The sequence below is a fragment of the Ochotona curzoniae genome, unplaced genomic scaffold (assembly GCF_017591425.1).
Source record: "Ochotona curzoniae isolate NIBS_2020 unplaced genomic scaffold, NIBS_Ocur_1.0 scaffold_4701, whole genome shotgun sequence".
Taxonomy (NCBI): Eukaryota; Metazoa; Chordata; class Mammalia; order Lagomorpha; family Ochotonidae; genus Ochotona; species Ochotona curzoniae.
The window spans coordinates 6,232,265-6,517,406 of record NW_024467122.1 but is presented as its reverse complement, the minus strand read 5'-3'; the positions used below and the strand labels follow the sequence as shown (position 1 = coordinate 6,517,406).

Below are 285,142 nucleotides of genomic sequence, written 5' to 3'. Positions count from 1 at the left end.
ATGGGAAGTGATTCTTACCACATGGACAGTGCCTGGCTCAGACCTTCTGCACAGATTCTGGCTCTGTGAAAACTCACTCTTCAGCTACTGAACAATTCATCACACAGAATAATTCTTTAACATGATTTGCACACTTGAAGAAGATTTCTTAAAATGAAAAGTAAAGAAACAGAGGGAGCATGAGAGACAAGTAGAGACCTACACTGTCTCTTTTCTATCTTAGGGAATCTGTGCGAGCTGAAACTGGAAGCGTCATTCCAGGCCTCCTGGGCAGGCGGGCGGCAGGGCTGGACACTGTCACCACTGCCTCCCAGCATGTGCTTTTGCAGTACTCACAGGAGAAACAAGAAAACAAATGCAGGCATGTGGGAGACGGGTGTCCCAACTGATGCCTTCACACTGTCCCCGATGCCTTCCCCAACAGGAAACAAGACGATGCCAGAATGTAACCAAAGGGGCCCTGTTCAATACTAGGCAGATACAAAACAATATAAAAGTTGGCTTTAGGGTTATTCTTTATTTTACAGAGTATCTAATGACCTATTATTATATCAACATCCAATAACTTATTTTTAGTCTTTCAGTGGAAAGCTATGTAAATTCAATACAAAGAAATTTTCGGTGCTTGCATTTTTCTAAATATTTCTGTTCATTTTATTATTATTGCTGAAAATGATTTAGTCACATAGAGAAGAGAATTACGGTCTCACATTCCTCTATTTGATTAAATTCAATAGTAATATTCATGAAGAATATATTAATGTGCTACATATGTTCCTAAATACATTTCTAAATATATTGGATGTAGATTGACTTTATAATAAGTCATATTTTTGAGGAACATTCAGATTTATTTAAAATACTTAAGAAGAAATGCAAGGTTTTGTTAAATTGCTATGTCTGAATTGTTTGGCGACTTAACCATCCCATGAGTTGCTATCATCCCTGTGAGGTGGGCAGCTCTGTCTCTATGGCAACAGAGGGATGCAGGATCAGGGTCATTTGTTCTTGGTGGGAAGCCAGTTAAGAGGGGCCACAACCTCAGCCAGGGCTTCCTGTCCCTCTCAGCCGTGGTTCAGCCGTGTTCTCACACACATCCACTCCCACTGAAGTTGTCCATAAAATGCCCCCACCTCCTCAACAACTTTGCCAGAAATGTTGTGTCCGTGAAAGATGAGTGGCCAAACGTGCCCACCATCCTGAGAGCTGAACTCAGACATTGCTGGTCAGCAGGAAGTGGAGCTCCCAAGGTGCAACGCCTACGTCATACTTCTAGAGTGGCTCTGGGGCCCCTCACCCTGGCCAGGTCCTCAGCCACGCTAAGCTCATTGCTAACTCACGGCCTTTGCACCCACTGCCCTTCAGATCTTGAAACGGCCCATCCTCCAGGAGTGCCATGTCAGAGCTGGGCCACGCATCATCAAACAATTGCTAACCAGGGCCCAGCCTTACCCGCTGCCCTGCTTATGCATCATTTCTGCTCACCTATCATCCATCCACATTTCCCCTCTAAATTTCTAGATCAGATCTGCAGAGACCACTCTCACAGGGGCGTGAAGGTTGCAAGACTCAAGATAGTGTCACCTGCATCACCCCTCATGCTATAAACCGCCTTGTCCCCGGGGGAGGCTGTGAAGAAATGGCTCCTGGGCCCGGTGCGGTGGCGCAAGTGGTTAAGTCCTCGCCTTGCACGCCCAGGATCCCATATGGGCGCCGGTTCTAATCCCGGCAGCCCCGCTTCCCTTCCAGCTCCCTGCCTGTGGCCCTGGAAAACAGTGGAGGACGGCCCAAAGCTTTGGGACCCTGCACCCGCGTGGGAGACCCGGAAGAGGCTCCTGGCTTCGGATCGGCATAGCATTGGCCGTTGCGCTCACTTGGGGAGTGAATCATCAGACGGAAGATCTTCCTCTCTGTCTCTCCTCTCTGTATATCCGCCTTTTCAATGAAAAAATAATAAAAATAAATCTTTAAAAAAAAAAAAAAAGAAATGGCTCCTGAGCATGGCTGTCTGAAAGTGACCATCCTCACAGACCCCATCGGAACCGCAACATGCTCCAGAGGCCACCATAACCTTACACAAAATGTCCTGCCCCAAGGACGTCTGCCCAGCAATTGTTTGTTCAACCTCATATGAGCGTCATCCTGGTTATTACTCACTGTGGCTGGAGAGCGTCGTTACACAGCCTCTGATGTAATCCTCCCACTTTTGCTTTTAAAAGTCTGCCCTAGCTTCACCCTCTTTGAAGATACTCATAGTTCATGGATTCCCAGGTACTGCGCTGATGCTTCTAAGTTCTCTTTAAGATTTGATGGAAATAACCATCCTACCTAAGTTTTAAACATTTTGAAAGAGAAATTTGTTTATTTGAGGGGGAGAGAGAGATTGAGAGAGCGAGAGAGTGCATGCATCAGCTGATTCACTCCCCAAATATGAAAGTCACAAGACTGAATTCAATCCAGATCTCCCCGGGGGCATAGCAGGAATCCACCTGCTTGTACCACCGCTTGCCGCCTCTGGCATCAGAACCCTAAGTGAGCCCTGAGCCCAGGCACTCCACCGTGTCAGCAAGCACCCTAAGCCTATGCAGCCCCCTTGCTTAGCACATTCCCTAGCACAAGCCTCCAGCTTGAGGCTGCCAACAGTTGCCTCTCCCCAGCACTCAGGATCCCTGGCTAAGCTTCCTCTCTGCTGTGGTTCCTCAGAGCACTGCTCAGGGACATAGGCCCCGTTTCGGAGGTGGGCGCTTGGAGACTGCGAGTCGGATTGCAGCACCTGCCCCCGCCTTCCTGCAGAGCCAAAGGGAATGTCTGCAGAGCCAAAGGGAATGTCTGCAGAGCCGGCTCTGAAGGGCTCCAAGTTCACGGAGAAAGCCAGCCCTGTTCCACCAGTGCAGCTCCTCCCCTCCCAAATCATTAGCAAAGATGGACAATGTAGTATGTATTTTAAAAAAAGAAAAGGAAAAGCATGCCCCGTAAGTGGTGATGCAGAACAATTATCTCAGCATGCCCTCAGTCAGCACAGCCATCTTCTGCAAAGTAATTTGTGTCATGGATACACGTTTGTTTGGTTTTTGTTTTTTTTTATAAACAGATGTAATCTTCCACAGTCCACCTGGGGAACTGGCCAGGGCACATCTCCTGCTCCTTTGGCATTAGATCCCAGCTAGATGTCATGACCCTTTGGTCTCCGCCGAAGCCCAGTCATTTGGGGGTGTCCCTTCCATCTGAAGACCCTCAGTCCTTCAGCCAGGTTTCCCCACCTGCCAGGTGGACCTGCTCTGCCCTTCCCAAGCATCGTGCCTGCTTCAGGAGTTTCTCTTCCTAGAGGAAGTTGCTGGTGGAATTAGCTGCTGTGTAGGGGAAGTGGGGAGGGAGGATTCGGGTTGCTCCTGTTCTCTGGTGAGGGTTGCTTCTCAAAATCACTGTTCTGGTTATCACAGCCACGCAGATCAGCCTTGGGCTTTCGGCCAGGCAGTGGAGTCCTGACTCCTCAGGAACTGGACCTGTCATCCTCCTTCCCCACTTTTGATGACTTCAGTAGCCAGGATCGGAGTGTGCTTCTAAGGTTAGCACGCACCCCCGTTAGCGCCCGGCTGCCCGTCCTCAGCCCGGGCTGCCTGTCCTCAGCCCGGGCTGCCTGATTCGGCCTCCAATACATCTCTATGGACCATGTTTCCAGGCTCCTCAGTCCCCAAAGCCTGAGGGCAGCCAGCACACTTGCCTCCCCCAATCCCGGCCATTCCAGGCGTTCCCGGGAGCCCTGGCCGCAACTTCCTCCAAACAAAAGGCTCCGTTTTGTGGGGGGCTGACTGAGGCCCGCCCTGTAGTCCCAGCAAACTCCTTGGGAAGGACTGGGTGGCTGGCTCCTGAGCCTCGCTGGAACGCAGCTGGACACTTCACGCCCGGGCACCCCTCTACTTGTAAAGCCACGCCCACGTCCGCAGACTCCAGCGCGCTGTAGCGTCTCCGGGATGCTCCCAGCCCAGAGCAACCCGGGCCGGTTCCGAAGTGATGTTGTCTGCGCAGGCATTTCCGCAGGTCCTGTCCTTGACTCAACACGAACGCCCTTGAAGAGCAGACATGGGGTCGGTGGCAGCCCCATCTCCACGCTCTGCCACAGCGAGCTCTGCTTAGAAGCCTTACGGTAAAGGCTCCGCCCTGCACTCTGCGGGCCACGTGGGCGGGACGCCCCCTCCCCATCCCCTGGGAGACGGCACCCACCCAGGTCCTGACCCCAAAGCGGCACGGAACCTGCATCCCCGTTCATGCCAACATTCCAGGGCACCCCCGCGGCCGACCGGCGTGGGCGGCGTAGGGAGCCGGACTGCCAGCCCTGGTTGGCTGGTTTGTCCCGCCAGCGACCTCAGGGATGCCCGATGTTTCGCTGCCCCCTCCGCGCGCAGAAGGACTGGAGATGCACTGGGACTTGAAAGAGGTGCTGTGTTTGCTCAAGCTGCAAACCAGCTCCACGCCAGTGCCACCTGTCCGTGTGAGTGGCCAGGGTCGGCCCCCCAGCAAGGCAAGAAAGTGAAATCCATGGGGCTTGCAAACTCCCCAGGACACACCCACATTCTCAGTAGGGCTGGGTGGGGTCCAGTCACCAAAGCTCGACCGTTGGCACTCAGGTGGCTAGAGTCTGACCAGGCCCAAACTCAGGTGCCGGGTGAGAAGGAAAGCTCTGCACCTGGGTCGGGGGGGCGGTGTGGAAGGTCCCCCCACCCAGCAGAGCAGGTGCAGCTCCCGCCCTAGCTCCGCGCCTGCGCACTCTTCGCACCTGCTTTCTAGCCTGTGCAATGCGATCCGATCTGAATCCACTTTGCTGCGTTGCTGTGAGAACTACGAAAAAACCCAGAATTCAGCCTGTGTGTGGAGTGACCACTCTGATTAAGGGAACAAGGTAGGACTCCTGCGTTCTAATCCAAACGCCTTCTCCTTCCCTCCCCCACCCTCCCCCACCCCATCCGCAGCCCTAATGGGCAGGGACTGTTTCTTGAAAAACATACCAGCCATGGCACTGGCTCCTCCAGGGTTTTTCCTAAGCAGCGTACAGGTGAAGCGTGGGGATTCTCTGACTATTCTGGCTGTTGGGACCTCAGGGGCGGCAACAGTCACAGTCCCCCGCCACCCCACAAGCCTGGAGGAAGATGGCACTTCTAGATGCACACCTGCTTCTCTGCTGGCTCTCAGGTGCCAGGGGAGACGCTGGGTTACTTGCTACAACTGATCCCCAGGCAAACTCTCCAAGAACTCAACAAGTGATGTAACTTTAGTCTGGAATTTAGGATTCCCAGCTTTGGGCCCAGCACAGTAGCCTAGTAGCTAAAGTCCTCGTCTTGAATGCACTGGCATTCCAAGTGGGCGCCACAGGTTCATATCCCGGCAGTTCCACTTCCCATATAGCTCCCTGCTTGTGGCCTGGGAAAGCTGTTGAGGATAGCCTAAGGACCCGGCACCCACGTGGCAGACTCAGAGGAGGTTCCTGGCTCCTGACTTTGGAACTGCCCTGTTCCAGCGGCCACTTGGGGAGTGAACCAGCAGACGGAAGATCTTCCTCTCTGTCTCTGCTTCTCTCTGTAAATACGACTTTCCAATAAAACTAAACCTTTAAAAAAAAAAAGACTCCCAGCTTTGAGCTCCCTTGACTACTTCCCCCATAGGGCTGCTGGTCACACCATTCAGCTTCTATCTTCAAGACCTCAGAGAGAGAGAGAGAGAGAGAGAGATAGAGAGAGAGAGAGAGAGAGAGAGAGAACCCAGCACCAGGACCCAGGTGAATCCATTGGAGAACACGGAGCCCCACATGATACACAGCACGTGTAATAAGATGCGAAATTGCTAATAGCCTCCCTGGGGCTCAGCTCCCTGCTGCCAAGCCTTCCCCTGCATCATCAAGAGTTCAGTCTCACAGTTAAGGCTCACGTGGGCAGCACTCACTCAGGTTCTTGACTTGGATACTCAAGCTCCCAAAGAAGAAAAGCTCCTACCTCCATGGTCTCGCAGCCAACCAGTATCCACAGATGCTCCCAGCAAGATCATCCCTGCGGCTGCACCTGCCGTGATGTATCTTCCTATCTTCATTTCCAATCAGCAGTCATCCCGTCATTTTCAGTTTGTTAACAGAGCAGTCACTATTTCTTGATAATTTCTTCCTGGGTCATTCATTTTTTAACATGTCTAGGGCAGGTGTTGGGCACAGTATTAAAGATGCCATTTGGGTCATAGCCTCCCGTGACTGTGTACTCCGTGAGGCAGGGAATGACGGCTCAGTGCGTGGGTTCCTGCCACCATAAGGGCAAAGCTCCTGGCTTCATCTGGTCCAGACTCGACTGTTACGCACATTTGAGGAATGAACGAGCAGGTGGAACATCCCTCTTGCTTTCTCTATCTCTGCCTTTCAAATACAAGTGCATAAGTTCATCAGCATCTTTAAAACCCAACTTCATGAGGTACTTGGACAGAAAGATTTTGGTCTTTCCCACGAGCTTGGCTCGTGTTTCTTGAAATCACAAGTAATGCTATTTTTCATCGCTTTAATAATACAATTTGAAATTCAGAGAGATAGAGAAAAGATCCTATGGCCATTTGATTCACTCTCTGAATGACTGTGATAGGTGGGGGACTAGGCCAGTCTGAAGCCAGCCAGGAGCGTGCACCTCAATCCTGGTCTCCCAGCTGAGCACTCAGGGCCTGTAGGCCATCACTGCTGTGTCCCAGGTGTGCAGGAGGAGGCAGCAATCAGAGGCAGAGTAGGACCCAAACCCAGAAGCTTCCATACGGGATGTGGGCAGGTGTCTGCCCCGGAAATGAAGATCGGCTGGCTTCTTGGCCATCATGGACATCTGTGTCCAGACTCAGTGCTACAGATGCGGCGGGAGAGGCAGAGCTGATGTACAAATGGAGTCATCGCCGCCGTGCCTTTTTCGCAGCTTCAGTGTGATGGCTCCTCTTAGGTTAACACTCAGGAGTGAGGGTATTTTCTTATCCAGCAGACACACCATGGCCCTTGTGCCACCTCCATAGCTATGCTGGGCACCCAGGTGGAAGCAAGGGGCAGTCCTTTCCCGGTGATGTGGATTCTACCCTGAATGGGGTAGGGTGAAAAGCAGTGCCAGGGGCTGGGAAATAGAAGGAGACACTTGTGACTCGATGTCAGGACGTCAGCAAGGCCTTCCAGGACAGCTGAGTGTCCAAGGACACAGGCAGTCAGAGGAGGAAGAAGAGCAAGTCGACCCATTACACGGCCTTTCTGCAGGGTCACACCTTGTTGGCCTCTTCCTAGCTGCGACCCAACACAGCAGTGGCTGAGCCAAGTGAGGAGCTTGTCTTCCAGTGCCCAAGAGTCAGCTTCCTTTCCTCTGGCACATCTCCTGGTCGAGGGTGGTTGCAGGAGCTCCAGCCATGGCAACTTCATCCCAGACAGCACTAAGGAGGAAGGACAGCTTTTGCCTTTTCTTTAGGATTTATTTATTTTACTTAAAAGTCAGAATTACAGAGAAAGAGAGGGGGAGGGACAGAGATCCTCCACTTTTCCAGGGCTTACTCTCCAAATGGCTGCTATGGCTAGAGCTGGCCCAGTCTGAAAGTGGGAGTCAAGAGTTTCTTCACGGTCTCCCACGTAAGCACAGAGATCCCCAAGGCCTTCGGCTGTCCTCTGCTGCTTTCCCAGGCCATAAGCAGGGAGCTAGATTGGAAGTGGAGCAGCCAGGACTTGAACTGGCACCCATATAGATGGAGGATTAATGTGCTACACCATTGCACCAGCCTCAGGCCTTTAACTTTTAAGGAGAACCTCTGATAGACCATTGTTTTCTCATGGACTCAAATTAATTACACTGTTCCACGCGGTCGCAAGGATATCTTGCCGAATAATGACTTTCACTGCAGTGTCCTTGTTTTTTTTTTTTTTTTAAGATTTATTCATTTTTTAATTGCAAAGTCAGATATACAGAGAGGAGGAGTGACAAAGATGATTCTGTCTGATGATTGATTCCTCAAGTGGCTGCAACAGCTGGAGCTGAGCTGATCTGAAGCCAGGAACCAGGAGCTTCTTCTGGGTCTCCCAAATGGGTGTGGGGTCCCAGGGCTTTGGGTTGTCTTCAATTGCTTTCCCAGGCCACAAGCAGGGAGCTAGATGGGATGCAGAGCTGCTGGGATTAGAACCAGCACCCATATGGGATCCCGGCGCATGTAAGACAAGGACTTTAACCACTAGGCTACCACGCCAGGTCATCATTGCAGTGCCCTTTGTGCCAGTAGAAGTCCCTGCTGGGGCTTCCCAGGAGTCCCCACCCAGTGTCTCTCCCTGTGGAGGCGACCATGGGTTGGGAAATGCTGTGTCAGTGAAGGAGGGAAGGAAAGCGTATCTTCTTTCATCAGACACAAGGAAGTAGGTCAATTTGGCATGAGGTTTGGTTTGCCAAGTGATAAGGCTGGGGAAATAAACATGCCAGGTCAGGAGGGAGCTTGCAAACTGTGCTTTCTGAGAAAGAAACTGGGGTCCCATCTCCACCTCCCCGCCCACACCCACGCTCATGGGGTCCCATCTCCACCTCCCCGCCCACACCCATGCTCATGGGGTCCCATCTCCACATCCCCGCCCACACTCATGGGGAGCAGTGGAAGAGTTTTCCATCATGGAAGTTGAAAGGAAATCTGTTGGGAGGTGAGTGCCTTTCCGTAGCAGCTAAGCCCGAAGTAGGCAGAGACATCAAGGATGGGGAGCAGAGAGAGCAGATGCAAGAGATAGAGAGTGGCAGAACTGGTCAGGTGCAGGCAGAGGCAGAGCAGACACGCAGCGTCAGGCAGTGTGACACCGTGCGTCAGGTGGCAGGGATCCTGAAGAAGCCGGGCAGTGCATGGTGCAGTCCACAACACAGATGATCCTGATCCATTTCCTGGCGACTCCCTGCATGCCACAGGCGAGCCAGCCAGGGCTAGCAGCGCTGGTGGTGTGCAACCACTGCCTTCGTCCAGCTTGGGAGACATCTGCTGTCTGAGAGCCCTCTGGGGGCCCTTCCTGAATGAGTCCCTGTAGCGCCTTCTGCCACAAGATCCTGGCTCTCCTCCTGCCAGGTCCACATTAGAAAGTTTGAACTCATGGAAAGAGTGACAGCAGGTGGATTCTCTAGTAGGGAAAGAGGAGGGGCCACGGGCCGCAGGAAGGGACACAGGAGTCCACGGGGGAGCTGCGCTTTTCCAGGCTACACCTCTGTCCTGTGACCCCTGGAGAGTCGGCTCCCTCCCTGAGTGAGCCCCTGTTTAAAGGTTGGGTCAGGCAAGTCCCCAGCATGTGCAGGCAGAGAAGGGAAGGGAGCTCTGGGGCATGCGTGGTTGCAGGAGCTAGACTGATGGGTATTTTTGTGGACCTTTCATTGCATACAGACAGCCGACTACACCCAGTTCAGATCTGACCTTCATCCCCAGGACACCAGGCAGCTCATGGTGGCCTGAAGCCGCACTCTCCAGTGCAGTGCGGCTCTGGGGCTCCTGCCCTGCTTTTCCCATAGACAGCGTCGTTTAGCACTGGGACGCTAGCCCCATCCCCACTCCGGATTGCTGCTTGACATTGTTTATTACACACAGAAAAGTTTCTCTGGGACCCAAGTCAGCCACATCTACCTTGAATTAATGCCAATATTTCTTTTCCTTTTTTTAAAAAAAGAACTATTGTTATATATATTTTAAAAAGAGATACATTTACTTATTTCAAAGTTTGATACACACACACACACAGCACTTCTACCGGCTGGTTCACGCTCCAGATGGCCAGGATGGTCAGGCTGGGTCAGGCTGATGTCTGTGGCCGGGAGCATTTTCCAGGTCTCCCACATGGGTACAGGCTCGCAAGCAGCTGGGTTGTCCTCCCTGCCTCCCAGGCACATTAAAAAGACACCTCCCTGGGACTGGGGCAGCCAGGGCTCTAACTGGCACCAATATGGGATGCCTGCGTTCCTGGAGGTGGCTTCACTGCTACAGCACAACATTAATTAGTTCTAAAACCACCAAAGTTAAAACCAGAGACTTCAGTTTTAGAAATAAGAACAATGTAGCCGCTTCCCCCTCTGTCCTCTGGATGGTCTCGGGGCATCAAGGGTTCAAGTGGCTTTGGGGCGAATTACTCCGGTTTGAACACATTGCCATTCCTCCACAAATTAACCTTCTCCAGTCTTTCTCTCATTTGCACAGATAGAAAAGATAATATTAAGCAAAACAGAAGCCAAAAGCTTTGAAAACCACACTAGCAAACAGTCCTCAGGTTCAGTGTCCCCTCTAGCAGGCAACGCTTGGTGTGGCAGCTTATAGAAACCCGCGCACAGCATCTCTGGAGCGAAGGCCGTGGCACTCCACAGGACCCCTTCTCCCACACACATCCACAGAGCACCTGCTACTGCGTGAGGCCTCGTGCAAGTGCTCCCAGGGCACAGCAGAGAGGACACAGCCCCAGGACAAGAGGCAGACCAGGAACAAGACTGCTTCAAAGCAGACCCAGAAGAATAAAAGACAAGGTGTGGTAAGCAACCTGGGGAGAGCCAGCAAGGTGGCCTTTGGAGGAGATGCAATTGAGGCTGAACCCCAAATGACAAGAGGAGCGCAGCTGAGAGGATCTCAAGGAGACAGATAGCATGGTGTCTATGAAGTCAGTGGTCAGCAGAACAGTGTCCTGGAGGGAGACCAGTATGCAGGCAGCAGGCATGGGGAGATCCTGGGAAGACCCCCGGGGAGCCCTCAGCAAGCCAGGGAGTCTGTGAAGGCTCACCAGAGGGACATGGGCGAGAAGCGTGGTACACCTGACTCTGCTGGCTGTGCAGAAAAGGCCAAGTCAGGCCAAACCAAGAGGCAGGAGCTCGGGGTGGGCCTCTGTTATGTAGTAGAGGTGAGGGCTGCTTGTTGCGGGAACCCATGGAATTCAAAGACAGGACTGGGAGTGGAAATGCATTTTGGAGCTGGAGCCCTGAGATGCCATGTGGGCTATATGAGGGAGGGAATCAAATATGGCACCAAAGCGTTTGCTTGGATGACTGAGTGGGGCGGGCGGGGGGAGGGTAGAGGGACACGTGGATGGCCAGGGAACAATGTGGAGAAGAGCTGTGTTCTGAATGTGTGATGTGTGTGCCATCCATCCATCGGTGCAGTCATCCATGTCTCCTAAGTGTACTGAATAGCAGTTTGTCTCTGACAACAGGTGCATGCGTTGGGATCAGAAAAACAAACAGGCCAGTGTCCTGCTTTTGAGGCAGCCCCAAGGCAGTGGAGGAGGTAGACACACAGGCTAAGGGCTTGGAGTGGGGGTGACCAGCGACATCATGGAGGTATGTTGGAGTAAAGTTGGAAGTAAAGAAAGTTCACTTTTGTACCTGTCTGTGGCATTTAGGCTTTTTTAAACAATGAAAATACTAAAGGTGGGAAGGTAGGGTAGGGCCATGCCAGCACTGAGAATGTGTAGGATTCTGGGGCATGTTCCCACTGGTCACTGGCCACCACTGGCCACCACTGCCCAAGGCCACTGTGCCATAGCCCCAGAGCCTATCTGGACAGCACTTTTGGAAAGTTTGTTCAAGAACCTTACACTAATCTTTGTGGTCCTCTCCAAGGTCCAGAGAGAGAGGGCATGGAATTGTTTTATCATTTTCCATAGAGGAACATTCTCTGCTGTCATGGTCCCAGGGATTGCAGTGGAGATCCCAGGAATGATTTAGGAATAGGAAACCTAGATACTGCATGATCTGGGGTAACCAGAGAGCACAGAGCACCCGTGCTGCGCAGTCATTGAGAGGAAAAGCCAACTGACATGTACATTTTTGTTTGTCTCACTGCCTGTCTTGGCGTCCCAAGTGCCTTACAACTTAAACATGTGTCAAATAGATTGCTACTGCAAGTGCCAACCCCTTCAATTACTGTCGCCTGTCAGGAGGAGCATTGCCTTCCAGAATTTAAGAAAAATTCTGGGGTACAGCTTGAGCTCTGAAGAACACAAAAGACTCAGCGATTGATTGGTGATGTCTGCCATGGGCAAGGAGCAGGTCCCAGTGGTATGCCTGGCATGCAGTCCTCATCCCACCTTTGGTTTTGCCCTGCAAGGAACGGAGTAATTCAGATCCTCACAGCTGCAGCTCGTTCTTCCCACTGCACTCGCAGCACTTGGTAAGTCTTGCTTCGAGAACCACACTTGCCACAGCCTGCCCCTGGCCTTGTAGGTTGCTACTCCGGAGAGCAGGGGACAGGCCACGTTCCTGTTCTTAACGCGACTGCCCTCCAGTCTCAGAGATGCCCATGGAATTGAACTGCATGGAACAGGTCGGGGGAGGAGGAAGAGTAAGAAGCAGTTGTTTCCCTTGTGCTCTTGGTTATGCACTTTGTGTGCTGCTGGGACGATTCACCACAAACTTCAGGACTTTGTTTGAAGGCTGTTGCACTCCTCCTGCCTCCTGCCGATGCAGCTGCACCACCTCCCCTGCAGAGCCCCTTCTGACCCCAGCGGGCTGTCCTCCCCCTCTTCCCCTTGAAGGACCCTTGTGCTGACCTTGAGCCCCCTCCTGGGGTCATCACTGGATTGCCCCCGTGTCTCTAGGTTGGCTGCCTGGCAGCCCTTACTCCTGCTACAGCCTTCCTTTCCTTTCGCCAGCTACCATGGCTCCCCAGGGTAGGAATTTCCAGGGAGCAGCAGTTCTGCCTGCCAAATCTCCCAGTAAGGGCACAGACAACCTGGAGCCCCAGCCAGCAGAGCTGGTGGGCAAGTCAGCTACCATTCAGTCCAGGTGCCTGTTGTCTCCCAGGCATCAGGGAGGTTCCAGGGAATCCAGGGGCTTGGTGAGGAGCCATGACCTGCCTGCCTATTGTGGGGGCATCAGGATGGTGCAGGCCAACCTGCATAGTCCCTGTGAGGTACCTGTCCACTTGGTGGCTAATCCAGCAGGAAACAATCAGCTTCCTAGGGGTCCTGTAATAAGCCTTTTATCCTCCCACCCCAAAATACAGTCCCCTCTGCTTGGGGATCTCCAGGAAAATCTAAGCTGGAGTGTGTCACCCAGGGACCCTTCCCTCCAGGCACACACATCCTTGGAGCTGTCAGCAGCAAAGAGTTACAAAAGGGCTGCTTCCTTGCTTGGAAGTGGGGTGGGAGTGCAGGACATAGAGAAGGGCCTAAATCTTCAGAACTCAGAAATGTCCCAGCCTCGCCTAGGGCTCCTCTCAGCTTCAGCAAGGACTGGCTTAGGCCCTGCCTGGGGCACTGGTCCCCAGAGAGACACACTAAGCCCCAGACCTGTTGGCTAAATGGCCGGGCCACCGGCTGGGTCCTCTGCCGGTCCCAGGAGCTGGCACGGATGCAGCCTGGAGGAAGAAGAGGCCTGTTCAGACCAGAGCGCCCAGAAGGATTTATGGAGCGCCGGCTGCTGAAATAGAGCCGTCTTTCAGGCGAGGCTGGCGACCTTGGGGAATGAGGCTGTTCGGTAAGGTCCTGGGTACAGACGCTGGTCAGGAAAGGCCTTCCTAGAATGTGCTGTTTTCCGTTTGCTTTGTCAGGAGGACAGCCTGCTGGGCTTTTTTTTTTTTTTTTCTTTGGAAAGTGGGGATGAAAGGATGTGAATTTAATGCTTGTGCGAGGCAGGCAGGAGGCCGAGACACTAGGGCCTCTCACCTAACCACAGGGGGCCAGGCGGCCCTGGCGCTGTGGTCTGCGGCGGCGCCCATGGCAGACAGGCCCTGTCCAGCCAGTGGGAGAGACTTCTGGGTTTTCCCTCCTGTCCATGCGAGGACACTTTTCCTCTTCTGTCAGGATTCATGGGAATGTCGCTAACACTCTTTACCTTGGCAGTGAAGGCTCAGACAGGCACAGTAGCCACATGAGCTGCAGGAATCTGTCCCAGCTCTGCAAGGAATTCTGGTTAGGTTTCTGCACTGAGCGTTTCCACACACATGGTGGACAGCCTCACTAACAGTCTCCCTAATCAGTTCCTCAAATTGGGAACCCCAAGTATCGTGGCCACGTCAGGGGCTTGGCTGAATACCTGGCCATCTGTGTGGTCCTGCTGCTATAGGGCCGTGGAGCAGACCACCCATTTCCCTCCCAAACGGTCTGTACTGACTGATCCAGAGCAGACAGGGTCACTGGCCAAGCTTAGACACATGACCCAGGCTCGGCCAACTCTAGGTATACTTGTGGATACAGTGATTGGTCCAGGATGAGCATGTGACTTGGGCTAGGACAAAGGGGGACTGGATACACAATTCATTTGAAGAGAGATATGTTTCCTGCCAAAGCTGTTAGGTAGGGTGGTCTTAATGGGGAGGTTTAGTTATAGCAGTGGAAAATGCAGCCATATGGGCCCCGCCGCGTGGTCTAGCGGCTCAAGTCCTCACCTTGAACGTGCCAGGATCCCATATGGGCGCCAGTTCTAATCCCAGCAGCTCCACTTCCCATCCAGCTCCCTGCTTGTGGCCTGGGAAAGCAGTCGAGGACGGCCCAAAGCTTTGGGACCCCACACCCGTGTGGGATACCTGGAAGAAGTTCCTGGCTCCTGGCTTTGGATCAGCATAGCATTGGCCATTGTGCTCACTTGGGGAGTGAGTCATCGGAGTGAGTCTCTGTCTCTCCTCCTCTCTGTATATCTATCTGACTTTCCAATAAATAAATAAATCTTTTTTTTTTTGAAAGGCAGATATACAGAGAGGAGAGACAGAGAGGAAGATCTTCCGTCCAATGATTCACTCCCCAAGTGAGCGCAACGGCTGATGCTATGCCGGTCCGAAGCCAGGAGCCTCTTCCGGGTCTCCCACGCGGGTGCAGGGTCCCAAAGCCCAACTGCTTTCCTGGGCCACAGGCAGGGAGCTGGATGGGAAGCGGGGCTGCCGGGATTAGAACCAGTGCCCATATGGGAACCCCGGGTGTGCAAGGCGAGGACTTAACCACTGCGCCACCGCGCCAGGCCCAATAAATAAATCTTAAAAAAAAAAAATGCAGCCATAGCATGGGGGTATGCAGAGGAAACCCATGGGACCAAGCTGAGCTTGGGGTCCCACCTGAGTTTCAACGGGGTGAGCTAAGAGAGCCCATTTCCATGTTCAGACTGATTTGAACTGAGTTTCTGTTACCTACATCCCACACAGTCCTGACACATTGGCAAAGAGCTATCTTTTTTTTTTTGCATCAAGGACATGTTGCGTCTCCACACGCACACTGGGGAATACTGTTTCCTGGTTTCTCTCCTTCACTCATGACTGCTCAGTCCGCCTCTGCTCTGTGCGTTTCTGCGTCATCTGTACACCCTGGCCTGCACTAGGAGAGCATACCCTCTTTTGACAAATGGGACTGCCTGTTCTTGTCATTGCTTCACTGGCAGGGTCCTGCCCCAGCTATATGGGATCAGCAGATGCAGCTATTGTGGGAGGATGTGTCAAGCATTTAGAGCTCAAATGCTCCCTGGGTGCAAAAGAAGAGTAGTTAGTCCCTAGGAGGCAGCATGGCATGGCATTATAGGGCATGGTCCCCAGAGCTAGAGCTAGGACTTACCAGCTGTGTAAAATTGGACTACTCACTTGAGCTTCCTGGGTCTCAACAACCTTCAGGTTAAGTGGGGCTGAGTGTAAGCACTGACCCGCACAGCTGGGCTGAGTGTCCATGGGGGAGTCCCTGATGTGGGAATGGTCAAATCTGAGGCTCACACATCTTTCATGGAGTCTGCAATCAACCCCTTCCAGCCAGCCTAACTCCCAGTGGAGGTCCCTGAATGTCTCCAAGCCCAGCTGTTAGAAGGTGATGACAATGCCTTCTATAAAGGACTGGGTGAGGATGGAGGAGATATATGGGTACTTCCAAATGTTCATGGAAATGGGGTCTAAAAGACAGGTTTATGTTGGTGCAAAAAGTTTTGAGATTCATGCATTCAATGGGTCTTCAAAACATTATGGAAAACATGTTGTTAAAAAAAAAAAAAACCTGTGCATGGAGCTCGAACTTTCTGGCACCAAAATAATGGCACCTGCCATTTTCCCACAGACTTTTGAAAATACTCGGATCATGCCTGTGATCTGCTGGTACATAGGAAATAATACACATTTGCTCCCAAAGTGGTGCTCCAAGCAGCCCCTTCCCAACAGGTTGATGTTGACCCACCGCAGCAGAGTTTGCAAACAGCAAGACTTCCTCAAGTGGGAGGTGTGGCCAGAGGCACTGAGCCTGAGCTGGGGCATCAGTACTTCTGCTTCTGGCACATTCCTCAACCATTACATTAGCATAGGCACACACATGCGCGTGTGCACACCCACACACACTCACACACAGGAAGAAAGAGGGAGAGAGAGAGGAGAAGAGAGAGATGGGGACACCTAGTGCCCAAGTCCTAAGTCCTCTGTCTCTTCATGGACTAGAGGCAATTACTGGGGCGACTGGCTCCAGTATTTTCTAGTTGCTAATTACTATTTTCATTCAAATAGGAGATCCCTTTGCCCTCCCCAGCAGTTTTCTCCTTGTCCATTCCACAGGGCACTCTGCCATCTGTTTTGCCAGGTCAGAAAATGCCTACTCCTTGGAATTTTATGTTTTTGTTTTGTTGTGTTTGTTTTTCAAAGGCATCTGCTTTAAATGGTTCAATTATTTTATCCTGTAGACATTAACCAATGCAATTGAATGTACCTGATTTAAAGGGCTTCTGCTTTGACCTTTAACCAGCTATAGTTCTGATCCTGTACTTACTGGATGATTAACACATCACGTTAAGATGACATGACATGAGATATTCATCGGCATTGCCCAGTACAGTCTCTTAGAGAAATGCTGATGCCTTGGAAACAAAAGGTTGTTAAAATTTAATTTTTGAAAGAGAAGACCAGTTAGGCTGCTCAATGATTTTAACAAAAAAAAAATAATAAATCCAGGCAAGACATACCTGTGAAGCATTTTTACTTAGCAATGGACTGGGAAGTTTACTGGGGAGGGTGGGAACTCAGCATTAAACCTGGGGGGTGGGGAGAGAATGCGGAGAATGCGGCATTCTGCTCCCAAGACCCTGCGGCACACCAGTGCCCTTGGCAGCGCTGTCCTCCAACCCAGGCCGACCTGGAAGTGAATAAAGTTCCGTTGATTTGCCTCTTCATTCCAAAGCAAGAGGGGCTGCTCGGCACCCAGGCCAATGAGCTGTGGGGTAACCACAGTCCAGCAGTCACCTCAGAAACGAAACACCAACCCAGCTCCTTGCCAGAATATTTCGCCGAGGGACTGGCAGTCACCTCTCCCCAAGAACTGTGTGCTGCATTTTAGTATTTCCTGGTGCTTGGGTCCTTGAGTATCCAGTTTCCCATTGGATCCTCTCTGGGTTCATCCCTTCAGTCTGCTGAGGAGGAAGGATGTGATAGCATATGCAGTCCCTGTTTGAGTTTGTTTTGAACTAAACTAAGCTATTTGAGAGGCAGGGAGCTCTTATTGGCTGCTTCATTGCCCAAATGCACACAGGGCCGGGACTGGGCCAGGCTCAGGTCAGAAGTTAAGACCTCAATCCAGACTCCCATGGCAGTGGCAGGGACCCAAGGACTTTAGCCCTCTCCTGCTGTTTTCCAAGGTGCATGTGAGCGGAAAGCTGAAATTGAGAGCTAGAGCTGTGATTCAAATCCAGCCACTGCAACCTTGCCTGCAGGTATCCCCAACCAGGGTCTTAACAGGTTAGGATAAGCTCTCACTAATAATGCAGAACTCGAAACCAGAGAGAATTTGGCACAAGTCATGGCTTGTGACATATCAAAGTACTTGGGTTCAGTCCCCACTCTGTTTCTAAGCCAACTTGCTGCTGATGTACACCCTGCGGGGACAGCAGATAACAGCCTAGCACTGGGCTTCCTGCATGGAGTACTTGAATCAAGATCCAGGTTCCTGGCTTTAGCCTATGCCACCAGAGCTGTTGGGCATTTGAGTGAACCAGCCAATGAAAGCCATCTCCTGCTTTTCCTCCCTAATCCCTTCCTCCTGCTTCTTCATCTCTCCTTCCCCCCTCCCACCTCCTCTATCACTCTCCACCTTTCAAACAAATGTTTAAGATATGAAAAAGAAAAAGGAAGAAAGAAAGACCAGAGTGTAAATCCTACAAGAAGCAGGTTCTGAAGCCCAGGAAGTGTCTGACAGCAGCTGACCGGCCGCACGTTGAGCGAGCTTACTGTCACTGACTCGCTGGGCTTCAGCTGAACCCTGCTGAGGGTTCCTTGCGAAGATTCAACGCAACCATCCAGATGAGGCTCCCAGCACGGAGGTCGGTCCACAGCACCTGTTGCAAGTGGTACCTGTGGGCCTTTCCTCCCCCTGGAGCACATTCCAAGGCCGCTCTGTGAATTCCTGAAACCATGGCTCACACATAACCCTACATATCGTTTCTCTAGACACTCAGGCACAAATGGAATAACCTCTCAGTGTTGGCTAAGCACTCACCTCCCTAAGCACTGCAGCTTGAGGTAGGAAACAAAACTAACGTGGATCTCTTTCCATTCTTCCCAGTTTCACCAGTGGGAGAGCCATTCTTACCAGAGATCTTTGACATCCTCGGCATACGGTTTTGCTTTCTTCCCTTATTAAGCTCAGAACTTTCAAGTTTCTCTGTGGAACGGCCAGCATCACTACTCCAGTGCTTGAGGCCATTGTTGAGTGGGTAACTGCAATGCATAATGCATGCACTTTGGTCCTGCTACAACCAATCTGATGGTGGAGAAGCCTCTGTGGCTCACAGGTTGGTGGCACTTACAGCTTGGACACACCAGGCAACATGACAACTCATGTCCTGGGCAGGACGAAAGGGAACAGCATGAGATTTCATCGTGATCACCACTTAAAACTCATGAATGGCCTGTTTCTGGAAGTTTACACTTGCTGTCTTTGAACCGCACCTGACCTTGAGTAACTGGGACCTTGGAAGGTGAAACTGCAGGGGCTGGAGAAGACTACTGCACCTATGTTAGCTACCACTTTGTGAATTTTTGTCACTGTTGTTGAAATAAATATGTAAACTTGAAGGCTTTGGATGTCTAATTTGAATCACAGAAGTCAGACAGTGACTAGCTTCTTGCATAATATTGCAAACAAACCTTAGGCATGGTCTTCCTGGAGGTGGGGACAGTGGTTGGGACACACACACAGTAATGGAGCAGCTGGGTTTCATCCCCACCGCATTCCTAAATCTGGGTTCCTGCTGAAGCACATCCTGAGAGGCAGCAGCAAGTGGTGACCAAGTCAGCGGGTGGCTGCCACCCACGCAGGAGACCTGGGTGGAGTTCTGAGCTCCTACTCTCAGCCCTGGCTGAGCCTTGGCTAGCGTAGGCATTTGAGGAAGAGTGAATTCACAATGAAAAAGTCACTATCTCTATCAATCTATATCTCTTTGCCTCTCAAATAAAAGTACTAAATGAAAAAAGGTAACAGTAATTTTGCTTAATCAGTGGAAATTTTATCTCTGATTCAAGTTAAGGAATCCATATCTCATGAAAAAGAAACTTGCATGAGTCACTAACACCCTGCACCAACTTTCGGAGACGTTGCTGCTCATCGGGTTCCCACTACAGGTGGGCGGGCATTGGTGGGCATGGGCAGGCTTGGCTTCCCCAGCCCCTCAGCAATAAACAAGCCATGTCACTTCAAGGAGCAGATTCAAGCTCCCCAAGCCCAGACAACTTTAACCGTCATTTAAAACTTGGACTTATGTTCAGGAAGCTTAAGGTAGGCGACCAGAAGTCAGGGTTGGGCTAGAATAGCCCCAGGTTATGTCCATTGTCCTGGCAGCCTGTCCTTCTCAGTGGGTGTCCTGACTTTCCCATATTTGATGAAGTATGATTGGCTATCCACTACATTCAAATACACGAAGATGGGCTTGGTGGAATTCCACTTGATATTTTCAATTCTTCCCAGCACGCTACATCCATGCACAGCAAATGGAGTGCTCACATTAACTTCATGTGAAAACTGAACTATGAATGATGCTCTTCCCCTTTCCCCAACACTTTCCAGACTCAATGTAACGCATACCTTCCTTCGGGAGAGGCATGCTGGGGAGGGGGTTGGCTTCCAGAGCAGTGTGCTCACATACTAACATCTGGGGACAACTGGCACCTGGCAGTCTCCAGTAGCCTGAGCTGGCAGCCGCAGGACTTTGCAAACAGTCAAGGGATGCTCAGTTTATGTAAATGACATCAGATGCTTCAAGCAAATCAGCCAGCTGTGATAATCATGAAACACTTTGATCCAGTTCATGGAACCACAGCCAAAGCTTTGTAAGTTCGCTCTGTCCATACTGCAGCACCTATCCTGTATGGATAACGTTGTAAATCCAAGTAAGAAGTTCAACACTGAGGATACAATTTCTTTGTTACCGTGATAACAGAAGCACAAATTTTGCTGGAGCTCAGCATGGCCCTTAAAATGTTATTTCTAAATTAGGAGCATTTTGGGGCAGAAATGTATTTGTAATTGGTTGTGGTGCACAGGTAATTTATAATTGCCTCTAAATAAGCTGAAACATTTTATCCTTAAAATTAATACAGTGGTTATTTGCCTTTCTACCTACCTATTAGTAATTAAACTGCAGAGTTTTTGCAACTGAGACGACTTTGAGTGCAAAACCTACTGCAGCGTGGCAATCTGTGCTGCGCCTCTTTTTCTCATGAGTAAGATTCTAGACATGCAGAGCCTTTAAAGAAACATTTTATAAATCAACCACAAATTCTTCAGTGGAATTAGAAAATGAGTCATCTAAATGTTGGTTATATTTCAGTTACATTTTGTTCCAAACAAATGCTTCAAATAAATCAGTTGGAAATAGTCAATCAAATATCCAAGAAATGGGAACAACTTCTTAAAAAAATCAACTTTTGAAACTTTTCAGTGAATTGCAGTCATGGAAACAAGTTTGAGGCAGGAAGACATTACTTTTGATTTTCCCCACAGCAGTGAGAGGCACAAATACCGCATTATACCCACCAGAGTGGCTGGCTCTAATAACGATCGATCTAACGGAAACTAACACGCTGGTGAGGCTGCGAAGAGACTGGAATCTTCGACCTCGCTGGTGGGGACAGCAAATGATGCTACCCCCATGGAAAGCCAATCAGCTGTTCCTAAAACAATTAGACATAGGCAGGCGTTCCAGGTATAAGAGGAGTTGTCTCCCAAAGCTCAAGCCTCTGTTTAAACTCTGACAACTTAACATTTGGTGGTTGAAAGACCAAGACTTACTTAATTTAACAATGGCATCTAACAGGTGGGCCAGATGGGTAGCCTTCCAAGCCTAGGTTGCCTCTCTCTGCCTCTTGGCCATGGGACTGTGCTTCTGCACCCACCACAACCAACGTCTATTAAACACTGAACCATAGGTTTGCTCCATCCTGTCTGCTCCAACCACAATCGGAAGTAAACCTTTCCCAAGGGAGCTTCTCACATTGATTTTCGCTAAAACAGCAAAAAGTAGACCAATACAGTAAATATTCCAAAGCGCTGAAAACGAGTTTCTGGGGCTTCTAGAGGGTTGTTCACCACAGCCCTGCTCCAGGTGTGCGCCACCCAAGAGTCACCTATCACTGGGACCAGGGCTTGTAAGTGCCTAGGAAGAATAGCACTAGACCATATAAAGGAATGAAGTACTACGCTAGGTCCTAAGTGTTGGTGCCCTGCTGGGACATGGATGAAGTTTGAAGACAGGTTAAGTTCAAAACCATAAACATAGGCCCCATGCCTCATGGTTCTATTTAAATAAACAATCCAGAACCGATAGCTCCTTAGAGACGGGAAGCTGCTGAGTGATGACCTGGGGATAGTGTGTTCACGGTTTCCCTTTGCCACAGTGACAGGCTTTCGACTAGAGAGAGTTTGTGAGAAGGTAAGTGCCACTCTGCTGCACACTGTACGCAGTGAGTCTTATTTCAGTAAATTATTTTTAAAGGAGAACATACTGAACTAAATGGCAACAAGAGTTAACTTGGCAATTCTGCAGTGACGCTTTGGGGTAGCCTGCCTTAGACCAGCAATTCAAGGGCTCCGACTTCTTCCTAGATGTGCCATATGATTAGTCACCGGTGTGTAATTTAGAATACCTAAAGTTTTGCAGCATTTGAATTTGGCGAAGCGTGAAGAAGAATCATCGATGTAGATCATTTATTCAATGAATTCTATCTCGTACAAATGTTTGTTGAACAAGGATTTTTGGGGGAATGAATGTAGATTGAGGATACTTGTGAAAATGGTTTGATGAAGATATTTACACATTTCAAATACTGAGGGAAAAAAGTCTATTTCATGTAACAGAATTTTCTCTGAGATTACCAGGTACTTGCAACACTTATAGAGAAAATGTTTCATTGTTAAAAGTGTTGTGGTCTATAGAGAAAGCTTAATTAAAGGTTCCAGTTTAAAATTCATGATCTATATAATACATATACCAAAATGTATCACTGAGGGTGACAACATCCAGTTTTGTGAAAAAAAAAAAAAGTATGCTTTTGGAACAAGTAAGACTAAGAAGTGAAAAGTAGGGACCAGTAAGGCAGTGGATGGGAACAGGTGCTCTTTCTGCTGCTCAGATGAATAACACAAGTTTTTTGTGGAGACAAGTTGAATAAAAGTTATGAAAAGCTGGGCTGGTCTTAATTTATGTCGCACTTGCAACACAGTTCAAGTCTCGGCTAGTCCATTTCCAATCACATTTGTGCTAATGCACTTAGGAAGGTAACAGAGGATGGTCCAGGTGCTTCAGTCTCTTTTGGGAGAGAAGTTAGCGTTCCTGGCCCCTGGCTTTGGACTGGTCCCCAGACCTAGCTGTTGCAGCCATTTTGGAATTGTACCAAAAGATGAAAGATACTTTATTTCTTTTTCTTCATGTCTCCCTCTCTGTAATTCTGCCTTTAAAAATAAACTTTAAAATCAAGTTGCACTGAATGGAAACACATCAAGCAAGCTAAAATTCAGAGTTCAGCATATTTTTTAAAATCATCAGTCATCAATGAATTTTACCAAATACCAAGTGGTGACCCTCAAGCTGGATGTGTAAAGGTGTGGATCCGTGAGTGGACTCTGGCTCCCTCTTATGAGGTGCACTTCCAAGGTGATGAATTGTTGATGAGAATAACTCCTTCAGATGGATTGCAGCTAGCGAATGCCTGAGGGGTGACAGAGTTACCGTCGGTCTGCATCCCTTTTGCATGAAATAATGATCCAAGCTGTGAATTAGTGAGCACTAAATCTGCCACGAGGTCTGCTGAAGGGGCTCTTCTGAAGACAGCTGACGCGGTGCCTGACCTCACTGAGGACTTTTCGTGTGCAGAGAGAGGAACCAGTCCTACTGGATCTCAAAGGGCTGCAAGGGTAAGTAAGGAAGGCCACACCTCTCCAGCATTCTCGCCCTGACTCTGAGCCTGACTCTGCCCCAGCTTCCTGCTGCTGTGTGCCCTGGGAGACAGCTGGTGCCAGCTCAAGTGTTTGGGTCCCTGTCTGCCACCTCAGAGAACCAGGCGAAGTTACCGGTGCTACAATAAAGGAGGAATCATCTTTCTGTCGTCTAGAAAATGCCTTGCAATATTGTTACCACAAGAAAATATCAAAGAGTATGTGGTCAAGAGATGTGATGGATGTATGAAAAGAAGTTTAGTAGGGCCATCGCAATCACTCAACTGCAAAATCCTCCACATCCAAGGGCCGGCATCCCACATGGACGGTGGTTCACATCCTGGTTGTTTTACTTTCCACCGAGCCCCTTGCTTCTGGCCTGGGAAAGCAGCTCTGGATGGCCAAAATCTCAAGACCCTGAACCTGCATGGAAGACCCAGAGGAAGCTCCTAGCTCCTAGCTTCCACTCAGCTCATCTCTGGTCATTGTGGCCATTTGAGTAACAAACTAGCAGACGGAAGCTCTTTCTGTCTCTATTATCTCTGTAAATCTGCCTTTCCAAAGAGAATAAACACATACTTTAAAAGAGAAGTTAATTGGTAAAAATGTTATGAGTTTCCTGGGGAGGAGAGATTTTAAGTTGCATCATTTACAGCTTTGTGAATTCTATAATTTTTCACCGTTTTCTCATTCCAAATAACCCTTACTCAAGCCTAACTTGATATTTGAGATTCTCTCCTTCAAAAGAGACCTCTCCTTACGCAACTTGAGTCAGTGTTCGATCTGGAGCCCTTAGGGGTGGCGATTGGCTGCCTTGCAGCAAGCACCTGCTGCTCTGGCTGGCCTGCCGGCTCCCACGCAGCTTGTGGCTGCAGATTCGTTGCGGTGAGGGCGTGATTGACATTGTCCTCCCTTTGCACCTGAGGTTCCGTGGTGCTTTCTGGTATTGTCACCAATGACTTTTCTGTGGCTTGGCACAGGGCCTGGGGTATATTGCTCAGTCTGAATATGAGTGAGCGAATGTGCAAACACACACCTCAGGTCTGTTACAGGGCCTGAGGCTCCCTCAGCTTGATTTTCCAAGGCCAATCTGAATGGATGGGAGTGTATCACCCTGATGTCTTTTCTGGTAATTGCTCTGTTTCTATGCAGATATTTTTCAAAAGATAGATTGCCACAGGCCCTTATTTCTTATCTGTGAAGTGTTCCACTATTGGAAATGTATCGTACTTTATTGCTGAGAACACCGAGTTTGGGGGTCTTCTCAGTAGCATTGTGTTTTCTCTCTGGTTTACTAAGAGTTGAATGCTTCCATAACATTTGCTGTCCATGTCCCCAAAACACCACCTCTCCTGTGAAAACTAGGTTGGTGGAAGGAGGCACTTGCATGGAAGCCAAGGAGCTCACAGGGGATGTGTCAGGAGCGTGTCCCCCGTGGGTGCCTAGCTGGCAGTGAGATCAGCCACTCAAACAAAAAGAGCAACTTCCTAGGTATTAAAGTACCCTAAAAGCTCTCTTTTTTAAAGTATTAGAATTGTGTATTTGTCTAAGGTTGGATGACACAAGACCAAAGCATTAGCTCTCCTTTCTTCTTTCCATTCGTTTAAAAGAATGCAATGTTGAGTTCAGAGTAGCTTCAGCTAAGGAAGGTGGTCACTGTGCAGGGGACTTGACTGTGGTGGACACATATCACGGTAGAAAAGACAAATATGACTCCCTGGGCAGGTGGTCAAGCCATGATTTTGAGCAAGTAAATTCATAATGGAGGTTGGCTGTGAGGGAGATGACAGCCTCTGCTTCGCTATGACGTCATTGGGGCTTCTCACCTTGTCCATGTGCTTGCCGTAGGTCCAACTCAGTTCCCTTAAAGAGTTGTGTTACTCGCAGCAGCTCTTTTTTGTTTTTCTTGCTCTGGTTTATTCTGTTTGCACATGGCAGAATACAGGGCAGTGGCGTACTACCCTCAATGTCATAGACCTGAACAGGAGGCCTCGGAAGCTTGGCAAATGGCCTGGCCATGGATGTGCTGAAGGTTTGCACCTGTTGGGGGAGCCCGGACACTGTGGCGGGGGGTGAGGGGGCACCATTTCTCGTGGGTAAGCTGTAGGACAAAACCTGGAAACTATAGTTTTTTATATATATTTATATACTAATATAACAATGTAGTGAAATCATCTTTTTATTGAAATGGAATATTTTCTTCTCTAGAACCCAGCTTTTGAAAATCTAAAATTGAAAATTCTTTGGGAAGAATTTTTCCAGAAACAGTAATCTTCTTAATTTGTGAGTTCCACTTGTTTTCTTCAGAATGCTACGTGAGAGAGGTTTGGCTTCCTTTGGACCAGCCCAGCTCCTGCTTCTTCCTAATGTACATCTAGGAAGGCAGCAGACACGAGCCCAGTGCTTGGGTCCGCCATCTTGTGAGCTAGATTACACATCTGTTTTCTCAATATAAGTGTAATCGCTGGTTGCAAATACTAACGGCAGAGCAGCAGCTTGTCTTCTCCCTGTGTGAACAATGGTACGGGTACCACGTGTGCATGCCTGGGGGAAAGCAAGCAGGAAGGGATTTTTAAACATGACAGTAAAAACAAACACAATGACGTGAATTTGACCAAAGAAAATGCTGTCCAGTTCTGAGTGGGTTCAGTCATCATCCCCATAGAAACCCTTCCCCTCCCCCAAATTGGGGTCATACCGAGGGTTCCATGTCACTTGGTGAAAACACAAATATTCACCATGATGGCATCTGCAACTGAAACAACACACATGGAGGCAAAACTGGTGGCTCTTCCCATTTGCCAGTGATCTCCGGTGTGGCCCAGGCAGACTTCTTGAGGAGATCCAGAACGCAGGAAGTGTGATGTCGGAGTTGGGATCGGTCCGCTCTCCGCAAACATTGCTGCATGAATCCATCTGTCTTCTCTCCGATGGGCTCGTCCCAGGGCTGGCCCCGCGCGACTGGCAGCTTGCTTCTGTCATGCAGCATTCACAGCACTCAGCAGATTTCAGACGTGTTGTTCAAGCGTCCTCACTGGGAGCCCTTGTGACAATGCCTTGAAATGCAACCATTCATTGTCTGGTGACACTAGCATACAATGCTGAACCTCTCGTTTCTGTGCAAAGTCAAGATGGGATTTCTCAAACAAAAGACAGTTGGGTTTTAATAGTTTTGCTAGGGGCGGGCCGTTTGGTCGTAGGACCTGGAGTCTGTCCTCAGCTCGACTCTTCATCAGAGCTCTCTGCTCCCACACTGCCAGAGCAGCAATGGCTCTGACATCAGTCCCTACCGCCCACAAAAGGGACCCAGATGGCGCTCTTTGCTTCCCACTGTGCTTTCAGCCCCATGCCCAGCCCTGGCTGTTGAGTCAGTGGATGGTAACTCTGTTACTCTTTCTCATCTGACCCTCTGCCTCCCGAAGGAATAGTTACAACAGCACTGTGGATAAATTGTTGACAGTTGTGCTACTTCCTGCAGTTTAAACCTGAGCTGTTCTCACCAATCTTTGATTGTATCACTAAAGTAACAATACACTCAAAGAAAAAAGGCCCCATTACTTCAACTTTCCCATCAGATTATTGTGGGTTAGGACTTTTAAAATACACACCAAAACCTATCATTATACTACTTCTCTGGCAACGCGGGTATCAGCTCTTTCTGTGGACCAGGGAAAAGTTTATTTTTGTGTGAAATTTTTACAAGTGATGGTTTTCTAGAACAACAGAGTAAATGAGTGGAGGATGAATTGACAATGTCACGCTGTACAAACACCTCACTTGCTTTTTGATTAAAACATGTACGGGGTGCAGAGGACCATTTTGCAGTAGCTGTCAGTCAGACCATTTTGCAGCTGACGTCATCATCATCATCCCCCAGAATCCCCACAAGGGCAGGTCTGAGGAGAGAGCTTAGAGAGGTGTGTCTCACCTCTCAGACAGACCAGTTCTGAGGAGCCACAAGCCTCGCAAGGTGCAGCCCTGAAATGCCACCATACAGCTTTTAAGTTTGTTTTTGTTTTTGTTGTTGTTGTTGTTTTTAACCTTCCATCTGCTGGCATGCTTTCCAAAGACCTGCAAGAGCCAGGATGGAGCCTGGCTGAAGCCAGGAACCTGGACCTCCATATTGGCTTCCCATGTGGGCCGGGAGGACCCGTGAATCTGAGTCATCATCAGTTTCCTTCCTGGGTGTGCACCAGCGGGAAGCTGGAATCAAAGGCAGAGCCAAGGGCCCGGCAAAGCAGCCCAGTGACCAAAGTCCTCGCCCTGCAAGCGCCAGGATCACATATGGGAGTCAGCTCTAATCCCAAGGATGGCCCAAAGCCTTGGTACTCCGCATCCACCTGGAAAACCTGGAAGAGGCTCTGGCCTCCTGGCTTCGGATCAGCTCAATTCTGGCTGTTGCAGCCACTTGGGGAGGGAGTCAGCAGACAGAAGATCTTCCTCTCTGTCTCTCCTCCTCTCTGAATATCTGACTTTCCAACTAAAAAAAGAAAAAAAGAAGAGCCAAGACTTGAATCTGCCATCTGATACGGATGCAGCCACGTGAATGTGGTCTTTTGAAACATTTATTTTTGTAAAATATATTTATTTCTTGTAAAATATATTTATTTTAAATAAATTATTTATAAATCATTGAATTTTAAATTGTAAGTAAATTATTTATAAATACTTATTTATCTTGTGAATTGGAAAAGTCAGTTTACAGAGAGAAGAGACAGACAGAAAGATCTTCTATCTGCTGGTTCACTCCCCAAATAGCCACAATGGCCAGAGCTGAGTTTATCTGAAGCCAGGAGCCAGGAGCTTCTTCAGGGGTTCCCATGCGGGTGCAGGGTCCCGAGGCTTCAGGCTGTCCTCTACTGCCTTCACAGGCCACAAACAGGAAAGTAGATGGGAAGCAGGGCCACCGGGACTAGAATCGGTGCTCATATAAGGTCCCAGTGAGGACTTTAGCCGCTAGGCCAGAGTCTGCTCTTAAAGGAGAGGAGGGCCTGTCCTTCCCTGCATATGCTACCCTGGAGCCGGCGGTGTCCAGCACTTCCTCCAGGGCGGCATCAGAGTCCTGGATTATAAAATGGGCAGACGTCAGCAGCACCCCACTGCCAAGGTCAGGGAGAGCACCATTTACATCAGGAGGCCTGAAGCACTTGGTGTCACACGCAAGGCGTTAAATACTTAATCCACTTTCCAATCACAAAGAGGCCTTAGCATTGATAAAGTGTCGCTTTTTAAAAACTTACATTGTTGAAATAGCAACCAGAACTAACTCTTTGTGGTGACTTAACTAGTGGCTTCAAACGCAGATGAAGGTGTACGCATTTCCCAGAGGAAATGTTCACTGGGCAGCTGAAGTGCTATTATTTCTATTCTGCTGCTGCAAGAGAGGCAGGTGGGAAAGAAGGAGAAAGTAGGCGCAAGGATGCTGCACTATGCCCCACCCTGGCACAACTAGGCTTGGGGGACACTCCCCCCAGCCCGCCTGCCTTCCCTGCCACTCTCCTGGAGCAGAACAGCCCTCCTCCCGTCCCCCCGCCACCCACCAGCCTGGTCACCAAGCCCACACTTGGCTGTCCCCTCCTGATATGCTGCAGGAGATGTAGGCTCCTTCTGGATCTTCTAACCCTGTGTTGACTCCCCACAGCGTGGCAGGGAGGAAGCCACGTGGAAAACGCAAGTGGAGCCCACAGCCCCAGCCGGGCAGCTGGCCAGGGCGCCACTGTCAGAGGAGCATGACCGTGAGTGTCAGTAAGGAGTCTGCCTTGCTTTGGGCTCTGTCTCGGCAGCCTGGGTCCAGAGCTCTGCAGATTAACTAAACCAGCGGCATCTTTTCCCAGCACAATCGACAACACTAATAAAAATAGATAATGTATTTTTAAAACGTACAGCAGATTGTCATGGCAATAAATAATTGTATCATGTTGCTGTCATAGCAACGGAGTCTGTGTAACACAGACAAATCAAGGCTGTATGGAATTTTTCTAAATTTAGGTAAAAAGAGTCGATGATCCTTGGAAGGTGCATTTATAGAAATCCTTAACATAATTGGAGGATGTGTCTTGGTCATTTAAAAAAATGCATTGTTTATGGTTGTATTTCTCCACTCTCTTCAGGTTACAAACCTCAAGTTCCCCTTCTGTCCATTGTATATGTATAGGGTGCAGGGATGCATAGCTAACACTAATATATATTCTTGAGAACCTTCGTGAAGAGTGGAAAACGAGCAAGCTTGCTGCCTTTTGCTTTTTCATCCTTCCAACTCTATCTTCTCCGACAGAGCTTTCCAAGCACTGATGGTAACTCCAGTGCCCTCCCCAGGTGCTAATGACACCACGTCAGTGGGAGACTGAGTTGCCTTGCCAAGCCATGCCGTCCCACATCAAGAGCCAGCTCCCTTATTATTTCCTTCAATTTTCCAAACGACATTTATTTCGGCACTATTACGGCACGATGTGCATTGCCACAGGCCGTCAAAGCCACTGAGTGTTCCCTCCTAACAAGGTAAACCTCCCTGTCCTGGTTGGTACTAGATGCTTCTGAAATGACAAGTAAGTGACTTTGCCCAAACAGGAGAGTCTGATGTCTTCACACGTCTGTAATTATCATGCCATTTACAGCGATCACCAAAATAATTATGTGGAAAAAAACCCCCTGCAATTTGCACATGACAAAACAAGACCTCTGTGACTTGATTTTTTTTTTTCCCTTTTTCATTTGGCTTTAATGGAATGAAAGTGTCTCTTTTTTCTTCAGTAAAGATTTGTCCTGTGTAAGTCCCACAAGGGGCTGTCGTAACACAGAAACACAGCTTGCATTCGAGTGCGGTCACCTACACCGTGTGCATTTGCTGTGGCAAGAGGCCACTCATGTCACACTTAACACTGTATTTAGGCATTGCTTTTTCAAAAAGTAGCTTATTAAAAAATTAAATAATTAGACAAGACACTTTGTGCAAAGTACCTGATGTGTTTTAAGTCCAGGAGAAAATTAAATACTCCACTTTGGTGGGAAGGTGAAGCAATGAGATCCTTACCTATCTTCTGCAATAAGGAAAAAATCTTCTAGAAGCATCGGAAGTGATGTGTGCTTAAGTCATTGCTTCTTCTCTGGATCCCTTTATCCTTTTCATGGCTTGTTTTTTGCAGATACACTTTATTAACAGGTGACCCAAAGTGTATAAAGAGGGCAGACACCCTGGGCATGGTCACAGGCTTTGCTCCCTGACACCCCGGGATAGGGGCTTTATAGAAGAGGAGACCCTCCATGCCACCTCAGTGTTTTCTGCTCTGTCCCCCACACCTGGAGGCCCCTGCAGGGATCAGAGAGATGGGGATTTGCTCGAACCCAGGGAAGTGCTTGATCTGGGTGGACCAAGTATGAGGCCCCCCTCATCCCAGGAAGGAGGTGCTGACCCATCCCTGTCTGCGCTGGGAGCTGGCCCTGACCCCAGCTCTGGGCGAGCCCTCTAGGGTTCTTCAGAGGACATTCCAGAGGGCCTGGGAGCAACTGCTTTGCTTCTTCTCTGGGATTTTCTTAGGTTTATTTCCTGTGATTTTTCTCCTGCAAGGACCTAAAGTACCACCCAACATGAGAACAACTTTTTCACTTTTTCCAGTGGCTGCATTTGTGCTGTTGCTGAGTCTGCCTCATTCAGCAGCCTCATGTTTGGGGCAGGGAGTTTGAGTTCACCCTGTTAAAGAAGGAAGGAAAAGCAATGAAAGCTCCATGCTAACGGAGGGGACTAAGGAGTGTATTCAGTTCCCTTCTCGTGTGTTGTCTGGCTCCCACTAAGATCTAAACTGAAAGAGGATCTCCCTGCCCTCACCTGTGGCCATTTCGGTCTCCCCTTCACAGCCTCAGTTTGAAAATAGAGTCATCACAGCAGCCCGAGGTCATGGGTCTGTGACTCCTGCAGCATTGGGACCTTGTGCACATTGGGCTCCATTACCTATGCCAAGAGCAAAAGGTGGCCAAGACAAAGTCATCCTACCTATTACCTCAATGACTATTGTTTCACATTGTTAACACCATCATGGCCTTGCTGGACACTTTGACATTTCCAAACCAGCTAGTTTCTCCCAACACTGCAGCTTTACTTATTTCACACGGGAGAAGACTGGCTCACCCCACGTTCCATTCCCCAGAAACGATTCTTATGCCACATTTCCCTTAGAAATCCCGAAACCGCTGAGATTGACACCGACTCACAAGTGCCTCGTGATTGTTGCTCGCATGTGGGAGAGGTGGCAGCAAATCCATCTTAATGATGTTTTGCTTAGACTAACATAAAAAATCACTGTGTTCTCTGAGCATTTGCCAGCTGGGAAATGGAGAGTGCTTTGAGATGGGGGAAGCTGCCTTGAAATCCAAACTTGGCCACATTGAAAAGCACACAAAGAGGGGAAAAACTTCATAGCCTGCGACCCACACACGGAAAGTGCAGCAAGAGCTGATTTCTGTCACATAATGAGCTGCTGCAAATCGACAGCAGCAACTCTCAAGCCCAACTGACAAAATGGCCAATATTTATGTCGTTAATATTTTCTAGCAATAGGAAAAGAAATATTTCTGGTCGAAAATATAGAAATATTTGCTCAAACATTGCACTTTTCGTTTAACCCCATGCCAAGGAAATTCAATGTAAATGAAATTGGGTGAAACACTTTTGAAACAGGAAAGCCACTTATTTCATCTAGTGCTTCCTGTTGCCAGAGTCAGCCTGCTAATATTTGTTGGTATGCATGAAGAGCCATCACAATGTCCTGCAATTCCACAGTCATAAGGTAATAATTATCTGTAGCAGAATCTAAGACGACAGGGGCGATAGTAAAGGGACCGTGTGGGACTGCAGACAAATAGCCCTGCCAAAATAGACACTGGAAAAGGAATACAAAACTGCATGTTCCCTATGGCTGTCAAGGATGCTACGCACGGGGAGCAGCCGTGAAGAACAACACCTGGGAACAGGCTTGTGACGACTTCTTTCTCTTCTCTCTCTCTCGTCTTCCCTTCTTCCTTCCTTCCTTTCTCTCTCTTCTTTCCAAATCCTGGTGGCTGGGTTTTTCACTGTGATCTTCACATCTTTTTGTTTCTATCCATTTTCTCTTCTCTGTGCTTTCATGGGAGCAGTATAGCAAGGGACTCCCCACCCACCCTACACCACCCCAGGGCCTAAAAAGTTGGGTCTGTACTCCTCCTAGGAGGCAGGAGAGGAGAGGTGTGTCTCCCCCTGGGGTTTGGAAGGGCCCCCTGAAGCAGGAGGGACTTGCCAAGGTCTTGCATGACTGCAGATCCTTGACTCAATTTCCATATAAGGACTTTGCTGGAGGATGAGTCTGACAAGGATTTGCTTGTACAGAAATTTTCTATCTTGTAAAATGACACTGAAATGTGCCCAGGGCCACTGGCCTGCTTGGTTGAGTTTAGTTCTTAGTTGTAGATGAGCTGCTAAGCTGTTTCTCCTAAAAAAACAAAAAACACAAACCCAACTTGTCTCTCTTGCCATTGGCCCAGAGAAGGCCTATCTGACATCAGACATCGCAGGGATCTGGGGCCACAGTCACTGGCCCTGGACTGGGATCAGCACAGCCTGTCCCCGCCTTCTGCTTCCTGCGTCTGCATCCCACAGTGGGAACACTTTGATGTTTCATCTTGAAGTTCATTCGAAGGTAAGTAAGTACAGACAGTAAAACAAACCGACAAACAAAAAGGATTTTGTTATAAGCACACAACATGGGTGGAGTGGTGGTGTGGCAAGCCAGTCCTTAACCTGCACCATCAGCATCCCATATGGGTACCGGCTGGAGTCCCAGAAGCTCTCCACTTCCCATCCAGCTCCCTGCTAATGGCCTGAGGAATCAATAGGGGACGGCCCACAGCCTTGGCACCCTGCACCTGTGTGGGAGGCCTGGAAGAATCTCCTGGCTCTTGGCTTCAGATCGCCTCAGCTTTAGCCGTTGTGGCCATTTAGAGAGTGAACCAGCAGGTAAAAGAGCTCTCTCCATCTCTCTCTAACTCTGACTTTCAAGTACAAATAAATACCTCTTTTAAGGCAAGAATAGAACATATACATTTTTTCAAAGATACCAACAGTCTAAACGAATGTAAAATGAGAAAATTGGAATGTTCTGCCCAATCCTGGTCCCAGAAGGAACATAGTGCTGAGATTACCTTTCCATATTTGTGACTTTTTTTTTTTTCTGAAAAAGACATGGAAACATTTGTTTTTTAACATCGCCTAATGTAGTCCTGAAAATGTAAACCTTTTTCAGTTTGTGCCTTGTGAAAGCAGCCAGTGACACCCACGCTGGCACAATTGCTCACAGCCCCACCCAGGTGAGGCCGATTGAAGTTCAGGTGCACTTGCCAGAAATAGAAGACTTCCGTTCTATGCGGCAGATGAACTGAAATGTTACTCATAGATTAAGAAATTACCCATGAATCCAAATATTTAATCAAGCTCTGCTCTGAAGGCTCTAAACTGCTGAGCCTCGCACATTTGGATGCAAACACAAAATTCAGACACGGGGAGAAGGGGGGGGCGCGGTTGGAGGGAGCTGAATGGGGAGTCTGCCTTCTGCCTGGTTTGTGCCTCTCGGTTGCCCGTCCAGCATGGCGGGCGTCTCACCGCTGCCCCTCTACCCACGGCAGGAAGCCCTAGTGCGCCTCCCTGGAGGAGAGACACAGCCGGGAAAATCCAAACTCCGCGCACTGCGCCAACTTCCTGCTCCGGGGAGGAGAAGGGCATCCCTTGCTAGGAACAATGCCCAAGGTGAATTCCCGGGGAGCCTCTGGTGGAGGAGAGGAAGGCAGCTGGGGTGCTTATCCTGTGTCACATTTTCAAGATTGAAGTCAAGTTTGAGACTTTAAAGAATGGCTTAGAAAACCCATCGTATAAGCATAATAAGGAAAACTACCAGAGGGTCACATAAATATTAGTATATAAAAATGGCCTGAATTTAGGAGTCTGAATATTTCTGCGAACAATAGAAGAGGATTTTAAATCAGAATTACTTGCTATTTCCTTGGGTTTCTTTGACATTTAGTACTTCCTGTCAAAGAATATGTTTGCAATTTGCCAAAAATGGATGACTGTTATTACAAATTAATGAGGTGGGGTTATATTATTTAGATGACTATAGTTGCTTTAAGATTATATTTAATGAAAAGAGAGTATATTATCCCTGTTAAGGTTAGAAATTATCTAATAGTACACTTCCATCTGCAAGTAAGTTGAAACAGTCTGTAACATTCAAGGAGGATGTGTTTGATTTCTTTAAAAGGCTACACTCTTTCAGGGCTTCTGTAACATAACAATGAAAAATGTTGTTGGAAGGCTGGCTGGACCTCCACACACAAGATAAGTAAACCATGGGGTTGGAATAGCCTCTTCACTGACAACAAATAGACGTCCCTAATCAAGAATCAGTGTATAACATAAGATGATACAAGAAACACTTGCTCAGCACAGTTGTGTGAATACTACAGAATTCTCACCTGGCCAAAGACGAGCTCTTTTTCATGTCATGTTCCTTGACTTGATCTAGAAAAATTCCCTTGAAACCATGAAATCTGAGACGATAACACACACACATACACACCCCACCACACCACCTTAAAACACCACATACCTTAAAAACAAAATTCTTATTTTAATTCAACTTTTAATATTTTATGTAAGGGGAATTTCAAGAAGGTATTTGATTCTTAAGATTCAAAATATTTCACCCTTAAATTTGCAGCATTTTAAGAAACAGATTCAGGGCTCAGTGTGGCAGCCTAACGGATAAAGTCCTCGCCTTGCACACACCAGGATCCCATATGAGCATCGTTTCTAATCCTGGCAGCTCCGCTTTCCATCCAGCTCCCTGCCTGTGGCCCGGGAAAGCAGTCAAGGACGGTCCAAAGCCTTGGGACCCTGCACCTGCGTGGGAGACCTGGAAGAGGCTCCGGGCTCCTGGCTTCAGATTAGCTCAACTCCGGCCATTGTGGCCCCATGAATAAATCAACAGGCAGAAGATCTGCCTCTGTCTCTCCTCCTTTCTGTATATCTGAATTTCCAATAAAAATAAATAAATCCTTTTTAAAAAAAGAAACAGTTTAAACAAATTGTTGGGGTAGATGTGGTAGCACTGTGTGTTAAGCTACCGCTCACAGTACCAGGATCCAATACCAGTGTGCCAACTTAAATCCTGGCTCTTCTACTTCCTGTTGTGCCTTTTGCTAATATACCCGGCAACACATGATGACCCAAGGTCTTGGGCACAGCCACCTGTGTGGGAGACCAGGATGCAGTTCTTAGCTCCTGGATTTGGCCTTGCCCATTCGCACCTGTTGTGGCCATTTGAGAAGTGAACCAGTATATAGAAGATTTCTCGCTCTCTCTCTTTTCCTCTCTAGTGCAAAAACAAACAAACAAACAAAACCGCATGCGTAGCTTTTTTATAATGTGTATTGACCACAGACTTTTTAAAGAAGGCTTGTGGGCACCTATGTTACCCTTTGTGCACCAAGATAGACTTGTCTTTCAACTTCATTCTCAATTAACTTTTTGAAGTACCCTCACATTCTGTATGGTTGCTTCTAGAACATTCTTGAAGTGATAGAATTATAGAAATAGAGAGTTGATCAGTGCTCATCAGAAGTTAAGGGGGAAGGGGTGGGGATCCCAGGAATGAGTGTTATCACAGAGGGCTCCTTACAACTCTCTGTCTGGACCAAGTTCATGGATAAGGAAACTGATGCGTGTGACCAAACTGCTCAAAATTAAGCCCATGTGCACCCAAGTAAAACTGGAAACAGAAGCAAAACACCAGGGTCGTGCCAGGGTCGATATCCCGGTTGTGATGTCATGCTGGAACCCTGCAAGATGACATCACTGCAGGGAGCTGATGACGTCTTACAGCCGGATACGGACTTCAGTTATTTCGAAGAACAGAAGTTCAGTTTTTCACAAAGCTCCACTGTTGTCACACTGTAACCCCCCAGCCTCCAACCTGGATTAAAAAGAACACAGCGCCTCTCAGAATGAGGCCGTGAGGCCTGTCAGCTGGACTCGCCCCACCTGCCCCGATGCTCCCCCGGGCCCTGAGAGCTGAAGAAGTCTTTCCCCATTGGAGTGATACACATCACCAGACCCCAGACCCGCAAAGCCCCCTGTGCTCCAGTGTGTAGGGTCTTCCTGCGGCTCAGGCTCCCAGCAGATGTTCAGAGCATACCTTGGGTTCTCAAGGATAAAGTCCTGGTGTCATTATCACATGTAAAAATACCAAACCAAAGGCATCTCCTCACTGGCCTTTTCCTCTCTGCCCAGCAGGTGCTGCTGTGTTTGGATAGGACGGGAAGGATCGTCTGCCCTTACAAGCATGCATCCTCCCACTTGGAGACGGTGTGCCTGCAGGAAGCTCACCTTCCACCAGCCTATGTGATGCACAAAAGCGCTCGGGCCTCCGCTTCCACTCTGAGCAGCCACTCCTCTTTCTCTTAAGCCCCGCAACATCTCCAGGACACGTGTCTGGAGGAGTTCTGAGCTGTTCCCCATTGCAAAGGCCTCAGTGTCTCTCCCCTACACTTAGCAACAGTGGTTCTGGAGACAAATGGCTCTCATGGCTTCTAAAGTCGGATACAGTGGCTGCTAACGCACATGGAGTTGTTCTCATTCATCTCTCTCTGAGCTGGAGCCTGTTTGACTCCTGACCCCCGTCCCCGTCTCTATGTGATGGCTCCCACATGTCCTTTCCTGCTTTCTCCTGTTTTAGCCTCTGAGGGCACGGGTGCGTGCCTGTGTCTTTTCCTATTCCTGTATATGTAGAACAATGAACACACACAACTGGTGTCTCCCCAGGGAGGATGCCACCTCCTCTGATTGGTCACGGAAGAAGCCTAGGGATCAAGTTTGCCTTTTTGCCATGACAAGCTATGGAGGAGTGGCCAAGATCCCATGGCTGAGTTGACACCAGAAATATGAACACCTTTTCTGTTTGTCTATTTGGAGAAGACCCCCAGTGTCACTTGATGGGGGTACTTGATAGAAAGTCTCCCCAAAAGCCGGGGGCGGCTTGGGACCTTCAGGCAATGATAACCCCTTGCCCTTTGTGGGACACATTATGTAAAAGAAGTGTGATGCTCTCTTCCCTGGCTTCTCCACCATGATAGTTCTTGAAATATTAAAAATAAACAAAACATTAAAAACTTTCTTGGTGGTGGGGATGCCTCTGTTCTACACTGTAGCAGGTGCTTGGGTTGCCCTGCTGCAGAGGAGGTGGGGAGACAACATCCCACTTCAGTCTCCAGCAAGCCCAGAAGAGCCACTTCCCTCCTGCCTGCCTCAGTTTCCCCTTTCAGAAAACAAGGAAATGGAAGCACGTGGTTTCTGAGGCAACTGGCACAGCTGCTGCTCTGCTGTTCCAGGAACTCATCTGAAGAGCCAGGTTCCTGGGAAGCACACTGCCATCTTCAAACAGTCAGCAAATGTGTGTCCTGTAAACGCCTGCGATGAGACTGAGTCGCAAAGTCTCCTCCCATCTGAAGATTTATATCACAGGACAGACAGTTCCACATCGGCATGAGGAGAGAAACCCCACCCAGCCTGGAAGTCAACCAATGAAGACATCCCTTACAATATCTGTCCTCGATCAAATGACCTCCTCGGCATTAGGAGTAACACCTAATATGTTACTAATATGTTACTGCCATGAACACCCAAACACGCAAGCCAGACAAGAACCAGACTGGCCACCGTGTACAAATACGAACTGAAAAACAAATGCTGTGAAGGTTAGCCAGCCTGAGAGGAGAAAAAAATCACCTTCCCCAACATTCTGGAACTGCTTTGGTAAATCACTACCTTTCCCAACTCATGCTGGGGCCATCCCATGGTCCAAAAGTCACATGATTGCCACTATGGCTTAGCTCCTCACTTTTGGCTCATATTTAACTTAAATTTCCAGCTTTGAGCTCCAAGGAACTTGGTCCTCCTCTATGTGCTATCAAATTTGGTTCCTGTTTTAGGTGGATTCGTTTTAAAAGAGGAGTCCCCAACCAATAGCCAGACAACAAATGCGAGACCACACAACCTGTCGAAGAAGATGAGAGTGCCACTTGCAATCAGTGGCCAGGGCACGCCAAGAGCTGAGCGCGCGATCCCCCAGCAGCCAGACATGCAGAGGGGGCAGGGGACAGCAGGCCCGTGAGAGGAGATCTGCAGGGACTTGTCACCAGCCTGCAGCCCTGTTTGAATAGCGGTGGGCAGCGTTTGCTCAAGGCTTATCAGGCATCGCAGTTCACAGCACTCTCTCTGAGGCCCTCGCAGCAAGCAATCTTCGGAGATAACCACCAGGACTCCAACAGCACCATCTGAGAAACCAGTACAAACCTTCCCTCCCGCTGGTGGGGAGGTGAAGGAAGATACAAACCCAGGCGGGTGGTCGGTCTGCAGAGCGCAAGCACGCTCACACAGACCAACGGATCCCACACTTCCCGGAGCATAAAGGAGGCCCCCGGGTGTCTCCCGGCAGCCAGGAGGGGGCACTGTCTCCTTCTTGCCCTTGTCTGATGCTCAGGCACACGTCAATCTCTCATCAGAGGCGCACTGCCAAGACTGGATCCTGCAGTCTCACTAAACCCCCCATAGCAGCTATTGCTCCAGGGGCCACGCTTGGGGGTCTCCACAGAAGGATTTTCCCCTAAAGATCTGAACCCCAGACCCACCCCATCACTACAAGTTTTCTGTAGAACACCCACTCTCAGCCAATTCTCCATAAGCACCTGGCCTCCCTTGCTTCATGGAGTGGAGAAAGAAAGAAAAACTTCATCTCTCATGGCCTTGGCCCTGGTCAGGGTCAGCTTGCTACAGGAGAGGCAAAGCCCCCAGGACACCTTTGTGTTCCTTCCTCACGCGGCCCTGGGCTTTACCACCAGCCCAAGGAACTGGGCCCGGGTTGGAGAAGTGCACTCTTTCCAGTGGCCCAGGCCAGGGGTCACCTTGGCTTCTTCCGGTTCATCTGGGTCAGTTCCATGAGGAGTTGATGTGCCCCAAACTGCTGCATGGAAAGAACCAGAAACCTATGGGGGGCGGAGTAGGAAGCTCTGCCTCCAGCCGCACCCCCCAGTCCCAACTCCTGCTGCACACACTGTTATTAAATATCCAGGAGTGTTTAACAGGAACTCAATACATTGTGTACAGAGAGATGCAGTCACTACCAGATGGACCCAGAATCCAAATGATACAAAAAAGACCAAAAAAAAAAAAAAGGCACTCGTCAGACACACAGAGCAAGCCCACCTGTCCCTAAATTCTACAAGGCAAGGCTGGGCAGGCTGGAGTCACGGGGTGGCAGCACGCTGGTAGTCACAAGGCTGCCTGTGTCTGGGCATCACTTGAGACTGGACGTGCAGAGCGCTGTGTGTCAGATGCTGGGGAACTCGGAGCATCTGCCTTCTGCTGCTTCCACAGCGACATGCACATATGCTGCCCATGTCTGCATGTGTATTTAAAGGTACTGGAGATAATACAATGTTTCCTTTTGTGATTTTCTGTGTATCCGAAGTCCGATTGCACAGTTTCAGCATCTTTTTTTGGTTCTGACTTGCTGAGAGCAAGCATTAAATCTCTTACCCCGGGACAAGAATGCAGCACACACTACTGCTGCTTTGAAAACTTCTTCAGTTCTTACAAATGTCCAGCCACAGGAGGAAAGAAATCTCTCTGCAGAGGTTTCACTGGGAAGGGTTCATTTGGCTGTTTTCCTGATTCGGAGTGTGAGTGAGGAGGGCCCTGATGCCACGGCTGCAGGAAAGCCAGCAGCACCGTGCACCTGGGTGCCTCTGCCACCCAGTCGGCCATGTGCCCATGTTGTCTGCCTTGCCAGCCCCGACTCCACACATTGTAGAAGATACCAGCCAGCTGCAACAGCACCTTGCTTTAAGGAAGGACGCCTTGGCCACTCTTGGTTTGGTCAGTGTCACTCTGTTAAGAACAGGATATCAAGAACAGAGAAGTGCCCTCTCTGGGAGTCCAGAGCCCGACCCCACCATTCACCAGGCTTTTTGTGTTGACATGCAGTCTCCACTGTGAGGCACATTTACAGGTGCAGGGCCCGACGCAGTGGCCTAGCGGCTAAAGTCCTCACCTTGAACACGCCAGGATCCCATATGGGCACCGGTTTTAATCCTGGCAGCCCTGCTTCCCATCCAGCTCCATCCAGCCATTGTTTATCTTTATTTGAAAAGCAGTCGAGGATGGCTCAAAGCATTGGGACTCTGCACCCACATGGGAAACCCAGAAGAGCTCCTGGCTCCTGGCTTCAGATCGACGCAGCACTGGCCATGGTGGTCACTTGCAGAGTGAATCATCAAAGGGAAGATATTTCTCTGTCTCTCTTCCTCTATTTATATCTGACTTTGCAATAAAAATACATAAATATTTAAAAAAAAATTCACAGGTGCGCCTTGAGCGGAGCCCTCTTACTCAACTCCTAGCAATTTTACAAGCAGAGAGAAAAACAAGACATGCATCGACTTTGCTTGTGTCTAGCTACGTGATTGCTGGCACTTCCTTGGGATTATGCCACCACGAAAGCCATTCATTGCCAGGTGAAGAACCTCAACCTTGCATCACCAAAACCCACAAGGCACAATAATACATCTCTTTGTGTTTCTTAATCTTATTTATGGGAGCGATTCTCACGTCTGCTAGTTCATTCCCTGAAGGTCTGCCACGGCCAGGGTTGAACCAGGCTAAGTTAAGAAGCCCACTGAGGTCTCCCATCAGATGGCAGACTGGAACACTTGAGTTGTCACTGTTACCTCCCAGTGTGCACATTAGTAGGAAGCTCAGGTCAGAAATGGAGCCAGACCTCAATTCTGGCCCATCTGTATGCCATATGCATATCCCAACCAGTGCTCTAAGCTCTAGGCCAAACACTCTCCTCTTTTCTTGATAAGGTAGCTTGCCTCAGGTATTTTGCTATAGTTACAAAAAAAAAAGTTGACTTAAAACAGCATCACAAACAGAGCCAGGGTCCTCTGGACCCTGTAGTAGTCCTATAAAAGCCAAATATACATTTAAAAACAAAATGTTAGCATCTTCCATCCGCTGCTACAGCCAACATTTTCAAGAAGACACTTTGCTCCAAGAACATTCTCCTGGTTATTTTAAGACATTTCTTTTCAAAAAGTGCTTACATATTAGTACTAGCCAGTTTTTCATCACGGAGACCAGCTGCTTCTGAAGGAAGGAAGCACATGTTGGCGTCCATCTGTAATCACATGGGTCCATTATTGTGGAGTCAGGAAAGACTGGGAGATGCAACGGCTGAGAAACAATCGCACTGTGAACCAAGCAACAGGCAGACTGGCTGGGCCCAAGTCCGCCTGTTACATCAATTCTCTTAGGAGTGCCCCTGCCCAAGGCTGCCCCCTGGAACCTGAGGTCTGCCCACCAGACCCATCTCCAATACTGTGACTAACATCAGCTTAGGACTTGGGAATTTATCCACCTACATGAGTTTGGGGGCATGCCCTCCCAACCTATAGCAATGCCTGGCTTGTGGAAGACATCAACATAACGTGATTTTTTGTAATTGGAATGGGCATTGCATAGAGTTTGTCAGCAATATTGGCACAGAAATGAACATAAACATCCAAACTTTTAGCAGAGAACAAATAGAATATGCCCGATGAAAAGCTATAAAAATATACAACACACAGTTCCATAAAGCAACCATTTCTTAGGCAGTTTTTCTTTTAAACTCTATCAAACATTGACTTTAAGAGAAAGCATCCATCCACCTTTCTTAGGCCTGATTGCACAATTTTTCATTGGAGGAAAAATGGAATCGAATGACATATTTATTCTGGTGGCATAACAATGTGAAATTCACACATAATTTTTTTTAATGTAAAGGCTTAGCATTTATTTGAAACTCAGAGAGCGAAGGACACACACACACACACACACACACACACACACACACAGAGGGAAAATGAGAGAGATTGGTTAACTTCACAGATGGCCGAAATGGCCAGGCCGAACACAGAAACCAGGCGCTTCTTACGGATGTCCCATGGGGGTGACAGAGGCACTAACGCTTGGGTCATCTGCTGTTGCTTCCACAAGTGGAGCAGCTGGGACACTAACTGGTGCCTGTATGGGGTGCCAGACAGCAGAGCACCTGGCAGCTTTGCCCCCACACTACAACACCAGCCCCCATACATGATTTTTTAATGTTTGTTTATTTTTATCTGAAAAAAAAAAAAGCGAGCAACAGAGAGAAAGAGAGACAGAAGAAAAAGCAGAGAGAGCAAGTACTCCTGCAATGTCCTGAACAGCAGGGCTCGGGCAGACCAAAGCAAGGGGCCTAGCGCTCCATGCAGAATCACCCTCCCCCCGTGGGTGACAGGGATCCAAGTACTTGTGCTGCCACTTGCTGCCACCCAGGCAGCAGCATGCAGCTGGCCGTGGAGGTGGTACTCAATCCCAGGCATTCCAGTGTGGGACGGGGGAGTCACAGGCCGTGGCTGCACCACTGTACCGCAGTGCCTTCCCCTGGTGTCTCCATTGCACACTTTCACGAACTTCCTAAGATCCCTCAGATGCAGGGATTTCAAACTACTTTGTATCGCTTTACACTTACTTTGAAATCCCATGTTCTGTGAACTTTGAAAGTTCCAAGATATAACTGGTTTCTTTCCCAGCACACGGGGCCTGAGGAATGGATCTATTGTGCTCACTCCTGAACGCCAGCTAGCTCCCAGCACAGCCTGTGGCACCCCAGTAAAACTCTCCAAGTATCTGTCGGACATACTTATTCATGCATGACTGCTAGTAAAGCTCATCTATGCATTTAAAGTGGGGCGGGGGGCAGGAAGGAAGCTTACTGCTCTCACATGAGTTTACTTAGTTCTACTCTGGGAAAGCCTTACCTGCAGTGCCTGGTACTGAGGGTTTACCACACCCCACGGGGCAGCTCTTTGAACACTGATGACACCTGTTCAGGAATATAGCCTTTTGAGCACCATAACTCTGACCATCTCACAGATGTGGAAAGCAAGGTGAAAGTGTCGTACATAGACACAGCCAGAGGCAGAGCCAGGATTCAGAGCCAGGCTGTGTGGCTCCAAGCTTCAGGCCCAACAGCCTCAGATGTGATGGGTTCTGGGTGATAAGGATGAGCTCTCTCCAAATCACATGCTTTGAATTTGCAACTCCAAGCCATCAGCCTTCAGAATCAGGACTTGCTGGATTCAAATTTGAGCTCTGAATGAATGACTTTGGGCCAACCCCTTAACCTACTTGAAGACTGAGAAACACCTGTTTCCCAACAAGGAGGCATGTAAATGCTCCAGCCACGCAGGTGCACAGGGAGTGGATCCCCATGGCTGGAAGGAAGAGCACCAATCGCACTTGTGGGGGTGTGGCCCTTCCATCCTCCCACCTTTTCCTCCTGTTCCCCTCTACAAAGGTGACATGGGGGAGGCATGTGCGTGTCTCTGAACCACAAGGCACATAAAGGCCAGCACCTTCAGTAATAACAGGAAGCAGAGCCATGAGCACAGGATGGATGGAGGGCCTGCACAAGTGCCACCAACAAGGACGCGACAGCACCCAGACTGGCAAATATTTTGTACTTAAAGACTGGAGTTCCACAAAGCCAACTGTCCCTGTTTGTAACTGAACCGCGACAGCCCCCATGTGGGGCAGACAAGCCATGTTCTCCCTGCTTAGGATGTGTGTCGGAGGTGAACCGAGAACCACGCAGTGAGCACACATTGCTTTAGAATCAGCATCTCCCGAACCCCTGGGCATGCACTAAGTGGGTAACTTAAAAACTGCAATAGAGTTTACTTTCCAGTAGATCAGGTTCCTTAGCGAGTCCTTGAAGACCCACGGAACTCAGCATGCTGACACATGTGCAGGAGCGAGCAGAAGCCTCCTATTAAAACACAAATGAAAAACAATATGGTCCAGGGAGGAAGAAGCAGGCTCTCCCGGGCTCCCCTGCCAGGAGGGCTCGAGCCTCTCCAGGGCTCCCGCCTGCCTTCTGCTACCCAGCGCTACTCTCCTTTTCTCTCCTGATTTCCACCGACAGCCTGAAATCCTGCGATTTTGAAACGACCACACTGGGTCTCGGGAACGGTGGAGTGTATTTTTGATTTCTGCTCAAATACGAAGATACTTCCTTGAAAGTGATCCTAACAGAAATGTGGCCATGTTTTGAAGACAGGACATAGTTAAGGAAATAGCTAAGGAATACCTCAACCAAAAGCTCAGCATACAAGTGAGCCTGTTGACACACATTTTTGTTTCTTTTCAAAAACTGGGCCCTTCAGGACGTTTAATAAAACACTAAAAGCGAAAGATATCTTTTGGACATATTGAGGGAGCCATGCAGAAGTTCTGAATTGTTTCTGTTTCCCCCTTAAAATACCTCATTATTGGGCCCAGCAGGGTGGCCTAGTGGCTAAAGTCCTCGCCTTCCATGTACCAGGATCCCACGTGGGTACCGGTTAGTGTCCTAGCTGCCCCACTTTCTGACCAGCTCCCTGCTTGTAGTCTGGGGGAACAGTCGAGGATGGCCCAATGCCTTGGGATCCTGCACCTAGTGGGAGACCTGGAAGAAACTCCTGGCTCCTGGCTTCGGATCAGCTCGGCTCCAGCCATTGCAGCCACTTGGGGTGGGGTGAGACAGCAAATGGAGGATCTTCCTCTCTGTCTCTTCTCCTCTCTGTATTTCTGAATTTCCAATAAAAATAAATAAATCTTTAACAAAAATACCTTATTATTGATAAAAGGAAAGGACAACTACAAATGGGGAAGGAGGGAGGTTCATATATCTTAAGTTTGACAGGACACTAGCTAGTACACATAACGACTTCTCACAACTCAACAACAAAAGGACAAACAACCCATCTGGAAAATGGGCACAGGATTGGGGCAGAAATTTCTCCAAAGAAGATTCATGGTGACCAAAAAGTACACCAAAGAGCTCTACGCCATTAGCTACCCGGGAAATGCAACCCCAAACCCCAAAGAAGAGGTGCTGCTCGGGCGCTCCGGGAGATCAGAGACAAGCAGCAAGGGCGCAGAACAGTCAGGCCCAGTTTAGCCGACAGTGGCAAAGGCCGTCAAAATGCTAAATGTTACCTAGTGACCTAGCCGGGATGCCAAGAGACGGACTCTGCATTAGGAGCCAGTACAGCATTGTTTGCAGCAAACCATGGAAACCATGCAAGCTTCTGCGGATTTTTGAGTCAATTAAGTGGGAGAACATCCTATTTCCACACAGTGGAGTGTTACTCAGCCATGAAAAGGAATCTTACGTAGAACATGGGTGAACCTTGAAAACGCTATGCTTGGTGGAAAAAAAAAAAAGTCGCAAGTAAAAGGGCTCGTGTCAAACCATTCCACCCACAGGATGTGTAGAAGAGGCAGTGTGTAAATGCAGAAAGCCAGCGAGGGCCCTGTTAAGGCTGTGGGCTGGGGAGTCCAGAGCTGGGATCTCTGCTCCGAGTGCCGAGAACGTACCCAGAGTAGCTCGTGGTGCAAACACATCCCGCTCGTCAGCGCGCCCAGGCCATGGACTTGTCCACTTCAAGCAGATGATGTTATGCTGGGTGCATCATGTGTCACTGAATATATTAAAACATAAACTTGGTGCCTTGCTGACACTTTCGTAACTCTGTGCTAAAACACTTCCTGTTCATCACATACCTTAATATACATGTTAGACTATTTCTATCCCTAATGGCAGAAAAAGTGCAGGTTTTGACATCAGATTTGAAGCAAATGATGATGGTTGAGAGGTAAACTTCACTTCTCTCAGTGCAAATAGTGGGAACTGTTATCACACAAAGAAGAAAACTCATTTATCTGGGACAGAAAGGATCTACTTTTCAAAGTCATTGCCATTAAAAAACGCCAAACGCATTACAAATATACATTAGTTGTTTTGAGAAATAGAAATATAACAAAGCTTTCAATCAAACATGGCTTAACAATGACTTTTCTTTCTTACCCAGCAGCTATGTTGTCTTAAAGGAGGGCTTCCCTGTGCTATCCAGGGTTTTGTATACAGGTGGTGCTTCGTTGGTGTGTATTCAGAGGGTCTACACAAGGTAGGCACTGTGTGCCACACAGGTTAGTGGCCCTACTGGCTGCACTGTTCCCACAGGAGGAGCCAAGGAAACCCTATGATTCTGACACACTGTCTCAACGCAGTAAGAGAGGCCCCATACAGTCATGAACTCTGCATGGGGCAGCTGGATGTGCAAAGACACGGGCCAGTGCATCCCAGGGACACAGCCGAGGATGTCGGTTCACAGGAGGTAGAGAGACCAGCCGACATGCTGAGCAATCTACCACAGTGCTGCCTGGTTTGCTGTGGGGGAGTTTGGGTTCCATACGGAACTGTGGGAGGGAGGAGAGGCTGCAGGGGTTGAAGGCAGAAATGAGGGGCGTGTGGAAGGGAAATCTTTCTGGGAAAGAGGTCTAGACCACCTGAGGCTAAGGTGGAACTTCTTTAGGGAATTTACCAACCCCGTTGTCCATGACATGGCATGGGCAGCCCTGCTGGAAAGAGGGGAGGAAGGGGACCGAGCATGCCTGGGTGAGTCGCTCCTCCCAAGGACGCGACAACCTTGGCAGCTGCTCCCACGGGCGGCTCTTCTGCACACATGTGGGCATAGAATGGTGCACATTACTGACCTTGGCATGGTCTGCAACCCTTTGTTAACAGGATCAGGTCTGAAGTGCGACCCCACACCTGCTATTGTCCTGTCACATTGAAACCTAACAGCACGCGCTCTTGCTGTTGTTGTATGACTTTACAACGTACAAATCAATTGCTTCATCACTGTCCAAAGCAGAAACTTAAAAACACTCCTGGCTTTGGAGCTGGGGAAGGACTTGGGAACACAGACAGGCTCATAAACACGAAATCAATTTTCTGTCTTGACCTTTATGACACTTCAAACTTTCCCTGTTGGAGCAAGCAGGAGAAGCAGCAAGTGCTTCCTGCCCACAGACAGGATCTGACAGAGTGGGAACCGGGAAGGTCTCAGCTTGGACACAGTTGCACCCAGTGATGCCACTTGACTCTAATGGTGATTCTTTGTCCCTGAATGCCAGATAGACGAGGAAGAATATAACACATAAATGCACCATTGGTCATTGCACTATAAGCAAGGACCAGTTGCCATTACAAGGAAAATTGTCCACAGTCATATCAACACAATGTGCATGCTCCCTGCCCAGCATGGGGGCCAGTTTATGAAATTGGCACAAATTCTCTCCAGCCTCTCCCTCCCTCTTCCCCGCTGTCCAGCCTGCTCATGGCTGTGGGCTTCCCCTGCCTCTTTCAGAGTTGGGATCAAACCGGGTGGACATAAGCCAGGCACCCATCTCTCCAAGTACTCACTGCAAAGGACACACAAGATGGACAAAGAGGGCAACCTGCAGGTCGAGAACGCAGCTTCAACGTCATGTACACATCCTGCCACCTCTCTCCATGAGCTGAAGAGAAATTTCTATTCTGTGTGCGACATCCAAAACCTTGTTCTGAAACAGTTCTACTGGTCTCAGTGTCATTGTATGCAGCTGGACAGATTGGCCCCTTCGGGGAGTCCTAGGGTCTGTGAGTTCCATGTTCCTTCAGCACCCTTACTTGAGGCTTTGCCAAGGACAGGAAAAGGGTGGATCTTCTACTGGTTTCCTTCCCTCCAATGTCCAGCTGAATGCTGGCATGGACCGGGGAAGGCATGATTTGGATATGGCACACAGCAGGTGCCCACCTCATCTTGTCTCAGGACGACTAAACACAGAGAATACCAGGTTCATTCTGTCGGGACCAGAAATGGGCTAGGAAGGATTGCTAGAGCATCAGGATTTGAAACAAGAAATAGAGGCTTGGACTCGCCCCGGGCGCTGCTGTGGGAAGTTCCCAGATGCCAGAACCAGCCCCAGGGTCCAGTGCGCTGCGTGCCGTGCCGGGGCAGCCCACCACCTGCAATGTGTGCCTGGCTAAAGCACTCTTTTCTATTCCAGGTCCATTTCCCCTTGCCTTAATCCTTTTGTTTCCTCCTACTCTTAAGAAAGTTCCTTGGGCAGGTTCTGTTCCTGCTCTTCTGCAGGAAGGCAAGGAGGTGTCTCGGACTGCACAAGGGAGGGACAGCTCGGTGTTCCTCGTAGGGGAAGGGCAATGGACCACGGGGCACAAAGCAGGGCTGCTTTCCATCCCGCATCCTAGCACCTTCTCCTCTGGAAGACACTCCAGGGGAGCCCACCAGACAGTGGAAGCAGGCAGCACCCTCCCCAGTGTTTTCCAGTGTGGCTTCCAAGGGGTCGGGGCTCCGAGGAGCAGGGCAGGCATGTAGTCTTGGTTCGAGGACTTCAGGCACACAGGCAGCCCCAGAATCGTGCATACAAGCAGATGGCTGAGCAGGATTCCCTCGTCCCTGCCAACATGGAGTCCTAGTCTCTAGCACCACGGAGCATAAAGGAGTCTTTGCTGATGAGATTCAGTTAGCGATCCTGAGCTGGGACTTAGCCCTGGCTTACATGCGTTGATTCCAAACACAGTGCCAAGCTGCCTTGTAAGTGGCAGGTTGCAGAACAGACATGGATAGGAGTGGGGCAGGGAAGTCGTGGAAGCAGCCTCAAGCTGAGGCATGCCGGCGACCAACAGGTGCACCGGAAACAGCGGCAGGTTCTCCCCTAAGCACCTGTGGAGGGAGAGCAGCCCCATGGACAACTTGAACTTCACGCAGCCTCCCAGTTTCAGATGCTTGGTCTTCAGATCTGTGAGAGAACAAACCCGGGTTGTTTTGAAGCCACCAGACTGGGGGTAAGTCACTGCAGGTGCCAGGGAAACTACACCGAATATGCTAAAGACGGAGTAAGAACTCCCTGTGCTGTATGCCCACTGAGTGTTTGTGGAATCAGAGCAAGGTGGTAACGATTCCTCAGGAGGAAGGTAATAATTCGTGGTGCTTCCCAAACTCCTTTGAAAGCATCTTTTTTCAACAATTGTTTTGGGTACCAGGGTGGTTTACTTTGGGAAACACTGATTTCTTTTGTTATTGTTGTTGTTGCCAGGTCTCTGGAGAGGTGTGGAGTGGGTTGCTGAGATACTGTCACCTACAGTCATGTCTCCCCAGCCAAGTGTTCAGGTCCCTGATGCCCGGCCAAAGCACCTTGCTGCAGCTCACTTCCGGCGGGGGGGGCGGGGGATGGAAACCGCTCGTGGCTGTTACATTCAGATTGTGAAGAAAGACATTTAGGAGACTGAATAGCTCTGATCACCCATTTGTATTAATGAAAATGTGCTGCTTTGAAATGTTTTTAATGCTACACAAGTGCTATTTATAGCTTCTCCATTTAAAAGGAGAGGCCGTCGGGAATGACACGCATGCCCAGCTTTGCAGTAACAACACTGGTTACTGCAGTGATGCAAATAGTAACGCTGGCAATATTTAGCAGTGCAGCCAGCTTCCCGCGCTCCGCACATGCTAGCGTGGTGTTTTATGTGTCAACTGAAAATTATCAATTACAGTTCTCCTGCAGGGGACAATTTGCATAAAGCGACTGGTGGTGTAAGAATAAAAGACGCCCTTACTCTCCCTGTCCTCCCCAGCGGGCTTATTTCAGTCTTTTAAAAAGAGAGATGCCTCTAGATAGTGCTCGGATTCAAAGACATCGAGGCTCCGGTGGAGACAACTCCTGCACAGCACACCGTGACACACAGCAGATCCCGCTGAGCCCTGTGCGCGTGGTATTTTGAATTTACATGCAAGATGCACCCTGGGGAAGAGGTTGAGAAACGCAGGGACCAAGTGGTAAAAGTCTAGATAAAAGGTGGTGGCCATGTCGTAACTATTTCTTTTTTCTTATTTGACCAATGAATCAGTGAAGAAATTAAGGGAAAAAAAATTTTTTTAAGAAATGAAAATAAAAACAAAAATATCAAAACACATAGGATGTAGCAAAAATAGTATTGAAAAGGCTATCGATCTTATAATTTGCATGAAGGTTGCCTTATGTCAGAGAGAACAACGCTGTTTGTCCTTTTGGGATTGACTTATTTCACTGAGCATAATGGTCTCTAGTTGGGACCATTTGGTTGCAGTCATTTCTAACCTCTATGTATGAAAGATTCTTTTTAAAATTTGGATCTGCGCTTGTCCCAGCTTCCTCTTCCCCATCACCCCAAAAGCAGAGATGACGTCCTGACAAGCTGAGAAGTTCTGGAAGAGAAGGAATGACACACCCAAATGGCAAGACGTGGCCGAGCAGCGGAATTGTCTCTAAGTGACTAGCAATGAATCAAACATCAGACTCCAGGAATCAGAGGATGCCAAGAGAAGAGGGGTTATAACTCTGAGATCAAAGGAGTCTAAGAATGAATCGAGTTCTCGAACAGGACTGCCTTTCCAGGAGTCAAAACCATGCAGATGTGTTTTGTCTTCTAGGACAGACGTGAACAGTTTGTGTTTTTCCCGGGTTCTTTCAGTAAAGCCTGGTCCCTGGGGAGCCACATTTCAGATCAGACAACAGAGTGAGGGGCTTGAGAAGTTGAGTCCCCTCTGCTACCATCTTCCAGAAAACAATGCAAGGGTCCAAAGCCCAGAGACTCTTAGCGGACACGATCAAGCTTGGGAGAAAGGGAAAAGAAACAAGAATAAAGACTTGCCAAGTCCAGGAAGCGAGGTGGAGCCCAAGCCCACGGTCCAGCGACCAGTCACCAGGTTCACATCCCATCTGGAATACCTGGCTTCAATCCCTAGCTCCTGCAGCTGCTTGGGGATGCAAACCCGGGAGGCAACAAATGACCCAAACAGGTGGGATCCTGGCATTCTCACGGGATTCGCGGATCAAACTCTCAGCCCTGTCGGGACCCTGCCCAGCTCCAGCCATGGTAGAGATTTGGAGAGTGAACTAGCACTGCCTCTACATCTGTGTGTGTGTGTGTGTGTGTGTGTGTGTTAAATAAAGTGAAGCATTCCAGTGCATCCCATCGGCAGCAGGGAACCCGGGGACCCTCCCTCTGACACAAGAGGAGTAGGACAGCACAGTCACAGAGTCTGGCCTTTTTTAAGACAAAATATAGGGGTTGCTTTAAATAGATCGATTTAGAACAGCTGAAAGGCATTGCACAAATACAAGACTCCAGAATATTAACTCACTAAAATAAAGGATGACATGGAAAATCAAGTTCATGATAAAGACTGAGCCTTTCATAAAAACCATGCCAGAAAACTAAACTAAACTAAAACAAAACAAAACAGAAAACCAGAGGAATAAGGATTTCAAATTTACAAACCTGACGATGTCTGCGAGCAGCGATTAGGGCCCCAGAATACAATTTAAGCCAAAAGCAAACCGAATTTCCAGAACTGATTAAAGAGCTTAGACTGATGACTGAGACAGGTCGGTGACTCTGACACTTGATTTCAGAAACATTTAAAATATTCCTCATCTCACTCCAAAAAAGAAGCTCAGCTGTGTGGGGCAGTTACATAAGAGGCAGGCTATAAATAAAGAATTAGATCAATCGATATATAAATAAATGAGTCCTGGGAAAACGGCGCTTGCGTGGGAGGATGCCTGGTGACACCCCCAGCACCTCTCTGAAACGGAGAAGACACTGCAGTAGGATGGAGTGAACTTACACATTCTAGGCTCCATGTTCTCCCCAGCCCCAGCCCCACCGAGGCAGGCAGGCAGGCAGAGCCGAGCTGTCTCCGTGCTGAGCACGGGATGCAGCCATGTCTGGTCAGTGCCAAGGGCAGAATGCACACACACCTGGCTGCACCCATGTTTATCTACCCGGTCCTGGTCTTAATTAAAATATAATAACAACAAAATGGCTACTCCTCTGTTTTGATAACCACGTGTTTTCCACCGGGTTGAGACTGGATGTGGCCATGGAGCTCAGAACATTCCTAGAGGCACTGGGAAACTCTGTGGTTTTCCTAAAAGGAAACTCCAAAGGCGGGTTGAGAGCAGGAGACCCTGCAGGCACTCCTTGCCCGTGCCCTTCACCTCTAGCTACACTGCCCTAGTTACGGCAATGAACAGTCAGAGCCAGCAGCGGAAGTGTGTCAAGATTCATTCCAAAACGATTCATCTCACAGGCACGAGCCCCAAGAAACAGAACAGGGGGCGCAGGGACGAGGAAGCGGGCAGATATAAAGTGAGCACATGAAATTCTAAACGTCAACTTTTCTCAACAGTTATTACGACAGATTTATAAAAATACCAATATTTGTTTTGTACCTCTTTTCAGAATTAAGTAAATGGTGACTGTTTTCCAAAGAACCACACAACAGCAACAATAACAGAAATTATACAAAAAAAAAGAGTAATGAAAATATAAATTAAAAATGGGCATGATGGTTTAAAGAGTAATGAATGCCCACGGATGAAATTTCTCTTTTTAGAAAACAGTCAGAGGGTGGGCATTTATTCTAGCGGGTAAGACACTGACTTTCCACGTTGGAGTAACTGATTCGTGCTCAGACGAGGGTCCTGCCAACAGCTTCCCGGTACGCAGAGTCCAGAGAGCAGTCAGGGACGGCTCAAGTGGCTGCCCACCGGGACCTGGATTGATTACATTCTTGGCTCCCAGCTCTGACCCTGCCCAACCCCGCCATTTGGAATTCTTCTCTCCTCCCCTCTCTCTCTGGATCTCCAACAGAGAGAGAGAGGGAGAGAGAGAGAAAGAGAGAGAGCTTGATTCAGGAGAAAAAAACATCCAAGAACAACTGACATACAAGATAAAGGAGATGTACAAACAGTAACATGATTGGTTGAGTAAGAAAATGTCCATCTAATACATCGCTCCGTCAAAGCAGAGCACAAAGTGAAAAGACCTGAGCAATAAAAGTGAGCTTGTGATGAGACAATAAAAGGCAAAAGAATCAGTGAAAACAAATGAAATGTGTATAAAACATCTGAGATGAAAACAAAGTACACAAAAGAAACAGAATTGCAAGATGAAAATGAGAGAAAAAGAAGGAGCAGAAATTCTTATCCCACCCTAAAAATTGGAAGGATGAAATGGGAAAAAGAAATAAGAATGTATAAAACCAGGACCACAATTTGAAAGAGAAAAGAACGATTTTATGGTGAGAGTCTAAAATACAAAAATATGAAAAAAATTAATAGAAAAAATGTTTACTAAAATTACTACTAATAATACACACAGCATATCCTCCCTACAGAAATGTTACATTTTATTCTTTAAAAAAAAAAAAACAAATACAAGAAGATACCTGTGAAACAAAGACTCTAACTACCAACTGGTCAAAAAATCTAAAATATAATAATTTTTAAATATAGGTAAAAACAATTTTCTTTTTTAGGTCATTGAATTTGGAGAGGATAGATTTAGAGAAAATATATTACTGTAAATGCTTTTAATCAGTAAGACAACCAAGAGTTTTAGAAACTAGAAATATGTTTGTTAATAGAAATTCAAGCAAAATCCACAAGAAAGAAGCCCAGCTGCCAACAAATAGATTTTGTGAACTTTTCACAAAAGAAAGCTTGGTTGGAATGTTGCTCAGACGGGGACTTGCTATGCTGGGGGAAAAACACTGAATTTACTAGTTCATTTCATTTCTTGTTTTTTTTAATCTTTTGTTTGTTTGTTTGTTGCCTCCTACCCCAAACATTTCATGAGAAAAAAAAATCTTGTTGAACAGTATATATTTTTACAAAAATCAGTGAAGGAGACTAAACATGTCTTGGGGATTATTCTGCCATTTACAAAGGAAATGCATGTGAATGTTCAAGGAGACCACATGGTCTGCTAAGGCTGCAGTCAGGGACTGAGGGTGTGGACGGGGCACAGTGCAGAAAGACACGGAGAAGGCTGGGCAAGCACCTGCTTTTTTTGCCATCACTCCATGTCTGCAAAGGTTTTTTAATGTTCTTGGAAAAACTCATTCACATTTAAAGCATTTTGTTAAGTTCTATATTTTAAATTTTATTCTATCTGGAAAAAAAAGGTTAATGCTCTAAAAACTCGAGCACTACAAAAGAAATTTCTGTGGGCAAAGCTTTTATATAAGTGAGAAGATCTGGAAATAGAACAGGAGCCTATTTTTAAAGAAGTGTCTGTCATAAATAGGTAAGCCTTTTCATGTAATATGTTCAGTTTAATAAAAACATAATTATGAATAAACTATGCTGTTTAAACTCATCAATAAAATGTATATAAACTTCTATTAAATACCAAAGTATTTAATAGTATTCAATGCTCTTTCCTTTTAAAATTTTTAGCAAGTTTTTAGCAAAACATTGTTGAACAGGATGAAACATGCCAATCTGTAACAAACTTTTGAAACATCGCATTTAACAGCAAGCAAAGCACAAGGAATATTTTTGTTAAAGGTATGTGAGCTCAGCATTGGAGATGCTTGTTGTCCTAGCAACGCTTCAGACATGCCCTGGACTCTAGAACCAGGAAAAGGACATGGAAGAAGGGGAGATTTTCAAATGAAAATCTTAGAAATGTAAAAACCTCAGGAAAGTATCCAGGTCAAGGCAAGCGGATGAGACTCTGCAGCATTGCTAATAAAAATCAGCAGGGGGCTGGTTAACTGATGTGGGGCAATCCCACCCACCAAACTGGCAGAAGATATGCAATAATCAAGAACTTCTCTAAGTCAAAATGTGCAAACAAAACTAGAAAATTGTGAACTTTCAAAGGGCAGGAAAAGCAACATGAACAAGGACACCACAAAGGGTGAGCGACGGTAAAAAAGATTTTTTTGAGAAAAAGCTAGTTTTCACACAAATTTACTTTGGCTAATTTACTTGCAATTAAACTTATAACAATATTTACCAACAAACCTGACGAAACTGTTACAAAGTTACATATGAAAAAATAACTAGTAATGGCAAATGCAGCTTTTAAAGATTTTTCCTCATATGAAATATCAAATCAATATCCAACACAACACCTGCTTTGGGAAAGTTTTTAGACGACGTTGGAGAATGTCAATAAGAGAACTGAAGTCATTGTGATCTTGGTTTAAATACAGAAAAAAGAAATGTAAGCACACCGGATAATACAGAATAGGCTATTCTAAATAAGACGTTGGTAAACAATGAATGTTAAAAAATAAAAGGAAATGAGAAATTGCTAATCATGTAATGAGTGCTCTGAGAATGTTTAGAAACTCGAATGAGGTAAAAATAACCAGACCGAGAGCTCACATTCATTACAGCAGTAAATCATGAGTGGATGAGGTGGTGGACTAATAATACTAATGGGAAAATTAGAATAAATGGAAAACTGTATGAACATGATTTTGATTATTCAAACAACAAAGTACACTGATGAAATTAGATTTCAAAAAAAAAAAAAAACCATAAGAAAATGAAATGTTGAAATAAGTGAGAGCCAAGTGTTGCTGTCTAAAACTAACTGGAGGATTTACACAAATTTATTAACGTAGAATGAAATGCAAGCACTCAACGAATAAAGGTTATAAATGCAAAGGGAGGATAGAAACAAAATAGAAAACCAACAGGAGGTCAACGGTGAACCAATCATCACTGCTGAAAGTTAAAGATGGCATCAAGGTGTTGGCCATGTCATACTCACTAAAGAAAGTTTTCAGTGGCAAAATGCACTCACTGCTAGCCAGGCTCTGCCGAGTCCCTGTGTGCTTGATAACAACAAAATAGGTTCACTTCTTCTAGAAAGAAAGCTGACAATGTACAGCGAAAGGCTAGGTATTTCATTCAGAAAAATGTGAGAGAATTCATTGCAGTGAAGTCAAGTTTTTAAAATTACAAAGCTACTTAAATGGCATTGGTGAATATTTCAAACACTGGAACAACTTAATTGCATAGATGAAATTGCAACGGTTAAGATCAGCTGTCATCATGGTTAGTCCACAGCATAACAAGTATTCCTCCGCACTGTAGGGTTTTATTTGATAAAAGAATTATTCTATTAAGGGAAATTTGAAAGCTACTCCTTTCCAAGAACATCAGCAACAAAAACACTTAAGAGCAGAAAAAGCAAGGCATACAACTGGGAGGACATGCATAGACCTAGGAAAATGACAGATGTAAACATCTACTGGCACATAGATGAAACCACAAAAAGCTGAGAGTAACAGAAATAACCGGATAAGTTCATCAAAGATGAACATTGTTTTAACATTGATTTATTAATACATCAGTTTAAAATCTTAGGTTCAAGAACAGAAATGGAATAACTCCAGCTAGTAAAGGAATCGTGCATTTTTTTAAATTTGCATTTTTCAAATATGCCTTAGCAAGCACAGCTTCTGCAACAAGAAGCCATTCACCCCAGTTCGGGTGGAGCAATGAGGGCAAGGAGGTAAAAGAAAATTATTTCAGGTCTGGGCTCTTTACCCCCTGTCTCATTAATTCTCTGCCAGTGTTCCAAAAGGAAGTGTAGGCTGTTCAAGTAACTTGGAACCAAACCTCTCGACTTCTTGGTATTTGTAGGGTGCCAGGGTCTCTACTCCGGTTTCTGGAATTGATCAACACATTAAGTAGAAACCTTCATGATACTAGTTCAAAAAGCAAAAACAAATAAACACTTCTCCATCAAAAATAGCACCAATCCCCTTAGCGTTGGATGTCAAGCACGTACATGGGTTTGTGTGTAAGGCTGTGTGTGTTCCATGGCAGGTTGGCCCTGGCTTCCTCAGCCAGAAGTGTTTTCAAGGACAAGGACTGCGAGTGTTTCCTCTCTCATCCAATGTTGCTGTTGGGTAAAACCACTGTGGGTGCAAATAACACTCCCTCGCTGCCACCCAGACCTAGCACAAAACCTTAGGGAAACTAGGAGACACTGAATCAACCACAGTGATGGGTTAGACAGCAAGTGAATGTAAATGGAATGTATGCATGTTTTGAAGAGATGTGTACTAAACCATTTGCCATTAAAACATCCTTTGCATCATTTATTTTCTGGTGCATTCATACTTTCCCCACCTACAGTAGCTACAACATAAACACCCACACTTCTGCATTTTAAGCCCTTCCTTTTCTTGCACTCTTTGCAGGAAGATCATCAGAATGTCGATTCTTTAGGAACCGGGTCTTAACTTCATGGTTTCATAGGACGTGTGCACATCAGACAAGTCTTAAGTCCGGCAGGATGGCTCTGTTTCTGGAAGAGCAGCGGGGGCTGTCCTGGAACCCCCCTCTGGCAAGGGGTCAGGGATCTCTTGTGTGAGCTCTTGGTTTAGTTTAGTTTTCTTGAGAAAATGGGAAATGACATGACAGGACCTGCACTCTGAGTTTTGCATATGAATTCACATGGCTTTTTGTTTTATTGCAACTAGACAACATAGGTAAATTTGCAGGTCTATGTAAGACTCAGGTTATGTCTTTGTGATACCAGAAGACAATATTTCCTATGTTTTAAAATCTGAACACTATTTAAGAACTGAGGATTGAACACTGACACAGAATTGGGACCATGCTCTAGGCAGTGGGGTTACCTGCTCATTCCAGCAAGCATCTCTCGGCTCCCCCAAGCCTGACCCCCTCCAAGGCCCAGCACTGTGTCCCACTGCCTCCCAGCTTGCTTCAAACCTTGCCTTGGGTTGGCTCCCACAGCGCCACGATCATTAGCCAGCTACCTTGGAAGGCACTCACCTAGCTTGCTTATTTGTGGGTTGAATTAGCACCGTCCTTTTTCTTTTCAGTTTTTAACTGATACATGAATATTACACTTGTGTATGGGAGACCATGTGGTGTTTCACACACGCATGCATCGTTCCATGATCAGATCAGAGAAACATGTATCAACCTCTTCATGTACTTTCCCTTTCTTTGTGGTAAAATCATCCCACTTCTTTTCTTCAAGTTTTTTTTTTAATTCACTTTATTTTATCTTTGATACAGGTGCACAGCATGTATAGTGCATGACCATTAGCTATGGTCACTCCTGTGAGCTGCAGCACCCTGGGCTCTGCCACTTTGATTCATGGCCAAGACCATGCTACCTCTGATGCACAGAGCTCATCAGAGGGGCGTTGTGGCCAACAGGTGGGTTCATACTTGAAGAAGCAGGAAAAGTATTTCATGGCAAAGAAAGAGAGTGGCAAGAGCAGGGACAGAGAGACAGGCAGGCACCGTGCTTGGGGTGACTAGTAGGGGAGGGGCTGGGTGGCGAGGAGAATCCTGTGGGCATCTGTGTCCAGATGACAGTGTCAGGGAATGGCTGTAAGTTTAGGGTGACCGTTGCTGCCAGCAACTGTTGGTAGGCTCACAGAGGAGACTGGACCCTGTCTGTACACATACGGGGAGCAAAGCAACGCCGGCGTTAGAAGAGGCTGCCTGGGATGAATCTGCACATGTCGGCAGGGAGACTTCACAACGCTGGTGGTGGAAGACGGAGTCAGAAGACAAGCTTCTCATTAGGCTCTTGAAATTGTATATGTGAAATGCATGCAGTTTATTCCTGTTTTATAAGTTAAAAATTTTTAAGAAAAATAAATCAGTAATACATAGTGTAATTTTAGAAAGTTATTTTAGTGCAAGAAATTCTTGAACCCCACGCATACTTTTAACAAAATATGCACCTTCAGTGAATTCTTTCACGAACCTTTCTCTGCATGAGTTTGAAATGTTTGGTACTGAAAGACGCAAGACGCTTCCATTTTAACTCTACGAGGTCCTGCGTGGCTGTGACCAGAGAGAGAATGCACAGCACATTTATCACATGTCACCAACACGTGGTGCCCTGGCAGATGGCTTTAATTATGTTTTGCTTTATAAGGTCTTCCTAGCTTCCTTTAATGAGAAAGAAATCTCTTTTAACATTTTTTACTGTTGTAAAACCTATATCACATAAATGTGTCCATCTTAACTCTGACAGTTGGGTGGCATCAGTTGCATTTCCAGTGTTGTATGACTCTCCTTACTATGTATCTGCAAACATCTTCGTCTTTTCCAAACAGACACCCTGTGTCCATTAATTCTGTTTCCCTCTGCCCCAGCTGCTGCTGATTTCCAAGCTATTTTCTGTCTAGCTTTGCTTATTCAAGATATTTGTATACATGCAGTATTATACTTTTCCTTTTGTGTCTGGCTCATTTTAACTTAGTTTTCTTTTTTTAAAAATTTTTTTTGGTTCATCTACATTGGAGTAAAAGGTTTCTTTCTTTTCTAGGTAAGTATAGTATTCAGCTGTATGAGTTTGGCTATTTTTGATTGTCCAGCTGTCAGGGCACCCTGGTGTTGTTACCACCTCTAGGCTGGGGTGATTAGCTGCCAGTGGACACTGCTGTGTGGGACTCCTTCTGAGTCCCCCTTTCAATTCTCTTGGGTGCACATGGAGGCATGCAGTTGCTAGGTCTTAAAATAATGCAATCAGTCACTTTTTAAGGGAGCTAATATTTTTTTAAAATTGGAGTTAATGCAAGCTTTACATTCCAATACTAATCAGTGTCAAGAATGTCATAGAGAAGGCAGCAGCGTGATGTCAGTATCTATTGATCATAAAACTGAATGTTTCAAAATGTTCTATTTTATCCATGCCCACAACAGCTAAAATCCTAGCCCAAATTTTAGAAAATGTGAATATAAATGTGATTTATCCAAATATCTGTAAGAGCTTTCTATCTGCCAAGCATTTGGGGCTAGAAGCTAAAAGAAACTTTGTGATCAGTAACTTCTTTTTGGAATATTTTGAGTTGCAAAATCACCCTGAGGAAAGCACATCATTGACTTTATTGTAAATAAAGTTCTGTTGCCAAAACTTAGATCTTTCCCTCACATTTCCACACACTAGATTTTCAGTTCCAATCAAACTTCAAGTATTTTCATTTAGGAAACTTCTTTTTTTTTTTAAAAATCAGAAAATCACTTTAAAATTTGAGCCTGGAATTCAGTACTGTTTAAAGAAAAACTTCTTAGGTAACTTGTCAGAGGAGCATAAGCGCTTGCTTACAACGAGTATGTTAAAAATTAGAATCATGGAATTTAATAAACTGCATTGTTTTCTCTTAGGCTTAAGATATCTACAAAGGATTCAATTCAAATGCGATGTTTAAACTTCCAATTTTTTTCCCCACAAGAATCTTTCTTATTAATCTGGCACAAGAAGTAAAATTGGACCAAAAATTGTTAGGATTTAGGAAATCTATTATGATCTGCTTTAAAAACTCCTGCCTCCGCAGAGAAAGGTCTATTTAATGACTGGAACAAGAAGAGGAAAACAAAAGTCCTTATAAACAGCTGACTTTCAGTGTGGCCACCTCCCATGCATATAATCTAAGAACCACAGGTACCAAGGACATCCTCCCGAACAGAGCAGCCCAGTGTGCTTTGTCACGGGGCAGACATTTCCCTCCCCCCCCCCGCCATGGGTGCATACGGAGAGAACACAGAAATAAAAATTCAAGAGGCACAAGATAAATACCAAGAAGATATTTAAAATTCTTACAAACCAATTAAAAAAAGAAAAATAATTTGGCTTAAAAATAGACAAAGAGTTGTATTGGCACTACCCAGAGGAGGAAGCTGAAATGGACACTGACCATATAAAAATATGCTCGCTCCTTTAGTAGCCGGAGGAAATGCTAATTAAAACAACAACAAAAAAGTATTTTATATTCATGAGATTGTCCAAATATAGAGGGTTGAACACATCAGCAGGTGAGCAGTGCAACTCTCTCCTGGCTGGTGAAAGCACTTTGAAGAACAATCTTGAACATGCTAGAATGGTTGTAGATACACATACTTCTTTTGGAACCTAGCAATTCCACTGCTTAGCACAACCTGGAGAGAGACTGCTCCAGGCATTCCTTCACAAATGGGCAAATACATCTGGGGCACACTACTCAGAGACTGTAGCACTCTGCCAGACAGGCAGTAACAAAAACTAAACTAAATCATGAGATGCTACAGTGTCTGGATTGCTCCCTGAGTCTGTACCATCCATGATAAAACCAAGACCCCTTCCTTTGCAACTACACAGGCAGCTGTCCTCAGCAGAGAGCATTTCCCCAGGACGCCGCCTTCACCGTGCAGTCTTCTCAGAGGACGGGGCACCTCTACACTCTTAACTTTCTTCATCTTCTTTCCCAGCATCTCCAGATAGTTATTTCAACTGTTTAAAACAGCAACATGTTGAGAAAATTAATTGTAAGCCAATATGACTTCATGTTCTAACGTCCTTCTCCTATGTAACCAATGATATGTTAGGTCATTTGTAGAAAAAAAGTCACCCAAATTGTGGCAAGGATATGCAGATCAGGGCTACTAGTTATTAAGAAGAGCTAGGTGGGAGGACCCTAAGTGCCTCTCCCTTGGAAAAGGGAAAGCAGCATGTTTTGCAACCATCTCTTGGGCTATGACGTAACCATTGACACAAATAAATCAGATGCACAAACAGAAAGGTACTTCAAGAAGTTAATGGGGGAAACGGAATTTTTTTTTAAAAGTTCATTTAGATGCAAATAAAACCCCCCTGAAATTCATGCATAATTTTTCCAGTTATACATTTTCCTCGACCTTTTGTGAAAACCCCCTCACAGACATGACTTTCAACTTTTTTTGCACCAAAACACACATCTTTTAATTCCATTAGCCATGAACTTCTTGGAATACACTCTTACCAATGACAATAGATCTTGCAAACAATATTAAATATCAACAAACAAAGCACTGGGTAGATAAGATTAAAAACTGTGTGAAGGGATTCTTAAGGACTATATGTAGTAAAAACACAATATAGATAAGAAAGTTGCACACCAAGTAACAATGGCAGCTTTCTCTAAAGTGGCCAAGAAGAGAAAAACTTTAGGAAAATAACTTAGTTTTTCTTGGTAAGTTTTTTCTTTTAAATGAGACCTAAAATAAAACAAGAAAAAAAATTATCATTCATTAAATCTGGCTTATGGGTAACGCAACTCTTTAATGCCTTTCTCCCTGCTTTTCTGCACTAAAATTTTTTTGTCCCAATTTTAAAAGGCGTGTGTGGGGGGTGGGCTGGCCGGTTGGGCAGACGCTTACTGAATGTAGCCTGTGCCCACACTCCCAGCTAGCGCTGGCGGCAGAACCACTCTGCCCCTGCCGCCCACTCTGACCACCAGTGGGCTGGAGAGGAGGCAAACGGCCGTCTGCTGCCCCCTGGAGAGCCAGCCTGCCCACTGCTGGCAGAGCCTGGGGACTGAGGCGGGAGTGAGCTGTGTTCACAAGGAAGTCTTCTTGAGGTGTGACATTTTGGGGGGCACTTTTCATTCCTGTCCAAGTGAAAATGCAAGAAAATGAGACAAAGAAATCCGATGCCGTCACAAATGGCACAGGAAGTTCTGCCTCCACTGATTAGAAACAGCAGTATGATCGCAAAGGTGCTGAATTCTTCCATGGAGGAGAAGCTGCTGTCACTCTGCTTCGTGGATTCGTTTTGTAGATAATATATGTCTGCTTCTTCTTCTTCTTCTTCTTTTTTTTAAATTACCGTGTCTCTAGTTAAGGTGGACATTTTATCACTGTAACATTTTGTGTTGCTGGCTTTGGGGAGGCCTCACTCCCTACACTCCCGTGCCCCACTTGAGAACAGGGCCATGGCACTGTGCCTTCTTCTGTAGTGTAAGAAGAGGAGGAAGTGGTACTCACAGCCAGGCTCATTTTCTTCCTCGACCAGAATCAATCTATGTAAGCCATATCTGTCATAAGAAGACACTCATTACACACGCCCCGTATCCCATCAGTCATGTGAAATTTCTATGTTCTCCTAGTAATAATTAGTTTTTATAAGTTTGAAAATAATAACTATAATCTGCTGAAAGTCTATGCATCAGGAATCCTCTGTATTTCTTTCAATTTTCTGAAGACGCAGAAGTCATGAACTTGAGGTTCAAAGAATCAACAGAGAGGTCTAGGTGTCCCCTCATCCCTAGAAAGTGTTTGCAGGATGGTATGCACAAATAGAAGCAGCTGTTTCCCAGAAGAGGACCTGAAGGCTTTATTGAATCTCTCACACCTGTAGCACTCTGTGTCCGTGTCCCACTGGAAGGAGCTAGCAGCACCTGGTGGGAGCTGCTCCCTGACGAGCAGATGAATGAGTTGGCATTGTGAGGGTGGTCTTGCAACAGGGTAAGGCGTTGCAATGCTCAAGGGAACCCACGTGTGCTCATCTGATCCACCCCAGTCCCCAGTGCTGCTCCAGCCCATCATTCCAGGTGAGGGTACGGACTGTTAAGAAGACTTTGTGACCAACGACTCCACCAGTTCCCGAATTTTAGCTGCAGTTGGTAATTCTCCTTGCAGCTCGCATTCACTGAAGTGTTCTGCAGTTGTAAAGGTTTGTCCTGGATGCCACACAGTGCCTCTCTGTAGCAGCTGAGCTGATGGATAAAGAGTGGCTCTGATTTTCCTTCCTGAAAACCACCTAGTGAAGCCTTCTCTTCCCCTTCTGTCAAACACATCGTGTGTGTGTAATGGTGAGGGTGAGGATCCCCTTTGGAGCTCATGCTTGCTGGGCTGCAGGTTGGGGATGCTCTAGTTTCTGCCAGCAGTGCCCAGGCCTCCTGACTGCCCTCTCGTGGCAGGCAACGTCTTCACCACAAAGGAGGGGCCCCCTGCCCACCTCCCCTTGGTCCCGTTTCCCTGTGGTGGTCCTGAGCGCGTCAGCAATTCCTGCTGATCTGCTGGTCCCAGGGACCTGCTGACCGCCACACCCGCTTTCTCTCCTTGTCAGCTGGCACAGTCACTTTGCACCCGGGCAGGGGGCTTTTGGTTCTGAAATGAGAGCCAGGGTATGCTCTGCTTAAGGGGAATCCTGCATATCCTAGTGAAAGTGAGGGCGCTCTGCCATCCTTGGCCCCCCGGCCCTACTATCAGCTTCACTGCCACCCCTGCCACCCCACACGGTCTCCTTGGAGGCACCTTGTGACGGGCACTGGCTTTCCGAGCTGTGTGAAGTGTAGGTGCTCCTCCAGTCACAGTGTGGTCATAGGCTGAAATCGCTGTATACTGAAGGGACTCCAACCTACACTCACTACATTCAACACAGAGCATGGTGGCTAATCCAGCTCTCTCAATGTGCACAGAACACTTGCCTTTGCCCCCAGTTGGACAACATGATTGAATACAAAGCCTATTTTAATGAGGTGCTGAGCAGCTTATGCAATTTATTGAATACCAGGAGCCAACCAGCAACATGTCTCATGTGTCAAGGCATTCTAAGTTGGGGACTGTCTGGAATAAAATCATTATTTCCAAATGAACAATGGAGCCCAGAGCCAATCTACAAGACAGCTTGAAGCAAGTAGAACTGGCGGGCGTGAGGGCGACAGGTCCTGCCTTTAGCTGCTTCACAACTCCTGACTGTGCTCTTCACGTGGGGGGGCGTTCTCTGGCACTCCCAGTCCCGGGGACACTGCTGAGCACTGATGACGGGAAGAGACACACTTGGATCCCAGACAGGAAAATCCAAGGTTGGGGTCCCTGATCCGTGCAGGAATTTGTGGCAAGGTGGCTGGGTAGCTGAGAATGGCAAGGAAGGCTAGGAGATGCAAGCTCTGAAAACAGGAACCAGGCAAGGCCAAGTGCACAGGCTGGAGTTTGCACACAGGGTAAGCCCAGTGCACTCGCCAACAGCTCATACAGCCCTCACAGCCAGCCATGCCGTTCTCGGGCAGGGCTGTCAGGCTCCAGTCCTAAGGGAGGCGGACAGTGTCCTTGCTGTCCTCTGAGACAGGAGGGTGGCCGTATCTCTCCCAGCTCAATCCATCCTCTCCAGATGGGCGCTGGAGTGGGGTGCTTGTGAAAAAGCAGCTCTCTAGGTTGTGTTCCCCGGAAGTCAATCAGACACAAAAATTCTGCCAGGCAGTCTGCAAAGTTCCATCTGACAAGCACCTCAGTCGACTGACGTCGGGTACAGGAAATGCACTGAGAGCAATGGGTCTGCATGGAATACTGTGGCTGACAGTTCCCAGAGGAGAGAAGGTGCTCTCCCTCCTGTCAGTGCTACTGGCAGCCAGGGAGCCAGGAGCCACACCTCCTGGCTCTAAGCAGGTGCGTCATTCACTCTTCACAGCTGTCTTTCTTTGTGCCTGCTTCTGACACCTCAGTTTCCCAGAGTCCCACATGTATTTATTTATTTCAAAGAATGTCAAAGAGGGAGGAACAGAGAGAGAGAAAAATCTTCCATCCACTGGTTCACTCCACCCAGATGACAACGGCGAGGTCTGGACCAGTCCAAGCAAAGCCAGGAGCCCAGAACTCCGTCCTGCTCTGCTGAGTGGGTGGAGGGACCTGAGTACGGGGGTCATTGTCTTCTGCCTTCCCAACTGTACTCTCAAGGAGCTGGACCAGAAGCAAAGCAGTCAGGATGCAAACTAGCACTCCCAGATGGGATGCTGGTATTGAAGTTGGTAGCTTAAGCTGCACCCAACACTGGCTGCCACAGATTTATTTAAATCACCTTCATTAACAATAGAACTTAGATTTACTTTCAAAGAAAAATGCACCTCATTATTATTGCTGTAAATAGAAAACCTTCGCCACTTGCTACCTGTTGTCAGTGGGTGCCAACAGTGAGAGTGAATTGGCTGCTGCCAGTCACAGCACCTGGGTCCACATCTGGAAGGCGGAGCCTTGGCCATTCTGAAAACAGCAGGGCTGCAGCAACACTGACTTGTTCACTCCTCCAACAAACTAATGAAAGTGCTGCCCACGCAGAATATGCTCCACCTGTGGCCCAGGTGGAGCTCCGGGCGGGGCTTGCCCTGTAATAGGAATGTTTTCCTGGGCTTTGCACCCAAGTCCTGGAGAGGTTCATTATTGACAAACAGTTAATAATTGCTCCTTGACACTCATGCTTTTAATCTGGCTTGTCTCCTTAGCTTTCCCCTCCCCAGCTCTCCTTCTCTCCAACTCCTCACCAAGGACGCCCCAGTACGCCCAAGTACTCATCATCCCTTGTTATAGTCAGGCCCCGCTCACCTGTCTCCGCTGGAAGGGCACCAGACCAGCACGTGCTGGTCCCCTGGGGAGGTGCGTGCTGTGAAGGGACCACAACAGGAAAAGTGCTCTCCCCCTCTGTGTCTGCTCTGTAAGTAGGCTGGCCCTGAGGTCTAGACATCGTAAGAAGTTGGAGCATTGGAGCTAGGATCCTGGCACAGTGGATAAAGCTATAACCTGTGGCATATATCTCATATGGCCACCAGTTCGAGTTCTGGCTACTCCACTTCCAGTCCAGCTCCCTGCTAATGGCCTGGAAAAGCAGTGGAGGATGGCCTAAATCCTTGGTCTCCTGCACCCACGTGGGAGACTCAGAAGCAGCTTTTGCTCCTGGCTTCAGATTGGCTCAGCTGTGGCTGTTGCGACCATTTGGGGAGTGAACCAGCGGATAGAAAATTCTCTTTCTCTGACTCTCCACCCAATCCTCCGTCACTTGGTATCAAATAGATAGACAAACCTTTTAAAAAAAAAAGTCAACGTATTTCCCTGAATCCTGTATGTTTCCTTTCTAAAAAAAAAAGTTACAGCAGAAATTGAACACTGAACACTGTGTGATTGGAACAGGAACAAAGAGGCGAGAGACCTGAGAGCTTGGAGGTTTTCAGCAGCACTCATGTTCAGTGTAACAGAGGGGTTCAGGTATGTGTGAACACACCTGTTGGCACAGAGAGAGCCTTGAAGCAATGGTACCCCAGTAGCCACAAGCACTTCTAGGAACCAATTCTGGCTCCCCAAGCACATTCTCCAGTAGAGATCCAGGGCCCCTAGGAGAGTTGGTGGATTCTAGACTGGGGCAGGAAATAAATAAATGTGATGATCCTGGAGAACCCTGAGGTGTTGGAGCGTAAAAAGTGGTCATGGGTCTAGTGTGGTGTGGCAAGTTAAGGCGCTGCTTGACATTGGCACCCTACACTGGAGTGCTGGTTTGAGTTCCAGGAGGCTCCACTTCCCATCCAGCTTTCTGCCCTTGCGCCTGGCAAGGAGGTGGAAGGTGGCCCAAGTGCTGGAGTCCCAGATGGAATTTCTGGTTTCCTGGCCATCACATGCCTGTGATGAGAATGGTCCTGTGAGTGCTCTTCCTTCCAAAACACAATGTGCCATGCTCACCATCACAACAATTCCAGCTGAGGGGCATGCTACAACATGCCTAACCAGTATACCTCAAAACTGCCAAAGCAAGGAAGGCGTAAGAAACTGCCACAGGCAAGAAAAATCCAAGGATAAAGGACCACAGGCATGAGGTAGGACCCTACAACAGAAAAAGGGACAGGAAGGAAGATCTGAATAATGTGGAAATCTCGTTTATAGTAGTTATAGGCCAATTCTGGCATATTACTTGTGATTCCTGCCCCAGAGCTATGTAAGATGTTAACGACGGTAATCCTGTAAATCCAAAACCACTCTAAAATGAAAATTGTTTAAAATAAAAGGGACAAAAGAGAAAATGACAAAACAGTTCAGGAACACAGGAAATATTTCGATAGACACATACGTATCTCTCCTAGCCAGGTTTAACATATTTTTTGCCCCGTGTATGTTACAGCTTTATGGTTTCTGAAACACTTGTTTGCTGATGGGCTGTTTTACAAGGCAGAGAGTCTGATCTACTGATGAAGAAGAGAAGAGAGGGAAATACTTTTTATCTTCCGATTTCATCCCCAAATGTCTACCATAGTGGGGCTGACCTAGGCTAAGCTAGAAGTCTGGAAATCAACCAGGGCCAGCCCTGTCGGCGGAGGGGCGCTGGTCCTGGAGTCCACGCTGCCTCCCAGGGCGCAGGTGAACAAGAAGCTGGGAGTGGAAGTGGAGCCAAGACTGGAACCCAGGCACTCCCACCGGGAACTGACATCTCTCAAACAGCAAGAGGAAACTGATACAGCTGCTCCTCTACTATATTTTTCTTTCTAAGATTTTATTTATTTTTATTGGAAAGGCATTTTCACACAATATTGGCTGTTAAATCTATGTTGACTCATTAAGATCTAATTCATTTATTGTAACTTCTGTGTAGTATTCTACTAGTATTCAAATGGGGAATAAATTGTTTACTTTTTTTAACAATCGAAAATAGTGTGTAAAATGACTTTTTTTAAGATTTGTTTTTATTGGAAAGGCAGATTTACAGAGAGAAGGAGAGACAGAGAGAAAGATCTTCCATCCACTGGTTCTTTCCCCTAGTGGCTGCAATGGCTGGAGCTGAGCTGATCTAAAGCCAGGAACCAGGAGCGTCTTCCTAGTCTCCACACAGGGTGCAGGTCCCAAGGGTTTGGGCCACTCTGTACTGCTCTCCCAGGTCCCAAGCAGGAAGCTGGATTGGAAGTAGAGCAGCTGGACACAAACCAGTACTCATATGGAATCCCGGTTGATGCAAGGCAAGGATTTAGTCACTAGGCCATTGTGGTCCTGAAGTGACATTCCTCTATGTGTCTTCTGGTTGTACAGGAACTTTTAGGGCGCCTTCTTTGTGAATGGAATCTCTGGGTTGTGGTGTAGATACACCCATCACCTAATGATTAGTTCCAAGTTGTTCTCCAGTTCAGTGTGCGCTTGTATTCTCCCAGCAGCAGTGAACAAGAATTCAATGCTTGCTGTTCTTCCCCATAAACATCGGTACTGTCCAATTCTTAACTTTGCCAAGCAGGTAGCTGATAAGGTTTTTACTCTTATCAGATGTTCTGACTCCTTCAGTGACTGTTTTTCATTTTTATAGCCATGGCTATTTTGGTACTATGTTGCTTGTAATTTTCTTATTGAAAGCATATTTAATTTCTCATAAAGGCAACCCCAAGCCCTCATGTTGCTTCACCTGGCGTTGTTCTGCAGCAGGTCCACACAATCTTGCAAGAAACAATTGCACATCTCTCCAGAAGTTTGTCTTCAGTGGCCTCCCGCTGGCCATGGTAGGGATATCTACCTAAACCAAATCTGCAAACACTGTACACTGTGTGAGCGCCTTAGCAGCTTCATTGTCACAATATGGGAAGCATGTCCTGGGCCTTGTGACTTGGCTCATCAGTCTGGGGGAACTGTGACTTGAGCCTGTTTCAGGAGCTAACTCTTCAGGGCTGCTAAAATATCCACTCCAGCATCCTATGGAGCCAACACACCTTCAGCTTACAAGTTGATCATTATTTGTGTAAAACAAAGCCAGCCTTCTTCCGCATAGAGGCAGAAACCAACTATCCAGAGATTCTAGGCTGGAAGGGGCCTCTGTTGCTGCTTTGTTATCTTCTAGGGCACTGCTGCGTTTAGGCTATTTCCCAGGTTCATGTGGGTTGCATCTTCACTGGGCTTCGAGATAAAGCAGGGTGCCAAGCAGAGACTGCAAGATCGTATTATTTGAAGAACAAGGCTTTCAAGGAACTGAAATCCATTTCCCTTCCTGTTGCTCTAACTCCGCGTGTGGCAGTCACTTGGATCAGCTTTTTAGGTATCAAAAGCCCAAAGTCATAAAACTTCATGTCAGTATGTATTAATATCCTCACAGATATGGGGACTGGTCCTTCCCCAGTATTCCCTCTGTCTACCTTCTCAGCTGACCAGTGGTCCCTCAAGGACCATTGTGAACTGCTTGCCTGGGTGGACGTGGTCCCCCCATTGCACAGCAACTGGTACCTGCATCAGTCCAAGATCTCACGCATCGCTCTGCATGAGACCAGAGTTTGCTGTTACTAAGGAGCTTGACACATCAGCATTGTAAAACCAAAACAACCCCAAATTTACTCAACAAATGTAGACATGTACCCTACCTAAAAGGACTCTATTTGAACTTCATATCCTGAGGAACATACTTTGCAGGAACCTCCGAATGCCCAATGACGGGATTCCTTTTGGGTTCCCTCCAGCCTCTTGCCTCACTTCAGTGATGTTTATGTTTAATCTTCCCTTATCCATATTCGCAGAAGGTATGTAAAAGTTCAGAATGGCTGAAAAATGTTTTTTGCTATGAGCAACCCAAAGGTGTGAAAAATGGACATCTCAAAACAAATTAGCAATTATGCCCTAAGTCTGACTGGTGTCGCCTGTGCATGGGCACAGAGAGCCGTCAAGGGAGAGACAATGAAGTCACAGTGTTCCAGGGCAGAAAGCTGGAGTCCAATGCAACCATTCCACGGAGAAGCAACCAGCACAAAGTCCAGCAGCTTTGCCTAACCGGGTGGAGCTCCTACTGGCATGCTACTGATAAAGCGCTTCATGGCCGGTGGCGTTAATTTGAGGCAACAGGGATTTTGCTTTAGCCCCACTTTTCAAGTACATCCCTGGCGCATTTCAACAATGAAGGAGCATTTTTTGTTCTGCCTGCCAGACAGGGATTCTTATTATTGATAAGTTTGAAAGTTAATTACACGGAGGAGTGCAGGTGGCACTCACATCGCAGAGGCTCACCATCTCAAGTGACAAGTGGCAATGCGGAAGCTGTTTGCAGCACCCCTGGCCACGCTCACCACACGCTCACCTGCAGATGTGGGACAGGCTGGTGTCAGCCCGTCGCGAGCGCTGTGCTTAGGACGCCGGGGCAGCTGCAGAGGCGTGCTGCATCTGTGCAGGTCCCCAGGGCACCTGGCACGTCGGGCCCAGGCATGGGCTTTCAAGGAATGACTCTGCCTGATGATTCACTGTACATGGAGCTAGAGGAGTCACAGGAAGAACCTCCACAATGCTTGTAAAGCAATGAAGGGGCGTGTAGCATGTACGCTTTGAGAACCGATTTTCTGTGCACAGCGACATGGACAATCATCTCCACTCATCCTGCCTGTGGTTTTGTGGGGACTGGAACCAACAACAGCAGGACACAGACTGTCCTCTGTCCCCCGTTGCTTGCAGTGACCCCTTGGTACCCTCCAAGCCAAAGCCACTCGTGGAGGACCTTAGGCAGTGCACCTGCAGAGCCAGCTGTGGATGCAGACGTTGGGTCTCACTCCTCTGCTAAAACAGGAAGGACCGTGTGAACCCTGTTTTCAGTACAGCTGCAAAACTCTGGAATTACATCATACACACTTTACCATTTTAACCTCAGACAGAATCACACAGAACGAAGCACACCCATCTTTACTTTGATGTGCTTTGATAAATGCATCGGCGAGCACAGCCATGCCCTAATCAAGCTATAGGACATCGCCCTTGTCCTACAAAGTTCTCTGTGCCTCTTTCTCGTCATCCGAGGCCACGCCCTCTCTCCTCCGCCCACGTCGCTGGTGTCTCTCTCACGGTCAGTTTGGCGGGTTCTGGAACATCTGAAAGGCCTCAAGCCTGAGCTCCTTCTGTCCCGCCTTGGGGCTGTGTGATCTTCAGGTCCACTCCTGCGTCTGCTTCTCTCTGTGGCTGTCAGCACCGCCTTGTGTGGCTACATGACGATTTGTTTTGATGTGCACCTGAGTCATTTCCAGGTTTTTGTGATTATGAATAAAGTGGCCATAAATATTCCTGCACAGATATTTTGGGATATTTTCATTTCTTTTGAGCTGGGGGAACAGAAGTGCTGGCTAAGTCGAGTATACCTTTAACCCCATGGAAATTGCCAGCTTACATAGTGCACTCCCAATTAATGAGTCTGATAACCGATCGGGTGAATCCTTTTAAATGGTTGCATCAAGAGCTGTTTTCGTCTGAGATTTCATTGATATTTGTGTATTCAGTCTTCCAAATGTCCCCTCGAGCACAAACCTTCATCTGCTGCATTGCTTTAGTGGCCCTTTAATGCTTCCCCAATTGTTTGCACAAACAGCTGAGAATCGGAACGATTCATACTGGAAAACTGGAGTGGCCCCTTCCGTGTTTTTCTATATTTTACTCCTGAACTTTTGAAACACACAGACATATATGTCACATGGGTATTGGTTAAGAGCAAAATTATAAAACGGAAACTTATAAATCCACCACTCCCTCCAAGAAGGAATACCTCTCCGAGAACAGTTCATGGGCTTCTGGCTTCCCTTCGCTGCTCTGAGTCACTGAACATCCTTCACGAGTCCTCTTGCTCACTCGAAAGCAAAGCACAAACACTTTTACATGTATCTCACTCCTTTAAATTTTTTTTGTTGCCCTTGTTAACTTTGCTTGCCGTTAAGAGCTTTTATCAAAATGGTGTCCCGCTGTGCACGGTTTTTCAGAACTTGCACATCTTCAGCACCATTATTCCCGAGATGCACCTGCAAGGGATGTGACTGTCATGGATGGCTCCTGCAGCACAGTGCATGGTGTGGCTCTTTGTCAGCGGATACTGCTGCTGTTTTTCTGTCTTCACTTGCCAGCCATCACATTTTGAGGGAAATCTGGTATTCTAGGCTGAATAGATGGTGATAAAAGTTATCAAGAACACAGTATTTTTGAAAAAAGGAAAACAAGCCACTGTCTTGTGTTTCACACGAAGGCGAGTCGGTGACACTGCAGGAAAGCAGTGCTGGGGACAGCAGGCGTGCCTGCAGCGTGAGGACCCAGTCAGTGCTGGCCGCAGGACTTCTCTCGCAAAGCTGGCAAGAGCAGCCTGTGGAACATCCTCATCAGGCCCCCCAGCCCACCTCCTTCACTGAGGGGCTCCACCCAGACCCGGGCGCCCTGCAGGCTTGCCTTCTCAATACTCAGGTGCACTGTAAGAAACATCTGATTGCACTGAGACAACCTCACCGATCTCATAAACACTCCCCCGAGCCACAGACATTCAAACTTTTTTTTTTCAAAATAGAGAGTTATTTGTTAAAGAAAAAGATGTACAATTCCCCTACAAGCAATTATGGTCTGAGGGAACAACTGAATAGGCAGTTCTAATTCATACTAAAACATCTCACCTAAAGTTCAGAGACGTTACATTAACACAGCCCTTTGTACGTATCAGCTCTAAATTGCCTTAATTTTAAGTATGCTAACCCATCTAAATATTGTACTGATACTCCAACTCCAGAGTGGAACACCAACCCCAGGCGAATCTCTCCGAAGACTCAATGAGCTTAACAGCAGTAGACTGAATTTTAACCATTCACGTGCAGGAATGTAAGATTCGAATCTCTTTCTTTGTGAATGTTCAGGAACAGCCAACTGTAAGAACCAGGCTGCATTTCCGCTAAGCAATCTAGTCTGGACAACTCTTTCAAGTAAAAAGGCTTTATTTTCCTTTGCGGCAGTTAACTCACCGAGTGGAGCTAAACATTTCCAAGGCGGAAAAAACGAGCTAGGAGCTGAAGCAAACACAAGGAAAAAAAATTGGGGGATTGGAGGTCGAGGAAGGGGGCCGCAAACTTCTCTTCCACATAGCTTCTGTTCTGTTAGGCTCTGGTTTTAAAATTTTGCTGCTGAGAGGGGCGCTGCCTTCCACCTGTGTCTCCGCAGTGTCTCTGGCTGCTCCAGGGGCAAACGCATGGCTCGCTCTGCCTCTCTGCAACCCTCAGGGCCCCGGCCTCCGCAGCCAGCCACGGGGGCAGAGGGACCGGCCAGACCCCGGCACCTCCCCGCCCCCCAGCGCCAGGGCCCCTCCACGTCCTTGCAGCGTGCATCCCGGGTCGAGTTTTGCTTTGGGGACACCTCTCCTCCGCCACATTCCGGAAGGCCACCGGGGAGCCCCGGGCTGCTGCAGGTTCCCAGTCACTTCCGTGGCAAGCGGGAGCCTGGTCGCCAAGCCTGGGGGCTCCCCGAGGCAGGTGCGGGTGCGTTTCCGCAGTGGCCAATGGGTCCAGAGAGCGTGCATGCGGCAGGAGCTGGGATCAGGAGGCGCACCCACGTGCAGCCGCGGGGGCCCCCCACCCCCGGCGTCCCCACTCCGGACCCCTCGGACACGCCCCCCACTCAGGGTCCCGCAGCCCCGCGCCGTGCACGCGCCGCAGCCGCTCCCCGCAGCCGCCCAGATGGTGGGGCCCCAGGAGCGCGAGACCTGGGGCTCGGGTGGTGTGTGTGTGTGTGTGTGTGCGGGGGTACGCCCTGGGTTTCCCAAGGGACTGGGAGCGACCCCGAGCGGCCGCTGCCCGGCCGGGGGCCCCCGCATTTCCTCCCCCGAAGGGAGGGCGGCCAACGCGGGCTGACCGTGCCCGGAGCCCGCCGCGCCCTCTGGCGGCTGCGCGGAGACGCGCCCTGGCCAAGCGGGGCCGCCTGTCTGGGCACCCCCTTTCCGGGGCTTCGGGGGGCCCGCGCCCCGTGCCCTGCGCACCGGGCTGAGCCTCGCGGGTCGCGCCGCGGAACTCGGGGCTGCCGGGGCGACGCCACAGGCGTGCGTGTGGCAAGCGCCGGGGGTCGGAGCCCCGTGGGACCCCTGGCTCCCCGCTGGACACCCCCCCCGTCCCCGTGGCGTCCGGATCCCCTCGGCACGCTGCGAAAAACTGCCGCGTGCACGCACTTATTTTGCAACAGCTGCAACACACAATGCAGCTTTGCCAGGAGCAGGCAGAGGCGCTCTCCAGCCCCGCGGGCCCCGCGCTCCCCCGCCCGCCGCGCGTCTCCCCCGCCCGGGCCCTCCGGGTCTCTCCGCGGGTCCCCAGAGGCAGGGAGCAGTGGGGGCGCGTCGCGTTTTGCGGGGAGCCCTGCGGGAGGGAGGCGCGTGCGGGGCAGCCGGCGCAGTGCGGGCGGGGGCGGGCCGCGCCGCCGGCTCCGCTCCGCACGTCCCGCCGATCCCGGGCTCCGGCTCTTGGCGCGCGCCGGCTGGGCCGGGCCCTGGGCGCGCCGGCTGCGGCGCTGGCCGCTCGGGGCTGCGCGCGGGCACGTGTGCGCGGCCCCGGCGCGCGCGAGCCCCCAGTGTGTGGCGGCGGCGCGGCGCGGCGCGGTTCTTGTTTACCAGCGTGAACTCCGCTGAGCAGAAAAAAAAAAAAAAAAGAGGGAGGGGGAAGCCCGAGGAGGAGGAGGAGGAGGAGGAGAGGAGAGGAGAAGGAGGGAGCGCAGCCGGCGAACTCGACAGAGGCGGGCGAGCGACGCGGACGTCGCCAGCAGCCTCCCCCGAGCGCCCGCGGCCGGCGCTCGCAGCCCCTCGGCCGGCTCCCCGGACCCCGGCCCTCACGCCCCTCGCGCGCGCGCGGGCCAAGCCCAGGGGCGCCGCGGCCTTGACCTTCAGCGCGCCGGAGCCCCCCGCGCGCTCGGCCGGCGGCGGCCGGGGGCTGCGCGGTGCGGAGCGCGGTGCGGCCGGCCCGCCGCTTTGTGTACGTCCTGGATCCGGGCAGCGGCTCGCGGCGGCGGCTGCGCTGAGGGCGGCGGCGAGCGCAGCCCGAGCGGGAGGACGCCGAGGAGGAGGGGAGCTGCTCATTCATTCCGGCTCCGCATCCGCGCCCCTCGCCGGCCTCGCCCGCCGCCGGGACCGGGGAGCGAGCCGGGCAGCGCGGCGCGCCCCGCCGCCGCCGAGCCGCCTCCCCTCCGCCCGGGCTCGGCTGGGTTTGCTCCTCGGCCGGACGCACCCGGGCTTCGCCCCTCCGGCCGTGCCGCGTCCCTCCCCCCGCCCCCCAGCACACACTCACACACACGCGCGCACACACGCACACACCTCTTGCCTCTCCAGCTTTGAAAATGGAGGCCGACGCCGCCGACAGCCAGCCCCAGCGCGCCTCGGGTTCCCGACTCCGCCGAGCCTCGGGCTGCGGGAGCCGGCTCTGAGGGCTCGCCCGCCCCGTCCGCGCCTTCGCCCCGGCTTGTGCAAGGGGCGCGAAGACTGAGTTTGAGACTTTTTTTCTCCCGCCTCCTTTCGTTTCCTCCCCCCCCCGCTCGTTTTTTTTTTCTCTTTCTGTTTTATTCCCCCCCCCCCATTTTTTTCTTTTTTTGAGAAAGGGGAATATTTCAAGTTAGAGGAATGAAGGCTGGCTTCGGAGGAGGGTCTTGGACCTCGCTCTGGGGGCTCCTGCTTGTCGCCGTCGCACTCCTGCTCTGGCCGACGAGTGGAGAAAGTGAGTATGCGCCCGCGGCCACCGCGGGAACTTTTCTCAGGGCCCGCGCCCTGTTTGCGACACCCGGGTGGTCGCAGCGTCGGGCCCCCCGGGCTCGGACCCGCGGGGTGGGCCGCGGAGGGCGCCGCCAAGGCCACCGCGGCCCTGCCGCTTTCGTTGGGAGCCCGCGGGGTGCATCCGAGAGCCCCGTCCGGCGGCCGGGTGGGCGGCAGGGGCCCCGCCAGGCGCCGAGACTCGGTGGAGAAGTTGGGGGTCCCCGCGGCCGCCCTCTCCTCGCCCCACGCGGGACGCCGACTCCTGCGCGCGCCGACGACGGGGACCGCACCGAGGGCGCCCCGCGCCAGGAGCTGGACGCCCGCCACCCAGGGGTGCGAGTTTGCCCTCGAGCGTGTTTTGTCTCACTCCGAGGCCCCGCAGCCGCAGGCCACTTTTACAAACGTCTTGGCGCAGCCGCCCGTCGCCCGGTGGTCTTTTGCCCCTCGGGCGCTTTGGGCTTCTGGCCCCCTGTTAGGTCCCCCGGGTCTAGGAGGTGTGTGAGCGCTCCCCGCAACGCCCCGGGGCTGGTACGAAGTCGAGGGGCCTCGGTCAGCCGCGATCTTCGGGGAGCGCGCGTGGAGTGTTCCCCCCCACCACCAGTTCACTGAGTTCGGCACCATGTCCAGGTTCTGCCTAACCCGCTGACGCCTCCGCTGCCCTGTGGGGCTGGGGGCAGGCGGGCTGGCAGCGCCCGAGGGTGCGGGAGCGCGGGTGTGTGGTCGGAGCCGAGGTGCGTTAGCCTCTCGCTACACACACACACGCACACACGTGCTCCCGCGGCCCGCGCGGATCCCCGGCCCCGCTGCGCTCGGCTCGAAGCGCGCCGAGGGTTACTGAGCGCGCGGGATCTGGGGCGGCGGCGGGCGTTTGCGTGCGAGTGCGAAGCCCTGGCCTGCCTTCGGTGGCGGCCAGGGTTGCGTGGCACCGTTTCTCCCGCTCCGCACTTCCTTGTGCATAGTCAGTGGTGTCGCCCGCACGCGCGCCCCGTCTCTTCGCCTTCGGTTCGCTTTTGTTTTGGAGGCGTCGCGGAGGGCAGCGAGGAGCGGGGCTGAGGGGAGCTAGCGCACCCGCGGCGTGCGGGCGCGGGGAGGGAAGATCCCGGGTGGATCCTGGGCACGTTCGAGCTGGGAGGGTGGCCGGAGCACGATTCAAAGTTAAAATGCAGCCGCAGAATCGGGACTGCGAACGCCGAGGGCGTGTTGGTGAGTAATGTTTGCCGAGGGCATGCATGCAGGTGGTGCCTATTAACTGAAAAATCACGACGGAGTCAGAGGCAGCGTGGGCGGGGGGGGGTGCTGTGTGGCCACGTCACCAAGGCCTAGCAGAGGCAGTTTCCACCACCAGCCCCCTCCATCGTGCCTTGCACTCCCCTCCCCCACTTTTTTTTCTTTGCAAGCCTCTGTCCCAGCCATCTCCTGAGCGCTGAGCCCGGGTTGGAGTGGCGGGCAGTTCTTGATGGAATGCGCGTGTTGGCTGCGTGCGAAGGCGCAGCTGGGGCTGGGCCGCGCGCGGCACTCCACTCTCCTGTTCTTTGTTTTTCCAACTTTGAGCGCGCGCGCGGGGTCGAAGGGACGGACGCATTTCTGTTCGCTCCCTCTCCCCTCCAGGCGCCGAGGTTGTGTTTTTGGGGCCGGGGTTTGCAGTTTTAGCGGATCCGTTGCAATGTGGCACCAGGTGGTTTTTCTTTGGTGCTCTTCCTGAGTCGTAGTTGTGCCGTTGAGAAACAGCGGCCATGGCCTTGCTTCTCCGCGTCGGCGGGCTTGGCGCAGAGCACGTCGTGGCCAGGAGGCTCGCCCTTGAAAGCGCCAAGAGTGTTCTCAACAGGGTGTGTTGATTAAGATTTGCAATCCTGGCACAGACCCTGTCCGCCCCCCAGGTCTCCCTAAAACGGCGAGTGCCTTAGGGCCCCAAGATGGCCGCAAGGCACCCAAAGACCTCTAAGGTTGGCTGAAGTCCCGCGTGTTGCCTGCCCCACCCTCATCTTGGGCCGTTAGGAGGACTAAATGAAAAATGGATTCCGCTTTCCATCTGAAAGGCGCCAGACTCCCCCAGAAGTCGTCTGGCCAGGCCCTGGCGGTGTGAAGGCCCCTCAAGGCTGTTGTCCAGCGCAGTGGAGGGTTGGCTCTGCGGTTCCGCCACCGCCCTGGTTGGGCTTTTAGCGTTTTCTTCTCCGAGTCTGCAGGCCACGGGGACAGAGTCTAGTCTTAGAACATTTATAGGGTTCTTTTTTTGGGGGGGGGGTGGAGAAGTACATGAAGTTTGTAAATTAGGAGCTTTATCTGAGTGTCCTGGTAACTGGCTTTTTAAACCACCAGCCTTACCCGTACTTTGGCCACGTCCTTGGAAGGAGCCAGCTGTTTTTGTGCCTTAGGCGTAGTAGTGTGCCATTGTCAGACAAGGCTAGCCTCTGACCAGTCAGGGATTTCTTAACAGAAGGAGAACCCAGAAGTTTAAAAAGAACCTCAGCAGCCAAGTGCCTCCCGACTGTGGAGGCGTGCTTGTAGCAGGCAAAGGGTGTTTTGTGGTTGGGCTTTGAAGCCTGATTTGTCTAAAGGAATTAGAGAAGTCCCACTGCCAGGAAGAGCGTTAACTTTGAGTAGATTAACTTAAAAACAAATTAAGAGGCAAAAAACAAAACAAACAAGTAAACAAAAGAAACTCAGTCAGGAAGATGGCGCTTGTGTGAGATGTCCAGATCAAGGCCAAAGAGAAATTGGACGAGTGGCTGCCAGGACGTGGGGGAGCACGGTCCGTGGAGTGGCCGCTGATGGGGCCTCGGCTGCTTTTTGGGGTAGTGGTTACACAATTCTGAGTATACCAAAAACCGCTTGTACACTGTAAATCAGAGATCTTTGTGGTATTTTTAAGATCTCTCAGCATATCTACCTTTAAAAACAAAAAAATGTTAAGGTTGAAAAGAATGCCTTCTGGAAGACCTAGGCATGAGGTTAAATTTTTTCAGGAAGCCTGGCCCTACATGTCGGTGCCTTCTCTTGCCATGTGGGAGCATTCAGGGTGGGATTCAGAGTGGTGACTGAACGTGACAGCAGCCGGGCTCCTGTGCCGTGGCAGAGCCGAGGCGCAGGCCTCCGCAGCTCCAGTTGAGGCCGTGTCCCGGGTCAACAAGCACGTGGCGGACAAAGCCGGAGTTGTGGACTGGTGGACTGCTCCAGGAGCTTGTGGAGGCAAGAGGTGAAAAGCTGAGTGTGCGAGGCTGCGTTTTCCATCTCACTACGTCTGTTTTCTTTCCAGCAAAGAAGTAATGTGCCTGTTTAACAGAAATTTCCACCCTCTTCTGATAGGTCCTGTTAACCGCAAGTGAGGGCCAACTGTTCATTTTTATACAGTTTTTTTCCCTTGTTGCCGATTTTATTTCTTCCATAGCTCCGGCAGGACACCAAGGTTGTAAGAAGCACGTGGTGGCTTCTGTTTCAGAGAATCACAATTTCTTACAGAAGATTCAAAAATGTTGCAAGCATTTTGGTTGTTGCTCCGTCTCCTGGACCCAGTTTTACCTCAGCCTTTCAATAGGAAAAGGCCCGGCAGATAATTACTCTTTCTGCTTCTCTGGGGTCTTTGTCTAAGGCCTAGTTTACTAATAAAAATGTTTCCGGCCCTTGCTATTGTTGCCGATCAGGCCAGTAATGAGAATCAACTGTATCATTTTCACTTGTTGCCTCTGCCTGTTGCCAAGGGGAGCCCTCCAGGGAAGCTGGTTTCCTTTTTAATCTGGTTTCGTTTGTTTTGTAAGAAGCACCAGCTCTTGCTGGGCACCTACTGTATGGAAAGCGAGCCTTGTGCCGGCAGTGTGGGATGCAGGAGGCCCGTGCATGTAGTATATGCTGCTGCGTCCATCTGCGTGCCACGTTCCCGTCACCAGCACTTGGAAGTCCCTGGAGAGCCACTCCTGAGGGCTTGAGCGCGGTAGTAAGCCCTGTGCCCGCTTTCCCTTGTACTGGGGAGTCTTGGTGGTCATGACCCCCAGGAACATTGGGCCCCACTGACCATGGGCACTGCTGCTTGATCAGACCCGTGTGCCAGTGGTGATGATATAGTTTCTTTTCACCAAAACCTCAGGTGTAGCAGGTATGTGCCATGGCACCTTTGAGTTGGAGCAAGGATGGGATCAGTTTCAGGATGTTTTTTTGGATTCGCGCTGCTGGATCAACCTTCTGGAAACGTGGGGAGCATAGTTACAGTTTCAGGGCTTTCTGTCCTTTAAAAACAAGTTGCTTGTTGTTAAAAGTCGGAGGGGAAAGAAGGAGATTGGAGATTGCCTGTTAAAGCTGAAAATGTTTTCTGAGGTGAACAAGGCATGTCTCTGCATTGTGGTTTTTTTCCCCCTTCCATTTGATTTCAAAACTCATTTAAAAATCAACCCTGGTTCATAGAAGAGGTATTTGTGCCTGCAGGCCAGCTTGCTTGGGACTGCCTTTCTTAGCCAACTTATGACAGGTGCTGTCTGAGTCCAAGAGATGAGCTCTTCTCCATTGTGCTAAATATATAATACAGCACGCAGGCTGGGGACCAGTTTCTGGCACTGTCGGAGGTGTTCTGAAAGCGAATTCTGCACGCTTGAAAGACACCAAGGTACATCATAAACTTTCAGCTGCCTTGAAAAATGATTTGGGTGCCCTCTACCCACCCAGCGTTTTAGCAGAAGAAAGGTGCCCAGTCTGTGCGTAAGCACGTGCGTGCTTTGGCCCCACTGAGGAGGGGACCAGGGTTCCGGTGTCTGTAGACATTGAGGCCAGCCTGTCTGAGAAGCAGAATGGGCTCCCAGTGTTTGGAAAAAGTTTAACTTCGAAATCTGGACATGCACCCCCGCCCTGAAGGATTTATTCTGAGCTCAGGAATGTGAGATGGCGGGCAGACAAGGGTCTTGAACTACGTGGCAGGTCCGTCCCTCCAGGAGGGAGGCGCAGGCCTCGAGGACCGTGTTTGCGTCTGGTGTTAAACTGCCTTGCTTTAATTTGACGCAGAACATCAATTCTGTCTTTGATTTGGAGATTCTGAATTTTTAAGAATGGAAACTGTTTCCTGTTTTCTAGTGATCAATTTCGCCCATGTTTTAAAGTCCCAGATCTCATTTTTGAAGATCTCCATCCTTTCCTCGCCTCCAACTTACGCCAGATTGGTGGCGTTTTATTGATTAATTTAAAAGAAATGGTTCGTGTTTGTTTATTTAAACTAGAAAGGTTAGTTCTATAGGTTTAAAAATTCCTACGGGTAATAAAGCCTTATCATGTACTTTTAAAGGTATGAATCAAGTTCTAGAAGTTACTGTTATTGTCTTAAAGACCTGAAGACGCACTTAGTTAACGTAGCTTCAAGTTTTTATTCTTTGCGCTGCCCTGGACTGTGGGAAATTGCCCTGCCGACTTTACTGCAGGAGGCGACCCTGATTTCTCTGCTTGAGGGACCCCTCCCCCAGCCGCCTGTGTGTGATTCGGCTCAGAGGAGCCGAGAAGAGGAAGGGGGTTTAGGGGCTGCCGTTCCCTTGGTTCCTGGTGGGCTCGTCTTTAGCGGCATGTCTGTGGAGCCCAAGTACTGGCCCGCCTGTGGCGGCCGAGGGCCTGGGAGCCCGCGTGGTGTCCTGGGGAGGAGGACAGGCAGGCCTGGGGCAGGATGGAGACCTGTGCTGTAGGTGGTGCTTGCCGGCCAGCACGCACGGGCTGGTCTTTTTTATTTCAGAGACTCTAGAAAGTAGTATGTGCTTAGTCCAGAAAGTTCTTGGCAACAAGAGAAGGGTTGAAATGTTACTTTTTGTCTCACCCTTACACTCTGCGCTCCTTCAATGCGCAGATTTCTATTTTAGTAAGTTAGATAGGAAGAATGTGAGTGGATCTCCACCTGCCCTTCCAGCCGTCCACATTTTGGTTTTGTGGAATCCATCTTGAAGCTGCTTTGCAACGTGGCACTAGCTTTTTTTTTTTTTTTTTTTTAATATGGCTTCGGAGTTACCGATCTCAAATGCTTGCTGTTTTTTAAAATTACCATTGACGGGGAGAATAAATGCACTTCGACAATCCTAAGGAATGAAAACTAAATACATTTTTCTAAAATGTTTTGAATGCTTATTTTTCAGCTTTGTTTCATAAAGTATGTCAGTGATTCGTTGCTATAAAATTGATTATTTGGGGGCTATAATTGACCCGTTTGGGTCTGGTGGGTTTTGATTAAAAGGAGCAAAATACTGGAGGAGATGCGTTTGTCACTTGTTTCCAGATCTGAGGTTATTTTTTCCTGGGAAAAATAGGAAGCTTGGAGAGAACATTCCAGGTGTCACAGCTGTTGTGTGAGCTTGCAGTTTCCCGAGTCCTCTGGCTAAGCTCGTGGATCCTAACAGGGCTGTGAGTGCTAAGCAGGTTTGATCAAGCTTTGGTACCGTTTCCTCAGCTGAGTTCCCCCGGAGAAGACACAGCTCACAGGTTACAGACTTGAGAGAAAGCAGGGAGACCCGTGAACTCACAGCCACACGGAGAACACACCCCAGGGGCAGATCTGGTGTCGCTCTCCCATGGTTCTCACGTCTGAGCTCCCTGGCCGATGAGGTCACAGCCTCAGTTGGCTCAGCGCATGCTAATCTCAGGAAGAACTCGAGTTCAAATAAAAGTGACCTTTCTTGGTCGGGTGGGATAGTGGGCAGTTTTCTTTGTAACGTGTACCTGAGCTTTGCCCATCAGAGGCTGGAGTTCAGGTCTGCAGCCTGTCCTTCTCTAGGGTAATTGAGTGACTCCCTTTGACCGCATTGAGTCACTTGGAATGGTTCCGTGGGGCCCATGCTTTGGGCTCCACCCTGGTCCAGTCCAGACCTGCATCGGTCTCAGAGGACTTGCCTGGTTGCCCCTGAACTGGCTGACTCCCGTCCTATCCACATCACTTAATGCACTTGATGCCCCAGGTTCTCACGATGCGCTCTTTGCCACGTTGTGGTTCAAGAATCAAGTCCCCAGGCTCCCGTGCTGGACTGTGCTAGCTCCGGGGGCCCCGGGGTTGGTTTGCAGGGCGCCCCAGCTGCTGTGCTGTTGCTGGAAATTTCCTTCCCCTCAGCTGCCCGCCCACCCTCAGCTTCGCCATTCTCGCCTGGCTCTGCTTGCCTCTTACCTACCAGTTAGCCAGTCGGCTCTTTGTCCTCAACAGATTAATTCACTTTTTAATTTTTTTTTTTGAGTCCCAACAGAAATGAAGAGTATTAAGAAGATAACCGTGGAAGAAGTGTCTGCTTTTGTCACACTGAAAGCTTTTTCTGATACATTTAGAAAACTGAAGTCAGAGAAGTGGAGGGGGTGGTGATGTTTTGAATTTTTACTTATTTATTTGGAAGGATAGGGGACACACCGCAAAGAGATCTTCCAACCACAGACTGACTTCTCAGATGCCTGGAACAGCTAGGGCTGGGTGCAAGCTAGGAGCCAGGTCTGGGGTGCCCCTGTCGGGCAGGGACCCAGGCACACACCTGTTGCCTCCCAGGGTGTGTATTAACAGGCAGCTGGCACAGTGAGTGCAGCTGGGATTTGGACTCCTGGTAGGATGCAGGCGTGGCTTAATGCCTGATGCACACCTGTCCTTGACAGGTGATGTTAAACTGTACTTAAATGCAGTTTTCACGGAGTTGGGGCGAGAAGGGAGCTGTCCAGGGCTGCCAGTTCCTTTCCCGGATGCTTCCCTTCCCCGATGCCTTCCCACGTCTGTGGCGCGGCTCTTGAATTCCTAACTAGGGCTCCTGCGCCTCTGGGGCACGCTCTGTGACCGCCCTGACTTCGCTGCTTCCCCTGAGTTCTGAATCCCCCACTGTTTGTATTAATGGTTAATAGTGGAGGGTGTGGGGGGGAGTGTTGGGAGGCTGTGGCCATTTTATAGGTGTCACGGTGGCTGCTTTGAGTCACAGCTTCTTAGGGGCTGGCATGTATATCCTTGCTGTGCCCTGGTTTCCCCAACCTTGAAATGTTTTTTCCAGAATTCACTTCACTTGTGTGTCCGTAAACTCTCCAGGGCGCAGCACACAGCAGGCCCCCCAATGCTGCCTGCTTCTGCTTAGGGGGAGGGCACCTCGAACAGACATGTTTCTTTGGATGGTCCCAGAAATACACAGGGTACCCCTGGTGTGTTTGACCTATGCAAGTCACTTGGTGTGATACAGAGAGCCTGGCACGTGCCCCATTCAGCTAAGGTGCTTGGCACGATGGAGTGGCACTTATTTACAGTCAGCAGTGGGCAGCACGGTCAGCTCCTACGTCTGTCTGTCGTATTTTCTCCCTTAATCCTTCCATTCCTCAGTTTCTGCTACAATTGGACATCGCCCACCCGGCCTGCATGTATCCGCCCTCTAGCGGCGGCAAAGGAAATGCAGCCTTTTTGGAGATGGAGTTAGCCTAGCCCTGTGGATCTGATGGCAGACCCCCTAACCGCGCCCCCCCACACACACCGCCAGTCCCTTGCTCCCATGGATTGTGCCTTCTGGCTGGGATCCTGGGGACGGATGTCCGTGCACACGCTGCAGGTTCCCATAGAAGTCGGTGGGCTGTGGCTTGGCCTTGAAATTGCTGTCGTGGGGGAAGAGAGACGTCTCGCCCCCATGTGTCCTTTGGGGTGTGGGGGTAGCGCTGTGAGATAGCATTGAAAGACTTTTCTCAGATTGTTCTTTCGCAGTTAGGGGTTTAAGAAAGATACCAATTTCATTTTGCAAAAATCCAGCAAGGTTTACTCTGCACGGATCTGCTTAAATGTGCAGTAGGAACACTTTGCCATCCCATTCAACCCTGCGGGCTAGTTCATGTGGTGCAGGCCCTCGCCAGCCAGACACTGACGGAGGGCAACCCAGACTCGCCTTCCTGGGCTGTGTTTTGTCACATGGTTTTCAGCGTTTGTTTTTTGGTTGCCCTTCACGTATGTAGGTGATTAGTTTCGTGTCAGACGGTTTCGATCCATCTTGCTGTGTCTGCTGGGCACGTGAGGTGTCTGGCTGTCACAGGTGGATCTCAGCCACCTTCCTCTGCGGCCGTACACCCTCCTGGCTTGTGGTGTGGTAGACAGGGCTTCCTGTGACTGTGTCCAAGTCCCGTCACCCTCCCTGGTGGTCCAGACCCTGCATGCAGGGTGGGGACCGGTCCATGGTCCTCCAGTCTGGGCAGCTCTTGGCTGCTTTTCCTCTCTGTGGGTGGGGAGAGAAGTGGTGCCTTCATCAGCCCCAAAATGGGAGGCTTCTTGAAGGCCCCCCCCCCCGAGGTTCACTTTGAACCCCTCCTTGTATATACTGAAGACTTGTCGTCCTTGTGGCTCTGTCGGCCCAAGCATCTTATCACACACACCGGTGACTGCCTTGTGAGACTTGGAAGTCCTGGGATGAGCTTTGAAATCACCGTGTAGCTGGGCTTTCGGCACAGTGAGGCAGATCAGACATGCAGACTCCTGGGGAGGGGTGCTGGGTCTAGCTCTGTGCCAGGGTCACCCCGTTCGTGGATGGGGACTTCTTGCTTGTGTCACCCATAAGATTGGAAGAGCAGCAGCCTGGGCTGGGCCAGCCTGAAGCCTGCAGCTTCTTCCAGGAGCCCAAACACTTGTGCCATCTCACTGCCTTTCCCAGATCATATATATAGCAGGGAGCTGGGTTGGAAGCGGGGCATCTGGAACATAATCTGGTGCCCGTATGTGATGCTGGCATTGTAGGGGCCAGCTTTAGGTGCACCGGCCCCAGAGGTGGAGTTTTTAGAAAGGCTTGGTTGGCGATAAGCAGAAGCATGGCACAGAAGTTTGTTCTATCTCTTGGTGAGGTAAACAAATTCCTGCCTTGACTCCTGGCAGGTGCATGAGATCTTAGGGGTGTCTTCTTACTGAAGTCTCCCACCTTCCTTGGTGACTGTTGTTGGGGTGTGGGTCTTATGGGAAGTCCCCAGAGTAGCCTACCTCTGCCAGAAGCAAGCTCACTTGTGTAGGATGATGTGAAGAGGATGCCTGAAGTTGATTAACACCCAAGCAATTACTGTTAAAGGCCTGAGACTCCTAAGGAGCCAGGGTGAGGGGAGGCGGTGTTGCTTGCAGAAAATGTAAACATAATCATTTGAACCTGGTATGTTAATTTCAAGTGTGGCTTGTAAAACAGAGCTTGTAAAATCGGCCAGTGAGTGTTGAGCTGGGGGGACATGACCTGGCCTGGGTGAGCCTGTGCCGACTGGCCTGCCCCACTACTGCAGCTCTTTCTTTGCAGCTGGCTCCTCTCCGCTCGCCCGCCCTCAGGTGCAGGTGGGTGTGTTGCAAAGGAAGCAGCGGTCTGTGCAGTTGCTTCCTGTAATTCGGGATAGTCCCGGGCGAGCACAGGCGTATTGTAGCTGGGATGCCCCGTAGATTGAGCATAGAGGAGCGGTGCCCAGCTCTGCTGCTGGGCCCGTGGTGGCTCTGCCCGAGGCTCCCGCCCTGTGCTGTAGCCCTGCCCTGTGTCCAGCCGTTTTGGGAACTACACTGCAGGTGGGAAATGGAAGTCAGAGTCTCCTGTCACCTTTCTGGTGCCCTCCCTGTGCCTAGAGAGACGTGTCTGTCGCTGGTACGTGCAGCCGGGGAGAGTGAGTGAGAGTGCTTGGGAGGGTCCTGAGCCCCGTTGCGAGGTCAAGACTTGAGGGCCTCTTTGCTCCTAGAGGGCATGTGAGAAAAAAAAATGCGGAGGGATCTTCTTGCAATCAAGCAGCTTGTTGGGAACTCAGATGTGGTTTGAGTATTCCCCGGCCTAGAAGCTGAAATCCCAGATGCCCCAGAATCGAAAGCCCACAGAGCACTGCACGTCGGCTCTGGACGTCATAGGATTTGATGTTTAGGGGATGAGGGATGCTCAGTTAGGTCTGGGCATGTGCGCGGGCCTGAGACCCTCCTGGGCAGAAGTGTTCTGGGGAAGGGCTGGGTGTATGCAGGCAGTGTATGGCTAGTGTTAAGTGATGGGGTGTGCTGAGGGTGTGGATGACATAGTGGGGTGCCCTGGCTGCTGAAAAGCTGAAGAAGCTGTGGAGGGGGTGTCTGATCTCCGAGCCCCAGGGACAGTGCCCCAGAGCTCAGAGGGACAGTGCGCCTGTGGAGAAGAGGGTGGGCGTCCCTGGAGAGCTTCCTGGAAGAGGGTGGGTGTTAGGGAAGCTGCTCCGGCCCCGGTGGGGTCAGGGTCAGACACTCCCCCAGTGAGGATGAGGCTGCAGAGGCATGCAGCATCTTCGTGAGGAGAACAGGCAAGTAGGACCTCATCCATTGGACACGTTGGGCTGGTGTTTTGGCAGAGGGGTGTGCTGGTGAGGCTGAACCCCTCTTCCCTTGTGTGTTACTGGGTAGCCATGGGAGCCGTGAGGAAGATGGAGAGGGGGCAGGTTCTGGCTGGGCCTGGGGAGGGTACCTGAGATTGGGAAACCTGAGGAGCAAAGCGCCCTGCAGAGAGGCAGCCGAGAACTGGACTACAGGGGCAGCGTGGGCTCCTGGGAAGGCCCAGGACCCAGGGCTGGACATGTCAGAGCCATGCTCCCGCGACTTCCACATGTGTCCTTGTCCTCTTCAAGATGGCGCCTCCCTGGAGGGTTTCCACTGTCACCTTAGGAAAGTGTCCAGGGGTGAGCTGACCCTTGCTTCCTTCAGGGCTGGTCCTGGGCACCCTGGGTGCCATGGCTGGGAAGGGAGACAGCTCAGCCTCCTGGCAGAGCTGGCTGACCTGGCACGGGGGTTTGCAGCCCTCACCATGCACGTGCAGAGGAATGGTTTGTTTGGAAGGTGAAGCCAGCTTTGTGTCCAGGTCTGGGCCTTGCTACTGGTGCTTTTGAACTTGCCCTGATTTATGTTTTTAAATGGCCTGGGAGCATCTTCTCTCGTGGGGAGAAAGCCGGGGCGGAGCCTGAGCCTGCAGGTCCATGCTGCTAGCTTGCCGCTGCCTGTTCTGCTGTCACAACTGCTTGTTTTTTTATTCGACAAACAGCATTAAAAGCATGGCAGTGCAGGAGGGCTCTGTGGGAGGCTGTGGCCTTGGGTCGGCAGGCCCTCTGCGGGGTGGGGGGCGGGGATCATGAATTTGGAATTTGAAGTTGATCTCGGTGTGGCACGCTGGAGGGTGGGCTGCTGCCTTCTCAGAGCTGACGATTTCATCCTGATCCCTTCTGGAGATTAGAATTGGGGCCCTGGGGGACGGGCACGTAGTGTGGTGGTTTGGGGCCCCACTGGGGACGCCTGTGTCTGGGTTTTAAGTACCAGCTCTGCTTCCAACTCGACTTCCTCTGCTGCTGCACACTCTGGGCTCAGTTAGGTGGGCCGCTGCTCCCCACACGAGATGGGGTTGAGTTCCAGGAACTAGGCTCCAGCCTGGCCCATTCGTGGTGAGAGTGAAGCAGCAGAGGGATGGATCTGTCTGTCTCTCCTTCTGCCATCTTGCTTCTGTGTTGCTGTGTGTTGTGTATTGGAACAAATACAAATCTTTTATCGAAACAGTAGTGCTCATGGGGCTGGTGCAGCGGTGCCTGTGATGAGCACGTGCACTGTGAACACAGTTTGAGTCCAGCTCCCTGCTGGCTGGTCACACCTGGCAGAGCAGCAGAAGGTGGTCAGGGTGCAGGACCTGCAGTAATACTTGCCTGGATCTGGAGAGCCTTGCTCCTGACAGCGTGGAGGAGGGGCCCTCTTGCCTTCCATGTTGCCCAAGCTCTCTGCCCCCCAGCACCAGGGCTCACACTGCGTCCTGCTTGGGCATCTTGCTGGATGGACTTGGATGATCTTACCTGGGGAGCATCAGCCATGGCAGTGCCTGCAGGGAAATGTCCCTTTGAGCCTGGACTGGCATTCGGTTTAACCGTTCACAGTCAGGATACTGATGACTTTGCATGAGAGGGAGTTTAGCAGGGGAGTTACTTCTTTGGGTCTAGCACGTGCTCCCTGGGAGAGAAGCCAGCATCAGTGGTCCGGGTGAGTGCAGGGCAGGCTTCCTGCGGATACCTCTTCACCAAGGATGTGTGGGAACTGGAATCCTCGTGCATGCCTGGCGAAGCCACACATGGTCCCAGCATGGTGGGAGAGTGTGTGGCCTTTCTTCAAAACTGTAGAGTTGCCATAGGACTCATGTCTGTCCCATCTCTGGGTATGTTCCCCAGGAGTGTAAAAGTGGGAGCTTATGCTCCCACAGATGCACCCGTGTTTGTGGTAACAAATGAAGGCTTGTGGTGGTGGCTGAAAGCGGGAAGAACCGCTGGGCTGTCTTTTCCGTGGACGGGTCAGCACAACGTTGTAACCTCTTATGGTAGAAGAATCACACGGCTCTGAGAAGGATCTGAGCCTGTCTGCAAGCTCCTGTGAAGCTGGAACTTGAAGAGGGCACCCTCAGCCTAGTCCAGCTCGTCAGGGGCACATGAAGTAGCTGGATTAGTGCAGACAGAAGGTAGGACTAGGGGTTGCTCAGAAGGAGGAGTGGGACTTTATTGGGAGGGGTCCAGGGTTCCAGTTTGGGAGGAAGGAGCTACTCTGGGAGTGGCTGGTGCCCATGGTTGCCTGGCCGTGAGAGTCTGGTTATTGCCAGAGGTGTACACGTGAAATGATGAGTGTGTTAAGCTTTATGTTGTCCTATCACAGTTTTCAGAAATCTCCTGTTTTGAGTGGCTTGTGTGCTAACTGGGACAGTGGGGTGACAAGTTCAAGAGAACCAGTGGCTGCCTATGGTGGCCACCACGAGGGGTGGGTGCCTCCTGGGGTGGCCCAGGTGCCATGGGTCAGAGCAGGGAAAGTCTGAGGTCCCAGGAGGCCTCTGGAAACGCGGGTGGGAGTGTGTTCCCTGAGGAGAGGCAGGGTTTAGGGAAGGCTCTCCTCCCCATGAGAGCCAGTCAGGAGTCAAACTCTGAGGCCATCGCAGGCACAAATGAAATTTATTGCTAATCAGCCATGTGATGTGTAATTGCCTTTTCATTTTCTCATTTTTCCAGCAGAGAGACTTGTTCAGATGTTGGGTTCCCTGGCTGATGGTACTAGAAGCTCTTCTTTTGTCTTGACAGCTCCATTTTTGTTGTTGCCCACGGGCTCCTCTGTCATGCAGGTGTGTGACCTCTGCAGGCGAGGAGCTGGGTGTGAGAGATGGAGCAAGGAGCCAGGCTTCACCTTAGAGATGAGGGGCTGAGGCTGCAAGGTGCACATGGTCTGGGGTCCTGGGCTGTCAACAGGTCAGAAGCCACGGCTGCCTCTGCCTGAGCAGCAGGCATTCTCGGGTCAGCTTGGGGTTTGCACAGTGGGCACTTCCCATCTAACCTAGTACCAGGGCTCCAGCTGGACCTGGAAGGCCCTGAGCCCATTGGCCGTTAGCACTGCTAACTCCCATCCACCCGGGAGGAAGCTGGCTGGTGGGAGCTTGTCCCCATGTGCACGTTGGTCTGGTGTCTTCCCTGTGCCACAGAAGCAGACTTGAGCGAGCATGCTCGTGTCTCCTGGCTTTGCTGTGACCACGTGTGCTGCTCGCTTTGCCTGCTAATCAGGTAGGAGGTGCTGCCATGTGATGGAAGGAGGCATGCCTCTTGTCTGCTCAGTGATGCACTCTTCCCGGGCCAGCTCGGCTACCCTGACGAATGACCACAGATGGGTTGTGTGTGTCCAGAAGTCAGTGTGCACTTCTCAGGGTCCTAGAGACTGGAAGCCAAGGTCAGGGGCAAACAGCTGGGTTTCTGGTGTTTGCGTGCTTGGCTTGTGGGGGGATGCATGTCCTCTGGCTGCATCTGCTTGTAGCAGAGCAACCCAGGATTCCAGTCTCTACCTGTGCATGCTGTTTTCCTAGCAGGAGCTCTGCCTGATGCTGTGTAAGTCCCCTCAGGCCCCCAAGATCACAGTGGGAGGTTGTAGCTTCACCACCCACATCCTGGAAGGACAAGGTGATGGTTCTGTTGCTGTGTTAAGTTCTTGGCTCGGTCTTTAGTGCTGGTTCTATGTTCATTTTTAAAACTCAAGTGAGGAGGCGGTATTGTGGCATACCAAATAAAGCTGCTACCCTGTAATGCCAGCATCACACGTGGGTGCTGGTTCAAAGCCTGTTCTGGCTTCTCCACTTGCCGTCCAGTGGCCTGTTAACACACCTGCAAGGCAGAGAAAGATGGTGCAGGTGATGGGCCCCTGCCACGTATGTGGGAGACCTGGGTGAAGCTCCTGGCTTCAGCATGGCTTAGTCCTGGCTATTGTGGCCATCTGGGGACTAAGCCAGTGGATGAAAGACACCTCCCCGCCTTCCCTCACCTTTATCTCTGTAGCTGACATTTAAGTAAATAGACCTTAAAAATTTTAAGTGAAATCCAATACTTGAAAGTGTGGTGTCGATCCTCCAGTTCTGCAGACCCTGTTTCCACAGTCAGCCGACTGTGGATAGAAAATATCTGGTAAGAGAGTTAAACTTGAACAGAGACTGACTGTTCTTTCTTGTTGTTCCCTGATTGGTGCAGTCTAGCAGCAATTGATGCAGCGTTTGATTGGCAGGGCTCAGGTACAGGGGAACATTCACAGGTGCTGTGCCCATGGCATCTTGATATGTTATGGCGGGTCCTGGGACCAGAGGCTGACAAAAAACCTGCAGGTATTGTACCTCCACCTTCTGTACCAGGTGCTAGAGAGGTAGAGTTCATCTTTATTTTGAAGATTGATTGATTTGTTTATAAAACTGTACAGAGAGGGTTATCTTCCATCGTTGGTTCACTCTCTTTATGGTCACAGTGGCTGGCATGGCGCCAGGCCCAAACCAGGAACTAGGAGCTTCATCCAGGGCTCCCATGTGGGTGGCAAGTACCCAAGCACTTGGGCCGTCCTTCATTGCTTTTCCCAGGCCACTTCCCAGGGAGCTGGATTGGAGGTGGAGCAGCCGGGGTGTGAACCAGCACGCACAGGGCTACCAGCCGCACAGCAGGTAGCTTGCCCCGCTGCGGTGCAGTGCCGGCCCCAAGGAGTTTGCCTTTGGCGTGCTCTGTCGTCTTTCTGAAGGCAGTGTCAGAGGTGCTTGGTTCCAGGGGAGTTTCACGTGACTCCCCCAGTTTAAGACACATTCATTACTGATTTCATTTTCTGCAGGAGCTACCAGGAGACAGCTTAGAGGAGGTATCAGTGTTCCTTCCCACCTCGCAGTGCCCACCCTGCACAGAGGCTGTGGGTCCTGTGAAAGTGCTCACTGTGTCCACTGTGAAGCCATGTTCGCTGGCCCTGGTGGACGGTGCCCAACATGTCCATGCATCGGAGCCGCACATGGATTCACGTCAAGTATCCAGCTTCTGTGCGTCTGGAAGGCAGGCCACTCGCCTCGGCTCTGCCAGAGTCTGTCTGGTAAACTTGGCCCAGCCTCCTGGACGGATGGGAAGGAAGGGGCTGTGGCTCACAGCCCTCAGCCCCTGCTTCTCCCCGCATACCCAGGGGACCGCTAATTGTTTGTAAGCATTAACTGTTTACTAGTCATCCTTGCTATTTTCAGTCTGACCCTGCTATGATGTTGTTTTGTTTCTGTTCACAGCTGAGCTTTAAGCTGGGTAGAGTTTCATGGTGAGTCACTCCCATGACGGTAAAATCAGCATCGATCCAGCGTTCCAGTTAATCCTGCATGCAGTTGGGAGAGGGATGACGCCGCTCATTAAGGTGTCCCAACTAGTGCACCTGCTTGACTCCTTGTCCGCTGTGTGTGTTTCTGGGCCTCCCACTGCCTTAAGCCACAGGAGGCTTTCTCTTCAGGTCCCTCTGTATCACCCTGTCTGTTCCCTGTTGGAATTTCCTGTGATATGCATGCAGTTATTGTGGGGAATTGCCGATCCCTTTGGCACTCTGAGCAGATTCCCAGTATTGCAGGGATTCAGGATCAGGGAGGGGAGGATGCTGGCTGCTCTGAATTCTTCCCCAGGGCTGGGTAGGGAGAGAGAAGGGAAGGGTGAGATCTCCTGTGTGATGGGGGACAGGAGGCTGATGTGTCCTTGTTCCCCTCGGCAGCCGTGCTGGGTGGGCGTGGAAACTGTCGTCCAGGGCTGTGCAGCCAACTCAGTGTCCTCGTGTCACACCCTGGCCTCGGACGTTGGCCACCCGACAAAGAAGCCACACAGGGCTTGGCTGGCTGTTTAGGCTCCGGGCAGGTGCCAGCCCTGCCCAGGGTGCTGAGGAGAACGTGGGCAGAGAATGCCTGTTAGAGCAGTAGTGTGTGTGGTGAGGAGTAGCATGGTGAGGGTGTGTGTGGGATGGGGATGCGGTCGGTGGGTTTAGTGTTGCTTTTACCACAAAACGTGGCAGGCAAAGGGATGTGACCAGAGGGCCCGTGAGGTGCGGGGCTGGATGCAGGCAGTTGAGCTTTGCAGCTTGGGAGGGAGAGAGTAAGGAGAGTGGATGTTTGGGGACCTGTGGTGAGGAAGCAGGGTGTAAAACGCAGCCCTAACCAGGGTGCACAGTGCTGCTGGGTGGCGCTTTCTCAGCAATCAGGAGGAAACAGAAGAGATCCTTACTCCAGAGGGGTCCTAGAGGCCTCTTGGGTGCCGTGAAGGAATTTTCTGGGCTTGGGGGCAGGACCTTAGAATGTGGAATGGGGCTCAGGGCAAGGTGCAAGGCTGTTAGGCTGTTGTAGGTAGCAGTGGGAAGTGAGGCTGCAGGCAAATGGGGAATGGTTTTGGTGGCCCCCAAAGCCAGGATTAAGGTTTCATTGAGAACTGGTTCTTACTTTTTTGCTCACTGAGAACTCCCTGGAGGTGACCGGCCCTTGAAGCCTTCCTCCTCTCCCTCTGACATGCCTTTTGTCAGAGGGGGGAGAGAGGGCTGTGTTCCTGGGGGGGGCGCAGCCAGGACTGTCTTCTTGGCTGTCTAGCCCTGGTGGTGTCCCCCGAGGTCTCTGGAAGAGAACGTTGGCATCTGAGCTGCTGTCGCTTTGTGAAAGACGCATGGTGAGGGTGCCCTGCTTGCCCTTGGCTCCTTGGGCCTGCTGGGTTTCTTGTGCTGATGGATCACCTGCATTTGGTTAGAGCGCCTTCTGAGGCCGCGAAGTGTTCCTGCAGAGCTGTGCACCCACCTTTTCGTTTTCCTGGACTTGGCGAAGATCCATCCATCTAGAGGAGGAAGACAGCTGCTGCCTTCATCTTAAGAGATGAAGATGAAGGAGGAAAGGCGGTTCCCAGAGATGAAGTGTTTGGGCTGTCTGGAGATGAGCGAGGAGGCTGAGGCCTGGGCTGGGTTGGCGTCTGCAGTCCCTGAGCTCACAGCCAACTCCAGCATCCCACACAAGTCCCCCACTCCTAAAGAGCAAACTTCTGAGCTTAGTTCTGTGTTGAGGTGGGGTGGGGACAGGAGCCACTGGCTGGCGGCTTCCTTCCCGCCCCTTCACACTTAAGTCTGGGCTCTTTTAAAATTCAGAAACTACTGCAAAATGCCCAAGATTTTTGAAATTCCTGGCCTTGAAGCCTTGCCTACAGAAAGGAGCCAGGATCTGCAGGCTGCTCTTTCCAGGATCTGCCATTTTCCACTTCCTGACGCGTAGCTTCCTGGATCTGTCTCCCTTTCTTCCTCCCTCTCTTTCTCTTCCACTCCTCTTTCAAAGCAACCATTGAAAGAAAAAAAGCAAATCGCAGAATCCCCATTCCAGAAGTTCTACTTCCTGTTGTTGTACAATTGAGCTCTGGAGCAAATAGCTGTGCAAGTTGAGGCTGTTGTCGGGACGCTTTCAAAAGAGTGTTGGAGATCTTTGTGTGTGGACCGGCTGTGTGAAGGCGATAAGTCTAAAGGGCTTCAGGTTCATCAGCAAGCAAAGTGTGGAGACTCAGCTTCCCGAGGTGTGTGTGAGGCTTCCTCCTAATGTCCTATGTTTATTTTTCAAAGATGCATTCGGGCACAGCTTGCATTTTGTGATGAGAAAAAATTGGGAGTATCAACGATTCCTGTGAAAAGACAGAGGCCAAGCAATTGGGAAAATGATGGCTGACTGTCTCTCTCAACTAGCTTTATTAAATAAAGTGTTGGTCAGCAGAAGTACCCCAAGTCTCAAATGCATTCATGCTATACATTTTTTCTCTCCTGTTTGGAAATCTTGGTCTCATTTTTGAGAAAAGTCATAGCATTTTGAAATGCAAAAGCTCTCTTTCAGCTTGAAGGACTGTTCCTGGAAGCCAGCATCATTTCATCTGGGACACAGGGTGCCCTTTTGCCTGTGTGTGTGTTTTCCCTCCATATACAGGTGTCTGAAGAGTTGAAGCTGTTAAAGCACAATGTCTGCTGGCACTTGATCAGGGCCTTCCTAGGAGAACCCAGACACTTTTGGTCAGATCCTCATGTGGCCTGAGAGCTCTCCTTTGGGTACACTGGGGACATGGACCTGCTTTGTCTCTGGAAGTTAGGGCAGGGTCCTCGGGTGCAGAAGTGGGGTTACGCTGCATGCTTGGTGTGGGCACCAGCGTGCCTCTCATCCTTCAGTTATAGATGGGGTACATTTGCCCACCTCTCTTGGTGGCTGAAGAGCAAGTAGGAGATGACCTACCTTCCTTCCTTCGTTTTGCTGTTCCTCAGCTGCCCTGTTAGTGGGAGAATGACTGGGTTGCTGTGTGTTTTCTAGGGGGAGGGCATTTTCTTGATAATAACAATCAGCTGCTGCTCAGATCCCTGGTGGTGGCTTTTCAGTTGAGTGTTTTGTTTGTTTTTTAAGTAGACCTTTGGAGGTTCCAGGGTTGTTTGTGAATGAGGCTGGGGACCCCCCAACATACCCCACCCCAGCTCCCCCATGCTGGGCACAGATCTTTCTCACTCCTGCCAATGGCCTGGAGCTCTTGGGAGCTGGGCGATGTGAGTGTGACTGGGGACTGCAGCTGGCCTGTAGGTGACCATTGGTTCTGGGAAGTGGTTGATGTATACTTGTTGAAGGCTAGAGTTCTTTTCTCTCTGGAAACCTGCCAAGCTTCATTTTTTTTTTTTTTGTCCTCATTTCAACGTTCCATTGTGGTTGCAAATGCTCTGATAAATATTTGAAAATCACGTGTGGCCCGTCTTGAAGGCTTAAGTCACATTTGATGGGTAGGGACCTTGGTGGTGGTCCTGTATGGAAGCCTTATGTTCACACAAGGGCAGTAGCCGCAGCTGCTTGGTGGAGTGGCTTTTAGGTAGACTGTATAGTGAACTTACTGTCATCAGTTGCAGAAAGGGCAGCTTGGATTGCTGTCTCCAAAGGCCGACCCCAGTGGTCAGGGGGCTTTAGTTCAAAACTCTACAGGGAGAAACGAAATGTCCCAGAAGAGCAAGGACCCTGCTCGCTGACAGGCCACGGAGTGCAACACTGGCGAGGTTCTGAGAGTTCTTGGGTCACCGTCAAGGTTGTGACCGACAGCAGCATCTCCTGTAGGAGCCTTTGCCTCTTGCTAGGCGGCCTCGGGTTTGTGGGCACGATGGCTTTCGTCACGTAGCGGCCCTGTGCCCTGGGATGCTACCATGAGGGCATATTCTGACCTGTTTGAAGATGTCCTGTGCAGCTTTGATGAACAGTAGACCTTTAATTAAGGATAAACTTACCTGCTACCTGATGGTTAAATTACTGTGTTTTTGTTGCTTTGTTCAAGTGATTATTAGGGGCCAATTAGAAAATATAGGAAAAAAGGAAAAGAAAAATTACGTCCAACCTAGAGGCAGCCATTGTTAATATTCTGTTCTGTTCTCCTGAGTTCTTTCACCCCTCAACTTAATGTTTCTGTTTTTAAATAAAGTTAGTAAAATGCTATATCTGTCGTATAGTTCACTACCTTATTTTCCCGTTTTGCATGGTATTGCGGCTTCTATTACATCGTATTTTTCATCTGGAGTGCCGTTTTTATGGAGTTATTGTTCCAAGGCTGCTAAGCTTTAAACGTTGAAAAGTCCTTTCCATTAAGAATAATGCACTGGAATTATTATACTGTCATCAGTGTGCTACTTGAGTTAATTCTTTGGGTTAGCTCTCTGGCAGAAGGCTCGGGCCGTGAAGACCTCCATGCTGTGGTTCCAGGTTGCCAGAATTGTTTAGCATCTCTGCAGAGCCAGTCTCAGCAGTGGTGAGTAAGTGGAGCCTTGCAGTGTTAGCATTTCAAAGCTTGCATCCAGCCAGTGGCATTTCCTTTTAAAGTTACTGATGGGATCTTCCTGCCTCCTCTTCCCCCTTTTTCCTCTTTAGCCTGAGTTGTGGCTGCACACTTGGGGGCTGCAGACATGTCACCTGCTTTGCTGTTGACGTTGGAAAGCATTTCTGTGTGTGTGCTTGCGTGTTTTAAGCTTGTTGAACTTTTTCATACAGAGCGGTAGATTCTTCATTATGATCCTTCATTCTTTTGCTTAGGAAATGTATACTTACGTAGGTTCAGATCATTGAGATAATCTCTAGCATATTGACTTCTAGTTTGTTGGCTTTTTCTCCCGCACTTTTCAAGAGTTCCACAACCTATTTTGTATTTAAATAAAGTGGGATCTTGCCTGCTGTTGTTAATGCAATTTCTTGCACATTACTCTCTTCGTTTATTCCTGGATCATTTTGTATGTCTGAATTGGAGGTTATATTTTCAGTGTCTTTGCTTAGTAAATTTTTCCTACTATCTTTTCTTTAAAGAAGAAGAAGAAGAAAAAAAAAAAAGGCCTGGCACAGAAGCCTAGTCCTCGCCTTGCATGCTCCAGGATCCCAAATGGGTGCACTGGTCTGTATCCTGACTGGTCCACTTCCCATCCAGCTCCCTGCTTGTGGCCTGGGAAAGCAGTCCAGCATGATTCAAAGCCTTGGGACCCTGCACCTGTGTGTGGGAGACCTGGAAGAGGTTCTTGGATCCTGGCTTCGGATTGGCACAAATCTGGCCATTGTGGCCACTTGGGGAGTGGACCAGTGGACGGAAGATCTTCCTCTCTGTTTCCTTCTCTGAATATCTGACTTTCCAATAGAAATAAGCAAATCTTAAAAAAAAAAAGGAAGGAAAAAATCCACTGAATTTTGATTATGATGATAAATAAATCACTGTGGGATTAAATAACATTTCCAAATATTTGAACCTTGTTTTCACTCCAGGACAGTTCATGTCACTTCTGTTGTTTAACTTTCCTTCATCTGTTGGGAAATCACAAGTCACAAGGTCGCGTGTTTTCCCTTTCTGGTTATGCCTGGGTGATGAGCATGATTTTGGGTGCTAATGTAGGAAGGCTCTTTGTTCTTGATTGTAGCTTTTGATGGATTGCTACCTGTGTGAAACATCTTTGGCATTTGGTTTAGCTCATATCTGCCCAGCTCTTTATTACTCTTAATTATAAAAGGTTTTCGTTCAGTCTGCTAATTGTGTGTGTGTGCAAAGAATATTTGAAAACAATAATGATAATTTTGTCTCTATTTTTCAGAAGTTAATACCGCTTCATTTGTCTAAGGTATAAATCATTTAGGAATGTAAAACTGGCTTAAAATAACCTGAAACCCACCTAAAAAAGACCTAAGCATGGCTCCATGTGGTAGCCTAGTGGCTAAAGTCCTCGCCTTGCTTGCACCAGGATCCCATATGGGTACCAGTTACTGACCTGGCTGCTCCACTTCTCATCCAGCTTCTGTGTTATGGCTTGGGAAAGCAATTGAGGATGGTGAAAAGCCTTGGGACTCTGTACCCATGTGGTAGACTCAGAGGAAGCTTCTGGCTCCTGGCTTTGGATCAGCTTAGCTCTGGCCTTTGTAGCCATTTGGGGAGTGAACCAGTGGATGGAAGATTCTTCTCTCTCTTTCTCTCTGTAAATCTGACTTTCTGATAAAAATAAATCTTAAAAAGACAGGCAGGCAGGCCTGAGCAATCCAGGGATAGCTTTTCTCAAGCTGAGGAGATCTGGAGGGATGCAGTCCGTGACCTTGGGATTCATTTGCCTTTGGCTTCTGCATCCTTAGTACGCTGCTTTTGACCTCATGGTCACCATATGACTGCTGTCGTTCTAGGCATCATGTCTGAATCCCAGGCAGGAAAGACTGGAAAGGGGTTCAAAACATAGGTCAGAAAGGCCAACCGTGACTTCTTGGTCAGTCAGTACACCTCCCTCATTGTCCGACCCACGTCATGTGGCCGCTGGTGGCAGGGCTGGCCTGAGGGCTTTCACTGAGTGGCTTATCCAGAACTGTTAAAGGCTGATTCTTGGCAATGTGTCCTCATTTTTGTTTCTGCCTGTGTTAATGACGTACCTTGGATGTTTCTCAGTATGTGTGATGTCTTTGGTTCAAGGGGAGGTTTTCATCAAGTTGAGGAGTTACCTGTCTCGTCTCCACGGCTGATTTATTGGGGTGGCTTTTGAATGTGGTCGGATGTTGTTTTGGCGTCTGTTTGAATTGCTATGCTGCTGTTATACCTGTTGATGTGGTGTGGGCGTAGATTACCTACTGGTAATCCCTTCACAATTTCCTGCTCATATTCCTGGGACAAACTATTTTTGGTTGTGATGGGTGGTGGTTTAAATCCCTATTAAATTTAGTTTCTTGTAGTTGTTTTTTTTTTTCCAGTTTTTTCTGTCTCATTTGAAGTGAAATGGCTTCATGGTACTCTGTGTCTGTGGTCTTGTCCAATTTTAGGCTAGTTCTGTCGAATGCATTGCCATCTATCCTTTCTTCTACCTTCTTAACTACCAGTTTATTTAAGGTAGTAATAATGCTGTCCTTTGAACGTTTGAAAGAATCTACTTGGTGAGTGTGTGGAGGTTGACACTCTTTAAAAAAGTGGATCCTTTTGTGATGGCTTTCAAATGTTTTTCCATGGGTATTGTCCTGTTTTGTGTTTCTGGTTCTTTTCTTTGTCTTGGCATCAGCTTTGGCAGTCTAATATTTTCTAGCAAATCACTTAGGAATTGCAGCTCAAGTGCATGTGGTGGTTCGTTTCTCTCTCTCTTTCTTCTCTCTCTCTGCCCCCCACCTCCTTGGGTTTTGAGTTCTTTTTCCTTTAGTTCTCCTAGTCGGGATGAATTACTCTCTTCTTGGGCATTGCTAGCACCTGGCTGATGTGAGTCCTGACTGTGCGTAGGTCTGCTACGCTGATGGCTGGAGACACTCAGGTTGCTCTGCCTGCCCATGCTTTGCTTCTTTCACGGGTCTGCCTGGTACTGGGTGCCCCCTGGCTGCTCAGGCCTTGTGTGTCCCACCAGTGTTCTCTGAAGTGTGTTTGCCGTCTTGTGCACTGGGTGTTGATGGCGGCTGGTGCTTTGACCTGGGGACTCAATCGAGAGGGATGCAGCTCCAGGTTTGGGTTCCTAGGAGGCACGCTCCATGGGGAAGCCTACGGACTGAAGCAGTGCGGTGATTCGCTGGGTGTGTGAGCTGCAATAGGCGACCTGGATGGCGTCCAGTGCTTTGATGTTGCAGGGGTGGAAGCAGCGAGGGACCCTGCCACCCTAGAGTAGTTGGGTGTGAGAGCTGGCTTGGAGCCCTTCTTGGGCCTCGTACTGCAGCCTCAGGCTGTTCTTGAAGCTGCTGCGGCATGTGCTTGGCCAGCTTGCAGAGCCACAGCCCCTGTGCCAAGAAACAACAACCTGGCCCGGGCAGAGGCGAGAGGGGAGAGTTGTTCACATCTCTGCTTCATATCCACGTGCAGCCGCCACTTGGATTTCGGGACTTTCTCTGTCGTCTTCTGAGCTAGCTAGTGGCGGTCCATCACCAGGCCATTTCCATTATCCATGCGGAGTGGGTGGGTTTGGCAGAAGTGCTGTGTTTCTACTGGGTCACATGAGCTCATTTTGCATTTGTGTTGGGATCCTGTTTTGTCTCATTTTAGAGCTCACAGGTGTTCTGTGCAGGATGGGGAGCAGGTGGACAGTTCAGCTATCCTGGCGATTCCCTGAGTCAAGGGCATGATGGCTGAGTGACAGACAAGTGTCAGTGAGGACACCGTCAGGCTTGTGTCTGTCACTGGAGATGGCTTTCTAGGTGGCCCGGGACTGTCCTGGGAGAAGCACCTGGGCATTTTTGGGGGTTGTTGTTGCGTGAGACAGTGAGTATCCAGTGTTCCTGTGGAAGGAACACATCCCTGCCCTCAGATAATGTCTTCCCAGGGGAAATGTCAAATGTAATTGTCAAAGGAGCCTCCCTCTTGAAATATTTGACTCAGAAATGTTGGCTGTTTGAAGTGCTACGTTTTCACATCTTCCTTGGGGAAGCACATGCTGAGTCTCTTTTCTCCAGGTTACTTTTAAGATGTGTGTGTTTAATGTCTCATTTGGGCTCAGGTTTCTTGCTGCGTGTAGCTCGGGGACAGCACTGCTCTCCCCAGGTTGGTCAACGCCCCTCATGCCAGGTACCTGCCAGACCAGTTTATGGGTGCCCACTGCTGTGTCCCCTCTGTGTGCATGGTTCCTCTCTCTGTCATCGGGAATTTTGTCAAAGCACACCACCAGACATGCTCTGTGTTTCTTTAGCATCTCGCAAAGTGCTTGATACGTAGTAGGTGTTTGTTAAAAACAGGTAGACTTGGCCCCCCCAATCCCCCGCAAGGATTTTAGAGGAGAGCTGAAGAGTTGGATGTGTTGGAAAGGAAACCCCCCAGTGAGCTCTTCTGGGTCCTGGCTGTTCAGGTTAGAGTTCTCTTGAACAGGTGTTTCTGTGTCTGCTGAATAGTCTCCAGGTCTGTGAAATTCCTGCTAGAAGTCCTGCACTGACTGGAAGGTGGGGAGGCCATCCCTGACTAGTCCCTTGGGGTTGGTGAAGGGCCTTGTAACCCCCAGGGGTGTGACCCCGTTGGGTCCCATCTTTGCTTTGAAGGGAGGAGGTGTTCTTGGAACTCAACATATAGTGCATTCGGCTTGTTGGGGAAGGCGCTGTTCAGTGAAGTTCAACTTGCAATCAGGCGGGCATCTTACACAGTGCATCCAACAAGCCAGTTGCACAGGGACATCTGATCGGTCCTAGTCAGATGGCAAGGTTTATTGTTCAAAAATTTTAAATTTTTCTCTGAAAGCATGGGAGAGGATGCCTCCAAATGGAAACCAAGTGGTTTTAGAGGCCAAGGAATAGTGCAGATGTTTGGAAACCTGAACGTCATACACCATTCTTACGTTCTTACGACTGGATTGACTGGTCCATGGTGTTTTAAGATGCGGTGACAGGTGCATGTGCAGTTGCTCTTCCTGGGGTGGTCCTTGTGGGATCCAGGGTGAGGCTGTCTCTGAACCGGGGTTGAGTCCTCCTCCACTGCACTGGGGGAGTGCTGATGGCCTCAACAAGTCACAATTCCAAAACAGTGCCCCAGTTTCACAAAGATAAAGGATGATCTCCTGGGGAGACAACTTGTACCTAAAAAATAAGAGCTTCCAAGACACACATTTCCACCTTACAAACAATGGGTAATTTTCCTGGTTTTCAGTTTTGGCTCCAGCAGCCTCTATGATAGATCTTAAATATGTTTATCACAGCTGGAGAAATGTTTTATTGTCATCCTTGTTTATCATAATATGCCACCTACTCCGCGCGTGTCTTACGGATGCACTCTTTTTTTTTTGGGGGGTGCTTCTTAGAAAGGAGAACTGAGAGTGAGGGCTTTGAATATCAGCAGCATCTAGAAATTGAAACGGGGGAAAAAAAAAGCAGCGCATACTTAGCCAGGACTGCTCACAGGTTATAGTCCCACCTGGGGTGGCAGCTTGCCTGCTGTGGTGTATTGAATAATGCTTAGTACTTCCTACCACCCTCAGTGAGGGGGCTTCTCAACGGCCTTTTCTGACTGTTTTACAAACATCAGGGAAGCTTACGCAGATGGAGATACAGGCCATTCTCTGCTTCCTTTTTTTGTGGTGGAGGGCTTGCCTTTGGGGTGTTGCCCTTGAGGGAGAAGGGGGGGGGGAATTGAGGTGCGGCTGAGGCTGAGGGAACTCATCTGGGGTCTGGTGCCAGGCAGCTTGGGCTTGCCTTTCTTCCAGCGCTGACATTTAGTGACTGTGATATGGGGCAAATTCTTTCAGTCTCTCTAAGCCACAAATGTTTGGGAAACACAGTGGGCCATTTGGCTCCATATCGCAGCGCGCCTTCTGCGCACCACGCTCTCTGTCCCTGGTGCTGTGTCTTTACGTTCAGCCAAGCTGAGATAAAAAATAGTCTCCTTAAAAAAGGGTGTGTGTGTGTGTGTGTGTGTGTGTGTGTGTGTGAGTGTGTTGAATATGTAAGACTTGGTGCATGTCATTATTCCTGAAACAATACCATTTCACAACGGGTTCCTTCGTGCTTACATCTTATTAGGCATTAAAAGTAATTCAGGGATGATTTAAAATCCATGGAAGGATGTGCGTAGGTTCTGTGCAAATACATGGCTGTTTTATAAACGGGATGAGCATCTGTGGATTCTGGTATCCGTGGGGAGTCCTGGAAACCATCTCCCTTGGATACTGAGGGACAACTGTATACCCTGCTTTTCTTCTGAACCTCCAAGCTTGAGGTCATCCCTGCATTGATGTGCTGGGCTTTCCCATCCTGCCCCGCCACTCTTCACATTGGCTAATGTTGTCTGAGAGCTGCAAATGTGTTTCAGTAATATCTGATGCCAACCCTAATGGGGAAGGTCAATTTTATGGGCCCAAATCCTGTTTATAGAGCTAATTGGAAAGCTGTTGTTGTTGTCAGTTTCTTCGCCATCCCATGCTGAGTGTACTTGGGGTTAAATTTGCAGTGGAGCTCTTGGCTTTCAGGGAGGTTGGGGCTGTATTTGCATTTTCGGTAGCATCCTCTTGATTTCTGGGAAGTGTCTGGAATTGCAGACTGGACGCTGGCCTCAGTGGGGGTGTGCTGCATTCCTTACACCCTCTGGGTCCTTGCTGGGCCAGGGAACCGGCACCAGCTTCCTTTGGAGTCAGTTGGAAGTGTGTGTGTTTGGTGGTGGGGAGGATCTGCCTCTTCCTTCACCCTCTCTTTTTCTTCCCTCTGGACTTCTCTTCAATGGCTCAGCATCAGGACTTGTTCCTGGCTAGCTCGGGCCTGTTGTCTATCCAAAATCCCACCTGTGCCTCCCCCAAATGACTGCCAAAGGTGGAATGAGTGTGTATGAGCCAGCATTCCAGTGGTGGCATGATCGGTCCATCCAGGGATGGCCGCACAGCCGGGCCACCCACTCCTACAGGCTCAGGCAGTAGATCAGGATGCTGGTGTCCACAACCACCTTGACCTTAATCTTCAAGCAGTGACAGACAGTGATATCCATGGGCACTTTCTAAAAAATAAAAATCTGACTGTGCTCAAATATACGTAGCAGATAAACTACTGAGTAAACTTCTGAGTGTCCAGTTTGATGGCGGCGAGGACACTGCCCTTGCTGTGCAACCATGGCCACCATCAGTGTCCAGAGCTCTGTCACCTTGGTGTTGTCCCATCACTCCGTTGGGAGGTTGACTCATCTGGGTATCCCATTGGGCGTGAGTCCTTCTGACTGGTATGTTCCACCTGGCATCATGTTCTCAGGGTGCATCCAGCTGGTAGCCCATGTCAGACCTTCCTTCCATCTTAGTGCTTACTAATATTCTAGAAACTGTCTGCCGTGTGTGGGACACACGACCCTCACTGCCTGGTATGCAGTCCTTACATGTTTATTTATTGGGGACATGAATATTTATTGGGGACAATTGGGCTGTTCTTCCTATGAGGAAGGCTTTTGTGGACATGAGTGGGCAAGTCTCTCTTTAAGTTCCCACTCCAGTTCTTTGCGAAGTCTACCCAGAAGTGGAATGGCTGGCTCCTATAGTCAAAGTATTTTTAGTTTTTGGAGAAACTCCCGTTCTGTTTTTTGTGTGGATTCAGGGCGCTAGTTTCTCTGTACTTGTGCTGATGGTTACTGTTTTCTGGTTCTTTGTGTGTGTTTTGGACCAGAGGCTTCTTTTGGAGTCTTCTTTGTGGGTTCAGAGGCCCCAGGGTTTGGGCAATCCTCTGCTGCTTTCCCAGGTGCATTCGTAGGGAGCTGGAACAGAAGTGGAACAGCTGAGACTCAAACCAGCGCCTGTATGGGTGCCAGCCGTGGAGGTGGTGGCATTGCTCAGTGTGCTACAGCAGTGGCCCCTAACGTTCTGTGTGGATTCTTAGCTGTCCTGACGGAGAAAGGTGATGCTTCACTTTGATTGAGGGCACGTGTGAGTTTTAGTCATTTCAGCTTTCTGCATTCTTTTTACTCACTGTGTGTTGAGCACTGTCCAGAGACCTTGCTGTCCCTTTAAAAGGTGGCTGTGTAGGTGCTTTTGCTTGTTGATGAGTAGGATTCTAGGGTATGCATTCACGGATGAGTTGTCACGGGGCAGAACCGTGGGTATTGGGATGTTGCCTCTAGGGTGGCAGTGTGTGTCTGCCAAGTGTAGGAGAGGCACTGGTGCTTGGGGTCACCAGATATGTATTTTTTTTGTTTGTTTTGATTTTATGTCAAAAATACTTTAGTGTGTTTACCATACCCTGGAAACTGTAATGCAGAATGGTCGTGAGAACAGGGCTCTCCAGTAAGAGTCTAGAAACATCTATGTAGTAGCAAGCTCTAAGGAAGATACAAACCTGGTAGAGGTGCCCCCTGAGGACTCGGCACAGCCACCTGGCCATGCTGACTTCCACCACAGGCTGCAGCGCTTGCAAGGACAATGTGTTCCATTTCTCATGGACTCGTGCTAACTGCTTGATGGTGGGGACGCTGGCAGCCATTCCCCTTCAGGGAGGACTTCTGTTCCTACTGCTTCCTGTCGCTTGGAGAGTCCCCCAGTGGCTCTCCTCTGAAAGCAGACAAACTCAGTTTTCAGAGCCTCTCCTTCGCCCCTTAACTCCATCCACTGTCTTCCCGAGGCGTAGTCAGGACTCTGTGTGTGTGTGTGTGACAGCCATGGCACCCCATCATCACATACAGAAATTATATCCAATTAAATCTCCTAAGTCTTTTTCACACCTCCTACATTTGTGCAATTTTTTTTTTGCACCCAAGTGTCCAAATAGCATTATTTCCTCTCTATTGCAATTCCAATCTGTTGATCTTTTTAGCTCTTGACTGTGTCATTCAGACTGTGTACCGTCTCTCTTGGAAACTTGGTCCTTCTTGGATGAAAGAAACACCATTTCAGTCTGCTGTTGATGGAGTGATTGAGTGAAATGCCGAAGCCCTCTCCTTGGGCACTTCATGAGCTGACACTTTGGTGGGGCTCTCAGACACCAAGCTACTTACATGTAGTTCAGATTTCTTTACTCTGTCAACCAGAATCTGATGAGATTTTTAACAAGGCACTGAATATGGAGTATGTTTCTTGCAGTCAAGCCATTAAAAAAAATCAAGCAAACAAACATCGCAGGTTCTCCTGGCTAGAGATTCACTTTGCAGTAGTGCTTTCCTTCAGGCTCCACTTTTGGCTGACCAGGTTGCTAAGGAGCAGGTGTGACACTTGGCCCTCACCTGGAGTAGGGAGGGTTCTTCCAGGGAATCAGGATGGTGGGATGGGGTGCACAGGTTTTAAGATTTCTTCTGCTGGCAGGATGCTGGGCCTGGTTCTACGGGGCTGAGGTCTGGGCTGCGGAGGGAGGTTCCAGTGGCTGAAATGGAGAAATCCGAAGTGCCACGGATACCTGCCTTGTTTAGGTCAGCATCACAGATGGCTCCGGTGAAAAAGTCAGCGATGCAGGAACTCCAGCGGGAGACGTTTTAGCTACCAGGCTAAACACCTGCCCCAAAGTTTCCCCATTGTTAATTGGCAGGTCAAGATCTAAGCAGTCCTTGGCTATTTTGTAGCACTGTTGCATTGTTCCCAGTATTTCCCTGGCATTGTATGAGGGCTTGGAGTTTTAGATGAGGTTTAGATACTTGCCAGACATGGCTCTGGCAAGAACATTTTCCATGTTCAAATTACACTTAGTTTTTTTTTTTTTTTAAAGATTTATTTTTATTATTTTTTCATTGGAAAGGCGGATATACAGAGAGGAGAGACAGAGAGGAAGATCTTCCGTCTGATGATTCACTCCCCAAGTGAGCACAACGGGCCGATACTATGCCGATCCGAAGCCAGGAGCCTCTTCCGGGTCTCCCACGCGGGTGCAGGTTCCCAAAGCTTTGGGCTGTCCTTGACTGCTTTCCCAGGCCACAGGCAGGGAGCTGGAAGGGAAGCAGGGCTGCCGGGACCAGAACCGGCGCCCATATGGGATCCCAGGCGTGCAAGGCGAGGACCTTTAACCACTTGCGCCACCGCGCTGGGCCCTACACTTAGTTTTTAATTTCTGTTCTCAAAATCATCATCTGTGTAATGGAAATCCCTTCCATTCTTATGAATTGCCCTGTTTAACTGAATGTGTCAGGTGGCCATGGCTGCTGTGAGAGCAATGTGCATATACAGTGTAAACACATTCTCATTGACACATAAAGATAAAAAGCTTAACATGAGAGTGTCTGTTTACACTTCACACAGGCAGTTCTGCTCTAACCAACTCCAGTATCAGTGGTGTTTGTTGTCATAACACCGTCTTTCTTTCCCCTCTCCTGACTGAATTTTTTTTTGGGGGGGGGAGGGGGGATTAGTTGCAGTCTACTGTAGGATAAAGTTTAGGGAAAACCTACCTGGTCCTTGGGTGCATATTGCTTCAGACCCAGAAGGGCTGTAGATTGGGCAGCCATTGGAGGACCATGTGATCCGGGGAGGACCATCTCTGCCTTCCCATTCTTGTATCTGCTGTGTGTGCCTCAGGCATGGCTCCCATGGCTGCTTTATTCTCTGGTAGAGCAAAGATAAGATTAATACGTAAGTAGGGGACCCCATATCACAGTGCAGTGGTTAACCTGTGCTTGCAATGCTGGCTGGCATTCCCTGTCAGTCCTGGTTTGAATCCCAGCTACTCAGCTTCCCATCCTGCTTCCTACTAAGGCACCTGGGAGGCAGCAGAAGACAGCCCATTGTTTGGAGTCTGGATTTGGTTTGGCTCAGCTCTGACTGTTGGAGCCGTTTGAAGAGTGACCCATCAGGTGGAAAATCTCTGTTCCCACTCTCTGATGCTGAAACTTTCAAATTAACCACACTACAGGTGTGGGTCTAGAGGTGGGCTGAGTTAGGTAAGGTTGTCAAAGGATTTTTCCTGGGGCAGTGGATCTCAGAGGGTGGAGCCTACACCGGCAGAACCAGTGTGTTGGAGGGCGGCCCTAAGCAGAAGCACGCTGTCTTCCAAGCCCTCCCGAGGTTCTGAGGTGTGCAGAATCCAGTGCTGAGTTACGGGCAAGAGGACGTTGGTCTCCTGCATGCCTGTCTCCGTTTGCTTACTCTGCCTGCTTCTGCCCTGGGCTTCTTGCCCTGGGGTGTGTGTGTGCTGAATGCCTCAGGCTGCCTCCCAGGCCCTTCCTGGCCAGCCTCTCTTAGGGGTTTCCTCTAGATGAGGGTTGGGGAAAGGGGACCCTCAGTGTCCTTTTCACTCCCTGGGGCCTCCCCGTTAACCTGTTCACTTTTATTTCATTTAATGTGCCACTTGCTGGAGAGGTGGTTGCTGTGTCCCCCTTGTGTGAAATGCACTTATACATTAAACCTCTTCTAACCTCTTAAATGATTTTGACTTTCATGGAGCGAGACTATCTGGCTTAGGGTTTCTGCTCTACTGAATTATTGATTGCAAAGAATTCATTTTAGGAGGAGTTGAAGGACTATGGTAAACCGCTGGCGGAATTGGCATTGTGAATAACAAGCCCAGAGGTTTGGTGACGTTTGCCTTGTGCTGTAAGAACTGGAGGTGATGGCAGGTCCGCGGCTGTGTTTTTACCTTTACCTCCTGAATTTCACTTCCCAATTTGTTTCCAACGATAAGCTAGGACTATCCCATCTTTTTAGTAATGAGTTGACTATGTTAGGAAACATTGTAATTGTGTGACTATCCTTTATGGTATTCTTGCAGGGTTATTAACAGAAGGATAATGGGTGATTAGCTAATCTTGCCCCTTGGTTTATGTCGCAACACTCTGGAGCAATAGAATGGGTGGGTCTTTGCCCCCGTGGTTAGTGATTCTAACAGTTCTGCTGTTGACTATAAGACAACAGCTCTTACCTGACTGTCCTGTCAAGGGAAAGCAGCCGTATGCAGGTGAAGGAAGAAGCCAACTTAGAGATGGCGAGGGCGGGAGCTGGCAGCTTGCACTCCAGGTTGCCCAGTGGCATCCTGCTCTTGTCATTTCTGCAGACCCCCAGGTTGTGTCTGATGTGGAACACACAATCACTTCTCTTCCCCGACACCAGATGCATGGCTTGGGGGGTTTTCTTGGCTTGGTGTTTCCCATGATCTCTTCCTTTCTTACCAGTTCTTGGAATTTATTTTCCAAATCCCTGAAGCAAGTTTATGCCATTCACTTTAGTTCTTAGAGATTCTGTATTTTGAGCTTTGAAAAAGTAACTAGGAGTTCTTTTGAAATCAGTGTTTGTCTGCTTGGAATGTATTATGTCAGTGGTGTCACTAGGAGAAGTAAGTTCTGTCCCTGGTACCAAGCCACCACCCAGCGCTCCCGTACGCCACCCTCACCTCCAGCCTCTGTGTCGGTGCTGCCGGGGGCTCTCTGGCTTGGGGGTACTCTTGCCCTTCTCCCTGCTTCCTTCCACAGTGCTCTGTGAGCCAGCTTGGGATCTTGCCTTCCAAAGTTTTTGTCCCCCTTCCCTCCCCGCCACCACCCCAGCTCTGGTGTTTTGAAGAGGGGGAAATGAGGTTTTGAAATTTCCTTTCAGTCACCCAGGCATAGCAGCACAGAGAGCGTCCCTTCGTGGTGAGGCACATCCGACTCTTTCCCATCTAGGGCTTCTTTTTTCTGTACGCTGTGTTATCATTCGCAGCCCAGCTTCGTGTTCTTTTTTTTCCTGTTTCACTCACAGAGCATCCTGGGGACCAGCAGCGTCAGTCACAGAATCCAGAACAGCTGGTGGCTGCTCCTGGCTTCAGCACTGGTGGCTTGGGTTGTCTCCTTTTCCGGAACACGTGGGCAGTTCCTTCCGACTTTGTTTCTTTTCTTCTATAAGTGAGGGGAAGTGTGAAAGACAGAGACTGCCCTTTCATTTGAAGGAACTACCGCTTGTTACGTTGTGGAGCAGGGCTTCCGTTAACGGGGTGCTGTGTGCCGGCCAAGCAGAGGAGCCAGTTTGCCTGCCTCCGGCGCTTTTGTTGGAAACAAAATGCGGCCACTGGAGCTATGTGTCTTGGTGCTCATCCTTTGGGTACCAGTGTGAGCTCTTGGAAATGGTAGCGGACTAACTGTTGCCTAACGCTTTATCATATAATTGAATGTGGATTGCATTCAAATACTACTCTGTAAAAGCTTATTATTTAAGAGCAAATTCTTACACTTCACTTTTAATAGGAAAGGATGACCAAGTTTTCGGTCCGGTCCTAGGACTCCCTACCTCTCCCTCTACCCCTTAAGCCTCAGGACCCTCAGCTCTACGGATGTTGATTCAATGACCAGAGCTGGGTGAGGAGGAGAAGGACAAGTGAGAGATGAGAAAACGTGGAGAAGGAGCTAAGGGAGACAGCTGGGGATATTGGAAACTAAGGGATATTTTCTTCTTTGAGATTCATGTATTTAAAAGGTTTAGATAAGTCTTTGACCTACTGTTTCACTGCACAGATGGCCACAATGGCCAGAACTATGCTAGACTGAAGCCAGGAATTTCTGGATCTCCCATGTGGCTGCAGGGGTCCAAATACTTAGCCTATCCTCCACTGTTTTTCCAGGGAGCTGGAACAGAAGTGGAACAGCTGGAAGGTGGACTGGCACCCATTTTAGATACCCGTGTGGCCGGTATTGTCCCAACCTACTAAGCCCCAGTGTGGCCCTTGGGCAGAGCTTTGAGAAGGGGACCTTGGCATCAAGAGCTCCGTGGCAGGGGAATGAGGCAGATCAGAGAATTTCACTCTTCTCAGTGGGTCCCATTCAGCACTCTGCAGCTGCCTGCCACTGCCGAGGTTGAACCAGGCTAATGCCAGGAGCTCAGTTCAGGTCTCCCCTGTTGGTGAGGGACGGGACCCATCACCCTTGCCTCCCAGATGGGTGCTAGAGGGAAGCTGGAGATGGAAACAGAGCTGCACTTGAACCCAGATATTCTGATAAGAGATGTGTATTTCCCAAGTGGAATCTTAATTGTTAGACCAAGTATGCTTCATGGCATGGTTTGGAAAGCTTTATCATCATTTTTAGAGACTTATTTGAAAGGCAGAGAGAGAGAGACACACACACACAGATTGAGGTATTTTCCATCTGCAAGTTTTCTCCCCAAATGGATGCCTAAGTTGGGGTTGTGCTAGGTGAAAGCCAGAAATCAAGAACTCCATCTGGGTCTCCTTTATTGGTGGCAGAGACCCAAGTACTTGGCCATTCATCATTGCTTTCCCAGGTGCATTAGCAGGGGCTGGATCCAGCCGGGACTTGAACCACCAGTCTCGGGATAGTGACACTGCAAGCACCAGGCTACCCCTGTGTACCACCAGACAGGTCCCTAAGAAACTCTGACAGGGGGCTGGACATCGTTCAGTCTTTAGGCTCATCACCAAGGGTTACCCTGTTTTTATTTTTGGTTTTGGTATATGAATAGAACTTTTAGAAATAAACCAAGGTCTTCCAGTATTGAGGGAATTTCGTCAAAAGCCTTTGAAATCTACAGGTGCCCAGCTGTTTGGCTCATAGGGGTTCACCCTGAGAAATGGTCCTGGTTGGCCCAGCTGTTTGGCTTATAGGGGTTCACCCTAAAAAACGGTGCTGGGGCCCGGCGCGGTGGCACAGTGGTTAACGTCCTCGCCTTGCACGCCTGGGATCCCATATGGGTGCCAGTTCAATCCCGGCAGCCCCGCTTCCCTTCCAGCTCCCTGCCTGTGGCCTGGGAAAGCAGTTGAGGACAGCCCAAAGCTTTGGGACCCTGCACCCGCGTGGGAGACCCGAAAGAGTCTCCTGGCTTCGGACCGGCATAGTGTCGGCTGTTGTGCTCACTTGGGAAGTGAATCATCGGACGGAGGATCTTCCTCTCTGTCTCTCCTCTCTGTATATCCGCCTTTCCAATAAAACAAAAAAAAAAAAAACAAAAAAAAAAAAACAAAACAAAAAACGGTGCTGGTTATCTGTGGAGCGTGCTCATGTTAGTGTTACTTATGATATATAAAATGGGGGGCACTTGAATCGCCCAAATGGGGAGTTGGTTAACAGAAAGTTACCTCTTTTAGGTGATGGTGTTAGTAGAGTGCTTATTGGCTTGCTCAAATGTTCATGTAGAGGCAAGGATGTGTGTTTATAGTAAATATTATGTATTGTCTGGCTTGGTTTACCTTAAAATTGGTGAAGAAAGGATAAGTAGCATTAGTAGTTTTAACAATTACCTCATTGACTATTGTTTTGCTGTCCACCTTTGTATGGGAAGCCTGCTTTCTAGGATAGTCAGAATTGTATGATGCTTCTATTCCTAAGACGTCATTCTTTTTTTTTTTTTTTAACCTGTTAAGTTGCTGTTGGAATCCCCATTCATGCTCCGCCGGGAAGCACACTGCCAGGTTGTGGCTGGGAAGGTGGTGGCACGTGCTTTAGGGTTCCCATTTTCTGGCTTCATTGGCTTTTGCCCAGTGTAGACTGTTGCTTGTCATCCTGGCTGGGTGCGGTGGGCCCTGGGCTTGTGTTCAGGTAGTGGGAGCCAGTGTTAGGTGTCAGAAGAAGAGCCAGCAAGGGCTCCTTGGTGGGGTCAGGCTGGCCTGGGTAGCACCTTCACGTGTGGAGGTGCCCAGTGGCACCTGGCCCCTAACCTTGAGTCTGAATGCTTACAGGGCCCTCCGCTCATGTGGCTGCTGGGAGAGTTGCCCAGTGCTTGGCTCTGCCTTGCAGCTCACTGGTCAGCTGTCCAGAGGTCACCCTGCAGCCCACACACCTCGAGAGAGTCTAATGAAGGACCCGAGTGTTCATTTCTCTCATGATGATGGTCGAAGGGCACTGGGGTGGGCTGAAGAACAGCCTTTGGGTCGTTTCCTGTTCACTAAGACCTGTGTTTCCCTTGTCCCCCTGCCTCCTGCAGTCTGCGGGCCGGGCATCGACATCCGCAATGACTTCCAGCAGCTGAAGCGCCTGGAGAACTGCACGGTGATCGAGGGCTTCCTGCACATCCTGCTCATCTCCAAGGCCGAGGACTACCGCAACTACCGCTTCCCCAAGCTCACCGTCATCACCGAGTACCTGCTGCTCTTCCGGGTGGCCGGCCTCGAGAGCCTGGGGGACCTCTTCCCGAACCTCACGGTCATCCGCGGCTGGAAGCTCTTCTACAACTATGCCCTGGTCATCTTCGAGATGACTAACCTTAAGGACATAGGGCTGCATAACCTGAGGAACATCACCCGGGGCGCCATCAGGATCGAGAAGAACGCCGACCTCTGCTTCCTCTCCACGGTGGACTGGTCGCTCATCCTGGACGCCGTGCCCAACAACTACATTGTGGGGAACAAGCCCCCGAAGGAGTGTGGGGACCTGTGCCCCGGGGTCCTGGAGGGGAAGCCAACATGTGAGAAGACCGCCATCAATAACGAGTACAACTACCGCTGCTGGACTGCCAACCGCTGCCAGAAAAGTAAGTCCACCACTGGCTGCTGCTTCGCCAGTCTGAGCTGCCTCCTCCTGCTCTCCCTGCTCTCCCTCCTCCTCTCCCTGCTTTTCCTCCTCCTCTCCCTGCTCTCCCTCCTGCTCTCCCTCCTGCTCTCCCTCCTCCTCTCCCTCCTCCTCTCCCTGCTCTCCTTCCTCCTCTCCCCCCCTCCCTCCTTTGCCTTTCTCCTTCTCTTTGCTCCTCCCTCTTCCTCAGAACACACCTGCTCCCCTTGTCACATTTAGGTCTGCCAAGCGGCAGAGGCTCCTGGTGGGGTCTTGTTGGCTGTCCTTTGTACCTAAGGACTCTTGGGGTGCAGAATTGAGGCCTTTCTGGTATCCCTCAGGCCTGTTCAAATCCCATATTGGGAATGTTCCACCATGCTCTGTGCCAGGAGCTTGTTGACCTTCCATTTTGCATTTCTGGTTATACCCCGAAGTCCCTAAACCTCAGCAGCAGTCAGGGGCCTTTGTTGTATGGCGGGTCAATGAATGCACTTGGAATATGGTGCAATACAGGAGGAGCAGAGAGTTGATTCAAAGGCACAGTGCTTGGATGTGCAGGTTTACTGGGGAAGATGGTGAGGGGGTGGAGTCCAGCTGGGAGATTTCGGCTTCACTGGGTCTGTGTAGCAGGGTGCCTTCTTAACCCTCCTGGCTTCTGCTACCCTCGATTCCTAAATAGCGTGTGAAAATCACCTGCCGAAGGTACATTGGTCACTGCTTTGGGGCTGAAGTGGTGGTCTTTTGAGGCCTCTTGTTTGCAGTGTGCTGGCTGCCGCCTTTGAAGTACATGCAACCCTTATCTGATGGGGTCCACCTCTTAGGAGCTGGGTTGTTTGGTACTAGAATCTGACTTTAGGCGTTTGCCTCATGGCGCTTGGCAATGTTTAGGTCTGTGGGCCAGCAGGGCTGTGTCCTCACTGGCTAGAAGTCCATGTATAAGCTATAAATAGCTGGTATTTTGTGATTGGCCCAGTTAAAGACCCAGGGAGCCCACATACTCTAGTCAAGAGGAGCCACAAAACCCTGAGTCGGTGGGGCTGGTGGGCTTGCTGGTGCTGGGGACACCTGTGACCCTGGGAAATACATGCTGGGTTTCAAAGATTAGCATTGGGAAAAAAAATCTTGTAAAATAGCTCATTCATAATTTTTGAATCAATTACGTGTTGACACATATAACATTTCAGACGCGTTAGACTCAGCAAAGTGTCCTATTAAATTCAGCTGTGACTTTTTACTTCCTAACACAGCTGACAGCACTGGGAGCTGTGGGTGTGTTCTGTTTTGCCCAGAGGGTGCTGCTATAGAGGTCCCTTCCAGCACCTGGGCAGCTCCCCTTCCAGTCTCTCTGGTCCCTGGCTGCTGCACCTCCTTCACCTGGACACAGGAGCCATTTCAGGAGGGAGGTTCAGGGCAGTGGGTCGGCCATCTGCCATCCGCAGAGTCTGGCATAACATTAAGATGGCTGTTGGGGAAGATGAAGCATAGAGGAACTCTGTCCTTCCACTGAGTGCTGGAGGAGCAGGAAAAGCCTCTGGACATAAAGCTTGGAGTGTGTGTGTGTGTGTGTGTGTGTGTGTGTGTGTGTGTGTGTAGAGCTCTCGGCCTAGTGGGGAGATGGTCAGCTGTGGGTACCCACGTTTCCTTTCTCTTGACCGTCCTGTAGCCTTCTGCAGGGAATGGCAATGTGGTAGACAGTGCTGTGGAGCAAACTCCCACTCTGGGGTGTGCCTGCACACTTACGTGTGTGTCTCCTCTCATGGTTGGAGGGGAGATTTTACACAACCTTCAGTTATTCCTGAAACATGCTTGGCCTTTCAAAGACTTACATATGGCTCAGGCCTCTCCAAAGGAACCTAACTGGTGCCTTCTGACATTTGATGTACTCGGCCCCTTCTCTCTTTTGCTTGTTTGAATCTCTCTTTCTCTCTCTCTCTCTCTCTGAGAGCTACATAGAGAAAACGTATACATGCATCTTGTCTTTCATCTGCTGGTTCACTTCTCTGCCATTGCTGGGGCTGGACCAGGTTGAAGCCAGGACCCGAAGCTCCTTCTTGACAGGAGCCCTGCCACTCACCTGGTTGAGCTCCACCTCCCCTGTGCTGTCCAGGAACCCCAGGGCTGTGCCAAGTTACGGACCTGTCTCCCAGCCCTCGGCTGATTTGCCCTGCTTCCAGGCTGTGCCATCATCCATGTGAGAGTGTAGCATCTGCTGTCCCAGGATCTCACTGTGCAGGACTCACAGTGACCGTGAGTGGAGATGGGACTGTTGTCGCCATCCTTCACCCAATGTCAGAGATGCGAAATGGGGGTGTTCCCTAAGCAGTCACACGGCGACTGCTGCCATGGAGGTTGTGACCCTGGATCACCCCCACTTGTCGTTGGCAAACAGGATCTAGCTCAAGGGGTGTTCTCTCCTCTTGTGCCTTTAGCAGAAGGGGTCAGGGCCAAAGGTGTGCTAGGAAGGGCTGGGGGGCATCCTCCCAAGTGTGCCTGCTCACTGCTGGCCAGCCACAGCCCCTTGTATTGACAACAGAAAAGCATTTCTCTCCCCCTCCCTGATGGGAGGCAGGTGGTGTCAGAAGTTTTTCTTGAAGTTTTTCCTGCTGCTTATCCAGCAGCCCAGGGCAGGGCAGCACTGGCTTCTGCAGAAGTACCCCTTTTGCTTCTTTCCCATGGCTGGGTGTGTGGGGCTAGCCAGGTCAAGGTGGAGGACTTACTATCATCTGCTGACTCGAGGAGGCCATGATTTCTGCTGTGGGGCCCCACTCCCCTGATGGACAATATATGTATTTAGAGATTTATTATTTATTTTTGAAAGTCGGATCTTACATCAACTGGTTCACTAGCCAGAAGTCCGCAGCAGCCAGGGCTAGACCAGGCTAAACCCAGGAACTGGGCGCTTCATCAGACCTCCCCTGTGAGTGTAGGAACCCAAAGATGTGGGCCTTCTTGTACTACTTTCCCAGGCGTGTCGGCAGGGAGCTGGATTGGAAGTGGAGCAGTTTGGATAACAGCACTGCAGGTGGCGACTTAAGCAGCTAAGCTACAGCACTGGCTCCAATAGATAGTATTTTTGATTGAACTTTTTGAACTTATACTACCTGGGCGGCCTGGGCTACTTCTGTTAAACGCTGTAGTGTATGGTACCAGGCTGTGGCCCCTTCAGCCACTGCCCCTCCAGAACTCAAACTAAGTCCTGATAAGAACCTGGAGGGAGAGATGGGCCTGTGACCTTAGAAGGGAAGAAACCTTGGAGGTGGCGGGCTGTGGCTGTGTCTTATTGGTGGGAGCTGGTCCTGCTGCCCTGGGAGGCCCCTGCTCGGTCAGCTGCTCGGTGTGGGTGGGGGTGATCTTTATTTGGCAGGGGGCCGTGTGTCCCTGTGCCTCACTGCCCTGCCTTTTATAGTCAGACTTGGAGGTCATCTTCTGTGCTCCCTCCCGGGCCACGCCTGTTCCCAGGATGCCCTTGTTTCTGGGGGCATCACTCAGCTGACCTTCCCCCTCTGTGGCTTGTGCCTGGTTCCTGAGGAAGACTTTGCTGTTGGCTGATTGTCACTCACCTAACTACGGTGTCATTCTCCTCCTTAGGAAGATAGTGCTAAATCGGGGTCTCCTCTCTGGGACCAGAAAGGCTTTTCATTGGCTTTTGGCTTGAGTTGCCCTTCTAGGTGCTGGGGCTGTCTGTGGGTCCCCCACGTGACCTGGGGGAGCCTGCTGTGCCACCTTCCCGGTTTCCTCTAACTTGCAGGCAGCCGCTTTCCTTGCTGCATTCACTTTCTGAGTGTGTGGGCGCATGGGTCGTCTTGGGCATGCGTGGAAGAGTTCACACGTAAGCTCAGCTGGCCGTGGAGCTGGAAGCCACCCTTGGAGACACACCTTGTTGCAGCATGTGATATGCGCATGCCTGGACTGCTGAAGGAGGGGTTGTCTGGACCCCATGCCAGGTGCAGTGGTCCCCAGCCATGGTGCCCCGTGGGAGCCAGAGGGACAGAAGCTGGGGTGTTTGTGACACACATGCTGTTACACGGCACAGGCTGTTGGAATTGTATTTTAGGTCAGAGCGACAGATATCTTCTGGGTTCATCAACCAGACCCTTTAGTCTGTGCCTGGAAGGTCTGTGCTGCCCGGCCCAAGGGATGTACGTTTTTAAAGTGACGTTCCTGAGGCTGGAGTGTGGCATAGCATGTAAAGCTGCCATTGGCGATGCCGACAAACCACATGGATGCCAATTTGTGTCCCGGTTGTTCCACTTTCAATCCTAATGGCCTGTGAAAACCAGCAGGAGATAGTGTAAGTGTTTGGCCTTCCAGCACCTCCACGTGTGGCAGAAGGAACTAGTTTCAGTCTGGCCTGGCCCTGCATGTTGTGGCTATCTGATGAGTGAACCAGCAGTTGAAAGATCTATCAAATGAATTAATCTTTTTAAATGAGTAGACAGTCCTGTATGGACAAGGGGTGTCCTGTTCAAAGCTGTAAGAACAGCCAGTCCTCAGTCAGGGTGCCGCCACCTTTTTGCCTCAGGTATATCTGCTTATCTCAGTTTCCAGCAGGGACACACGAATGAGGAGGACATGTTGGAAGGCATGGGACAGGTCTCTGAGCACATGCTAGGCTCCTGGTAAATGGAAGTTGAGCTAAGAGCTGCGTTCTGAGGCCATCTGAGATTCAGAAGGTGCATCGACTATACATTTGAAGGCAGGGTAGACTGCATACGCTTACTGCCAAGGCAAAGTGCAGGAGTGACTCTTGCGCATTTGATTGGAGTTGTTCAGACTGCTTTGTGTGTCCTGATAACCTGTATCTTTGCACAGCATTGTGGGGATGAGGTATGTGGCACTGTCAGGACTCTGTAACTGCAAATAAACTGGTGTCTATTTGATATCAGACTATGGATTTGTTCTGCTTGCAAGCTTGGTCTTTGGGAGAATTTAGGAAATATTAACAGATTCTTGTTTTATATTGACATTAAGCATTATCTTTGTTAAATGTGTGTGTGTTGCAGAGTGGGCACACATGGTTAAGCTAAGAAGGATGTAGGTTTTTATTTCTGACGAGCGCAAGCCTCCTGTGGCACAGGGAGCTAGCCACCCGCTCCAGGCCTGGGCGCACACCTGCTTTGCTGTTTCTTGAGTTATGCAGCTGTGGGTGCGTGCGTACATGCTTGCGTGAGCCTGTGTGTGTGCATGTTTGTGGGTGCGCATGCGTGCGTGTGTGTGGCTTTCCTCACCCACTCAGCCCCTCTCCTCTCCTGTTCTCTCCCGCCCACCACAGGAAGCAGACCCTGGCTCTCTGTGCCTCCTCAGCTCCTCTTTCTGTGCAGGGAGACCAGGTGGGTGGGAAACGCTGAGCAGGAATGCCAAGCCCTCTTCCGGAAACCAGGCTTCTGTTTCATCTCATTACTGAACAGAAGTTGCTTTTTGTTTCCTTGCCTTGGTCACCAACCAGCACCCAGTCCTGTCCTCGCTCTTCCTGCTGCTTCGCATCGAGTCCCTGTGGATGGGAATGGGGATGCTGGGTTGAAGGTCTTCTGGTTGCTCGGCACGTGCCTTTGCCTTGTTAGGCTGTGAGACAGGCCTAGCCTGCAGCTGCCTCCAGTCGGATTTTCCATGCCCTAATGAAACATTTGGGTTGAGTGGCCCAGCGCTGTTTACGGAAGATGTTCCAAGGCCCCCAGAGGGGATGTCTGAGCCCACAGCCAGCTGCAAATAGTTGAGGTGTGTTTTGTAACTACACGTTCTTGTGATGGAGTTTAGTTTGTAAATTAGACACAGGTAGAGCTTAATAATGATCATTTCTAGTAGGATAGTTACAACACTATACTGTGATAAAATTGCAGGTATCACTGCTCTCATACTCCAGGGCCACTGTTAGGTAAGACCAGGGTGGCTTGAGTTCACACACTGAGTTCGATCTCATAATGAGACACATAGATGCTTACTGACTGGCAGGTAGCGTGCACGGTGTGGAGTCCCTGCATGAGGAAATGATTCCATCCTGGGTACAGCACCGTGAGATGGGGAGACATTCCATCATGCTACTCAGAGAAGTGCGAAATTTAAAACTAAGAAATTCTTTTTGTGGAGAAGTGGGGGGGAGGGGTGGTCTGTGGCTGCAGAGTTTGAAGAATGCTTTTTTTAAAAGATGGATTTTTGTGTGAAAGGCAGAATTACAGAGCTAGAGGGGGAAACAGAGAGATCTTCCATCTGCTGGTTCATGCCCCGAAGGCCTCAACAGCTGGATTTGCCAGTCTGAAGCCAGGAACTTCTGGATCTCCCATGCACTCTAAGCACTTGGGCCGTCCTCCACTCCTTTCTCAGACACATTAGCAGGAAGTTGGATCAGAAGTGGAGCAGCTGGGACTTGAACTGCTGCTGTGAGGGGAGGCTGGGGGTGCGCCTCAGCGTTAGGCTAGCATGAAGGAAGAGTGGTTGGAGAATCAGTTGAGAGCAGGAAACTCAGGTAAGATTTGTGTTAAGTCCCTTCCTTTGAAGTGATTTTTTTTTTCCTGGTCTGGTTTTTGCAGTTACCAAAGTGAATTATTCATAAGCACTTGTGAGGAAGCCGATATAACTTGATTATGTGGCATGGATGTAAATTTAGTGAAATATTTTTTGGCTCCAGTCAGCTTTCCCTCATCCAGAACCTGAGCAACCTTGCACTAGCCGAGCAAGGGTTACTTCTGCTGCGGCCGGCAGACGCTGTGTTCCATGCTACCTCAGCGGAGCCAGAGCTGTGGACGTGTTGAAATCCTGCTTTGATGGCTTGGGCGCTGGGTGTGTGTTGCTGCGTGCTTGGTCGCAGGCAGCATGGTGAGTTTCCTCTGCAGCTGCTCTGAGCCCTGCAGGGTCTGCTCCTTCCCCAGGCCTGCAGCCTCCTGTCCTCCCAGGATCCTGAAGAGCCTTCAAAAGACCTTGTTTACTCCGATCCTTCTGGGTTGGTGGAATCCCTGGGTGTAGGGGGCGGCGGTCTGAGGAGTTGTGTGCCCTGCTCAGATCTTTAGGTCAACCTCACAGACAGTGGGAAGTCCCTGGAATCAGTCGGTCTCCCTCCTTCCCTCTCTTTGGGGAGTGAGCCAGTGGATTGGAGATTTATTTCTCTGATTGTCTCTAACTCTGCCCTTCAAATAAATACATGTGGTGTTTATTAAGAAGAATGTGCACACTTGCTCAGGACTGTCTGCCCAGGTCCGTCTGTAGGACTCTCAGCTTGAGAATGGGTTGTACAGAGAGGTTGCCATTCGTGTGGAGTATGCTGTATAGTGTTGCACACAGCAGCGGTCTGAGGGCGTGGCTTAGGGCCCAGGCCAGCCTGCCCCTAGCCTTTTGGCCTAAAATCCACTGACTTCATTTTGAGATGAAACATGAAGATGTTTAAGCTTTTTCTAACATTTTCAAGCTGTTGGGAGCATGCTCGGGGACAGGTCTTCCACCTCCTCTGTCAGAAACTTCTCTGTGTGCACTTTGACCTGGAGGAGCATGAGGTCTGTGCTAAGGATGCAGGTGGAAATGGGCAAACAGGGTTTGTGGCCAAGAGGTCCTGCTGAAACCAGTGAGTGAAGAGGGACATGGTAACTGGGTTGCGTCTCTTGGCTGCTGGTACTCAGTGCAAAGATGTAGCAGTAGAAAATGGTTGTCATTTGAATTAATGGAAAGATGAAGGAGTTTAATAGGTGAAGCTGGGATCTTGCTGCCTGTTCCTGGAGTAACCCGAGTTCAGACTAGGAGAGCAAAGACCCAGGCAGCACTTCCGGGTGACGCGTCTCGGGATCCTGACCCGGCTGTCCGCGGCGTGGGACAGAGGGGAGAAGACAGGAAGTTACCGGGTGGCGGTGACTTGGAATCTGATCGGAAACCGCTTTCCTCCTTGTGGGCGACTTGGAGTCTTTGCACTGTGAGGTAGTGTGGGTTTTTAAAAAATGTGTATCTTCACAGTCTTTGTCTTTAAAGTGGGACTGTGGATAAGGACCAAGTGAATTTGGTTCTCGTATTCTATATAGGATGCCCAAAAGCCCAAAGTTTGTCAGCATTTCCTAGAAGGGAAGCCTTCGAGAGCACATTTAATGAGCAAGCTAGAAAAGCTTTCATGTTCATAGGCCAAACCTCAGCTAATTAGCTCAGCGATTCCTGTGCTGAGAAAATGGAGAGAAAGAAACAAATGGATGCTATTTCCTGGATTCTGTTTTGTTATCCATTAAGGACAGATACCTGAGTATAAACTTTTGAACCAGCAGCCAGTGTACTGTGCTGGCCAACTGTTACCTTTTTCTGTTAGCTATGTGTCTTTTCCCAGCCAGTGAGCTACAAAATGGGCTCTGAAAGAGATACAATTTTCTTTTTAAGATTTATTTATTTTTATTGCAAAGTCAGATATACAGAGAGAGGAGGAGAGACTGAGAGGAAGATCTTCCATTCGATGGTTCACTCCCCACTTGACTGCAATGGCTGGTGCTGTGCTGATCCGAAGCCAGGAGCCCAGATCCTCTTCCGGGTCTCCCACATGGGTGCAGGGTCCCAAGGCTTTGGGCTGTCCTAACTGCTTTCCCAGGCCACAAGCAGGGAGCTGGATGGGAAGCAGGGCCACCAGGTTTAGAACTGGTGCCCATATGGGATCCCGGCGCATTCAAGGTGAGAACTTCAGTTGCTAGGCCACGGTGCTGGGCCCGAGATACAATTTTAAGTTCATGTCAAGGAAGTTTTAGATGTGGGTTCTGAGGAGGGAAGAGATCTTGGGGTGGTGTTTGTAGGGACCAATGGTGAGCCTCACGTACTTACTGGCTCTCAAGGATCTGAAGCAGCTGGCATGGGGGGACTTGTGGGATCTTTCTGGATCCAGAGTGAGAAGGAAGCATGGAGACCATTTCTGTTTGTGTCTCTGCTCTGGGGCACGTCTTTGCCTGTGCTGTGGCAGCGGAGCCCCCCTGATCCGCAGCTCCATGTGTGGCTCAGCTGAGGCTTCCCCAACAGGCTCTGCGTCTACAGGTGTGTAGGACAGAGCTGGCTCTGCTGGCTGGAAGAGACTGGAAGGAGGTGGTGCAGTGAAGCGCTGGCTCTGGATGGAAAGCAAGATTGGCCCGTGGCCAGTGAAGACCTCCCCTGTACCCAGAGGGAAAGAAGATGTGGGGGACCGAGGGGCCTCCTCTCCTCACTCTGTGCCACCCTCAGCATTGTCCTTCAGCCCCAGGCATTGCTGTGCTGCTGCGAGAAGAGGGTCAGATCTGGAGTGGGAGGTCCCCTGAGCACCTTCCTTTGGGGGCCCTGGCTTCATTCTCCCAGGAGGGTCAGATTTGGCTGAGGGGTGAGGTCAGGAACCTGCAGTGGACAAGTCAGCCACAGCCATGTCATGCTCTGAAGGCCATGCCAGGCTGGAAGCTGGGACATGGCACTCTGGCCGCCAGCCCGCTGCTCTTGATTTGCCCTCTGCCCTGTCTGCTCCTAAGAGCTCAACATCTGCTGGGAGAGCTGGTAAGGATCTGTGCCACACCAGCACAGGCACGTGTTCACCTGACAGTAGCTACAGCTGCGGTGCCTCAAGGGGTCAGACTTTTCTTCGTCCCCTCTTCCCAAGGTGTTTATGCGATTCAGAATTTTCTGAATAGCAGGAAAAAAAGTACAGGTCTAAATCGAAGACATTTGGCCAGAGTGGCAGAAGGACTTGGTGAGTTGAATCTTATGGACGTTTCGGAGATTTCCCACATGCTGGGGCTTTGTACAGTCGAAGCCCGTTTCTCTCATGGTGCTCCACAGCTCAACACCGCGTGCTGAGCCTCCCTGCAGTCCCCGATGCAATCTGTCCCCTTTGTCACCTGGGGGTGGACCTCTCCGTCCCTGAGCAGTCTCTGTGTTAGAAAGGACCGCATCTGCTCACAGCTGGCTGTCCCTAGGCAAGGCCAGGCCTGTGCCTTCTCATGTAATCTTTGCCACCGTCTGTGGGCTGGACACACCAGGACTTGGAGGCACAGAGGTCTGACCTAAAGTGAGCCAGGTGTCACACAGCCCAGGAAGTGACCCTGCTGCAGGCCTGCTCTGCTGTGAGGTCACTGCCCCGGGGCTCCCTACTTCTCAGGAGCTCACCCTGGAACATGCGGACTTCAAGGCTTGTCTCACCCCAGGAGGGCCCCGGGTTCTCGGTCTGGAGACTTTCGTGTCATTGTGGCCTCTTGTGCACATCTCCCCATGGAGGAATAGAGAGTTCTGTTGGTGTGACTCCCGCTCCTTCTGATCTTGTCTCTTCCCTTCCCCAAACACTCCGTATCTCTCCAGCTCTTCCACTCCTCCACATGGGCAGAGCATATCCGGGATTGAAAGGAAAGTTGAATTCGACAGTGACGTGAGCGTGCTTAATTACAGGTGCTCTACTGCAAACAGCTGCTCCTGAATTTTAATACCTTGCTTTTCCTCGGCTCCCATCCCCACCTCTTGGCTGGGTTCATTTTTACATGATGAGTTACTTTTACGCAGGAGCCAAACTTGGATGCTAATCATTGGTCAAGCACCGGTTTCTGACTGCAGAAGGAGACTCCTTGTTTTAAAGCTCTCTTCTAATCTGGTAGAAACACTTATGAATGGGTGGCTGCTTTAGCATCAGCAAGTGGCATGTTGTGGTGAAGGAAGAAAGGGATGTGGTTTACAGTAAAGTTTTTATTCTTTTATATTTAAAAAAAAGTGAGAGTCATACAAGGTATGAAATAGACAGTGTGTCAAGAAATGATTAATCAAAATTAGAGTGGGGCCTGCTGGAGTGAGCATGAATTAGGACCTGGAGCATTGATGGAGTCCATTTATCTGTTTTCCCTTTCGTCATGTTTATCTGGCAAACTGAACTTGTGACTACCTGCCTGCCTGGCGTTCAGCTCTGATTCCCTGGGATCAACAGCTGATATTTAGCCTAGTCTTTCAAGCAGATAAAGGGCAGCCTTGGTTGTCACCTGGGCACACTGTGGAACTGCCCTGGCACACGTCCAGGGGCTGCAGGCAGAGTATGGACCTTCTTCCTTTGGGCAAGGGTTGAACCCCAACCATGGGGGCCCTTGCTCTACCTGTCTGTCCTCCTGCTGGGCCTACTACTGACAAGGCCAGTTGGATGGTGTAGTTGCTGGCTACTGGCACCCTGTCACATCAGAGGAATGTGGGTGCTGTGGCCCCCTGGCCATTCTGAGAAAATCCTCGTCCCTCTTCTTTTCCTCCCAAAGAAAGAAGAACCCCTGGAGAGCCACTGGATGTACTGCATTTGTCCTTTTGTGTCGGTCATGTTCAGCCCTTGCCTGCATCTGTACACACAGCTACAGAAGCTGGGCGTGACACTGCAGAATTCTTGTGCCACTGGCTGTCCAGGATCGTTCTGTGTCTGCAGAAGGCTGGCTGGGCTGGCAGATGTTTGGGTGGGCCTGTCTCTACTCCAGACCCACATGTAGGGGAGGGCTGGCTGCTCTCTACAGGGCCCCTCCAGAGACGCCCTCTCGGTTGACTCTGAGTCGTCCTAATGGGGCGTATTGAAGGGTAGGAGACGAGGGTGGGGCTTCAGGATTCCTGGGACACGGATATGCTTTTTCAAGTCTGGTTCAGCGCTGGGGAGGGACTGGAGGCGCTGCCCAGGGCCGTCTAGCCCAGCCTCACCTTAGCTTAGTGGAACCCCGTTCTGCCCCCACCCTGGATGCCCCGGAGATGTCCCCTTGTGTCTCACAGTGTTTAAAGTGGCTCCTTTCTCCTTGCAGTGGGAGGTTGTGGAATCCAACAGGCCAGCTTGGAATCCCGACTCGGCCTGCGCTGGGAGCTCACATCTTCCCTCTCTGAGCACTCTGACACCAGCTCCCTTCCACGGACGTGCTGCAGACCTCATGCAGGATCCCGCCTCTTTGTCACACCAGCTGCTACTCCTGTTTGATTATCCTATGGGTAATCACTGATGGGTGACAACGCAGGCCCCATAGTGTCGCATTTTGAGTTTGCTTCTGACCTGTACATTCCCCAGGCATGGGGTCTGAGCACCTTTGCTCAAAGAGCCAACTCGCCTTCAGCCACAGTAGATGACGGGAATAAAGGGGCCGTGTGTTGCCTGTGTGGTCCCATGGCAACTCCTCAGGTCCTGTTTACTGGTGAACACTGCTGGGCCGTGGCCGGGCGGTCATGGAGGAGTGTCCCAACACAAATCCGGACAGCACTCGGCAGTCTTGACCCCTCCACTCAGCTTGTATGCTTTTTGCAGTGTTTGGATTTTCTTAAACCGTGTGCTTGTATTGTTTTTTCTTTTCTTAAAGGTCAACAGTTGTTGACAGTTGAGCAGTAGGAAGAGGGTCCTTTGTCTGTCTTCTTCCTGAAAATTTCTCTACGTTACAATTTCCCAAAGCTTCCAGCCACAGTGTGTGCTTTTCCAAGACAGACCGTCCTCCATCTGAGTGTCCTTTGGTGACAGCTTTCTGTGTGTGGGCTGAGGCCTCCTTGTACTTCCCAGGAGCAGAGGCCTGGAATTCACCTGCAGGTGCTCCTGGGGCCTGCACAGTTGGCCCTGTCAGGTGGTCTGGTTGGAAATAGCCTCGGGACAACACGAGAGCCCGAGAGGGATAATGTCTGGGTAAACGGCCTTCACAATGCTCCATGCTTGTGGTAGGTTGGGCCACGTTCTTGACCCTGTAACCCTTGGAGAACACAGTTCTCACCTGTTACATGCTTGTCTGTGGGGGCGTGATATTGTAACTAAAAAAATATAGGCTCACAAGGACCTGTTGAATGGGCAAAGGTAAAAACCAAGTTTTTCTCATATTGAAAATATGATTATTTGTAAACATATTCTAGTAAAATGGCCAGGTCAGATGTTCGATTTAAGGAAATCAATGTTTAAAAAAACAAACAGGAGGATGGGGATTCTTGGGTCTGAGAGTTAGCACTGCCCTGGGACGTGAGGCATGCCACACTGGTGGTTTGGTTGTTTGACCATGCCCATGGTGTGAGATACGCATCATGACCCCACTGCAAAGCAGGTGGGCAGCTAACATCAATGTGCCAAGGGCATGGCTTGCCTGGCATGGTACTGCTGCTGTGTCCTCACTCTGTATTCAGGCTGGTGAGAGACACTCTGGGCTGGGTTTGAGAGCAGTTGAGAGTGATGCTGCGTTGTTTGAAAAGCACCTGATGGAGCTCTCCCCTGTGAATGGGCTGAGTACCCAGCACCCCAGTGCACATGGTACTGGCCTTCGAGGTCAGCCTGCTGTTTCCTGCTGAAAACAAGGCTTGGAGAAAGGACTTGATTCTTCCTGGCCTCTTCCCTCGGCTCTGAAGACTGGGAAGGATTTGCGTATTAGTCCCCAGTGGTAAAATGTGTCAGTTATTGAAGGAAGAAAAACAATGGCAAATTTGAAGCCTTTCTGTTCTCCTTGAGTATTTCCTGGCCTCCCCCCACCAATATTGAAGAGTGCTGTCACCGAGTGTTCGCCTTTGAGTTCTTTTTGGATGGTGTTCTCTCAGATGAACTCGATCCCAGGTAGCACCAGTTGGCTTCCGAGTGCCCGTTTCGTGCTGGATACTCTCTTCTATAAACTCACACTTGTCAATAACTCCATTAGCTAAGTTCTTTCACAGAGCCCTGGCAGCAATGTGGAATCATTAGCTGCATTTTGAAAATAACTTGATCTGTGCTAAAAGGCCCCACTAGGTCCAAACTGTTGTAGACTGGTGCTTGGTAACTTCGATGGCTCTTTTGAAATGTTACCATAGTGATAATTCTCCTGGAATCTCAAGTCATTAAAAGTGATGTGGCCAACCCTGGGCCCTGGGGTGCAAAAAATAGATGGCATGGGATGTGCGACTCCTTTTCTCGACAATGTAGTGTATACTAGCTGGAGGAGCGTTTTTTGTTGAGTCCCCAGGACTCGGGGTCTGGTTGCGCCACTGTGTGCTTGTTTGTGTCTCCTACTCATTAATTCCTGAGAATGAATGGCATCTGAGGAATGGTTCCTGTTCTTGGCTTCCTGCTGCAGGCGCTGGTTAGCCTGTCCTGGCCTCGCATGGGGGCTGTGCCTGGGTTTACCTTTGGCTCCAACTCCTGCTTCCTGCTTGTGTGGACCCTGGGTGGCAGCGGTAATGGCCTAGGTGAACCGTTCTTGACCCTCCTCCGGGAGACGTGGACTGGGTTCCAGCACCCTGCTGCTGCGGGCTCCCACCCTGCCGCTGCGGACTCTGAGGGAGTGAAGCAGTGTCTGGGAGCTGTTTCTCTCTGCCTCTCAGACTGTGTTAGTATGTCACTTGATGCGTTTCCTTCTCTCAGTGGATTTTTCCAGAGGTGGGTTAGGAGTGAAGGTTTAATTAGCACTGATAATCTCCTTGGATTTTTTTTATTGAAGCTGCATCGAGCACTCTTTGGTTCTGTGGCTGGTTTTAGGCATCTTAACCACCAGCCATGGCCCTTCTTCTGAAGAGGACTGGATGTTTTATCACAAATCATGTCCCCTTTCCCTAAGCATCCTGGGTTCCTTGTAGGGGACAGCACACGTTTTCAGCTCACTGTTACCCTTCTTTCTTGTGAAGCCCAGGTTCCTAATTAACAGTGTCTGTATGTTAGCTAGAGGCATCCAGATTGGAGACCCGTAAATAGCAATGGTCCATTTGATCCAGGAACCACACCAGTAGGTGAAGTAGTTAGCAGCAGAAGTGGCAGCAGATCTGCTCACCACGCGGTAGTTTTGGGTTCTGCCTGTGGACTAGAGTTACTGGCATAGGGGAAAGCCCCACTTTTCTAGCCAAGTGGTTTCCATTCTTGACACAGTCCTCTGCTCCAAGCTCTGGGTCCTGTGCCGGCAGCACCTGCGTGTTCAGCAGATGTTTGCTCCTTGCTCTTTCCTTCAGGCCAGTGCTCAGCTCTGGGTAGCTGAAGCAGGCAGGGCCCTGCTCCTAAGAGGGCTTTGTTCCTTGGGGAAGGTGTTTCAAGAGCAAAGCACACAGCAGGATGGGCGCCATGTCCCTGGAGGCTGCCTTGCAGGCCAGAAAGGCTTGGGAGGCAGGTAAGCAAAGATGCCGTGCCTCTGCCAGGATAAGAATGCTGGGAGAAGGGGGCAGTATTGGCTCTGCCTACCTGCTTGGAGAGTTAGACCTGACCTTACAAGCAGGAGGCACTCAGCAGGGGGTGTATCCAGCCAACCTGTTTCCTGAAGGTTCTGCAGTGGTCACCTGGGGAGGCAGGAAAGCTGACCTGGTGGGTTGGGGCTGGCGTAGGGGTGGCTTGGACACTGTTGCTGTGGAGAGAGCTTAGAAGGGGTGTCACAGATTGCAGATGTGTTTAGCAGGAGGTGGTGAAGGATGAAGGCGATGGGAAAGAAGAAATGGAAGCACTTGTGGGTGACTTAGGACCCTCTGGGGGAGTGAATTGACCACTGATGCCATTATCTGGGTGTTGACATGTTGAGTGTGGGGTGCTGGTTGGTCTAGAAGGTTCTTGGGGACCCTGGCCTGGCTGGAGAAAGGGGCCCTAAGCACCAGTGGACTCTCCTACCTGGTACCCGTAGGGAGGGACAGTGTGGGAGTGGGGAGAGCCCTCAGGCCTGCTCTTTAGGGTAGATGATTGTCTTCAGAATACGTAGGGAGGATGGTTGGGGTGTGGCTGAGCATCCAGGAAAGTGGCTAAGGGACCTCCGTGGCTGCGGGATCAGCACACTCCCAGGATTGGAACCAGGGACTGGGGCCTATTTCTCTCCAAGAGAGGAGGGGCCGGCGTTTCCTGGACAGTTTCAGAAGAAGAGGCAGGGGAACCTTCAAGGAGGTTGCTTGTCAGTCAGTCTCCAGGAGGCTCTTTAGGAAGGGGCATGACCCCTTCCAGGAGCTGCCAGCGCCCCTGCCTTTACCCCAGCACCACTTCCACTTGGTTTCAGCAGCAAGTGGTACTTTGTTGGACCTGGTCAAAGTGGGAAGGTGCAGAGCCCGGGGATCTGGACGATGACACGTGGACTCTTGCAGGCTTCTTTTCTTCCTCAAGTCCCCACCACAGGCCCATCAGACAATATGTCCCAGTGGGAGCCAAATCCTGGGGCTCTGCCTCCTCTCCCTCTACCCTTCCCACAAGGCTTTTGTCTTGATAATTGCATACATTCGATCCGTCAACTAGCAGGACCACCCCAGGGCTGATATTCCACACACTGAGAGCCCTGTGCAGACACAGCACGGGGATCTGGGCGGTCCGTAACTGTAGCCTGTCTCCTGAGACCCTCATGGGCTGGTTGGCTCTGCTGGACATTGTCAGTGTTGGACAGCGCGTGTCAGATGTGTGGAAACCATAGCCCTGTTTTCATCCGCGGTGTCTGTTGTCTGGTAAGGTATTGCCTGATGGGGAAACCTGCCTTTGTAACTGGGCATTACACTTGATTTCCTCATGAAGTTAGCCTTGCTCAGTAGCATGAGCCCGGAGTCATAGGATGTGCTGGGTTGTTGTTCATTCCTTGTAAACAAATTTGAAGTTGACCATCAGTGCATTCTTTTAAACTTTAAAGTGGACCTGCCTCAGTCGAGTCTCATTATTTCTCAACTGTGTGTTTTCCCCTCTGGTGGAAACACATGGAGAAAAGATGGATACTGTCTTCCCACAGCACCCAGTGCTGCCTGGAACGGCTCCCTGAAGGTGACATTAACTGTGCAGGGAAGTCATTGACCCAAGCTCATGCTACTTCAGGCTTAGCCAAATGCTCACAGAGCAGTTGAAAACATAAGCAGACATCTGAGCTGGATAAATATATGCGTGTTTTGGATTAATTGGTGACTGCCGCTCTGAACATTAACTGCCCTCTGTCCTAAAGGATGCCAAAGGCTGGTTGTGCAACCAGGGGGAGCCTTGCCGAGGTTGGAGACTGCATTAGGACCATGCCTTCCTACTGCATGACTTGGACAGAGCCATCGATCCAAGTCTTCGCAGTGTTCTTGCTTGTTCTTTGGCTTGTTCTTGCTTTTATGTTGTGGTTCTGAATTAGGCTACCTAGTTTCTATATAGAGACACTTGCAGGTTAATAGTCCTCTGCTGCCTGTATCTAAGAGGACCATATCGTGGCACTAATGATTTCTTGTCTTAGGAAAAATATAACGAAAGCATAAGTGACAGCAGCATTCTCTTGGTCCTTGCCTCATGGCCATGTGGGAGATGCATGTGTCCTTATGGCAGGCTGGGGAGCATGGAGCGTGTGCTGTGCACAACGGTGTTCCTGGGCTTGGGCTCCTGACCACGCCTTGGCGCAGCCTCACTGCAGCCCTGAAGTCCTAGGTCCAGATTGGCTGTACTCCATGGCCTTGTTGAAAGTGGGTTATTTGAAGTGTCTACCTTCTGAGAGAAAGAAACCCCACTGACCTGGTTAATGCAAAGGAGAGCATTTGGGGACCTTCTGGTGGAAGTCTTGAGGTGGAGCTGGCCCAGCAAGGACATGAGCCATGGGTGCGGGTTGGGGGGTGGGTGCCAATGACTTGAGCTGTCTGCATGTTGGCTTCCTTCTTAGCAAGCATACGGTAGCTCATGGGCTATGGGCTGCTGGCAGTTTTAGACCTGCACTGAGCTGCCTGCGGCTTTGCGATTGGTGTCAAGTTGAGCACCATGTAAAGGCACAGGCAAATCTCTGGAGGTCTCTCTGTGCACCTCCTTACCTGAGTTTTCCAGAGAAGTGAGGCTTGGAGGGGTCACCTACCAGCCAAATAGTTCGTAGCCTCAGAGAGGTCCCTTAGAGGAAAGATGCTCTGATCAGAAGAAGGTTCACAAAGCACCTGCTGCAGAAGCCACTGCAGGGTTTGCAGGAATCGATTTTTGTGGGCAGATAACTTTGGGCAACTTTGGTTCCTTGGTCTGAGTCACACTGTGGCTTGGAGGTGGCAGATTCCTGGCGGGCCTCTAGGAGTAGCCAATCCCACAGCCCATGCACAGCGTCTGGCCTCTGGCCTTCCCTCCGTGTCTCCTCTCTTCACCTGGGCTTGTTCCCCGCCACTCCCATGCCATCCCTGTTGTCAGCATGGTATTGAACAGACGCATCAAATTAAAAATTTTGGGGATCGCTCACCAAAATGGTTTCCGGTACAGTACTCCCCCGAGGGGGGATTACAAGTAGTTATGCCTCCATTTCATTGATCTATCTTTTTTTATTAAAAAGCAAAGAACCCAACCGAGAGAGGAAGTGCCGCCAGCTGCCTCAAGAGTGGAGATGATGGGAGATGATGTTTTGATTACATTAATCCGTATCCTGTTAGTTCACTTTGCTTCTGTGGCTGTTGCTGGTGAAGTTACTAATGTGAACTAATTACATTTGCTCTGAAAAGCCAGAATTTTTAATGCATCTCAGCAAGAAAGGTTAATATTATCAATTTAACAGCATGCATGAAACATTGTGTGTATTGAACTTGAACTGTCCTAAAAGCTTGGATAATAAAAGCCCAGTGGCTTCTTTTATAACTCCTTGGATAAACAGTTATTGGTAAGGCTGGGGCAAGGCTTGCTGTTCCTCTCCAGGTTCTTCTGGAGTGGCGGGCAGCAGCACTCTGTGCCTTCTGCTTCCTGGCAGTTTGGCCGCGTGCCGAGGGGCGCTCCCTGCTTGGGACAGTGTGCGGTGGCACCCCGTGTATTTCCCCGTTCTTCGCTCATCAGTGGAGATGTTTGCCGAGAGAACACATGGCTCACAGCACCACGGTGATGGACTTCCTGTTGGAGAAGCACCCGTCCATGACCAAGAGCCTTGGCCCAAGAAGCTTGAAGTCCATCTCCCTGGAACTGACCCAAACCCTGAAGATGATGGGATTTTGAAGAGTGGGGTGTCTGGGACAGGTTCTGTGTCCACAGGGACTTAAATGGCCCTTGCTTGTGCCTGCCCTCAAGGAGCCCTCAAGTTTAATTATCGCCTGCTCACATGTGGCTAACTTGGGGCAAACAGGATGGGAGCAGCTAGCACCTGCTGTGTTTCAGCTCTGGGCACATTGGGCTGCTGGTGTGTTGGTGACAAGTTGGTTGTTCTGTGTTTTTGTTTGCTTGCTTGTGTGGTTTTTTTTCCCTTTTTTAAAAAATATTTATTTATTTGAACGAGTTGGGGAGGAGGGGAAGAGAGAGGTCTCCATCCACTTGTTTACTCTTCAAATGATGCAACAGCTGGGGCTGTGCCAGCCAAAGCTAAAAGCCAAGAGCTTTTTCCAGGTCTCCCGCATGGGTGCAGGGGGCAAAGGACTCAGGCCATTTTTTCACTGCTTTCCTTGGTACATTAGCTGGCTTGGAAGTGGAGCAGCTGGTGCGTGCCTCAGGTGGTGGTCTAACCCACTATTCCATAGCACAGACTCCCTGCCCAGGAGCTCTCAGTGTGGAGATTGAGAGTTGGGAGAGGACCTGTAAGTGTGCGTTGGTTCTCCTGGCAGAGGACAAGTGAGCACATAGGAGCTGGTGATGCTCTCTGGGCAGGTCATGGAGAAGTGGGATGGACTCTCAAGAGTCCCCTGTCTCAGACCTGCATGGTGCTCAACCAAATTTCACAACCGGAGTTTTTCAAAAAGTCTTTGAGACTTTTCTTTTCACCTTCTTCCCTTTCCCCGCCCTGTGTGTGTGTCCTTGTGCATATCCTAGGATGAAGCATGGGTGCAAACAGTCATTTCCCAGCATGCTTTGAAGAAAGGTATTTGAAAGGTTGTGTGACAGAGAGATACTGATCTTCCATCTACTGGTTCACTCCCCAGATGCCTGCAACAGCGCGATTCGGACCAGGCTATCGCCAGGAAGTCTGCTTGGGAGTCCCGGGTTGGGGGTAGGGCTTTCATCTGTTGTCTCTCAGGGTGCATGAGCGGGGAGCTGGTTCAGAATCTCAAGTGCTCAAGTTTTACTTAAACCCACTCTGAACCCAGACAGGCACCCCAAGCAGCAGCGTAACGTGTTGTGCCTGATGCTGGTCCCCCACTATGGTTTTGTGAGCCTTTTGAGATCCAGAGGAGGGTGGTGATGTGAAATGGACTGAAGAGAGGGAGAGACTGTTGGAGGCGTGGGGTGGGGGTAGGTCTGAAACCTTGGCTTTGGCGCTCAGGGACTATCCGCTCTGCTCTTGGGAATTGGCTTGCACTGCCCAGGAAAGGCCGTCCTGGCCTGTGATGTCTGCTGCAGGGGCTGGAAGAGCATCCCACGGAGTTGGCTATTTGAGGCTGATGTGTAGGCCCCCCACTTTCAGGATTTGGGGGCGGATGGGTTACTGCCTGATCCTCAGATACATTTCTTTGTTAAGTTTATTAGTGATTGAAGTAGCTGGATGGTGGCTTGATTCTCTGGCACTCAGGCAATTTCAGCTTGTTTTCCCAGCATCCCTGCTCTTGCCATCAACCACGTGAAGTAAGAAGAATTAACCCCAGTGCACATGGAGGACAATGGGACGATGCATCCAACACTGTTCCTGGGAGCTCTCAGCCTCCTCACCCACTACACTGGAGCCCTCATGCTCATATAGCTCCAAGCTGTATTCCGTTCAATAGGATTTCATTAGAAAATTTGGGGTAATGGATATAAGAGATACATTTATTTTGACACAAAAACATTCGAAACCCATGCATATCAGGGGTTTTGGAAAGTTCTGGGAGACTGAATACTATGAGAAAGCTATGCACACATTGGAAAACTTGCCACACCAAAATAAACTGGTAACTTTGTTTCCCCGCAGAATTTTAATGTATAACAAAACCCAAAGAAACAAAGTGCAATAGGAGCAAAACTCAGAGTCTAAACGTTTTTCCTGCTTAACAGCTTCCAGGTTTCTGTTGGTTAAAGAAACATGATTTGAACTTCGAGAGTGGCAGGGGCACACTCACCCTGCAACTGTGCCTTGCGGGCAGCTTCCCAGGCATACCAGCAGAACTGACCTTGGTCCTTGCTTGCTTCAGGAATTATTCAGGGCATCCAGGAAGTGGTAGTGGTTGATCTTGGCTGTTGTTAGTTTGCACAGTTCTGGCTGTCGGGCTCCCTGGCCTGGGTGCTCCAGTGGAGGTCTTGTCCCAGGGAGTCTGCTGGCACGCTCTGTGCTGTCACTGTCTCAGCCACGCTGAGACACGCGTGTTGCCTTCGCCAGTGTTTCTCTTGGGGTGGGCCTTGGGAATTTGTGTAAAGCAGAACTGTCTTTATGCTAACCAACTCTGCCAACTGATCTGACAGTGTGCCTGGGAGGCCGAACGGCGGATCAGACAGTCTCGTGAAAATTTATTAGTTTATGCTATGTGATCGGGCGGAAAGGTTTTGGAGAATAATCTTGATGTTTTAAAATGCTTTGGCATTCCTATGTTTGTTTTGCTTCCCATGCAGTTTTGCTCTAATTTTTAGAAAATTGAGAGGCAGGCCCTGGTGTGCACACCCACACACCCACACACGTGCACAGAGAGTGGGAAAGCTAGCACATGTACCCTCACTTGTTCACTTCCACAGCTTGGACCGTTTGTGGAAGACCCAGATGAAGCTCCAGCCTGGGCTGTTGAGGCCATTTGGGAAGTGAGTCAGGATGGAAGATCTCTTTGCTTCTCCCTAAGTCTCTAACCTTTTCAAAATAAGTAACTCCAAAGCCAGATGAGCGTTGAAGCATACCTACTGCCACCCAGGTTTCACAGCTGCTACAGCCCTGCTGTAAAATCACACTGAAAGTAGCCTTGTTGTTGATGAGGCAGTTAGGTGATGTCACACATCGGTGGCCGTGTGACTGAGTTGTGACGTCAGAAGCCAATGTGTCCCAGAATGGGATGTGCCATGGCAGCCCAGAGAGAAGCTTTCTTTACAATGAGTGCACGGCTTGCCTCGTCTGCAGGGCTGAGGTTTGATGCCTGGGCCGGCGGCGGGACAAGGAGAGGATGCTGAAGTGCCTGGGCTGCAGAGGCAGCCCCAACAGCCTCTGCCTCCCCGTCTCCCTGCAAGGGATCTGGGGGATCTGGGCTGCCTCTTTAAAGAGATGGAGTGAGATTTAATTATCCAGGGAACCCACTCTCCCGGAAGCGTAGCATTCCCCCAGGAGGGAGTCTTCCGGCCTGGGAGTATTGCTAGAGTATATTTGTGGTCTGGAAAATCCTTCCTGAATGCAAATGTCAAACAGTGATATTTAATAATGACTAGAGTTTGCATGTGTGTGTGTGTTAATTTGTACTCTGTAAATCTCAGCCTGACTTGGTGTTTCAGAATCACGTTTTAGAATAACTCTCTTGGGTTGGTCATTAGCAGCAGCTCCTGCATAGACTTGCCCGTTTTCCTTTCCATTAAGCTCCCTCTGTTGCAGGTCTTTTGAACTGGCTTAAATGGAATTTTCCTGAGTGTTTTGTGTAGCAAGGTAACTCTTCCTGCAGACAAACCCTTGGTGTTTCTGTGCTTGTCATTTTCTGAAGCCTGCAGGAGCTCTCCATAGAAGTGATTTTCCTCCAGAGTTGGGTCAGTGTCAGCTGACCACCAGGTGCCTGGAGGGTCCTGCCTGGAAGTAACAAACCTGGCAGAAGCGGCCCCCTTTTGCTGAGGACAAGGTGCCTGGTCCTCAGGCTGCGCCTACCCCAGGCATGACCTTTCCACCTGTTGGGGAGCAACGGTGTGCCGTGTCCCTGCTGACCAGGGCTTGTCCAGCCTTGCAGCCGCACCTGCAGTTCTTGTGTTCCTCTTGTCTGTCGGCAGAGCCAGCAGTCTGTCCAGGTTGTTGCATTTCCCAGGAGATGCTGAAAAGAGATGTCTCAATGAAAATGGAGACTCTGAGTGCCTGTGGATCAGCAGGATTTTCAGGCATACCCCTCTGCTGCTCCTTTCCCAGCCATGGATTTGTGTCTAGTGACAAATACAGCCATGTGCATTTTTATTTCTAAATCCCCATGCCATTTGTGAGTGTGTGTGTCACACACAAGGATACTCCACAAGTTGGGTGAAGACTGATATGAAGCCAGATTTCAGCTCCATGCTTCTCCACCATCAGCCTAGGGCTGCAGCATGGGCAATAGGAAACAAGGTCTCGGGCTGTTGAGGATTTGGATATGTGGGGAGTTTAACACGGTTTGCGAAACAACCCCACAGGATTGGTGCCGCTCTTCTTGGCCACTGTGAAATCCAGCAGGAGTGGTGCTGGGCTGGTCCTGGCTGAGACGTGGGGTTGCGGACTTGCTGTGAGGATGAGTGGGACCAGGACCACGGCCCTGGCCACCTCCTGCAAGATCTTCTGGCTCTGGTGCTGTGCAGGTGTAAGAACTTCTGAGGTGGTAATACAGTTCAGTTGCGCTGGCCCTAGCTAAAATGGCTTGCTCTGAATCTATGCCAGCTGACACCAAGTGACTCCTGTGTTCTCCTGTTGGCATACAACTTACTGACTTCAAGTCTGAGATACAGTTTTGGTAGAAACCAAAGGGAAGCACTGATCATGTTTAAGAAATGTTGCTGTCATTTCTTAACGAAGGTTGACTTCTTGCATCTGAGTATGATCTTGACGAATCTCTTCAACAGGCATGGGTGACATCATCGTGATTTCATAGTCAGTAGGTTTTTAGTTTCTTCTTTCACTGTCCTTCCTGCCAGTAACATAATCACCTTGTGCTCCAACTTTCAGATATAAAGCACAAATAAGATGGATTGAAATGTATAGGAAATGATTAAAAGTATGCTACTTTAAAAAGATTCACAAATATAAACACACAAATGTAAACAGTTTCCGTGGTGCAAATATAGTCTCACAGTCAATAGACTATGGAAATATCTTTACATTAAGGAGTTATTTGTTTATTTAAAAGTTAGAGAACTATCTTCCATCTGCTGGTTCCCTCCCCAGAGGGCTGTGACAGCTCGAGCCGGGCCAAGTGGGAGTCCGCAGCTTAAGCCAGATCTCCCACGTGTGGCAGGAGGAGCCCAAGCCTTTGGGCCATCTCCCACTGCTTTTCCCAGGTTATCAGCAGGGAGCTGGATTGGGAGTGGTAGCCGGGACAAGAACCAAAGCCCATATGGGAGGCAGGCATCGCAAGCTTGTACCAAACTGGGGTTGTAGCGGAGAGGTCAGAGTGCAGCCTTTGGGCCACGTTATATCGGAGGTGAGTTCGATGTTGCTAAGAATGGTTAGTTTGAGGATTTGTTCTTCCTCTGGTGTCATTAACGGGAGGAGGAAGCTTAGTGCCACGTGAGGTCGGCTACAGTCTCTGTGTTGAAGTGCTCCTCCGGCCTTGTGGCTGAACTGTAGCTATATGCTTGGCAGTCCAGAAGGTGTTCTTGTGTTTATATTAGAAATGGTGCTCATTACCCTTTCCTGGGACCCTTGCCCTGTGCTGTAGGCTGCAGCAAGCACATGTGAGGTTGGTGGTCATCACTGACTACTAGTTAGTTCCCCGTGGGGGAGTTGGAGGTGCAGAGGCCTGGCCAGGAGCAGCTGTCCGTCCCCGAGCCCTTCTCGAGTCTTAGTTATGAGAACTGAGTCTTGGTGGAGCCCAGGGAGTTGTGCAGAAGCTGGGCTCTTGTCCAGGTTTGTTACTGTGTCCTGAGGATCAAGAATGGTCCCTTCGCCCTTGCTGGTCACTATCCCCTCTCTTGCTAAGAAAAGTGAAAATTAAAAAAGTTGAACTTGTAGGTGCTGTGAAAGATGGCAAGCTGGGGCTCCTGGTAGCTCTGCAACTTTATCTTTGCAGCAGTCTCTGTTGCTAGGACTTCAGGGACTGGAGCAGTGCAGGTGAGAGCACTCAATGATATAACCTTCAAGGAAGCCACAGACACCTACAACCTTTGACCTAGAAAGAGCCTGATTTCCAGGAACTGGGGGAGATACCTGCAGCTGTACGAATTGCAACATTGTTGATGATAGTAGCAGGTTGTAAGCAACTCAGATAGATGCCTGACATGGAATATTCTGCAGCTGAGCCAAGCCCAAGGACTCCTTGTGCTGTGCGTGATTCGGTGTCCATGGTAGGGAGTGGAGGGGCCAGGCAGGCTGCTGAGTTGCATAGTGAAAGAGGGGAAGATAAGACGATAGGTTTGCATGTGCTTGTGTGTGTATGGCCTGACAGGAGGAGGAAAATGCAGAAACTGACAACTATGACACGAGAGAGATTGGACAGTGACCCGCCAGGTGGGCCCAGAAATACAGATCGTAATTTCTTACTTGAAGCCTGTGCTTACAGTTTTGCGTTAAAACTGAGGAAAAAGGAAACGGTGCCCGCCGTGCCCCTATGGTGTGGAGGGCTCTGGAGCGCGCTTTGCTTTGGGCTGGGCTGGTGTATTTCAGACCTGCAGGAGGACCCAGCAGAGCTCCGGGGATGCCAGTCCTTTCAAGCCTCTGCGCCTTTTAGGGGGCCCCCCAGATCCCACTCCTCTGCCGCAGGCCCAAGGCGCTCTGTCTAAAGTCAGCTAGCTAGTACTGGGAAAGGCAGGCCTTCTGTACTGAGAAGGCGTGGTTCCAGACCACAGGCTTGTCTCCTTCTTGCCCTCATGCAAGTTATAAGGTCATCTGATCCGGTATACCCCACCCCACCATGTTTGGAAAGAACTTGCTGCTTTGGTAGTGGTTTTGATTTTAAGCTGCCAGTTGAGGCCCCTCAGGCATACATGGGAAGGAATTCAAAGGGCCAAGAGGGTGTGTCTCGGTGGTGATTTCTTTGAACGTCTTGGCACTTGAGTGAGGTCGGCTTTTTTCACTAATTAGGGTTGTTGAGAAGTTCTTTGAACGCTGGTTTGGCGCTGTGTGTTCTTGCTCCATATCTCGGGTTGGACCTAAGCGCTCTCCATGGGTGCACTTGTGATCCACCAGGTGTGTAGAGCCCTATGATGGAGATTTTCAGGGAGAAGGGTGGCAGCATCATAGCAGGCTAAACCCTGCCTGTAGCACAGGCAGCCCTTAAGAGCACCGACTCGAGTCCTGGCTGCTCCAGGTCTGCCTTCCTGCTAATGGCCTGGGAAAGCAGTGGAAGGTGGGGTCCCAAGGCCTTGTGCCCCTACACCTGTGTGGGACAGCCGAAAGAGCTGCTGGCTTCCAGTTTCAGACAAGCCAAGCTCTGGCTGTTGCAGCCATTTGGGGATTCTCAGGCCATCACTGATGTCACCAGTGCCAGATGTTCAGGAGGTCCTGTGAACTCAGTGCAGACCCAGGGTGGGGGTCTCTTGCAGTTCACTCTTCAAAGTGTCATTTCGTCAGCTCCCATTCACGTCCACCTTTATTCTATCCGAGTTGTTATCAAGCAGGTCTGACGTTAAGTGATTGAACGGGGGATAGTTTGCCTGTTAGGTTCCCTCTAGTGACTAAGTCTTACAAAGTGGTTGAGAGCAGGAGAGCTGTGTGGGAGTTGGTGGTGGCTTAGAAGGGATTTGAAGATTTTAAAGAAAGCAGACCCACACGGCAGCCTTCTGAGCAGGATTGGCCGCCGAGTGGTTCCACTAGGGTTGGACTTACAGCAAGCCGGGTGCTCTGCCCTGTGGACGCAGGACCAGTTAGGCATGGGCCGGCTTGTAGTATTCAGTCATGGGCAGCAGTAATGTTTTGGGAGATTTTATGTGTGTTGAGAGGGTGTGGATGAGGTAGGTCAACAGTTTTTGTGTGTGTGTTTAAGTATTTATAAGAGAAAGAAGTGAAGCTGTCGAATATTTCTAAAAGAAAACGAGATTTCTTTCTCATTACTTCTGACGTGCCTGTTTGCTACCAGGTAGTGGTCCTTGCATAACAGAGCTGTGCTTCCACGTTGACCCTCAGCGGTGTGCATCGTTTAAGGATTGTTCAGGAGTGACGTGTCATGCAGCGTGCATGCGAAGTGTCTTTTGCTACTGAGTTCCTTTTAGAACTGTAGGCCCTGAGCAAACTCCATTATGAGTCCTGATACTCATTCAGAGTTCACCTCTTAAGCATTCAGAGTATTTTAAAACTTTTTATTAGGTAGATTGTTAGTCCATGGGCAATTAATGTCTAGATGGACGTCTTCACTACTAATGTTGAGCTCATTGCTTTTCTTCTTGAGCCTTATGGCTAGGATTTGGTTTTCAGCAGGTACAAGTGAGTATTCCAGCAGATTCTAGAATTCTGAGCCAGAGAGAGTGGCAGTTTAAGCCACTTTGGGGCTCAGCTGGACACTGCTACAGTGCATGCAATATCTGCATCCTATATTCTGTCTTAGTGTGCATGGGATGAAGTCATGGCTCCACTTGAGTTCCAGCTGCCTGGCACCCTTGGAGGGGATGGGTGATAGGCTCAGGTGTCTGTGTCTGCACTCATGTAGCAGAACCAGGTTGAGTCCTGGGCTCATCAGCCTGGCCCATCAGCCCTGACTTGTAGATATTTGGAGCAGTGAATCAGCAGGATGGACAATCTGTGTCTTAGCTTTTCAAATACAAATAAATAAGATTTCCTATCAGTTTCATTATTCATAGCTTGTTCATTTGTTTTTCTGACTACTTTTCCCCTTGTTTAAAAAGCTTGATTTAGGGGCCCAGTGCAATGACCTAGTGGCTAAATCTTTGCCTTGCAACCACTGGAATCCCATATGAGTTCCGGATGCTCCACTTCCCATCTAACTCCCTGCATGTGGCCTGGGAAAGCAGTAGAGGCTGGCCCAAAACCTTGGGACCCTGCACCTGTGGGGAAGACCCAGAAGAAGCACCTGACTCCTGGCTTCAGATCAGCTTAGCTCCAGCTGTTGCAGTCACTTAGGGAGTGAACCAGCAGACAAAAGATCTTTCTCTCTGTATCTCCTTTTCTCTGTAAACCTGCCTTTCCATAAAAATAAATAAATCATTTTTTTAAAGCTTAATTTAGGTGGAGTTAGGTCATAGCAGTAGAACCTGCTAGGCTTTTATAATCTCACCCTAATCCTTCCCCTTGTAAGAGGCGACCGATGCCACCTGTCTGGCTAGCTGAGATGCCTGCCGTAGCTCTGATCCTTTTTGAGTGCAGGTAACTCACCTTGGGAGCCAGTGACCTCAGGTTGGTTTTGGAGCTGACGGCAGCAGGATCATTAGATGTTTTATCACCCTTTGCTTCTGGGTTGACTCACAGTTGGCTGGAGTTCCTGCCACTGTAGCGCGTGACTCTCTGCTCAGGCACCCTGCTGCTCTGTAAGTGCCTCCTGGACCCCGTGCCCATCCAGCCAGCCCACAGGATAATCCTTGTAGTATATAAATACCCATGCGTTTTCCTGTTATAGTGTATTGGTGTCTGTGTTTTCCTCATAAGCCGCCGAAGGAGGAAGCTGCCCTTTTCTGTGCAGAGGTCGCAGTTAAAGCTGAATCTTAAATATTTGTATTTCTGTCTGTTCCTGGTGACACAAAGCGATATGGGCCACTCTGACATTTAATCAAGTTCAACAATGTGACTCTTAGGAAATATGTTTAGCAGGCAGCCTTCTCATAGCTGCCTGGTAACGCGTCAGGGCGATTGAAGTTCCTGGAGCACCTCTTGTGCATTTTGCCTTTGGTTTCCATTGTTTTCCAAGCCTCCGTTGGCTACTGCAGCCTCACTCGTTATTTAACAACGAAAGGCTACAAATTGTTTGTGTGTGTTTGTAATTAGAATGTGATAGCTGTCATCTACCAGATGAACTGATGTGGCAGTGACATGAAGTCAGTAGCAATTATGCCTCACAGGAAAATTAGTTATGTAATCCCATGATCCTGTTTTGCCTAAGAGATTATGTCTGGCTCTGACGGGCTGCCTAGGTGGGTGACAGCATGGCCTATGGCTTCTCTCTCTTCTTGGATTCACTGACCCTGACATCTGTTCTCATCTGGGCAAATTGTTTGAGTTAGGCAGACTTAAACTTTTTTTTTTTTTTAAGCCTGAAGGCTTTTGATTTTTTGCTTTGAGAGTAAAGAAGAGGATGTAAAAACTTTGCTTGTTTTATCGAGTCACCCCACTTCAGTTCCAGATGGGACATCCTTCTCCCCTTTCCTTCCCTCTACGGGCTGTGGAGCTGTTTGCACACAGAGCAAGGTGTTGGCCTCAGTGGAAGTTCCTGCCTTTCTCTTTTGTCCCTTCTCCTCCTTGAACCTGTTGAAGACCTTCACCCCTCTCCCTACCCTGCTCCCAACCTGCCAGCACCTGGGCAGTCCCCAGCACAAGCAGCAGCTGCATCTGCTGAGGCAGACTTGTTCAGGTGCCCCCTGGCACACCCGCGGCGCCCCATCTGAGGGTCCTAGTGCCCAGCAGCCCAGCGTTCACTGTCCTTTCTACTGCCTCCAGCTGGAGTCCTTGTGGGCTGAGGCTGTCCTCCTCGCCCAGGTATACTGCCTAAGAGGGACCCTGCAAAGACCCAGACTAATTTGTCATCTTCGAGGTGCAGAGCTTGACACGTGTTTAGATTTGCTCAGAGGCCAACCTCAGGACCAGCTCGAGCCTTCTGAAGTGATCTGCTATTTTGATTGATCCTGTAGGTACAAAAGTTTGTAAGCTAGATAATCTACAAAGAAACAGAGCAGCCTCTCATCTGTAAATCCACCACTCAGAAAAATTCCTTGCGATACTACTTACAGATTTTTAAAACACATTTTAGCGAAGTTAAGCTTTTGAGAGTTCGGTATTTAATTCCTGGAACCCCATTTCAGTAGTTATGTGAAGCATCATGGGGTGAACCTTTGTGTCCCTCACCGTGCTCCAGTGACGAGTATTTCTACATGTTCCGGTTCTTCATCCTTGTTGTGCGAGGAAGGCATGGCGAGCCAGCATCCTATGGGGCAGGATTTCCTTGGAAAGGAGCGCATGTAAGGTGACGACCCACGGGGCTGGCTGCTTGCTAAGGGACTTGCGCAGTTGATGAGCCCGAGTGGTGCTCTGAATGCCCTGTGCGAGATGTTGACATCAGCACTGTGCGAAATTCCCTTGAGGAAAAAAACACAGCCCCAGACAAAACAACGTGGTCACGTGGGGATGGGCTGTGGTTTGTGTGGGCTTCTCCCTGCCTGCCGGGTCAGCCACCCCCTGTGTAAACAACTTACATAATATAAACTCCTTACTGGTGGTGTTAGGCATTTATTTTGTCATTCCACGTCTATGTTTATTTGCGTGGGGATTACAGCAGTGGGCAGTGCCTTCTGAGGGGTCCTCCCTTACAGAACTCTGTATTGTGTTGGTTTTGGTTCTGAGTGGAGGTGGCCCAGACCCAGGTTCTCAGCTACTCCAGCACCTGACCTTGGCATCAGCTAGCTCCACCTTTCTGCCCGCACCCAGCCCACGTCTGGGAACTTTCACATGGAGGACCGCGCTCTGTTGCCCCAAGGAGGTGGCAGCCTTGTAGGAGGACCCAGCACCGTGGAAGCTCAGGGCGTCCAGCTGCCCCAGCTCCCGGTCCTGCTGTCGTTGACTTGTTTGGCTTGAATTTTGTTCTTACAGAGTGGTGTGTTTGATGACTGATGAAAAATGTAAGCTCTATGTTCTAGATCCATCTTCATGTGACTGCTGTGACTCAACTTTGGGATGTATAGAATGCTGCATTTCTTTTTGCTTATTAGAAATAAGTGGTGCATTATTCAATTTTCAGTTAAAATGTGTTCATTCAATAATACCAGTTATTTCATTGCAATGAGGAATGTTTGGGGCTTGAGAAATAGATACATGTTGATATCAACTTGCTCTCTTAAAGGAATTGTGGTTCTTTTTTTTCAATTATATTCATATATTCATAAAGTTGATTGCACTTTACACTAAAGAAACTTTTAGCTCTTTTAATGTAGCCGTACACTTTCTTTTTTTTTTTTAAAGATTTATTTTTATTATTGTTTCATTGGAAAGGCGGATATACAGAGAGGAGAGACAGAGAGGAAGATCTTCCGTCCGATGATTCACTCCCCAAGTGAGCGCAACGGGCCGATACTATGCCGATCCGAAGCCAGGAGCCTCTTCCGGGTCTCCCACGCGGGTGCAGGTTCCCAAAGCTTTGGGCGGTCCTCGACTGCTTTCCCGGGCCACAGGCAGGGAGCTGGAAGGGAAGCGGGGCTGCCGGGATAGAACCGGCGCCCATATGGGATCCCGGGCGTGCAAGGCGAGGACCTTTAACCACTTGCGCCACCGTGCCGGGCCCTCGTACACTTTCCATTTGGGAGGAGACTGTGAAAAAGCTTTTGTTAATCCAGTGGTGGTGAATTATGTTCCTTACAGATGGTTTTGTTTCCTTTTTATGACGCCCTTTGGATCAGAGCAGGTATCCCGGAAAATGTGACGTATAATGGTGGGAGCTGGTGGCTTCTCTCCCGGGGAAAGTCCTGTCCAGAGGAGATGAAGGAACACGGGCTGAGATGCCACTGCCTGCCGCCGACCCTGTGTTGGCTGTCACTGTGGGCCAAAGAACTCCGTGCCACCTCCTAGGGGCAACAGATGTAGTGGCCTGGCCAGCTCTGCTCCAGGAGCTGCCATCTTACTGTGGGGAAAAGTGTTTAACTCACTCCCTTGGCTGATACTGTTGCCTTTTCCATATTCTGTTCTTATAGAACAGCATCTGTGTTAGGATTGGGAAGCTACTCAGTCTCAACGTGTCCTGTCCTCTCTCTTCTGGGTTTAATTCATGATCTTTCATTAATCCAGGTGGCTTGGGGACAGGAAGCTCTCTCCTGTGCCTGCTCTCTGAGGGAGACCGAAGGTTAGGGTCAGCTCTGATAGCCCTTCCTGTGTCCCCGTGCCTTTGTCCAAGGGTCTGAAGTGATCTCCAGGAAATGCTGGCCTGGGTAGGCCAGGCCATGTGTCTGCCTGTGGCTGCCTGCACATCCCTGAGGTTGGGGAGCTTAGAGCTGGTGTGTTGGCTATCATGGGTTCCCAGCGCAGCCACAGGGCATCCCTGTGTCCTCAGCTCATATGGGCACAGGCAGCACTCTGGGGGAACAGCCCCTGGGCGGCTGGCCTGTGTTCCCTGGGAGGCTCCGGGAGCCCAAGGAACCTGCCGTGGAGTGAGGTCAGGATTCTGCTGCTGCGAGTGCTGCCCTCCTAGGTCCCTGAGAAATAGCAGGAACCCAGAGAATGTATTTTCCAAATTTTGTGTGCCTGGAAAATTACTTTGTGTTATCAAGATGGACATTATTTTGGGACTCTTTAAAATTTTCGGTAGCAAAATAAGAACAATTTAAAAATCATTCAAGTAAAAAATGGGAAAAAGTACATAGATGGACAATTTAATTTCCTTTCTTTTGGAATATGTACATCCATCAATTCAATTTCCAATTTAATGTATGGATATACACATATGCACACACACATACAACTAGAGTGCAGTTCAAGATATTTGTGAAAATGAGAGCTTCTGACTAATACAAGGAATATTCTCTATATAGCAATCTATGAAATTTTAGTTTTTCTTTGTATCACAGGAAACCAGTGACAGATATTGAAAGGACTTAAAGCAGTTCACAATTCAAGTGAACCATGCTTTAGTCATCTTGATTGATGGATACTCATGTTGTGGCTTGCCTTTTTCTTTTCCTTCCTGTGTTTTGCTGCTGAAAGATTATGCTAAATTCACTCTCTCCCATCCTGGCTTGCTCTTGTTGTAGAAAAGGACATATGTGTTTTGTTCTTGACCTAAATAACAGCGCTTCAGCATTTGAGCCCTGAGTATGTTTGAGAAGTTGGTAAGTATAATGTATCATGTTGAAGTTGTGTTTGTCCATGTGTGTTTTAGTTTTTATTGGAAAAGACTGCTGAATTTTACTAAATGTCTTTTTGGCGTGATGTAATCGTCGGCTATGATGTTGTGTGATAAATCATGCTGATTAGATTTCTCAGAATTGAATCCTCTTTGTGTTCCTGGTTCTAAATCGAGGCACAGGTCTCATATGTTGCTAGATTGGGCTTGCTGACCCTGCCGTCTCAGGCCTGTCCTGGCCCCTTGCTTGCACCCTCCCAGGCATGGTATTAAGTCCTACTCTTAACGTGACTTCAGAGAACTTTCATCCTTTTTAGAGTATGGGAACAGCTCCCGTAATGCAGTAAAGAGCTGAGTCTTAACCATCAAAGCAAATCAGCTGGAGAACGACCTGGGCTTATGTCTGCCGACCCTCGCCCAAAGCCCTCTAAGGAAACTTGTCCCAGCATGTGCCATAGCCGTTCTGTGTGTCTCCTTGATTTGCGCCTGCGTCCTTCGCTGCCTGCATAGGACTGTCCTTCACAGTCACACAGGTCGTGGTCAGTGTCACTTAGTGATGATCAGCAGGTAAGGAAACAGATGCCCACTCCCTGCTGGCCCCATGCTTGGGAACAGTTCTCCATCCCCCAGAGTGCGTTTGTTCATTTCAGCTGGGCGGTGGAGTGACCTCCGAGAACACTGACCGGAGGACTGCACCCACTGAAGGTGGCTTCTGTTTTCGGGCGCTGTGAAGATCTGGGGCAGTGGGTCAGCCATAGTTAACCATTTTAAAGGCATTTGTTTCCTTGGATGCCTATTTAACTTAATTCAGATGAAGCTGTCTTTTTGTTTCAGATCTTAAAGGGCTGGTCACCTCCCAGTGAAGAAAGTGTGTCTTAGGGGAGTTGCATGATCTTACAGTTCCTGTTCCCTCTGGCGGTTCAGCTGCCTCTCCAACTCCACTGACACACAGTCCATGCTGGCTGTGCTTGCAGACGGTGCCACTCTTCTGTGCTTGGTTACTGCATAAGAGCACCATCTTCTCTCTCTCCCCTCTCTTTCTCCCTCTCTTTTTAAATGAAGCATTAAGGTCCGTTTACACAGTGATAAATAAAGTAATTACTGTAGCAATGGCATTCTGCCTAAGTTGTCTCGAGCTCTGAATGCAGAATCTTTTTAATAGTCCCATAATGGTCTCTTGAAGTGTTACAGATTTTTATAACGATAGCTGTAATACAAGTGCCATTATTCACTGTGAGACTTGAACATTTTGACCATTTACACGGGTACTTGTGTGTCTCCAGCCGAGCTGAGTGCATGTCGCCATGGTGTCATGGGCTCATGCATGGGCTGGCTTTGGCAGCAGGCTTCTGTCAGGGGCTGGCTTGGACAGGAGGCCAAAAGCTGTGCAGACACCGCTCACGATCACTGCATTGTGGCTAGGCCGGCTGTCTGTCTGCTAGGGGGCTTTTGGGTCTCCTCCTTTTTGGCAAATGGAGATTGTGTTTAGGGAGCTCTAAGTTGTTCAGGGTGTGTTAGGTAAGAGGCATGGCTCGTGTGTCCCTGGTCATCTGTCCTTTGATGCAGACCCAACCTAGAACACAGCAGCGATAGGAGGTGGGAAAGGAACTGGAGCACGGCTCCTACTTTGTGTCATCCTGCTCATTGATACCTGGTGAACCAGGGCATTCTGCAGTGACAGTTCCTCTGAACAGCATCTTGCCAAGTGTAAAATAAACCTCAGAGGTTTTAGCAGAGCTGGCGGGGCCCTGACCCTCCACTTGTCGTTTTGTGAGCCTTGGGAGTGAGTGCAGAGCCTCAGGCGGCCCTGGCTCTGAGTTGCAGAGTGTTCTTCCTCTTGGGATGGTTTACAAGAGCACCGGGGGACAGTTCAGTGTGTGTGTGCACCTGTTACTGCCTGTCCTCCTTGGCTTGGGGTCTCGAGGGGCCATGCTGTCACTGCCTAGCTGTTGAGATCTTTTGGGTCTTCCATTGAAACCATGCTGGGAAGGAAGGAAGCACCCCAACTGCACAGGAGGCTGTGTGGAAGGGCCAGCCTTCAGAGCAGGTCTGCGAGTGACTTGGAGACAGTTCACAGGCAAGGACAGAGCCTGGAGTCCATGCTCATAACTCAGCTCTGTGGTTTGTGCACGTCTGGTGTCTCTGTACACACTGGAGCCCACCTCCCTCCCCGGCTGGGAACAAGCATGTGGGAGGATGCCCCTGTGTGTGACCGCTGCTCTGTCATGTTCCCGCTGGGCAGCCCGTGGTCGTACCCAGGAGCGCGAGCCTTTTCCCTGGCCGGAAAAAGCCTTGGCTGTAGATCCCTCCTTCCTTCCAGGTCCCATTCAGTGCCTGAACCCCCCCAGGGGTGAGACAGTGACTGATGTACTATTGAACAAACGTTTGCTGGCTGCCGTCACCTGCCAGGCACCGTACTGTGAGGAAGCATGGCACTTCCTGTCTTCAGGAAGCCCAGTCACTGACAGGGGCAGGCACGTGTGCTGTCTGAGCAGTGTCAGCCTCTGTTACCTGCCTGTGTCGCCTTCCCATCACCCAGTCCCCGGTTGGAGGCGGGAACCATTTCCTTTCCTTGGCAGGTGGGTTACCACATGCACTGGTTTTCCTGCCTCGCTGGGGTGCATTTTCCAACTTCCTGCAATGATTGGACAACGATCTCTGCACCTCTGGAGTTACTGTCAGGTTTCACAAGCTACTGCCTCTTAAATGGATGCCTTTATTATCTGCTTTTCTAGTTTGTGTGTGTGATTCCATCACTGATTCCAAAAAGTTTCCAATGGGAAAAAATAGTGTTAAAAAATGCATGTATCCTAGTGGTTACTTTTTCTATCACATAGTTTGAAATATGTCGACTAAATTTGAAAGGAAGGGAAAACTTGGAGAGAGAATTAAACGAGCGCAAGTTGTATGGACGCGGCCGTGGCAGGCTAGCTTGTGCTGCCGTCTCGGCTGTTCCCGCGTTTCTCGGTGAGGTGTGCGGGTCCTTGCACTTTGTGCGTGTCTGCTTTTGGACTTTGCCGTCCGAGTTTGGGGCCACAGGATGCCGAGGAGCTTGGTTGGTCTGCCAGTTTGCTTTCAGCAGCAGTTGACATTATACAACCGATGCGGCTGGCACACTTGCGAGTGGTCGTTCGAGAATAGAGACCTACAGGCATTGTCCAGGTGCACAGTTGGTGGCCTCTCCTGTCCCCCGCTCAACAGCTTTCCTTCTTTCTGAGGCATCGTCAATCACCTGACCAGGAAGTGCCATAGGACCGGCAGGTGGGTTGTGAGACCCTTTAGGAACCTCTGGCTCATCCGAGCATGCAGTGTTCCCTTTTGCCAGGATCTATCACTTGTCTCGGATGTGCTGAGGGGCTTTCAGTAGGCTCTTTGTTGCTTTCAGGCCAGAAAGCCCCTTAGAGACTTCCCCTGAGCAGGGACATCAGAAAGTTCAGGGAGAAATGAGAAGAAAAGGAAACCTATTTAGGGCTCAAAATTTTGTTAAAAGCCCATGTATAGTTTTCTTCCTAGTATGCATTTGCTGTGAGCATCTGGAACCCCTGTGAGGCCCACTTGGGTTTGCCAGGCTTCTAGGTTGGCTGAGCCCAGATGCCCTGCGAAGCCTGGCACTCCTCAGGAGGCTGTGCGGCTCCCACCCCGTAGTGTGGATGTGGCCTTCTGTGATAGTGCATTGTTTGTCTGGAGCATTGTTTCTCATCCTGGGTGCTGAGGAGCCACCTGCGTCCTGTGTTCGTGGCAGGTAGGAGGGGTGTGTTTAGCTTGTCCTGGAGAAAACAAATGAGACAGCACTTGGCCTTGCATCCATTAGCAAAACACAGATGCTCCCTTGGAATAGTTAACACGCCTTCTGCTTCGGCCCCCACCTCCCCACTGCAGGCCTCGTTCTGCCTTCCTTAAGCAGCCTTTAATCCTACCCGGCTTCTGTGTCTTGGCCGGACTGTAACTTTTCTCCTTAATAACCAGAAAGAGGAAATCACCTGAAGTGTTAAAATGTTGAATGGGGAAATGCTCAACAAGCTTTAGTTTTTAGGTATTGTCCTTCCGTCCGTCCGTCCGTCCATCCGTCCTTTCTCCCTCCCTCCTTCCTTCCTCATCCCTTCCCCTCCATCCCTGACAGCCACCATCTACCTGAATTCACCTGTTTTAGATATTTCACACAAGTGGAGTTGTGCACGGTGTGGCCTTTCGTGTGTGGCTTCCACTCTGCTTAAAGTTTCCCAAGCTTCTCTATGCCGCGCCATGTAATAGGACTTTTTCCTTCCTGTGGTTGAAGCATATGCCATTGTCCTCTTCTCACACACTTTACCTGAAGGATCGTCCTCTCAGTTGTCACTCCAGAACACAGTGTCTGCACTGTAAGGAAATGCCCGAGGCAGGCTGACTTCATGTGAAAGAGAAGCATGTTTGGGCTCAGTACTAAAGGTTCCTGGTGGGGCTGGGTGCCCCCACTACCTCCGCCTTTGGTGCTGTGTTCATGCTGGCAGAGGTGGTAGGTGGCACAGCTGTCCTGAATACTGCCAGGAAACAAGTGAAAACCTTTGACAATGGAAAATGTTGGGGTTGGCGTTGCAGTGCAGTAGGTTGAGCTGTTACCTGCAACTCCGGCATGCCATATGGAAATTGTGGTTCAATCTTTGCTTGCTGTGCTTCTCATCCAACTCCGTACTAATGTGCCTGGGAAAGCAGCGGAAGATGGTGCAAGTGCTTGGGCCACTGCCCCCCGTGTGGGCGATCAGGATGGAGTTCTAGGCTCCTGACTGTGGTCTGGTCTACCCTAGCCTTGTGGCCATTCGGGAAATGGATGAAGCAGTAGATGAAAGACCTGTCTTTGTCTCTTCCTTCTCTGTAGACTGCCTGTGAAACACACACAGACACACACACACACACACACACACACACACACACACACACACGTGCACGTCAGATAAGTACTGGGATATGCTCCTGTGCTGCGGGACAGCCTGAGCCAGTGTGTCTGGGCTGAGCTGTGTGCCAGCTGCCATGTGCTCATGGTGAGCCTTGGAGCTGCATGTTGGCATTGGCAGAGACTCCCAGAGGTGGGTAGCAGGGAAGGCTGCAGTGTGTGGGTCTCGCAGGCTTGGAGAGCCCCTCCTTGTCCAGTCTCTGAAGGCTGCAGTGCGTGGGTCTCGCAGCCTTGGAGGGCCCCTCCTTGTCCAGTCTCTGAAGGCTGCAGTGTGTGGGTCTTGCAGCCTTGGAGGCCCCTCCTTGTCCAGTCTCTGAAGGCTGCAGTGTGTGGGTCTCGCAGGCTTGGAGAGCCCCTCCTTGTCCAGTCTCTGAAGGCTGCAGTGCGTGGGTCTCGCAGCCTTGGAGGGCCCCTCCTTGTCCAGTCTCTGAAGGCTGCAGTGTGTGGGTCTTGCAGCCTTGGAGAGCCCCTCCTTGTCCAGTCTCTGAAGGCTGCAGTGTGTGGGTCTTGCAGCCTTGGAGGCCCCTCCTTGTCCAGTCTCTGAAGGCTTTTTCCGTAGAACTGGAGTCACCCTAGTTTATCACTTCTGGGAAGTTGCGCAAGATACTGCTGCTTCGCTCTCCTCTCTTGTCTTTCATTTTTTTTGCTTAACCGATTTATAATCTTACAAAATAAGAAGAATTAGGTATTTGGATAATTGCTATTTTACCAGTTGGTCAGTCACGAGACCTTTGATGCATTGAATCATACTTCCGGTGTCTTTTTTTTTTTTTTCTTGCTACATCTTAAGTTTTTTAATACAACCATGTGATTGGAGGAGTTGAATGGAGGACTGTGCTGGGGTCTGCAGACTCCCGTCGTTACCGTCTGGTGGTCCCCTAGTCCTCTTTTCAGCATTTTCACAACGCTAACCCCTGCCAACTTAGATGCAGTGGTGTGATCGAGGGAAGTGAATGCACTGATTTATTCTTGGGAGCATTGCCGGGAAGCAGTACCACCTCTCGTCACGATCATCTTGAACCCGTAATGCTGTATTCATTTACGTGGTTTATGCTAGTCACTGTGAAATCTCAATAGAACAGTACTTGTTTAAAGGTGCAGACTTTTAATTGCATTTGTGTGCAGACTCCAGCTCCTCCAAGCTGGTCGCACGCGGGTCTCCTTGGGCAAGCCCTGAACCCATTCACTTTCCCCTCTCCTTCCCCACCTTGGATGGAGCTTTTGGAGCTCATGGCCACCTAGGTCGCTTTTGTGTGGTTCAACAGGATCCATTTGTTTCCCCACTGATCTTCGTTTCATTTGTATTCTGGATCGTAAGTTATAAAAGCTACCTTTCCCGTGGATCTGTTAGATTCTTCGCGCCATCTTGTAACAACTGCCCCAAGGGCTAGGTGAGATTCCTTTTCTGAGCAGCCAGACTGTGGTTCTGTTTTGGGGTGGGACCCGAGAATATAAGGGAGTTTGGGTAACATGAGGCACAATGACAATGGATGGGCCTGGTGTGTAATGCTTTCAATAGCCTCATCAGACTTTTAAAACCCAAGACTAAAATTTTAGAAAAGTTCATTTTTTTCCCCTTTAAAAGATTTTTTAAAAATAAAAATTATTCAAGGGCAGGGCCATCATAAAAACTAAGAAACATGTTTTGTCAATTTTATGAGTAACTCAAAATATTTTTGTATTGTTAATCCTTGTACCTGTAATCTGCTAAATATTATGTAGGTAGACTTTTTTTTTTTTACCTTGATATGATTTTAGAAATGGTAGAATTTAGTACATTGAAACCTACCATAGTTGGTTACAGCGGGATGCACAAGAGGTGTGGAGTGAGGTCCGGATTTTCGCCTGGAGCCCATTTTGCTGGTTGTGGCAGTGGGCACAGGGCAGCCCATCCTGTGGGTGCTCTGTGGCTCCTCGGCATTGTTGGCATATTTGCTTGTTGGTGTGTGGGGTGATGCCTCCCGGGAATGTTGCTAAATAACAGACATTCCCAGAGTTCCAGGGAGCCTGGGGCAGAGTGGGTCTGCGACCAGAGCTCAGCAGCGAGGTGAGGCGGAGGTGGGGTTCAGGCTGCTGGGAGCCCGGGACTCCACCTCTGGAGTGGGCCAGCCCCTGTAGCCAGGAAACTGGGCTGAGGTCGCCTACTCTCTTCCACTGCCCTGAGATTCCCTCCCATCCCCCTTGAGCTCTTTGATTTGCATTGACAGGAAGAACCCCTAAGGAAGGTGCTGCTTGGAACTGCCCCTTGGCATTGTCATTTGGAAAGTGAAAGTGAAAGCCTGACCCCTCACCGCTCACTAGGAACACCTGTGAACAGTGTGGGATGGGCTGCAAAAGAACAATTTGTTTGGGCTCTCCTGGCCTGACTCTGGGCCTGTGGGATGTCCCTGTCGAACACAGCAGCTTTGAGAGTGTCAGTGCATGTTTCTCCATGGTTTTCAAATTTTCTGCAACAGCAGAGCTTTTTCTACTTCTGTGCTGGTTAAACAGCATTGGAGAGCAGCCTTTGTGCCTTTGGTTTGTGTTTGGGGCGGATTTCTTCATGAAGGACACACACTACGTGCAGCTTCAGTCAGCCACACCCCACAGTGTTGCCAGACTCACCTGCTTTGGTCCTGGTGAGAAGAAGGTGTCAAATGCTCACTTTGTTTTGTCCTTTCTCTAAACTCTCACGCAGGTGCACGCCTCATTCCGCAGTAGCGCTCCCCTACACACCAGCTGGGAGACAAGGAGGACTCTGTGTCATTGTTGGTTTATTTAAGAATTGGCGAGAAGTCCATGTCATGAAGAAAACTACGTGGATTTTTTTTTTTTTTTTGCAGTAAGATCAACCTATCTTGTAATTTCCCTTTCAAAAGCTTCGAAGTACCCTTGTATAGGTTAACTGACCGCATGCTTCAGATTCAAGCGTGTTGCATCACTGATAATTAAACCCATAGCCCAGATTGAAACAGAATTTTTCTGTTGGTTACTGCATTTGTGAAGAAGATTTAATTAGATGAGGATGTCAGGAATCCCTCTGGCACTTTAGACTCCATTAATGCAGATATGTCTTGCATCTCATTTTACCTGAAAATGTATTATTATTTTCTCCCTTCCTGCGGGTGTGCCTGGAGCACTGCGTGCACATCCAGTAGCCATCACTGCCGGCTCTTGTTTTAAGCTTGGGCCTGGAAGGGCTCACAGGGCTTTCAGCAGAATTTGTTTGAAGCATGACTTGGGCTTCCTCACCTCCTTGTGTCGGCTGGTTTTGCCCTTAGCCCTGCCGTGCTCTTGGTGTTTTCTGTAAGTCTCTGCAGATCAGTGTGGCACATGAGTTGTCAGCCATGGCCAGTGGCTGCCTCTCAGGCCCTGCCCTTCCCACTCACACCTTCCCTCCTCCCCCAGGCTCTGCCCAGATTTTGCCTGCTGGTAGAGGATTTAATGCGGGCTTCCTTTTTTCAAAAGAAAAAAACGTTTATTCATGGCTTCGCAAGTCAGAGTAACAGAGAGAGAGCTCTTCGCCTGTTGGTTTGTTCCCCACGTGGCCGCAAAGGCCAGGGCTTGGCAAGGCCCAACTGGGAGTCGGGAGCCGCATCCTCTGCTGCCACAGGGAGGGCAGCCGCTAGGACCACCTGCTATGCTTTTCCCAGGAGCTGGCTTGGAAACGGAGCAGCCAGGACACGAACCAGTGCCCATCTGGGATGTCAGCGTTAACAGACAATGGCTTTTACCTGTTACTCACAATGCTGGCCCCTGGTGTGACTTTTTTTCCCCACTCTGAACCCTGGGTCTTTAGGTTTGGAGCAGCTAACGTATGTGGCCATAGGCTCAGCTGTGTGCTCTGGTGCCCACAGCAGTGTGTTCAGTATAATAGTTGGAGAAAGGCTATTTGCAGCTCGATCAGGAGGCCAGTGCTTGGAGTGGGGATCGGGAGTCCCTTGCGACCCTGTTGTGTCTGATTACGCCGCCCATTCACTCAGCCTTCTGTTCACCTGCCCAGTTAGGAGATTAAAAAGAGAACTGACATGGGCACCCTGTTGCTTTCTTGTTGTCCTGCACTGTGGTGGGACTTTTCTGTACAGTTCCTGGCAAGAGAGAAGTGACAGGAGTTGTGGGTATTTTTTCTTGCACTTCCTTAGTCTTCTCCTGTCTTAGGCTGTCTTCTACTGTCTTCTACTGTCTCTTTTATCACATTCCGGGTGTGTTGGGGTGTGTATGTGTGTCTTTAGTGAGCCTAGAGGGGGCAAGGAAAAAGCTTTCCCAAGGAAGCTGTGAAATGCAGAAAAATGGAGCCTGTGCAGCGGAGGCACTACCCAGAGCTTGGACAGACCTCAGCAGCAGGGTGTGGGTCCCTGCGTACATCAACAGACAAGCGGCTCAAACACCCTTGGTGGTAAGGAGAGGAGACCTGGGCTGCTCAGGTCCAGCGTGAAGCCTGGTTGGCTGACTTGCTCCTTTCCTCCCTAGCAGCCCTGGCCACGTCCTGAGTGCCCTTTGTCCATAAAAGACATCAAGGTGTACTGGTTTTGGAGTTGACTTCTGCCACCTCTCCCCCTTCCTGGACCACACTGAGAACTTGTTTGTGTTAGGCGGGGGCCATTTCATATTGTGTGTCCCCTTTGAGTGGGGTATCTGGCAGTACAGGTGAAGACAGTCAGGCTGTCCCTGCGGAATGCTGCAGGCATGTGGTTCCTGCTCTTAGGCGCACACACCATGCCACACCGTGCCACGCCACGCCACGCCATACCATACCATAGGCTGAGGTCTCCTGCATGGAGACCCAGGTCGTGGGAAAACAGAACTTTTAGTTGAAGCAACAGTGTAACTTTTGTATGTGCTTATTTCTCCACATTATAGGCTAGCATGGGCTCTGTGTAGTCCTCCAATCTAAAAGCGTGAAGCAAGTGTCCTTTCATAAGGAATTTTCTGACTCGCACACCCAAGAAGCAGACCTTAGCCCAGCTCTCTTCAAGGCTGCTAGTTCAAGGTCATAAACATTTCTCACCATTGATTTACTAACTGCTTGTAGCCTGAAAAGGAGGGACTTGTGCAAAGTGACTTATGTTGTTGACATATATATATAATCAAATCAAATCGAATTAAATCCTCCTAGTGGAACAGGTTGTGCTTTCCAAGAAAGAATGTGCAGGAGAGGAAGGAAAGACTCAAAAGTCTCTCTCTCTCTCTCTGATGATGATGATGAATGAGAGCAGCAGTCAGGATTTTGCATTTATCCTCCCCCCGCCCCCGCCCAAGGCAAGCAAGGAGGGGTTTGGAGCCCCCTGCTGATATATTTGCTCCTTTTGTGGGCCATGGGCGGACAGTCCTCCTGGCCCGCTCCCCAGGGGCAGAGAGCCCCCGAGTCTGACCATTCTCTGTCTCAGTTGAGCTGCAGTACACGGATGTGTGTGCTGACCTCAGAGCCTGCCTCCTGTATGTGCTCTTCTTGAACTCTCCACAGGTCTGGCCTTTGCAGCAGGTTGCTTGTGGACAACTACAGCTCAGAGAGCAGGAAGTTGTTGGCCACGTGCAAATTTTCCCTGCTGGGTCTGTCAGCTTCTGTGCCCAACCCTTGCCGCTCTTCTGCCCTCCAGGATCAAAGCGCCTCCCATCTTGCCCCCACTTCCTCCCCGCCACCAAGTTCATTCCCATGCAGGGACCATTGGCACCTGCACAGTTGCTAATCTCTGAGCCACTGTCATTTTTCCTGCAAGGTGAATATGGCTGCCATTGGCTCAGGCGTTCAGCTGTATTCACACACACGTTATTGCGTGAGTCGGCCATCGGCCAATGCTCCCTTGATCCTGAGACGAGTGGCCTGCAGTTACAGTGGTGGTTGGCTTCACACGTGTGCATGTGTTGGCCCAGGGTCAGCATGGAGTATTGCTGAAACCAGGCAGTACCCAGGAGAGCCCTTTTGCTCATGGCTCCCATCTTTTCCTCTGGGAAAAGCACCCCTTTTCCTCTGCCATTATGTGCCCCACCCTGCCGTCTCTTGGATGATCCAGTGGGACATGTGTGATGCTTCATGCTTCGCTGTGGAAGAGCTCTCCCGGAACGAGCGAGGGCACTTGTAGCTCCATTCGGCGCGTGAAGCTGAAGGCAGCCCAAGGACAGAGCCCTTGTGGAGGCAGCGCTAGGATGGGAGCTTACGGAAGACCACAGTGGAAGCCCAGACCAAACTGTGCCTGAAACCCACCCTGATTCTGTGCATTTCGTTTTGATTAAATGTTGTTCCCTTTAGAAAGAGTTAAAGTCAGTTATGTTTACTGCTTTTCGGGCTGGTCTCCGGTCAGGCGCATAAGTTCAGATTTCTAAACTGGGAGTTTTCTCCTGAGGAAGAAAGGTGGAATACCATTCAGTCTTTAAAAAGGAGTTCCCACGATGTGTACTGAGACATGGCCAGACCTCGAGGCCCTTAGCTGAGTGAAGTGAACCAGGCCCCCACGGGCAGATCCCAGGAGAGGCCCCTGGAGTAGGCAGACTCTGGAAACAGGAAGTCGAGTGCGGGCAGCTGGAAGCTGGGGAGTTTCACTTCTGCAAGATGGCCAAGTTCTGGAGAGGCAGGGCGGTGCTGCCTGCCGAGCAGTATGAGTGTGCACATGGAAGAGTGGTTCATATGGGAACCTTTGGGCCAGCACTGTGGCAAACAGCATGATAGGCCTCCAGCTGCTGTGCTGATATCCCATATACTTGCTGGTTTGAGGCTCAGCCACTCTGCTTGTGATCCAGCTCCCTTGCTAATGGCTTGGGAAGGCAGTGGAGGATGGGCCTCTGTACTCACACAGGAGACCCAGAAGCAGCTCCTGGCTCCTGGCTTCAGATCACCACAGGTCTGGCCATTATGGTCATTTGAGGAGTGAACCAGTGAATGGATAAAATCTGTCTCTTCTCTAACTCTTTCTTTCAAATAATAATAATTTTTTTAAAAGATGGGGATTTTTGTTAGATTGTTTCTATTAAAATAAACACGTTTCATGTGAAGAGAGGAAGAGTATGGTGGTTTTGAGTGGGCAGGTGGAGCGTGGGTCTGGTGGAGGCTGGACTCTGAGGGAGCGCCAGGCTGCTCCTCGCAGGGCACGAGTTGGAAAACAGAAATTCTGTTGTGAAAAAGGACCTCTTGCCTGGGAGTGGAGTTGCATTCTGAGTGTATTTAGTTTTGATTAAATATGTTTCCTGTAGAAAGAGTTAAAGTCAGGCGTGTTTACTGTCTCCCTCCAGCCCCAGCTGCTCAGATGCGTGGGTGCTGGGCTGCCTCACCTCCCGAGGCCGTCACCTGAGCTCACGGCTGTGTAGCGGGACCTGGCCAGCCTCAGCCTGGGCCCATTTTCAGGGCAGTTGTTTAGTCTGCACCAGGGATGCTGTTCCGCAGATAAGCCTGCAAGGAGCCACCTCAGAAACACCCATGACCTTGACTGGTGTCCCCGGAGGGGTGGCGGGTGCCTCTGTGACCTCAGGTATTCTCAGGCTTGCTTGTTTTCAGGGTTGCCTGCAGGTGCTAAGGACAATTCCTCAGGAAGCTTGGGGGATTTACAGGTTCTCTCTGTTTTGTGACCTCGTGCGGTATCTGTTTTCACAGAAGTCTTTATTTCTCAGCTCTTGGAGCTGCCTTCAGCCTTGCCCGGGGAGGGCTCTGGTCAGCTCCCTGGGGTGTGCAAGGACACCCAGGCCTCTCCCTCGTGCCCCTGCAGCAGCGGTGTCAGGGCGCTGCGGGGCCCAGGGAGCGTGTGGGGGGCGTTGTTTCTGAGCTCAAGCACCGCTGCCTTAGTTTGGGTTTTACACTTGCCCCTCGTAGGTGTGCCCTGAAATGGTGCAGTGTGATTTGCTTCCAGTCAGCCATCCCTGCATGCGTGTGATTTGGGGACTTGGAGCACTAAGGAAATGTGCTTTCCAGGATTTGGGACCTGTCCGAGAAAACTTGCCCTGAATTCAGGTTCAGGTTTGGGAGCCTGGGGTTGAGGGGAGGTTTGGGGTTCAGGGGAGTCACGTGAAAAGTGGAGCCTGTTCCTGGCTGGGGCCTAGGTCACAGGTCCCTGGCATCTCAGGTTGTGCATCTCAGTCACAGACTGTGGTCGCGGTTGGCATCTAAACTCTTGGTGGACCCAAGTGTAGCAGTATGGGTCAGGCACTGTGGGACTGACGTGGCGAGGCAGTGTGTCCTGAGGATGGTAGCACTGAGGCCTGCAGCAAGAAAGCGACGCATGCAGAAAGGGCCACGCCAGCACCCTCCTTGCCATCATCACACCTCTATCCTGAGAACCCGGGACGGTTTGGGAGGTTCCTTGCTTTGTTCCTCTCCCTGAGCTCTCTAGTTGGCAGTAGCAGAGGCACCGAGATGCTGCAGTCTGGCCCCATCTGTCTGTTGGGTTCAATTCTGTTTGAAAAATGCAGAGTGTCTGGGTGCCTGTTGTGTCTTTCTCCCAGTTGTTGATGCTAAGCAGCGGATTCAGTGCACAGGCCCTCATTCTTTGTGATCCCTGTTTGTGCTGTTTGGGAGTCATTTGGTCCTTCCCTTCCTTGGCTAAGAAAGCTGAAGGACTGGCCAAAGGATGTCGGGAACCAGGGGCATGGTGGCTGGGTGGCTCTCTGGTCCCTGGGCTGCTCCACAATGTGAGCCCCTTTGTGGGGCACAGAGTTGGGGAGTGAGAAGGGTGGAGGACTGGGCCTTGCCTCACTGTGACTCTCAGTGGGTGCCTTTCCTGCCCCCACCCTCATCTCCAGTCTGTGGTTGCCTTGGGTGAGCTGAGCCTTAGGCTGTGCCCTGCAGGGGCTCCACTCACTGAAATGACCTGCCCTGGGCCAGCCACCTCCCCAGGCAGTGGGCGTTGGTGAATCCCTGCTGGTGTGGCGTCCAGGACCCGAGCACCACAGTGTGTCTGGAAGCTAGCGATTGCATAGTACTGTCTCTTCTAAAAACAATGGAAAAACCCATCACCAGCCCCCAAACCAGCTGTCTGTCTGCTGATGAATAGACAGCAAGCCACCAAGAGCAGAAGAGTGGTTTCTTGTAAGTAGTCTGAGAGTGCATAATGCATTCTGAGTAAGATTGAAAATTATGTATTATTCCTACTAGCATCACTGTCAGCTAATTGAGCAGGAGAGCATTCAGTGCTATATGCTTGGTACGAAGTTGTAACATCGGTTCAGTGTTCAGTACATCCACTTTGTTCAAGAACAATCTATTCAAGGTCAGTGTGTTTTGGTTGTGCAAAAGAGTTCTGGAAATCCCCAAGAGAATAAGTTTCTTTTCTTTTTTTTTTTTTACCTTGTTATATAATCCAGCCTGAGTGAATGTGCAGCAGCAAGCTCATGTTTAGTGATGACTTTTAAAATGTAATTGATTCTGAAGTTCAGCTTTTTAAAACGTTGGCTGTTTCTAACTATCCCACGGCAGGATTAAAGTTCTGCCTATAATTTAGTCAAGAAACACTTAGTGCTGATCTGTAGGTATTCATCCATGAGTCCTCTGCCTTGCTTGTAAGTATCTCTGTTCCCACTGCACAGATGAGGAGACTGAGCCCTTGAGAGTAAGCTGGTCAGGTTAGTCAGGCGGTGCTTTGAAGCTGCCAAGTGGCAGATACTCTTGTGAAGTTTCACTGTCCTGACTTGTTGTTTTTGTGCTGTGACTAAGCCTCCATGGAACAATACAGGGCAGATGTTGATAACAGGAGAGCAGTGTGCAGAGCGTCCCAAAGGAGCAGGGCTGAAGGTGGACAGGAGAGACCCAAACACAGGAACGTGGGAGAGCTGAGGCCATCAGAGGCTGAGCCCCCCTGCCAGGCTCCGTGGACAGAGCTTCCCCTCTTCAGAGTTGCTGGCCAAGTTATGACACAACTGGATTTCTTTAAAAAAAAAAAAAAAAAAAGAACCTGTGTGAACCCAGAGCGGAAGCCTAGTGGCTAAGAGGCCTTGCCTTGCACACACCTGTATCCTCTGTGGGAGCCAGTTCTAATCCCGGCAGCCCTGCCTCCCATCCAGCTCTCTGCTTGTGGCCTGGGAAAACAGTTGAGGACGGCCCAAAGCCTTGGGACCCTGCACCTGCATGGGAGACACAGAGGAAGCTCCTGGCTTCGGATTGGCTCAGTTCCAGCCATTGTGGCCACTTGGGGAGTGAACCAGTGGATGGAAGATCTTGCCTCTCTGTCTCGCCTTCTCTCTGTATATTTGACTTTCCAATAAAAAGAAATAAATCTTAAAAAAAAAAGAATAAAAAAACACACCTGTTCAGTGGCCACCACCTTCCCATGTATTTGTTTTGTCCTTCTCCAACCCCTTCTGAGTACTGTGCACAGTGCCACCTCGCTTAGTATTTCTTGGTAGTTATATTAGAGTAAACAAAATTACAAGGTGAGCATGTAACCTACTTAATGGAGCTCTTAAGCATGTTGAAGGGCTTCATAATTTCCTATTTACAGATGAAATTAACATGCCAATTACAATTCCTTCCTCGCTATTCACTCAGGCAGGCTGGCTTCTTAAGGCTGTCCTTAAGGTTTAGATGGATAACTTAATTGAATGGCTTAATGTATTTGCAGCTGATGAAACTGCAGCTCTTTTTAATTATGCAATCCAGATAGTAAGGAGTAACTTTAATGAGAAGTGTGGAAGGCTTATTTACAGAAAATCTGCACCTCTTACTGAGGAGCAACAGTGTAGAAAAGAAGATACACGGTGACTATTGTGGCGCAGTGGGTTAAGCCTCAGCTTGGGACAACTATCTCAAGTCCCGGCTGCTTTACTTTATATCCAGGACCTTGCTGATTCTCCTGGGGCACAGCCAATAAAGGCTCAGGCATTTGGTTTCCTGCCACCAGCACAAGACACCTGGTGAACTCCTGGCTTTGGCTCGGCCCAGCCTTGGTTGTTGTGACCATTTGGGGTATGAACCAACAGAGGGAAGGGTGTACTCGCTTGTTTTTTGTTTGTTTGTTTGTTTGTTTTGTTTTGTTTTTTTGCAAACTCTTTCCAAGAATGTAAAGAGACTTTCAAGAAGTAAAGACATTTTTTTTCCTACACAAGAAGTTGGAATATTGTATATCACGTCTTTACAGATTGATTTGTAATTTCAAAACCATTCATGTACGCCTACATCTGAGAGATTGATCAAATGATTCTGGGTTTTTTCTTGGGACATTAATAGGAAGATAGGTTTAAAATTTTATGGAGACAAGAGGAATGAACCCGGTCAGAGTGTGGAAAGGCATGCCTTACCCATTTTTGCTAAGAATGAACATCCCTCCAAGTGCTACTGATGTTCCAGGTCCCATTGAAATCTCTCAGAAGTGGTCACCTGCTAAAGCGAAGCTTGGTGACTGCATTGCCTCCGGTAAGGAGCCCAGCTTTTCAGTTTAGATTTATTTAATTGCAATTTTTTGCAAAGGAGCAATTGCTGGTTTTCTATTATTTGTCAAGTGCTTTTGGATAGAAACGATGAGTTCATCACCTTTGGTTTCCACAGTAAGTTAATAGTGAAAGTGAGAGTGTAGGGCTGGGCATGCATGGAAACTGCAGAGTTTCCTTTACCTTGCAGATGGGTTAAGTGCTGTTTGCGTGTGTATACCACCTGCTCATGATGCAGAGGAGTACCAGGTGCTGTTGGTGTGTCCATCACTGGGGCCATGTGGGGCTTATTTCCTGACCTTGTGGGCTTCATAAGTAATTTGAGCCACACCGGGGTAACCCAAGCTAAGACAATCAAGTTTGCCCTGTCTTAAACTCATTTTTTCATGCATTGCCATAAAAAGGTGTTCCTGACCAGCCGAAGGATTGATTAACTTATCCCATCCCTAGTTAATGTCTTAAACAGTGTTGCTGAAACCAGTCAGGGCAAATTGCTTTCTTGTTGTATTGAGTTGCTTGAAAGATGCATCTGTGAGTCACTGATCTAGTTTTCTTAAAAAGGAGCAAAACTTGGTCAGTGACAAAATGGGTAAAAACATAAATAGTTGGATTTTTTTCCCAGTTTAGTTGAATTAAATAGAAAGCATTTAATTTCAGCTGTTAGAAATCTAAATCTGTATGTTCTGATTAGATTTTTGTAATGAGCATCGCCTTCGGCGTCCTCGTAGCAGGTAGGGTTGAAGGTTCTGTACCTCTCCGCTCCTGTCACGTGTGTCCACATCCCACATTGTTTCTGCAGGTTGACGGGGATCATTCTTCTACCTCCCTGGACCTTTTTTCAGCTTAATAATTTACCTTGATTGCATTACATAACATTAGGATGATGGGCACAATTTATTTAAGCACTTCAAATGGGGCATTTAGTTACAAATGCCCCTGGAATACACACATCTTGGATGTGTATTCTTTTAGTTTGAAATAGTCTTGTTCTTTCAGAAAGTTTCTCAATAATCGACTCAATTTTTTTTTTGTGCTAATCACTGTGATTATGTATTTCAAGTTCTTTCTTTAGTTTACTGTTACCATAGTATGTATCCCTAGACTATTACAACCAGATAAGCACTTTTGATAAATATATAGTTCTCCTTAGATGAGATATGTAAATAGAGACTTAAACATTAACCTTTTTGGTGTCGGAGCTGTGACTTGCTGATGACGCAGCAAAGCAATGGCACGGTGTGCTCTACAGCTGGGCTGTCTACATTGCAATAAATTTTCCAAAAACTGTTTCTCTGCTACAGCTACAACACCATTACAGATTATTTGTTGGGAATGTTTTTTTAGAGATTGATTTTTATTATTTTCTTATTGGAAAGGCGGATATACAGAGAGGAGAGACAGAGAGGAAGATCTTCCATCCGATGATTCACTCCCCAAGTGAGCGCAACGGCCGATGCTATGCCGATCCGAAGCCAGGAGCCTCTTTTGGGTCTCCCACGTGGGTGCAGGGTCCCAAAGCTTTGGGCCGTCCTCGACTGCTTTCCCGGGCCACAGGCAGGGAGCTAGAAGGGAAGCAGGGCTGCCGGGATAGAACCGGCGCCCATATGGGATCCTGGGCATGCAAGGCGAGGACCTTAACCACTTGTGCCACCGCGCTGGGCTCGGGAATTTTTTTTACAATTTAAAAAACAAGAACCAAAAAAAAAAAAACAAACAACAACAACAAAAAAAAACTGTATTTTGAGATGCTTGAAGACTCAGGTGCAGATACCAGAGAGATCTTGTGGGGAAATTTCCTACTGATAGCAACAGTTTGTAAAACTGTGGACAGTAGTGTAACCAAGTTGCTGCATTGATACCATTAAGATATATTTCATCTGTACACAGGCATATGGTGTTAACCCCTTTGTAATCACTCCACTTCTCTTCCGGCTCTACTCCCTCCATCAACCCTGATTAGAGCTGTCTCTTTGTCTCAAAGCTAGTCTTTTTAAATTCTGTGATACAGATACAGTTCCATAGGCTCTGGGATTAGGATGTTCAGAACACAGAAGCCTGCATTATGTAACCTTCTGGGATTGATTTTCTGCTCAGCACAGTCCTTTTCAGAGTCATTCAAGTTGTTGCATGTATCAACAGTTTGTTACTTTGTATTGCTAAATGATATTCCAGGGTGTGACTGTATCAGTTGGCTTAACCATTCACTCTGGTGTTCATGTTTTTGTGTGAGCCTGCCTGCTTTTGCTTGGTAGGGGTCGGAAGTGAGTTTGAGTAAATGCAGTTGCTTGGTGGCATAGTGTGTGCTTGCTTTTGGAAGAAGCTGCCACGCTGTTTTGCAGGGTGGCCATAGTTCTGCATTCCTGCCCCCCACCATTCCCCATCAATGTAATAGTGGCCCAGTTCTTCACTTCCTTGGCAGCATTTTGTATTGTCACGATTTTTAGATTTTAGTCATTCTGACAGATGAGTAGTACTTTGTTTTGCTTTTAATCTGCATTTCCCTAATGATTAATGATGTCAGGTACCTCTTTGTGTGCCATCTATACAGGCACTTTAGCGTAACAATTGCTTGTTAGAATTGGATTGCTTCGTAATTCTGAGTTTTCAGGATTCTTTCTGTATTCCATTTTTTTGCTCAGTTTATGATTTATAAATATTTTCTCCCAGTTGGTAGCCTGTCTCTTCTCAGTAAGATCTTCGGCTGAGCAGAAGCTTCTAATTTTGCTCAAGTCTGATTGATCAGTTTTTCATTTTATGGTTTCTACTTTGGTGGCAATTTAAGAACATTTGCCTTGTGCTAAATCTCAAAATTTTTTTCTTCAAAATTTTGTAGCTTAACAGTTCCCATTTAAGCCCATTTTGAGTTAATTTTTTAGAGTAAGGTATGAGCTGCTTATGTTTTAACTAGTGATGTCAGTTCACTCCATTCCCATTGCCTGTAGAAAAGACTGTCTTTTCCACGTTGCAAGACACTGCTCTGAGTGCTCGGACAAAGGTCTGGTGGCCCGTCCAGGGAGGACCGTCTAGGGAGGACCGTCCAGGGAGGAGGACTTTTCCAAGGGCTCTGGTCTATCCTGTTGCTCTGTCCTGTTTCTTTCTCTGCCTGAACCACAGAGGTGTGCATAGTGTAGCTGTGTGGGAATCTTTCAGATTGGATTCACATTTCACTCCTGCTTTATTCGTTTAAAAAATTGTTTTGGGCATTTTAGTCCTTTGTGTTTCAAAGTCGATTTCAGGATAACCTTGTCTACATGTTTGAAAAAGTCTGGCTGAAAATTGCAGGAAATCTGTGGCTCAATTTGAGAAGCATTGACAACCTGGCTATATGAAATATGTCATCCTTTGAGCATGGTGGTTTTTGCATTTATTTAATTTTCCTTTAATTTCTTTTCTTTATAACATCTTATAGTTTTCAGAATACAATTTTTATGTCTGTTTTGTTGCAGTTTTCCAAGAATATTTAACTAATTTGTTTATTGCCAGTAAATACAAATAGAACTTGGCTGAATTCACTTATTGGTGTCAGGACTTTTCAGAAGAATTTCTTAGGATTTTCTGTTTAGATAATTATGACATTTACAAATAATAATCTGTATCTTCCCCCCTTTTTCTTGCCTTCTTACAATGTCTGAGTAAGTGTAGTAAGGGCAGGTTCTCTTGTCTTTTTTTGCAATCTTAGACGAATTTCCATGTGTTTTTTTGTTTTTTTTTTTACCTTAATCTAAAATAAATCTTCAAAATGGAGCACAGTATTTTTTCCATTTCAAAATATTTCCCTGCATTTCTATGACACTAACAAATGTTCCACCACCATTTCTTGGCATTTCAATTTAGTGCAGTCTAGAGGAGTTAGTGGGAGAATACTTTGAATTGTAGTAGAAAGTGAAATGAAAGAATTGGTTTGGTGCAAAAATTTTGAGCTCCATGTGAACTTTTTGATAATATTTTTCATGAACTTTGTAAAGATCCCTGCTGTATACTTAGTATATGTATAAACTCATTTTTATTTGGTAACACTTCCTAAGTAAGGAGCGGTGGGTATGGGGGAATGGTCCTCGTGGCATTTGCCAGCAAGCGTTTTAATCACTAAGTGAGTTTGTTCACAATCCCATCCTCGGCAAAACTCTTTCCTCCTTCTGGAGCTGAGTAGGTAGGGAACTTTGTGGTAAATGCACATAGTCTTTGAGTGACTGATAACATAGAATAGGCTCTTTCGGTCCACTAGGTAAGTGTAAATCGTTTGACTCCAGCTTGCAATTAACTAGTGTCTGTTGCAGAAATTCTTCTCATGCCTCCAATTTCTTGTCATGCCCCTAAGCAAAAGTGTAGGAGAACTTGTCCCCTTTTGGAGATTACGGACGGCTTGAGAGTCCATTTTTGCCTTTCTAGAAAGATGAGTGTCGGGTGATTTTTCCATCCTGGTGGCAGAAGTGGCCGTTATTATCCTGCAGGCAAATGTGGCCCACCACATGACCTCAGAGTGAAGCATCCTGCACCTGCATTACTGTAATTCTAATCTCTGTAAAGCTGCATGTGACTGACATGCCTAGTTGTTTAGGACCTTGGATGAAACCTGAATATATGTGAACCCACCTAAGCATGTGTGTCCGCGTATCCGTGTGTAGAAGGGAGTAAGTGGTTTAACATGCAGAATAGTTCCTGGTGTTTTATTAGTTTATGATTTTAAAACTCAGTTTTGTGGTTGATTTGACTTGCAGTGATGAATTTCCATTGTATTAGAACAGCACCTGGTACAAGAAGTTGAATCTACCATTTCTACACAAACTCTTTCCAGGATGCATTGTACTGGATGTCTCTTTGTAATAAGAATCAGTTGTACCTAGACAGGTGCTAGCGTTTTTTTCAGACCTTGGAGTATGACTAAAAGGAGAATGCTTCGAGTTTTTCTTTCCTTATCCAATGTAAAAGCCACACACGGTCCTTGACCCCTTGGAAATGGATCCTGGAATATCCTGTTTTTCAATTTTTTTTAAGATGTATTTATTTTTATTTGGAAGTCACACTTACAGAGAGAAGGAGAGACAGAGAAAGATCTTCCATCTGCTAATTCACTCATCAAATGGCCATCATGGCCAGAGCTGAGCCAGTCTTGAAGCTAGGAGCTTCTTCTGGGTCTCCCATGCAGGTGCAAGGTCCCAAGGCTTTGGGCCATCATCTGCTGCTGCCCCAGTCCACAAGCAGGGAGCTGGATGGAAAGTAGAGCAGCTGGGACATGAATTGGCAACCAGATGGAACCTGGCATGTGCAAGGTGAGGATTTAGCCATTGAGCCATCACACCAGGCCCAAGTATCCTGTTTTTATCGACCCTAAACCAGTGAGCTCCTCAGCCCAAGTGGATTTCTAGTCAAGTGGATTCTGCATTGGAACCACAACATGGAGTCTTTCAGTAGGCTTGCTCAGAAGGAAGGAACTGCAACTCCCAGCTGCAAGTTCGTGCCAGGGATGTGTGGTACTTTGCACATGACTTTGTGCCTGTGACTGGAGGCCCTCTCTGTTGTGGGAACTTCCAAGTTTGAGGAGGTGGAGAGAAAGCAGAGGAAAGAAGGGCTCAGTTTCCAAAGTCGTGTCTCCCCAGGGACAACGGGATTGTTCCTCTGTGCCCGAAGTCTGATGACAGGTGTGCCTTCATGTGTTCGGGTCACTGTTTGTCAGGTGGAGCATGGAGCAGCAATAGCTGTGAATTGATGAAGACACAGGTAACTTGTGCATACCCAGGCCTTGCAGACTGGCCTTCTTGCCACTTGCACAGTGACAGGGATGTGCCAACCAGCGAGGGTACCGTGGCTGCCCCAGGATGCTCAGGAACCTCCCCAAGCTGGGATGGGGAGAAGACTTAGGAGAGTGTTGTCGTATTGTGTGCTGATTCCAAGCTGTGTACGTGTTGCCTGAGCCCTGTCACTCACCAGACGGTGCTTTGGTTCAGCAGTACCAGTGTCTGCTTGCCTAGCTCAAGCATGTCTTCCATTTAGGGTGTTTTAACATTTATTTTTTATTTTTATTGGAAAGGCGAAGTTATGGAGAGAAGTACAGAGTTTGGATCTGCTGGTTCACTCCCCAAGTAGCCACAGTGGCTGGAGCTGAGCCAGTCCAAAGCCAGGAGCTTCTTCCTTGTCTCCCACATGGGCGCAGGCTTTCAAAGACTTGTGTCATCTCTACTGCCTTCAAAAGCCGTTGGCAGGGAGCTGGATGGGAAGTGGAATAGCTGGGATTCGAAGCATTGTCCATATGGGGTACCAGCCCCGCAGACAGAGGCTCATCCCCCTATATCATGTTGCCAGCCCTGTTTTGGGACTTTAAAGACTTATCTGTATAAGTCTCCCACTTTAGGGAGATCTTTTTCTGGATTGTATGTCCATGATCATTTGGTAGTTTGTATAGTTCTTCATACTGCACATTGCAGGAGCATGGTTGGCTCCAGGATTGTGCTCGTCTTAAAGGTGAGGGAGGGCCTTGCCCTCCCCTGCGCCCCAGTAGCTGGCACAGCTCAGGGGATGCCAGGCCCCAACACCCCTGTGCTTGCTGTGTGTGCCACGTTTTCGCTCCTAGATTCTCTTCCATCTGTCAGTCTCCATGGTCTCCCATGAGGCTCTGTGTGCCACATCAAACCCAGTTTCCCCTCGGTTGCTTCCAGCGTCTGTTTCAGTGAGTTAAAGCAAATAAAGGATTTTTACGCTCGTGACACTGTTAAACATTAATTTCCTTGAATTCCGACTGAGGAAAGGAGTTTGGGATGGGGGAGGGTGGGGTTCAAGGTTTTCCAGATAGAGCTTGCTCCCAACAGTGGACGACATCGGGCCCAAGGCCGAGTGTGCAGTCTGTAAATCGGAAAGACAAACAAACAATCCCTTGCACCTGAGTCACTCCATAGCCGCCGACTGTTTCCTTCGTGCGTAATTTGCTGTGTTATTCCTAGGTTATATCATCTTTATCTTTGAAAGGAGAAAAGAAAAAAAAATACTAACCACCTCACACTGTTTACAAGAACACCTTGTTCCAGGCTTGGGCAATTGGTCCTGTGGTGCATTTTCCAGTGGGAGTCACAGGGGTGATATGATTGGTGGCTGCCAGCTGCCCTTTCCTGTAAGGCAAAAACCCCACAGCCTTTTTATACCCTAATCATCATGCTGATGTGCCTAACTCCCTCCTAGCCCCACACTGCGACAGGCTTGTCCCACCCTTGCCCGGCCTCTGTCTCCCCTTGGACGCCCACCACTCCTTCCTGAGGAGATGGTCACCGAGGCTCTTGTAGTGCACAAAGAACTGGCACCATTTCTTCAGGGCACTTGCGCACAGCAGTGACTCTGAAAGGAGAGCTTCAGCACTGTGCCATGCAGAATTTTTTTTTCTTTTGGGGTTGGGTGATGATCTTACAGTTTTATAAGAAGATAAATGAACACCATGTGGCTGGGCTGTGTTCCTCAGAGGCCTTTCTGTGGCCTTGGGAGGGTCAGCTTTGCCGGAGGTGGAAGGTAGCACCCTGACTGTACACAGAGCTCCAATGGTCTTGTTTGGAAGGGGAGGAACAGACAAAGGAGGGGGAGGAGTCAGCGCCGTGGAGCACCTGCTCTTTCATCCGCAGTCCAGGTGGAGTCATGACTCAGTCTCCACCAGCCTGGGGTCAGCCAGGCCGGTAAGAAGAGTCTCACTGTCCCTTCCTGTACCTGAAGAAACTCCACATTTGCTCTATGCATTAAACCTGAGCCAGATGGCTGTCCCTTCCAGCAGTGAGTGACAGCTGCCTGCAGAGGAAGCCCGTGGCTGCAGGGAAGATGGCACCCGAGCCTTCCTATGGTAGTTGCCGATCTTGGCAGGAAGACATGGCTGAAGCCCAGATGCTTCCTAATAGGAACTTGGCGTTTACCTGGGAGGCACAACATGCTCAGGTGAGACTGTAGAATAAAATTGTCTGTGCAAAGAAAGCAGACAAAGGAGTAAAGCCTTTCTAATTTTAAAATGTGCCTTGTGACTGGACATCTTCTGAAGTGTTTGAAGAAAGGCCTTTGAAATGAGAACTACCAGTATGTGGCTGTTGGAGTCGAAGGGCAAATGCTGGTGTGTAGTTGCTGCCCTGCTTGCCGCTGTGAGAGCCCAGTGTGGAGTTCACATTGTGTGATATCTGCATAGGCATGTGTTTTTGTGTAAATATAAATGAAAACATCTATTTTGTAGTTTAACCTGAGTCTTTCTAAGTAGATTGTTTCCTTCATGAATTTCCGTCTTTATTTGGAAGGCAGAAATACACAGAAAGCTGTACTACCTTGCTGTTTCACACCCCAAATGTCAAGAGCCAGGACTGAGTCGGGACCTGGCCAGAATGAAGCCAGGAGGCCAGAGCTCATTTGACTCCCCTAGTTGAGTGCATGGGCTCCCAGGACTTGAACCATCATCCAGCGCCTCCCACCTCCCTGGGCTCACTAGCAGGAAGCTGAACGGGAAACGCAGGAGCCAGCCCTGCAGCCAGGCTCGATAACATGCCCTGCAGGTATCCCGAGGATAGCCAGCCGAAGCTCCACATCGAATACTTGCCCTTCAGTCTTTCTAAAATGAATATGCCCAGAATGATGGTGGACAAGCCAGGCTCATAAAGCAACTTTAAGTATAACTCCTCTTAGCTCCTGTCTGCTTCCTTCAGTTCAGTGTGTGTTTCAGAAAAACTCAACTTTGATTTTTTGGGGGGCTGCTTTGTACTTAGACTCTGTATTTACACAATTTTTTTTTTAATTTCAGTGAGAGTTGGTCTTGTTAGGGGTTGCCTGTTGTGGATGTCCAAATACAAACTGAAGTTCAACAGGCTTTGGAACCGGATGTTTCTCTGTGCTGAAACTCTGTAAACACGTGTAGCTTTGTCTCCCATTCTGTTTCCCTGTATTGATTTCTTGCCCTTCCTGCAAAGCTCACGCCTGCACATACAAAGGCTGGTCTGTTCTCCTTGGTGGCAGCTGGGGAACCTGCAGGGCCTGGGTATTCTGGGTTACGACTGTCGGTGGAGTCTTAGTACCCCATTGCATCTGATCATAACATTTCCAGTAAGAGTCCTGTTTCATATTGAAGCATCTTTGTCAGGAGGAATATGTGTGTGTTCTACAGATCCCGTCGTCAGCACTGACGTGAAAATGAAAGAGCAAGAAGTCTTCCCTTCAGAAAAGGAAAATGTCTCTTTAAAAAAAAAAATCTTGCAATGTTGATAAACAAGTCTATTTTAAAGCCATTCTCAAGCGTTCATAATGGATACCTTATAATGTTTCAGGGTTGGTGGGGCGGCAGCTTCTATGGAATCAAGTGCTTCTGTTCCTGTGTCCCTGGCAAATCAGTGCTGAGGTCTGCCTTTAAGTCACAGGCTCAGCTTACTTGTGGTTTTAGCAGCAGTCAGAGAACGTCTTTCTTGAAAAACAAGATGCTGCATCCCAGTTCTTGTTACCACAAGAGGAGACGCTGCCCTGTGAAAGCTGTAGTTTGGATAGCGTTACCTTTTTTTTTTTTTTTTTTTTTTTGCTTTTTAAGATTTATTTTTATTGGAAAGTCATTTATAGAAAGAAGTAGAGACAAAGATTTTTCCATCCACTGGTTCGTTCCCCCAGTGGCTACAATAGCTGGAGCTGAGCCAATCCAGAGCCAGGAGCTTCTTTTGGGTCTCTCATGTGGGTGCAGGGTCCCAAGGCTTTGGGCAGCCGTCATTTGCTTTCCCAGGCTACAAGCAGGGAGCTGAATGGGAAGTGGAGCAGCTAAGATATGAACCAGCGCCTGTATGAGATCCTGGCACATACAAGGTGAGGACTTTAGGCAGTAGGTTACCGCGAGGGCCCTGTTGTTATATTTCACAGAAGTAGTAGTAGGTATGACTATAAACATTTTGAGCCTAGAATGTGTGCTCAGATACATAATATTTTTTGAGAGAAAAATCTTTGGCCTCCCATCCCTTCCAATGCATTGACATCACTCTGTAATTTACACCTGGAGATCTGCAGGAAACTTTAGTAAGACTGGTTTCAGCACAGATAGAACTCCATTCTTAGAGGGATCACCTTTGGCCCTCGGAAACCCTGACACATTTGTCTTCAGTCCTTGCTGGGGTTCAGATCACTTCACAGTGGCAGAAAGGCATAAGGAGTGGGTTCTGGATGTCAGCTTGTGGTATTAGATGGTGAAGCAGGTACATACAGGTGAGGTGTTGAGTCTCGGGCTTCTGCCTGGCCCCCTGCATCCCCAGCAAGAAATGAGAAGCAGCAGCCCCCAGGTCCAGCCCCAGGACTGAGAGATGCTGTGCAAGAACTGTTGGCCTATTTAGGAATAGCTGCCTAGACTTGTGCCATTTTTGATCTGTGGCCTCAGTCTTGGATTTTAGTAGAAAGCTCTCAGTGGTACCAATGATGGCTGGTGTATAGGATGCATCTGTAGGAGAGAGCAGGTGTTCTCCGTGGTGGGGCTCAGATTTACTATGTGTGAGAAAGAAACAGGAGGAAACCCAGGCCTTCCATGCAGCTGGGTTAGCTGGGTCTCCTGCATGGGCTGGTGACCGCAGTCAGTAATTAGCAGATACACATCTGCATTAGGTGAGCATTGCTGTAATTTGTCTGTGTGTAGTTCTCCCAGGCGCTTTAATGTACAGCCATGGGAGCCGCTCTGCAGATGTCTGCTATTCCTTGGTTGTAGTGAAACCAGCAATGGGTTTCAAAACAGAATAAACCCAGAGCCCCACGTTTACAAGAATTTGAGAAGCCCTGGGACTGCCGAGCCATCTCTGGAGCATGTGCCTGGGTGCTCTTGGAGCTGAAGTCCCTTGTCTGTTCTCCATCCCTGTTTCAGTCGTGGGACCAGTACTTACACTGTGGGATTACACCCCCTCATCTTCCAAACCCCAACCCCATCACTTCCCTCACGTACCTCAGAGGCGAACAGATGGCATGCATTTTTTCCTGAGCCTGACACCACTGTGTGTCTCCTTAAGGAAGAGGCTGGATTCGCTTAAGTGTAAGTACTGCGTTAAGTGAAAATTCATTGTATGAGCCAAGTATGCGGAGAAAATAAAGATAAGCCATTAGCGCCCTTGCATACTGGAGGATAGCCAAGAGGGAAGGAAGGGGAGCACCTGTACAAAGATGGTATGCTGTGTGGTTTTAATCCTGCTGCTGAGTTTTGGACTAAGTAAATCTGTGCTTTTCATCTTAAAGTGTGCCCACATTTATCAGTCAAACACTTAAGATCAGGGACCAGCGTGGTAACACAGTGAAGTAAGCAGTTGCCTGCAGCACTGACGTTCTTTATTGGACCACTGCTTCCTGACCCTGCTGATGTGCCTGGAAAACAGCAGCAGAGCTTGGGACCCTGCTGCTCTTGTGGGAGACCTAGACTTCTGGACCCCTGGCTTGGCTAAGGGCCAGCCCCTGTTGTTGCAACCATTTGGGAAGTGAACCAGCAAATGGAAGATTCTCTCTCTTTCTCCCACCCTCTCTCCGTCATCCCTTCTCTGTCACTCTTACCTTTCAAATAATTAAATGAAGCTTAACAATACACTAATAGCTATTTCATGGTATTGTGTGTTTCCCTGAGAGATTAAAACTTTATTGAGTGTATTCTACAGAAACATTTTCCAAACACCCCTCTGTGCTCCTGGGTGGGACTTGCCACAACTTTGTGGGCGATTTGGTTTGGGCTGCTTCTCATTTAAAGCATTTAGGGAGCGCTCTTTGGGCATTGGAAGTGGCCATTTAGGTTTGTATTTTCCTTGTAAGGTGTCTCACGGATGGATGGGGTGGGAGTGCAGCCCCTGCACTTGTTCAGGATGGTCTACAGCCTTGTTTCTGGCTGGCCTCCCAGTGTCAACTCAGACTGGCCCCTGAGCAGCAGCAGGTGCACGGAGGCCTCCCAGCAGTGGATGCAGCCCATGTGGCACCAGCCCATGCTGGCCGGTGGGTCCAGAGCCTTATACATCTCACAAGGTCAGCAGGGTGCACAGAAAATGTGCCAAGAGGCTGTGTTATTGTGAGGGACTTGTCTGCAGTATGCTTGTTAGTTTGTGATCAAACAAACCAACAAACAGCGTTAACATCTGGGGAGAACTCCCTCAAATCAAGAGAGCTAGAGATGCTAGAGACATGGAAACTCCTGGGAAAGTGTCTGCCTTCTTTACCTAATGCTTTGAGTCCTGAAGCTGCACCACTCTGCTGGAACTAAGAATCCTGAAGGGAACAAAAAGCCCTGCAGTTCTCATGGGGACACTTGTGTCATGCGCAGAGCCTGGCCCCTCTGGTAGCTCTACACCCTACTGCTTGGCTCTGTGTCTCACAGCTAATATAGTGTCCTCCCCTTACTATTGTGTCTCGTGGTTGATTAGCCATGACCTGCAGTGGTCAGAAAGTAGCAGATGGGAAATTCCAGAATAGGTTTAAAATAATTTTCACTGCAGGACATTGTTACAGGTACCCTAGCACATAGGCTGTTGCTGTTCAGCTCTTAGACTGCACCTGTGTAAGTGGGATTGTATCGTGTGTGTATACACACAGCATGTAGAGGGTAGGAGGTAAGCTTCAGGTGTCTGGGAGAGGTCTTGGTAGGGTGAGAGGACTGCTTTAGTTACTGATCTTAATCTGGATTTCCCTACAGCATTAATTCTTTTCTGACAGAGTTTGGCCTTCTGGGTAATTGTGTCTTTTGCATGTGTTCTTTCTCCAGCGCATTTGTACACGTGCCACTCACATGCAAGCTTTCCAAAGGCAGGGATCTTAGTTCTTCCTGCTTGTTCTGTGTCACAAGCCTGAGCAGATATTGGTGGGCTGTATTGGGATGCTGTCACTCGTGCATGCTTTGGAGCTGTGAGAGCATCTAGCTCTAAAAGTCGTGGTGCAGGGATGCCTTGCAGGTGAGCACGTTTTTGCCTTGGTGTTGCCCTCTTTCCCTGCCAGGGTCGTCAGGTCTGTGTGCCCTAACTGGTGTGGGTGGCAAAACTCTGTGCACAGTCCCAGTTGTGATTTTTCGCTTTCTCCTGCATAGTGACAATCACCACTGAGCGTTGCACCTGCTCTTTGAGGGGTGTTACAGGGAGATTTCTGTACCGTTCTCCGGGCTGCTGCAGGCCAGGCTACAGCGGGAGCCCCATGCCCAGCCTCTGTCTCCAGGGCAGCCGTGCTGACGCCCTGAGCACTCTGCAGCCCACTCAGGGAGGAAGCAAACCTGACACCAGTGTTTGGCCAGTTAGTGCCGCTTGGGGACTCTTGGCCAAGGATGGGGTTGCTCATCTGTGGCGACAGATGTCAGGCTGTTATTTAGTAACTTGGATCTGTTTTCCTTTGTATACACAAGCTATCTCTGGATTCAGAGCACTCACCCCAGGGGCAGAAGGGAAAACAGAAATGAGAACTCGCACTTGAGTGCTCAGGTGCCAAATGTTACGCAGAACAGAAAGTGCAGGGTATATGTCAGTGGGCTCTCCAGGTCTGTGCATTTAGTTTTTAGAGAATATCCATGGGCTAACATTGTGGCATGGTGGAGTAAGCTGCCACAGCAAAGCCAGCATTCCATATGGGTGCCAGTTCAAGCACCAGCTGCTCCACTTCTGATGCAGCTTCTTGCTAATGCACCTGGGAAAGCAGCAGTAGATGGCCCAAGTACTTGGCACTCCCACCCACATGGGCTACTTGGATGAAGTTCCAGGTTCTTGGCTTCTGCCGGCCCAGCTCAGCTAGTGCAGCCATTTGGGAAGTGAACCAATGGATGGAAGAATTTCCCCCTCCTCCACCACTACATCCCTGTAACTCTGTCTTTCAAATAAATGAATAATTTATTTTTAAAGAATGTCTATACATGTGCTGCTGTTCATCTCACAGGTGAGGACTGGGTATCCTGCTATACTGGTGTAGCCACGTGGGGCACAGACATGCACCAACCCAGGCCCATGCTCAGATGGCAATGTTGAGCCTATGGGAAGCAGAAGACAAGATCAGCAGTGAGGAGTGCTGGGAACAAACACTGAACTTGCTGGCTGGGGGCAGGATGGCACTTGAGGCTCTAGGATAAACCCTTTCTCTGGAGAGGGCCTTTGCCCTGAGGCCATGAGTGGGCCCTGGGAAGAGGAGTAAGGAGCTTACTGCAGCATGGCACATTGACCCCACAAGTCTTTGCTGTGCACCTGCTTGGTGCCATTGTCCGTGTAGGATCTGGAGCAGGTGGACAAAGGCCTCCTGTTACAACAGGAGAGGGAGATGGGAGAGGCTGTGGAGGGGCAGATGCACGACTTGTGCCGGGGTGCTGTCTCTGGAGGGTGTTCAGAGAAGGTCTCTGATAAGGTGACATGTGGGTAGAGATCTGCAAGAAAGGAAGAAAAGGACTTCAGGATGTGAACTTACGTGTGTCCCTACTGTGTGTTGCGTGTTTAGGGTAACTTTTCCACTCCCCTCCCTGCTTCAGATTTTGGAGCTGTTAGGGAAATTAATAAATGTGTAAGAGTGCAGCCAAGACCATTTAGGTGTTAAAACCCTATGAATTCTGTCTCTAGTTTGTATGTCAGGAACCACCCTGCTCCATGGGCCCCTCAAACTGATGTGTTTTCTTTGCCTGTAATGTTCAGATTCACAGGAAATCCAGAGAGCTGAAGGTCTCTCCCTGGGAGCTTTCTCTGACACAATGGCCAGCAACTCCTGGTACAGGGTTCAAAAGAAAAGGCAGAGTCCCCCCCAAGTTCCCTCTGTGTCCTCTGGAAGGGGCCAGCCATCTCTTCTGAGAGCTTGACCTGGTTCCTCCAACACTGGTTTGGCTCTTAGCTTCTTATCTTGACAGTTTTGTCTTTGAAGAGGTTATAGAATCACTGAGACTTAATTGCCAACCCTGGCTTTTTCACGAGGTGACAGTTGCTGGTTGTTTGTGGATTATAGTTGCTCCAGCTCTGAGTCCCTGGGTAAAGGGGACCAGGACCTGTGTGGGCAAGTGCAAGGGGGTGAAGTGGGTGTTTACTCATCTAAGGAGAGTGCCCTGGGCTCCTGTCAGGTCCTGGCATTCCTTCTATTCGGGGTGATCCTATAGGGACAGGCACATCTTGTCCCCAGCACAGCCCAGCTGGAGGAGGTGGCCATGTTAAAGCTCATCTTTGCTCAACAGCAGACATTACTAAAGCCATGTGTCTTACAAGAGGGGAGAGGAGAGCTAGCAGCTCTGACCATCCTCTTTCTGGTGAGAGTCCAAGTGTCCATTCAGCAGGACACTGACCTGGAGTTAAGGTGACAAGGCCCATGTCCTCTCCCTCTTCCCATCCTGTCCTCCGTTGTCCCATTACAACTATTCCTGGTGCATGTAGCACTTGAACTGCGTTCAGGCCTTGTTTCGAAGAACAGTGCTGCGTCTCAAAGCTTGCATAAACCTATTGATGCAGTGACGGGTTCTTGTGGACTTGGTGCCTTGATGGAGCTTGTTCTGTTTGGAAAAACCAGCCTTCCTGAGCCCTTGAGGTGGTGGCAGGTGCTGGGTTGGGGGCACTGCATGAGAGAGAACTTTGCCAGGCTGCAGTGTAGTGATCATATTGACTGTTGATTTGTTTGGTAAATAAAAATGTGTAGGAGTTACAGTTGCCTTTCCAGCTGGCTGTGTAATACATGAGTGTGATGCTGTTATTCTGCAGGCAGCCAGTTGAAACGGGCTGTCTGTTCAGAAATTAGAGGCCACCGCTACTCCGGTTGGTGCTCTGATAACAATTCGGCAGCTCCAGTTCTACCAATAGAGAAGAACCTCGATTTAAAATAATAATATTATTAATAGCTTCAGGGAGGTGAAGGATGTGGATAGTGACTCAGCAGATAGCAATCTGTTTAGTAACTCGCTGGATGTGGGCCTGCCCCCTGACAAGTCCACGGAATGTTCTTCATCTGTCCCTGCACTGCACTGGCCAGAGAGCAGGAGATGCGGAGAAGGCGCAAACCGGGGGTGGGCCGCAAGCGTCTTTTGTCTCAGTTGTTTTCCTCCGCCTTGGGAAACGCAGCCGCACACATGGTCCCTGCTCCTGCAGCTGCTGGGCGTTTTATGAATGGGGCTCTGAGGGGGAGGAGAGGGCTTGTTACAGCAGCCATTGGGTGATGCGTTTCATTCACTCACAGCCGTCCAGCTCAGGCCTTTATTCTACAGGATTGCTCATTTGGGAGGGGGGTCGGATTAGGCATCCCCCACCCCGTGCACCTGTGGATAAGCTCAGGCATTAAGCATGAGAATTAACCTGAGCGCTAGAGGGAAGGCCTTGCCACTGCTGGGGGCCTTGGTCACTTCTCCCTGTCCTTGCCATCCATAGAGCAGAGCAGGTGCAGTCACCCTGCTCAGGCCTAGATCCCTGGCAGCCACGGAGAGTGGAGCCCTGTGTTGGTGACTCCCCATTGGGGCCTGCCTGGGACTGCTGGTGCCAGCCTCTCTGCTCTCAGCCCCGCCCTGCTCCCAAGGTGGCCCTTTATTCCTGGCACTTGGGCGCTGTTGTGTGTGGCTACCAAAACCTGAATGGGAAGCTGTGTGAGCATGCTGTTCCTTCTCCTAGCTCCACCTCCTGCTGGGGCCTAACAAAGAGGGCAGCTATTGTCAGAACACAGACACCAGAATGAGGGCTGGCCAGGCCACAGCTGCCCATGAGCCCCACAGTGGGCCACGGGCCTCACAGAGGATGCTTTGAGGCCCGGAAGAGGCACTTCCTTCATGGCCGGGCAGAGCACAGAGCGCAAACAAAGCAAGTCCCAATCAGAGCTGCCCTTCTGACCACGGTGAGGTCCTTGAGGTGCTGGGGATGAGTTTCCGAGCAGAATCCCCCACTCCAGGAGGCCATGTCACTGCCATATGGGGTATAATTGTGTTTAGTCCTGCTCTGCTGGACTGGAGATGGAGATGATGCTACTGGTGTTTGCTCCCACTCTGCCCGTTGCCCACCATAGGTGGGTGCCCTGAGAAGGTCCTGCTGATAATGGACCCACCAGCACCCTCTTTGGCTGTCTCAGTTTTGCTGATCACATAGTGCCACCATGCCCATGCAAGGGTGGAGGTGTCTGCCAGCACACACCACAGTCACTTTCCTTGTGGCCCTGTGTATTCTCACACCTGCCCCAGCCTCAAATGCCACATCTGGGCTTTTATAAAAGAAGCAGGAGGATCAGTTGCCTGTCCTTTCAGCTGCAGCAAAGGAAGTTGTGAGAGGGAACGGAGTAAGGACGTGATGGCCGTTGATAGCTGGTCTTGGATGCTGCTTGTCGTGCGTCACCATTTTCGGATTATTTGTCAGCACCGGGCCACCACGTACAGCAAGTGTAAGCTGGAAGTTTCCAGGTATGTGTTGATCCTGGGGTGGAGCAGTGTATGGGGGCTTGAATCTGGGGAAGACTGCTTAGAAAAACGTAATGACCTGGGACCGTCTGGAAACATCTAAGGCAGGTCTCGCCCTGGAGTAAGAGTTGACAATGGCAGGACACTTAGACCCCTGGAGGACTTTAGAGTGAAGAAGGGTGGCTATAAGACATACACATCTTAGCAAACAAACAAACAAAAAATGGCCAGATTAAGGTCCTTCCCTTCTGTTTTCTTCTAGCAGTGTCGTCATCAGAGGTCTTATATCTTGAATCCATTTTGAGTTGGTTTTTAAGTAAAGTGAGAGATAGAGGGCCTAATTTCCTTCTGCTGTGCGGACATCCGGTTTTCCCAGCACTGTTCATTGAGATGCGTGTTCTGGGCACCGTGGTTGAAAGCCAGTCGGCCATCAAGTGCACAGATTGATTCCGTTCTTGTCTTGTTTCCTTGGTGGTCTGCATGTTTGTTTCTTTGTCTAGGGGTGAACCAGCAAATGGACAGTCTCTGTTTCCTTGGCTCTGCCTTGGAAATAAATGGGTAAAACTTTAAAAACAAATTAAAAAGATCAGGAGAACTTTGAGATGTGTTGACCAACAGCAACTCTGTGGTGTGACATGTACAGGCTGAGAACGTAGCACTGTGGGGGACCAGGGCCTCTTGTATACAGGAATCCACATTTGCAGGAGTCCAAATGCTTGCAGACATCCACAGGTACATTTATTTATCTAGCATCATTGGAACAGACGTTGTTTGTTGTTAACAGTTGTTGAGGTTGATTTTTTCCAAGTAGTTGAAGCTTCTCGGGGCACCTGATATTGAGATATTTCCTCTTATTAATTGATTGCACTTTGCTTTCCTTGGTAATGGATTGTTTTGTTGGCGACCGGAGTGGTTTCAGAATATGCTGATGTGGCAGGTTCTGACTATCCTGGGCTGGCTGAGGACATAGTTGCATGTTGGTGGGAAATGCCTTTCCTGTGTTCTGGCATCATACATTCTCATCATAAATGAACTCTCTCACATGAGCGTGTAGGGGTTTTGGTCAGTGATTTCCCATGAAGCTCAAAGATCTTCTTTTGCCGTTGCTTTTAAGATGGCATCAGATTCCAAGTATTTCTTGGTTGAGATCTGGAGTTCTGTCCATCAGATCCCTGGAGCTTTGCTGAAAGCACAGACTCACATGGGAGTCACGCATGGGAAATACTTACATGTAACGGTTTTAAACTGTGAACGACTTTTGCTTGTGTGATTTTCTATGTGTGCTGTTCTTTTTCCTCTCATGACTTGGAAATCTTAACTGAGTCAGATGTCAGACCCCTTGGGAATTTTTGTGCTTCTTTGTCAGTATGCAGTTCCTTAGGTTTGCCCAGCAAGGAGTTGTGCTACAGAAAATGGAAAAGTAAATGCAGTATGTTCTGGTAATTGTTTCCATTTTAAGTAGACACTAAACTAATGATTTTTTAATTGTATCTGAGTTGAAACATCTTGAAAAAAATGGTTCCTGCTGTGTTTCTATTTTTTTTTTCAAGCTAGATTCAGTAATTTGAAGATAATTTACAGTGTGCAGGTCTCCACCATATATTTACATTCCAGTGATGGGCTAACCAAACAGTCTTCATGTATAATCAGTGAATACAGCGTAAGAACATTATGGAAACAAATAGCCTGTGCCAGGCATTTATTACATTCTTGTTTGTTTAGAATAACTTTCTAAAACAAATCTTACTTCTCAGTACTTCTAGAATGCTGAGAAATGTCCACTTAGGGCATTGTCATGGCATTTTCCAAGGTCCTCTTCCGTGTTGAGATAGTGCTGCCTGTCTCTCTCGCTCTCGCTCTCGCTCTCTCGCTCTCTCGCTCTCTCGCTCTCTCGCTCGCTCTCTCCGTTTTAGCAGCCATTTGGGTAGCAATCTGTGAAAACCCAAGGAGAGTCAGGAGGAAGTGTTTGCTTTGATTGTTTCGGTTAATTAAGTCTTTAGTCTTGGCCTTTAAACTCTAAAACAACATTCTAGATAGCTGATAAGTAAGTCAATACTGTAAATTATTTCTTTTGTAAACTTGCATAAAGGACACTGAGTCAGTTCTGCTTACAGCACTTCTGAATCCAAATGTGTAGGGATTTTTCACATCAGCATCAGTTCTACAGCTGGGTGCCTGCAGTTGGACTTTCTTCTGACACTGAAAGGCAAAGTTAGCAGCCCAGCCCTGCAGGGTTAGGGTTCAGTCCCACTTGAGTATCCACATTTTTTAGCTACGACGTGGAGGTTTCAATACTGTGCTAAGAAGACTCAGCAAGCTCCAGAAAACACTGTCTACTCTTTCTTTTCTTTTTAAAGATTGTTTTGTTTTTATTGGAAAGGCAGATTTACAGGCAGAAGGAGAGACAGATTTTCCATCTGCTGGTTCACTCCCCAAATGGCCACAGTGGCAAGAGCCCAGCCCATCCGAAGCCAGGAGCCAGGAACCTCTTTGGTGTCTTCCACGTGGGTACAGGGTTTCAAGGCTTTGGGCCATCCTCTGCTGCATTCCTAGTTCATAAGCAGGGATCTGGATGGGAAGAGCAGCAGCCAGGATACAAACTAGCACCCATATGGAATGCCAGCACTTGCAGCAGAGGATTAGCTAGCTGAGCCATCACATTGGTCCCTTCATTTACTCTTAACTGTTTTAATGGCAGGGATGAAACCCAAGAGCCGCGAGTGAGAGCATGGGTCAAGGATGGGAAGGCATGGAGCTGCTCTGCAAGTTTCTTTTAGGACAGAAATTCAGCTACAATACCTTGTCCACCTCCTGAACCTGTTTTGAGTATACCAGGTCCTATGTGATGTCCAGGCTGATTTAGGGGAACCAGCTCAGGCCTTACTCATCAGGGACCACCTCCACAGGTGTCTTTAGGGTTGAAGTACCTTTCCTCTGATTTCAACTGTTGGTTAAGAAAAAACCACATCATCCCGGGTGGCTGGAGGGAGCCCCTATCTATAATTGATGTTTGTAGTAGTAAATATTAAATAAACAGCTCCTAATGAGTGTTGCCAGGAATCCTATGGAAATTTTCTTACAGTGTTTTCTACCTAATGAAAAGCTCTCCACAGGGATAGTTCTTTTTTCTTTTTCTTTTTTTTTTTTTTAGGATTTTATTTATTTTTATTGAAAAGGCAAATCATATTTTACAGAGAGAAGCAGAGACAGAGAGAAAGCTCTTCCATCTGCTGGTTTATTTCCTAAATGGCCACCATGGCAGGAGGTGAGCCCATCCAAATCCAGGAAGTAGGAGCCTTTTTGGTGTCCCCCACACAGGTGCAGGGTTTCAAGGCCTTGGGCCATCCTCCACTGCTTTCCCCTCCATAAGCAGGGAGCTGGATGAGAAGTGGAGCAGCTGGGACACAAACCATCACTCATGTGAAATCCCAGTGCTTGCAAGGGGAAGATTTAGCCAGTTGAGCCATCATGCTGGACCCAATGGCTCTTTTTCTTAACCCTTCTCAATTGTTGCTTATTGAAAATCAGGAGCAGCACTGTGGCCAAAAATTCCATTTCCTGTCATCAGTAAGAAATAGCTCTACCTCTATGTAAACCAGTGTTAGGGCTGGGCACGTGTACAGTATTGATGCAGGGAGTGGGTGTTTGGCTTAGCACATACCAAAGTCCCAGCTTGCCATAGCATAGCTGGCTTTAACTCCCTGCTCTGATTCCTGTATTAGTTTTGCTAATGTAGACCCTGTGTGGCAGCAGTAATAGTTCATAAGTTGAATGAAGCTCCTGCCACAGGTGGGGGAGGCCTGAATTCTGTGTCTGGATCCTCACTTCGGCCCTAGCCGTGAAGGGCGTCTGGGAAGTGAAGCAGCTGATGAGAGCTGTCTGAAAAGGGAAAGCAAATATTGATGCTTTCAACCCCTTCCTCTGCAACGGTTAGGTTCTGAGATCCCCAGTGGATGCCTGAAACTGTGGGTAGTACTGTGTCCTATATAATTATGTTTTCTTACAAATACATGTCTGTGATAAAGTGTAATTTATGCATGAAACACAGTACGAGATTAGCAACAAGTCATAACGAAATAGTGCGGTTGTAACTGTTGACTGTAAGGTTGCCAACACCACTGTTGTTGGACTTTAGGCCCATTATTAAGGAAAATAAGGGTTACTTGAACACAGGCACCACTGTGCCATGCCAGCCAGTTTAGTAGCTGAGACGACAACTCCGGCACAGCATGGATGAGGGGTGAAACAGGTGTGGGTGTGTAGAGTGTACTCGCGCCGGGGCCCTGTGCCTGCTCACAGTCGCATGAGCTGCTTTGATAGTTGTAGCATGGTGGGATTTTTTTTTTTAAATAAACCCAGACAACTTAGAGTTAGTTAGCTTGTATTTAGCAACTGAAAGCATACTAATCATAAAGCTCAGATTCCTGTGAGTCAGGCGGTAAACACAGGCTGCAAGCTGATGTGTTCACAGTGAGCCAGATCGTGTGCGTGTGTGATGGGGTTTTGATCCCTCAGGACTTTCTCCTGCTTAGCCTTCACCTCGTAACACACATCTATGAGATAACTGCACTGCTCACGGACGTCTGATGCACGGGGACTGCGCCGTGCTTGTTGGAGTTAAATTTGGCTGCTGGGTGTGGTTTTAGATCTGTAGTCTGAGTCGGGCTTGGAGGGGTGCAAAGACATGGACACAAGGCCAGACGGGCTCCATCCTGGCTCAACCGGTTATGAGATGTGTGCCCAGCCTGGGGGATTGTCTTGAAGTTTTGATGAACTCTTCAACTGAAGGAATTTAAAGCAGGGCCTGGAACAGTAGTGCCAGCTGTGTGTGCGGAAGCCATCTTTGCTTGGTCAGTAGCTGCATTGTCATTGATGCGTTTCCTGTCCCCTCCCTTGCTTGCCTGCTTGCTTTCTAGCCATCACACAGAGTAAGTTCTGGAGAAACAGTGCAGCTGCCAAGTTACGTCTGTGACGTGAGTCAGAATATCTGACCCTCAAGCTGTCATTGCAGAATGCTCTCTAGATGCCAGGGAATGTTATTTCTTGCTGGCTGAGGTGGCGTTTCTCTGCAGTAGTGGAGTTGTGAGAGCCGTGAGGCCAAATGTGCATTCAGAAAAGGGGCTCTGGAGGGCGTGGCACGGGATGGAATGGTGCATGGGGCGTTCCCTGGGAGGAGCTTCCAGCAACCTACGGTAGAGCCACAGTTGGTAGTCTAAGATCTCTGCATATTGTAAAACTTCAGAAGGACTTAGGGTATTGGTTAGCCACCAAATTAAGTAGCCACACACACAAAAAAAGTTTTGTTAATTTTGAAACAAAGTAGAAGGATTTCCATTTCTCTTGTCAGTGTTTTTATTCCCTCTCCGGGTTTGGGAGAACTTGTAACTATTTCACTTGGGTTTTTGGTATTGACTGTGCAGTGGTCTTGCATTGGAAGGATTGGGGATATAAGATTATTCCGTGATTATTTCCCTGGAATAACTGTTGTGCTGATGTACTCAGTAACACAGGGACACTTAGAGGCAGATGATTTGTTGTGGGTCTTTGTTTTTAATTATTATTCCATGATACAGTTCCTAGACTCCAGGATTTCCCTTTCTTCCTCCTCCAGGTCCCCTCCTCCACTAATTCCCCCATGTCGTTACAGTAGGGTAGTCCTTCACAAGCAGTCGTAAGTCCATCATTCTGCTGTTTAAGTGTATCTTGACGTTGTAGGCATGGACACTGGCAGAGAGTGCAACATCCTATTGTCAAGATACATTCAACGGTTTCGTTGGGAGTTCGTCTTTGATTCAGAAGTAGAGATGCGTACTGCATTGTATCTTCACATCTGTATGTGACAGTCTCCATTACACAGTTACTATACATCCCTTTAAATGAAAAGCCACAAAACAAAATCAACAACAGAGAGAAAAATAGATTTACAATAACATGAGATGAAATAATGTGCTGCCGAAGGACCAAAGTGTCACTGAAGAAGTGAAAAGGAAAATCAAAGACCTTCCTGAAGCGAATGATACTATTGTGTGAGCTGAGCGAGTGATGAAATTTTAAGAAAGAGAAACTTTTTTTTGAATGAATGAAAGTAAAACCCAAAATATCAACCCCCCTGAGATGTAGCAAAAACAGTGTTGAAAGGGCTACTGATCTCGTATTTTGCCTAAAGGTTGCTTTAGATCAGAGAGAACACATGAGGTAGATAAACTTAATATCAGTTCATTAATACCATACTGGAAGCCATTATGTCTTTTTGATTTTATTTGTTTTGTAGGGGTGTGTGTGTTTGTGTTTGCTAGGGCCACAATGATGAATGTGACATAGGACTCAGCTCTGAGGCTCTTGTTGTCATGTGAATCTGAGTACCATGTGGGGCTCCAAGACAGATCTGTCACCGTCAGAGCTGCTCACGTGTCCTGCATGTTGTGGTCCCTCCAGGTCCCTGGGTCTGCAGGGCTGATCTGGTGGAATGGCACACTCTGTAGGCTGTACAGCCCCCGGCGTGCTCTCTGGAGGTCTTTGGTATTTCAGAGCAGCCCTGCCTGGCCCCTCACTTTCCCCACCCTGCACTGAGGCCAGCGGCTGCCTTAGAATGTACTGGGGATTCAGCGGGTGACACTGGGGGGCACGGGTTGAGGCCCTCCTGCTGGAGGCTTAGAGTCATATGTCCCAGGAAGGCCCAAGTTGTGTTCCCTGAGCTGGAGCTCTTGGGGACCTGGAAGGGATGCCTTCAGCTAAGCTCTGTCTGGGACAGGAGCCACCAGCCAGCGTGAGCGCTGTGGGCCTCCTGAGTCCTGTTGACCCAATTGGCTTATTTGGTGCCAGGACCCTGGGCATCGGGAGCATTGCCTGACCTGCCGGGCAAGGAACAGGAGCCACTATGGTGAGCTGGCCAAGAGCAGTGGACTCTTGAGTGGCCCTTTTCCCCTTCCGTGTTTTTATCAATCCACTGAGTGGACACCAGATTAGAATTTCTGGATTCAATCCCAGAGGAGGTTAATTTGGATTTTGAAGAATACTGATTGTGTTTGCTACTGTGAAGGGCTGTGCCAGGAGAGCTGGGGAGCCCTTGTCACCCTCGCTGAGTGGTGGGGCACAGTTTGCATCAGACATGCTGACATTAAGTTCCATGTGTCATGTTCTGTTAACACACTTATAATCCACTCTCCCTGCCATGGAAGGTAGCTGCAGGAAGAACAGGGGTGTCTAGGACAACCAGAGAATTCAGCATGAGCTCAGTAGGGGTACTGCACACCGAGGCACACCACTCGAACGCGAGTGAATCTCCATGGTGGGGAGTTCAGAATGAGCTCAGCGTGAAGGTGGGTGGTTGGAGCAGTGCTGAACCATGGAGATGGTAAAGGCCACTGCCTGCCCAGCCTTGGAAGCAGGGCCCCAGGCTGCCTGAGCTTAGCCTGGAGGGCAGTGTGGTGGGACTCAGTGCTCCCTTTGTGGTCCTGCGGGAACTCTCCAGCCCTTGTAGCTGGGGCCATCACCCCGGTGGATAAGCACCAGCTTCTGAGGTCCCGGTCCTGTACTCTGCCTTCCTGGGTGTGACTACACTGCTGCCGGTTTGCTTACAATGCATCATTATCTGTGCCCACTTACTATGCCCAGTGAAGTTTAAGCACTACCATATTTTAGGTAGAATTTCTACTGGCATCCTCAAATTAAAACACTATTAATTTAAGGTTAAAAAAATTTTTTTTGTCTTATGAAAACAGTATTTTTCAATTGCTGATGTATAAAGATATATGGCCCTTCCCTTATGCCCAGTTGTGTGTTGGTTTTTTTTTTTTTTTCAAGATTTATTTTTTATTGGAAAGGCAGATTTACAGAGGAGGAGAGACAGAAAGGTTTTCTATCTGCTGGTTCATTCCCCAAATGGCCATAGCAGCAGGAGCTGAGCTGATCCAAAGCCAGGAGCCAGGAGCTTCTTCCAAGTCTCCCACACGGGTACAGGGTTCCAAGGCTTTGGGTCGTCCCTACTGCTTTCCCAGGCCACAAGCAGGGATTTAGATGGGAAGTGGAGTAGCTGGGACCCAAACTGGTGCCCATATGATTTCTGGCATGTGCAAGGCAAGAATTTAGCTACAGAGCTAAATCTACTTTCTCCACCCCATGACTGACCCTGATGCTGCCCTGTGTGGCCCCTCCATGGCACAGAGTGCCCAGCTCTGCTTGGGAGATGTGAGTAATGCACTATCTTTTCAATACCATTTCTCTCCTGGTCCTGAACTAAATGCAATATCTTAAAAACAGCTTGGGATTTCTCTGCTTGTTTGCTGGGGAAACGGTCGAGGATGGCCCAGAGCCTTGGGGTCCTGCACCCACGTGGGAGACCTGGAAGAAGCTCCCAGTTCCTGGCTTCAGATCGACTCAGCTCTGGCCATGGTGGCCATTTGGGGAGTGAACCAGTGGTGGAAGACCAATCTCTGGCTCTCCTCTCTGTAAACCTGCCTTTTCAATGGCACATAAATAAATCTTTTTTAAAAATGTGAAAGAGTCCTGAGTCGGGAGAAGCTGTTACCCTAGGTGGGAGGGAGGACATATGTTGTCTCATGTGAGTGGTGGGAAATGGTATTCAAGCTTAACTTCCTTAGTGATAATGTTGTAGCTGGCAAATGTATACACTTCTGGCTGACATGTTTTCTTGTTTCTGTGGGGAAAAGTCAAACTTAAATCCTGAAGGAAAACTGGAGCTATGGTAGTGGTCAGTTTTACGCTTTAGTTCAACCCTTATTTGTTGTTAAAATCTGGAAAAGTAATTGTTGGTAGAAAAATCTATGCCCTTAGCACTGATAATTCTGAAATGGTAAGAAGATAGGAGTTACCCAAAGAGGATGCACCCACCATTGGTGAGTGCAGTTTCAGTTCAGTTTGCACAGTGTCAAGTTGAGAAGCCATCACCGGCACAGGCTGTCATGATTTGAATCTTGCATATTTTGGCACTCTTCTGGAAGAACTTTCTGGATGGAGTCAAAGGCCACAGAATCTGGAGGAAGATGGCTGCTCTTCTTAGTGGGAGCCTTTGCTTCTCCGCATGGCGACAGCCCCTTCCTAACGGAATGGCCCCGCGGGGTTGGTGAGCCATGAGGAGGGGAGGCATGCCCGTGCTGCTGTTGAGGAGAGAGGCCATGCCTGTGAAAGCCAAGCTTTGTGTGTGCTGGGCTGGGCCCTTGGTGGACAGGGCACAATCGCACTGTTGTTTTGTTTGGGGAAAGCTGTGGCATCCTACTGCAATTATTTGTGGAAGAAAATACTTGATGTTTTTGGAAGAGATTGATTAGTGGGCAAGGGGGAGGATGGGGAAGGGAAACTGCCTTGGCTTACCTCTTGTCCCATCTGCTCTCCATCTCTCAGGGTGGGAAAGAGGGGGTCCTGTCTGGGTCATAGTACTGGAGCCTGCATGACTGCCTGTTGGGAGTGTCCAGGAAAAGGAATGTGCAGGGTCCCCTTAGTTGGGTCCAGTAATTGTGGGAGTGGCCTCAGGCTGGCCGAGGTTGATGTGGGGTTCCTTCCAGCTCTGTATTTGTGGGTGCTCCTGTAGGGGTGTTGTACACTCCCTACCTACCCCCTGGATCTTTGGACCTGTTTTCCTGGTCTTCTCATAGTCCTGGAGGATGTGAGTCCAAGATCAGGTGGGCAGCTGGTCCGATTCTGATGAGGCCTTTGTGACTGCTTCTTGCTGTTTGCTCTGCTGGCCTCTACTCATGGAGACACTGACCCTGTGGTGCCAGGGCCTCATCCTTAGGCCCTCACTGCACCTCGTGTCACCTCCTCAAGGGATCCCTCTCCAACAGTCACAGGAGGGTCTGGAGGGAGCACAGTCCATTCCACAACACTGGGTCAGTGCAGTAGGTACGGACCAGAGCAGGGAGGGCCTGTAACCCGAGACTGGCAAGAGAATTTGCTGGGAGAAGTCAGCAGAGGGTGAGAAGCACACCGTGGCACAGTGACTGAGCTGCTTGGGTAGAATATGTGCCGCGTGGCAAGGGGAGGGACAGGGATATGGAAACCAGGGAAACCAGTTTACAAGTATATAAAATAAGTCATTCTGGAGATGCTGGTGCCTTGAACTGGAGTTGGGCTTCTGGACATTGGTTTTATTGATTTTTGATTTTGTTTGAAAGGGTAGGGGTGGAAAGAGACATGACTTTCATTCCCCAGTTCATTCTCCAAATGCTTACAAAGGCAGCAGGCAGGTACTCAGTCTAGTTACCCTATGTGGGTGGTAAGGACCTGTATACTTGAACCATAACCTGCTGCATCCCAGGGTGCACATTGGTGGGAAGCCAGAATTGCAAGTGGCACTGAGACTCGAACCAGATACTCCAGTGTGAGATCTGGATGTGCTCACAGCCATGCAGACACCCATCTCAGCCAGGACCTGTTTGCTGCCCTGTTGGCTCACTTCACTGAGGGTACACCTGAATCCTATAGGTGCTGGAAGCTTCCTGGGCTGGGCCGAGAAGCCTTGTTGACCAGGAGTTTTGTCTTGAATCTTGTGAGGTCTGGAGTGCCTCTCGGGAGACACTCGCTGGGAAAGCAGGGGCAGGTGTACGGGAGTGTGTGGCTGTGGGAGTGTGTGACAGGTGGGAGCAAGCGGGACTCACCTGCTGCCTTCTTAGATAGGACCCCTTGTCCCTCCTGCGATGTGAGGCCACAGCTGGACAGTGCCGCCTAGGAGCCAGGAAGCGAGGCCCTCCCACGACATTCAATCTTCTAGCAGCTTGGTCCTGGACCCCCAAGACCAGAACCACGTTTAAAAGTTACTTGATTTGTGGTATTTCATCCCAGCCACCCAACTTACGACAAACCCCAGTAGACTTTATGTGGCTTCTATCCACTGGTATCTGCCATCTGAGAAATCAAGCTTAATTATTCCACAGAGATTTGTTTATTCATTTAGAATCACAAACCCAATCCTGTTAACGTATTTTTGTTGAGGGGAGAATACTGTAATGAGACTCCTCCTCGCTGCTGCTGCCCCAGATGGGGCTATGTTTGTGTTAGAAAAATGCTCAGCCTACCCGTTAACATGCCTGTGTCTCGTACGGGGTGCCAGGGTTTGAGTCCTGGTACTCACCCCTCATTCTAGCTTCCTGCTAATGTCCACTCTGGGAAGCAAAGGTGGTGGCTCATGCCATAGGGTTCTTACTACCCATGTGGGAAATCGAGAGCCTTCCTGGCTCCAGCCCAGCACTGTTACTGGCATGTCGGGGGTGGCAGTGGATTGCTCCCCAATTGGTGCCCTGAATTGCAGTGCTTCTGAAAAACTCCACTGTACACTAATCAGACCACCTTGTCTTCAGAGAGCTTTGAAAAATTATCATTTGCTCTCTTAGACCCCAGAACAACTCAGAACCCCCAGGGGTTCCCTGAATGCACTCTCAAGACAGAGAACAGTTCTTGGGATGCCATCCCCGATTGCTGTGTTGGAGCTCTCCATCCTTCCTTTTTCGCAGATACTGAGCTCCACCTGCCACATTGACATTTGAGAGCTTGGCCTGTTCAGCTGGGGAGCTGCTGCCCATACTTTGATTTATGTATAATTACAACTTTCCTCTGCCATCCTCATGACACACACGCATTGGACAATTTCGTATTGCACAACTCTATCACAAGCGACAGAACCATGCAAGAGGACCAGAGGAAACTCCACCTCCTAAGTGAACTACATGGCTGCTGGAGAAGACGGGTTTTTAAACAATTCAGTTTATTAATTTAATAATCGTCTTGAAGGAAATATTTCCAAAGGGCATTTCCCATTGCTTTCATTCCCAAGAATTTAATGATCATCATCCGACTTCTTCACAATACTCAAGGTCATCACAGGGAAAGGAGTTGCTTTCTCTGATGAGATAATGATGCTCCCGGGTGGGTGAGGCAGGGCTTTCCACTGGAGATAATTGAGGCTCTGTTGAAAGGAAAAAGGTGTATTCACTGACCTTCCATGTCATCATGAACTACTCTGATGTAAAGAGACTTAAATGCCTACAACTGTAACACTAGGCATCACTTTCTAATGCTTCTAGATCTTTTACACTTATAAATTATAAATTTATACATTAAATCCATATAAGACAAAAATATTCAAACTGTAATATTAATTTGATGGAATATAGATATTTTCTAAAAGGAAGTTATTGTCCATGGTGGGAAGCAACTGAGCCGGGAGGTAGGGGCACCTTTGAGTTATCGAATGCCTCTTTGGCATTTCAGTTCTTGTGTCTTCACCTTAAAATAGGAAGATATTTCAGAAAGCCCAAGGGAAAATGGAATGAAAAGATAAGCTTATTTTGGGGCAAAAATAACTTTTAAGTCCATGCGGAGTTTTTTCATTACGTACCTTTTCCGTGAACTTGTGCAAGTCCCCTCACATGCTGGGGCCTCAGTTTACACAGATGACCTTGTTTTATTGTATTAACACATTGCTTGTTCTTCACATGTGCCTTTTTACTTCTCTGCATACCCGCTGGAGTGGTGTACTCTGCTTCCAGTGTGTATGATGCTTCCAGTTCTGCATAAATGCTCATGTTCTAGTCACTTGTCAGCACTGAATTAGGAGAAAATGGAGTGGATGGACTAGAAGATAAATAGATGATTCTCAAATACAGAAGATCAAAATGGAGTGGAGGAACTGCAAGAACAGAGTGAGCAGACTCCATGTGAGGGCACGGCACCGTGCAGGTGGTCTGCGGGTGCCCGACTTTTGACTGTTTCTGTTGCCTTTAGGGAAAAAAAAAACACCAAACCCTCGTTGCTGTTTGCCAGTTTTATCAGCATTCTTCTCAGCCCTGTTGTTTAGAATCGGCTGCTCCTGATCTGCTTTGCATTTGGAACTGATGTGTTCAGGTTGATGTTAAGTAGATCCTGGAGCACAACCGAAGTGTGACTGCCTGTTTGCTGCAGCCCCTCTGCTAGATGTCTGAGCCATACGCTTGCTGGGAAGGACTAGGTGAGTTCTGAGCGTGGGAACTGCTGGATGTGCTGGATGCTCACAAGTGTCACGTGTTTGTACATCTAGGATGAGTTCTGTTTTACAGATGACCAAACGAAGGTGGAGCAAGGAGAGGTTGCTCTTGCCTCCACATACTATGAGAATTGGACTGATGTATTTGTAAGACCGTGCCTCAAGCTATTGGCACGTTGCTGGGAAGCGCATATTGGCTCGATTTGGTATCTTCAGGGAACATCACGGCACCTGCATCTACGGGGCAGAGCTTGCAGTGTTCTACGATGGGAGAGAATCCGTTGCCAGCCCATCACACGGAGAGACACACGTGTGCATGTTCACACTCACCCCTTCACAGTGGCTTCTGAGTGCCAGCTGTCTTCTGTCTTGCACGGTGCCTCTGTCACAGAGGCTTCAGGAAAAGCTGAGGCACTTGCAGACTGTGTTGCCAACAGAAAGCTTGCTATAAATGATAAATAATAATTGACTGGCAAGTCTAGACAGCAAATCAGGGAAATTACAAGACAAGAGATGTTAGGCTTTCAGATAGGTGGAAAATAGCCATCATCTGCTCAGGGGCAGCTGGTTATCGCCGAGCCCCTTGCGTAGTTACACAGTGGCTGCTTGCAGTGAGGCACCCTGAAGCCTGGCTTTGCTGCCCGCTTGCCCATCAGCTTGTGTGGCACTCTTCCCTGGCCCTGCTTGCAAGCCCAGACACAGCTCTCTGAGTGTGCAGCAGAGAGCAAGGCGGTGTGGTCATAAATGCATTTTTTAGGCTTGAGTTGGCATTGCGGGTTTGGTTAATGTGACTGCAATTCTTAGGGGATAATAAACTTCTAGCATGACAGAAGTTTCTGTCTTACAAGACCCTGAGGAGAGCAATTGACTCTAACTTTAGAATTTAAAATGCACTTGACCCCTATGTATGGGAAGCTGGTGTGATTTCATGGCAGTACGCCAGCAGACTTATTGGTGGGGTTTATAAAGCCATTCATTCATTCACTCATTCATGTATTCATCCTCTTAAGGGAACTCTTTTTGCTCTAAGTTGAACATACAGAGTTAATCACAGTTGGACTCTCATGGATTGTGTTGAGTTCTCTAATTCTCAGTGTTTTGAAGTGTGGATGGTTTCAGCGGGCTTGTAGCATAGTAGGGCCTGTGGTTTCCATTCCAGCGTCTTCCCACTTGCTAGCCAACTTGGAGAGTTTCTGTTGAAGTCAGGCCATCTTGACGTGGGGCTGAGCTGCCACACTTTGGCTGCCCTGCCTGTCTCTCCCAGACTGTGGAGCCCCATTGTGCTGTTGATTGAACACCCCTGCCCTGCTTCTCCTCGTGGTCGCTGGGCTCAGAGCAGAGGGCGCTTGGCACTTCAGGACTGCACGCTTCTTGCTCGCTTCTCCAGTAACTAGGCTGGGCGAGGTCCCGAGAAGAGGGAAGCCGAAACACAGACAGCTGAATAATGAAGTGACGTCAGGGGGGAGCCAATTAGAACAGTAGTTGTCATGTGCCTGGCAGCCACTTCAGATGCCTGCAAGACAAGTGTCATGGTTCAAGTCATCCCTACTTTTCCTCCCACCAGTGTCGGAGAGAAAATGCATGGGAGCTAGCACACCCAGCATTGCTGTCCCATGGGATGCATCTGAAGTTAGGCAGGTTTGGGGATTTTTTTTCTGAAGCATTAAGATAAAGTCCAAGCTTATTTTCCAGTTTTAGCCTAAAAATACTTGCAGAGCAGTCTCTTGCTTACTGAGAAATGGGCTTGGAGTTTGAGTCTGATGTCAGTTTAGGTTGGGATCTCATCTGGGCAGGGCTGGTCTCTGAACCCTGCAGTGTCATGGCAGGAACCAGACCCGTGAGCTAATGTAGTATTGACTGCATTTGCCAGGGGTAACTTCTTGGTTTTGTTATCACAGGCATTTCTACATAGCTATCACACATTTTCTGTTTGTGACCCAAATGTGGTCATCCCAGCAATGAGCCAATGGCTTGAGGCACAGTCTTACAAATAAATCAGTCCCATTCAGAAATGATTTCCCATTGCAGACCACCCAGGTTTAAAGAAACACAAACACCTCAGGGATATTTTCAGAAAGAGAAGAACGCTCAGCATTTAAAACCAACAAAGGGTTTTGGAATTGTGTTGGTCTCCTCACTCGGTCGTTTATAAGGTGATTTGGTTCAAACAAAACTGAAACAAGAATCTCAGTTTTTGTTGTGTAGCCAGCTCTGAGTTGGGAAGGTAATTTGGCATGAACTGATTCCCAGGCGGCTAGTTGGCTACAGGCCATCTGGGAGGGGAGAATGTCAACAGCCAGCACTGCCCATTCTCCCAGGTGGAGAAGGGCAGGTGCAGGGGCCTGTGTGGGCCCCTTTGATTTTCTTCCTGTTTCCTGGTGAGCATCACGTGGCTCATACAACTAGGCACAACTTGGAAGGATTTTCCTCCCTGACTCATTCTCTCTTCTCCCGGTTGCCCTTCCAGTTGGCATGCCTGGTTCTTAAGGCAGCCTGCTGGTTGGTCTCCCCAGCCTCAGCTTTCCCTTGGTTCAGCAGTAATTCCCAGCAGCTTCTTGTTGTCTGAGATGGGAGGTCCCATTCAAATGAACGCCCACCCCCCACACCGAGGCTCATCTTTGCTGCTCCCTAAAAGGTTCCGCCAAAGTGCAGAACCTTCATGACGTTACACTCCCACTTTACTCTGTGTGCTTTTCCCATGCGTCTGCCTTGACTGTCTCTCCCTAGCTACGATCTGTTTTGCTTTCAAAGTGCTTCATTGCGAGCAGAGGCTCTAGTCTCTTCTGAGACTCGGTCATGCACTATGTTGTTTGGGTGTTTAATCTCACAACCTGACCCAGCCAGGAGCACATCTACCAGGTGTTGTTGGTCAGCTCTGACTGTGAGAGTTGGGTGGATACTCCAGTGTCCTGAGCTCAGGATCTTTGTGACCCCAAGTTTGCTTTTCGTACCTGTCCGATGATGGTCCTTAACCATTGCTCAGGAATGTTGTGGGGTGAGTGGTGCGGTGTGTGTTTGGAATGCTACTCTGCCATCACCGCAAGCTTCTGTTAAGCAGCAAGTTGCCCTGGTAGTGGCCGACATCTTGAATTCCTGGAGACCCCAGAATCCCTATGCGGACTCTGGACACATGTGTGTTGCAGGAATTTGATAATTATGTGTTGTGTCTGACCACTGGAGGCATGCACTGAAATAACTTAAGTATTTTTAAAAACAAACTATGGCACTTCCTGGAGTTGAATGCAGAAGACTGAGTGACAGACTATGGAAGCCATATTTTGCCTCCAACTCTATGCATTGTCGATGTTGCAATGTAAAGTTTTTTTGGAAAACAACATAACAGTGATTTACTGTAGTGTAATTGGTTTCCTGAAAGCAAAGTGATATTTATGGGAGCTGCAATGAAAGATGCACCTTCTGAAATTTATTGTTGAAAAGCGTTTTCAAAGTGTACGGGACGACTCAAGCTTAAGTGTGTTAAATATTCCAGAGAAAGACATATTTAGCCTATAAATCTACATTTCCTTGGGAATTTGTCTGCCTTCTTCTCTGCCAGGTGTACAAAGATTTTAAGCTCTTGGACAGCAGGAGAAAGATTTAAGGTTCAAGAAGCACATTTGTATCTTTTTTAAATTTCCTATTGTTTATCAATGACACCTATAAATGTTTTAGGGGAAGTGTTTACTGTAACATTACCCACTTTAGCTCTGTGCAGTTGTCTGGCAACCGGGGTGATAAACACAGAAGGAAGTACTGTATTTTGTTGCTGACAAGCGTATCTCCAAAGGGCCGCACACCTGAACAGACCATAAAAGCCCAAGGGTGGCTTCTGGAGCTGTTTGCTCCCTGTGCTGTGTGCAAGTCTATGGAGTTTATCATTGGCCTGGCTATACAGGTCCTGGGGACAGACTTCCTTCATATTTCATGTAACCTCTCCTTTAGAGCCAGACCATGTAGATGGCTTATTTAAAAATACAGTTATTATGTTTTTAAGATTTGCGTTTGAGAACAGAGAATAAACCTTAATGTTGTTTAAAGATGGATGGGCTGAAAGCTTTCAGTCTAAACCCTGCTACCTCACCTACTTTTCCCTACCCCTCTCCACCTTCTTCCCTCCACCTCCCACTTAGCTCCCACCTGCCCCTGCACCACCAGAAATCAGAGCATGAATAGCAAACTTGATAGTGACCTCTCTGGCCAGCCTTCATATCCATGTTTCAGTGTTTACACACACTTTGCTCTTGGAATACCCACAGGATCAGCTGGCACCTTAGCCTCCTCCACCTCTGCATTGCACTGTGTGAGCTGATTTACATGGGACACGTGAATATCTACATCAAATGGGACTTGATATTGGGGTGTGGCTGCTTCACTTGGGAGACGGCTCACTGCTAAGGTGGATCACCATTTCAGAAAAGGAGCCAGGACTGAGCTCCACTCTGATGCTTAGCAGGAAAGTTCAGGGAAGTGTTCAGCTTTGATAAACCAAGGCAGCTGGGGATGAACCTCCTTTGCAGATTATTTGTGGCCAGTGAAGCCGCTAGTAAAGGACTCAGAGAAATCTTGCCTCCCACTTCTGTTCTTCCTGCAGAAAGCTGATGGATTGGCTGGAACAGTGAGTTTTCCTTATTGATGTAAGCTGCTAAACTTTAACAGAGGGAAGGCACAAAGCAGTTGGCCCCGGCTGTGTCTGTGGCTGCTGAGTGACCACCCTGGGGTGGCTCCACAGGAGCAAGACTGTCCAGTTTTGGCTGTTACTTTAGATGGGAATCTGTGCCAGCATCTTCCTGTTACCCTAGTGCCCCTTTGTGCATCTAACACTCAGCCTCAGGAGCTGTGCTATCAAGAATGCTTTGATTTACAGTTAGATCAAGTTCCACCTCGTCCACAGAGAACCTTCTTCCCCCATGGGTATGAAGGACACATTGGTTGGGTTCCTGAGGTTGGTGCGCTGGATTGCATAGCTGTTGGCAGCAGGTGGGAGCAGGACTCCTTTGTGGGTCTGCCGTGTCCTTCTGGCTGATGGAGTGGCCTTGGCATCCACAGGGAGGAATGGGGTCATTGAGATGTTTTGAAAGGAGCCCAGGCTTTCTTACACCCCTCTAGTCATGTTCCCATTGATCTTTGATTATCATGCTCTGGCCATGTGGCCACTGCACTTCAAATTGTTTGCTAAGAAATTAATGATCTGGGAAGAAATACTTAAGAGTCATAAAAAGGACTTACTTTTTAAAGGGATTCCAAATACATACTTATCTCAATGTATTTGCTCTCTGTGTGCATTTCCATTTTGGAGTTCTCGGTGTTTTTGTTATTGTTGTTGTCTTGTTTTGTCCTAGGAATGCCTGATATGTACTGTTGAGTTCATTTGTTCCTTTTACTGTCCCAGGGCCTGGCAGAATTGCACAGATTCAGTTAAATGCCTCCGAATCCTTTATGTGAACTCGACGCTGTTTGAACTACTACTTGAGAACAACTACTCTCCAGCCCTCAGAAGCACTTAGTTACAATTGTTGGCCTAATTGCACATTATTCTTATTCATTAAAACAAGTCCCTGAGGGCTTCTTAGGGTACTGTTCCGTGTTATTATAAGTCCTTCCAAATAGAAAAACTTCATTAATTTAAAAATAATCTCCAATTCAGACTTTCATTCAAACAGGTCATCTCACCCTCAGGTCCGCCTTAAAGAGCTTCTGGCCACATGTGATGGATGCATTTGGCAAGAAGGTTTTGTAGCTTCGGTATTTGCTGTTACAATCACAGCTCATGGCCTTTGTGCCTTCACGCCTTTAGCATTTTTCTCTGCCACCAAAAAAATGATTGCTAAGTAACCGAGGTCATGACTTCATAGAATTACTTGGTAATTTTTTTCTTTTTTTTTTTTGCCACAGTGAAAGCTCCTATTACCTTAAAAAATAACTTGGAGGTCCTCCCTTTATCCAACCGTTACACAAACATGCATTTAGGTCGTGTGGCACACAGATGAGAAGCATGGAGTCTTTGAAGACTGCATTTGACGAAGTGTTTTTTGACATTTCTGGTTAGCATTTAGGATGCTCTAAATAGAAGCAAGAGAATCCAGTAGCTCTTGATCTCAAGGGAGGCAGGACAGGAGGGCTCCTGTTGTTGCAGGGCACTCTATGACTCAAAATGCTTCAAATGCAGCTATTCCGACCTTGAAACATAGGTGGCTCAGACAGGGGTGTCTGTGCCCTTGAGAAGTTTTTGATGCACAAATGCCAGAGCACATCTCAGCTGGACCACAACTGGCCACTGAGGTGCTGTGGTGTGATCTGATACCCTAACTTTTCTCTTTGTACCTTGTTCTTCATTGGAAAATTATTTAATTACGAAAATAAGCAGATGTGAAGAGCAAGGCTGTGTGTTGCCTGTGCTGTCTTCCTTCTGTGTGGAACTGCAGTCTCATCAGCGTGGTGCTTCTGCGGCATCTCCAGAAGGAGGTGAAGCCCACCCAGTATAGGACTCTGCAGAACCAGGAGCCACACCTGCAACTCTACAATGGGGGGAGCTGAGCCAGTTCTCAGCCTTCTTTGCCTGCTTCCCACCCCCCCCAAAAGGAAAAATAACAGAAAGTTCCTGAGATGTCACCCAGCTTCCCCTGATGTTCACATCTGACAGAACCCTCATCCTGTGATCACAATGGAGAAATGAATGTTGAACAGTGCTGTGAACTACAACTTGTGTTGGAATGCCACAGGTTTCTCCACTTGACACCCTTTCTCCCAGAATTTTTTGTGGAATTTGTTTCTAGCCACACAGTCTCTAGTGTCCCCCAGTTGTTCACAGTTCCCCCCACCTTTCCTAGTTTGCCGTGACCCCGACACTTTGGAAGGATACTGGGCAGTTGTTTTGTGTAGTGTGTCTCTACCTGTTTCCCATCATTGACTGAGTTCATTTAAGGCAGAGTTCCACAGCACTAACCTTGTGTCCTGCTTAGCGCATCATGTCGGAGTGATGTCGATTTTCTGACCACGAGTATCTCACACCCTGAACGATCCCCACGACTGTACTTTTCTCCAGGTAACCTTCTGTGTGGCAGAGGTGACTCATAAGATGAGTGTTAGATGTCTTTTGAATGATCAAAGTGTGAAATTCTGGATCCCAAGAATGCCTTGTGCACCTGGCGCCAAGGCGACAGGAACATCTTGGCCACAGTTGGGCCTTGAGCCTGCTGGACTGCTGGCCTTCGGAATCATAGTGACCACCACCTGAATATGTTTCTGGTGCTGAATTTCCTCAGTGCACCTTCACAGACATTGGAAATTGGGCAGGTTTGGCTTCATCTCTATTGGAAAGAATCTAGATACTCTAGTTTAATACTCATCTTCCAACGGGAGTGGTGGAGGCTGCATTCTAACTTCTTCACTCGTTCATCTTTCTGTAGTCACCAGAGGGCTGGAAGATCAGTGACTGAAATGAAATCTTACCTCTTTGGAGTTGTAGCAGAAGGAAAGGAGAGCAAGTTGGCATCATTGGTGTTGGGAGTTTCTAAGATGACCTGTGGATTCCACGTGTACATGCTCTTTGGGCGTAACACAGATTTCCAATAATCTGACTAGCCCACAAGGAAATGAAAACAAGTGGCCATAAACTGTGCCAAGGGATGATAATGCACTCTTGTTGATGCGCAGCTTTGGGGTCTGAGTAGTCCTTAGCAAGGATGATGACTATGATAAAGAGGAAGATTAAGATCCTGTGTGCAGAGCAGTGCAAGCCAGCACATGACCCTGACAGCCATCTGCCTCTCAAGCTAGATTTGCAGTAGAAAATGGTGTTTGGAGGTGTTGTAACTAATCATTCCAGGACGCTGGGGTGTGGATGGTCAGGGAGTGATGCGAGTTCCCGTTTGCTTTCTTGAATTGTAAACTTGCTGTTTGGAGAGGTGACGACAGCCTGCTGCAGTTGGACAAGGCTCCATGATGACTGTGTGGAGAGTCTGCTCCTGCAGCAACGACCTCTCACACGAGTGCCCAACACATTCTTTCTGCACTAGGAGGTCTAAGAGTGCCAAGCCATGCTGACCCGATCTTAGTCTTTCCTCATCTCCGTCTACTCCTAGCTTGCCGTGCCCAGAGCATCCCTGTGGAACTGCAGGCAGTCAGCTGGGTGCAGCTCCCCTGTCACCAGTAGAGGTTCTGTCTTCCTCTTGGTCCTCTGATCTTCTCCTTGGGCCACTCAGTAGACACTGAAAATACAAGAACTTGGGCTGGCACTGTGGCGTTGCAGACTCAGCTGCTGCCTGCAACATTGGCATCGTACATGGGACCCTGCTCGAGACCTGGCTGCCCCATTTCTGAGCCAGCTCCCCAGCAGCAAAAGATGACCTGAGTCCTTCAGCCTCTGCACCCATGGAAACCCAAAAGTAGCTCCAGGGTTCTGGTTTGGCCTGGCCAGCCCAGGTGATTGTGACCATTGGGGAAATAGACCAGCAGATAAAAAACCTCTTCCTCTCTGCAGTTCTCCCTTTCACATGGATAAATTCATCTAAAAAAAAAATACAAAGTGTCCGAGAGAGATTGGCCTTCTGTACCTTCTGGAGGCGCTGCTTCCACTGAGACAGAATTGTCTGTGTCTGCTGCTACACGTCTGCCATTTCTGCCTTTTTCTGTGTGCACCTGTCTGTCCGTCTGTATCTATACCTGCCCATTAGCAGCTGTGTGCCTGTCCATGAGCCTGCCACCTAGCTCTTAATCTGTCAGTGTGTATGTGGAGCTCTTTCTCTGTCCACCTGTCTTTCAGTCTCTCTCTACCTGTCTCTGTCCATCTGTCTCCACACCAGAGGGTCTCCTATGGCCTTCCCAGTGTGCTCTCTGCCTCACAGCCCGCTCCCTGCCACCTGGTTCTCTGTTTATCCTGCCAGCAAGGGCGAGGAGTTGGAGTTGATGCATCCTGCCTGTACCCTGGCCTCTGTTTCACAAATAACTGCATGTTGAATGCCTTCAACAACAGAAACAAACAAGGCATACAAGCATTTGCACAGTGCATTTGAGCAGCAAGCTGCCTTGTGTGAACTGGGAGTCTGTCTCCCTTTCTCTTGGTTCTGGTCATCTGCTGCATGGGCAGGCACTGCAGGAGGGAGCGTCTCTCCCTTGGCACCGTGCAGCCTCTCTTCCCCTGTGCGTGCATTTCTGCAGTTCATTCGCTCCTTGGAAAGTTCTGGAAAAGGGGCTTCTCCACCGTTGGCTTCCTGAGAACTGTTTGTCTCTGTCTTCCTGGAAAGGGACGACTCTTGGCATCGCCTTCCCTGATAAACTCCTCGCGATGCCTCCTTCAGAAGCAGCTTTCTCTGTGCTTTGTTTTGTATTTTCCTGAAAAGAAGAGTAACATTCTGACTACCAAGTTCTCTGATAGAATAACAACCAAGCCAGCTTCTCTGGAAAATTCCACACCAGCCCCTTGCACCTCCCTGGAGAGGCACAGGGACAGGTGATGGCTTTGCTGGCGAGGCCACTGCCTCCCGGGTTTCTGTCGTCCCTACCACACACCTTCCCTTCACTCTCTCCAGGAGGAACAAGCTCCCAGCCTGGAACTGCTGTGACTCTGAGGGGCTCTGAGAAAAACAATGCATTGTCCCCCGGGGGTCAAGGCTGTGCTCGACAAGAGGGTCATTGTGCTGCCGGCCAGCAGCCAGTGTTCGTTTTAGTGAACGGGAGGATGTTTATAAAAACAAACTTGGGAGCCTCGGACAGTGAAAGCCTTTGTTTACCTGGTGCTCCAAACGTAAGGTATTCATTTTGCCTGGAGAATAATGCAGTGCAGGGTTGTAATTAGAAAAGGTTGATGTAACTGAGGTGTTAATCTTTCTTTGAGGTTGCTCTCCCTCCATTTTAGGACAGTCATGCAATGCTTTTTCTAAAGCCAAAATCAGAACCATGACTGGAAGGCTGAATTGGGCCTCAGGAAGCCCTCACTGTCCTCCAGGGCAGGGTGTGTCTGTGTGGCAACTTATTGGACGGTGTGGGGGTCAGGCACAGTGGCTGAGCCACTGGGTTAGGCTGCAGTGGGGCCCCCGCAGATGTTTCACTGTGAGCCTAGATTTTCCGGAGGTAACGACGGTCATAATAGACCTCTTGGCTTGAACAGCGTCTGCCTCAGTGTGGGCTGGAGGTAGAACGCATACCCTTGCCCAGTGGCAGCCCTTGACACGGCACTGGCAATATGTATGGAATTTCAAGTTTTCTTTTTAGTTTTTGAAAAATTCCTTTTTTTTTTTTTTTTTTTTTTAGGCAGATTTACAAAGAGAAGGAGAGAGAGAGAAATCTTCCATCCACTGACTCACTCCCCAAATGGTCACAGTGGCCAGAGCTGAGCCAATATGAAGCCAGGAGCCAGGAGCTTTTTCCAGGTCTCCCATGTGGGTGCAGGGGCCTGAGTACTTGAACTGTCCTGTACTGCTTCCCCAAGCAATAAGCAGGGAACTGAATGGAAAGTGGAGCAGCCGGGACACAAACCATCACCTGTATGGGATACTGGCACTGTAGGCAGAGAATTAACCTGTTGAGCCACAGCACCAGCACCTAGAACGTTCTTTTTATTGTCAGATCTAGGCTTTAATTCTGATAGCTGCAAGCCCAGCTTTTCTTCCTTCTGAACTCAAGCCAGAGAGCCAGTGCGAAGATGGAAACCTAGTGTGTGGGAGGTTCTCCTGCTTTGCGGGGGAGATAGAGAAGAAGCGCAAGGTGGACACAGGTGTCCCAGCTTTCTGCAGAGCAGGGGTGTTTCTTCATTTCCCCGTAAGTCCTAGCCGTTCAGTCAGGAGCTGCCGGAGAAGCAGTGCGGTCCAGAGCTGGGCTGGAAGGCTGATCAGCAGTCCGTTTCCATGCCAGCAGCGAAGCGAAGCACCCCTGGTCCCTGGCAGCCGAAGCATCACTGGCTTCCAGAAATTCCCGTGAACTCAGTGTTTGCCGCTTCCTTTTGTTTGTTTGTTTTCAGAGCAGATGGGCTTGTTTGCTTTTTGCTTAAACATTAATAAAAAATCAATTTATGGCTATGTAAGTGGCATTAGATAATTCTCATTCCGAGTACAGTAAATAATATCTATTTGTTCATGTTTGATAAGTCTGGGTGGCGGTGAAATGTAAAATAGAATTACATGAGATATGACATATGGCTATGTGTTTTATAAATTAATGCTTTTATGCATGTGGGAGGAGAAGTAATTTAGCTCACTGACAAAAGGGGAAGGAAATTCCAGAGAAAGAACTGGATGCTAAGACTAAATAAACTTAGAAGATGAAGAGAATAGAATTCAGTTCAGTCTTTCAGATAAATCATCACAATTTCTGTGTTGGTATGGGAACTGTAAGAAAAGGATGATTCTGTCAGATGCTTTCATGTCCCCTGGCCATGCCCAGGTACCTGTTTAGGGCCAAAGGGAGTATGTCCTGTCATTGGGCGCAATACATTTTTTCCTAACCTAGCGAGCATACATAAATTGCCTAGGCTAGTACAAATGCAATTGGCATTTCTTTGAGATTAGAAAAAAGAAAATTTAAATATTGTTTGGTGGCTATACTTGCATGTGTGTATAAGGTATAATTGTCATGCTTTAAAGCATTGACAGATTATTGAAACTACCATATCTGGCCCCTTGTTAATAAGTTATAATCTGCTAATTGCAATAAATCTGTTTTTAGATCGATGAGCTAGATCTGTTGTATTTCTTCCTTAGGATTCAAAGGCCAAAAGTTTAATGAAGCTTCTAAATGCCAGTCTTTGCTTTCCTCAAAGACTGTTAGAGAGTGTGCCTCAACTCTAATTACCTTTGCGCTGTTTAAGATACTAGTGGTTGTGTGGCAACCCTGTGAAATGGGCAAGAAGCAGCAAAGGGGATCTTAAAGACCTCCTCGGATGTCTGGGTGCCTCTGCACACCCCCGCACCAGGCCCACCCATGGGTTTCACACCAGTGGGTTTGCCTTGTGCCTGGGCCGTAAACCCAGGGATCGCCGTTGCCTGTTCTCCCTGTGCCTGCGCAGCCAGCAGGACTGAGAGCAGGGAGAGGAAGAAATTCTTGCCTCCGGGTTTGTCCAGCACGTGCTGCTAGTAGGGCAGGTACTCTGACTTCCTGCCGACAGTGCCGTGAAGACGAGGTCTTGATTTCTCTGCTTCATGATTAGACCTGACGTGGTAGCTTCTGTGTATTTGTGTTTTAGAAGCTAAATCAGTTGGGGTCTACCTCTCTCCCCGCTCCCCACCCTAGTGGCTGCCAGTGTGGTTGAGCTACGCAGTGCTCCCTTCGCAGTTGGTCGGGAGGCTCTCCGTTCTCCTCCGCCTGCATCGGAATCATTGCTCCCATGCATCCAGATTCTGAGTGCCTCACTGGTGATCCTGATGGGGACATTACAGTGACCAGTGGTCAGAAGTGTTCCAAAGTGGTATTTTTTTTTAAAGATTTATTTTATTTTTATTGGAAAGGCGGATATACAGAGAGGAGAGACAGAGAGGAAGATCTTCCATCCGATGATTTGCTCCCCAAGTGAGCGCAACAGTCGATGCTATGCCGATCCGAAGCCAGGAGCCTCTTCCAGGTCTCCCACGTGGGTGCAGGTTCCCAAAGCTTTGGGCCGTTCTCTACTGCTTTCCCGGGCCACAAGCGAGGAGCTGGATGGGAAGAGGGGCCGCCGGGATTAGAACCAGCGCTCATATGGGATTCCGGGCGTGCAAGGCGAGGACCTTAACCACTGCACCACCGCGCCGGGCCCCCAAAGTGATATTTTTAAAAAATTCTTCTAAGATGTCCTTTCTTCTCATGGTAGATATAGTGAATATTAAACATACCCTGATTGGTTAAAAATGTTGTACCATAAAATTGAAGTAACATCTTCGGGGTTATGAATGCAAGCCCAGGAAAGGCCAGGACTGTCAGGACGCTCCTGTCTTGTCCTAGTGCATCGTGCTGTTTTCAGGGATGCCTGCGTTTTCATTTCCTGTCTTTCTATGACACTATTAACACTTTTCCTAGGGAGTCTCTGATACCAGCCAAAGGAAGTAAGCCATGCATACGTGTCTTTCTGCCATTTCATTGACATTGCCATCAAAGTTTGCTCTTCCAGTAGCTTGTGAGCATTTTAAATTGCACCATTGCATACGGCGTGCATAAAAACAGACGTCTGCGTGTGCTGACGCTGCATTTGCACTTGACGGTGTTTAGCAGTTTTAACGTCTCCCATTAGGTCTTTGTGCTTCTCCAGTCCTTTGTGCAGCTGTTTCTCTGATAAAAATCAAAGGTATCCTTGGGTGCTGTGCTGCTTCTCTGCACAGTGACCCAGGAGAAGGCACAGCAGAGCGGCCTTACTCCATCTTAAAATTACAGCGTAGGGGAGAATTTCAGGGTAAACATTTTATCTTTACTCTCATGCATGTAACCTCAGCTATAGTAGGAAGAACATTCTGTTCCCAGTGACACCATTAGTAAGTTGGGTGATCTGGGGCTGGGCCACCGGGGCTTTCTTTAAGGTGGTGGTGTCTGCCCCTTGGTTTGAAACTGGGCTCGTGTGTGGCCTCGCATGGGGGAGACAGCATGGAGAACACGGCAGTGCTGCAGGTTCGGGGCCCAGGTCAGTCCATGCGGCACTGATTGGCTCGTGCTGCCTCACAAGGCCCTGGATGCTGGAGGATGGTGCTCCGCCTCCCAGACTGATTTAAACAGTTGGGTCAATCAGCAGGATCAAGGGTAATGATGCAAACATTCCTTGAGATATTTTTAAGTAGGTATGTGAATAGGTTAGACTTTCCAGAAACAAAGAGTAATGTTATTGCAGGAATACAGTATGTGACTGTGACGTTTTGCGTCCTTTTCTAAGGAGACAGAGGCATGACAGCCCGCTCTTTCCATGGTAGCATCTTACTGTGGTCCAGAATTGTCAGCCTAAACCCTCACCAGCTCCATGATCCTGTGCTGATCAGCTGTGAGAGCTGGACGCCACACCGTCAGGACAGGAGCGGGCTCTGGAGTCAGGCGGGCCTGCCTGCGCTTGAATGTGGCCTCGCTGCTGTTGGCACCAGTTCTCTCTTGCAAAGTGGAAGTGTTCATCGCTATGCCCTAGCATGGATGTGAGGGTTGGAGTTCAGTTAAATCAGGCTGCCTGTGAAAGTGTCCAGCATACAGAAAGTGCTTGTATAGGGTAGTGGAAAGCTGCAGGACTTAAAAAATATGTTGTAGCGAAGCTCAGAGCTGCATTTTTGGGGAATCAGTGATTTCGGCTGCTTCTAGAATTGTCTGTTCTTACATGATGGGAGTAATTTTAGACCCACTCCTGATTTTGTTGAACACCTCCATTGCAGTTTGGCCTTTCCTGGAAGCTGACTCTGAAATGAAGTCAGGGGTTCAGAAGTTTTTCTGAGGTTGACTCCCGGCAAGGAGGAGAGGAAGAAGGGAGTAACAGGTGTAGGAAACCAGCCAAGCATGATGCTCCACAGGAGTTCAGTACCAAGGGGGCAGGCTTGTTAGAGGAGTCCCTTAGTGGATGGAGATGGCCAGGCCCTAGAGCCGTCACTGTGCTCCGCTGCTGGCCAGAGGCCATCCCAAGATGGCTGTGACCTTGGCCTAAAGCTGAAGCAGACTCTAGAAGAGCTATCAGCTCCAGGCAGTAACAGTTGGGTCCCTGGTCAGCTCTGAAAGGGGCTTTAACTGGGCATGTCTTTACTATGCCATTTCAAGTTGGAACTTCTGGGTTTGACAGAAAATTGTTTGGATTCTGATTACTCTTAAAGGGACATTTCTTTAAAACACTTAGGCAGAGGAGGAGTTAGGTTTCTGACTAAAATGCCAGCAGAACCTTGCAGTGGTTGTATCTTCAAGGAGCATCCTCCACCAGCCACAGTTGGCGTGGTCACACTCAGTGCCAGTCCCCAGGCAGGCTTTGGTAATGAGGACTCCTGCACTGCTCAGGTGCTTAGCATAGTCAGGCATCCACTGAGGGTGCCACTCAGCTTCCCAGCTTCAGGTCAGCAATCAGTCCCCCAGTCTCCGCTGGTAGGATTTGGGGTGACGAACTCGACAAATTATTTACAGAAGAAACACAGACACCTGAACAGGCTTGGGAAAAGTGCCCATGTAACCTACCCATAGCATTTCTACATCTGACACTCTGTTGGTAAAACTGTAGGGAAAAGGTCCCCTTGGCTGGGAGGACTGGGAAATGGCACTGTGGTGGCAGGGGGGAGCTGACTGCATTGCCCAAGTCCCACACATTCGCTCCACAGTGTGTGTGGGGCGGGGGGCATCACCCACAGGTGACCTTCTCACTCGTGTGAAAGGCAGTGTTGCTGAAATGGCAATGGAAGAGGGACATAACCCCAAATGCCATACTAGAGGGAGTCAGTTAGGGCAGTTGTTTTCTTGCTGGAATCACCTGGAATTTTTTTTAAAACGGGTAGCTCATGCCACAGTCTCATTAATTCACCCCCACCCCCAGGCAGCAGGAGGATGTAGATTCATGGGACGGACAAGCGTGAGAACCGCTGGGTCAGAGTTTGCCCATACACGGGAGTGTCGTGCAGTAGATGAAGCTCGCTTTCCTGTGTTAATGTAGGCAGAACCTCAAGATGCATTTTAACACAAATCCATGCACTGCAAGGTGAGGGAGGAGCCTGCGCTATTCCCTAACAGTGAAGTTTTTGAACTATGGACCACCTATACCACTCCCCCCACCCCACCGCCCATAATAGATGTCTAAGGCAGGGCAGGTTTTTGTTCAAAGTATTGATTTTGCCAGTAATAATGTGTGCTTTTGCGTTAGTAATCTGTATCTGTTTGGGCCTGGGTACCAGGTGACACACCTGCAGTACCCCACTGGGGTACAGAGAAGCGGGGCCCAGCTGTGCATCCCAGGGGGTGTCAGAGCACCCAGGACACCCAGAGCTGTTTTCCTCTCCCCAGAACTCAGGTGTTTGTGAGACAGACCTCTGGTGTCCTGGGAACCCAAACTTCCTGAACTCAGTCACACCCGGACTGATGCCCAAAGGAGGGAATCGTGGTAACATCGGGCAGTACTTCTAGTTACGCTAGAGAGGAGACATGGACAAAGGGTCGTTGTTCTTGGAACATGTGTGCCATGTAGGAAGTTAGCATGTGACAAAACTGACAGTGTGTGCTGTGGCCAGCAGGTGGGCTGGTGGCGGGCAGTGGCATGACAGGTGCGCAGAGACCAGCAGGCTGCGAAGACAAAGAGGCCTTGAGGCAGGGGAAGCAGGGAGGTCCCTGTGGCCCAGACAAACTGCAAGGACACAGAGCTAGCTACCTCCCTCGTCTGGAGCCCGGGTTGTACTGGTTCTGCAGACACCTGGGGTAGTGGCAGGGGTACTCACTGTTAAGTCAGTCTCTGGTGAAGCAGGCCACCTGGGACCTGGCAACAGAGGAATCCAGAGGGCTCCCTAAGTTTTTCGGGGGGTGGGGGAGCTTGCAGAAGGACAGGGAATCTGATGGAGCTTGTACAGGGAAATGATGGCTAGGCAAAGTAAATAAGTAAATGTAGGCAGGGAGCCACTGCGGGATGGTCTGGGGAGGAGGGATGTGGATAACCAGTAGGGAATCCGATAGGACAGTGGGGGCACGGCGAAGGTGTTGGAACATGAGGCCTGGGTGCTCACCCTGTGCCTGTATCTCCCACGGAGACGCAGAGGGGAGAGTGACCTTGGCCTTGCTCTCAGGAAGCTTCTGGTCTCGGCACGTGACTGTGGGCTGAGGGCCACCAGTGACAGCGCTGTGGTGACACATCTCAGGAAGTGGGATGGCCTGGGCGGGGAGTGCGGTGGAGGGTAGTGGCCTCTGCGGGGCAGGCAGAGGTGAGCTCTAGAAAGCAAAGAGAACTCTGGGAAGGGGGGGTGTGGCAGGCATGTGACCTCTGCCATGACCTGGGATGGGCACAGCATGGCCAGAGAGTCAGGAGTGTTTGCCTGGGCAGCCAGGCAAGGCAAGACAGGGCCAAGGGGAACCAGATAGAAGGCGATGGCTGCAGACACCCGGGGCCAGAGGACGACACAGGCTTAGAGGGTGCAGAGAGCTGGCCTGCTCCAGGCTGCTTCTGCAAGGAGGCCTCTCCACCCTGTGTGTTCTGGATCTGAGCAGACTTGGCCCAGCCACAGGGCGCCACCCTGGAAGAAAGAACTGGGTCTGCCCTCTGCCCTCCTTCAGCATAGCAGAGGACCCCCTGCCCACCCCGCATCTCCTGCCCACCCCGCATCTCCTTAAGGAAGGTGAAGGTAAAGGGGCTAGGCTACCCCATGTGAACTGCATCCCCCTGTGGCTATCTCCTGCGGGTGCCAACATTCCTCGGAACTCAGAGAACCCAAGGAATGGTCCCAGGGCTCCTGGTCCCTAGGCTCCGCCCATGGCGACTGGGTGAGCCAGGGTGGCTCTGGAGGTGTGTGCCTGGTTCCCTGTGGGAAGGATGAATGAAGAGTCCAATGGTGGGAACAACACTTGAGGTATTCTCTCCTAGCACAAACCACGGGAGGCGGCGAGTCCATGGCAGTGTCTGAGGGGGTGGGTGGTGGCCCAGGCACCGTTAGTGTGGCGGTCCCCAGCGCCCCTCACCGGGAAGCAGGATCTGTGCCCGTGCTCCCGCCTGCGCCCTGGACCAAGGTTGTTTACTACTTTCTACTCGGAGAGACACGCCAATCACCAGGGCCCGCCTTCACCGCCAGCCAATAGGCTCATTGGGAAATTCCACCTTTCCGCAGGGCCCGCGCGGTGATTGGCTGCAGTGCCTGTCAGTCACGGAGGCATCCCTCAAGGATGCAGCAGGAGTGTGAGGGACTAGATCTGCAGAGAAGGGGAGGAGTGTCGCCTTCCCCACAAACAAGCTATACCCCCCTTCCTCCTGAGGAGCAGGGTTTGAGGGGGGAGCCGAGCCCAGGGGCCCCGTGCAGAGCCGGGGAATCCCTCCCCGCCCCCTGCCTCCTCATCCCCCCCCCCCCGGCTCCCGCAGGCGCCTCTGCAGTTGTAAACACATTTGCCTCCATGTCTGTTTTCCTTCCTCTGCAGCCGTGGCCATGACAGGCTGCTGTTTACAAAACCCGTGCGAGGCAGAAACTCCCAGGATGCTGTCTTCCACTGCCCCTGCCTGCGGAAATCACGGGGTGCAGATAGGGGACAGTGGGGGTTCCTGCTGATTGCTGTCCAGGTGGGGACAGTCACGCTTTACCAACACGCACCATTTTCTGGGGATGCCGTGCCCGTCTGCAGGCGAACGGGGTGGGCTTAGCTGGGTTTTATGAGGGAGCCCTGCAGCCGAGAGGGGCGGGCACGGCTCTAAGAGAGCTAGTTGAGTAGGTGGGTGCGATTTTCAGTTGTTGCTGCTGCTTCCCATGGCTTTGCAGGCTGTGGGAATTCTGCGTTTTCTGCAGTCAGAGCTTGAATCCTTTGCTCGATCACGGGTTTGGCACCTGCAAGCTCGCGAGCGCGCGCGCACAAGCACACGCACACCCATACGCACGCGCGCACACACACGCACACAACCCTTTCTAAGGGCAGTATTGTCTTGAACTAAATGTTTTTCTACCTTCCTCTGTGATGGGAATCAGGTGTCCCGTTTCCAGCAGCACGGTGTGGTTGTATTTGGTGTGATAGGGGCGTAGTGGACAGGAATTATCTGCGACAGAGCAGCCCGGAAAATGTGGAGTGGAGTTTACGTGGCTCGGATCAGCTCCCTTGTCTGAGGTTGCTCTGTTTAGCACAGGCTGTGAGCAGGAAGCATGGGCAAAATGGCAAATTACAGCATGTGACATTCAGCTCGAAAATGTCTGTTTTTCAGAAGCTGCTATTCTGGATAACATCCGCTCTGCTTTCTTACTCTCCCTCCTCCCACCCCCTTGGAAAAAAAAAAAGAGAAAATAATCTCACCAAGAGAGCTTGTTGTGGGAATCTTTAGTGAAAAGCAGTGTCAACCAGAAAAAGATGACTTCTGGGTCGCTGGTTTTGCTGAGTGAATCCTCCCGGGATTGGGAATTGCAGGGAGATAGCTGAGGCTGCAGCCACGGGCCAGGCAGGCACACTTGAGCCCCAGCAGCCTCTGCCCTTATGTCGGTGATGGGACACGGGAGGCACAGGGGGTGTGCAGTGCCCATGGAAGTGTGGCTGAGAACAGCTTCCAGAAGCACCTTCAGCTCCGGGACGACTCCTGCTTACAACTAGCCAAAAGCACCGGACACACCCTCTCGCCTGCTTCCTTGCTGTCCATTTGCACAAAAAAGTAGTATTTTCCCAGAGCACACCATGGTGTCATTGGGCAGGCATGCTCACTTCCCACAGTGTGGTTGGAAAGGCACGGTTCTTGCTGGCCACAGGTTAGGGAGGGGACCAAAGGCCGGGCCTCAAGGTTGCCAGCATGCCTCTCTGTGCTGCTTCCTTAAATCCCACACGGGGCAAGTGGTTGAAGGAAGAAAGGCGTTGTAGCGAAGCGTGCAGTCATGACACGGGCTCCCTTCTCTGGCTGGTGTCAATGCGGGGCCAAGTGGTGTCCCCGCTGGGAGCCCACATGGGAATACGGATGTCCGTGTTGGCTGTAGGGTACTCAGCACAATGCCGGCCCCTCGTGGGAGCCTGAAGCCAGTGCTCTGCCTCTCTGTTCCTGCTCCTGGGAGTGATACATTGAACTTATCTTTTTGCTGGGTTTCCCATCACCTGCTCCTCACTGGCCAGATCAGCCTGTTCGTTTTTCCATGCCAGCAGCCTCTAAGTGCCAGTAAGTCACGTCTGAATGACCAAAGCATGTTTGCCCGCTGGTGGCTGCCAGGGCAGGCGGCTCTGGGAGCCAAGTGGATTGCTGGTGCTCACACAAGTGAGGGAAGCCCAGGCCTGGCGGCTGTGCTGCAGAGTGACCTGAGAGCTGCAGGCAGTCACCCCTTGAGTCTGCTGGAGTCTCCGCCTTGTACCCCCGTGACCCACCCCAGGGTCCTGGCTCTCCCTCCCATCTTGGGAGCAGACCCCCAGCCTTGGCTTTGGCCCACCTCTGCGCCACCAGACTACTCAGTCCTCCAGAAAAACAGGGCACATGCAGCTCCTGCCCGTGTGCCCCAGTTCTGGAACAATCTTCCAAATGCCAGGCACTCCACTTCCCCTTGCGTTTTTTTTTTTTTTGCTTCTGCTCTCCACATAGTCTCAGGGTTGTCTTCTGCTCCCACTGGAGGTTGCTTCTTTCTGTGTGTGCGCTCGTCGAGCAAGCCTTGTTGAATGCCACCGTGGACTGTGGAGCCAGGTGGACTTGCGAGTCTGTCTCTCCTTCGGGGCTGCTGGACTTAGCCTGAGCCCATATCTCTTACTCTGGAGAAAGAGGTGATGACACCTTTTCCTTAGGGGAATGGCGAGGATTAACTGTGCCTGGCTTGGCATTTGCGCCTAGCAGGCACAGGGGAGGTGCGTGTCGTAAGTGTCGTGTTCCAGCATCCATAGATGGAGATGTTACCTACCCTGCAGAACTGCCAAGGGAACCACTGAGAATTATGGAAATCATGCACTGTGAACTCAGCTCACCCTGCTTTACCTTTCCCCCATAAGGACAGATGCCATTGTTAGGTCTCTGTGCACTTGGCAAGCCCTTGAGCAGCGTGGACCAGGCAAAAAGTTCCTTCTTTGTTTGCAAACTCGTAGGAAGGACCTGTTGCTTTGGCGGTGGCAATTTTTATGAATATGAACACTTATGAAGCTCAGACTTGTAGAAACCCTGATCTAGTGGAACAGGGCCAGAGAAGGAAGTCTGAGCTCGTTAAAGGCACAGTTGTCTGTGGGTACCTGAGACACAACAGATCCTTGCCAGATGGTGACCAAGAATGTTCTTAAAATAGTAGGGTTCTGGGGGCTGGAGTTCTGAGGAGCAAGAAGAACGTGCTGCCTGCCCCTCCTGGCTGATGCAGCCCTTTCAGTTTGGTGTGGATGACCATGAACATGGCTGTGACATAGAGTTGCTGGGTCACTGCTGCCCTAGTGCCCTTGTTTGGTGGGATGTGGGATATGTGTGCAAAGAGTTCCTTCTTCCCTCTGCAGGGTAACTGCGAGGCCCCAGGAGCACAGAGGTGCAAAACACTGCTCTCCTGGAAAGGGTACTGTCTGGCATTGCACATCCAGGCCATGTGCTGGGCATAACCTCTACCCTTCACCAGATAGGCATGGTCAGCCATACATCTCTGTAGCTCTGTTGTTTGGGCAATTTACTTCCTCTTTTTCTAGACCTTAGTTGCTTCCGGTTGATAACCGGGAGTATTTTAGAGTGAGGGGCAAATGGAATGGACTGTCTTACATGCTTACCTATGGGCCTGGGCCTGGTTTTGAACAGTGCAATCAACATACCTTGTGTGTTACCATTACATGGATGCTACGCTGTTGGTAAGACACTGTTGCTGAGTAGGGAGGATGCTGAACCAGAGCACGTGTGCTCACATGAATCAGTCTGTGCTGTGTTATTTTTAAGTTTGCGTTTGAAAATAAAGGGTGAATTGCTATCCAAATATAAAGAATTGGATCCAGGCTCTGAAAGGATGTTTGCTGTTCTTTAGCAAAATACCATTCTTCTTAGGTTTCATTCAATCATCCCACAAAAATCTAGGCATCTGCTTTGTCCCCAGCACTGTGTGCAGTAGCAAACAGAACGCTTGCTGGTTCAACAGGAAGCCAGACATGAAAGAAATTCACGTGTGATGATGGGTGTGGAAAGGAGAACCTTTGGCACTGCCTGCCCTGTGCATTCATACTTCAGTGTTAACCCTAAGATGTCTTTGCGTACAGAAGGAATGATTTGCCTTTTCTCCTGGGACACAGCTTCTCCCTGGATGACGGCAGTCCTGCTTGTACTCTGGGCTGGGTACTGTGTTGCCGTGGGGAACACCACCGGTGTTACTGCCATAGGCTTGGCGAAAGGGGCTGTGTGCAGGCTGTTGCTTTAAAGCAGCAGCTAGCAGCTGACCCCAGGATTCAGATAAAACATCTTGTAGACAGCTTTGAAAATAAATATCAATAGCCAGGACTCCCAGTTCTGTCTGTCCATCAGACCAGCAACGTCCGTCCCAAGTACTTCCTGCCACATGGGATGTTCTCTGTCCACCCTGCCCAGTGAGACAGCCGCAAGTCTTATGTGGCTGTGAGACGCCTGACTTTCAGATTTCCTTGTATTTTAATTTATGTAAATTTGGACACCACACATGGCTGGTGACAACTGGACACCACACATGGCTGGTGACAACTGGACACCATAAAGTTGGACAAAAGATTAACTGATAGGATTGTTTCCTTATAAAGTATGTGTTTATATCAGAAAATATAACTTAAGACTTACTTCTATTGGAAGTTTCTTATAATATTTTGGACCATCAAAGAAGGATGTGCCATTAAAAAAAAACTGGCTAAATAAAGTGATTATGATGACCTAGAAGTTATTATGATAAGCATACTATATTTTGTAAAAAAAAAAAAAAAAAAAAAAAAGATTTGAAAGACAGAGTTACAGAGAGAAGAGAGATAGAAATCTTCTATCCACTGGTTCACTCCGCAAATTGGAATACAATGGTAATAGCTGGGCCAGGCCACAACTAGGAGCCTTGAACTCCATCTGGGTCTCCCATGTGAGTGGCAGGTGCCCAAGAACCCATGCCCTCTTCTGCTGCCTTCCCAGGCTCATGAGCAGTAAACTGGGTCAGAAGTACAGCATCCTGAACTTGAACCAGGCTCCCTACGGGATGCTGGCATTTGCAGGCGGTGGTGATAAGACTAGACCCTCTGTACCACGCTGCCAGCTCAGTGCCATCTTTAATCACTGAGTAGTAGTGAGGAAAATGGTTGAAACTGAACAACTGAGCAAGTTTTCATGGTTCCGTCAAGGGACTGCTACTCACTACTACTCAGAGGCTTTTGCAGCTGTGAAAATAAAGTAGATTTAATTTTTTTTTAAAAATAAAATTGAAACTCTCATTTGATTTTAAAATTTTAGTTGTGTTTATCTTTATTTCTTGTTTTAGTTTTGCAGCTGTGAAAATAGAATTTTTTAAAATTTTGAAATAAAATTGAAACTCATTTGATTTTAAAATTTTAGTTGTGTTGATTTTTAGTTCTTCTTTTGGTTCTTGTCCTTTTTTCCTCCTTTTGTGCAGTCTTTGTTTTATCCAAGCCTGACTGGTCAGTTTGTTTTCTCTAAATACATTTTTTTGCCTTCATTTTGGATGTTTTGGGATCCGTGTGCTTTGAGAAAAACATGGAAACGTGCAAACGTTTCTACTTAAAATTTCTTCGCTAGAGAGAAGTATTTCCAACTTCATCCCCCTCTTCCCCCCTTGAAGTGAACTACATGCCTGCCTTGGAAGTAACCTGAGATTGGCCCCGAGCTCGACAAGGTAGCCTGAGCCTCTGATGGAGACGTGGAGGCAGGCACATGCAGGGCTGCAGCCTGGTTCGCGCGCACGCCGGGGCTGTTTTCCTCCACCGAGCAGCCCGGGGCCCATCTTCCTCCGTGGTACAGTCACGGCCAAAATGTTGTTTTTGAACGACATGTAAATGTCTGCCAAGGCCCATGGATGTTGAAACTTCCTCTTTCCAAACGCCGCTGTCCCGCCTGACATCTGGAGCAGCTCATACCTGGCTTGGGGTGGGACCCAGAGGCTTGCAGTACCCTCACCCTGGCAGGATTCCTGCCTCCCACTGTGAGGGCCACTAGGGGAGACTCGCTTCCAAGGAAAAAGGAAATATATCCTAAAGAAAAGCCATGTGTGCGGTAGAGACATATCCAGTCCAGACACGAAGTGTGCGCATCCTGGGCCTGTTGAAGGCCGAGGGCCCACACTGCCCGTCGAGGCAGCAGCAGCAGACATGGCATGTGCCAGCATGGTCTTAGCACTGAGCACATGGAAGCCTGGGAAGAGGAACTGTCCGTGGTCACACGTCACACGGCAGGGACAAGGACAGGAGGTGAACTCGGTATATTGATTTTTTTGTTTGTTTGACTGCATCCACAGTCTCTGCACTTTGACCTTCAAAACATTTTGTTGTGTGTTGCTGCCATCCTCCCCCAAGAAAGCCCCTCCGGAATGAGCGGGTCTGGGGCCAGTGCTTATGGCACGGTGGCTTAGGAAGCACCGATCCAGCTTCCAGCCAACGTTCGCAGGAAGCAGCAGAGAACGGTCCAAGTGCTTGGGCCCCTGTTGCCACGTGGCAGACTCGGAAGAAGCTCCTGGCTGCTGGCTTCAGCAGGCCGAGTCGTAGCTGCCTTTTGGGCAGTGAGCCAGCAGATGGAAGATTTCTCTGTCTCCCTCTTACCATAACCGTTTCTTTCAAATCAGTGTTTAAAAAGATGAAAATTTCCTGTTTATGTTCTTTACCTTCAATAGGGGCAAGAAACTTGTTTCTAAAACAGTAATAAAATGAAAAAAAAAAAAACCTTTTATATCAGGATTAACTTTTTTTCAGTCTTGTTAATGTTGCAATGTGAAGATACATAGGATTTTTCCCTGTAAAATCGGAGTCAGTTTTTCAGACGTAGATGTTAACTTTCTTAAAAATGCATCTTTTGTGATGTAGGTTAATTCATGTGTGGGACGCCAGAGCCTTATAAAGTGTTGATGTGTTAGGATTGATTTTCTCTAACGGGGAGAAGAGCTGGGAGGTTCAGGAATGGCACTGCTGTTGTGCAGGCAAAGCCACATGCCTCGATTCTTGAGTGACGTGGGTACAGCTTCTTGAAGTATTGACTGATCCATGATTCTGAACTGTATGACCAAAGATTTCTAAAATGCCACACCCTTTGTGAACACAGAAGCAATTTCCGTTGCTTTTGTCCTGGAATAAAGCTTCGTTTTAGACTCCAGACATGGTGCTGGGTATAGAAGCGCACACACCTGGGCAGACTGCCCACGTGCATATCTGCAGCTGAATATCTGCGGTCCTTGGTTGAGGGTGAGTGCTGTGGCCAGCCTCGCGAAGCGAATGTTTGTCAGAATGGCCGCCCACACAGCAGAGAGGACGGCACCAGCTTTAGGATAGCTTGCCAATATACATGGTGTACTACTTTACTCCTAGCTGTATTGAGTGCAATGTCATCAGTTTTGGCCAACTTGGGGACATCTGGGAGCTTGCTGTGTTAGGCACACTACGGCAAGGCTCTCAAGGCCAGGTGGAAAGCATCGTGCCCTCTCCTGAGCTTTCTGTCGTTTCTGCGTCTCCAAGATAGCCATGTCTGCTTGTTCCTCCGCAGCTCATCACTGGGGCTTCCCCTCCGCCGCTCCCAAAGGGCAGCGGACTCCAGCATGGCGTGTGAGCGAGTCCTGCCTCGTTACGTGGCTGCACCGTAACCCCAGAAATGCCTAATTGCTGAATCGTGTGAGTTCCAGACAGGTCGGATAGCAGAGTTTGGGAAGGAGGTTTTTTTCCTTCCCATGATCATCACTGTCCTTTTATTTCCCTCCTTCATCCACCCATGTCTCTCTGCATCTGTCTGTCAGTGAGACTAAGAAAGTTGCTGGAATCATTGAAATGAATGTGGCACATTCACCCACGTTGAAACCAACTCAGCAGCCCCAAGCACCTTGAGGGTGCACACAGCACCCACTGCTCAGGCTGGGCAGGCTCTCTGGGTTTACATAGGACTGTGCCGGATTCTAGGGGAAGTTTAATGGCATAGTGCTGTCCAAGAATCCCCCACGTGCCTTGCTCTCAGATAAAAATTGCCCACTGGTGCAGGTGGAAAGCAAGGTAAATCTGAGAACACAGCATATGGGACCCTTCTAAAATACTCTGTCCTCTCTCCCCTCTCGCTGTCTGTTCGTTCTCCCCTCCTGGTCTTTGGCCTGGTCACTCGCCAGCCCTCACAGGGAGGCCCCTTAGTACCCCCTTGCTACACTGTGCCCGAGTGTACAGCACCCCGGCCCTTGGTTTTCTCCTGCCTTCCAGGCTGAACCCTGCCTGCTGGCTCAGCTTCCCGCTGACCCCTGCTCTGGGCAGCTCACGCGAGCCTTCTCTTGCCACGTGGTGGCTCCTGGGATGAGGACAGCCGGAGTTTGTATCTCAAGTCTCCCCAAGCAAAACTGAGACGCCTCAATGCCCTGGTCTGTGAAAGTAATGTGCACGTGTTTAATCAGAGACGCCTAGCACAGTTCCCACTGTAGGACCGAGCCGGGGGCCGGGGGAGGTCATACCATGAGACCCTCCCTCCTCGCGCTTCTGGAGCACTGTGAATGCGGAATGGGTACTGCAGGGGCATCCCATGTTCCTCACAGCACCGCTGGCATCTTCCACTGCACACACTGATGCTAGAAGTACCAGGCACAAAGGGAGGGCTCTTTATGTGTTTATATATTTTTTTTTCTTGCCTCCATTTTCCGTTATTCCCCCGGAGGATCATTTCATTTGAGGCGAGTATGGGGAAGAAAGTGTGTGTGGCTTTTCAGATGAGATTTTAGTGGGACTCCGACAAACCCTTTTTGTTGCATTCAGTACCACATAGTGGTGGACCGGGGAACTGCAGGCAGGGCTGCCACGCTGAGACTCTGCTGCTAATGCGGTGAGGGATTTTGATGCTGAAAGAATCGGGCCTGTTTTATGCGTAACACACAAAGTGCAGATGCATACATTATCTGCAGCAGCTGGCAGCCCACGGTATATGTCCAAGTTAGAAAACGCCAGTTTTCACTCCGGCTAAAGCGAGAGGACAGAGACATCCTAAAAATCCGGGAGAGCCACACAGGACGCTTGCTGTTGTCCGCTCCATGAACTGCTTCTCCCTGCATCCCTGCCCTGTCCTACTTTCCCCTCCACCCCCATCCCTTAAGGAAGAGGCAATGCGTCCCAGTGGGTGGCCCTGGGCCTGCTGGGCTGCCGACTGACTGTGAGGCGGTCAGGGCCATCCTCACACACACACCTGGGGCTGTGGTTTCTTAGCAGCTAGTTCTAACGAGAAAACGAGTCATTGTATCCTCCCAGACTGAGATTCTTGACTTTAGCCATGATGGGTGTCTATTGTTACAATTCAGGAGTTTTAGTTTGTTGCAATTTAGTTGGTTATCTGGCATTCTTATGAATTTTTAATTTCTTAACACAGTTCAACTTTTGGAAATAGTTTCAGGTGTGCAAAAAGAAAAGGAAAAAAAAAAAAGAGTTCCAGGACATCTAACTCCCCGCGTCCTCACAGGCTAAGATGCAATGTAGGCACAGTGTGTTTCTCAAAACCTGCGGGTGAATACTTCAGCGTGCGCGATCTCTGTCTCTGCACCGGAGTGGCATGTTTGTCCTTCTCTTGTCGTTTTTCTGGTCCCAGAGCCAGGAAATGATCGCATCTGGCAGTTGTGATGTCTCCTCCGCGTCCTTGGTTCTGGGACATTTTCCTGAGTCACTCGCTACCTGTGTACAGGCCACTTTATTGCGCAGAGTGTCTTTTGATTTGACTTGTTGACATTTTCTCATGATTAAATTCTGGTGATGTGCATTAGCTTGGAGATCACAAAAGTACTACAGCGTGCCTCCCGGCGCACCCTAACAGGGACAGTGCCCCGGCTTCATTTCTGGGAACGCTAACCTGAGTCATTTGATTAACGTGGTCTCTGCCCGTTGCTCTGGTCCCGTGTTTGCCTCTGTACTGTGTAAGCCTGTTACTCCTCTTACCTTTTATTGCCTACTAATTTGAACACCCAAGACCGCAGTGTTTTGTGAAGCTGATTGATTTTTCATTTCTGCTTTCTGCATGTCGTCGTTCAACTTTAGAATTGTACTTAGAACTTTGCAATTATTTGTGTTTGTTTAAAAAAATGTTTGTTCGTTTGTTAAATAAGCAGTGGCAGGCCCACTTTTATCTTGGGATATGGCTAGGGTGGACATAAAGCAGAAAAATATGCGGAAGCCATCTCGAGTAGGAACGTTATCCAAAATGGCGTGGCTGTTTCTCTGGGCAGGGGAGGTGACCGATAAAGGCTAGATTGCAGCTGTCAGGAGCTCCGGTAACTTTGGTCCGACCCCCAAGCATCTGGTGATTTGGTGGTCTCCCAGGAGGAGAACAAGCCCTCCGTGTTCAGGCCAGAAAGGCGGACCCCAACCCAGCGGACTCTGTTGTCTCTGAGCTCTTGAAGCTGTGCTAGAAAAATGTATTGATCCTCCTTTAGGCATAAATGTGTTTCTGTACCCGCAAACCAGTGAGGGGAGGCCCCCTATTAAGTTTCGTAGCCCCCAATCCAGTTAGCGTGAAGAAATCATTATACTGGGTTCCGTGAGGTCGCCACAGGGACTCACTGTTTAAAATCTGTAATTTTTTCCCTAAATCTTTTGTAAACTTTTACAATCACGAGTGATTTTGAGTTTTACAGTAGTGAGATGGGATATTTGATCACATTCCCTGCCCTGTGGGATGGAAGGCCCAGTCGCCCCTGAGCTAAGCTTCCCCCCCCTCGTATTCGCGGCGCCTTCCGGAGTACCGCTCAGAATGTGTGTTTGGAAAGAAAAACACATTCCAGACCCCAAGCGCTCGGGAGGGGCAGAGCCGAGGGGCCCCTCGCCATTTGCAGGGGCAAGGGCGGATTGTGGCCGCGTGGAGTTCATGAGTCGCGATTAGCGACCCACGCGCGGCAAGTCCCTCGCTCGCGCCTTTGGGGCTGCCTGGAGCCCCACAGATCAGAACTGCCTTTGTTTAACGTTCCCAGTCCCTGTGCAAGGGTCCGAGCTTGGCGACCCCCACAGAGCCGGCCAGTCGGGCAGGCAGGGCACCGCGGTTGTACTTCAGCGCCCTCTCCGGACCCTCAGGCTGAAGTCGGACTCGCGGCAGCCCGGGCCTGTAGGGCCTGAACACGTGGCAGCGTCCACCTGGCCTCGGACAGGCCGCCGCCATCCCTGGGTGGGCGCCAGGCACAGCCGCAGCCTCCCTGCAGCCAAGGATGGGGCCCCGGCCCCTGCGCGGGCGGAGGGGGCGGTCACGTGGTCCCCTCCCGTCACGTGGTCTCCGGGCAGTCGTTGGCTTTCGGGACGTGCGCAAGTGGATGGAAAACGGGCCGGGCGTGGCTTCCCGGTTTGGGACGCCTTGAATGCCCCGCTTGTTTTTCTCCACGTAAACTCGTTAATCCTGGTGTCCCAACACGCACACAGAAGTTGCCTACGTCCCCTGCCACCAGATGCCCCGTCTAAGCTTCCTGGAGTCCAGGCCCAGGGCTGGGGCCCGCAGGGGCGCGTGTGGGGGGAAGGGGCGGCGCGGCAGCCACGCGGCCTCCCGGGGGAACAGGCGCGGCTGCGGCCGGCCCCATGGCCCCGGGCCCGCTTCACGTTTCAAGGAAATGGTCCGGACGAGCTCCCTGCCCGGCCTCCCCTCCCCCCGCCCTTCCTCTCCCCTCCCCTCCGCGGCTGGAGTTTGTGGAATGAAACCAGCAGCCCCTAAAGGGGGCCCCGCGGCGGGCGCCAGGGCGTTGCCGCCACGTCGGCGCCTGAGGAGCCGGTGCGCGGCCGCGTGGCGCCCCGGGAAGGCCCGCGTGTGCGTTTGCCAGGGGCCCGGGCGGGGGGCGCGGGGGCGCGGCGCGGGAGCCCGCCCGGCCGGGGGCGCGCGCGCAGGCATGCCGGCCCGCCAAGCGCGGCAGCCCGCGTTCCTTCGGCGTTCCTTCACCGTCCCCCCAGTGCCGCGTACACAGAGGCCGTTTGTTGGAAAGATGAAACGTTGAAAAGACTCCATTCTGATTTAACATTTTAAAAACCAGGCACTTGCTCTCTCACGATTAGCAACTTCCAACTTAGGAATACACGGTCACGGGGAGGGTCGGGCTTCCTCCGCCTGCCTCTGCCTCTTGTTGGTAGTTTCGGGGGGCATGTTCCGTCCCGTGGCACCCCACGGGGCAGTCGGTTCCTGAGCCAGCCTGCTCCGACTCGGACCTTCCCTTCCCGGGCCGGATGAGCGGCGGCCGCGGCGGCGGAGAGGGCGGCAGCCGCTTGCCGCAGCAAGAAGTTTGCGAAATTTCTAGTTTTGAAACACCCTAAATTCGCCGGATTCCATGAGGAACACGTGTGTGTGTTTGGAAGAGCGCGTTTGCAGCCCTGAGCGGCCCTGACGTGTTTTGCGCGGAGCCCGCGGCATCGCCCGCGCCCGCCGGCCGTTGCCGCCTCTCGGCGCCCTTTGTGACTTGCCGCGGGCTGAGGCGGCGCCCCTGGCCGAGCAGGGCCTGCTGTGCGGGTGGAGGGACGGCCCTGCGAACAAGGACGCCCGTTTGCAAGCGGGCAAAGAGCGCGGGGCAGAGGACTGACCCGTTTTCTGCAACGCGGAGTGGACGAGGCGTGCCCACTAGCCTGACACGGCGGGCGGCCGGCGGACCCTTTTTCTGGACTTCATCCCGTTGCTCTCCGCACCGAATACAATGCGTTTCATGGACATTTTCTTATTAAAAAAAAAAAAAGGAAAGAAAGAAAAAGGCCGAACTGAGTTTGCAACGGTTTCCAGTGATTTATTAGCAAATGTATGTTACACTTTTCGGTCAATGCACAGGACGCAGAAGCCCTCGCGGCCGCAGCGGCCGGGGGCGCAGGCAGCGGGCTCTCACGCTGGGGCTTTTTAGGACTGATGGCGGAGGTCGCTCCCGCCTAGCCCGCGCCCCCTCTGCCGTGCGGTCCGCTAGGCGGGAAGCGTGCGTGTCCTGCCGAATGGTGGCTTTTAGGTCATGAATCCAGCCCGCGGAGTGCGGTCCAGGTGCGGCAACCGTGTTCCTTAGTACAGCGTTTCACCAGGGAGCGAGCGTTTCTCTTAAACATTCAGCGCCGGCCATGCCTAAACAGGCGAAGTATGCACAGCTATGACACGAACAAATATTTAGTTTGTAGAATCTTACTTTCCTTCCCCCAAAAAGACCCCCAGTTTTTTGTAAAAGAAACAAAAATATCGTGCATAAATAGTTTGGAATAATCCTAATTGTATGCTCTGCCGATTGTCTGATGTGTGGCGCTTAAAAGTACAAATAATTGAGGACTGTTTTTGCAGTGTGGTTCTGTGGAGCGGGAAGGTTTTTTAAGGGCCAGGGTCGGCGCCTTGTTTTATTCTGCTGGGACGGGCCTGGGACATTGGTATGGCGCGGACATCATCCTCTTATCACCTCTGCCCGCTAACACCTCACCTCTCGGAAACCTCCCTGTCCACCAGTGGGCTAATCTGAGTTCTTTTCTGTGAGTTAACAGGAAGCAGAGGTTCGCATGGTGCCCTGTATTGTTTGAAAGCATATACCCTCGAGTCGGAGAAGGACTTTGGAATTCCAAGTCGGCCTTCTTTTTGCTGTGGGAGTAGATAAGCCAGTTTCTTTACAGCCCAGGCTCTGCTTCTGCAGATGGGAAAATAGCGGGCCCTCCTGGGGAGAGGGGCTGTTGTGGAGATTAAATCAGACACCCATAGCTAGGCGCTTAGCACACACGCAGCATTGGGTGACCCCTGAGTGGTGCTAGGTGCCCCACCACTGCTGGACCAAGCATTGTTCTCTGCCGTGCCAGAACCTTCAGCTTTTACTCATGTTGTGCCCTCCAGAGCAAGAATTAATTTCGTAACACGTGGTGAGTCTGTCCAGTAGCAAGCGTGACTGGGAGTGGAAGTTACTATGAGCTCAGACAATTCCTTTGCTTGTTCTCGAGCAATCCGGTAAAGAGATGGGGCCAGAGGACTGTGTTTTGTTTACTTCCTCATCACTTAAAAATGGTTCCTCAGATTTTTATCATTTCTTTTCCTTTTATAGGAAGAGACAGGAAGATAATTTTTCACAGGACTTTAGTTTTGTGTTATTCATTTAATAGCATATTATTACCAAAATATAGAGAAGAGATTATTTAGCCTGCAGGAAACTCTTTTCTGTTATTTGACTTATTTGTTTCCCTATATACTTTGCCTAATTCCAAAGAGAATTTGAGGCAGCTTTGAATTAAAATAGGGGGAAGGGAACCGTGACAGGGCTGGTTGGGATGCCTGACTCTCAAAGGGAGTTCCTGCACCCTCATTTCCTTTCCTGCTAAATAGCCAGGGAGGGAGCAGAGGATGGCCGAGTGCTCGGATCCTTGCCCCTGCGTCTGAGACCCTGGTGGAATTCCCGGCTCCTGGCTTCCTCCCGGCCCAACCCTGGTTGCTGCAGACATTTTGGGAATGATCTAACAGAAAATCATTCTCTCCCTCCCTTGTTCTCTGACACTCTACATTTCCAGTAAATACATGAATCTTCAAAAAATGAAACATGCACGGAGTCACCCAGTACCCGAACAGCTGAGTTGCCGAAGTGCCCACAGCGGACGGGAGATCATTGCTCCTGAATCTAGCTCCTCTGGGATTCTTAGAGGCCACGGTCAGGAAGCACAGTGAAATCTATGTGGCGTACATGCAATCTCCCTCTCCTTACCTTTTAAATACCATTCAAGGCCTTTGTTAAAGTTGGTGTAGGTCTTATCATACACTCCTACCGGTGTGTAAGACCTTCTGGATAACAAGAGAATAGTATCCTGGTCCTCAGAGAGCTTACCTGCCTCTGGCATGAGTCACTGAGTGTGGCCCTGTGCAAAGTGCCACCGCCCATACCCAGTGTGTATCTACTTCAAACAACCCTTTAAAGCTGAGACTCTACCTTCCCCCTCGAAACTGTCTTGGGTAAGCCCATTCCACCTTGGACTAAGATTGCTTTAAAGGAAATGGATTTTAGAACTGTGTAAAAGCTGCAACTGGAAAAGCAAGCATATCTGAAATGGGTCCTGTTTGCTTTTGAGAGGAGGTGAAATCAGTAACAGTTCAGCTTTCTGTCTGTTGCTTTTTTCTTTCTTAGCCCACAACCCGCCTCCCCTCCTCCAGTGGAAGCATCTGTGCATGCCAGTGTAGGACATCAGTCAGAGCAGAGGCCGGAGGGACACAGTCTGAGTCACTGCCTCTGCCCCTCGCGCGCTTGAGCTGAGTAGATGGAAAGTTGCCAGAGCCAGGAGTGGAAGCCCCATCTAGGACCGGAGTATTAATAGCTAATATCTACACAGCACCTGCTGTATGCTAGGAGCCGAGCCCAATAAGGAACCTGGCTTGCCACATTTAATACTGCAACTGTGTACTTGGTGGTATTCTGTGTCTTATGTATATTCAGAGAGAAAGGAGTCCCTTGGATGCACAGCAACTGATGAATGACAAAGTCGGGATATCAACTTGTGTCTTACCCCAGAACACGTGTTCTCTAGTCATAGTATAGCCTGCTCTCCCATGCTGTGTGTCCAAAAATAGAGGACAGATTTAAGCATCTCAAAATTTTTAACACTGACTCTGCTTAAAACTTGTCTTTAAAAAAAAAAAAAAACAGACAGACATAACTTGGACCCTTAACAATGTGGCCAAACTGGCACATGAATGGGTGTAGGCTGTTTCTAAATTGTTGCTGTAAATATTGCCAGCATAGCTTCTGGGTTGGTAGTCTTGTTGGCTTTTAAATATATTTTTGACACTTGTTTATGTGCATACAAATGCTACTGCAGGCCACCACAGCCCTCCTCCTGGACAATAAGCCAGGAGTGTTGAGGGGCCACCCCGAGGGATGCCGCCTACCTTGGCGTAAATGGGGATGTTTCAAAGAAAGGACTCTCAGATGTCCCAGCATACAATACACGCGAGCTGAGACACAGGGACACTTGCACTTTTCCAGTGCTTTCTGTGTTCTTCCTGCAGATTTTCTCTACGATATCTCCAGTGAGTTGAGGGCCAAGTTAAAGATGTCTGTGTAGGTATAGAGATCGGTGCTCCTGATATCCCTCCTGGTGCAGTGAGAAAGCACAGAAGGAAACCCACCAGGAGATCAATGGCCGCTCCCCCTCAAAGGCCCAAGGTGTGCATGCTAATTTGCAGATTGTTTTTATTCATCAAAGAACAAATGCATCTTAGGGTGCGTAGACACTTGTCTGTTTGATCTCTGGTTTTGTGTGCACCTTGAGACTTGAAAACAAGCCAGAATTTGAAAGTATTGGGTTGCAGTGAAGTTGTTTTTCTAAACACCTGGCTAATGTACTATAGAGTGTTTACACTTTCTCTGGCTTTGGGTTTGCCCTGTAGGTGGTAGAAGATTTCCTGTAAGTGTTGCAAGTCCCAGGGTGAGGAGAACTTGCATGTCTGTTGCCACAGCCACAGGAAGGGGCATTTCCTAACCTCTGTTGTCCCCGTGTGTGTTAGTGGATGTTGGATAATGCAGTGTCCTTTCAGCTCTCCAGTTGTTGCCAGCTCCTAGGTATGTCTGTGACAACGATAAGAATGGCGGTTTTAGGAATTACAAATATTGAGTCTTGGAGGCAGGTAATCTTCTCCCTAAGTGTGTATTCTGGTCAGAATTGCTCCCTACAATACCTCGTGGGTGAAATGGATATTTTGAGCATGACTGAGCTTATTAAGAGGCCTGGGGCGCTTCCTCTACCCGGGGTTTGGAAATTTCAAAGGATGGGGTGGGGATGGGGCAGAATTATGGGCATGCTCTGTGGTGAGGCCAGGAGGATGGAAGGAACAAGTTCAAAGTGTGTCTTCTGTGCCCAACAGAGCACTTGCGTGGGCTGAGAATGTTAATTGGGGAAGATAAGGTCTTAGATAAGGTCTTCCATCTGGGAAGCAGAAGAAGGTGGACTTGAGGGAGTATAGATGCTGTTTATTTAGGTAAGGGTAATAGGAGTGCAGTTGGAAGAACATATTTTTTAGTGTGGGTGGGTATGCATTTTTTTTTAAGGTTGTTTGTTTACTGGAGAGTCAGCCACAGAGAGATGGAGAGACAGGGAGAGAGAACTTGCATCTGTCTGCCTTTTCCCTCTCGAGGCGGCCCAGTGGCAGGCCAGACCAGAGTCAGGAGTTTCATCCAAGTCTCCCGCATGGATGGTAGGGGCCTAAACACTCGGGTCACCTTTCTCTGATTTTCCCAGACCATCAACAGGAGCTAGATCGAACATGGAGCAGCAAGGCCAGGAACCAGCACCTGTAATGCATCTCCTTGCAGCTCTGACAGCAGCCTTACCAGCTATACCACGGTGTTGGCATTGAAAACATACATTTGATTTGCTTTCCTTAAAACTGATAGCAGTGTGTGGGATGAAGACAGGGCAACTGGGCAGAAGTGCCTTTCATAGCAATTCCAGAACCCACGGTATTCAGTTAGCGCTGCAGAGTCTTTTTCAAAAGGAGTTGTGTTTTCAAAGGTTGAGAGATGGTTTTCTTTCCAGGAGAAAGCAGGGAGGCCTCGGGGACACTGTGATGGGACAGAAGCCCTGGGCTCTGAAGCTGCAGACCTGGGTGTTTGGCCCAACTGCCGTGGGTGGTGTGACGGGTACAGCTTCCAGTCATTCCTTCTCCCACCATGTTTAGGCGTTCGGCTGGATCCAAAATGCAGGGACCCCCTTCCTTTGGACATTCATCTCATCTGAAAGATGCTCCCTGGTTCTGCAATGAAACAGTGAAGTGAGGTGTGCCAGCGCCGGGCTGGGAGTGTGGGGTGGTGGGCTGTCCCCTTTCCCAGGATCCAAGTGCCAGCTTTAGCAAGCATCCCAGAGTCTTGCTCTAGCTACTGTGAACACACACGGACTACAGGCTTTACCCTGCGTTTAGGTCACTGATTGTTTGTGAAACATGTTCTTTTTTTTTTGTCACTTGCAGTACTTGTTCTTTGTACAACATAGACACATCCTGAGGGATGTTGTGTATGCTGTGGCTTCCGCACCATGGCCTCCCTGGCCCTCAGGAGACAGCAGCGCCTCTGACATGCAGTGGAAGTGGCTGCGTTGCTTGCTCCTTGGAAAAGAAAGGAAAGGAAAAGAAAGAAGATAACTCGTGTTTGCAGATCCTGGATTTCTGGTTATTCAAATCCAGAATTTTGGATATAATTTTGAAGAAGACATTTATGCTGGAAATTTCGTTTTCTTTCCTAAGTTGGCCATTTTGGGAGTCATGCAGTGTGCAGGGAGAGGGTTAAGTGGATGTTAGTTGCCTGTCTTCTGACGCCCTCATCCGGTGAGGAAGCCTCATGCATTCTCGCGGAATGCCAAACACGTGCATTTCCAGGCCCAGTCAGTGGGCTCCAGTGTAATTTGACTCCTTTTGTTTATGAACTTTTTAGTGCAAATTGTTTGTCTTCAGAACCAAGGTGGAATAACAGCAGGACCCTTTGTCCTCTCCTGCCCCTGCTCGCAGTGTTCTGTGGTCAAGGAATCCCGTATGTCCGGCTCTTTGAACCTTGAGCTGCCGTACCTGCCTGGCCCAGCTAGGTGGGAGCCTTGTGGCTGAGGAGAGCTTTGCATTCTCCGTCTATCCTGCAGAGGTAAACAGGATTTGTCATATATGTGCCAGGACCCAGAGTCAGGAGCTGGTTCTAGACCCTGACCGCATGAGTGAGTTAATGGGAGCCTTGGTGCTTGGTGAGTGACTGCCTCCACTCACCGACCCCTGGGTGCCTTGTTGAGTCTTGGGTGGCACTCAGTTTTACCTATTCTTTGTCCCCACCCCCCCAAAGCCCATCACCACCAACAACACTCAACTTTCATGGTTTCAAAAATAACATGTCTTCAACTTGGAAATCCTCCCACAGTTTGCAAAATCAGCATTCCCAGCCTATCAAACTGCATTTCTTCCCCTTTTCACAAACCACTCTGCCCACCTTGGGAATGGAGGAAATGACGACGGGGCTGCCTTGCCAGGAGGGGGGCTTCAGTGCTCGTGATACATTCTGGCAGCTTTGATGTTTTTGTCAATCCCACCTCCACCACCCACAAAATTAAAAATGAAGCAAAATAAAATGTGAGCCAACAGAATAGTGTGGGAATGGTAAGTGGTTTTTCCTTCTTATTTTTTAAGTAGTAGTGTTTGCAGAGACATTCCAAAGATGATAATTGTATATTTGTGTGTTTTTCTGAGGTTCCTGTGAGTCATCTCATTTAAATATAAGTTCTGTGTCATCTTTTGTAAGTGGGGCTGTCCCCTGGTCCAGCTGTCCAAACCACAGGGTCCTTGGGCCATCCTGTTCCACCCTCACAGACGGCAAGAGTTTGCTCTGCGTCTCATTGATCGTTTGTGATTGCTGCACAGTAGTGAAAATGCTTCAGTGTCCAGGGGACGAGCCAGCGAGCAGATCCGATAATGGAAAGGAGTCATGTGATGTTCAGTGTAACATAGACTCTAGAGTAAACATCGCCGAGCCCCAGAGCGTGCCATCAGGAAGTAACGAGATCACAAGAGACGTGATCAGAGAAGCTGGGAGGCAGCGACCGTGCAGGCTCAGGGGTCACGCATCTGCAGCTTCTGCTGCCCCGTCTTTCAGGTGGATTTAATTAGAAGACAGAGCGGGCTCCCCCCACCCCTACACACACAGGGCAGGGGAAGAAGGTTGAATTTATACATAAAGGTATCTTTCCCAAACAAAATGTTTCCAAGGCACAGTACTGTGTTAAGACAGTACGCTTCTGAAAGAGCCCAAACAAATTTGTAGGTGTAGCCTAAGTGTAAGATCACAAGAGGAAAAGGAGCCAAAGGTAACGCAACTGGGAAAAAAAAAAAAAAAGAAAGCGAATCTGCCTTCACGGGCAGCCACGGAGTGAAGAGAGATGCTGATGCTCTCCTCGGACAGTAGGAAAAATGGGGCCATGTACCTTTTCCTACTTTCCCTGAAGCTTTGTCACTCTGGATGCTGTTTCAAGAATGTATGTGATCTCTAGAAACCTTATTTATAAAGGATTTTATTCATTTGGAAGTCAGTCACAGAGAGGGATGGAGCTCATCTTCCATGCGCTGGTTCACTCCCGAGAGGGCGCCCACCGCTGAGCCAGGTGGAAGCCGGAAGCTTTATCAAGCACGTGGGCCATCTGCTGCTGCTTTGCGGGCCACCAGCAGGGAACCGGACTGGTAGTTAGGTAGCCTTGATGTGAGCCAGCACCCACATGGGGTGCCACTGTCATAGGCAGGTAGGTGCCTTGTGAACTGCACCGCAACACTAGCCCCTAGAGTCATCCTTCAGAAAAATACTCAGCATATGCTTCTGAAAATCGTGGGCTCACTGCACAAATGTGTCTCCTCCTAAGCAGGCAGCTCGGAGGGGCCCGTTCTTGTTCCTCTATTCCATGCCCCTTCGCTAGGATGCATGCAGGTGTATGAAGATCTGATTTCCACAGAATCTATACAAGTCCACTGCTGCGTGGACCTGGTACATCTATCACAGTTTCCTGGTAAACAGTTCTGCTGCTGTTGGTAAAATTTCATCCAAAACATTGCGTGCTCTTCTCTAAATAGCAATTTCCCTGCAAGAGGCAGTGTTCAGTGAAGTCACGTAAATTGCACTGACGTCAGTGTTTACGTGTGTGGAGAGCAGTTTCTGCGGGGTCCATGGCAGCTTTGCACCTGTTGAAACAGCATCTCTCTCCAAGTTGATACAAAGACCCATGATGCGCATTAGCCACCCCTGTACAGGTGTGTGCAGCAGCCTGCATCCCTGGGTCTGTAGCCTCCCGGAAATTGGCTCTAACCTGCCGTTTGGAGATGCAGCCTAAACTCCAGAGTCAGAGTCCTCTGCCCGTGGGCTTGTGCTCTGCTTGGTGGAAACAGCCCCCAGTTTGTCCATGCGAAACACAGGCCTGCCTTGTTAGGAAATCAGCAACATTGAGGAGTCCACAATACCTCACATAACTTTGTGTATAGTTACAGAGAGTGGAAATCGGGCCGTAAGCACGAACAAGCAGACGAGTTATAAATATAGAATACGCTCCCAATTCCACTTCAGTTAGTCATGGAGGGCCGGCGTGCGTTTTATAAACTTATAAGGAATATACAAACAGTTCCAAATTTAAAATGACTTGGAGTAGCTTTTAAGTGTGCGAAAAGAGTATTTTTTCCACCCTGTCCTTTTAAGCATCTGTGACAGGCACGGCTAAGTGATTGTTGTCTTTCTGTGTGCCTGCTGTGCACAGGGCGGGGCCGGAGGGGGACCTGCAAGAGCCACCCACTAGGCAGTGGCTGCTGGAGCCAGGGAAGGGGCGGGCTGAGTCCTGACTGACAGCTCTGCAGCAGCAGCCTTCCTGCCTGGGCACCGCCCCTTTCACCGCCTCATCTTCCACCCTCTTTTTTTCCCCCATGAAAATCTGTCCAACTCTCCCAATCTTTGTGTTAAGATTCATGAGGCCTTTTTAAAAAAGATCTGATCAGTTGGAAAGGCAGAGTTGTAAAAGAGGAAGAAACACAGGGCTCTTCCACTTTCCCTAAGACCACAGTGGCCAGGGCTGCGCCAGCTCAGAGCCAGGAGCTCCGTCCTGCTCCCCCACGTGGCTTTCGGGACTAAGCACTTGCAGCACCCTCTACGGCTTCCTCAGGTGCATTAGCCACGAGCTGGATTGGAAGAGGAGCAGCCAGGACTAAAACCAGCTCCTCTATGGGATGTTGGTGTCCCTGTCAGCAGCTTAACTTATTGTACCACTAATAAGAGGTTTGAAAGAATATTTGGAAAATTGTATAAAGTACAATGAATGAGCCCAGTACAGTAGCCTAGTGGCTAAAGTCCTCGCCTTGCACACCCAGGATCTCCTATGGACGCTGGTTCTAATCCCAGTGGCCCCGCTTCCCATCCAGCTTCTTGCTTGTAGCCTGGGAAAGCAGTCGAGGACTGCCCAAAGCCTTGGATCCTTAACCCACATGGGAAACCTGAAAGAGGCTGTTGGCTCCTGGCTTCAGATCGGCGCAGCTCCGGCTGTTGCAGCCGGTTGGGAAGTGAATCAACAGATAGAAGATCTTCTTTGTCTCTCCTCCTCTCTGTATTTCTGATTTTCCAATAAAAAATAACAATTTTTTAAAAGTACAGTGAAAAAAATTGTATAAGAATGTCATATAAAAATACAGGGATAGTCTACGGGGTGGACACGCTCCACCTGCCTTCTTTAGGCACTTAGGTACCTTCCTGTCCTGGAGGCCCCTCTGGAGCAGGCAGAGGGCAGTCACCCTGCGGAGCCCTTCCCAGCCCAGGGGCCCTGGCTGCTTTTCCCCAATGACGAAGTGTCACGCACAGCCTCGTCACTTTGGGAACATTATCAGATCCTCCGTTTTAGAGTGAGTCTGGAATGCCAATAGATCCTGCGATGCCAAGGCACCTTTTGACAGACAGACCTGTGACTTTATCTTTCCTCTTGAATGACAAGTCTTACAGAGCTGGCTCCCCTAGAGGTGGATCATGCAAATCAACATTTGTGAATGAAAAACAGAAATGAGATACTGGCAAGAGCTACACCAAGGGTCAGCGTGAAGGGATGCTGCAGCAAAGGAAGTCACATCCAAAGGCCACCTGGTGGAAGGTGCCTCCGATGAACCGTGCAACCCAGGCATGGTGACTCAGGGTTGCTGGGGACAAGGGTTTGCCACAGGGAATGGCTGACAGGTGCAGTGGTGTTCTTCAGAGTGATAAAAGTATTGTCAGTATCAGTGGTGAGCGATTGCAGGGCTCAGCAAAGACACTAAAGTCATTCGCTTGTACACTTTAAAGGGTGAACTCTGCTTCTCTTGAGCTGTTGGGAAACACTCAGGAAAGATGGAAAGGAATCCTCTTGCATCTGGGTCCACCTGCTGCCTCGGGGCCCCTCGCGTTCCTCAAGATATGCTGGTGTCTCTGACTGTTTAGCCCCCCAGGTCTCTGATAGTTGAGACTGTTTGTAGCTCACCCTCCTTTTGGCTGGTTGGCTCTGTGTGTGTGTGTGTGTGTGTGTGTGTGTGTGTGTGTGTGTGTGTGTGTGTGTGTGTGTGTGTGTGTGTGTGTGTGTGTGTTTGGTGATCTGGTCAGACTTGCTTGTAAGTTCCTGAGATTTAAATAGGCCCAGTGGGCATTGTCAGTAAGCAGTTACTTCCTTCATTAATGAAATACTCACAGCCGCAGCCAGTAGTCAGACCTTGTGGCTTACCTCCTGTCCCCAAGAGTGACACCCACTTGGCACGATGTTTCCATGAGCCCAGATTGCGTGCTCCCCAAGGAGGGCCAGCACAACGCCCAAGTGTTTTCTGGTCCTGCATGATAAACTTCTGGATTGATGAAGAGTAAGCGCTCCTGTTGGGTGAAGCTGGCCCTGGGGCCACTGCGTTGAGTATTCCTGAGTCTGCGTTGGCTCTCTGATGGTTCAGCATTTCTGTGTGGGTGCATCTGCCTCTAGAGTGTGCCACAGCAACGAGGTGCCTTCTGTGAGAGGGCATGGGTACCTGGCTGGACACTCAGACAAGACACAGCATTGGAGATTCATGCTGGGAAATGTCCTGTGTTCATGTATTATCACAAACATGGATGCCTAGTCTCGGGTGTCCGTTAAATGGAAGGAAGCCGACTCGGAGTGAGCCTTCAACGTGCTCAGACGGGGAGCAGGATCCCTTTGTCCACATTGGCCTCAACTACAGAAGTCTCAGTCCCCATGATCCAACCCTCTTCTAAGCATCCAGTGGGGCGAGCCGAGAGCTCTGCTCATTTGTGGTGTCCCGTGGCCCTGGCTGCACCCCCACAGCTCTGGGCCTGTTGATAACCTTTAATCCAGCAGGCTCCGACTGTCTCTTCTAGGTCTGGCCAGGCTGTGCTGTTTCCTTCGTAACAGGAAGAGCTTTCTCCTTCCCCCCACCCTTTGGGAAGAGAAACGTTGTAGCCTATGCCATTGTCTTTGGTGAACACAGAAGTCACACTTGAACCTTCACTGCACTCTCTGCTCCCCGCCCACCCTCCGGAAGTCTTACAGCCCTGATTACCTCCCAGGGGTCCACTTTCAAATGCCACCAACATGTGAATTTCAGTGGGAGTTCTCATCCTGTGATACTGGCGCAGTGGCAACCAACTTACGCTTCATGGACCTGAATGGAATGTGGTCACAAACAAAAATTTCTTGGGGTCATAGGCGTGGGCAGGGCAGAGGTGTGTGGGAGAGGATGCCACGCTGAGAGCATCTTCTCACACCCCCTGGGCTGCTGTACACGGAGTCCTGGCTTCTGGGGAGGGGGACTTGCTCTCTGTCCAAGCTCCAGCTCCCAGCCAGAAGGCAGGGGTCTGCTTCCCTGAGGCACCTGTGCTGCATGGGACAGCAGCAGGTGCACTGGTGGCAGGAGCGGGCCCGAGAGAGAACTGGCTGCTTCGTGTTGCTCGTCTCTCACGTGTGTGCGTTGATTAGGGACCCAGAGGGAAAGCAGCTAGGATCAATCTTGCTTGCGTTCTTTGTCCCCAGGCCCTCAGTACCATGCCAACGAGCCTTGGACAGACCCTGAGTGAGTTATCATCACACACCTGTGTTTTGTGTCTCTGTGGGGAGGGTGTCAGGGTGGATATAAACATGGCACGGAGAGTTCACAGATGCAGTTTACTTCCTGGCATTGTAAAGGAACAGAGCCTTTTTGCTTCTCCACAAAGAAGAAAAATAAAGCCCTCTCCAAGATGTGACTTTCACCCGTGCCACTTTCCCCACTTGCACGGTTCTGGGCCATTGCTGCTGCTAGAAAAACGGTTGTCTTCGGAAGTGAATATCTGGTCACCCAGCCCCTGACAATTGTCCCTATGCTTTTAAGGTCACCGCTGCTCCCATGGCTTGGCCTCCAGCTCCCATGCCTTCATTTTCCAGTTGTGCCAAGTTTCCTTCCTCACCTCCGCCTCAGGGCCTACTCTACCCTGGTGAGTCAGCCCCGGCCCGGGCACCTGCTAGCTCTTACTCACTTGTCAAGCTCTGGCCTGGCCTGGAAGTCCCTCTCCCCCCCACTCCCCCAGCAGCCCTGACCGGCCATTTGCTTGCCCTTCTCGGTATGAGCCCCAGGAAGGCTAGGGCCTAGCTGTAAGGGCAGCAGGTGCCTCTTCCCAGAATGCCAGGGTCCTGGCGCTGGGGAGAAGGGGTGGGCCCTGTGGATCAGATGGCAAGGCTGGAACCCCCTGCATCTCCCTCCCTCCTTTCCCCTTCCTTGTCACCCCTCCCTGTGGTCTAATGGAGTCAGTTATCTCCTTGCAAGGCAGAGAGGCATGAGATCCGTGTCTCCCTGGTGCCCTCTAGAGGCCAAAATCCATTTCCTGGCGATGGTGGCTGTGTGTCTGGATGCCTAAGGGTACAGCCTATCAGGAGAGGCCTTAGCTTTTTCTCTGGAACACAGATCTGCAGTGCTTTTCAGTGCAACCTGAAAATAGCTAAGATGTCCCGCATGTGCCCCCAGCGTTGTGATTGAGATCATGCGGGAGCTACATCCATCCTTCAGAAATGATTTGGGATGCAACTGTTTGCAGTGTGAGAAGTTCTGTGGCCAAGGGCCCTTTTCTGCATTTCTTGTGGACTCTTAGACTTAGTATCACACACTGTTAGGATGCGATTTCCTGCAGCTGAAGATTGTTTAAGAGTTTACTGGCAAGAACAAAAGCAATTAAGGAAAAAGAGAATGATAAATACAAGGACTTGGGGGGCGAGAAGGAGTAAAGAATGGTGGATGGGATTTTTTTTGCTTGTCCCCCAGAATGAAGAGAATGAGCTTTTAAATGCAGTGCCTCATTTTGATGTGACTGTGACCGCAAGCCAGTCCTTTTTGTGATCAGTATGGGTCATGTTGTTTGCTTTTCCAGCAATTGAGACAGTCATTTTTATTTTTATTGTTGGCCACTCTCAGAATATCAAGGACTAGAAACATCTCCTGGGCAAAATCAATTTGCTTTTCCCTGCGTTGTCTGTTCCTTCTCAGCAGCCTCCAGTTTCCTCGTCATACTGTCGCTGTTGAAGGGCTCCATGTGCGCCTAACTACTACGTGCAGGGTCAGGAGTTCCCTTGCTCCCCCTGCTGTGGCACTGTTGTTTGGAATATGGTGACTGCCCTCAATGTTAAATTTTGGCACCCAAGTGGGGCAGCCACCCATCTCTGACGAGACACACTGTCCGGGGCTTTTCAAGAAATCTCTTAACAGTCCTGAATACTAATAATATTTATATACATTGAGATGAGACAGCATTTCCAGCAGCCCTCAGGGGCCGCTCCAGGATGCATAATCACACACTTCCCCCACTGATACATCCTGCACCACCGTGTGATGCAGCAAGGGGGACCCTGGCTCCTCTGCCCCATCCCGCGCCATCTCTGTTTCCTGCACTGCATGGGCCCGGCTGTACATGTATGTGGGCTCCACCTGTGAGGTTGTTTTTACTTGTTGCTTCCTCTTCTGCCTTCATCTCCAACCCGTCACCTGTACGCAGCCTTCCCTGGTACCCAGTGTCTTGGGAAGCGCTGGGAAGCTGTACGTAGTCCCCTCCTACTTGGTGCATCAGCTGTCCCCCAAGGTCAGGGACAACCATCCATTCAGACCTGCGTGTGCCTGGCACACAGGTGCAGCACACTCCGTCTACACCTGCTGCAGGGACAGATACATGGAGAATAGATAGACTAAGCTCTGAATTCAGCTATGCACCCTATGACAACACTGCCTGCGTGGCCTGCCTCCACTACTATCATGATGGCACTGTGTGAAAAGCTGCCCGCCCTACACCTACTGATTTGAGGGCTGGCGCTTTAGTTTTTTCACCTTAAAGTGGATGCATTTGAAATTAAGTAATTACTGAATCAGTTTGGTTATTTGAGAAGGACACTTGATGATAAGAGTATATGGATGTGCAGCCTCTGCAAATATGTGAAGCCTGTAAATTCAGGTTGGTATGATTCTCTTTAGAATATTCGCCTTGGTAGATGTCTGTGCATCCAGACACTTTTGTGGCAACTGCACATCAGCTGCTGCGGTGTGACTGGAGAGTCACCTGCTCATCACATGCTGGGTAAGTTAGGGCTGGGAAACAGGCAGATCACTGAGAAAGAATTCATTGCTGCTCGCTCTCAAGGTGTGTTCCAGCTGGGCTTAGTTCGGTCCCCTGTGTAAATGGCAGTCTTACAGTGCCGTCTCCCATGCGATCCGGGGGGAAGCAGTCCAGGGTTCCCGTGGCGGCTCCATACTCCTGGGGCCAAGGGGAAGCAGTCCAGGGTTCCCGTGGCAGCTCCATACTCCTGGGGCCAAGGAGAAGCAGTCCAGGGTTCCCGTGGCGGCTCCATACTCCTGGGGCCAAGGAGAAGCAGTCCAGGGTTCCCTGGGTGGCTCCATACTCCTGGGGCCAAGGGGAAGCAGTCCAGGGTTCCCGTGGCGGCTCCATACTCCTGGGGCCAAGGGGAAGCAGTCCAGGGTTCCCTGGGTGGCTCCATACTCCTGGGGCCAAGGGGAAGCAGTCCAGGGTTCCCTGGGTGGCTCCATACTCCTGGGGCCAAGGTCATTTTTTCTTGCTACAGCATTTCCTAGTGGATCACCTTGTGATCCAGTATGGTAGTATCTTATCTGGCAAACTTTCAACATGCCCAGCTAAAAATTACCAGAAAGGAGAAGGACAATACATAGTGGAAGGCAAGCTATCATTTCTGCCAAAGAATTACTTGAAAGGAGAATACTGCAAAAAAAAATCTGTTTACGCGTCACAGTATCGTGAGTATTGGCCTGTTTCCCTCGGAGCTGATGCTGTGGGTGTGAATGGCCACGCTCTGATACCTGTTTGCAGCTGCTAGTCAGTGTGTCGATGGCTACAGTCCTTCCAGGGGACGGCTTGTCTCAGCAGGATCATTTGTGAGGGTGGATCCTGATGGAACGTGAGGGATGCTCCCATCGTAACAGCACAAAGTTGAGGGTCAGGAAACTGTGGAGCAGTAGGAGCCTGGGACAGCAGGTGACAGATGCCCTGTCCTGCCTGGGGTGCAGGGCTGCTGCTCATTGCTGGTGGAATGAGGAAATGCTTTCAGAAGAGCTTGGTCCTTTTTACAAGTTGTTTATATTTAAAGGGCCTTGCACATGAATAAGGGCCTGGGGTGTGTTTTGGGGGCTGGGCGGTGGGCTAAAGGGCCTTTTGTGGGAAGGTGGGCATCTGGGTTCCTTGTATTCTCCTTTCTTATCTGTTTTTTTGTCCCAAACATGCACTTTTATTATGAGAAAACACAAATAATAGAATCTTCTCAATATTGCATGCCAGAATAGAAAATATACACATTTAAATGATTTTGTATTGTTTTGCAACTCAAGGGAAAAAGTAGGACATCTATAATGCAAACCAGATTTCATGTTTTGTTGATTTATATTTTATTTACGAGTGAGGCTAACAGCCGATGGAGTGTGATGGTTGCGGCATCGTTATGGAAATAAACGCCAGCTCATCTGTTTGGGATGTAAATTGTGAATCTGTGGGTCCTGGCGCTGTTTTCAGTTAGCTGCAGTGTGGAAGGGCTCTGTGGAAGTGGTTTCGGTCATCCTTCTGCCCCTGGTACTCAGCATGCCCATAGCCCTGCATTCGATGAGATGTGGCGGCTTCTGGTCGATCTAAAGGTGTGGTCTTTGTGGGGTCAGGGTATGCCTTTGTAACTCTGGACAATGTCATCTTGCCATCGTTGTCTAATTGGTTTCAAGATCATCGAGCGTTTCTGCACAGTGAGGCTTTGAAGGGCGTTTCCGTAAGAAACTTACTTGGAGTACAGGTTGGTCTAGCCACAGTGCTTGCTGAAGTGCCGGTAGACAGGCTAGGGCAGCCTTCTAGCTGGATATGGTCACTCCGCCTTTCAGAGAATGGGAGTGGTCAGGGTTACAGAAGCCCAGGACTTGACCAGGCTAGGAACCCCCTGAGTGGCTAGGCGCTCTGCCTGTCTAATGAGGAGTGAGTGGGCAGTGGTCATCTCTGTGGGCACCACGTGGACTAGTTGCATGGTATTCTGATTCCTTGATGAGCCATCCAGTGACCCGCAGCATGCGGCCAGGCCTGCAGGAGGACACAGGGAACACCACCCTTTCTTATGGCGCTCTCCCCTTTGTCCTCACAGTGTGCCCAAGCTCGTGCGGGAAGCGAGCCTGCTCGGACAACAACGAATGCTGCCACCCTGAGTGCCTGGGCAGCTGCTATGCACCCGATGACAACACTGCCTGCGTCGCCTGCCTCCACTACTATCATGATGGCACCTGTGTGACAAGCTGCCCGCCCAACACCTACCGATTTGAGGGCTGGCGCTGCGTGGACCGCGACTTCTGCGCCAACATCCTCAGCGTCGACGAAGGCGAGGGCTTCGTCATCCATGACGGCGAGTGCATGCAGGAGTGCCCCTCGGGGTTCATCCGCAACGGCAGCCAGAGGTCAGTGCTGGTGGCACAAAGGGGAACCCCCCTCCCACAGGCCCATCTGTGGGACCATCGGAGAGGCCTGGAGTAGCCTGGGAGTGGCTGTGTTTTCCCCAACTTGCAATTTAGCTCTTGGCTGGTTCCCTGTGTGCATGCTGAGCTGCTCTCCAGGAGCTGGGGTTGAAGGTGGAGATTGCCCAACCCGGCAACTGTACCACATCCCCCTAGTGCAGGCTTTGAGAGGGCAAGGGGGAAGCGATGAGGCCTGGCTGGCATGCTGGCATGTGGCCTGGCTGTCTTTCGGTGCAGGCTGCAAGGCTGAGTCTAATCCAGATGTTGTAGTGCACACACACCAACTTACAGATAGGAGCCCCTCTTTCAGTACCCCCACCTTCGCTGTTACCCTTCACCCCAGCGTTCACCCTGGTGACTATGGGCCTGCACCTAAGAAGGAGTTCCTTAGAACAAGCCCTGCTGCCTGCGTGTGCCCGTGAGGCTGGTAGGGACCTGCCGCTGCCACAGGCTTTTGCAAAGAGGTGCTAGCATTGTTACAAAGTCAAGTGACCCTCACTGTGGAAACTTGGGAGACTCAGAACTTTCAGGGAATGAGTTGGGCTGTCCCAGACCAAGCACTGCAATCGTGGTGAGCACAGCAGGGAGGTTTTCCAATTCTGGGGTTTTCAGAGTAAATCTGTTCTGTGAATACAAAATAGTCCCGGAGAGGTGAGCTCCACTTTGCAGGACCGTTTTTGCTGCAGCCCATTTCTGGGAACCACACAGAGCAAGTCTTCATCGAGGAGGGGTTGACCGCCCGGTGGTGTTTGGAGAAGTTGCTCCCATTGTCAGCTCACTTCCAGATTCAAGATAAAATTTGTTTTCTCTCGGAGCATTTCATGTGGAGCAGCTTTTTCTGCTGGTCCTAATTTCTGTGAACCCTATCACAGTAAACAGGAAGCAGTAAAGACTTTGAGATGATAAATGGGGCCAAGAATGGTAATGAGCCATAAAGTACACAGATTCCACCCCAAAACACGTTCTCAGTGTGCTGGCAGCCTTTGGCCATGGAGGGCTTTACTGGTGCCCGCCTGGAGCCTGGAGCTGCAGCCTGGCTTCCTGGGGAGGCTCAAGGCAGGGGTCCCTTTGGTTCTGGAGCTGGGGCGGGGCAGCAGGTCTGGGAGCACCTGGGCCTGCCTGCGGGTGCACTTTTTTGCACTGTCGGGAGACAGCCCTGCGGGCAGCCAAGGTGGAGGCCCACGAAGCGCTGAGCCCCATTCCCCTGACCCATCTTTATGATCTGCCCTTTGCATTTTGAAATTTAAAAAACTCCCATCAAGAGATAGTAACTCCCTGCTCCCAGCCTTTAAAGTCTGTTTAAAACTCTTACTTTAAAATATATGTGCTTAATAATCATAATACCCTATTGCTACCAGAATGGATTTGAGAATACTTACATGAATACCGTGCAATTAGAACACTTCCCCTGGAAAAACCCTGGTTTAAAAACCTTCCTAGACATTTTAGCAAAGTGTGTGTATGTCTCGGGAATTCCTCTTTGGTTAAAAGACGGAGAGAAACTAACCATGCACTTACCTTACAATGCAGCGACTACAGCCCTGCACGTTTGTCCCAGAGACATGAAAGCATTGCACGTTAGCTCACAGTCAGATACATGTTTGCAATGCCACAGTCTGTTATGTGGTAGGTGAGTGGCTAAGCAAGCTGGGCTGTGCCCACACTGAGAACTACTGCTCAGCAGTCAAAAGGAACAGACCATTGAACACACAACTTGGATGGGTCTCAAGGACATTTTGTTGTGTGAAAAGAAAAAAAGCCAATCGCTAAAGGCCACATACTGTCTAATTCCCTTTATGTAACATTCTCGAAATGACAGAATGATAGACGTGGAGAGCAGTTGAGCGGTTGCCAGGCGTTGGACATATTGGGGGCGAGGGTGATGGTGCCTGGGTGGGTGGCACGAGCTGATCTTTCTCCGTGGGGATTGTACAGATCTGCACACTGGCACAGGAGCGCAGCACTCCACACAGCTTGTGGCCGTGTTCATTTCCTGGTTTTCATATTGCAGGATCACCATGTTAGATGCAGTGGCTGAGGGAGGAAATTAGGTGAAGGGCATGTGAGGTCTCTGTGCTGCCTGCAGCTTTCAGGGAACCTGCAGTGTCTCAGACAGGGTTCTAGACACGGAGGCCATGGGAGAGAACAATTTCTGGGCCACTTAGAAATGACAGAGGCAGGTGCTGGGCGCAGGGGTCCATCTTGTTTAGAATCGATCCTGCCTTCTGATCCTGGTTGTATACATAGCTTTGGATCCCAAAGGTTGGTATGCAGGCAGGAGAGGAACTGCCCAACTCCCGCTGCTCCGTGTCAGGTTCGGGGTAACGTGTGAAGTGGGGGCTCCACCCAGAGTTACAGAAATGCCTTGCTTTTATTGCATATGTGGCAGAAACATTTGGATGAATTTACATGTTTCTGCAGAGCACTGTCAGGAAGCAGCCTCAGCTGTGCCTGTGCAGGAGCAGAGCTGTGCCGTGTGCCTTTTGGGATCCTCGGTGGGCTCTGCCGGCAGCTCTGGCCGCGGGGGCCGGCACCCTGAGAGCGGCAGAGGCGCTGCAGTCCCTGGGGCCACCCCCGGCTCCTGCTGCAGGGAGAAGCGGGGTACAGGTGCAGGCCAGGCCCTTCAAGGGCAACCTTGTCCTCTAGGGCCCTCAGAGCTCCCTTCCTCCCACATGGGGCCAGCTGGCCCACCAGTCGACAGCCCGCGCTGCACACATGCTCCCAGGATTGAGCAGCATTTTGTCTGGAGACAAGCAGCGTGCTCTCCCTTCGTAGGCGCTCATCTCCATTTGGCTGCAGTTGGAACGTGTGCTTGGGCTGAGAAACCGGGCCATCACTCTACACTTCCAACAGTTGCTTCCTGTAGTGTGTGCTAGAATAATGCCTGAGCACTGAGCAGCAGTTAGGGCTGTTTCAACGCAAGGAGACTCAACTCTATGTTCTTTCTGTACATGTGTGTTCGTCTTCCACAGCATGTTCTGCGTCCCTTGCGAAGGTCCTTGCCCCAAGGTCTGTGAGGAAGACAAGAAAACAAAGACCATTGATTCTGTAAATTCTGCTCAAATGCTCCAAGGCTGCACCATCTTCAAGGGCAATTTGCTCATTAATATCCGACGAGGCAGTAAGTATCCCCCTCCGCAGAGGCATGGCCGGCTCTGTGGGCCTTCTTCCACAAATGCTTTCCCTGCCCTCTCCTGGCGTCAAGATATGACACAACATGGTGTGAACGCTCCCTGCCCAGCTCCTCTCCTCTGAGTCCCCGTCAGAGACAAAAGCTGCTCCCTATGAGGAGGGTCGCCTTTCTGTCAGTCCCATCACGCACAGCTCAGGCTCAGCCAGGAGCCCTGTGAGAGGCAGACGGCTCAGGGCGGGGCCTCTGCACCTGCAGCGGCCTCCAGACCTGCTGCCCTGAGTGTGGCTTATTGGATACACCAAGGGGCCTGAGCAAAAGGGAAGTGGTTCATGATGGCACATTAAAGTTTCATAAGGAGTTGGTAGCTCTCCCAGTGTACTCGTAAGAGCCTAGAAGGTGCAGCCACATGTTGTTGTGACACTTGGCTCTCGTCCCTCGTGTGCAGAAGGTGGCGCTGGTGCACAGCAGCTCCGCTAATAGGGCCTGTCTTTAACCCACAAGGGCCTCTCTCAGTGGTGTCACTTGGACTGGGGCTGCATGGTTGAGATCCCGATTGTTTTATAAGGAAGGATAAGAACAATGAGGAGACCAGGTCTGGGAAAGGAATGTCTGGCTTCTCACATCTTTTCTTAGGTTCTTTTTCAGTCTGGAGGGGGCACCAGAGCATAATGTATTTATTCTTTGACTTGTCACATTTATTACTGTACTCATCCCCAAAACTCAGTTTCTAAGAGTGTAAGCCTCTGTTTAACCTGCTGTTGAGGACGAACCCTTAGAGAATTCGATCCATGGAGAAGTCTCACCACAATAGGAGTTGGTACTTACTCACCTGTGCGCTATAGCCTCCTGTTTAAGTCCCAGGGAAGAATGGTTGGGCTGGAAGTGACGGAGCATCTCACAAGATGGACGCTGCCTGCCTTGAGCAGGAGCCAAGCCTTGTGCTCTGCGTTTAAATTCACCATTTCTTCTTTGAAACATACCTGTGAGCAAACTCATCTTTCCAGCTTGGATTTTCATTTAATTTCCCATGGAAAGCAATGAAAGCAGGTGTGAAATTTTGAGGGGTTCTTTCCCAGCCCCCAAGAGGCTGCCCTTGTTTTATTTTTGTCCATTCAAAGCAAACTAGGATCTCTTAGTCAGTAAATCTTCCTGAGGCACACACAGTGAAATCCCGTTTGTTACAGCGTTCTGAATTCTTTAGCATCTGTACTATAATTTTGGTCTATGTTAAACTCAAGTTGTTTGTTTTTAGGAGAGACAGGAGCGTGGGGGGAAAAAAAAGGACAGGAAATCCACCGTTTCTGCAGTGTGTTGTTTCTTCAGCTATTTCTGCTCGTTGGGAAATGAATCCCCAGGCATTATGGAAAGCTGAGAAGTGGATGCTGAGCACTCACCTGCTGATATCCACCCTTGGCGTCATTTGGGGATACTTCCCAGCTTCTCCATGAGCTGGGATCTGTAGAGTTAGTGCTGTGTGTCTTAGGAACTGGGAGTGCAGAGCAGGCAGCTCCCAATGAGTCCGAGAAGCTGCTGCCCCAGGCCTGGCCCTGTGCACAGAGCCTGGCAGAAGACATCGCCTGGCTGTATCAGCTAATTGGCAGTGCAGTAGTCATGATTCTGTAGTGCGCTCATCAATGGGGGCGCACAGCCCCTGCCTTGTCTTGTGGGCGGGTGTGAAAAGTCAAGAGGAGGAAAGGGAAGTACAGGATTTTGACAAGGGGCTGTTTGGTCCTGTGCCAGGAGCCCCCCATGTTGGTGAGAAGCCAAGTTGGTCACCCCAGCTGGAAGTGAGCCCTCAGTGAATTATTCTCTCCCCTTAGATAACATTGCCTCAGAGCTGGAGAGCTTCATGGGGCTCATCGAGGTGGTTACGGGCTATGTGAAGATAAGCCACTCGCACGCCTTGGTCTCCTTGTCCTTCCTGAAGAATCTCCGCCTGATTCTCGGAGAGGAGCAGCTGGAAGGGTAAGTGTGCGACACTGTCCTGTGCTAGGTAGCAGCTCCTGCTAGCAGACTAACCCACCAAGGGATGGCCCTACTTGGTAATGAGACAGGAAGAGGTCGCCACATGTGCCTCCCTGACCTCCTCCTCCACCAGTGTTGGTGGGGAGGGGGGAGCCGAAGCCGCTCCCAGGAATAGGAAAGGCCTTCGCAGGATGGCGGCTGGCCCAGGGCCAGGAGGCGGGGTTGGTCTCTCCAGCAGATAAACAGGAAGTCACAGGGATAGGCTGATGCCCTCGCTGCAATTATGTCATTGCTACTGGCCTATCAGGTAGCACTGAGTGGACCCAAGGGGAGAAGTGATTGGTGGAGAATGGTATAAAAGCAGCCGCTAAAAGCAATAAGATGGACCGGAAGAAGAGAGGGCAGCAGAGTGGGGTACAGAGTGGGGTAATAAGGCCTATGGGGAGAAAAGCTAAGACCTTCAGGGAAAAGAGCTGCAGAGAGGGATACAAAAGCAGTAAGACCTATGGGGAGAAGGACGGGGAAAAAGGCAGAGGAGAGAGGGTTATAAAAGGGAGAAAAAGATAAGGCCTACGGGAGAAGAACGAGGGGAAAAGCAGAAAAGCAGCGGAGAAGGGGTATAAAAGCAGCCGCTTTTGGCAATAAAGGGGTCCGGTTGCGGTTCCGGCTTGTCCCAGACCCTCAAGAGTGTGCCTCGTAGGTAGTGTCGCTGCTGGTCGGTAACACAGCGTGACCCTTGTCATGCTGCAGGATGCTGGTCTCTACTTTCAGAAAGTTGCATTTCTGAAAATAACTGGAACTTGAAAGACTCGAAGGAGTGCAGACAGGTCATTTCTCCTGCTAGCAGACTAACCCATCGAGGGCTGGCCCTCCTGGGCAATGGGACGGGAACAGGCTGCCGCTTGGCTGGGCTGCCCTGACTCACAACTTGCTTCTTACTGACCAGTTTATAGGATTTGTGTTGCTGATGGGAATTTTGTTAATAAATAGGAGTGTAGCTGGTGACTGGGATTTTGGAGGGGACTGTGGGCTGTTGGTAGAAGGATCAGAGCTGGTGCTGGCTGTGTGGACCATGTCTGGGCGGGTTTGGCCTAGGATATACCCCTTCCCATGTGCCCTGCCTCTTCACACTCTTCTGTTCGAGACAGCTCTTGCCCTGCATGACATGGAGATTTAGAAATGAAAGGAGGCATGAATCCTTCTAAAAAAGATTTGAGAAAATGATTCAAGAAACAAAGAGGTGGGAAGACCGTGGGAAAGGCCATGCTGGCTGGTTATCTGCCCCCACCGGATCAAGTTACCACACAAGGGCTGCTTTCCATCCTCCCTGTTTTCTCACACTGACTCTTGATCCGCCCTGAATTCTTGGAATTCCATCATCCAATATAACTGAAGTGCCAGGACAGTTCTCAAGAGTGTATGGTCCCCACCAGGAATGCTGAGCCTATAGACTGACGTTTGGTCCTTAGTGGAATGCCTGCCACTCACCAATTTAGGTGTTGTATTCAATATTAAAAGGTCAATTATGGTTCTTTTTAAAAGATGAATTTATTTGGAAGGTGTAGCGAGAGAATTTCCATCTGCTGGTTCATTCCCCAAAAGACCACAGCAGCAGGGCCTGAGCCTGGTCGAAGCCAGGAACTTGGAACTCCATTTGGGTCTCCTGTGTGAGTGGGACCGTTACCTGCTATCTTCACAGCACATTAGCTGGAAGCTGGAGTGCAAGTAGAAGCGCCAGAGCTCAAATCAGTGCTCGTACGCGAGCGCGGCACACTGTGCCACTATAGCCGTCCCTTAGCTATTCTCTCCAAGTAGGTTTGTGTTTCTGCAATCCCTAGTGTGAGTAAGCAGTTTTATATTTGATTGACAACTGACCAGTTTTCCTGCTGCTTAAGGATAGAACTCTTGTGTTTTTCTTCTCCTGGGCTGTTTCAACAACAGACACAGATGTTGAAGCTAAGAGAATTTAATTTTTATTAGGAATGATTTTCACTGTGTTAGCTGTAAGTATTATGTTGAGCAGAGGCATAGTGTGTCTCTCTGTTCTGAACCTCCTGGGATCTATCGGGCTGGGCATGGAGGGCGGGTGGGGTTATCCTGATGCACTGCAGACCCTCGTGCTGGGGGCACTTCCTTGGTTTAGTTAAGGCAGAGTTAGAAAGGGAGAGAAACAGAGTGATCTAACCTGCTTCACTCCCCAAATGGTCCCCGCAACTGGAGCTGGGTCAGACTGAAACCAAGACCCTAAACCCCATCCAGGTCTCCCACATGGTGACAGGGACCCAAAACTTGCATCCTCTGCTGCTTTCGCAGGCGCGTTAGCAGGGAGTTGGCTCGTTAGTGGATGCCGGCACTACACACTGCTGCCTTGCTGGCCACACCACAGTGTCCTGTCGTTGAAGTCGTACAGAGAGAATATTTGAGGTTGGGATTTTGGTATCCGTGCTGGGCAGTTTCCATGCGCAGCAAGGATTGGGAGCTCCTGTGTTCTCCTCTTATCTCTTTTTATCATGTACACGTCCCCAACACATTTTGTTTTTTTCTGAAGGTTTTCTGGTCACACTGCTGTCTTAGAATACTGTGTTTGCTGTAGCCATCTTCGAGCTCATGAGAGTATGAATAAGAATAGGATGAAGGTCTGCATCCTTTTGCTGTGGTAGAAGGAGGACAAGCCAGGCAGAGAACCTGCAGCTGTAATAGCCTGGGTCTCCTGTAGGTCCCTGACACCCTTGCTGATCAGTCCAGGGACAGGACACGCAGGGGTTGACATGGGACCCGTGCCAGAGCCCTTTGTACCCCAAGCCTGTTTGCCCTCTGCCACTCACTGCATGCCAGTTTTCTAACCTGGCTGCTAGACTAGGACCGGGATGGAGGCAGGTATATGTGCTGGCCGAGAGCAAGATCACTGAGGCACTGGCCCAGGTGCCATCACATTGTCCTGGCTTTGTCCAGAGGGATTCTCCGTCCTTGATGCATCATCCACTCCAGAATAACAATCTTTGACACTGAGAAAATTAAGGGGTTTCCACTAGTGATGAAGGAAGTAGAATTTGTAATTCACCTGTATCAGAGTTTTGTGCAATAGTTTGTTTTTATGCCTGAGTAAGGGAAGGGGAGCGTAGGGCAAACTTATCCGGGCTTCAGAGCATCTACCTTCTGCTCCAGGATCAGGCTGCCGTGTGGCTACTCTATATCCCTTCCCAGGACTTCTAGAAACACACACTCAGCCATGTGACCCAGGAGGAATGGTAACGTGCCCTTGGAAAGCTTGCAAGGAGTGCCCACAGCACCATGGTTTATAATAGTCCCCTCCCCCAGCAAAAAAAAAAAATCACTGGAAACTGTTCAGTGTCCTTCAGAGGAATAGAGCAGTGGGGCACCACTGACAATCTGAATTGTGACACATGTCACAGGAGTGTCCCTGTAGATGAAGGGCATAGCACAGGGCTTCGCATTGCCTAAACCTGCTAACCTGCGATTCCTGTGCAAACCAACCATGAAACCATGCAGTCAGAAGGCAGAGCAGTGACGGCTGGAGGGAGCAGTGGAAGGGCCAGGTGGCATCAGGGGAGGGGCAGAGACGGAGCTGGGGGACTGCTTCCTGGTACCCAATGCTCAGTGCACAGGATGGGTGAATTTGGGGCAGGTAGATTTGATATCAGTAAGAATATCTGGAGGAAAACACACACACGAGGAGTTTGAACATGTGGAGTGCCCAGTTCCACCTATGCCCATGGGGTCCTGCCCTAGCGGTCGGCGTAAATGCAGGCCTAGAGGGGACTGAGTATGGGTTCAGCAGCCCACTTGAAGGTGAGTTGGAAGGAGCAGCTGCCTACCAGGTTCGTGGGCCATGCTCTGCTGCTGAGACTCCAGAGGCAGAGGAAGGGTGGCTTCTCCTCCGAGAACAGAGCTTGAGATTGGTTGAGATTTGCAGATAGATATAGAATTTTCCCCCAGTATATCAGCAACGGCCAGAAAGGAGGGACTGTCCTCACCTCTGTAGACTGGAGACCTCAGGCTGGGTCCCGTTTGTCAAGGCGCAGGACTGCCCTGTTCCTGTGACTTTGTTCCACTTCAGAGAGCAGAAGGGGTGATCCCACTGCTTTGTGAGGTGGTTCAAAGCTCACAGCGTCCTTTCATATGTAGCTAAGCGATGCTGCCCACTGGCCTTGGGGCCAGGAGGACAGGGAGGACTTACTGCCCACAGCTCAGACACTGCAGCCTGGCAGAGGCTGAGCAGGTGCTTTGCCCAGAGTGGTTGTTCACTCAGCAGTGGCTCCCAGGTGCCATGTGCTGGACTTTGTGCCTAGGGCTGCCTTCTCTGGTGCTGTGCCCACCTTGCTACCACCCTTCTTGCCACAGTGAGGGCATGGAACCCGCCACTTGGAGGCGCAATAGACGTGAGGTGGTGGCCACACAAATACCCCAGCTCACTGTTAGATGTCAGGGACAACAGGGCTGAGAAAACGCAGGTGTCTTTGCTGAGCTGAGTAACCGCTCCGGCCACCCAACTTGTCTGCAGCTTGACAGGTGAGACCTCCCCAAGTATGTGAACACGTTTGCGACACCAGCCGAGACCCAGAACTGCACCATGAGTGAGACCTGGCAGTGCAGAGCCTGCAACTGCTGGAGGAAAACCAGCACGCAGCTTCATTTAAACAAAAATAAATTCTGGGGCAGAGATCTCAAGACAGAAACCACACTCACTGATTGTGTCCTTCGGTAGCCAGTTCCTTTGGCGCATGTGTGTTCTGAAGAAGTAGAGACAGGGCACTGCCTTTCCCCCCTCTCAGTTCTCACCTGATCGTGGGTGTGGCCCGGGCTCGGAGCACAGGAGCAGCGTTGATGAATGAGTGGATGATAATTTTGATGAGGGTTTTATTTGTATTTCTCGTAGCTATAATGCCTAGCCTTGATTGATATTAGTATCCTGGCTCCCTTCCCTCCCTACCCTGAATTCTCAATGTTGTAATAAATTTTTGTGTTTACTGAAAAAAAAAATCATCATCTCTTTACTCAAAGAGGTTAATCCAATACACAGACTTTCAGCATGCCTGCCATTCATTTGTCAAATTTCTGAGCTATAATTCACACTTCCTCCCATGGTCAGAAGATTGGTTTTTGTTCAGAAGGTGTTTTCTGTGTGGTTCCATTCCCTGCTAGTGTGCTGAGTTATGAAGTGACCTCAGAGCTGGCGTCACAGCACAGTGCATTAAGCCAGTAGCTGTGACACGGGCATCCCATCTCCGAGTTCCAGATCCAGTTCTGGCTCCTGGCTTCCAATCCAGCTTCCTGCTAATGCACCTGGGAAAGCAGTGCAAGATGGCTATCTAAGACCTTGTACCCCTGCCACCCTAATGGGAGATGTTCATGGAGTTCCAGGACGCGTGGCTGCTGTTTGTGCTGCTGATTTGGTGGCTGGGAAAGTGCTCAGAGGCCTCGGAGTGGGCTTGTGAGGTGCCTGATGGCTTTCAGTGGTGTGGCCTTGGGAACACCCAAGGGATCCAGATTCCCACAGCAGGGTCCCGAGCTGGGAAGGGCTTGGGCTTCAACCCTTGGGCCTGAGGATTGTGGGCTCTGAAGAGTGACAGGGAGCCCAGACCTCACCCAGCCGCACCCCTCGTGCTGAGCCACTAACAGTGCTGCTGGTCCTGCCACTGCCCATGTGGCTCATCCCTTCAATCTCAGGTTCTGGGGCACTGTGTCCAACCCCCTCGTGGCCCGCATCCCTGGTCAGTTGCTTGGACAGAGTATCATGCACTTTCCCCCACATAGGGCTCAGCCTGAGGAGTGAGATTCCAGCACAGGTGTAATGAAGACACTCACCAGGTGTAGAGAGCTGCCTGGCAGGTGCAGCCTCTGCCCGGGGTGGGGTGGCTTGGACGTCTGCTTGGTCCTGGTTTGTCTGCCAAGAGAGGGCACCACTGCTTTCTTCTTGCCATCGTGTGTGGGGTGTACCCGTGTGTTGCCTGGGTTGCCAAGCTCTGAATGAGACCCGGCAGGAAGCTGGGGCTGGAGAACAGGAAGAGATCTCTCTCTGAGCTGTGCACAGTCCTGTCTCAGCTCCCTGGTGGCGGGTTTCTCCTGATGCCAGGGACAGCTGGGGATGACTTCCCTATACGCTGTCCCTGCATCTCCCCTCGCTGGATAGTGTGGACCTGCTGCTTGGTGTGTACCCTGCCTGGGGCAGGTGCCACACTGGACCCGGTTGCATGGGGCTTCTCATACCTCATGGGAGCTCCGCCTGTCTTAGGTCAGCAGTTCCCCAGGTGTGGGCCTGGGCCCAGTGGCACTGACTTCCCCCAGGACAGGTGAAAATCACAAAGTCTTCACCTCCTTAGAGCCGCTGCAGCTTGGTGCAGGCTCCACGTGATGCTCAGGGACACCTGGCAGGGTCCAGTCCCCATCCCAGACACTTTCTCCGGGTACTGAAGTAGGGGCCTCTCAGGGCCAGAGGTGAACCTGGGGTGGGGTGGGGTGAAGGCCAGGGGCGGTCCTCCCAGCACTTGTCTCCCAGGGTCAATGGGAAGCACTTCAGCAGACTGTTAGCCACTCTGGTTGAGTGGCCGACCGTGATTACTCCCACATGGTTTGCTTTCAAGCTATGTATGTACCCATTTCTGAGCCAATAACCAAGGTATTTGTAGGGAGCCACCCAAGGAGTGCCCTCTGAGCAGGAGACATCAGTGGTTGGTAGTGGAGAGGTCAGGCAGTCACCCCCTGGTCCATCTCCATGTGATGTCCTGGACTCACACCATCACTGGTGCCAACAGTGACCACTCCTGTTACCAGCCTGTTAGAACTCAGTCCTCTCTACTGGCAGAAGAAATGTCTCAATGGAGTCCTGGGACCAGGAGGGCCACACTGCTAGCACCCACTGGCCAGCTGACTGGCTGGCTGGGGCGGACCTTGTTCAAGGACAGGTGTGCTAACGGCAGGTTCTGTGCTTCTAGAAACTACTCCTTCTATGTCCTGGACAACCAGAACCTACAGCAGCTCTGGGACTGGGAACACCGCAACCTGACCATCAAAACTGGGAAGATGTACTTCGCCTTCAATCCCAAACTCTGCGTGTCTGAAATTTACCGCATGGAGGACGTGACAGGAACTAAAGGGCGCCAGAGCAAAGGCGACATTAACACCCGGAACAATGGAGAGAGAGCCTCCTGTGAGTGTCTGCAGGCCCCTCCCACCCATCAGCTGGGGAACCTCAGAATGGCCCCCGCCGCTCCCCACAAAGTGGCACTCTGCTCCTGCCTGTGTGTCTGCAGAGGTAGCAGAGGCTGGTGGGACCCTCAGAAACAATGTGCACCTGGATGGGGACAGGTGCTTAGGGACCACATGGCATTTCTCGCCTGCTTGCACACAGATCATGAGGTTGCTTTTCGAAGAGCCAGTACTGCCTAGCCCCCTGCATGCCTGAGCTCTGCCGCCATTCCCCACAGCCCCCACTCCAACACGTAGGAGCTAGAGTCCACCTGCCAGAATCAACACCGCTTTTCACATTTAGAACAATCCCATTGGGGATTTTGACTTGAGTCATGCACTTCTTATCTAACCCTGCATAGAAAACTTCCAGAAGCCAGGGGTCCGTCAAGCTGCCTAGGGTTACAGAAGTAAACTCTATCTTGCCCTTGGACTCTTCATGAGGGCAGGACATAGGGAAGCGGCATGGGCTGGTGTGTGCGCATCCTCATGCCCACATCAAGAGCAGGGCTGTGACACAGTTGGCATTTAGCTGGGCTCACCACCAGCTGGCCAATGAGATGACCCTGGAAGGCCGTAAGTGGGAAGAATTGGGCTTCACATTCAGAGGGCATGTTCATCCCTAGGCTCCCTGCTGCCTGCTTCCTGCTCAGATCTCACCCAAAGCAGCTTCCAGAGCATCCTCAAGGTGCTGTCCTCCTCAGAGGCAGCCAGTTGCACCTGCTAGGCCACCAGCACAGCAAGCCTTGGTTTTCCCTTGTGGGAAAATGTGGGAGGGAAGTGAACCTTGAGATAGTACATCAGCAGGCATTGCAGCATGCCCCCATCTTCGCTGAGCACTTGTTGCTCTGAAGGTACGGGAGTCAGGCACCCTTTGGGGGTTGTAGAAAAGGGCAACAACCTCACACCCTGAACTTGAGGTCAGAAAGTGCTCATAGGTTTGTGTTCTGGTCGCTGGGCAAGCAGCCAGCTTGGAGCTCCACACAGGATGACAAGGAGGCCGTGTGGGAATTCCAGGGATGCCCAGCACGGACAGCCGGAGCTGCTCAGACAGGTGCATTCCCTGTCACTCACGTGTGTCCCCCACCGTGTCCCAGGTGAGAGTGACATCCTGCACTTCACCAACACTGCCACTGGTAAGAACCGCATCATTCTCACCTGGCACCGCTACCGGCCCCCGGACTACAGGGATCTCATCAGCTTCACCGTCTACTACAAGGAGGCGTGAGTGTCTGCGTTTGGTGACATTGCTCTGTGGGCAGGGTTGGGACCAGGTGCGGCTGGTCTTTTGTTCACTGCACCTGTTGGCTGGGTGCAAGGGAGAGCCAGGCTGAGCATCCCCGCTTGCTCCTGCCCCTGTCCCAGACTCTACTACTACAGCATTAGCTCGAGGCCAGTTGTGCCTGTTAACGTTACCTTGAGGCCTTTCATTATTTGTGTAATTAAGAGATTTCTAAATACATTGAGCCCAAAGGGAGACAGCTTAGATACTTGGAGAAAATTGTCGTAAGCTGTGATGGGGGGCATGGCTGAAATAGAATCTCAACCTTTGTGTCCAGGAGTCCTCCACAGGTTGCCCAGCTGTCTTTGAGGTGACCGTGGGCAGGTTGGTGGTCTCTGTCCTGTCCTGTTGTCCACAGACCTCTCAGTCATGAGGGCTCCAGGGCAGAGAAGGAGGAGAGTGACCTGGTTTGCTGTCTCCAGGCTCTCATGGCTCCCGCTAGGATCTGCCATGACCTTGTCATGTGCCGTCCACTGCTGGTCACCCGCCCTGGCCGTTGCCTGGCTGCAGCTCTCACTGGCCTCCCTCCTCCTCCCTGTACTTCTGTGTTTCCCCCAGCCACACAGTCAGCCTCTTCATCCAAGTCCCATCTTAATGCCAAAGGTCCCCTTCTTAGGTAGTCAGCTTCCTGTGCGTAGGACTGGGAAGCCCCGTGTTGGCTTCTGGTGCCCTTCTCCCCTCTGAAGTTGGAGTCCTGGGAAGGGCTTGAAGAGTGAGAAGCTCCAGTGTCCCTGCACCCAGCCACTCCTGCTGTCCCATGCTAATGGCAGGCAGCGTGATACTGAACTGATCGCAGCTCCGCGGGGCCAGTAAGTGTCCAGGCCTTGTGTCTGTGGAGTGTAGATTATGCACCTGCACATGCATCTGTGTAGAATTCTGTGTTCTTTTTGAGAGTCCTGCCAGGGCTCCAGCGATGCCTGCTGATAATGTCAGCGAGGAGCAGACGCTAATTACCCAAGGCAATCTGGGACTGAATATCTGACAAATAAGTTGTCTGTATCAGAATTGTTAGTGTGCAACTTTTTAAAGTGATACTTCTGTTTTGTTTCGTTTTGCAGGACCATCATTTTTCTTTAAAAGCTTTTCCTTATCAGCCACTAAAATTTGCATTTGGTGGCCATGCTTGTCTTTTTCTTGGGAGGGGAAATGAACATCTGCGTGCTGTCAGTCCCAATGGGAACAGGACATCGTCTCCTTGAGGGACAGCCCTGGGTGTGACTCTGGGCAAGCCTGGAGTCCAGCAACTTAGGTGTACCCTTCCGTGCAGATCTGATAGGCTGTTTTCCTTAGAATTCCCATGGTAGAAACTGGGACATGCAAAGGCCCTGGGAAAGGCTCAGCATGAGCTTCGTCCTGCCACCCCCATGATATTGCCTGAGTGTTGCTGCTTGTCTTTCAGACCCCATAAAAACGTGACGGAATATGATGGGCAGGACGCCTGTGGCTCCAACAGCTGGAACATGGTGGACGTGGACCTCCCCCCTGACAAGGACACAGAGCCCGGCATCCTACTGCAGGGGCTGAAGCCCTGGACTCAGTATGCCATCTATGTCAAAGCCGTGACCCTCACCATGGTGGAAAACGACCACATCCGTGGGGCCAAGAGTGACATCTTATACGTTCGCACCAATGCTTCAGGTATCTGTGCACCGGCCGAGCCCCAGCATCCCATGCTGCTGTCTGGAGCTCATTACAACTCATTGGCTGGAGTAGATAGAGGTGCAGGGCTGAGAGATACGTATCATGTTTTTGTATTTCTAAGTTTGAAAATAAGTTTGTCTGGAAGGTATGAAGACAGAGATCTTCTATTCTGCTTCACTCCCCAAAATGCCCACCACAGAGGAGCGAGGTACTCAGCCTGGGTCTCCCACAAGAGCAGCAGGGGGCTGACGCACGAGCTATTGTCTGATGCCTCCTTGGGTACACACTAGCAGGAAACTGGAAATCAGAAACGCACATGGGGCTGGTCTCTGAACCTGATGCCATGTTCCGTTGGTCTCTCTATTCTGTGCCCATTGGCTGAGATTGCTCTAGGTCGTGGGTTGGCTTTCTTGGAAGGTCCAACCATAGCACAGTCCTGCATGGCTATCCTACTTGTTTATTTTGATGCAGGATCCCATGGGAAGTGAAATGATGTATATGCCAGTTCTGCTTGCTTCCTGTGCTCCTCAGCTTTGTGTATCCACTGAGTAGCCACAAGGGTTCCTAGGAGGTCAACAAAGGTTGGAGTACTACACTCAGTGCTGCTTTAACTTCCTGTTCTACAGCACCTCCTTGCTCGGCTCCAGAACCTGCGAGCAGGAAAAGGAGATATTTACATGTATTTACATGTATTTCCTGGTGTCTAAAAGCTAGTTGAGGAGTTGGAAGATGTAGTTGCTTTTTTGAAGACACTAACTGCCCTAGTCCATTTGCACTTCTGTGGCTGACTTACCATAGGCTGCTGGTCTGTCAACTGCAGAAGCATATTTCTCATAATTCTGGGCTGTCCAAGACCAAGATCCTGAAGATGTGGTGTCTGTTGAGGGCTTGCTTCTTGGTTCAGGGACAGCCATCTTTGTGCTATGTCCTTACATGGCTGAGAGGATAGACCAGAAAACCGCTGGGGAATCTTTCATGAGGACCCAATGCTCAAGACTTAAGCATTCCCAGAGGCCCCACCTCTCATTTTAAAGATTGATTGATTGATTGATTGATTGATTGATTTGAAAATTAGAGTTAGAGAAAGGGAGACACAGAGACAGATCTTCCACCCACTGGTTCACTCCCCAGATAGCCACAGCAGCCGGGGCTAGACCAGGCCAAAGCTGGAGCCAGAAAACTCCATCTTGGCCTCTCACATGGGTGCAGGGGCCAAAGCACTAGGGCCACCATCTTCTCCTTTCCCAGGTGTGTTAGCAGGAAGTTGGGCCGGAAGTAGAGTAGCCAGGGCACTAACTGGAGCCCATATGGGATTCAGGCATTCTAGATAGCAGCTTTACGTGCTACACCACAAGGCCAGCCACAAGGCTCTACCTTTTAATCCAGTCATCTTGGGGCTAAGGTTTTCCATACATTCATTTTGGGGCATGGTTAAATGTAACAATAAGAGACAGCATTATAATGAAAAGGGTGTTCATAAACTTCTGTAAACTCCACAAAGCAAATTTAAATGATGGAAAGGATAAGAAAAGAAATAATGGGGAAACCCTTTTGCCCAGGCCTATCTGTTTGCTCTGCCTCTGTCCCATGTCATTGACGTAGAGTGTCTATGGCAATGAATCTGGCACAGGCTTCCAGGCCAGACATAGATTGATGTAGCAAATGTGCAAGTGCAACACAGTAAGTTTCCCATCTTAAAATCTGCAAATCTTGGTTGGGCGTTTGGCCCAGAGGCTAAGGTGTCATTTAGGATCCCTGCATCCCATATGGAGACTCAGATCTGTGAGTCTAGCTTCCTTCTGGGTTGCACTCTAAAACAGCTCATGTACATAGGTCCCTGTCACTCATGTGGGAGACCCAGATTGAGTCCTGAGTTTTATCTTCAGCTTGGCCCAGCCTCAGCTATTTGCAAGCATTTGAGGAATGAGCCAGCAGATATAAGATGTGTGTCTATGTCACCACCACCCCCCATGTGTCTCTCAGATAAATACAAATAGATACGAAAATAAAGGGGAAAAGAAGTAACACTTTGCCAAAATTTATACTAACAAGCTTCAGAAAGATTTCCCTATAGCAGAGTCTTAAGTAACCTATTTGCTTTCCACAAAGCTGGAAAACCAAGCACTGCTCAAACTGATCGTGGTCACTTTATTCTGGCCACTGCCCTGACCAGAGTTAAGGCTGCAGAAGGACCTGATTCTCTGCTGCCCTGAAGAATCTGGTTATAAAACATGTGGCTACACATCTAGTATTCGTTTTCCCAAGTACCTTCCCTCAGCGGGCTTCAAGTCCCCACATGTGAGTTGCAAAGAGAGGAAGAGGCTCACAAAGCACACTGATACGTCTTCCCTGGACTGCTTCACTCCCTAAATGCCCACAATGGCCAGAGCTGAGCCAGTCTGCACCCAGGAGCCAGGAGCTGCAACCACCACCATCAGCATCACCACCGTCACTACCACTATCATCACCACCATCACTACCATCACCACTATCACCACCACCACCACCATCACTGCCACCATTACCAACACTATTATTACCACCATCATCACCATCACCATCACCACCATCACTACCACCACCACCACCACCACCATCACTACCACCACCACCACCACCATCACCACCATCACTACCACTATCATCACCACTACCACTACCATCACTACCACCACCATCACCATCACCATCACCATTACCCTGTTCCCTTTTTATCTGGTTTTATGTCATTTGTATCTCATATACACCCAAGTAGGTCGGTGTCCTGTTGGTGCTAAGCTGGAGCCCTGGATAATGGCAGTAGCAGGCAGTAAAGGAAGTGGGTATTTGCACATTGTGTCAGTTCTAAGCCGTGGTTCTCACCATAGCATGTCCCTCTGTCGCACTTGCAGCTCTGTGACATTTGCCATTGCAGTGGTTGCCCAGCAGTAGATGTCAAGAAGGGAAATGCTGGCAGCTAAGTTAGAGCTCTTGCAAAATGAGCTTCTATTTTCTGTTTCCCTGTTCATTGCTACTTTCTTTGTTATTACTGTTTATTTTTATGTATATGAAAGGAGGAGAGACAGAAAGATTATCTCCCATTCACCAGTTCACTTCCCCAAGTGCCCACAACAGCCAGAGGTAGGCCAGGCCGACGTCAGGGGCGCAGAGTGCATCTTGGCTCTCCGTCATGGGTACATGGATGGAGGCACCCAGGTTTTTCGGCTGCCCCTCAAGCTGTCTCCCAGGCTGTGCATCAGCAGGAAGTTGGGTTTGGAAGTGAACTAGGCATACTGATATGGGATCTGGGCATCTCAGGGGACACCTCAAGCATGTCGCTAAGGGCTCAGCCCCCTCAGTGTTCTGTCATCAGGCCAGCCTGACAACTTCCTGTTGGATTCAAGAGTCTGAAGGTCCCTCCCTTCACCTCTGTTCCCTTTCCAGTTCCTTCCGTCCCCCTGGATATTCTTTCGGCATCGAACTCCTCTTCTCAGCTGATCGTGAAGTGGAGCGCCCCCTCCCTGCCCAATGGCAACCTGAGCTACTACATCGTGAGATGGCAGCAGCAGCCTCAGGACGCCTACCTGTACCGACACAATTACTGCTCCAAAGGTGAGGACGTGGGCCGGGCAGGTACCGGGCAGATGCTGTGTGAGCCGCCGCTGGCAGCCAGCTGTGTTCTCAAGGCAAGGTGCTGGCAGCTTGCACCTGTGTGCGTGTGGCTCGCTTTACTTCATACTGGGGCCTCCTCTTCTCTCTGTGCAGAAGATAAAATTCCCGTGAGGAAGTACGCAGATGGCATGATCGACTTTGAAGAAGTAACCGAGAATCCCAAGATGGAGGTGTGCGGTGGGGAGAAGGGGCCGTGCTGTGCCTGCCCCAAAACCGAAGCCGAGAAGCAGGCTGAGAAAGAGGAGGCGGAGTACCGCAAAGTGTTTGAGAACTTCCTGCACAACTCCATCTTCGTGCCCAGGTACGGGGCGGGGCGGGGCTGTGGGACACAACACAGGGGCCATTGAGAAGAAGCTGGAATATTCCAGGCACACATCCTCAGTCAGGTCAGGAAGCACCAGCATTGCAGAAGACAGCCCTGCAGGGGAACTCAGCCCTGGCCTCAGGGAGCTTGTCCGCTGAGAACGTCCTGCAAAGTGCGAGTGGAAGCAGAGGGTGGCACATGTTCCCAGCAGTGCTGGCCATGGTAGCCCAGGCTGGGACGGCTCAGGTATCCGCATGTTGAGTGGATGGACACAGTGTGCCAGAACATGCAGAACCAGGAAGGAGATTTGTCTCCTCCAGTAGGGGCCAAGGTGAAACTCCTGCACCAAGTGAGCCAAGGCACACAAGAGGAGCATGTCTCACCGCATCCCACAGGAGCTCCAAGCTCCTGTGTGGAGTCAGAAATGTGTCAATGACTTCACAGCCTTGTGAATACAGTGAACATGACTGTATGTTATGTGCACTTTTATTTTTTCAGATTTACTCTGTCGTACGTAATTTAAAAAAAAGTAAAAAGAATCACATGTTTTAAACAGTGGAGGAAAATGCAGCAGGGGAACCCAACAATAACCGGAGCAGGAGAAGAAAGATAGCAGGGAGGCAGATAAGAGGCTGCACTGTGAGGTCCACTCTCTGCTTTAAACCAAATGGTCAGGGCTGGCATGTGGCGCAGACCAACACTGGCTACCACATCGGAGCACTGGTGGCATCTCTGCTGTTCGGCTTCTGCTCCAGCTCCTGGCTGATGCACCTGGGAAAGTAGCTTAAGATGGGCCAAGTTCTTGGGTGCCTACCACCCATCTGGGAGATGTGAATGGAGTCCCAGGCTCCGGGCTGCAGCCTGGACCAGCCCTGGCTATGCAGCTGCCTGGGAAGGAAAGCACCGGATGGAAGACAAAGCCTTCCCCTCGCTTTGCCCCTCCCCTCTCCTCCCTACCTTTTAAATCAAACAATTTAAAAACTACATTTTTAATGTATTTGGAAAGGGCCCAGTGCTGTCTTTGTTCTTTATGTTGTTGAGTTCAGTTTTGTGAGCCAGGATGTTGACAGATACTGGAAAGCAAAGGCTCCTCCCACGGGAGCTGGTCCAAGTGTGAGAGAGAGCAGAGGTCAGGTAGGGTCCCCTTCTCAGCCCAGTGCTTCTCTTCCCGCTGCTCCTGCACCACCTTCCTGTCCTGACCCCTGACTTGGTGTCAGCAGTGACACCCGCGCAGTCCCCAGAACTGTGGCGTTTACAGGTGACGTCGGCGTGTGCTTGGTGCTGTGACCCAGGTTAAGGTGACAGGCTGTGGAATAATGCCAATACAGCATCACATTGCATTAAATCAAGCCCAAATAGCTTCTGAGCTGGGCAGTGGGCACAGCAATGAACCTGCTGCTGGGAAAGCCCACATCCCGTACCAGAGCCCAGGTGGAAGTTGCAGCTCTGTTCCTAGTTCCATCTTCCTGCTGCTACACCTATGAGGTCCCTGCCAGCTATGTCAAAGACCCAGATTAAGTTCCTGGCTCCCAGTGTCAGCCTGGCCCTCGTTACAGGCATTTGGGGAGTAACCTAGAACTTAGAAGCCCTGTGTGTCTCTATATGCAGCTCATAATTTAGAAATAATTAATAATATAAATAGAGCCCCAAACAATTTCATTTAAAAAAACAAACATTTATGTGAAAGATGGAGTGACACAGAGACTGGGAGAACTCTTATTTCACCTCCCTAACTGGCTGAAATGACCAGGGCTGAGCCAGACCAGGAGCCAGGAACTGCAGCCAGGCATCCCACACCAGGGGCAGGGTCTAACTGCCTGGGCTGTCATCCGCTGCCGTCCACGGTGCACCAGCAGGGAGCTGCATTGCAGGTAGAGCAGCTGGAGCTCGAACCTGCAGCTGTATGGGAGGTTGATATCACAGATGGCCTTTGTCAGAGGAGTCACCCTGGGAGTTGCTGTCCCTCAATTCTGGGTGCTTCCTGGGAGTGTTCCAAGCCTGCTCTCAAAGTGTCTGGGTAGAGCTTCCTGCCGCCTCCCCTGCCCTTTGGGGTGTGGGTGTCCTTTCCCCAGGAGTCCCTATGACCCTTTTGGATTTGTTTTTTTCTGTGTTGGCTGATGCTGTGGCTGTTGGTGCACGGCCTGCTCAGATCCATGGCAGAGGTTCTCCCAGAAGCTTTGGAGTGGCAGAGCCAGGCTGGAATGGCCGCAGACTAGAGGCAGGAGTCCCCAAGAGGAAGGACCGGGGGGCCAAGCTGGTGCTGATGGCTGGAATCAGGGCTCTTCTTCCTTTTTCATCCCCGGGAACCCCTCTCCCCTGTGATAAAGCTGAGTGTGCCCTTGCTCTTGCTTCACTACCAGAGCCATAGCAATCTGATGAAACAGCCACCAGGTTAGTGGCCGGGTTAGTGACCCAGGCCTGGCTTGCCTCCAGGTGTCGTCCGGTGACTGCCACGAGAGTCTGAGGTTGTAGAGCAGAGAAATTAAGGCAAGCTGAGTAGAAGGAAATCCCTTTGTTAGTTGTTAGTTTTTATCCAAGGGGCAGATCCCTCTTCCAAGTCACAGAAAGGGCAGAGGAGGCAGGTGCCTACAAGCCAGCTCCTCTCCCGTGCAGGCCCGAGAGAAAGCGAAGGGACGTCGTGCACATGACAGATATGGCCTCGTCCGGCCGAGGCAGGAACACCACGGCGGAGAACTCCTACAACACCACGGACCCCGACGAGCCGGAGACGGATTTCCCTTTCTTTGAGAGCAGAGTGGACAGGGAGATAACAGTGATATCCAACCTCCGCCCGTTCACTTCCTACCGCATCGACATTCACAGTTGTAACCACGAGGCCGAGAAACTGGGGTGCAGCGCCTCCAACTTTGTCTTTGCAAGAACCAAACCTGCAGGTACAGTGTGTTCTAGCTCACCCTCCTTCCGGCACACTCCCAGCCTGGCTGGGAGGGTCGTGGTTGGTGGGTATGGGGTGTGGCATTCAGGGCAGGCAGCCCACTGGGAACAGAGCCCTGCTGGACTGGTGGTGTTACCCCTCCCTGTGCCTCTGTACAAAGTGCTCCAGTGCAGGGAGCACCCTCCAGGATTCACTCTCCTGCCTGGTTCACAGGTGCATCTGCCATTTGGTTTGCAGGTAAAATCACCTCCCTCCCCCCTGCCCCCAATTCTCCCAGATTCAGCAGAATGCCCCATTAGCTGCCTCAGTTCACAGCGATCATTCCTTCTCATGGTCAACTCCCAGGGCCTTCAGTCCTGCTGGTTCTAAATCAGACACTGACTGTTGCTCAGACCCAGCCAGTCTTTGCTCATCCCTTTGGAAAGTGGGTGTACTGTGCAGTTCCTGTTCCTGGAGGAGGTGTCAGCACAGAGAGTGTGAGGTGGCCAGAGCGGGCGCTGGTATGCTTTGTGCCTTAGCTGCCGGTCTCCTGTGTCTTGGTTTCCCACAGCCTCGCTAGCGAGGAGACCCAGCCCATCTGTCAGTGTCTGTCTCAGCAGTAATTGTCTGTGGCCTTAACGTGCTACTTTGCTGTCTGCCTTCGGAAGCAAAAGCAAGAGCCAGTGCTGCTGAAGGAGCACTTGGCAGTGGGGAGAGCTCCCTGGTGTCCACGTAGCCCTCACCCTCTCCCCTGGTGTAAGCCAAATCACAGTGACTGTGACGCAGACAGCAGAGGCTTGTTGAGGTGCCACACTCAATGGCTGTGTCCAGCTTTGTTTTCGGGGATAAAGCAAGCAAGAGTAGGTTGCCAGGACTTCCTTGCTGTGCTTGGTGGGGTCCAGATAAACAGAGGATGTTACGGTATCTTGAGCTGTGCAACTCCCCAGGTAGGTTGAGTCCTACACCTGTGCTGGACAGGGGCAGACTGGCTCGGGGAGAGCCTGTGAACTGAGCTGTGTACAGGCCCAGCCTGAATGTAAGGAGTAAGGCGTGGAAGTATCCTCTGACCATCCCAGTGCCTGGTTCCCTCCCCGGGGACCTGCCTCTGACTTTGTCATTCATTCAATTGCACAGAAGGAGCAGATGACATTCCCGGCCCAGTGACCTGGGAAGCACAGCCTGAAAACTCCGTCTTTCTAAAGTGGCCAGAACCTGAGAATCCCAACGGATTGATCCTGATGTATGAGATCAAATACGGTTCTCTAATGGAGGTAAGACTTGGTGGTGGTGCAGTGTGCAGATGTTTTTACCAGACGGATAGCAGAAGGAACATGAACACAGTCTAACCCTGGCTAGCTTAAGTGAGCAGAAGTGAGAGAGGGGACAAGTCTGTCTCCCAGCTCCGTGCTCCAGGTGCAGCACACAGGAGCCAGGCCATCTGTCACTCTTAAGAGACATACAGGTGTGTGGCCCAGCGGTTCAGCCCCTGGTCAGGATGCCCATGTCCTGGTTGGATGTGCCTTGGATTCAGTGCCTACCTCTGACTCCCAGCTTGAGCTGCCTGCTGGTGCAGACCTTGGGGGCAACAAAGGTGGCTCAAGGACTTGGGTTCTGGGGTTCCTCCCACCTATCCACCTGGGAGTTGTGGATATCCCTGGCATTTGAGGGGTGAACCGGCAGACGGAAGCTAGCTCTTTCTGGTTTAATCTCCGGATATGTCTCTGTCTAGTTCCTTCTGTTCTGCCTTTCAAATAAATAATTTATGTTAAAAAAACTATTTCATTGTGGCACATGTCTCCCATTTGGACTAGATCAGTCTTCCTACCTTTTAATCCTTTTGGACTTTCTTATTTAGAAAAAGATTTGGTTGTGCTTCAGGCTACTGGAGGACCTTCTAAGATTATTCTAGATTCTTGTTAGGTGGGGGTAAGGGGTTGGGCGTTGGGGTCAGGGTACATTCACCTGGCAGGCCCCAGGTTTCCCCAGTGCTGTGGGGGAGGGACATGTGTATTTTCTTTCCCCCAGGACCAGCGGGAGTGTATATCCAGACAGCACTACCGGAAGTACGGGGGAATCAAACTGAACCGGCTAAACCCCGGCAACTACACAGCCCGGATTCAGGCCACGTCTCTCTCTGGGAACGGGTCATGGACTGATCCTGTGTTCTTCTATGTCCCAGACAAAGGTAAGACAGGAGCACAGTGAAACCAAAATGAGGCGGTGCCAGCCCTGGGGAGGCCAGGGTCACGCAGAGCCCTGAAATCCCACAGGAAGAGAACTGGGCAGCTGTCAGGAGCTGGTGTTGGGGAGGGCAAAGGGTTGGAGGCCTGCGTGAGACCATGTCCTGAGAACCAGAAGAGACCTTGGCTCTCAGGCTGGCTGTATCACCTGCTGCTTGACACTCAGCGTCATGGGTTGGGCTGACTGAGGGCTCACAGTCCCAGGGTCCTCTGGTCTGGCCGGCTCCAGGGCAGGGATTTCCTTGGACCGTCCCAGCAGGCATTGCAGGCAAGCAGTACTCGCTGCTTTGCACAGGGTAATATAAATCTGTGGTAAAATGTTGACAGAAATGGAGTGCTAGAAAGTCAGTTTTCTGTGACGATTTCACCCACGTTGTACAGCCAAGTTTTGTACAATTTACGAGCACAACCCAGGCCACGAAGTTGTTTAACCAAGAAAATTTAGTCTTTTATTTGGTGAAATTATTTCCACGTCAAGTTTCTGTTTCTATTCATTAGAAACCCACCTTTTCTCTTTTTTAGATCATCTCATCCCTGTGTATTTTGCTCAGGTTTGGCCTGACCCCGTTCCTTACTGCTCTCCACACTACCATCAAGCCAGCCTGGCTTAGTACTAGTCCTTTAGGGCCTGCTGGGCAGGGCTTCCCTGGCATCTGCACTCCCCATGCTCTGAACAAGTCGTGGCAGGCCCATGTCAGGGGAATCTCCCACCCTTGGATACAAAGTCAGGGTGGCAGAGAGGTTCCTGCACCTAGCAAACACAGCTGGCCTCATCATGTCCGCCCACGGACCAGCAACCAGCAAAGAAAGGTCTAGATGCCCCCCAGAAGGAGGGGAGTCCTGTCCCCTGGACAGCACAGATAGCGCTGAAGAACGGGATGTGAAGTGAAATAAACTGGGCCATGTGATACCCTATGTTAGATACCATAAACATAGCGTGTGATTTCATTCATTGATGTCAGCAGAGGAGCCCGTGCACACCAGGGGCTGAGGACGACGTGAGTCCAGTTAGACAGCAGGAACTGGTTAAGGAAAGTGTGTCCTTAACAGTCACTACAAATAGATTTCAAGTGTTTTGATTACAAAAAAATGATCCTTCTATGCGGTAATATGTATGTTAACTAGGTTAGGTGCATCATTCCAAAAACACATATACATATTTCAGAATAGTATGTGGCATGACATGACATAAATGCATTTGGGTTCTATTGCAAATGAAAATAAATGTGATACCAATTAAGTGATCTGCTTATTGGCACCAGGTACCAAAAAGCACACATTGTGTCTTAACAGCTGAAGCAGTGGCAGTCGAAGGGTGGGGCTGGGCAGGACTACAGGCCATCTTGAGCTGGTACTTTTTGTTGCCAGCACTGTGCCTGGGGCCGGTCGGGTTTGCAGGGTAGGCAGAGACTCTGGAGGACTCTCCCTGCCCTGTCCGTCCACCAGGCTGAGTGACCTTGGCTGATCTGGAGAGATGCCATGTCTCTGCCTCCATGGGCCACTCCACTTTGACCCCAGGATGTACCAGGATGCCAGTGGCACGCCCGAGTGCCCTCAGCAGATGTTGATGTGGGCCACGTGGGCATGGAAGCTGTGGGGAAGTTCCCTTAGACAAGTTTCTTGAGCGGCAGCAGGGTCTGTTGGCTGTTGTTTAATCCGCAGGGGAGACGGGGTCTTGAGCAGCGTTCTGGCAGCAGCTCTCCATTTAAGGAACACTTCGTGTGCCTGCATCCAATCAATTTGCCCTTCAGACTACACTTCTGTGGATTAAATCATCTTTAGTTGTGTGGTCTCTTATACGCTAGTCTCACAGCGGCAAAGGGGCGTGTCATCCTTTTGTCCTTCTCCAGATGTGTTCCAGTTTCTCTGTGTCCTGTTGAAGTGTGCAACTTGCAAAGGACACAGTACATCCTGACCAATGGTCTAAGTGATGGAGGCATGAGTGGCACTCAGGGGAACAAGGCAACAGCTGCCACTCCTCTCCCTTTAACTCTAATAACTCGTATTTTCAGTGGTTAAAAAAGTGCAGGAGCCAGTGTTAATTTTGACAAGGATTTGATAAGAATTTGGCATTCATTTATTTGGATTTAAGAAGCAAAGAGAGTGCCCTCATCTGTTGGACACTGCTAATGCCCACCATCACTGTGGGCCAGGAGTCGGAGCTCAGAGCTGGGCACTCAGTCTCCCACGCAGGGTCTCAGCCACCTGAGCCATCACGTGCTGCCACAGCCAGAGCGGAGCTGAAGAGCTAGCCCCGGTGTTCTCAATAGGCTCAGCACCGTCAGACTACCAGCAAAGGTTATTCTTCATTTGAAACATAACATCAGAATATTCTGTGCTTTAAAAAAAAGTGGAATATATCCGCATTTAAGCTTAAAAAAAATCCAGATAATTCAGTGTATGGAGTTATTTCTGATACAATTTGCCTTTGGCAAGGGCATGTCTCCCATGTGACGAGGGAGTAGGGGAGCTTTCCGGGGAGCAGGGTGTCTGCGTTTTGGACAGCACTCTGAAAGTGAGCCTGTGACGCACTCTGCTTCATCCACAGCTGCCGACGAAGGCTACTCGCACCTGACGGTCGTGCTGCCCGTGGCCATCGTGTTCGTCGTGGGAGGGCTGCTGGTCTTCCTGTACATCCTGCACAGGAAGCGGTGAGTGGCCGCTCCTGGGCAGGCGCTGGGGCACGGGATCTGACGAGAGCAGGCTGCCTGCCCGGAGCTCAACTTTCTGCGGAGCCACAGTGGGGTCAGAAAGCCTGCCTTTTCCAGCCACATAGCACAGGAAAAGGCACCATTTGTTAATGATGTAACAAACCGTCTATAGCACTGGCCCACTCGAGTCTCCCCTCAGCGCAGCTCCATGCCCCAAGCACCCTGTCAGCCTGGCCCTTGCCGCCAGCCAGGTCCCAAAATTGATGTTTCCTGAAAGGCTGTGATCTAGAGAAGCCCAACGACAGGTGCACAGTGGATGCTGGTCCCCAGGTCTAGCTGGGGGCTGCAGACTGTGGGTGTGGGTGGGTGCCCTTGGCAGAAGGACCTTGTTCTTCCCTCCCTCACTGGGCCTGGTGGGACACAGCAGCTCGTGGGACAGGAAGAGCAGAGAGGATTGGATATACAGAATGTGTGTGGAGGTGGCGATTTCCTTAAACTAAGTTTCACCCTTTTGCCATCACTAGTACCAGAATGGGCAACGGCGTGCTCTATGCCTCTGTGAACCCGGAGTACTTCAGCGCAGCTGATGGTAAGGCCCCCTAGTCGGCATCAGTAGGTGTGTCAGCATCTCTGGGACTGTGTGGGGATCCCTCAACTTCACCTCCCCCTGGGTCATGGTAGAGAAGAAATGGGCTCCAGAGAGGAGTGTGGCCAGCACAGGGATCCGTTTACCGAATTTCTTGACATCCTGCCACGTAATGCGGAAGAGTTCCTCACTGCTCACACCAGCAGGCCTGCTCACCCACCTCACACCCTCCTGGGCCAGCAGGCCTGCTCAGCTGTGTGGGCCAGGCCTGTCAGCACCCTTGGCTGAGCGTTGTTCAGTTAGTACCCTGGTTGAGTGACCAGGAAGGTTTTGACTGGGCTGTACAGGCTGTCTCCTCCTGACCACCGTGCTTAAACCTAAACTTTCCATGTCTGCTGAGTAAGGGGCTCGGGCGGGGAGCAGTACAGTGGTGTCCCTACCCAGTGCCATGCCGGCACTTTCTAGCAAACCTCCCCTTTGCTCCTTCACCCTTTTTTGGTGATCTCTTTTATGCCCCTCTGCTGGTTAGGAAATGAGTTCCAAGAAGAAACTTGGCCAAGAACATCCAGCTAAGTGAGGTGCTTGGTAACACAGTGCCGGCTCTTCCTGCTGCTCCTGGCCAACCCTGTGACACAGTCCCCGGGGAGAAGGGCTGTGATGTCCCACAGGCAGCCAGGAGAGCTGGCTCGAGGAGGCCCAGGCTCTGGTCATCTGATGAGCATGTGTGTGACGTGAAAGTGAATAGGCAGGTGATGTGAAATAAAACATCATTATCCTGAACAACGGCAAATACTTGCATAGTTTAAAAGCAAACTGTATAACTATGAATGGTTTTACTATAGTTTGTTTAGTCATTTCTAAAGCAGTAATTGTATAATAAAGCCAGTTACAAGCGGCCTTCTCTGAAGGGGAATCAGTTGAAGAATAATAAGGACATGGTCTCTGTGCACATTTCATGGTTATCTATGTCAGTATGTACATAGAGAACATTCTGGAAGATGCAGGCCGGCTTGCAGAGAGGATCTTTCCCTTTAACAAGTGAAAACAGCAACAAGATACAGATGGATTGTTGTGTAATAGCAGCAAGTGAGCGAGCAAGGCAAGGGACTGCCCCGGACGATGGGCTGAAGGGGCTGCTGGGAGGCCACAGCTTTCCCTCGCCAAGGCTGCAGCGAGACCACGCCGTGGGCATTGGCATCTACAGCTGTGCTGTAAAGTGTCCAGGAGGCAGAAAGAGAGCATTGATGCGTTCACATCTCGGGGTGACGTGAATTCGAATTCTGTGTCCTCCCAAATGCTCTTGCAACATGCCATGGTTCTGTAATGAAACAGGCACACCCTGAGTTGTTACTGGGCACCTCATTGAGTGCATCTGGGCTCTGGACGGGCACGGTAAGGCTGCTTGTCCTCAACACTGCCAGTTCAGAGTGCGTAGAGCCTTGTTTGCCCACAGCACACACACCTGGCCTGCACGCGGCTCACCCCCAGAGCACAGGGCACCTTCCGAGGGGTGAAGGAGATGGATTGTAGCTTCCTGACACACAGCAAAGTAATTCCAAGAGAAGGCTGAGGGATGCTTTGGCTCAGCCAGAGCAGTCCTACCCGTGTGCCATTCACTGGCAAACTCGACTATCCTTGTAGCCATATTTTTTTAAAAGCAAATCAAACAGGGCTCGGCGCGGTGGCGCAAGTGGTTAGGGGTCCTCGCCTTGCACGCCCGGGATCCCATATGGGCGCCGGTTCTAATCCCGGCAGCCCCGCTTCCCTTCCAGCTCCCTGCCTGTGGCCTGGGAGGGCAGTCGAGGACGGCCCAAGGCTTTGGGAACCTGCACCCGCGTGGGAGACCCGGAGGAGGCTCCTGGCTTCGGATCGGCATAGTATTGGCCCGTTGCGCTCACTTGGGGAGTGAGTCATCGGACGGAGGATCTTTCTCTCTGTCTCTCCTATCTGTATATCCGCCTTTCCAATGAAAAAATAATAAAAATAAATCTTTAAAAAAAAAAAAGCAAATCAAACAGATAAAATAAATTTAAAATGTATGTATTCTTATTTGAAGGCAAAGTTAGAGAGAGAGAAGGAGAGACAGAGATCCTCCATCTGCTGGTTCACTCCCCCAGATGGTGCACAAGCCAGAGCTAGGCCGATCGGGAGCCAGGAGCCAAGAGCTGCCTCTGGGTCTCCTATGTAGGTGCCAGGGCCCAAACGCTTGAACCATCCTCCACTGCTCTCCCAGGCGTTAGCAGGGTGCTGGGTCAGAAGCAAAGCCACTAGGACTCGAACCAGCGTCCATAAGGGATGGCAGCACTGCAGATGAAGGCTTACCAGTGGAGGCCACAGTACCAGCTCCCAAATGAATGTTGTCGCTGTTTTATTAAACCCTATTCATCCAAAATAGAGTTTTAACCTGAGCTCAGTATAGAAATCACTAACTGTGCTTTCTGGGGTGTTTTTTGACACTGCATCTTTGGATTTCTGATGTGTTTTATAACTCAGATTGGCTCAGCCGTACTCAGATGCTCAGTGACCAAATGCAGAGTCCATCACCAGGTCCGATAGTTCAGAGCCAAAGTCTGTGCTGAGGACCCGGACCCCTAGTTTGGGTTCATCCAGGAAGTAGGTCCTCCTGTGCACCACAATTATCTGTTCATTCCTGGGACCTCTTTCCTGATCCAGAGTAAAGTCTCTTCCCGCTCCCCACACTCCTCCCTTCTCCCGATTCACATTCTAGTTTATTGATGGACAAGACTAAACAAGATCGAAACCTGGGACTCCTGCTATGACCATCTCACTGTTTCTCCATCCCCTATCATTTGCTTTTCTCCCCAAACCCGGTGGCTTCCGTAAGCGGAGAAACATCAGTAGAGGAAATGACACAGATAGCTACTCGTGAGATTCACAAAACACCTGCATCAGCCTAACATTTCAGGGAAGGCAGCTTTATCGTGGCTCACAGCTGGAGAGGTTCCACAGCCTCCTGGAGATCAGGCGGCCACATTGGGTCCTGGGTGAGACCAGAAGGAGGCAGAGGCACAATCCCATAGCAGGATGGGGAGCTCGGCCTGTTCCCAGTTGACCATCATGAGAACCCATTGCCCTAGCAACCTGGCTACCTGCTGCCTGGCCCACTACCCAGATGCCACAATAGCTGTCATGGTAATACTTTGGGATTTAAATGTCTTTGAGAGTTTAGGAAGCTAAATTCTGCCCTCCCCCTAGTGGTCATTTTGTATTCCTGGGAGTTCCAGTTTTCCCTTTCCCCCTCAGAGCTGCCTTGTGCCTGCGAGCTGAACCCCACGCATGGCTCCCCTTTGGTTTCTCCTGCAGTGTATATCCCTGATGAGTGGGAGGTCGCACGCGATAAGATCACCATGAACCGAGAGCTGGGGCAGGGCTCCTTCGGGATGGTCTACGAAGGTGTCGCCAAAGGCGTGGTCAAGGATGAGCCCGAGACCAGGGTGGCCATCAAGACTGTGAACGAGGCTGCCAGCATGCGGGAAAGGATTGAATTTCTCAATGAGGCTTCCGTCATGAAGGAGTTCAATTGTCACCACGTGGTAAGGGACAGTCCCCAAGAAGCCACCATCCAGCCCAGGATAGCACCTCGCCTTCCCTCTTCCAGACCTTTCTCCCAGCATTCTACTGTTAACTGCAGACCCCTGTGTGCAGGATGTTTCTGGATGGGGTGGATGCCGATCGGTGGAGGCTCGATCTCAGCTGGGCTGTGTTTAGGCTCCAGGCCCCCACCCTCACCCTCTCATCACCTCTCTTGATTCCTCCTAGGTGCGGTTGCTGGGTGTGGTGTCTCAGGGCCAGCCAACACTGGTCATCATGGAGCTGATGACACGAGGAGACCTCAAAAGCTATCTCAGGTCTCTGCGACCGGAAATAGAGGTCAGTCTGGAGTGTCCCCAGCGTTGCGTGTCACCTGGTGTGTTCTCCTGGCCTCAGCCCCACCCTGTCCCTACAGGAAACTATTGGGTCTTTCCACCCGTGTGTCAGCCGTTCATGTTGCCTGCTGCATTCTCCACAGCAGGGGCCTTTACGAGGGTCATTTCCCAAGTAGGGGTGGACCTGACCAACAGGAAGGCCACTTGTCTTTGTGCAGATCGCCCGCTGCACAGGCACTGCTGTGCCCTGTGACCGTGGTCCCTCAGTGGCCACTCCTTTCCCCACCCCCAGAGACCCAGCTCCTCACATCCTCTGATTCTCATGGACTTAGGAGTGTGTCCCTGTCTGTCCACCTTTGCCTGCAAGGCCCAGTGTGTCAGAGGTCTGTTAGGTGACTGGCTTCCTGCACACACTCCCTTCTTTTGCACTACCAACAATCTGTGCCTTGAGAGCCTTGACAGACTCCATCGATCCAGCTCCATGTCCCCTGTCCATGCTTCATTCTTGGGCAGTCAGTGTCCCACTTGTGCTTTTTGAACAATAAACTGCCTGGGGCCGTGGATCTCCGCCCAGTGGAGTGACCGTTGCTGTTGGGGTTGTGAGCCAGCTAATGAGCCCCGTGCAGTTTCTCGTGAGTCACTGTGATGTCGCCCTCTTCGTAGCATGACCCCACCAGCCAGCCTGTGAGCGTGTGGAGGCATGACTTGTCAGTCGCTCATTCTAAGAACAAACTGGTAGACAGATGCAGAGACATACTTCCAGCAAGACTTGCCTTGACATGTGGCTGCCTCGGTGGGTCTGGCGGTCCCTACTCTGGCCCTGGCCCTGGCTTTGCTCCTTGTAGGGTAAGCGGTGTGCCTGCTTACGGTGCCTGGAAGCAGTGACTTCCTGTTCTGTCTACCCCCGTTTGGGTTTCTGTTGCCGTTCTGTTGATTTTGTGGTTGTTTTCTTATAATCTGCAACCTAATCGTCTCAAGAGGCTGCTCCTTAATTTTAGTTCTAACCACCTGTTCACAGATGACTTCATGTGTTTATAGCATATGGTGTCTGGGGTTACGTGTGAGCTATGAGGCCAAGTCTTGACCAGGGCTCTGGGCAGGCGGCTTCTAATGCCATGCCGCCCAGTGTGCGTCCCCAGTGCCCCTGGGTTTTGTGCCTTTTGCTGGCTCACTTTAACACACAAGCCCTCTTAACGGAGGCACAAGCCCGATCAGATTTGTAACTAGAGGAGAGACAGACTGTTTCTTCCCGGTGTCCCTGGGAAGCATGACGTCCTTGTCCCTTCCTCACCAGCGTTGGGCACAGAAGGAGCCTCAGGCCTCGTGGTCTTGATCTCCTCGGATGACCCCGGCAGGTGTCTGAGCCTCAGACAAGGTGATTACTAACATCCCTGTTAGGGCTGAAGTTCACCTTTCCGTTTGAGAAGTGGAAAGCCCTGCATCCCAGTCCTGTGGTTTCATCCCGCTCTCCCTGGCCTGTTTACCTGGACAGGTGAATGTGCATGTGGGTGCTTGTCTTCAGTAACTGACCACCTGAGTGCTTTCTGCTGTCACCGTTGAGTGAAGGAGGAGTCATCGCAGGCGGTGTCACTCTGGGAACCAACAGGACGTCAGCCCTTTCTCTTAATGTCTAAAATGCAGTTCCTTTGACTGAATCTGGTTTTTATCTTCATTGGGAGCCACCACTTCCTGGGAACCGCCTGGATGCCGTACTATAGCACTAAGTATTACAGGCATAAACTTTACATCTCGCTGCACTGTTCCCCATTACGAGGCACAGTTCAAGCAAGAAAAGGACAGATTCAGTCCTATGGAGAAGGAGCATGCAAAAGAAGTGATTTTGATTTGCTCTGAGATAAATGAGTGACAAGATTTTGAGTCTCCAGAGGTAGTCATGGTGGTCTCCCTGGGCAAGGACCAGCATGTTTGGACCTTGACCCTGTCCCAGGCACCACTGGGCTCTCGCTGTGTCTGGTCTCAGGTCATCTTCCGATGATTCATGTCTCAAGGATCTTTCATGGAAGATCCTGGACAGGAGCTCGGAGACTGTGGCCCCATGGCAAGGCTTGCCTGTCCTGTGGCTTGTGGGCTGTGAGCTGCAAGGGGACAGGAAGGACCTGACCAAGCGAGATGGCCTGTGTGGAAAGCCAGGGACACACATTAACATTTAGACTGTGGAGTCATGATGGTTACACTCTACACTAATTTTTGTTTGTTTTTAGGATACAGGGACTTGATCTTGTGTGTAGGCTTTTCTTTTTCTGAGATTGATTGATTTGAAAGGTAGAGTTACCGGGAGATGTGTCTTCTATTTGCTCCCAGATGGTTCACTCCACAAATGGCCACAACAGCCAGAGCTGGACCAGGCCAAGGCCAGGAGCTCCATCTGGGTCTCCCACATGGGCACCGGGGCACCACTTGAGCCAGCTTCCGCTGCTTTTCCCAAGCCATTAGCATGAGGTTGGATCAGAAGTGGAGTAGCCAGTATACAACCTGGCACCCATGTGGGATACCAGTGTCACAGTGGCCACTACACCTGCTATGCCACAACATTTGCTCTGGGCTTGGGTGGTTTTTTTTACATTTATTTATTGTTTTTATTTGGAAGTCAGATTTAGAGAGAGTAGGAGAGACCGAGAGAAAGATCCTCTGTCTGCTGGTTCACTCCCCAAATGGCCACAGTGGCCAGGGCTGAGCCAATCTGAAGCCAGAAGCTGGGAGCTTCCTTCAGGTCTCCCAAGTGAGTAGAGGGGCCCAAGACTTTGGGCCATCCTTGACTGCTTTCCCAAGCCACAAGCAGGGAGCTGGATGGGAAGCGGGGCTGCCGGGATTAGAACCAGTGCCCATGTGGGATCCCAGCACATGCAAGGAACTCTTTCATGACTTGTTGTCATTGGGGAGATTCCCTTCTGTTCCTAAGTAGGTTTATAGCCCTCCTCTGCAGACAGGATGTACCTGCGCACGGGGCTGGTCCCTGCATACCAGCCTCAGCTGCACCCACAGTGGTAACAACCTAGGAATCACTGCGTTCTGTGGCACAAACATAGCCTTGGTGTGTTTGGTACTGTAGAAGAAAGCAAAGGGGACAGGAGAAGGCACGAAGTACCTCCGTGCTTACGAGGCACAGGAAGTGCACAGCACGCTGTGGGCTCACACCTGCTGGTTTCCGCACAGCTGCTACTTGATGTCCTCCCACCTGCGCTCTGGTCCTTAAGTAAAAGGGATGCAGAAGCCTTAGTATGAGTAATTGTTCTGCTTTCAGTAATTTTTGCTCTACCCAATGTGGAAAATCCTGAGTCATGCAAATCAGTGTTTCCTTCGTGGCTTGTGTATGATGTGGCCAGGCAGTGAGCATGTGGCTTTTCTGGCAAGTTGATGCTGTGGTCTTTTAAGGATGTGTGCCCCCTCTCCCCTGCCCTGCGAGCCCTGCTCTCTTAGCAGGCTGGCCCCTGGAGCTGAGATGGAAACAAGATGGAGTCACAAACCCTGAAAGGACTAGAGGTGGGAAAGCAGTCCCTGAATTCTCACATGTTTCTTAAATCTCCTACAGAACAACCCAGCCTTTGCCCCCCCGAGCCTGAGCAAGATGATCCAGATGGCGGGCGAGATCGCAGATGGCATGGCGTACCTCAACGCCAACAAGTTCGTCCACAGAGACCTGGCTGCTCGGAACTGCATGGTGGCCGAGGACTTCACCGTCAAGATCGGAGGTACGTCCTGCCCTCGGCTCTCCAGAGCTGAGCTCATGGCTTCCCCTACATGACCTGCATGTAGACATGTCTTTGGGAGCAGTGTGTGTGAGCACCCCCAGTTGGCAGCCAGGTCTGGTCAGGCTGCCTGTGATCCTGGAAGCCTGTGGACACCACACCGCAGGCAGTGAGCAGGGAGGAGCCCAGGCCATGGACCGTGATGTCACCTCTCCTAGCCTTCGAGGCAGTTTTGGTAGAACAGATCTGAGTGTAGGGACAGAAGTCATCAAGGCAATATCAAAGCTACCAAGGTGGGAACTCCCTGTTTCTCTGGCCCCTAAGGAGCATTCTCTTTCATTCCCCCTGACCCACCCTACTCTGAGCATTTGCCCAATAGCCTGTGAGGTGAAGGGCCCTGATGAAGTGCCAGCACCAGGCGGGTGCACTGACTGGGACAGGCACGGCAGTCCCTCAGTTCTCTGTGCCTCACACCCACAGCTGGTCAGCCTCCAAGCCCTTGACCACTCTGTTCCAGCACTTGCTGTCCCAACTGCAGCTGGCCAGCCTATTGGTCAGACTCATGGTTGCCACCCATTGTTCACAAACATACACACATCCATTCCACCCAACTTCCTCCCTGGGAAGGGGGTGAATTCGGCCCTTTCAGTTGCCTAGTAAAGGCACAGGTGATGTCACAGTTGCCTAGGGAGCCAGCTGTCCTTATCAGGACTGTTGGTGACAATCCAAGGAGACCACCTGAGATCACCCACTGTCTGGCTCATGACCTGTCCATCTGGAAGCGCTCGGTCCAACTCCACTTGACATGTTTTTTTTTTTTCCTTTAGAAAACGGTGAGTGTCCCCTCTGGAGAGGTTTCCAGAGCTGGGGTGAATATATTCTCCATCTGCAGGGGCTGGGGCCGCTGCCACCATCACAGAGCAGCACTGTGCTCTCATCCTGAACACTCAGGCAGGGCCCCAGCTTGGACCCTAAGGCAACCTTATGCTGGATGCCCCTCAAATCCTGGCTTTGCTGGGTGCCCCAGAGGGAAGCAGAGGGAGCACCAGAGGCTGGGCTGTCTCAGAGGTCCCCACCTGTTTTACTTACCCTCCCGATCCCCCAATTCTCACTTTTAGCTGGGGACTCAGAGACTGGAGAGCTCAGGCAGGCCTGGGCTTCGGTTCCAGTCCTACCACTGAGAGATGAGAGACCTGGGGCTTCAATTCAATTCTTTCTCCACCTCTGAAAGTGGATGACAATGTAACAGACAATGTAACAGAGGAGCCTCAGAAGGACCCCTCCAGGGAGGGGCCCAGCAAGTTCCCAATATGGGCAGCCCCCAGCAAACCTGTGGCTGGTGTACAGTCAGAGCTCGCCAGCTGGTTGCTGCCCTCCATCTCGCAGCAGAGGAGATGTTTTTGTGCTGCCTGCCCTGTAAATCCAGGTCAGCCATCGTTGCACTTGCTGTTCATGGTACACTGTGTTTACAGCAATGCTTTCTTTGTAACTGGGGTTTTTCTTTCTAGAGTTCAATGTTTTCCCCCCTTTGGGGTTCAGGAAATGGTAGTCATCCCTTCCACCTTGTGTGTTGGTAAATCAGATTCCCTCACTTGCACCTGTCACACTGGCTTAGCTCAGAGGTGCTTCATTTCTGCATTCCTCCAGGGCTCACAGCAGTGATTGCTGCATGCGCAGGGTCATGGATTACAGGCAGCCCCGCGGCACCATCTGAGGCAACAGTGTTTGGCTGCTTTGGCTCATAGCCTCGCCTCTGTGAGGCACACAGTAGAGAAGGCATGCATTTTTCTGGAAAGAAGAGAGCAACACTTTGCTCTGAGAAGAAAAATGCAGTGTACTTGTAAGCCAAGCTTGACTGCCTGGATGATGGGACTCTGACAGAGGGCTAATCGCTCAGGACCACAAAGCCAGTAGACAGAGTCCGTGACATTCTGAAGGCTTCCAGAGGGAGTTGGAACCTGTGAGGAATGCAGTGAACAGCATCTTCCGGGGACTGTGAACTGTTCCTGGGGTGTTCTCCCACTTACCACTCGCTAAAACGACTGCTTTTGTCTCCCGTGGGGCCGGGCTTCCGTGCAGAGCAGTCCCTGTTCTCTTGTTTGTCTGGTCACATCTGGAGAACATGCCTAAGTGACATCCAGGGGCCGGCGGGGCAGCGCCTCCATGCCTTCTCTCTCCCCTTGCAGACTTTGGCATGACACGAGACATCTACGAGACTGACTATTACCGCAAAGGAGGGAAGGGCCTGCTGCCCGTGCGCTGGATGTCCCCCGAGTCCCTCAAGGATGGAGTCTTCACTACCCACTCTGATGTCTGGTATGTGACCCTCCTGGGGCTCCCACCCCAGGCCCGGTGACTGTGGCAGCATGTCCTCTGGCCATGCCAGAGCCCTTTCACCCCCTCTGTGTCTTCCCCCTCCTTGCCCACTGTCATCTCCTCCTCCTCAGCAGATATATCCTTGAGTGTGTGTGTCTCAGTGTAACCTTCAGATTGTAGATGGTGCCTCATTTAGACTGAAGCTTGGGGGCCTGGATTGCGTTTTCCTGTGGGTCTCCATTGTGATTAACCCAGGGATGCTTGTGGGAAACAGAGCGCCTCCCTTGGTCATCGGTGTCTTGTGGTGGAAACTGGTCTGCCCAGGGCTGCTGAGGCTTCGGGCAGTGTTGGTTGTGGCACCATGACTTCATTGTAAAGAGGTGGGTAGATTCTGAAACCCAGCTGGGCTGTTGGCAAGCCAGGCCTGGGTGCATCCACCTCCTAGAATATCAACGGATGTCCTGGCTGTCCTCGTAGGAGATCGCATGGCTGTGCCGGCATGGAGTTGGTGCTTGTTTACACCAGCTGTCTGGATGACCACACACAGGAACTATTTCCGGAGTGGACACTCATGACCCTTGCACAGTTCAGGGGCCTGGGATCTCATTTTGAAGACAGGTGCAGATTGGAGATGGTGGCTGAATATGACCCAGCAGAGTGAGCTTGCTTTTGCAGCTCCAAGTAGGAGCTCTGTTTTCACAGTGGGCTTGTGCCTCACAGCAGAATGATCAGTGCCATCTTTATGCCTCAGAAAGCCTTGTGGTCATCCTACAGCATTGTAGACACTTGGGTGGGTAAACAAGTGGGGGTAGGACCCCAAGGAGACCACATGGCAGCAGGTGGACTGCTTGGGGGTGGCACAGGCCATTGTCTTCAATGGGGACAGGATGGGAGGTAGAATGTAAGATACGTAAGAGCGGAGAACTTGGAGAGCAGCAGCTGGGGACTGCAAGGGCCAGGTGCTGTGGGTGAGCCAGAGGCACAGCCTGGGTGAGCGTGCAGGGTGAGGGAAGGGGGCCCACTCCACAGGCCAGACCAGCTTGAGGGCAGCAAACAGCTTGTGGCTCCAGGACCCCGTGTGTTGCAGACCTGATGCTCAGCATGGAGAGGTGAGGGTGGTACTGATGTGACAGGTCGTCTGGGGAGGCAGTCTCCGAGAGCCAGTCCCTGACCTTGGCCTGCAGCTTTTCTGGGTACCTTGTGCAACAAGGTAATTTCTTCATCCATGGCATTAGGGAGGACCTAGGCTTGGTCAGTTCTCCTGACACTTGCAGTTAGCATCATTTACAAACCCTCTTCACTGCAGTGGACAGAGCAGGAGCCAAGACAGAGCCCAGAGCCCCCAGGCTCCGGGCATGGATGTGCTCCCAGAGCTTGGGTGGGTATGAGCTCGCTCAGAAGAGTGAGCAAGAGGAGGCAGAGTAGGAAGTCCAGGGGAGCCTGGGTGTCCATCCTAGAAAAGCACTTGGATTTCCAACTTGCTTTTCTTGCCCACATCGGATCTGGAATTCATGTGCTCCTGCAGCATCCGTTTTAATTGGCTTTGCAGGAGCCTAGTTTCCCACTGCCCTGCCTACCAGTGGCCTGTCCCTCCTCCCGCGGGGCTGGCTTTCCTGTGGGGGAGGAGGATCCTCCTGGGCGGCAGGACCCCATAGAGCTCGGAAACACTCCAGGTGTCTATTTGTGCCCCGCCACCTTGGATATTCATTCTTTTGAAAATCTCCCTCGGAGATAGTTCTCACCAGAAATCACCTGGTAGAAACTTCCAGAGCATCTGAAAATAAGAATCACCCAAGCTTCTTCAAAGGCCTCCCTGTCTTAGGCCCCATTTGGTGCTGTGGCTGGGGCTCTGCATCTGAGTGCTCCTGGACTGGGACAAGTGTGGGAGATGGCCGTCCTCTAGGGTCTCTGTGGCTGACCCCAGTGTCTGGTCAGAGCAGATGCTTCTCAGACGTGCCCAGCAGCCCTCAGCACTATTCCAGGGCTGCAGCTGTTCCAGGGGTGCTGCATGTGGCCACAGGGAAGGCCCACCACCCCATGCTCAGCCCAGACCCTGGCTTGCCACCACAGAGGGGCCCCAGTCTAATGGCTGAGGAACAGGGGATGCCAGCAGGACATGCTCCTGATGTCACATGTCTCCCCACAGGTCCTTCGGAGTCGTGCTCTGGGAGATTGCTACGCTGGCCGAGCAGCCATACCAGGGTTTCTCCAACGAGCAGGTCCTGCGTTTTGTCATGGAGGGTGGCCTACTGGACAAGCCGGACAACTGCCCCGACATGCTGTATGTGTCCCCGGGACTCCCCAGTCTCGCTGGATTTCTTCTCAGTTAATCCCACTGTCATAAGGGCCTCAGGGGGTGGGCTGATTCTAGGGACCCTGCTCTGGTCCCAATGGCACTGAGGTGTGCAGTGTTTCCAAGACACAGTTGGCAGCTGTGTTTCAGAACTCTGGATTCATGGAAGATGGGGTGGAGTTAAGGGACGTGCAGGAAGGTTCCAGCTGTGGGTATTGTTTGCTTCCTTGAGGGACAGTCAAGGCAGGGCAGCTCCTGTCACACAGCCTGGGGAAACGCCCCTGTTTGTGTTGGCACCTGACTGTATCCATGCCATCAGGACCCTCTCCTGAACTGTACCCCTGGGGCTGAACATCTGCAGGAGGGGTTGGAGGCAAGGGGGCAGATTCCCAAGGGCCATTGGTGTTAGAAGAGTGAGCTGGCCTGTGAGCACAGGAGCCGTTTCCCCACTGCAGACCCTCCTTTTGCACACAGGCTCACTGCCCTGGTCCTGTCTGCATCCTGGATGCCCTCAAGGCCATGTGCGAGCCCGGACACAGGGCTGCTCTGTTTCTTCTCTCACCTGCATGGTTCAGCTGACGATCTAGGGGATACTCTGAGGGCTTCACAGAGGTGGTGACCAGGGCCCAGCACAAACCTCACACTCTTTTCTGCCTGTGCTTACCGAGGTGCCAACTGGCTGGTTTGGGGGAGTCAGGCTCAAACAGTGGTCAGCATCCCTGGGACTGTGGGCAAAGTCAGCAGGTGCTAGATGGAGACAGGCAGCTGGATGGATGTCTGCTCCTTCTGTCTGGCTGTGCTGCCCTGCCCTGCCTCAGGTCTTCTGCCAGGGGTGCCCCTGCCCCCAGGAAGTGTGGAACTCAAAGGAGGACCAGGGTTGGGGAAGCTCCTGAGCCTTGTCGGTGAGGATCTGGGGGTTTCCTGCTGCAGGCGGGCCGCAGGTTCTCATTTCTTAACTCAGATACCGAAAACGATACCCATGATGAGGGTGGTCTTAGTGGGCCCAGGTTTGTGTGTTTCGGGCAATCGGGGCATGGGTCTTCCCCGGCAGTGCATGTCCTGAGATGGGAGATGGTGGGAGGGGCCTCACGCTGGGGCTCCGCCCCCGCTCTCTCTCCACCGCAGGTTTGAGCTGATGCGCATGTGCTGGCAGTACAACCCCAAGATGCGGCCTTCCTTCCTGGATATCCTTGGAAGCGTCAAGGACGAGCTCGAGCCCGGCTTCCGTGAGGTCTCCTTCTACTACAGCGACGACAACAAGGCGCCTGAGGCTGAGGCCGAGGCCGAGGCCCTGGCCCTGGCCCAGGCCCAAGCCCAGGCCGAGGCCGAGGTCGAGGACGAGGACGACGAGCTGGAGCTGGAGCCCGAAGACATGGAGAGCGTGCCCCTGGACCCCTCTGCCGCCGCCGCCGCCGCCGTGGCCGCCCTCGGCATACCGCTGCCCGACCGACACAAGCCCGAGAACGGGCCGGGGCTGGGGGCCATGGTCCTCTGCGCCAGCTGCGAGGAGCAGCGGCGACGGCCCTACTCGCACATGAATGGGGGCCGCACCGATGAGCGGGCCCTGCCGCTGCCCCAGTCCTCCACCTGCTGATGGGGCCAGGTCCCGTCCCAGCGTGGCAGGTGCATGCCTGCCGCGGTGGGGCGGGGCGGAGAGCGCCGGCAGCCGGCACGCAGGCCTCCTGCACCTCAGTGGGCAGGACTGTGCTGCTGCGCTCCGGAGGCGCTTCTCCACACTAAACAAACGTTTGGGATGTTCCTTTTTTCTATATGCAACCAGCTTTTTATTTCCCCACCCAAACCCTTAACTGACACGGGCCTTTAAGAAACTTAGTGACGACAGCACGTCATAGCAACAGATCACTTGAGAACCAAGCCCCTCGCTTCCCTCTGTCGCCTCTCTTTTTCTCCTCCTCTCTCTCTTCTCGTGCGTTCTCGCTCTTTCTCTGCTTCATCATGGAAAAGCCTGGCTGGGAAGCCCTTGTTGCGGGATTGAGGCTGTGGCAGTCCCAGGGTCCCCAGGGGCCCAGGTAATAGCCTGGGTGCACCTGCTGGACACTGTAGGTCAGCATCCGAATTCGCTGAGACAGTCATTAACTGCATCTGTAACCTTCACGGGGGCATCGGAAAGTTCTGAAAGGGCCATCGTCCATTCATGGTGGTTCACCATTTCTATGCTGCCAAATTTTGCCAAAACCCTCCCGGGTCTCCTCGTCACCCCTCTCCGGAGGCACGGGACCAGAGCCCCCAGCCAAGGTCGTGCCCCTGCCCATGTGCCTCCCTCGTCTCCAGCCTTCCACACAGGTTTGCTTTTGGGGACCAGGTTGTTCATCTGAGGGAAGTGGACAAAATGGGGCCTTCCCCCCTCACACAGCCACACAGCTGGGGAGAGGCTGTTCCAGCTCCTTGCCCCTTCACTTAGGTGTCTGCCTGCCTTTGCTGGAAGAAGTGGTCTGAGAGAGGCTGGAGGACAGGTGGGCCCCACGCCCCCTGCTGAGCCCACTGGGCACCTGCAGGGTTGCCAGCCGGGGCCGCACGGTCCAGCAGGACTCCCAGGGGCTGGCCTCAGGCCTTCTCAGCTCTGTCCACCCGAGCTGTTACTGGGACTTTCTCATGGCTCTTACAGTTCTATGTTAGACCATGAAACATTTGCATACGCATCACCTTTAGTGTCACTTTTATAACTTTTTTACGGTTCAGATATTCATCTATACGTCTGTACAGAAAAAAAGAAGCTGCTATTTTTTTTGGTTCTTTATCTTTGTGGATTTACTCTATGAACTCTTCAGGTCTGCCCTTCCCTCTCTGCTCACTCCAAGAAACTCCTTACGCTTTGTAAAGGAGTGCGGGACTCTCTTTCCTTCCCCAGTAACAGTTCTTAGAATGCCATCTGCTAGGAGCTGTTGGACATCTTTGCTTAAAGCCCTCCCCGGCCCACAGGCTCCCATGTGCTCCAGGCTCAGGAGAGAGTGGCAGGAGGACCGGGCAGCTGTGGGCCTCACCCACCTGCCTCCTGCCCGGCCTCCCCTGGCGCAAGGTTGGAGCCTGTTCCGGTGCAGGATGTGACGCAACCTCAGGTCAGAACATCCGGCCGAGTGTCCCGCACAGCTTGGGGCCCTGGCTGCCCGCTCTCCCTCTCCTCGCTTCGCTTTGTGGCACACACATGCTTGTTTTTTTCTTCTTGAATTCTTGGGTACAACAGCAGTTTCCACTGCACACACTAGGCATTTGGGTTGCTATTTCCTTGAGCGGCTGCCTAATCCTTCCGTGCCGTCTGTAACGGCAGCAGAGTCCAAAGGCACAGAAGGGCAGGGGCCAGTGAGTCCCTTCGCCGCCCCCAACAGGCCCAGTGCGATGCCTGCCCCCGCCTCCGGGCTGTGCCAGAGGCAGTGGCCTTGGGTGTGGGCAGCCCACGGCCAGCTCTGCTGTCTACAGTGCGAGGGCAAGGCAGCGTGAAGCCCTTGCTGGCTTCCAGGGGACCAGACACCTGGCGCTGGCCAGGAAGGCGGAGCCTGGGGTGGGCGAGGTTGCCACCCAAATGATTCCAGCACACAAGAGTTGCTTCTGGGATGGCGCTGTTGACATTCAGAGTGAGAACAAAGCGAAAAGAGGCCACTGGCTGGTTGAGAAAGGAAGTCAAATCTTTTGTGCTGGCCAGCAGTTTCCGTCTCTTTCCTTGCCAGCCGCCGATCTGCGGTGTTTTCCTGAGAAAGAGGTGCGTTGGGGAGGTGGAGGCACGGGCGCTTGCTCAGGATACGTTCTGTGATGCCTGTTAACATGGCCGAGAAGGCCCCTGGAGGCAAAGGAGAGGGGCGCGCGTGCGCACACACGCGTGCGGGACAGGACGGTTCCTGGTGTTTGTTTCTTTGCAAGCGTTTATCTACCTCACTCTTATTTTTTTATATGTGTATATAGAGAGGAATACATCTCATGTTCTCAGCGCCTACCAGCCGGCCCTCGCTGCCGGCCACCTCACCCCGCCGCGGCGGCCCGCCCAGCCACGCCCCGGTTACAGCAGCGCTAGCCTGGCTCTCCTCCACTTGCCTCTTCCACCGCAGCTCCTCTCCTGTTGCTTTTGCTTCTTCTTCTTCTAATTTTTTTTTTCTTTTTTTCTTTTCCTGACTTGGTCTCCTCAGAGGTTGCAAGGTGTCAAGATTTGCCTCCTCGCAGCGTAGCGGCCAGTGAGGCTAGGAGTCTGGCTGTGGGCTCCCCGCCCGCAGCCCTGACCCTGGCTGGTGGCCTTGGGAATACGCTGCATTGTGTAGAGTGCATGGCCCCACTCTCTGAGCAGAGGCACCACAGCTGTCTCCCTTTGGGTGGGCGTCCCCGCAGCTGGGCTCCCGGCTGCTGCTCTGGTGGGCCTCTCTGTGCCGGAATGCATCACCAGAGGCTGGGCACTGGGGGGAAGGGGCAGGTGTGATAGGGGAAGTGGGGCTGTGGGAACAGAGCCCCCTCCCACTCTCCAGGGTGCTCCCTCCACTCTGCCACGCCTTTCCCCAGAGGCCCCAAGAGACCCACCAGCAGTCCTGGAGGCTGGAAGGCCAGGGGTCCGCACCCAGCACCCCTGCCTCATCCTGCTGCTCTCCGCTGGGCTGTGCGCCCCGCTTCCAGCAGCTGCTGCCACAGGCACTGGTGATTTTTGCTGGGGACTGCGGCGGGGGCTTCTCCCCGAGGGTGGGCAGCTGTTCTGCTGGTGCTGCACTGCCATGAGCTCAGGAGCCTGGCAGTCCTGGGTGGGGGCACCCCTCCTTCCCCAGTCCCCGGGGTAGGAGTGTTGGGGAGCCTCGTGGCTGGTACCCGTAGCATCCATGGATTGGAGGTGTCCTGTGGCCATTTCACAGTGGGCCCTTTGGGATGGCGGCCTCTCCTCCCTCTCGCCCAGACCCACCCGTGTCCACAACTGGATTTTTACAGCCACCAGCTGGCACCAAGGGTTTTGTGTAAACTGTCAGCGTTGTCGCTGTCCTGTTTTTGTTGCGTGTAGGTGGTTTTCCTTTAAAGTAGATAGGAGGCACTCAGTGTAGCGGCCCTCATGGTGAACGCTTCACAGACACTTCATTGAAAGAATTTTGCGTGCACAGTGGCACAGTCAGCCGCCCTGGACCGACCCGCCCACTCCGCCGTAGCGCGTCATCGCGTATCCGCAGGTACAGCTTCAGCCTGTGCTGGCTCACCTGCTGCTCCACACCCTAGCAGGCTGAGCTGTGCGACCTCCTCCCAGAGGAGCGCCTCCTGCTGGAAGCACTGTGAATCACTGAGGCACCTGTCATGGACTTGACCTTGAGCTTTAGGATGTTCTCACACGTGGCCCTCCCCCGGGGCGGCAGTGGTGGTGGTGGGGGGTGCTGCTGTATGCTGGAGATACTGACTTTGGGCTGCATGAGGCTCCTGGACAGGCGTGCTGGGGTATAAACCCCCCGCCCCCAGCAGAAATTGAGTTCCTCCTCGGAAGACAGAAAACCTTGTGAGTGGCCAAAGCTGGCCTCTCCCCGAGCCTGTCTCCTGAGACTCGGGACGATGTTCCGATGGTGAGGAAAGTGGCTTTGTGAAACAGGAAAGTGGTTACTGGGGACCCACCAAGTGCATGAATACT

At 50.1% G+C, this 285,142-nt stretch overlaps 1 protein-coding gene across 2 annotated transcripts; it reads left to right on the top strand.

The window, feature by feature from the left end:
• The first annotated feature begins 75,719 nt into the window (after positions 1-75,719).
• On the top strand, positions 75,720-283,456 carry IGF1R (insulin like growth factor 1 receptor). 2 transcript variants are annotated; one of them, XM_040969213.1, is made up of 22 exons: positions 75,720-76,159; positions 113,114-113,659; positions 239,449-239,755; positions 242,785-242,933; positions 244,766-244,910; positions 251,864-252,078; positions 253,214-253,340; positions 254,798-255,036; positions 258,463-258,630; positions 258,787-258,991; positions 261,608-261,888; positions 263,004-263,140; positions 263,895-264,054; positions 266,658-266,760; positions 267,285-267,349; positions 270,671-270,900; positions 271,127-271,237; positions 274,784-274,943; positions 277,127-277,256; positions 279,403-279,537; positions 280,675-280,819; positions 280,892-283,456. In XM_040969213.1, the coding sequence occupies exons 1-22, from the start codon at positions 76,066-76,068 to the stop codon at positions 281,141-281,143; spliced, it is 4,104 nt and encodes a 1,367-aa protein (XP_040825147.1). In that variant the 5' UTR covers positions 75,720-76,065; the 3' UTR covers positions 281,144-283,456. The 2 variants fall into 2 exon arrangements, with proteins under 2 accessions (XP_040825147.1, XP_040825146.1); XM_040969212.1 differs by having other exon boundaries at positions 258,784-258,991; positions 280,675-283,455.
• The last annotated feature ends 1,686 nt before the right edge of the window (positions 283,457-285,142 follow it).

Excerpts from the sequence above, each read along its gene's own strand:
- IGF1R (XM_040969212.1), top strand. The coding sequence starts at position 76,066 with ATGAAGGCTGGCTTCGGAGGAGGGTCTTGGACCTCGCTCTGGGGGCTC. Across the intron at positions 242,934-244,765 it reads CATTAATATCCGACGAGGCA|ATAACATTGCCTCAGAGCTG; the intron begins GTAAGTATCCCC and ends CTCTCCCCTTAG. Across the intron at positions 274,944-277,126 it reads CTTCACCGTCAAGATCGGAG|ACTTTGGCATGACACGAGAC; the intron begins GTACGTCCTGCC and ends CTCCCCTTGCAG.